We start from the raw sequence: 288,358 nt of genomic DNA, 5'->3' as shown, positions 1-288,358 counted from the left end.
ACCCAAGAATATGTGTGACACCTCTGTGATATACATTCTATAATATATTTTACACAAATTATGCGTATCTATGCGTTCCCATTACATACGCGTTTAAATGTTTGATTAGGTACGTGCTCTAAACGCCGAGACATGAAATAAAAACAACAAAACAGATTAATTAAGCAATAGATATAGGCGATATTGTTATACGGAATGTTTAATGGCATTTAAATGCACGGGTCATTGTTTCGAAAAATCGAAACTTAATCGATATAATATTAAACACATCGTCGCAGCTCAGTTTAAAAAATATACAAGAGTAAAATATATTCATACAAAATACAGGCAGACGTGGATGTATAAATTAAAAAGGGATGGGGAGGAGGCTGGATGAAAAAAATTACGATTATCCATCACTCTTAAAATATGTCAATATGTAATATAATATTATAATTATACATTTTAGTAATAGTGGGTACCTATCGCTCCTCTATAACTTCTTTACTGAAAAATTGAAAACAAAGGTAATCTTTGAAATATTTTAAGTACCTATAAGGGCTATAGGGAGGGGGATTTAGCCCCCATAGCCCCCTCCCTCCTCCTTGGATCTAGGACTGACGAAATACAACTTATTTTTTTTTAATAATTTACATCGAGGTGTATAAAAGTATGAATAATTATTACCAAAGAAAAAAATTAATGTTTTTTGTTTAAAACAACTACCTATACATATACAATAATAATATTATATTGTCCGTAATTATTATTATTTCCGTTTGATGGAGAACTGAAACGTTTTATTGCGGTTGTTCTAAATAAAAAATATTAATGTAATCCAAACCTATTTGTATTGTTTATTATTGCTTCGTGTACGGGTTTATACTTAATAGTGTTTGGCGGACTCATTCGATTGGCGCGGGCATGTTACCAGCCATAGAAACTCCGAGTGTGAAAACCGTGGGACATTTTGCATTTAGAACCGCATAAACATAATAATATGATGGATTTCGTGTAGGTAGATAGGTACCTTACCAATGTTTGGTTGATAAATTGTTCGTACGCACAGTGTCGCACAGAAACAGCATAATCAATAAGCACGCGTGTCTTGTGAGAACTGAAGGAATTTGTTCAATTGATCCGATTTGAATTTGTCGCGAGGTAATCGTATATTATAACCGTTGAATTTAAACGTACTATATGTCTGCGTGTGCACGTAAATTTTATACGATACTTTTTTGGGGCTTGTGCCTCAACATAAATGGGTGGGTGGTGGAGTGTACTGATGTGAGGCCATGAGAATAATACGAGATTGACTTGCCATAATAGAGAATTAAATGTTAACAAATAACAAACTGTTGGGAAGATAAGGGACTTGTAAATTGTACAGTTTGTACTTGTAAAAGTAGTGGTGGTGGTGGTAGTAAAAATAAAAATGCATTGGGCCTCACACACAAAAAATGCTCTACACGCCACTGACCCTCAATATGATTAAACGGACAAACGTAAATTATTATTGCGCCCAACGAAGGGAAAAAATTGTAAATTACGCCAAGCAGAGATATCATTTGTATATGCGGATAGCCATTTAGCATTACCCAGAGGACCCATTTGAGAAGGCGACTGCTATAATAACTGTCCTCCAAAAATGATTTTTTGGTTTGGTTAAAATTGATTAGTTAACATAAAAATTAAAAATTGGCAAAATTAAATTTGTTTTGAAATTAAATATAATACGGGTGGGTATATTAAGTTGTGAAAAATATTTTCTGTTAGGTTAATTTATGTAGAGTAAATAATAATGAAAATAAATTTGTTTTGTTAGGTTAATAATTGTATTATGAGTTATTTTCTTATATCTTATTTTGTTTTTCACGTCGCTTTTGAAAACTACTGGGAAATTTTTACTTTTGACTCGCCAAAGTACCAACTAGATTCACTTTCCTATCAGAAAAGTTACTGTTGAAGAAAATCCAAGCACTTTTACTGTCCTAAAAAGTAAAAGGTGATGACAGACACAAAAATAAAAAATTTAATTAAAAATTAAAAATTAAATTTAAAAAAAAATTTAAAAAAAACCCACATCATCGCTTCGCTCAGAATCTAAAATATATGTATATGAATTCAAGGCCACTTGGATACTATATGGGCGCAATTTAACACTACAGTTTTACTAAATATACTGTAAAGTTGTGCACGTATTTGGGTTTCGTATGAAATTTCCATTCACAAGGTGTTCCTCGGAAATCGATTCATGGAATTTTTTTTCAGAACGACGCATTTATTAGTCAATATAATATATAATTTTTGCAGTGGTTTAGTGTGAATAGCGATGGGAAGAGGTTCACGGCCTCCTGTGTAGAAATGTTGCATCGAATTTGTTAGATGAATAATCCGATCCGTTCGGTTTTAGTGTATTATCGGATACGGTTGCGAGGAATGTAACCAAAACCACTAAAAGTTTGAACAAGGATTTCGCCATTTCTATAATATATAGCAGCTAGGTCATGGGTGTAGGTACCTGATGTGTGTTCGAGATAACACTTAATTATTATAAGCAGTAAATCCCAAACATAAATATTTCAACGACGAAACGTATATGATAAATGTGTTTTTATCGATTTTTTTTCTATAAAACTCGTCATTGGTCGTCATCGAATACATTATTTATGAATGTAAGTAAGTATATGTAATAAAATAATAAATAATAATTATGTAAAACGCAATTATTAATCTGATCAAATAAATGTGAAATTATAACGTACATTTCACCAGCCCCCCCAAACATAATTTTTGACATTTTTTTTTTGCAAAACATTAGTGTGCCATTAGTGTGAATTTGTGTGACTATTTTCAGAATTTGTGCGATACTGGTTTAACCGTAAATTCAAAAATATATATGGGGGGCTGTAGAAATGTTCCCCAGCCCCCCATCATAGAAAAAATTACAATTTTCAAAATTTTCTTTTGCCAAACATTAGTGCGCCATTAGTGTGAATTTGTGCGACAACAACCAGAATTCGTGCGACACCCGTTATACTCGGAAAAATCGTTTTTCCATTTTGAGCATTTCCCCAGCCCCCCATCATAGAAAAAATTACAATTTTCAAAATTTTCTTTTGCCAAACATTAGTGCGCCATTAGTGTGAATTTGTGCGACAACAACCAGAATTCGTGCGACACCCGTTATACTCGGAAAAATCGTTTTTCCATTTTGAGCATTTCCCCAGCCCCCCCTCATAGAAAAAATTACAATTTTCAAAATTTTCTTTTGCCAAACATTAGTGCGCCATTAGTGTGAATTTGTGCAACACCCGTTATACTCGGAAAAATCGTTTTTCCATTTTGAGCATTTCCCCAGCCCCCCATCATAGAAAAAATTACAATTTTCAAAATTTTCTTTTGCCAAACATTAGTGCGCCATTAGTGGGAATTTGTGCGACAACAACCAGAATTCGTGCGACACCCGTTATACTCGGAAAAATCGTTTTTCCATTTTGAGCATTTCCCCAGCCCCCCCTCATAGAAAAAATTACAATTTTCAAATTTTTCTTTTGCCAAACATTAGTGCGTCATTAGTGTGAATTTGTGCGACAACAACCAGAATTCGTGCGACACCTGTTGTACTCGGAAAATTTTGAGCATTTCCCCAGCCCCCCCCCTCTCCACCCATTATGGAAAAAATTACAATTTGCAAATTTTTCTTTTGCCACCATAAATTTTTGCGCTGTCTTCCAGGTAAGTCGAAATATTAAATTTTAACATTGGATCTAAATCAAAAATTTTCATATTCAGTCATCACCAATATTACTTAATGTATTCAGATATAAAATAAGACCTTTTATATATTGCATGCTTGTTTAGAAAATAATATCACATTATTGTACTTTCAGTATGATTTTAAATACGATTTTTTTAAATTTTATTTTTAACAAATCGTTGTGGTAGGTCTTATTAAATTTAAATAATATGTAAATGTACAAACTATAGACAACACAATATTATATCAATGAATCAAAATAAGGTTTCTAAAATTATATACCTATGTAATTTATCTTTTTAATTTAAGCTAAATTAATTTTGTTATTTACAATTAAAATAATGAATTCATAAATACTTTCTTGATACTTAGTAAAAATAATTATATGGCCTGTGCCAGAGTAAGGTAATGTGTGCCCGATCCACTGCGACCTCTTATATCGGCTATGCGCGCCTTGCTCTCAACATTGTCTTTCCGATATAAATCTAAGAACATCAATGCTTGGCCTGGTATGCATTATTTTGTTTGTAGGTTTATTCAACCTGGATTCGTCTAATATTTTCGCAAGACACATAGGTAATTATAGTGTTATATTAAAGCTGTAAGGATTGGTTTTGTGTAGGTATTTGAATTTATTAAACATAATATTAGCGTAATATTTGTATTCTCTATATTTTTCCTTTTAATATGATAACAAATTTTTATTATTGATAATATTTGACACAACTTTAATTTAAATTGTATTAATTAAGAACTCAATATATCAAATTTTTTTCGGTATCGGTCAGCTTGTAAATTATAAGATCCATGTGGGAAGCCAGTTTCACTAGCTCCACTCGGTAACGGGGGATTTTTAGAATACACATTTTGCGTAAGATACAATGGAAAGTAAAAATTATTGTGGTCTTGCCAGGTTACTCGAAATAGAGTTAAAATGTTTTAATTGGTTGATAAAATGTATATAATTTCGTCAGTGAAGTAGCAGAACACTGTTTTCTAGTTGTATTTTCTTTTGTTAATTAATTGATTACCTATATTTAAAATTACTAATAAGATTTTTTTTTATAAAATAGACCGTACTATGTTTATTGAATCCATAATGGTAAATTTATAATTACTGATACAGTGAAATTAGTTGGTAACTTAACTACTTACGTGTTAGTGCAATAATTGCAGTGCATGTATGTATAATGAATAGATAGAAAATCCAACATTACAATAAAAGATGAGTATAAATATGACATTTATCTTATAAATTATATTAAATTTGGCAACTTTATACAATGGTGACATCGTATTTTAGTATTTAATACGCGCAATGTAAACCAATAAGGTTCGCGCTTGGCGAACGCTTGGCGTTCAATGTTTGGCAAAAGAAAATTTTGAAAATTGTAATTTTTTCTATGAGGGGGGGCTGGGGAAATGCTCAAAATGGAAAAACGATTTTTTCCGAGTATAATGGGTGTCGCACGAATTCTGGTTGTTGTCGCACAAATTCACACTAATGACGCACTAATGTTTGGCAAAAGAAAAATTTGAAAATTGTAATTTTTTCTATGAGGGGGGGCTGGGGAAATGCTCAAAATGGAAAAACGATTTTTCCGAGTATAACGGGTGTCGCACGAATTCTGGTTGTTGTCGCACAAATTCCCACTAATGGCGCACTAATGTTTGGCAAAAGAAAATTTTGAAAATTGTAATTTTTTCTATGATGGGGGGCTGGGGAAATGCTCAAAATGGAAAAACGATTTTTCCGAGTATAACGGGTGTTGCACAAATTCTGGTTGTTGTCGCACAAATTCACACTAATGGCGCACTAATGTTTGGCAAAAGAAAATTTTGAAAATTGTAATTTTTTCTATGAGGGGGGGCTGGGGAAATGCTCAAAATGGAAAAACGATTTTTCCGAGTATAACGGGTGTCGCACGAATTCTGGTTGTTGTCGCACAAATTCCCACTAATGGCGCACTAATGTTTGGCAAAAGAAAATTTTGAAAATTGTAATTTTTTCTATGATGGGGGGCTGGGGAAATGCTCAAAATGGAAAAACGATTTTTCCGAGTATAACGGGTGTTGCACAAATTCACACTAATGGCGCACTAATGTTTGGCAAAAGAAAATTTTGAAAATTGTAATTTTTTCTATGAGGGGGGGGCTGGGGAAATGCTCAAAATGGAAAAACGATTTTTCCGAGTATAACGGGTGTCGCACGAATTCTGGTTGTTGTCGCACAAATTCCCACTAATGGCGCACTAATGTTTGGCAAAAGAAAATTTTGAAAATTGTAATTTTTTCTATGATGGGGGGCTGGGGAAATGCTCAAAATGGAAAAACGATTTTTCCGAGTATAACGGGTGTTGCACAAATTCTGGTTGTTGTCGCACAAATTCACACTAATGGCGCACTAATGTTTGGCAAAAGAAAATTTTGAAAATTGTAATTTTTTCTATGAGGGGGGGCTGGGGAAATGCTCAAAATGGAAAAACGATTTTTCCGAGTATAACGGGTGTCGCACGAATTCTGGTTGTTGTCGCACAAATTCCCACTAATGGCGCACTAATGTTTGGCAAAAGAAAATTTTGAAAATTGTAATTTTTTCTATGATGGGGGGCTGGGGAAATGCTCAAAATGGAAAAACGATTTTTCCGAGTATAACGGGTGTTGCACAAATTCTGGTTGTTGTCGCACAAATTCACACTAATGGCGCACTAATGTTTGGCAAAAGAAAATTTTGAAAATTGTAATTTTTTCTATGAGGGGGGGCTGGGGAAATGCTCAAAATGGAAAAACGATTTTTCCGAGTATAACGGGTGTCGCACGAATTCTGGTTGTTGTCGCACAAATTCCCACTAATGGCGCACTAATGTTTGGCAAAAGAAAATTTTGAAAATTGTAATTTTTTCTATGATGGGGGGCTGGGGAAATGCTCAAAATGGAAAAACGATTTTTCCGAGTATAACGGGTGTTGCACAAATTCACACTAATGGCGCACTAATGTTTGGCAAAAGAAAATTTTGAAAATTGTAATTTTTTCTATGAGGGGGGGCTGGGGAAATGCTCAAAATGGAAAAACGATTTTTCCGAGTATAACGGGTGTCGCACGAATTCTGGTTGTTGTCGCACAAATTCCCACTAATGGCGCACTAATGTTTGGCAAAAGAAAATTTTGAAAATTGTAATTTTTTCTATGATGGGGGGCTGGGGAAATGCTCAAAATGGAAAAACGATTTTTCCGAGTATAACGGGTGTTGCACAAATTCTGGTTGTTGTCGCACAAATTCACACTAATGGCGCACTAATGTTTGGCAAAAGAAAATTTTGAAAATTGTAATTTTTTCTATGAGGGGGGGCTGGGGAAATGCTCAAAATGGAAAAACGATTTTTCCGAGTATAACGGGTGTCGCACGAATTCTGGTTGTTGTCGCACAAATTCCCACTAATGGCGCACTAATGTTTGGCAAAAGAAAATTTTGAAAATTGTAATTTTTTCTATGATGGGGGGCTGGGGAAATGCTCAAAATGGAAAAACGATTTTTCCGAGTATAACGGGTGTTGCACAAATTCACACTAATGGCGCACTAATGTTTGGCAAAAGAAAATTTTGAAAATTGTAATTTTTTCTATGAGGGGGGGCTGGGGAAATGCTCAAAATGGAAAAACGATTTTTCCGAGTATAACGGGTGTCGCACGAATTCTGGTTGTTGTCGCACAAATTCACACTAATGGCGCACTAATGTTTGGCAAAAGAAAATTTTGAAAATTGTAATTTTTTCTATGATGGGGGGCTGGGGAAATGCTCAAAATGGAAAAACGATTTTTCCGAGTATAACGGGTGTCGCACGAATTCTGGTTGTTGTCGCACAAATTCACACTAATGGCGCACTAATGTTTGGCAAAAGAAAATTTTGAAAATTGTAATTTTTTCTATGATGGGGGGCTGGGGAACATTTCTACAGCCCCCCATATATATTTTTGAATTTACGGTTAAACCAGTATCGCACAAATTCTGAAAATAGTCACACAAATTCACACTAATGGCACACTAATGTTTTGCAAAAAAAAAATGTCAAAAATTATATTTGGGGGGGCTGGTGAAATGTACGTGAAATTATATGATGTTTTATTTTTTTCAAATTGTATTTTGATTTTTTTTATGTAGACTGTTGAGCATAAAATATTAATAGGATAAACAAAATGTACCTAATAATTATGGTATACCAATAAAAACAAAATCATTATTATTGTTTCAATATAAAAAAAAAAAATAGATTTTTTTGCTATACACTTCCCATATTACAGTTATTACTTTAATTTGTGTGAAAATATTTGATTATACATATATTTGATTTATATAATATTATATTCTTCGTACGTTGATTTAAATTGTTTGTTATTGTTTATTATTTTGGATATTGTTGAATAACTCGTTAAAATTTAACAATATTACGTCGACGTCATTATTTTGTTGATAATCGCTGTAGATTAGTCATTGTTGAATAAACCATGTATCTATGGCGACTACCGTGTAGCTTATTTGTTGACATTATAAATCCTAAGCGGTGTACACAAATTACATACATACAAACAATTATACGACCTTATAATTTATATACTAGGGGTACACTATAATGATATGATGTACATAAAATTATATCTGTGATGAAATCTACATAATATTATTTTGATTTTGATTTGTTAAAATTGTTTTCATCGGAGTAATAAAATACGTACCAGTATATATATATACAGTTGAATTTTCTATCGTACAAAAATATCGTAATAACAATTTTAAATCATAGTAAAGTCAATGTCACATTTTTAAAATAATGTAAGAAAAAACTACTACGAAAAAAATTGACAAACTTAAACTCATATTGTGAATATTATTCATTTAATAAAAAGTATTATATGTTAATATACATTTTTTTAAAAATTTTTTTTATTGAACAAAACGCTTCAACAGCAATGGTTCTACATATTTGTAATAATAAATACATATTATGCTCATATTCTATAATATGAATTTTTTAGAAGTTAGTATTCACTGTTCTCTATGATAATTATATGCAGGAAAACAAATACGACTTCAAAGAAATCTTGAGTAAAATCAAATTCTTGATCTTGTAATGATTTTTGCGAAACTTGGTAAAGTTATGTGTAATGTTTTCAACGCTATTGCCATTATCGCACAATATTCAATGGTTGGATATTTTTATAATTCATAAGTTGGCTATTTATGAAGATTAAAAAAAAAACGATCACAATTGTTAAATTTTGAGAAATTATTATTTTTAATTAGTAAGAAAACTTAAGAAATAGATTAATTATACTTCTTTAAATTGTACGATGCGCCCAAAATAATTATTCCCATATCCAGTGGAGAATAAAATTTATAACATAAGAAATACGATACGTGTTTTCGTATGATTTTTTGAACTATACGTAAGTTATAGGCTATAGCCAATTAATTTTATTGAAACGACGTCCTCGCTTCGAAAAATATTACCTATTAAACTTAATTTATGGAATAAATAATTATAGGTATGTTTGACGTACGTTCGAACGATCGGTCTCGTTGATAATCATAAAAAGGTGAAATATTAAAAAAAAAAAAAAATAATACAGCGCCGAAGACTAATATTGGAATTTTTGAAAATGTGGTCAAAAAGCGATTTCATTATACAAGTTTGTCGTTATCCAGTATTTAAAATAATTAACTCAATTACCAGGCACGCAGTATATTTTCTGATGTGCACATTTATCAGTGGCGTCACATAAACTTTTAGATGACACTTAGAGAATTTGGTTATCATTTGGGCATATCACAAGATGTGGAGTATCGGAAAAGTCAAACGGTACTTAACGTACCTACAAGAAATCTTATATGTATAACCAATATTGAAAAAGGTCAAAACATAGTGGATGCGGATGCAAAAATAATTACAAGAGGACTCGAGTGAGTTGTCTCGGCGTCTTACAACAGAATTACACAGCAAATTGTATCTTCTGAATATGATTATTATTATATTATTCATTCAACTCTGCCATGTTTAATATTATAGTGAATTATTGACCTATTATTAAATTTAAAAGTAAGAATATTATCTAATCCAGCGGTTCTTAACATTTTTATATCTGCGTACCTGCACCTATATAGATTGAAAACTTGACCAAATAACCTTTTTTTTGCGTATCAAAAATGTATACGTTTTTTTAAAATAATAGATGGAATTGTATTTGAATATAGAAACTTCATAATTATAACATTATAAGCAATTAATGCACAAAAAGAAAATTAAATATTATTAATACCAAATTAACCAAATAATATTTAATGTAAATAATGATCCATTACAATTTTTTTATAAATGGAGATTTTGTTCATGTACCACCTATGAGCTTTCCGAGTACCCACAGGTTGAGAAACGCAGAATTCTTACAAATTTCATAGGGTTTTTTTAAAATTTTAATTTTAAAGTGTGTTCTGAGCGTTTTAAAATTGTAAACTGTTTGTAGGTACAATAGGTACATTTTACAACGATTATTCCCGTATTTGAATTTTTTCGAAAAATAATAAGCTTGTTGTATAAACCACAATGGTGTAACCAAAATTTGTAAAATTAATTCTAAATAAACATGGGTACAAAAATGGTTCAGTAATTTTTTCAAAATTATTCGATGTCAAATATATAACAATCGTTTTACCTCAAAAATCGAAATACAATTATGCAGTAACACTTGACCCACATCAACATTTTTTAATCTATTTGAATGTTTCTTCATACATTTTTCAATTACACAACAAGAAACTACATCAGTACCATTATTATGGTGCCACCTGTGAAGTTGAATTAGTACTTGGCTATTTTTTAAATACATTTCGGTTTTCAAAATGTTGTTAAATCGGTCATTTGTTTCACTTGTTTTCCTAGTATTTTTTACATTTAAATATTGTCTACCTCGAATACCTCCCGCTCGATTTAGATTTAGAATTACGCGGGCACAACACGTCGCATCATAATATCGTGTCATATAAAATATTATAATAATATAATATAAATGTATTATAATAACCGTCTCGGGTTATTGAATTTTATTTTTTACCGTGTGAAGTGTCTTGAGAAAAAGAACTTCGCTACGGCCGCGGCGATGTCATTTGCATAGTAGGTACCTATATATTACATAGGTATAATATAATACGCAATGTATACAAACTGCTGTCCGGTATAGAGGTACTGTGGTCACTTGTGCTGCTGTCTCGGTGCGCGTCCCGTTATAGCCGTCATCATAATACTATACGTGCCCGCCGCCACCGCCATCGCCACTGTCATATTATAATAAGTGTTTTTATTATTCTCCCCGTCTCGTGGAGGTAGGTACGCGTGTCCGTATGCTAATCGGCCGATTAAAAACCGCACTCCCATAGTGTAATATGCGCCAGTGTGTGTGTGTGTGTGTGTGTGTGTGTGAAATGGACGCGCGGAATTTGTGCTCGGTCATTTTCTTTTCTCCACCGCCCACTATAATATGTGAATATAATATTATAATATTCGTATAGATGTAAATATATTATATTGTACATTACGCAGTATATGATCAAATATAAATTATAAACCCATGCTATATTATCGCAATACATAATGCAATGCTTTACTCTATATTATATGAATGGTATGCCCTCGGAATTTCTGGAGTTTCGCATAACGACTCTGACGTGGAAAAAAACCTCAACATTCACGTCACCGTCTGCGCGACGGAATCGTCGACGGCTAACCGTTCTGTAAGGACCATCTCATTGTTCTATTACGACTACCTCTCCGCCGCCCTTCCCGGGCACCGACACCGCCGCCAGAAAATTATCAAACGGCCGACTCTTGACGACAATTTTTTTCACCTATTATGAACTCGTTAGGACAACAAGGCTATTATTACGTTATGAAATTCTATACGTCCAAAACAATTTTACACGGGATGATCTTCTATGATTCCTCAACGGGTATGATGCACTCCTATCTATTATAAGAACAGATTGAAAATAAGATTTGATTGTTATTTTAAAATCAAAAGAAATAGTGCACCGCTGAGTGGCTTCTTCCCTCGCGCTTTTCTTGAAAATAACTTATTTCACATATTCATTATTGTGACCTAGGGGGCCAGATTGTATATTTCATTAAAAAGAAAACTGTTATATTTCGATGTTATCAAAGATAAAATATTGATAGTGGAAATACAATTGTTTTTTTGATTTGGTTCAATACGATTTCACTGATATATTCTAACTTTTTTAAATCTAAAATTTAAATAAATTCTATATTTTTTCAGAACTGTTTTTATTGAACATTATGACTATAGGTTTTCACATTATACAAAAGGCCATTTATTAAAGCATTCCTACTTGTGAAGAAGCAGTACGTACATGTAATTTATATTTAGTTATTTAATCATAAACTCGAATGCAATGAAAAATAAAAAGGTAATACTTTTAAGAAAACAATAGTTTTTACTTTTTATCAAAAATGAGTTTTTTACGGAATATTGTTCATGGAAGAAATATTTATATTTTGGTAGAAAAATCAGGAAAATCGGTTTATTATTTCCAAAGATGTCTCGAAATGAATAATTTCCCGCCAATAGTTATACATGAGATAACAAAGGATATTTTGTTTTGCTTATCCTGAACAATTTCAAAAAGTGGACTTGTCTCGTTGTTGCACCAAGCCCTTCAATTCCTCTTAATGCGCTGTATTTTAGACAAAACAATAAGAAAGTTAAAAAAAACAAAAATGTTACCAGTAAATAAATTTGGTACGTAATGGTGGTCTATACATTTTTCATCACGCCCCTCGACCCTCGATCGTTGATTCTGCCAACGGTTTTCCGCGTTGTAAGATTATCATGAACAATATACCTAATTTTTTTCCAGCTTAGGCACGCGCGTAATACGTGAATACGATAAATCAGTATAATATATTATAATATATCATAATATTAATATTATTATTATATGATGCGCACAGCCCATATACACGAACCAACGCTCATTTGTTGTGGTTGTTTTTTTTTTTTCATAAATCAGTAATCGCATTGGTATTATTACACGTGTGTATTTAAAAAAAAAAAAAAAAACTATGCATCATCCGATAGAGGTCACCGATGCTATTGCGGTGGCAATTAATTGGTATATTAATTTCGATCGAAAGGTCATGGGTTGTACGTGTGTTTTTATGACGACTGCGACTGTACTGTAATGTGGTCCCCGGAACAAGGCGATATAATAATAATATTGTACTCATCGCCGCTGCTGCGTCATATCCCAAACGGGTACTTATTATTATATTATATATAGGCACCTAAATCACGCGCGCAGATTGGGTGACGTAACTTGTATAATTAATATAAGAACACATTTTGACCATCAGAAATCGTCTTTGAGCGCGTTAGGTATGTTTACATAGTATACATAATATACCATACATTACCTGCCCATATAATATACCAACGGGTTTAGCGAAACACGTGTTGCGTGTGCACAGTAAGTTCGTAGTTGTGCAGAGAGAACATTTTTAACCCTATCGTATTCATATATTCATGTTCTATGATATATATTTGTGTCATACCGTGCACGCTGTTCGTCCCCGTCGATAACCTTTTTCTTCTATTCGATATTTTTGCAGAATGATATTGGATAAATATTTGAGGAAGTCGCAATAACAGTTGTATTATAAAAGTTCAATAATTCATTTAAGTTCAATATTGTAAGTAACTATATGGGTAAACTTGTCGAAATAACCAAGACACATTTTGCACGTGGCGTAATTTCAATTTTTAATTGGACTAGCGCAAACAACCACTTAATGATTTACCGAATCGACATTTTTTCACGCAGATTCGCACAATATAGCATATAGTTGATGAGGGTAGAGAGAGTGGGTAAATATTTAGATATTTTAACGCCAATCACTGGATCTTGAAGTGTTAATAATAATAAATTTTATCAAATATGTTTAAATGTGTTAATCAAAAACATGTCTCTACGGTCAAATATAATTAATAATGGAAATGGATCATAATTATTTACATTATACACATATATTATATTTAACGAATAGGTCTTATATCTGATGTGGGAACTGTAACGTTTTGGTAGTTTGTAATATTGTAAGAAATAATAGAATATAATAATATTCTTATGTTATGTCGTACACCACATCGCACACTTGTACGTAGTACGCACACTTCGCAGTGTGTAGATGTGTCTACATAGACTACTGTCTAAATTTGTGAGCTCCGTCCAAGTCCAACTGCACCACTCGAGCACGCTGGCCGGTCGGTTATTAGGTAGTAATAAAAAAAACAAAAATAATTACAAATTTGTTTGTACATAAAACGAAAAATATCAATTATGACAATGGCCTAGAGACGTCTAATTATTAAATGTGCCGACTTCAGGTTGAAGTAAATACTATACTTGGGCAAATGTCCCACTCACCTCCAATGACGCCACTGAGTTAAATATGTAAATTGCAAAGTTAAGACGCAAGGTGGGTAGAGAAGTGGATACATATTGTAGTAGGCGATTATTGTGGCGAGCGCATCACCCTGTATAGTTTATACTTACAACATATTATGGGGTATTAAAGCATTCAAATATCCAATACTCGGCCCCCTCACTTCCTATTATCCAGCTATGGTTGGATTCAGTATGGTTGGACATTTCGTCGGGGGAGGATATAACATGTATCACCTTGACTTAGTTAAAATATGAGTGGGTTATAATTTATGTGTGGTTATATATATGACAATGTGACATAATAATATGTATATTGTATGTAGGTCCTACGCGTATAATACAGTCAATAAAGAGTGTTTCGTGCGAGAAAAATTAATGCTCCAGTGAAATATCATTCAACAGTCACCACGATGGTCACTGTAAAGGTTGTATAATATGTATATTCTATAATTTATGAACTCTATGAAGGTAGTGAAAGCTTTTGGTGGGTGGATTTATTCCTCGGAGCAAATCGAGCAATGTATTGATTTCGCATTGATTTATACTTAAACATTTTTCTGTAGACACATTTTCGAGTCAAAAGACTTCCAAAAAAAGTCTCACGTACTTATAGGCTATATAGCTAGCTTGTTATTTATGGAAATCGAGTCAGGTTGGTACTTACTACTTTGTAGAGGTAATATTATCCGAAATCTCTATCAAGACGGTTTTTTGTTTTGATACTACTCTTGAGAACCATACTCAGGACTCAGAATGATCATTTTTATTTTTAATACAGATGCACGATAGTAATAATAATATACTGTCTACTATTTTGAAATCTAAGCCATTAAAACGAATACGTGCGTCTGGCAGGTGCCAAAATGAAATTAGATTTCAATGGAAGCTACGTATATTTGTAATTACGTTCTAATCTTGCGACTAAACGTGGAACCTGCATAATAGTATTCGTTTTTTTTAAATATTTAAGCATTTTTTAAGATGTTTTATTATTAATATATTGTAATATGCATAACTATTTCTGGACTTGGAACTCGTTATCGAAATCATGGTTATTGTGGTAATCAATTAAACGTTATTTGTGTATAATATCGGTATATTTATGCATTCCATATTATAGGCACTTATATATCTCGAGTGATCAACGTAATTTATGTATGTTTTGACCTACTTTTTAAACTAAAATTAGTCTTAGCTGCATCACGGTACCTACATACACTAAATGTATGGATTCCAAAATAACCAATCGGCATCCAGTAGTCGCAGTTGTCAGACAATCAGACTCATCATCAATAACATTAAAACAATAACGTCAATAACTACCTACTATCTAAGTAATTAATCACTCTTTTTAGGGTACAAGTATGTGTCAAATATTAATTAAGAAAGTTCCCAGTGACACACTACTATATATATATGGTTTTTTTTCTAATCGGATAAGACAATAGAAAGACGTTCTTTTCGTGTTTTTAGGCCGTCCGTATTATTTACTTATACATACTTGGTAAATAATATCCCGCGAGGTTTTGGCCGAGGCCGTCTCTGAATAGTAATGACAATAAGTTTTTTGTAAACTATTTGATAGTCAACAATCCCGAGGAAAAAAAAGGATCTTAATATTATCATAAAACGACATGCTGTTATTGTGTGTGAGCCAATCAAAGCAAAAAATCTTCACCCATTATCCACCACATCCGTCATTTATTTTAACAACCAAACAAGAATAATACAATATTATAATAACATTTGAACACGTTAACATGTCGTTCGACATCTAAGTTCTAAATAATATTATTATCTAATCGTTTTGATCGCATAAATATTGTGTTTTCATTCTGTTTCGTATATTATTTCAATGTGAATAGAACACGAATATCACAATAGCAGTTTACTCGTAAGTTGATCAGTTAAAAATCTTATGGTCGTTATCACATTCAAATCTTTAATTTATAATATTATGAACACTTTTTATTTATTTATCTTACTTTTATCTCCAAATATTTGTATAATCCGTAAGTACTCCATGCTGTAAGAAAACGAACTAAACATATTTTCATCTCATACACCCACGGCGTTATTGTGTAACAAATCGTTTATAAATGTTATGGGCTTGATCGTATTATATTGTTATTATCAGAATGGGTACAAAGATCACCCAATGGCCACAGCTGTTGCCGCGAGTTTATTTAAATAAAATATAAAAATATGTACGTATAATATAAAAAGATAATAATAATTCTAATAAAACGAATTATAAAATTGTAATGTAACAAAATATAAAATAAACTGTCTGTGGCATTATGTTAAGGTTTAATCAGAATTCAACTCTACGCGCTGACAGAAAATTAGATTTAATGAATTATAATAATTTGTCCGATAGTGGAAGGCATATGGCTAACGTTCAAAATATTAATAATTGTATACGTATATAAAATAATATATATATGTTATTATCGTGTCATTGTGAATGGTACACATCGTTATTTTTTTTTTATATAATACTGATTTACGGAGAGTTTACCATTTCCGCTAGAATAATATTGCCCATTTCCGCCACACAACCCGTTTCCGTATAAAATAAAAAAAGGTCCGATTCCGTTTCCGTTAAAGGAGGATTCCGCCAAAAACTATTTGTAAACTGGAAGTTTGAACAAGTCCGGTTTGAAACGTCCGTTAGTATAGTTTTATAATATATAGGCAAATGTCAAGTGGCATTTGAATCGAATATTTATTTAATCAGAAAAAAAACAATATGTTTTATTACAAAAAGGTACAATATATAGGTAACTGGAAATAAGAATGTACAAACCCGATACGTAAGAAATAGTATTACACTGAAAAAGTAGAGAATTAACTATTGTATTTATAGACGTGTATAATATAAAGTAGGAACTAAGAAGTAAAAATTAAAAAAGTTGAAACCCAGTAACGCTTATAACTTGTAAAAATATAATATATATTATTATTTATAAAGTAATTTTTTTTTTCTTTATTAGGTTTAAGGCTTCGACGACTGAAGTCATTAGCCTGAAGGTTAGTAGGGTTGGGACGGTTGGTACGGTCGGTTAGGAACACGTGTATGACGTGTGTGGCAAGGTTTTTGCGCACTACGAACCCGGGTGGTCACCCATCCGAGAACTAGTGGCAGCGGCTGTTGCTTACTCTCAAGCACGCCGCGTGATTGATTTCAGCCACTGCGCCGAGCCGAGCCACTATAAAGTAATTATTAAAATAGTTTTTTTATATCAAATTTAAACTATGTGTTAATATTAAGAGTATTACAGCACATGGTTTGTTTTCTCTGTCTGGCCCACGCTCAACATCATAAGCAAATCACATTTACGCAGAATCACTTTTTTTTCATAATTTTTGAGTTATCTTAGAGTAAAATCACCCATTACAAAAAATCATAGAGAGTACTATTTTTGAAAATAGGACATATAGATTAGTCTCAATAATGTCTCAAAACAATTTAAACATAATTTTAATTTACAAATTTTAATTTGAAACTCGCATTCAAAGTCAAATAATAATGAAATATAAAACCGATATGTCATACACTCAAAAATATTATCCTCTATACTTTTTGTAATGTATGATTTTACCCAAAAATTACTCAAAAATCATAAAAAACGATTTTAGGTGAAAGCGTTTTATCTATGTGGGTCTGAGAAAAAAAATTAATATTGCACTGACATCCTTTTAAAATTCACATTAATTGGCTGATAATTTTCTTCCCTCACGGAGATGGTGAAACTGCACTCTTTAACTAAACCAAAATATCCGAACTGCACTCGATTCGATCATTTGATAGAACTTGTAAATATTAATTTTAGTTGTCAATATTGCCAATTGCGAGTGTGTCGGTGAATATTCAGTATTACAAGGTGTAACTAGTTTTAAATTTAACGTAAAATACTTACGGGGAGATGCCGTGATTATCGACCATAAACACAAAAACTTATATTTTCACTATTTTTGTCAATCAGTTTTTCCAACGATATCGATGTGTTATAATATGATGAAAGTACTTAAATACGTACCATATAATATATATTGTTTAGACTTGTTAATTTATGATATATTATTTTAGTACTTTCATTTCTGTGAGATCCTCAAGCAACTTACAAATCGTTAAAAGTGATCGTGGCCGTGATTTAATTGTATACATGAAAATTATACATTTTATAAAGAAAATCATGTAAATGAGGTGTTAAGTGGAGTTGTGCACACGCCACACACTGGGTGGTTTCCGGGAGTGTAATTATTTGAACATTACCTTTTTCAGTCCCGAGTGCAATTCAACAAAAAAAAGTGCAATTTGACTTAACACGTATTATACCTGACTTAATTATAGACATTGTTTGACCTATGACCTATAAGGCTATAACATAAGTAATTTACAAAAAAAAAAAAAATTGCGTTCAATTATTTTTATAATGCCAATAATTATTATGCTCGTTATATATTTTATTTTTAATATGGTGGTGGAATTTTCATAGAGCCAACGTGGCTTATTGTTGTAATTATATTTGCCAACAGTCGAGATCATATTGATTTGTGTGTTGTGTGTATTGACAAGGTAATTATATGATCGTATTCGAAAATGTCCATAAACCAATGTCCAATACGCTGTTAAGAGGTTTTTAAATTTGATGGAAATGTCTTTTAGTCTTTATGTAGATATTTGGGTACATATATAAAAAAAAAAACAGGAATAGAATACGATTTGTCCTGAAATGGATAACGTATAATACTGAAAACCAAGTTTAAGTGGAAAAGAGTGATTCCAATAAAGGGCTGATCAAACATTTTCATTGTAAAAAATCTGTAATATTGGTATAGTAGTGAATAAAATAATACATAATATGCTCACCTTTAATAAATGAATTAGAGAGTTGAATAATAATTAATAAGAACAATATTATATAGCTAAATCATAGTGGTTGATTGGGTGGTTTGATTCTATTTTATTTTTCAAAAGGTTTTTTTTATTCATGTAAAATCTTATAAAACTATTTTCTGAAAAAATATTAACAGAATAATGATGAAAAAAATAACAATGACAGGTACCTAACCTACCTAATAATACAAATAACATATAAATTTTTTTTTTCTTAAAACTGTATACCTGGATTGCTGGTGAAAATATTACCACGGTACCAGTAGTTATTCAAACAGTAATTAATTAATTGTCTTTAATAAAAAAAAAAATGTAGAATCGACGAATTTCCACTGAACACAAGTATTTATTATTATTATTATTATTACTATTCATGTATGTAATAAAATTTAAACGGTATTTACTTGATTTTCAACTAAACATTATTTTAAACATATATTTTTTGACTCGCACAGATTGATAAATACATCAATTCAGTCTTCGTGTTATAACTGCAGACGCCGACGGGATCATCCCGTTTGTATACGTTGTTGATATAGGTATCATAATATTATAATATAATCTAAACTATTATAATTGTGTGCATAAAAACGCCCATCTTACTGCTGAGTGCTGAGAGTGGCAGCATTTTATAACGCGTGTGCGAAAAACGACAATTTTTTTAGGCGGATGTTGATTTGTTTGATAAACCTGTAGGTTATAACTCTATATAATATAGTAATGACCGCAAAAAATTATATTACGAACGAAGAGAGCCGGAAGATAAGTACAGTCCTATATAACGTTTGGCGCTGATACCAAATCCTAGCCCATCGACTCAAATTATAGATTCAGTTTTTTTTGATATATCGTTTTTTATGTTCAATTTATTTCTAAGGTAATAAATAAATTATACCATAAGTTTGTGAGTAATTATTTAATGTTGATTGGTACGAATAAAACGTGTGTGACTGTATTACAGTAATATATGGGTGCCCCTAATTATGTTGTGGCCCGGGTCAGAAGCCCCGCTAGCCCCCCCCTAATTAGGGCTCTGGTTTAAAGTAGTTACAAAACAACGCTTTTAATGAAAAATTATATATTTAAATATTTTTTCTCCGTAGGCATAATTTTTTTAAGTTTTTGCTTTTTTGATTTACAACATAGTTTGAATTTCATCTTCGAAAGCAGCAGAATACTTTTCTGAGTATTTCGATATATTATGCAAACCGAATTTAGGATGAGTACCTAGTTTATGGGTTATAAGAATTCGTAATGTTTCGCTTATAGTACCTAATTGTTGCTAGGTATTGAGAGTCCTTAGTCAGTGAAAAAATGACACGGGAATTAATTTATTAATGTTGTTTGATTTTTATAACTTACGGGGCGCGACTCGTACGTACGAAGAAAAAAATCGGGACACAACTATAGAATGAATCCGAAAAATAACAGGGAAAAAAATTCGCGTGCAACCTTGGACAATATGTCCAATGCGTACAAATAGGGAAAAACCGAGAGTCATCCACACGAGGGGCCGTTGCCCGTTGGTGGCTTGCAGCGTCGAGAATGTCGCGGCGGGTCCTGGCCGCACAGTGTTGCAGTCATAATATATTATCCGAAAGGAAACTGGTCGTCAAGTCTTATCACGCGATATCCTATGTGAAAATACTGACCAATCGGTCCGTGCGATATGCATATATAAATTATAAACCATCGGACGCGAGAGGAGAGTACCGCGGTATACCTAGGTATAAGTGGTATAATTATGACCGTATACACCGCGTATATGTAGGTAATAAACCAACAACTAAATACGACTAATAATAATATTAAACCACTCTGCAGTGGTTGTTGGTGGGGTGGCGACTATTCCGTCCAAGCATCGCGACGACAGAGGAGGCGGTTAAGATGGAGGTGGAAAGTCGCTGTGGTATTCGTGCTTACTGCGGTAGTAGTAGTTGTTGTTGTTGTTGTTGTTGTTCAGCGGTAAAATTTTTGCAGTTTTTACGTTTACTACATTATATTACGACGTCGTTATTGTACGGCAGGTACTCTCTTGGTGGCAGTGTATACGAGGAATGGACATTTCCGCACTGGAAACATTCTGTTAAAATCGTATTGAAGCCATAAGAATCGTCAATCGTAAATCAGCTTACATTCGCAAATATGCGCACTATAATTAACTTGTTACAATTTCTATTACACGCTCAAGGTAGTTGCTGTAATTTTTATAAAGCATCGAAATGTTTTCAGTAATTATAATAATATACGAATTATTATATTATCCGGTGTACGATTCGTCAGAATAAAAACTTTCAACAGTCGGCCATTATCTTTAAAATCTAACCGTCTTTCTATTATCCTGTCCCGGTCAGTGTCCATAAAATCCACTCTCTTCTTCTTTGTTATTGTTTTGTAATTTCCGAGATAAATGTTCCTTGGAAATAAATCTATTAAACAACAATAATAAAAATACCTCGATATTACAGTAACTATATAATATGTACTATTGCCAATACACACACACACACACACACACACACACATATATATAAGCAATATTATGTATACTCATTAGTCATTACTCTCACGCATGCAGTCACTATTCAAATATCTTGTTCGATTGAGACATAGGTACTAAAGTCTAAAAGCAATAAAAATACACGGGGTACGAATGTACGATATAATTATTATTACGGTTTCATAATAATTATACTAATAAAATATTGCATATTATAAACATTCGTTATAGAATTTAATAAACGGATCCTTAACAGTGAGCAGATAATTGCCGGTATATTATGGTCGTAATCATAGACTTATAATTATACATAAACATATAATATAGACCGCGCATTACACTCGTTTTGTGTTCAACGCTTAATAGTCGAGACCATCATAATATGCGTGAGAAACAGACTGTAGGGAAACTTTTTCAAGGAATTGTTCATAAAATCATATCAAGCAATTTATACAATATTCTTTTATTTTAAAAATATTTATTTGTATTACAAAATAATGATGACGAAATATCAATAGAAATAATGTACTTACCTGCAGTAATCAATTAGAATCACGGTAAAAAAGTTCGAGGAAAAGAGTCCTAAGCACAAAAATTATTGTAAATTATAATTTATAATAATATACAATAATATTTAAATAATTTACAAAAAAAAATTCAAAACCTAGTTTAATTACCTACCAGATTATACCAATATTATATAATATGAAAAAAATGAAATTAATTATTTATACAAAAACAATATATTATAGTACTATAATATAGTAGTACATCTTCTTCTTCTTCCTCCTCTGTCGGCCCATTAAGGGCCATCGCTGCCATCGTAGAACCTCTTCACTTCTCTCTGTCATATGCGTCGTCAAAGATCGAGTCCTCTTTTATATTTTTAATGTCTTGAGCCACGACATCCACCCATCGGGTCCTTACTCCTTGGTCTTCCTGTCGGACGCTTTTTGTTTATTTTATTAACTATTTATAGCACTTCTTTCATTACTTGTACGTCTAGGCGTTTGCATTTTATATATGATATGTAATATTTGGCTTGTGATATACCTCCTGTAGTTCTTGAGTGTTTCTTCTCTCGTATGCTTGTAACTCTGGGTTATATCATGGGCCATACATGTTCCAGGAAGGTAAGTAGACGTTGGCTATCTCCTTTGGTCAGTGACCAACATTCGATCGCGTATGTGACTATTGGTCGTAAATAGCTGTGGTACAATAGTGTCGTTGACTTGCGTGATAGTAGTTTTTGATTTAAGTAGTTTCATTATACTATAGTAGCATCAATTACCGCATGCTATTCGATCGTTAATTTCATCATGCATATTGTTGTTGCTATATTTTATGTTAACGCCTAGCCGCCTAGGTATTTAAATACCTCAACTTTCTTGAATCTATAATCATCTACTATTATACTATGATCTATGGCTGAGCCTTTTCTTGCTACCATAAGATATTTCTTTATTTACACATAGACCTAAAGTTTTACTTGCTCTCAATAGTTTAGACGTAGTATTTATGACTTCATCTCTCGTCTCTCCCATTACTACAATATCATCTGCGTACGCCAGTACTACTCGTTCCCCACATAATTCCATTTTTCGACCATCCCATGCTTCTCTCGTTACTTTCTCTAGTGCTAAGTTAAATATAGTTGTACGCATGCATAACAATAATTTCTATCAAAAGTCTAAACTCTAAAGTGTGATATCTTTGATATTGATACCTGCCGGACTATATTTTGTTGATTTTGTCAGGTAAATCATTTAATTACAATATTTTATATTAATATTACCTATAATTGGAAGATCAATTGCGCATCACATCGTATTTTTCTTTTAGCTAATTATAATATGTTGCGCCGGGCCTTTTTACCGTGGACTTTTCATGCTTCGGACTTTTTTGTGCCCCGAACTTTGTCACAGTTGACTTTTTGGTAGTCTACCGTGTGAACTTATTACACACACACACGCGCGCGCACATGCACGCATACGTGAGGTGGACACTCGAAGCAATACTTACTTCCACTACACGTCATTATCGGCGCGGTTCGACGACGATGAGGAGAACAGAAAAAATGGCATCTCAGCCGCCGCAGCCACCATACGCAGTCGAGATTCCTTGCGTTCGGGACCAAGAGAATTCCACGACGCACACGAACCGTATTGGCCGCGTACATGAAATTCCTGTAGCACACGCGTACTTACTCATACCTACTCATGTATGTGTGTGTGTGTGTGTGTGTGTGCGTAATGTGTATATAAATACGCGCGAGTGCTGTTAAACCAGTTCTCCGGGCGGTTATATTTTTAGCGGCGGCCTCGGGCGCCCCAAATACGCCGTAGCAGTGTTTGTGTCCGGCGGTCCGACTCGATCATCGTCTTCGTCGTCGTCGGTGTATTATTTTCCTCGTAGGTACTTTGCACGACGTATAATACACCATCTCTTCCGTATCGTTTTACCGCACAAACCTGATCGGCAAGAGCGCGGCGAGGGTGTCCACGCGGTGGGGCCGTTATACTACGTATTATGCGCGAGTCTACCGGTTATCGCCGCCGCCGCCACCGCTGACGGTCTCTTCTCTTCGGCGCGGTGTATAATATATATATATATATATATATAGACGACGACGACGACGTGTGGGTACACGTATACCGCCGTCGAGTTCAAAAGGTCACGGACCTGAAGGTTGTTCAAGGTTACCCGCGACGATATAACAGATGACGGCGGTGGCTGCGGCGGCGGTCAGAAGAGCTTGGAGGCGGTGGTGGCGGAAGACGCGATACCGGGCCCGGGGTCCGCGGATAGGACGTAATGCCCGCTACATAATATATACGCACGTCTGCGGTCAGAGAGGAAACGTCCTGAATGATTCATTGTACTTAATGACGCACGCACTGATTGCGATTGCGTTGTAGGTACACTCTATATATTATTATTATTATTATTATCGTCATCACGCAGGCACGTAAACACACACACACATATATATATATATAGGTACAATACTACAATATATATGATATATTTAATGTATAATATTATGATGTGTATTACTGCATCCCATTCCGCCGCCGCCGCCGCCGACTATAGTGGTAAACGCGGTTTCGGTCAAACCCTCAAGGTCGGGTCCGCCAGCTATAATATACCGCTGTGTAGTCTGTATTATATTGCATAACCGGGTGAGTGCGCGCGAAGACTGCGTGAGCTAATGGACTCGGATGGATCGGCGACCGCGGTACTGCATATAGTAAACCGTTTGATGTAGCCATGCAAACGTTGAAACGTAAATTCTACCGAAAGTAGACGTACATTCAACACTCTGAGGGGTCTGTATATCGATGACGAAAAACGGGCGTAGTACCTTTACCGGTCACTATAATATAGCGGTCAATATAGGTGTAATTGCATAAATTATTATACTGTCATTGAGTCGTGCATGGTTTTTATAAGTTTTAAGCTAAATGACACTTTGATCAAAACGGAAAACCAAATATGGGTACGTAATATCATAATGTGATTTATAACATGGTAGTCAGTTGCAGGTTACAACGTCATGTCCACTGTGATGGTGTCGCGGCGCTCTAAAGTCAAACACGGTAAGACATTATGATACACACATTTTATCAACAGCGCGAAAATTACCACAGAATGACAAAAATCTTCAGGTTCTAATTAATAACGTAACATAATGATTTATACGTATTTGGACGTATTTAACGCCTTTTTAGTATAAAAAATTGTATCCCATCATAAGCTGACACGATTCGGCAAATAGTCAGATTTCGTTCACTTTTCTTTTTTTTTTTTGAACATATGAAGTTGGAGACTTTATGCAGGTCACTTTGGATTCCGATTTCAAAAAGTCTGTTTCCAAACGTTTTAACAAATGTCTAAAATCTAAATTATCGCAAATCGTAGAATAATTTGATAGTAATAATTTGAAGTATTTGTCCAGTATTGTTTAAAGTTGATAAAAAAAAACTAACTCCAATGTGACAAGAATAATAAGTTATCATCTTTCAGATAAAAAATGTGCAGCATCCGACTACCTATTCTCCTAGGCATAATCGTTATTCCTGTAAATTTGTTTTAAGACTTTGAAATGGTTTGGCTTTATTTTTCAGTGCGGCCTACGGGCCGCCACCCTATAGAACTAGAAATTTTCCGCTTTTTTGCCACTCAATGAATAATTGTATCTCGGAACACCCTTAATTTTCGAATCCCATATAATATATGACCAATTGGGGGTGCATGTAAATTTCACAAATGTCGGCCTTTTTCCGTGTAAATTCTACTGATACATTTTTTTACCAACATAATAAATGTAAACTGCACCGATTTATTTTTCCATATATTATTTAGATTTTATAATAATTATTTTAATATTTATGTTCATATAGATTTTTTTTTATTTGTGAAAAAAAAGAAATCTATACAAACATGAATACACAAATTAAAAAAAAAATGAATAATTGAGAATTACAATACTGAGATGGTAATGTTTTTTTTAACTATAAATGATAAAATAAGGCTGTTCAATTATCGTTGACGTGTTTTTCATGTACAATTTCTGAAGTTTTTGGTTCGTTAATAATACTGTTTAATTTAATGTAGGTGAATATTTGAATTTCTAATAGAGCTGTTGAGTGGTGTATGATATTTGGATGAGAAAGCATTAAACTAAATGGAAATGAAGCGACTCGCGCGAATATGTAGTTGAATTCTATTCTGCTCTATATATATTTGGAGGAAATAATGCTTCTATTGTAGTTTAAGTGTCTAATATAATTTGCAAATTGTATGACATTCGGTTTTATTGACATTAATTCAAATGCGAGAAAAAAATCAAAAACATCAGATTCTTTAGAACCTAAAAATAGTAATCCAATATTCCAATTCAAATTCCAAGCCAACCACCTTTTTAAGTTCTTCTTTTATAACTTAATAATCCACCAAGAATGGATAACATGAAACCTACTATCTACAACCCATCAGTTTAGCGTATCAGTATGCATTCAAATGACTCCATCATATTTAAAATCAATATAGTAATGATATTTTTTGTGTTGAACAATTAAACAATTAAATCATGCGATAAATATATTTTGTTAATAATTTGAAAACATACTATATAATATTAAAAGGACACAATAAGTTTATCTTTTTATATGAAAAAACATAAAAGAACCAATATAATAGCCATTAATGTATCCACGCATTATAAAATGGTGCAAAAAATTAATTACGCAATACGTAAATGTTCCATCCATGTAAACCATTTTTTCTTCGTAACACATAGCTTCAAAGTTTATTTTACAAGAGAATACATTTTTCTTTACTATTATATTAAACACAATGTTCGTTTCTACTTGTACATTGGGTTTTATTTAAAACATTATTAACATCAAAAGGAACTTTTAGGTATTTTTGCCATTGTCATTCTCTTAGAGTTCTACAAATTTCTTTTGGAATAATAGACATCTCTTACCTGTATTTTACCGTTATTTCCATCCCATGTATATTTTCATCTACCTATTGTATACGTTTAATAATCTTCCTTGGCGTTTCACAATATCTTCTTTTGCATTTCGTTTTGCTCCAGTACTTAAAAAATTGCCTTTGAATTGTATTTTCAGTTAATCGTTAATGAATTGTGATTATGTTGTGTTCGTCGGAATGTAATATCGATCGATTGTTTTCAGAACTTATTGTTTTGAAAACTGTGGAACATTTTTTATTTTTGCACTGCTACTTTTCTTCACCGGACTTTAAAGACCGTTTGTTCCCGTGTCTTAAAGTTATTTAAACAAAGCAAAACTTTGCCAGGGTCGCTGACTATTTTCTTCAATGCACTCATCTTGAAATCAAGAATCGAACCAATGGACGAACTAAAAATTCTAGGTGCTTATAGTGTAAACATCCAGTATTGTTGTAGCGGTCTCTTGAGGAAAGACCGTGTGTGTGTGTGTACCTAAAATATATTATTATTTGCATAATAAATGATGGAGGGGTCGCGAAAGTAAACGTGAAAGTAGTTCCCGTAACGTCGTCGGTTCCAAAACGAAAAAAGGCTCCCTATTATAGAGTATAGACAACTAAACAGTGTACAAAAATTTGTCGGAGAGCTTCATATATTATGGTGATATGACATATTTTATTAGTCAGCGTGGCGACGTCATTTAGATAATATTATTATGATAGTCGACAGTACCATGCAATCTATATATAATACAAATTGTCTTAACCGATGGAGTTTACCTTCGGTGGGATTTACTTACTGGGTACCACCAGGGGGTTTTTTTTTTATCGATGTGGCTGGTGGCCGAGGAGAGTCTTTGACAATACACACAAATATATATTTTATACTGGTTCTATTTATAATTTTACATATTATATTCGAGCTCACGAAATTACAAACCGTATGTAGAATCATAATATTTATGGTACAAATATTGGATTTTTTTATTTTATTTTTAATTATATTTCAACTAATGTAATAACTAATAACTGTGTATATTTTATGTAATCGTTAATTATCTAAACATAAGTGTTTCCGTTGGTTATTAAATTGATGATAATTTATTGGCATAATGTGTTATTTATTTACAATTATTATAATTATACTTAAGTATAAAATTATAAATGTATATTAATATGTTTCATTGGATACATATGGGGGGGGGGGGGGGGGTCTGCAGCAAATGTTCCTATAAAGTTACAACAAAAACATATCGGGAACATAATATTTCAAACTATTAATCGATAGTACATACAAACATCCCGGGAATAGTTTTTAGAAAAATATTACTGCAGTGTTTCAAAAAAGCCATTCAGGTAACATAAACCTGAATACAGTTACATAATGTTTTATACAATGTTTCAAACAACATGGCATAAGGCGTTTCTGGAATGTATTTGGAACTCGTATGGAAGTTCCAAAGGAATATTCCACAGTTCCTTGGGAATGGTTTTTTTTACATAACTGTAACGGTTTTTTGCACAGTGGGATAGGATCTAAAATATTATCTATAATTTTTACTCGTATGGGAACCTACACGCATGTGTGGTTTTCTAATCCCTTTGCACATGTCCATTCGAGAGTATAATACTATTACGATTAGTTTTGACCGCAGCCGGTAGACGTAGGTATAATACATATATATATTCCTATGGATAGGTATATCCACGTGTATGAAGGCGGGTTTCCGCTATACACGTTTGCCGTGTACACGAAAAATGTTCAGCTATGTCCAACAACACGGTACCGTGGTTAATCGCGTGGTAACTGAACCTAACCAACCAATCACAGCAAAGGATTTGTATGCCCTTACACGCGTACGTGTATAGTGGAACCCCGTCTTAAGAACTACCTAAGAAGAATGACGTGCGCGACCAAGTTGCGGATGATTAAAACCGATGGATCTGCAGTGAGCCCTAACTACTCGCCACGGTCTTTCGATTGGTTTTTTTTCACCCGGGTCCTGGTTGATTTTTAAACCACAGCGGTCGACACGGTTATTGGTTAGTTGCTTATTAATCTGCACTCATGTCGAAAATGTCTGTCGGTTACACGAGAATAACACGACTATAGATAGGTATACCTATTAGGCACATACTTTAAAAATAGTATAATATTTGCACGCTGTCGGGAAAAAAAAATAACCACACCGGTGTTGGTGTTGGTTATGATATTGACGATCGTGCTTTCAACGCCCTAGGTTTGCCGGACGTCTCACAATCGAGATAAATATTTAATAAACAATAATATTACGATTGTTTGAATAATAATTATTATTATGAGGTGACGAAAAAAAATACTGTTACTATAGCACACATATTATGTTACTCATCATGTTTTACGTGGTACAAATTGAGGCTAGTTATCAAAGAAAATATTTTTCCACAATCCATACCTATGAGAATACATCGTTTATATAACGGTAAATCAATTATACGGGTACATCCAAATCTGGTGGCACCAACCCGACCTATCGCCTTGAGATAATAACAAACAACAATAATAATATAATATAAACCTACATTCAAAAATGATAATATAATTAATATACATTATAAACTATACATCATATTATATTATTACTCATATAATATATATGGTATATGTTTATTACAAATGAAAAAAAATTCTTCAAGAAATACAACAGTGTCCAATTATTTTTAATTTGTTTATTACGGTCAATTTATTTTTTATTTTTTTCAGGTTGCTTTTTAAAGGACAACATTATATGGAGTTCCCTAGGTACGAGTACGACACGGAAAACGGGTTTTTTTCAACCGATTACCGAACGAAAATTGGGTTTGAGGCTTGTGAGCAACGAGTTGCCAAAATTGACAAACTAGTTTTTGGCTTTTATGCCTAATGCATATACCTATATATTTTATACACATATCATATATATCTATATTATATTATATATATTTATACGTATACTTATATTGTATACATGTAATTTAAAATACTAAACGTATGTAAAATAAACATGTTAATAATAATATATCAAAACGTTATCACAATAACAGTAAAATATATTTTTGCGATTAATGCCAATAACAAGCGATAGAAAATAATTCGCGGAAGTTTTTGCGTGATTCCATGAATATTTATGCGTTTGAGATAAATAAATTACAAACCGCACACGAGCACAAGAAACAAAAAACGTCACCTGGTCGTATTATAATATTATTATACGCCATGCGTGCGTATTACCTATATAATACCTCTCGGAGGCGCACGAATAAAATGATGTCAACTTTGAATTATCGCAACGAAACGAATATAAGTTACATTAGCCGACGACATAATATATTTCAGCATTATTAACATATCTAATGTGTTTCGGATGGAACGGCATGATATGCAGATTTTTCGGATTTCTGTTGATATTTTATTGCGTTTCTTTTGAATATCATTAGCTCGGGTGTTTGTGCGTGCGCTTGTACATTATACACATAGCCGGCCAGTGTAAGTGCTGGCGGAATAATACGTCCCAAAAACGATTAACCGGAACACCTACCTGCAATATTATAATAACATAATAACCAGCCCATTACGCCCGGCCGTTTTATTGCCCGCCAAATAAAATGATAATAATTCAAAAGTGCGAACGACACGATTTGCGGACCGGCGCTGGGCGCAAATGGCGAATGAGATGATGATGGCGTCGCATGAGATATTATTATCATGTGTAAATGCGAAATGGATTGATGATCTTGCTCATCAATTCGTTAGGCGCATAGCGAGGAGACTCCGGCGGTGGATATAAACGCGACTTTATGGTACACTATATAATAATAATTATAATATCGTCGTCGTGCACAGACGCACTTTACACGGTGGTAGAGGAGCGAAAACCGACCGACGTTTACAACGGTATATTATTTTTGCCCGACGGGCACGAAATCGACTCGGCCGAATATTACACAGATTATCATGGACTCACACGAGTGCAAGTACGCCATTACAAAATTATTATATTATTGCACGTTGGGACTATGTATACGCACTTGTCGCCCGCGTATAGACGAACTCGAACGTAATATTATCGTTGGAATGTACAATAATAATAAGACGTCGTCGTGTACGTATACGTATTTTTCTCCTTGTTTTTCTTCGACCCTATGTATATATATGTATATATCATAATCAAAGACTACGTAAATAGCGTTTCAAATTTGGGAGGGGGAGTAGAGCTCAGGGAGTTCAGCTCGACGTATCACGGAAATAATCTTATAATATAAAGCGTGACTCTCCTATATAGCTTCCCCGCCAATTTATGCAATCAAACAAACGGCCCTCGTTGATTATTAATATTATTCTTTATATTAGTATCTAATGTTTATTTCGCATTCGAAAAGTGATAGTAAAATTTAGCAGAAATATTTTGAAAAAAAATAGTCAATTTAACAATCTGTTTTAAAGAACGTGCGTCTTCTTATATTTTATGGTTTTCTTAAAAACTATTCGCTGAGAAATTCGAAGAATAAATGGTCTCTTTAAATTTAAACGTTAAATTTGGTTCCGAAACTTGTTGGGCTTGTGCTAAGTTGCTCAAATAATAGTTTATGAAAATACATACAACCACTCAGAATCTATACATAAGTTACATATTTTTTATGATATTAATTCTTTAGCTTATGACTAATACAGTTTCACTTCAGAAACCAATGAACCTTATTGATTATTAAAATCGAATGAATTTTAATATACATCATAAATAAAGAACAATAATAATAATAATTCATAAACACATTTAAGGTATAGTTTTAAAAGAAGTTTTTAAGTATCTGTAGTTTAAAAGTCTATTTGTTATCCGGTAAAAAAATAATTAATGTTGGGATCCTATACTTACCGGGTTATACACTTCGACACTTACTCATCATCAAGGGAATGTATAATTATTAGCAATGAGTAATAAGCAATAATACAGTACGTAAATACGTTTAACAATTATTGCAACTGAAGATACAAAAATGATCTCTTACCGCGATAGGTATCCAAAAATATAAATTATTTATTTTAAAAAATGAGGTAAGACATTTTGAATGGAATGTAGTTTCATTAATTGACTACCTATTTAATGTTCATAATACAAAATATTTATTTTGTTTTCATTCAGTTTTAAGTTATTTCATGTTTAGTTTAGTAAAACAACCAACATATTTTGAAAAATTGGCAAAGTTACACTGTTCACACGTAAATTTTTATTTAAACAGTTATATTTGTTGACCTAATTAAACATATTGTGGGAAAAACAAAACGAATTAAAATTACAATAAAAATAAAAATTTTATTTAAAAAAAAATACTGACTATAAAATGTAATAATAATTTAAATTCATTAAACAGTGGCATATTTAAAGAGTTTTTAAATTTTAACATTCAAATTTGGCTGACCACATTGTTTATCTAAGAGTCGTAAAAATAAATATTGCAAATATAATTTAAAATAGAACGTCAAAAGTAGACTAAGCTGGTTAATATGTTCTTAATTAGTTTTACATCAACCTGGGCGTATTCTATTTTCTAGCTACTACCAACTACTCAGATATTGACGTCGAAATTTTAACGATTGTTATATAGTATTAATGTATTATGATGTCTTTATTTTATTTCGTTTGTGGGACATTGACATGTTTAGCACAATATAAATTTAATTTTAAATGCATAAAAATTCTTAGTCGTATAATAAGTAATAATAATATTTACATAATTAAATTATTGTGTTCCAACCTACATACAACTTATATGTATAATATTATAGTTACTATTCTTCCTGATGAGTAATTAGTTCAAAGAACTAACCCACAGGAAGGTGTGCACAAACATTTTTGACGAAGAACAATGCCAAAAATAATTTGCAGCTTTGTGTTTACTAATATTTATACTTGTATCATTAATTTCTGTTGTCTTGTGTTAGTTAAGAATGTCATGATTAAAACATAATATAATCATCCATAATTATTTTTGTCACCAACTATTATATTTTATGATAAATATAATGTTTAACTTTGGCTCAATTTAACACAAACTATACTATTAATCAAGTACTTTTTCTGAGTAATGATATACTTCCTAGTTACTAAAATAACACTGATTTTATTTGTTTAATTTTCCCATAATTTTTCAAAAGACATTATAATCAATCTTGTTAATTTCTTTGACTGGTATTTTTATCTACATTTTACATACTACAAAAAAAAGTAAATATATAATATTGTATGCTACTAGTTACTAGTAATAATCGATAATTTAAAATTATATTTATGAATAAGATGATAATAATACTATTATTACATTTTGTGCTATTTCTAATTTTTGACTTTTTTATTTATTATAAATTATAATATAATACAAATATTAAATAACGTTGGACTAAAAAAAGTATTATTAAAAATTCCAAAGAATGTGTTTTGGGGGGAGGGGGGGGGTATTATAGTGTCCCGACTTGTATTTTTGTATAAATGGCAACCCTATACTAGTATAGTTATAATAACTATTATCATTAATAAATTAACCATTTTTTTTATATTTATTATTTCATAATAGCTCTAACACTATATTAAATCTAGATTTATGGGCATTCATACGATAAATAATTAGTATTTCCAATTGATACATTAGTGTTGTATGTCTATATATTAAATATGTAATTTCAATGTCATTTGCAACATTTTTGAAACGCATTTGAGTACCACCTACAAATATTGAACAAAAATGTACAATTTTTTTCAAATATTATATTATTATTTTGAATTTTAAGCCTTGAAATCAAAAACACATAATAAACAACTACCTTTTTATCAACTACCTAAGTTATTAGTTTATTTGTGGACATTTTAAAAAGCCACTATAATAAAAAGATATGCTTTTACACGGTTGTCGATAATGATATGAATACATGATATTGTATTAGATATATTATAAGTTATAACTGACGTGTGTGAAAATGCAACGTTCTAAATCATATTATTTATAATTAAATAACTAATAACCGAGAAGTGTGTGTTTCATCGAATTTCCATGCGCAAATATAATAATATGTTGTCAGTCAAGTGGTTAAGAAATTCACGCTGAAAATGTTATAAATGATGTATATTACACGTTTAATGTATAATAATATTATCGTATCGTCTGCTCAACATCAATCATTTCAACATAGCTGTATCGATAAATCCTAACAATGGATTTAAGAATAGATTGTACATTTGAGCCGAAAAAAACATATTGTTAAAAAATGTCACGTTTAAAAATATAGGCAAAAAAATTCTGTTCAACGAAAAAAAGCAACTTATTTAAACACATATTTAAACGTTATTAAAAAAAATAAAACACGCAGTGGTACCCAAACGTATTCATTTTTTTTTTTAAATTTCGGCAGCTAGGTATAGCTTAGTAGCCATAATATTTCATGAGTGTAATGTAAGTTCCACTAGACTGCAGCTGGAGGAGTCGAGCCTTTTTGTTTAAAAGTATCATAGACAATAAAGCTTTAGAGGGGTTGTGCAATTTTTAAATTTGAAGACGTCACCATTGTCTCGCTGAAAAAATACGCCACTCCACCACTTATACAGTTCATTGTTTTGCTTTAAATTCCACAACATCATACACCGTATTATAATAATATGTACGAATTAAAATGTTCACGAATATTGACGTAGCACGCCATATTGTTATTCTTTTGTACACGTGTATATTTATTTTACGTCATGTAATTCGGTTCGTTTTACTCGGTTTTAGTACGTATACCTACAGTGGTGTATAGACACCATGCATACCATGCGAGCAAATCGTCGTCACGTTTAAAAATTAATAAAAGTTGGCGTTGGCACGGGTACGGGCTATGGCGTTGACGTCGTCCGAACGTGACTAGAAATTGCAATCTTATAACGATTTTTTTTTTTTTTAAAATCGATAAGTCTCATTCGAATATTCGAAAATCAAGGACACTCTTATCTTAAAACAACTTAAATGCAGCGTGATGCAGCGTGATTAAATAACATAATGTATAGTGAACGAAACGTAATAATATGTATTATTACTATAATATGCAATGATATAATATGCATTGTGCATTAAAATATAATAATAAGTTCACGAATCCAGAACATATTGTTGCGTGCGGCCGAGGAAGTCACCGTAGTCGTGATTGGCGGATACACCCGAAATTACGTCGAAAACCGGAAAGGATTTAAACCACTTTTCGTTCTGTACCGCTCGTTTCCGGTCTATTTACACGCGTCTTCGTGATGTCGTCGTCGTCGCGCACGTAATGAGGGTCATCGCTTCCGTACTGCAGAAGCAGAATTTTACTGTACCTGCCTGTAAAAATATAATCGTATACGTTCGGTGCACGTCTGCACCGCACCAGTAGCAATCGGCGACGTGTTCTGCAGGATTTGCCGTGGCACGCGGTATAGTGGGTGGGATGTTATGTAATAAATGTAAAGATGGACATTTTTTTTTTTTAAATTTAATTGTTAAGATAATAATATTATATTATTATAATATTGTACGACGTCATTATGGTATTTTACGTTTTTCTACCTGCAGTACGCGATGGGACCGATCTCGCACCACCATCAATACGTGTCCCACGCGTGCAGGTGTGACGTTGCAGGGACTGAGCAATTTAACTTTCCACATAGATATAATATAAGTATGTATATATAACGTCGCAAAGTTTCAAGCTCAACATGTAGATATGCACAGTAAAACCTCGCCTAATGGACACCTCAAAATAGAGGACACTTCTCAACAGCGTACGACGGTTTTTGGAAAATTGAGTCATTTTTACTGCTTTTTAATGGAGAATAGCCGGACATCTATAAAATATCATAATATTATGATAAATCTTGATTTAAAAATAATGACAAAACGGCGACGGTAAAACGAGCTCACACTAGATAATATCTAATGATGATAACCAACGCTGACGTCCGTATAATGACAATGATAATATTACGACAACACAAAACGATGAAAAGATCAAATGTCTTGACCGCAGTGTTTCGTCTGTATTTTAAGTTAGTGATTAGTTTTAGACGCGACGAATGTATCAAAGCAAAAAGGGTGGTCACTTCGCGAAAATATAGAAATTCTTGACTTTTGTCAAAACAATATTCACCTGAATCCTGATTAATTTTTTTTTTTTAATGTACATGTTTGTATTTATGTATTTTACTAGACATTAATAATCATCAATCTATATTTAATTAGATATAATTAAATCTACATAGTTGGTTGTTACATTTTAATAATTACACATTTACCCTTTTATAATCTATTAAGGGCTTTCACCATGTATCACTCTAGATAGTGAACAACCTCCGAACAGCGGACAAAATGTCAGTTTCCCAGGATGTCCGATATTCAGAGGTTTCACAGTGTTTCAATAATGTCTACATTGCGACATTGGGATGGTTACTAATGTCAACATTTTTTACACCTTGTGATGATTTGAAAACATATTGACGATTGGCGCCACTGCGCGCTTGTAACCGTTAAATGATATGATGATTTATGTCATATAATACGGTCGTATATAAATTTATGGTGTGTCGCTACACAGAGTCAATTAGTCAATGCAACCACAAATAGCGATATATATTAGGTACATAGGGCTCGGATTTTAAAGCATATTATTCTTCTTTTTTTTATAAAGGTATGAGATAGAAATCTAGTTTTATACATAAATTCGTTTCATGTCATTCTCATTCTAAATTTTTTTTCTTCATTCGGCCATTTTGTACGTAAATGCTTTTTTTATTGCTTTTTTGCAATTATTCCAGCTGTGGCATTTTAATATGTTTATTGTGCTATAATAATGAAAAAAAATATCAATTTAATTTGATTAATAAGAAATGTAAGAATGGAGACATTGCAAATGCAAATTTGGGTAAATTAATTCGTAATGTTTCAAAAAACAAAGGCTAGAAACAATTACAGGACATCAACAACATACTGTGCGTTGTTTCATAAAATATTGACTGTCGTGGATTTGATTTTAGCGAAACGGCTTGTATGAAGTATATGCACCGACCACTTCAGTGGATGCTTTCTTCAAACAATCGTACGCTTTGTTATTTATTGTGCTTTAAAATCTGAGCCCTAATAATTAATGTATATTATAGTAATTTAGTGTTCGTCGTCGTCGTTTAACCGTAGGTATAATATTATATAGACGACATCGTGTTTTCGTCACGATTAAAACCACAAGAGCATAATATTATAATATTATGAACAATAGACCACAAGAGCATGATATTATTAAATACGATATAAAAGTGACGACGACGACGACGACAACGAATTGCAGAAAAGACACGATTACATAATATTATTAATATTATTTTACAGTGTCCCGAAAGTCCCGTATCACCCTTGGTATCTCCGTGGAATACCAATATATTTAAATGCTTTTTGTTTTTTAGAGTAATAAGTATGGACATTCTGATTGAACGGCATGAGATTCGATTTTTTTTTAGTTATTTAAATTGTCAAGATAGTCATTTTGTTGACCATATATTTTAAAAAATTTAAAAAAAAAACTATTAAAATATAATAAAAATCGACTGCAAGTTGGAGCATTAATGTTTTTGAATTTCTAAGAATAATAGTTGTATTACGAAGAAAAATACATTGATTTTTTTATGACAATCTGTATATGTCTTATTATGAATGAAGCTTTCAGATAAGATTGAACAATTTAAATTTTTTATAACCGGTATTTTATATGTCAAAATTCGTAATCATTCCAAAAAATTAATTATTTTACATCTCAATAAATATCTATTTCAGTCTGACAAAACTTATACATATCTAATAAGTGTTTTTATTAGAATAGAAAATATAACAATAGCTGTAGTGTCTTATCGTTTACTGAATAGAGAAATTGGATACCTATATTTAAGTTTTTTAATTATCGCGAAATTATCGCTAACCTAACCCAAAATTACGAAATGGAACAAATAGCCGTGGGGTGGTAGGGCCCATAATTTTATATTAAGTACAGTTATAGATGTGATTTTTAATAATAATTAATAATACCTACGCTTAGGTACTATCGAAGTTTTGTAAATTATAATTACAATTATAAATTATTCGCTTGTGTTCTTTCTTTATAGCTATTTTACACTGGAACGTACAGTTCCTATAATGTACTGCCGTCTTTAGCTATAACTTTTTTGTTTCGTACCTATATTGTTAAACATTTAAAAATGACTCATACTTTCTCAGTACACGAGTACATCGACATGATGAAATGTTACTTCTAAAACAACGAAAGTCATAGACAAGCTGCTTATACGTATAGCTATGGAACTAAGTATCCCGATCGTAAAAAACCATTGTTCAATGTTATCAACAGATTGTAATGTCTCGATTTCTGGAAACAGGAAAATTGCGTTATCCTCAAGTTATAATAATGTTGCAAATACTTTTTTTCTTGATTTTTTGTGCATAACTGCACGAATAATGAATATTAAGTACTTTTTTTTCAGCGTTCGAGCCTGCCTGATATTATTTCTAAAAACTTTATTTTTGTTTCCCAACTAACTAAATATCACGTAGATATTATATGTGGCGTATATGATTGAGCTGCGTAGGATTTTAACTCTTAGATGATGCCAATGAGCGAAATAGCTGGTCAGGTCGCGGAGCGCGACAAACATTGACGTTCTCGGGAGCGTAGTTGTAGCATTGATTATAAATACTAGTATTTATAATCAATGGTTGTAGCTCCAAAAGCATCCGTATAGGTACGTGATCGGTGCTTGGTGGGCCGGAATAAGTAAATCTTCCGTTCATAGAATGATACAAAACAAATTTAAAAAAGGCATACAAAACAAAATGTGTAGGTACAACAGTTCATGCAGGTGATGAAGAAAGACGTTTACAATAATTTTGTGAATCAGCACCGCATATATGGAGTTAGCCAGGATCCGATATTCGTAGATAAATTAATGTTTACCGATGAATCTATTTTTATACGGAACGGAAACATCAGTAGATACGCTGGACTTAACTCTGGTCTGACGGAAACCCACATGAATCCATGGAAAACTGTCGCTGTAGTATCCGGCCGAGCAGTCTTTTGACGTCGGTGGTGGACAGGCACGTACACAGAATACAATTTCGGGGGGGGGGGGGAGGGTTATAAAATATAGCAATACAAATTGTACAGCAACATAATACCTAATTTTTGGTGATGGATCCATTTACCAACACTGTTATTGGCAAATAGTACACAGTATTTACACAGGGCACCTTGCACTTTTATTCGGAGTAAACAAGCCAAGGAAAACGGTTTAATCAATCTAATTGAAATCTCAGCCGCCTTTGTTGTTCGATGGGAAATTGGTAATTTTGGGTGGTGTTCATGGATTTTTTAATAACTCGTATTTTTTGCATCATTTATATTATTATTAGAAGCTGATAAAAATAATCCAATATCCAGAGAATAATTTTTCAATGATTTATTGTCTATATTTGTATCTGCAAAGCGTTTGGTACATCAACTTCGGTTGCAATATTTTCAATATTACTCGATTCACTTTCAGTTTCTTCGTTATTTTTAATTTTTTTTACACCAAAATTGAATAATGATGGTTGATCACTATTTCTTTTCATTATGAAACCCCAACCCCCCCCCCTATATACGTGCCTGGTGGTGGATCTTCCCGCGCAAACACGTACTCATATTATAATAATAATATAATATTATGTGCCTATGTGCTCGCGTCATATTATTGTAGCCGCGTGTGTCGTACTGTATATGCGAATATAATAATGTAAAAACGATTCGATTCCCAAAGGTGGCCATTGACGCTAGTAGTTAGTTATAGTTTTCTAATAAACTTCGAACTTCACTAGTTTAGTATTGACAGTTGGAATAACTTAGTTTTTCCCAGTTGACTAAAAAATTAAACAATCAAATCAACATTTTTTTTTTTAAATTCACGTTTTTATGGTTTTATACGTAAATATACAATATTAATATAAAAATTAAAATAAATAATAATCCAATACGGCAAACTTTCTATACAATAATAATAGAAATATTTCTGTTATTTTTCTTGATGAAATAATTTTGTATGTATATATATTTTAGATGAATATAGATGATAAATTATTTAATTCGGATAATACATACGTACAATCGTTATATGACGCGCTTTTTACCGACTCATAACTGTTTTTCTCCGAAACCATTGCATTACTGTAATCAATATAACTATTAATGCCTTATGCGTAGTTAGTAGTTACCAATAGCTATATAATATATTAATACGTATATAGGTATTCTTACTAGTTTATTTTAGGTGCGTGAAAGTTTTCGCAACAAAGTTCAAACCACTTTCCAAAAATCACTGAACAAATCCAACTGCAACTCGTTAGACAGTGTTTGTGCATCTATTGGATGGTTATATAGGTACCTAATACTAAACAAATCTCATGTTATCACTTCAAAAACTTTTTGTGGCTCGTTTAACATGTGTTAGAGTTTGATATATAAAACCTAAAAACGTATCCATTGATTGTGTCATAGTTGTATTGTACATTGTTACAAACTTGAATACATTCTTTGGTTGAGACTTGAGATCGAGAGTTTCATAAAAAGTCACTTGGGTAACTCATTATACATTTGTACAAGTGAAACCGCATCATCCTATATCATCAAATAAAGGAAGGCAAGGGGACTATATAGACTTCATTTTTTTTTATTAATCTGTGAACATTTCCCAAATACCCTACCTACACGACTACACCGATTACTAAGTTTATATACCTACCGATTTGTACCCAAGTGGCTTATCATACGAAAAAGTATATTGTACCAATATAGATACTTATAATCAATCAATTTTAATTTAATTTATACATAAAATATGTTCTGTCTTTTAAATTAGTTATTCATATTCGTGTTCTCAATATATCGTCATTCCTTAATACATTGACAACATCTCATTCGATATTTAGAATAGCCGCTTTAAGAAAATATACTCTCGTACGAGTACCTATAAATTATACTATACAGTGAAAACTGTCTAAAGCGGACCCTGAATAAAACGGAAAACTATCCAATACGGAATTTTTCTATGGTCCCGGCACGTTCCTATAGTTTTATATAGACGCTCAACCTCAGTAAAACGGAACCTTTATAACGCGGAAACGGAACGGTTTTATAAGTCCCGTGCAAGTAAAAACCTTGCATAAACCGGAAAAATGACACGAGCGTGTCAAATCTAAACCAAAAATAAGGTATAAAATATAGATATGCCGATATGCGTATGTACAATGTACATCGTTAAATAGTGATAGATAAATAAGATAAAATTGTTCTATAGGTACATATTCGTACAATACATTATGTACATTGTACATACAATGCATTATCGCATTATTATTATGTATTATCGCATCTTAAACGATACGAAATTTCTTCTTTGTAACTGTGACACAGTCTTACACCAAAAGTCGTACGTACACTTTTAGTTTTATTTTATCTCCCGTTCATCGCATTAAATATTAAAATGCCAAAATATAAGTGTCTTTCATTAAATGAAAAATATCAACTGATCGATATGAGTACAAAAGGACATTCAGTAAAACAATTACAAAATATATTTAACTGTGGAAAAACTCAGGTTTACGATACTCTAAAAAATCAAAATAGAATTAAAGAAGAATGGTTAAAAGGTAATTTCATATTTTTATTTATTTTATCAATGTTTATATAATGTATTAATGTACATAATATCTATGAGTGTGTACGTAATTTATAAACGTAAATATAAATTATTTTATATCTTTGTAGGAAACAGTAAAATGATAAAAGCAATGAAGCATAATGATAATGCAATTTTGGATTGGTTTGTAGCCGTACGAGCTAAAAATATTCCTGTTTCGGGTCCAATAATACAAGAAAAGGCCCGTGAAATTGCAGTACTACATGGTAATCATTCATTTAAAGCTTCCAACGGTTAGTTATCTAGTTTTAAAAATAGACATAATATCGCGTGGAATCAAGTTTGTGGTGAGTCGAATGATGTTAATATTGATAGTGTAAATCGAAAATATCTGAATACGTAACAGATTATGATGCATTTAATATTTACAATTGTGATGAGACTGGACTTTTTTTTCGTGCGATTCCAAATAAAACATTAAAACTTAAAGGGGAGCAATGCAAAGGTGGAAAGTTATCTAAAGAAAGATTAACGGTGTTACCATGTGGTAATATGGTCGGAGATGTGGAGAAGCATCTAGTGATAGGAAAATCAGTTAAACCAAGATGTTTCAAAAACCTAGATGTTTCAAAATTACCCGTCTCATTTGGTGTGCTAATAAAAAAGCTTGGATGACCGGATCGATAATGGAAAACTGGCTTATTCAGTTTAATAATCGTTTGATAAGAGAAAATAGAAAAATAATTTTTTTCTTGGATAATGCGTCTCGCCATCCAAAACTTATTTTATCAAATTTAAAACTTGCTCGGCTCCCCGTGTGATGCTATATGGAAATATTTGGGGGGCCTAAATCCCCTCCCGGCCCCCCAGCCACCACGGCACCACCTAATTGCGCCTATAAAAACGCTTTACCGTGCGAGATTCTATACATTTAATCATCTGAAATAATCTTTAATTTAAAAACCCTAAGTAGTATTGGTATATATACCACAATGTATGTACTATAAACACTAATTGTACACATTATATAAAACACTATAACAACGTATTAATTTTATTATACATAATATTATACCGTTTTATTATTTCGTTTCACGGATGGTCCACAAAGAATTATGATAATATCATCTTCTTTATACGGTGCATGACGTACACAATAATATATTATAGTGGTCCTAGGCGGCGGCACAGATGTAAGGTTTCTGGTGGGTAAATCCTGGTAAAAACCGGGCTTGGTCGGTTTTTTGCGCTGGCCGCCGCCTCGTTGTGTCCCAGTTCAGCATTGTTCGTTAGTGACGTAAGTTCGAGTATTTTTATTATTTTCAATTTGTTTTTTAATCCATCGACCAAAAGTGATGAATGAAAGTTTTTATGGATTATGTGTCCGTCAGCGTACCTTGAAATGTTAAATTGTTATTTTTCACCAGGTTTTCGGTTGTATAGTATTGTCTAAATTATTATCCAACCAATCGACAACAAGGTTTTACATATACAATTATTCAATCGGAAATCGACCCACTATTGGTTTACCGTTACACACGCGACTATGTGTATTACCTAGTTGTAAAAAGGTGGCCAGCACTCGTGATTAAGCTGTAAGAGAGGTCTTATAATATGATATAAGTTCAACGATTTTATTTTTTAACATTAAAATTGTCAAGCCAATTTACAAATAACATAACATGACAATGCGTTTGATTAAATACAAAAAAAAACCTATTTCATAAAGGTCGACTGCAGTATAGAGTTGGACATAATGGTAATAGGTAGGTAAAATTACGCGGTAAAATTATCAAGCAATTTTCTGAAAATACATATTTTCTTAATATATCAGCTGTGGACCACTAACCTTAATGTTATTCAAATTAAAAAAAAAAAAATACATAAGATTTTTGTATTCTATTTTAACTATTCTATTTTAACTGTCAATTACTATTATTATTAAAACCAGTAAATACTTATTATTTCTATTCGAGTCTTTTGGTTTGTGGTAAAAACACGCGATCGCATACAATTCGTTTTTGCTTAATATACAGCAGGTATTGCGTATAATATCAAACAATGGCGCATATTATTATCAATTGTTATTAATACGAATTTGTCTGTACGACGATAATAATTATTACCTATGGGATTATCTTTCAAATGAAAACAATCGTTTAAAAAAAACGAATAAACGATTCAATAGACGTAGGTCTTAACTTTACCTATCGTCTGAATCTGAATCCTGATAAAATGATCGTATTTAGTTATCTCGCAGATAATTCCCATGTAGACGTAACCCGTTTTATAATAGTAAATAGGAACAGTTGACGTTCAACTTCTCCGCCGAGTGCATTCCTTCCCCCGAATCATAATATACTATTATTTTAATCGTCCATAATAATACAACAGCGAAAGATGGCAATTTTATGTCGACCGGATGATCTCACGCAATATACGCGAGTGTCTACCTATCTTTAGAAAAAAAACCAACAGAGAAATAGTGAATAATGCAACAGTTGAAACAAAAATCTCGAAGTTTACTGCGGTCTTCCTTCTCTTCATTACGTTTCACTCGGCGTGAATTTAATCGCTTTTTATAGGTAAATACCTAATCTAACTGACTACCTGTACTGAATACGAGTATAATAAGAAGGTAGATCCTGTAGCGAGTGTAGGATAAAATCGTAGACAACGGCAATACGTCATATTAATTTCACTATAATATGTATTTTGATACTTTCATAAAATATTGTCTTATTGTATTATAATATTATTATAATGATTGTAATATATAGAATGAAAATAATAAAAATTAAATTGTATTATTCAAAAGATATACTATACAATCTATATTCACCATAAAAGTGTACAGTAAGGTATGTGATGAGAGTAAGGAGTATAAATGTATATTGTTGACTTTAAGTTACACGACAAAGAAATCGCTCATCAACGAAACTTCCAATCTTGGTTGGGAGAGATTTTCATTAATATATTAAATTAATAATTCGTTAAATTTTATCGCAGTCCGTTGCGCATGTACAAGTACAATAATATACTTATACAATAGAATACAATGTTTTTACAGTAATGTTTTGTTTGTTTATAGCACACCGTAGGTTGTCATCGTTTTAATATTATTAGGTACTATTAACATCATCATTAACATTGTCCGAAGCGTGTTTAATGTATTTTTACGGTTCGGAATAATAATCGATAATATAATAAAGTGTCTCATAAACGTAAATTAATTTACGTGATTATTTTGTCCGACAAAATCAACTTGGTATCGTCGAAATTCTAAACAAAAAAATACTGTGTACGATAATGTGCATTTTACACGTGCAGGAAGCAATAAGGCGCCGACAAAATGGTACAAACAGTCAATAGGTAAGTACATTGCAATACCAAAAGTGGCGCACTGCTAGGGGTAGACTTCGGGTCCAGATCCCCCTCCCCTGAAGCGTTGTTTCAAATATAAAATTAATCAAAAATCAAAATTATAATTTCTTCAAAAACATTTTTTTTTTTTTTTTTACTTTAGGATAGTAGTTGTAAACTCAGTGTAATGATTTCTATAACAATGGTTAGTAGTATTTTTCTGATTTTTGCGCTTTAATAATTCAAATATTTTTTATATTTTTGTATATTACAATAATTATATATTTGTTGTAGAACTATAGGACTAACTCCCCCGTTCCCATTGATAAAATTCGGTTTTCACCACTGGATACTAATAACAGTCGTATACGTTCATAGTTTTTAATTTTTAAAGAAGAGCAAACGCGTTTCGAAATGTTCATGAAAATAAAAGGGACGACCACGACCACGTTATATTATTAAATCGAGGCCTCCCGGTGTTCTGGAATAAAATTCGTATAGTTTATTCCAATGTTCAACTCGATGTAGACATGTAGTGATAAAAATACACCAGTTAGTAACGGGTCGTTAGAGATGGAAGACATTTTTACGTTTGAATTATTTTCTTTAAAATATAATATACGCATACACGAGTACATATACAATTAAAAACTATAAAAAACTACTAATTATTAGTATGGCAATGATTAAATTCAAGTGGAAAGAAAAGTTGGTGTTTTTAAAATCTTTACTATTATATAGGTATGTTTATTTTTTGAACATTTAAGTCGAAAACCCTTTTTTAAACACGAGTGTAGTTCGAACATTACCTTTTTTTTTAACCCAAGTGCAATTTGACTAATTAATTTAGGTAAAAAGTGCAACAAATTCGACCATACCGATTCCCGGTTGGAAATAAATAAATTAGTTATGAGGTGAATTTAATGTATTTTATCCAGTGGTGCGCAATACTTTGTCCCGCGTTCTTGTAAGCGAAGAGAGATGGGTCCCCAACCCCAAAAAGTATGGTAACATTAGTTAATAATAACAATAGTAAAGTTAGGGTTGATTAGACAATTATAAGGTGAAAAGAAAAAATATGAGTTAAAAAAATGGATATAATAATAAGAGTTTTAGTTGATAAGATCGTGTACGATAAACGGACGGCCGCGTTTGAGACGTCGTATAGGTATTAAGTGCATAATAATTATATAAAGATAAGTATTTACAATAAGGTCGTTTTATCCGTATACAGCTATATATATTATAATTTATAATGCCTATATTCTATCGTAGTTAATATATTATAACCATACTTATTTGTATGTTGTAGCGTAATATATTCAAAAATCTCATTAAATAACACGTTTAAGCAATTTCTTTTAAAATTCTTACTTGTGTATATTTGTTATAATTATTTTAATCTTATTTCAGCATTAACTTCTTAGGGTATTAGTTCAACACAAGTGGTAAACAGTAAATTTTATATTGGCGATACATCGTTACATGTGATTTTGATAGTTGTTTACTCCAGTTTATATACAATAAATAAAGCGTTTATTAGTCACTACATTATTTTATTAAAATCAAAGTCTTGAGACATCATATTAAAAACATCATTTATTTTCCAATAGTCAAATTAACATTAGTATTATACAAATATGATTACAAAAGTTCAATCAACTATCAAAGGTTTATTAGTATTTAATAACACTATTACAGCAGTCACTGCATACTTTATTTACGTATTCTAATATTGTATACTATTTAGTATTTAGATACCTATACCCACAAAAAATATATCCTATAATCAATTCTCTATTACAGCTGGATGGACAAGATGGAATGTTTTTGATATACTTAGTATTAGTGTCGTCAATTGTTGATACTTTATATCATGGTACTTATTTCAATAGTTCAAATCAACTTTTATTTTATTTCTGAGCGAAGCGATGAATGTATTGATTTTACAATGATGTGTGTTTTTTTTTTTATTTTTGTGTCTGTCATCACCTTTTAGGACAGTAAAAGTGCTTGGATTTTCTTCAATAGTAACTTTTCTGATTGGAAAGTGAATCTAGTTGGTACTTTGGGGGGTCAAAAGTAAAAATTTCCCAGTAGTTTTCACAAGCGACGTGAAAAACAAATGAAAAATTAAGGAAAAACGGGAATTTTTACGCAAAATCTGTTTTCGAGAAAATCGATTTTGGTTTTTGGTGTAACTCTAAAATAAATGACCGTAGGGACATGAAATTTTGACTGAATGTTTATATTAGCATTTTCTATACACCATAAAATTTTGAAAATATTTTAACTCTTTTTGAGCTGTTTACGGCCATTGTCAGTTTTCAATTTTAGGCAGATGAAAAAAATTAAAAATCCTTAGTCACAGTTTTTAATTATAAGCATTTAAAGTTCAAATTTTAACAAAATACGGAAAAATCACGAAAAATAGCAAATTATTTTGATGAGAATTCATAAAAATTTTTCTTTTTAAATCTAAGATTTGAAAATGTAATATAAGATTACTCATAAGTTTGTCTACCTTTATCAAAAAAAAATGTCTAGAAGAAACTTAAATTAAATTTTTATGAGCGTCTGAAATTTATATTTTTACAACATTTGATATTTACTCGATTTCTCATGTAACAATTTTCTTATTTTATTGTAATTAAAAAACGAATGACTGTAGATACTTGAAAATTTCACTGAATGTTTATATTAGCATTTTCTATACACCATAAAATGTTGAAAATATTTTGACTCTTTTTGAGCTGTTTACGGATATTGTCAGTTTTAAATTTTTTTAGTTTTTTTTTCTATAAATATCAATAAATTTTTATTTGTTGGGTAAAAAAGCGTGAAAATTTAATATAAGGCTCCTGATATATCGTTCTAATAGCAGTTGAAAAATATTAAAAATACATAGGCACAATATTTTTTTACAAGCATTTAAAGTTCAAATTTTGACAACATTTATCAAATTCATAATTTATTAATTATTTTGTGGTTAAAAATTTATAAAATGTTCAACTTTTGTAGCTAAGGATTAAAAATTTAAAACAAGGTTCCGAGTAAATATGTTATATATAAATTACTTTATTCACAATAATATCATCAAATATACTTGGTAATATCATAGGCTGACGGACCGTTTTCGCTCAGAATCGTTTTTCTTATACAATGATATTTTATCATTGAATTTAAATTTAACACCATCCATTACAGTGACCCACTTGTAACCTACTGTACAGCAGAGCGACATCCACTTATCCACCTTTTTCTTATCTCATCAAAATTATAAACTTTTTTAACCGTTTAAATTACATTATCACTTCTAGCTTGGTTTTTGGTTTTATAACAACTACTACTTAATCTAATCAATTTATCTGGATTAACTTTAGAAGACAAATTTAAAAACTTTATAAATAGCTATAAGATAATAAATAAGACAAATAAATGGGTACCTACATACATTTATATTCTTGAAATGTAATTAATTTCTGAAATTCTTTTATGTATGATAATGTTAATATAAATCCAAAACTAAATGATTATTGCCTAGACATTTTAATTAAGAACCTTTATGTAACATACAACATATTTAATTATGTTAAATTGTATCCTTATTACTTATTTGTAATAGTAAATAAATATGACGAATGGAGGAAAAAATACTACGGAAGTATGCTAAAATAAATAATGACTATCTGTTACAAAATAACCATGGTAAATAAATTGCAATAGGTTTATAAGATTTAATGTAATGTGTGTAGGTATTTCAGAAGAATATATATTTTTATTAATTTGGGGTTTAATACCATAGCTCACAATAGAAACTAAAATATGCAAGGCTCGTGTCTCAAATCCAAGAAGCCTTAAAGCATAGAGAAATCTCTCTACATACGTAATATTTTAAATATCTATGCTGAAAGTAATTTACTAGTATTATATTAATAATATATGTACGACATATTATTTTAGCCACATAATATGTTTTATTGTACGGTACAATAAAACTATTAAATTTAAAATGTATGCGTCCAGTAATTTTAAAACCGATGAACATTTGTTTGGATTTTATAACACGTATACTGCAGCTTAACGATCAAAAAAATATACATTTAACTGACAAGTATAAGTAAATGAAAATCTTTTTTTTTTTTTTTAATTGGCAACAACCAACAAATTTTATATTGTATCATATATTATTTTATATTTATAATGGGATGAAAAATAAAAAAATACTCAATACCAACACATTATAGATAAACAAATAACAATACATATAATATTTATAAAACGATTACAATAATATCAACTTGCAAGTTTAACACTATTATATTATACGTTTGACATTAGTTCTTAACTATACATTATAGTGCGATCTTCTAAGGCTGAGTAGATGTCGTTATAGACCGGAAAAATCTTATTAGGTAGGTACCAGGTACCTGGTACCTATTTTTCACCTAATGATTATTAAAATATGTTGTTTTACATTTATAATTTCGCGTCGTAAAATGCACTTACACGAGTAGCATTATTGCATTGAGTGCATCGCGGCCCAAAAACCACTTCGTCCGAATCCAAGGGCAATATTATTTTCAGAGAAAGGGAGGGGGCAACCTTTTGGCAATGATTCGTGTTCAGAGAAAAACAAACGCACTTCGAAGGCCGTCTTGAGATAATGATGATACCGTGACAAAGGGGATCCACACATACATCATCACGATGATCGTCATCGTATTCGTAGGTATATCATCTAACTTCGTATGGAGAGACGACGAGAGCCTTGCCACCAAGATCAAGGTTCCTTGAAGCCTCATTTACCTCACGCGCGACGACAATAAGTTATATGAGAAACAGCAACATTGGAATGGAATAAAGTATAGTAGAAAACTATAATATGACGATGATGATGATGATGATGATGATGATGCGATGATGATGATGACGATGACGATGATGAATGATGGTGATGATGATGATGCAGATGAAAAATAAGAAGAAGCAACGGAGGAGAGGCGACGAAAAATCAGGTGGAAAAAAATCAACGATAATAACCGCTCGTTCTCGTACATGCCTATGTATATATAAATTATGTATAAAAGAAGATTATGTGCATCTCCTTTGTGCGTACGTCCGTGTCATTGCATCATCGGAGTGTAAACATGATGGACAGTGGTATTTATTTTGCCGGTGTACGTTTTGTTGTTTTTTTTTTTATTATTTTTTTTTTTTTGTCCGCAGTAGGTACTTTTTTCCTTCTTGCGTGGCTATATTGTTTTCTTTCTTCCCTTCCACCTATACCTGTACCGAGTCCGAGCGTGTCCTTGTAGGACGCAGAAAAATCGGAATCGAAGAAAAAATATTATGGTGAACCCGGTGAGTCATTGTGCGCGTGTGACATCAGACGAACGAGGAAAACGGGTTACAACACTCGAGTGCATATTAGAAAATCCGAGTTGGGCATGATGCGATATAGTTGAAATGAAATAGTTTTTTTTTTTTTTATCGTTTAAGTTTATTTTTATTACGCCTTAGTAAGAACGCTGAACTCTATAATGGAAGAAAAAAAAAACAATAAAAAAATATTTGCTTAGCTATATTTGGAAAATTATAAGTAGAGTCTTTCTTTAAGTGTACGTGAGCTTAATTTGTATAGGTACAAAAGTTAAACGCTGTACAGTGTACACGACTTAAAAACTTTTTTACACTTGAAAAAAAAAATAATAATTAATGCGATTCGGCCTAAAATTATAGTCAATATATTTGGCGAATAAACAAAAAACCAAATGGTTGAAATCTCAAAATTAAATAATCACGAAATGTTAAAAAAAAAATAGCCATCTCACAAGGAGAAATTCGTTGAAAAAAATATATATTGTGTAATACATAACTATACATCATACGATGGACAAAAACCATTCAAACCACTTTGCTCTCGAGCGTTGATATGTTTACTAAAGTACCTAATAAATTGTACACAACTAGTTGGGTAAACGATTATACAGTTATCAAAGATTAACTTGCTTTATTATTTACAAAAACAATCCACTAAATAAATAAAGATCCAAACTCTGTATAATTAAGCGAGTTACCACTGAAACATAATCGTTTGATTGATGAGGAATTATTTTCAATTTTACCATACTATAGAAACACTTAAATTTACACAATGATGCTGACAATTTTTATTTTTAAACATACGTATACATTTTGATTTTTAACTCAACCAATTCAATAAATTAATCTAATAGAATAAAATCAATTATGTAGTAAATGTATATTATCGTACTTAAACCTACGAAGGTTAAACAACATAATTATCTATAGAAATTACACAAGAATAAATCCACCAACTAGGTTATTGTTATTATGTTGGTTAGGTAAACGATAATATTATTTTCATACCATAGATCGAGTTGTGACTTAAGAGGACGCCATACCTACACGTCGTGTTTTCTACATTACATCATTAATTATAAATACTAATCAATGATTATACTAACACATACAATGTCAAATTAATTTACAATTTTAAAATGCTCATAATTTCCTTTGAAATTAAAATATCATAAATGGACTACGAGAGGAGGGCTTACAGAATAATAAAAACCTAAAAATGTTTTTAAGCCGAGTACATATATTTTTATTTTCTAACCAAATTTGCGGAACGATTACATTACAACGTTACCTACACGAGGCTTAAAATTGAGTACTTACGTACATTCTACTAAAAACAAGATACAAAAAAAATCATTAACCACATAGTTTGGGAAAATAGACACTTTTGCAATTAAAAAACGATCTTATTTTAATTTTTTTTCTTATATTTTTTGCGTATTACAAATGGAAAGAATTTAATTATATACATCAATACAAGCTTGGCGAAATGCATGGGCAAAACAAAAAACGAAATTAAATCAACTGTTCTTCACTGGCCTAATTATCATCCCGATAGGAAAAGGGAAACCCTCATCAACAGGCTTAAGAATAGGGCACACCAGAATAACCCACGGTTACTTAATGTCCCGAGATGAGCCTCCCTCGTGCATGACGTGCGGAGTCGCACTAACAGTAAAACAAATTATCACGGAATGTCTTGCTTACCTCGATGCAAGGAACCGCAATCATCTTTCCAGCGATTTATACGAAACACTTGGACCAGTCTTGCCATCACCTGACATATTCGTGTTCCTCCAGGAGACAGGATCGGACAAACTTATTTAACCAGCTGAATACACAACCTTATAGTTATGTCCATATATAACCTAGTCTAGACATTTGTTGTTATTAAACCTTTATATTTACTGTAACGCCTATTTGTAAAAAAAAAAAATGTATCTTATCCAAATGGGGCCAAGTTGCCGAGGGTTATTTCTTTAATAAAAAAAAAATTATATATACGCTCTGATCTTCAAACACACAAAACTAAAAGTAATATTGCACGAAACACGCACAGATACATTTGGCTATACGTATCTGTCTGTCAGCGTCTGTCTATGTTTGTCTGCGAAGGGCTTCGAAACGGATGAACCGATTTCGACGGGGTTTTCACAGGTATTTAACGGAAAACCCGAAAACGATAGATCGATGGATTAATATCTCAGCCCGGGAGGAGTCTCATAATGTATAGCTATAGTTCACTTATAAACATTCACTCTATATTAAAAATAACAGAGTTAAAATGTTAAATAGATTCTTCTGTGCGTACAATTTTCTCTGCCCGTTTTCTCTGTCATTACGGGGCAGCGAGGGGATAGCAGTTAGAGCACATACAATTTGAATTATATATATATATATATATTATTCAAGATGCTTGCTACCCCCATTATTTTACTCCAAATGACAGCCCTGGCTCTGCCATTTTGGCGGGTCCGATCAAAACGCGTCTGGAACCACAAATTACATAGGTTTTAATTATAGAAGACACATTGTAGTGCGTAAAAACGGTACCGAGTGATGTGCGGACGGAGTCAGCACTCACCGCGGGTGTAATTTCATCTTAAAAAAAACATTGGTTTTTTTAAATAGATATCTATTAACATTACATAAAATATCATGTTCTCTTGCGTCTGGTACACTGGTGGTATAATAAACGTTGAATTCCCTTTTGGTATAGTTTAAATCATATTATGTTTATCAAGGTACCTATCGAGTAGCCGTAATCGATGCTCGGTCATGCAAACAATATTATAAATTGATATATTATATTCATATCGATGAATTATTATAATTTATAGCACATATTATTTGTGCAAATAAATATTGCAATAATTGTTAGCAAACCTGCAGTAGCCAGTAGGCACTATGTAGTGAACTGATCGCGGAGAATAATATTATTACTAATTATACATTGTGGAATATGTATAATATGTATAGGTAACTGTATAATGTAAACATTACACGCGCTTATAAACGTATCTATTGAGTAACTTGGGAGTATAATATTTAATTTCAATTGACATAAATCGTAAAGTATAATCATTTCCATGACAGAATAATTTTACAATTTTTGCTGCTGCATAAACATTTTATTAGTTTTCATTTGACATTAAAAATTAACACATATAATATATATATATTATAAGAAAACAAAAAATATTTAGTTATGCTTAGATTTTGCTTTGTGGATGTAGGGAATTTGAAAGTACCTATAAGGTTTTATAATACATATTTTCTTTTTTTTTGAACACAAGTATGAATCTATAATATAAAATTGTTTCCATGTATTATAACTATACTTGGTGTCCAGTTTGATATTGGTTTTAGTTTTAGGCATGCACATTTTGAATGTTTCTGCTATTAAAAATCAGAAATTCATAGAATTTTAACCTTATTAATTTTTCACTTACTTTCATTCAGTATAAAATGACGAAAAATTTTATACAGCTTTAAGTACAACAATATATTATACATTTATATAGGAATATGCCTTTAAGTTGGGAGTAGATTTTAATGTATCGAAATATAAGAAAAATGCGACTTACCTAATGCATTAATTATATTAGAAAACTTTAACAAAAAAATAACTAAAAGATTGTTTAAAACTTAATGTTAAGTAAAAATGATAAAACAAAAATCTATATTCTGTGATGTTTAAATATACGCTATTTGGTGTTATTGCGATTGATACAATTCGTAACGACCTATCTATAATATATATTTGTCTGCACGTGACGAAAATTTCATTTATCAGTGTGTTGTGCAGCCGTCGCAATTATCTGGTATCTAGTATCTTGCATCTACACATTATAGGTAAAAATAATAAGACAAAACAAAATAAATAACACCTAAGTATTTAAATTATTTTTTATTTTTAATATAGTAGATATACCTAGATACTATACCTACGTAGTGTATGGTGCATTTTTATCTAATTGTATTCGTTCTCATCAAATATACGAACAATGTACTTAAAGTTTAAAAAATAGTTTAAAATAAAAAAAGTTTCAAAAATTGCAAAATAAAAATTTCATTTTTAAGTTCTTTGATGTACCAATATGAAAAAAATGTTGTGCTTTTGGAACGTTCAGGAAAAAAATGCGATTCGAACAGCACCCTACCTACTAGTTATACACCCATATATAAATACAAAACGTTTAGGTTATCGGCCAAGAATATACAGAAAATATAATTAATTGTGAATAGATTTATCCGTTTTCAACATATTTTCACTTTGGATAAGAACTTTAATATTTTTGAAATATACTAGTAATAATAATATTTGTTACACACGGATTATTGAAGGAATGTAATAAAAATATAAATTCACACGAAAACATTTATAAATCAATCAATTATTCATAAGCTATGAGTAATCGCTTATAGAAAAGTATATTATAAGAATATGCAATAACGAATAAACGTATATTGCAATAAACCTAGGTAGTTTCTTAAGTTATCAAAATGTTTTCAATATAAAAACTTTTATTATTAATACTGTGTGTACCTATATTGTAATTTGTGTTTATAATCAATGATAAAAATAACCTAAACGTACAACCTTAACTTACCTTAATAAACTTTTCAGTCTTTTAGATTGGTTTTAAATTTTAATAATGCAATTTAATTTTTCGAATTGAATAATTTAAAAAGTAAACATAATAGTTTAATACTGGATTTTAAGAACGGGTCATAGACTTAATATTATATTGACATCTACAAGATTAAAAACAAACCATATACATGGTAAAATTTAAGCCCATTATTTACTATTTTTAATCATAATTTATGAAACAGGTTAAATCATTTAAAATTATTAATTCTTTATTTAGTTTTGAAGTATTTAAAATACACTTCAATTGTTGTAGATCGACTTAAAATGTTTCTAATATGAGTGGAATAAATAATTATATAATATATACAGAGTGATAAAAAAATAAAATAAAATAGAAAGACCTGACAAAAAAAAAATTGATACTAGTCAAACGTATGTATAGCAAAAATTATGAAAATTATATGAATAATAAATAATTTAAGAAATATACTTATATCAAAAAATTCCAAAAAAAAATATTTTGTAAAAAGTTAGGTAGGTAATACGTTTTAAATTTATTTATTCCAAAAAAATTTTGATTTTTTAAAAAAAAGTAAAAATAAACTACTTGACCTAAATAGACGTTTTTACCATCAAATTTTGTCTAAAAATTAGATTTACAAATTAGTTATTTTGAATTCGTCCAAAAAAAGTTGAATAAAATGTTTTGTTTTTTATTTTTGGAATTAAGCAATCAAAGTGTTATTAAATATTGATTAGAACAGAAGTTATTTAGTTTGTCAAGTCTTTTTGTTATATTCTATATAAATTGTTTAATAAGTATCGAATTATATATTATGTAATATTAATAATAGTTAATGAAGATCACTAGTCCGCAATGGCTACAGGTTCCAAATTCAAATTTACCAAATCGTGGTAGGAACTAAGTTAGAAATTATACCTATTACGGTAACTGTGGTATATATTATACATAATATTTGCATCGTTGTGGATCATATTATAATAACTATGATAACATACTGTATATTAATAAGCGAGTGATTTCAATGTGTACCTCCTTGGAAAAACGTTCGTCCAAAGTTTCAAATCATTGGAAATATTAATTTGTTTGAACGTAAACAAGCAAAGCGAAAATCGTTTTATGTACCTATAGGTTAGGTACTCGTAGTATAATAAAAGTTTAACATTATTGCTATACCTACGCATGCTATTGCATCCATCAACTCGATTTCTGGTCATTAATAGTGCTCCATGGAACGTTTTGTTCTCTCCTTCTAGTTGAAAATACATAAATAAAACGTTAATACAAAAGACGATAAAAAAAATGGAAAACGTCATTGTTTTACATTTCCCGCTTCAATAAGAATCTAAAATTGAAAAAAAGAATATCATCAATTTTTTTTTTATTTTAACCATTTGTGGAAGTCCGAAGAGCGTTATTTAATATTGAACAAGTTATACGATATGCATTATACATTCTGTATGAATATAAAGGAAAAAAAATACCAGAACTAATATCATCGCAGTAGGTAATAACAATAATGTATTTACATAGAAGGTATTTTTTTATTCACTCGATTTAGCACACTCATTACACTGATTATCACGGTGAAAAAAATGACAAAGAAAAAATATATTATCGTTGTAAAACCAATAGGCATACATTAATCTTCTTACGGCTCAAAATCTGAAAACAATAATAAAACACTACAATATCACATACATATGGAATTGCTGTTTGCATTATTCGAGACTCATAATATTTACAAAACTTACCGCGACTGTTTTTAACAATAAATAGGTATAACAACCTATGATAAGTTACCTAATAACTGAAAAATTATGTAGTATACAATCGAGTAGGTCTCTCGGCATTGTAAATGTGTAGATGGCGAGTAATTTTCGTTCATAAAACAGCGATTGAATAATAATATGATGTGTGTTAAATGCTTCCAAAAAATGTTGCATCCAAAAACCGCACACTTTAGATAAAATACAGGACGAAACCACTGCACACTTATTAAGGTTATTGACTATTGTATGCAAAAACCATACACTCACTGTTTAATTTATTATTTATCAAAATTTAAAATTTAAGAATATTGTAATATATTTTAATGAAAAAATAAACGTACCTACAGTAAATAAATTGAAAATAAAATTAATATTCAATTCTATTGGTTTCTGGTGACACACCGACTGAACAATTAATCTACTAATCGCATCTAAAATCACTGTAACTGATTTTATTTTTATACAAATACGATTATTGTACTAAAATAATATTATAATATTAATAATATGCTTCTAATGTCTACGCTATCTGATACCAGACAACTGGTCCGCTGTAGATGAATACACTTAAATAGTGGAATAATAGTTCATAACTATATGCAAAGATGAATGAATCGTTAAACTGTATGGTTTTTGGATGCAACCGAGTGGAAACACCGTGACTCAAGACCATATTATTCGCATTTGTTGTCTACGTCTTACTCTTACAAGTGCATACAATATTGCAAATTTACGCCCAGCAGTTCACGTATAGCATCGTCAGTTCTAATAACATTAGTTTGAATTGGCCGATTTAAGTATTCATATCATCAGACTTGGGGATAAAAACATTATACGTCGGTTATTGACGATAGGTACTTCAAATTTTGAGCGAGTACATACCTGTTTGAAATATTCAAATTTGAAAACCCTCTTTACTCGCAAAAAATTAAAAAATCGGAAAAACCTGACGCACGCATACACAAAATATTGTTACCTATAAGTTCGATTATAATATACGTTGATTCATTCTGAATTCCAATATTAAAACTTACAAAACTGAACGCGAACTTCCAAACGTAAATTTGCTATTACGCACTCTTGTAAGACGGAAACAGCAAACTCTGGTGTTTCGTCCTCATCTTAGCACTCTAGTGACACAACGGCGGACGGTGTTCATCAGCAGATTTCGCCGCAGTGGCGTAGTCAGGATTTTTGGGATTTTTTTTTTTTTGGTCGGGGAGGATAATTGAGCTGATTATTTGTTGTATAGGGGAGGCTCAACTAGGACCACTCCTAAGTTTGATACGATGGTGCCGTTGGATATATTATAACATTTTAGACGTTCGTCTTCATACAAATCACAATGATTTCAATACGTCTTACGCGTTTACAGAACACCGAAATCATTTTAAATTCCTGACATTTTGGCGAGGGCTACAGCCCACCTCAGCCCCGCCTCCTATGCCTGCTCCACTGCCCTTCAGGTTTCAGTGCAACATGCTATGCTAGTGTTATTGTTGGGAGATGGTGTATAATATTATAATATTAAATAATATAATATCATACCTACGGTAAAAAGTCGATGACCGTTCTCACATTTCATAATATTATGATTCCTACTCGATACCTATACTTGTCCACATTGATCTGCACTTGATAACAAATCAATCGAAAAATTTAACCCATAATATTAATTACTATGGTCTGTGATGCACAATCACAGAGTTTCTATCGTCCTCTAGTGCACCATGATCATGTATCTACCCACGTAGCATGACGCGTGTTCGCGTGATCAGGCGATCTACTAATATATATAGAGAGAGAGAGAGAGAGAGAGAGAGAGATATTATATATTGTTATACCTATATACCGCGGCGGTACCTGTATAATATAATGAAATGTTATACGACCAAAGGAGAAGACGAAATTCAATTACGGCCGGAACAATATAAATGTATAATATAATAAGCAATAACGATAATAAAAATACGACCACGACCACAACCACGACCACTACTACCGTCATCATCAAACACAGTCGTATATAATGTAATGATATAATATAATATGATACAAATATAATATAATATACTTACAACGAATAATATAATTATACTGTGGTCGGTACACGTGACGACGAGAACAACGCAATAATTGATTTTCTCCACCATTATAATATCTATATATATATAAAACTGAAATCAAGCAAAAGAGGAAATCTTTGTTACGGTTTGGCTTCGAAACTTCTTATCCAATTGTCATGCATTTTTTTTTAAATGAAAGAGGATATCACGGAGCAGGTTTTAGGCATAAATAAAGTCCGATAATGTTAGTCAATAATTAGTTATCTATACATATAAAATCCCAATACCACTGACTCACGGATCGCTGTATCTCAAAAACTACTCAACGTACGGACTTGAAATTTGGAATAGAGGTTCTTCTCATATTTTCACCGTGCAATAAGAAAGGATTTTCAAAAATGTTGCGTTTTAGTGGAGTAATTAACGATTATAATTATTCACTGGCAATACGTCATAAAATTTCTATCGTAAATCTCAAAATTCCTGTTTGAGCACCTACCGGGGGTGATCACTTCCCTTTTATTAATTAGCCTATGACACTCACAAAGAATGTGGCTTTGTATTAGTGAAAGAATTTTTGAAATCGGTTCAGTAGTTTCGGAGTTTATCCCGAACATACAAACAAACGCTATCATTTTATAGTATAGATAAAAATGAATATTTGTGTGTAGATTAGACCTCTCTGGGAAGAAGATAGGCTAATTTAAAAAGTGTTAAATTTGTTTTTTTTATATTCATCGGATTTTAGTACGATTGCGTTATAGGCTTTTGTATTAATTGATCATATTAATCCTCCGAAGGTGGAATTAAGTAAAAATGACAAACTTTGTACAATTTTGATACTTTAGAGTTAAATCATACACTTACGTACCAACCGCACGGGGTCCGCGATCTACCGCAGGTAGATTGCCTACCTGTTAATATACTGCTGCGAATCAGAATTTTTATGCCGGGCAACAGAAAAGTTAAGATAAATTTTGAACACCATACACCATACACCGAATATTAAATAACGAATTGAACAAAGTTTGAGTCATATAGAATTGGTACATTTAACGGGCAACGAAGTGCCAGCGGGATCAGCTAGTAATAATACAAATAAACAATCCGTCTACGGATAAACTTATCACACGAGGGGTATACACGTCATGTGATGTGCAATTTACATTTACATCTTCTGACGATTCCCCCTTTCAATAAGCCTTTGAATATTTTTAGGTTAATCATGATTTTATTTGAAAGGCTAGTCGTATTAAATATTTTAAATTGATATTATGGTACTGGTAAAAACTTGTACGATATTATTTTTTATAAATATTCAAGTTTGTCGACTTGGTTTTCTTCTAACTGTTTCACAGTATTAGAAATAAATGTTTCTTTTTCTAATATATTTTTGGATGTATAACTTAACCCTGGAAAAGAAATCGGTCAGCGGTGAAACGCGTTCTCTGCAGCGGTAGAAAAGCGACGACTAAGGTGTATTTGGTATTTTGGTATCTTTGTTTACTATCATTATTAAACAGTCATTAAGTTATCGGTTAAGATTGAACTGGAACTGGTAAAAAATAACATGATATTATATAATGGTGTATAAACCTAATATGTTATGACTGCGTTATTATCGAACGGGGAACATAATAATATAAAACGACAGATATGGCAATATTATTAACCGCGGGCAGCAACATAGATATGACGCAAAAATCACAGGCCGCGATTCGGCTTGGACCTTTTCTCGTAGTTATTTTTGGAACGCAACTAAAGTATGCGGCCGAAAGAAGATACACCCACATAGGCGGCCGCTGAAATTTGTCTGGGGATTGGGGCAAGTTGGTTTATGCCTACATAAAATATAATATATTTTGTTAACTTGGCTCAACAGGATTTGTATAATGGTGACCTTTTTTTTCCACGGTTCCCCAGCTTTCCCCCTTTTCCGGGTGCCTAGACCAGTCGCGGCACCTGTCCGGTTTTTCCCATGTCGTTGTTATTTTTTTTACATTTTTTTTTTCGGCTAAAGGTCGGGCAATACAGTAGGTAATACTATATTAATTATACTGTATACGTATTTACATCGGACCAGTAGCGTTATCTTTGGGAAGAAGTGAACGAAAAAAAATCTTCCTTTGACATAGCAAAGTGCGCACTTTGGCACTGACTTAACGTTGCGTCGCCTTCCTTGGCTATGTACACTATCGAACACACAAAACAGTAAATCGTGTGTTAATTAAACTATGAAATCATTGTTTCTTCAGTTTCTCGTGATTAAACTAAAAAAAATAATAAATACATTTTTTTCAAATATTTAAAACGATATCAATAACCGCGGGCCTGCGGATAATATAAATAACATAGTATTTTATAAGATCAATGGCGCATTAAACTTCTATTCATCTAATACATATTTAAAAAAAAAAAACATTCAAAAAATCCTTTTAAGGATCCGGAGTCGATATAATGTTTAAATTTATTACCCTGGCCTCGCCCGCCTTAAACACGCGCCAATTCGTAGGATTTGTATAATATGCACACAATTATTATGTCAACCGACGTTTTTGCTCCGAACGAGAATAAATCGCAAACCGCACGCTTCGCGTGTATACCGTAGTGTATATAGACAACTTGTTCGTGGCGGTATACCTAAGTTTGACCGTTACAATATCACATTATACCTATATACCGATCGGCAGCGGGCACGTTTTGATCGTTTGCCAGGAGACGCATAATAATATAATATTATTGCCGGTACGGCGATCAACGCAGAGCCTGACCTAACCGTTTTGTTCTTTCCTGTTTTAGATTATTATAATAATACCGGTATTATTGGGCGAATTCCCGCGCCGTCGTCAAATGGGTCGCCTAAAGAAATTTCGCGAAATTCCTTTTTTCCTTCTTTCCTCTCGGACGATACCGACTATAATATAATAATATATATAATATATTATTATACGAGACGCGCACGACGACAAATCGCGTAATTTCCGGGTTAGGTTAGGTTAGGTTAGGTTGGGATTGTGGTCGGGGGCGGGGGCGCAGATTGTGGTGGCAGTCGCGAAGTCGCGCGTAAGTTTTCAAATCTTATTTTTCTACAATCCGTCGAGTTCACCGACCGCGGTTATGGTTACCGTCACTATATTATATTATAGCTATTATATTATTTTAGACGCGTGCTGAATACTATCGCAAGCCAGATGTGTTATAAATGTATAATACTATAATAAATATTATATTATATAAGACATCTACACGAACGTTCATCATGAGCAATTTTTATCATATTTCGGAACTTGTAACAATTATCGCATATTATTACTATCCATACTGGATGCGATGAAATATAGAAGGATATAATACTACACAAAATACGAATACGTTTTAAAGTAGCTACTGAAGAGAATTCGAATACGAAATCGTATTATTTTGCACATTGTTCCGGAGGTTTCTGATATGTACCTACAGGACTGATATACGTAGTATTCAAAATTTTTTTTCGTTTTAACATTTACCAGCGTGATCATGAACCGATTGTCACAAATAAAATGATTTAAATATCATTCATCGTTTAAAATGTTTAAGGTATATAATATAGTATAGATAACCGTGGTTACGATGCACACGGTCGATGTGACTACTTAAACATTTTCATATATTATTTTTATTTTATATTATTAATATTGTAATTTGATGTTTTCAAATCATATTTGCTTTTTATGAATACAAAAAGATATTTATAGTAATAAAACTACTGGTATAAAAAAAAACTAATTGTACCAAGAATTAATATATTTTTTTGACCTCCTTAAGTATAGAAAACTTTGTTTTCAGAAAAAATTACATACTTGAAGTCAATTTTTGTTTAATATAATAACACTAGTGAAAAAAACCTGGTAAAATCTAACCTGACATATTATAGTGATTTAGATCGCGTTATACGCCTGTAACCTAAAGGTACTTGCAAGCTGCAGTTTTACCGACTCCAGTGGCAAACCACTTGTCCACATGATTCGGTCAGAAAATCGTTGTAACTTTATCTATAAAATATTAAAAAACGAGTCCGCTTAAAATCATTGAGTATAACCGTCAACCACGCTATAAACTACGATAAGTCAATACCCATTAAATATATTGACAAGATCGAACAAAACTGCGTGTAACTATAAGATAATATTATACAGTTACCGGATTTCTTCAAACTGTTTTATAAAAGTTTTTTCCCAAACTCAAAGTGACTTATAACTTAGAACACTACTTGATTATCACTTATCATACATCATACATAGTTATGTATAGCATACTAATAATTACAATAATTATTTGCTAGCTGTACAGTGTACAATGTGCTTATCATATTCAAATTGTAATTGTTGAGATAGAGTAGTTATATACTAATAGCTATTGAAATAAAAAAAAAATACATATTAAAAATTATAAGATTATGTAATTGTTATAGCTACAACGTTTATAAAACTAATTTTTATTGAGTTTTTTAAATCAATAAGCAAATATCAATAAACTAATTAACTTAGATGGTCAAATTGAATTTAAACCTTGTATTAGAGACTATTATAGGTACATCAATATTTACTTTGGAACAAATGCAGCTTAGTAGGTACTACCCAGTACCCATTCTAATTTATACATTTTATTTTCAAAATATTACTTCTAAAGGTACCTTTTGAATTTTTAGCTGTTAAAAAAATTGTAACCTTTTTTACACTTTGAGACATGTATTGGCTGTATTGGTGTATTGGTTCTAAATAAATTATGTATGTGTATGATTTTATCTTATTTGGATTGTAAAAATTCTTCAATCTTCAAGTTTGAAGCTGAGGCTTCTTCGTAGATATTTTAATTTTTTCCTGGCCAATCTATAGTTGAGACTAACGTAATTTGGGCAAGACCAATGCGTCTATAAATTTGAGTATTTAATAGAACAATGTTTTTTATTATTATTATTTATTAAATATAAATAACTCTAAAGCTAATACTATTGTACACATAGGTATAATATAATTGTATTTTAATACGATGGTCAATAGTCATTCCCGGTCATGGTAAAACGCTATAGGTATAGAAGTAAAGCAAAAACCTGCAAATATCAACATTTTTACTAACTATACCTATAGGTACTAAAAGAAAATCAAAAGTTTTTGGAAAATTAAATGCTATCTATATACAGGAAATTAATCAATAAACAATAATTTTTTTATAATATAGTAAGTTGGTATGTACGATTTTATTACGAATTACGATCGTGTATCGTACTTATCGTATTGTTAGGATAATAATTATCAAATAAACTGAACATAATAATATTATCTAATCTATTTACAGTGTAATTTCTTTGTATCCTGCAATAATACATATCATACCCATGTGTTATATACCCACCTGTTAATATAGTATTATAAGGTACTCCACCGATAACATAATAATATTATCTTACTGCGGTTGATGTCAGTAATATAAGGTCGAACACAAATATATAAATTTACATTTTCTGTTTCATAAAAAATGCACCTACCTTCCTATACAAAATTTAAATTAATATTCTACTTGATGTACAAGAAAAATCTTTGCTCACGTCTCACATGCACAACTTCATGATTTGTGTGGTAAAATATCATACGCGTAGTCTATAACATTCGATCTGTTTTTATTTTATCTTTGAGAAACCAGTGGGTTAGGTCGTTATGTAAATAGTTTTGGCATAAAAACAAGCAAATTCCAATCTTGTACAAAATTGCATTTGCAGAAATATGTCCTTCCGAATCGGTTCCCCGTTGTACAATAAATAATAATAACAATAAAATATTAATACATTGGTTACCCAACTACCAGCCGTACCTAACCAATATCTAATTGTCTTCGACAGTAATAAAATTTTAAAAAAAAATCTGTGATGGGTAGCGATAGTTGTTTTACATCCTAACACGTTTTGATGGGTCTGCAGGATCATCATGACTGCGCTGATTGCGTACAGGTCTTTACAAATCGTCTTTGGTCGCTGGCTGCATGATTACGTCTTAGGGCAATTTTACTGGAATAAAACCTAACATTTGGCCCCGAGTAACGAATCTTTATAGACGTGGATACTTAAACTTTTGTCTACGTTATTCCCGTTTCATATTTTTCAATTAACGGAACGTTTTTGTTCGAAGCTCCCGTGGAATTTGATCCCCCCCCCACATCCGTCCTAAATTAAAATATATTCTATCACGTCTTTAGTATACACAATAAGCCATAAGGTGCACAAATTGATATTTAATTAATAATCAAAGTATTAACCCACTGTATTATTTTTTTATTTGATTACATACAAATAAACAACTGTTTAGTCGTTTATAGAGTATATACCTATCTTTCTTTCGTGAAAGCATAGTATAATAATTAGATACAACCAAGCATCGAGGTTTATTTTAGTCTTCATCTATACATTTCTTACACAAATAATATGTATAATACATCACTTTTTTTTTAAAAAGAAATTTATAAATGTTTGTTTAAAATATATTGCACAGTATAGATTATTATGATGATTATTTAACAATAAGAGCAAGTGATGGATTTGACACCTACTTATATCAAATACTTTACATATTTATATATAATATTTAAAAATTCAAAAATGTACTACACAAATATTTGTATGGCGTGCATTCAAATTTTCTTATGCCTTCCCCTACAGAGCTGTCCTAGTATACTGTACCTCGTGGAAATGTGGAATATTAGGATTTGATCATAATTTTTTTATTTTAATGACGAAGACAGGTTACATTGGACTCTATTTTCGGAAGTTGTAATAAACGTATATATAAATATATAATCACAAATCGTTGAGTATTTTGAAATGTACAGTAGAACCTCGATTATCCGAACCTCCGTTATACGAACCCTCTATTATCCGAACTATAATTAGCGTATACGAACGTTCTATTATCCGAACATGAAAACTTGTATCCGGCAGGTATTGATAATTATGTCAAAAAATATAATAAATGTCATGTATTTATTTATTTCTAATAATTTAATGTATTTCTGATAATGTAATGTAATATGTAATGCAATTCTAATAAAATATTTATAATAATAATAAATATTTAATTATAAAAATAATAAATAATTAATACATAATATTATAAACATTTTTTATTTTATATTTCCAATATCCGAACTTTTGCGTATCCGAACTAGGTGCGGTCCCAATTAGTTCGGATAATCGAGGTTCTACTGTACCTATGTTTTTGGCATAATATTAAAGTTATTTCAAAAATCGAGCTCAAGTGACCTGAATAAAGTTTTGTCTTCCAAAATGTCAAATAAAAAAAATAATGATCAAAATTCTACTATTCTACAGCGCCGATCCTGGAACAGTTAGGGGGGGGGGGGGGGGGAGGAATCATATAATCGCAATCAGACTATTCCACGAGACGTTTGTATGTGTTAAACTTAGTCAGGCAAATGTTGTACTAAAACTCATCGGCACCAAAACACTCTTAACTTTTTAATCATCCTTAATGTGGAAATGGATTTTCATAAACGTTTATCGTATTATACAACCCCGCTGTAATATTATAATCAATATAAAAACGCGCTGTTATTTAATAGGCGTACACTATAATAGAATGTACATTGTACAATGTAGGGGAAGGCATAAGAAAATTTGAATGCACGCCATACAAAAATATTTGTGTAGTACATTTTTGAATTTTTAAATATTATATATAAATATATAAAGTATTTGGATATAAGTAGGTATCAAATCCATCACTTGCTCTTATTGTTAAATAATCATTTACATATACTGTGCAATATATTTTAAACAAAAAATTATAAATTTCTTTTTTAAAAAATATTATTATACTACATATTATTATTTGTGTAAGAAATGTATAGATGAAGACTAAAATAAACCTCGATGCTTGGTTGTATCTAATTATTATACTATGCTTTCACGAAAGAAAGATATATACTCTATAAACGACTAAACAGTTGTTTATTTGTATGTAAAATATATATTTATATTTTATTCTTTTACAGACGAACACTGTTTTAAAATCAGGAGTGGAAATCCAGAACGTACTATTTCCAAAATGAACAAAATCGAGTTAGATATCAATTCTTACGGAAAACACATTGATAAATCGACTGGCGTTGTCAAAATAGATCAAAGCGTACTATTGCCCATGTTAAAAGAATAGGCACCAATCATTAACTATATACAAAACGAACTAAATTTAGAAAAAAATGTAATTTTAAAAATTATTAAATATTTAAAAAAAAACTTTTCTTTAAAATGTTTTGTCTATTTATAAATGGTTTGTTTTTATTGGAAATGTTAAGATACAGAAAATGGGTTCTCCTGAAAAATCAGTATTTTGGCAAAAGTACGTTTTGGATTTCCACCCCTCAAATGTGTTGACAACTCGTTGCTCACCCGTCATTTTTGGCATGTATGAATGGTAAGTAGGTACTCATTGACGCGACTAGGGGAGAGCAAAAGGGTCTTCAGCACCCTTGAGTTTAAATTTAGCACACCTTGTTTTTTTTAGGTCTAAGTATTATTATTTTAGTGAAATACCTTCAATTTTATGTTTTAAAATTATGAATTAATATTTATCGAAAAAAATTAAAACTACATTTCGGTCATAGTACTAATTTGTTATAAATTACTCTATATTTCTATAATTCATAGGCGCTAGCATTAAGATACACATACCGGATTGCTTACACGCTAATTTTAGCCAGTGGGTCACATAAAAAGCACTATATATTTCCATATAGGTATACTATACATTTATACCTGGTATAGTCGTATAGAAGTGCTCTGAGGTGGACTGGTGGACCCGATGAGTATTATATTAACGTAATGGCGTTTTAGTATTGTAAAAAGAGTATCGTATATATTTCGTTTGTACCACTATACCTAATATGAAGTGTCAAAATGTTAAAATGTGTATAAATTATAAAAAGTTTTCAAGTATTGATTATTATAGGTTTGTATAACTTGTACGATCTGTGGGGCATTTACAATATCACAGCACTCCACCACGTTTGATAGGCCTATAGTTGCGCCTATGAGTACCTATAGTATATTATATTATACTCGGTTGTATCAATTGAATACCAGACGTCGGTATACATGTGTCCCCCTGAAAGAATACAGGAACGGTCCAGAACAATAAACATATTGTACTGCATAATATGCACAATGCAGCGTTTAATTTACGGTGCCTATATATTGATTATCGTCTATTAAATAAACTTCTGTACGACATGAAATATGAAAAATATTATTATCAATTAGTGCCACTTTTTCTCCACCGGTGTAAGTGGGTACAAGTAATTAAAACGCATAGAAAAACAGGCCACATTAAATCAACTACACATGCTGAAACAGGACTATAGGTATACAATAACTTTAATCGAACAGTGTTAATGTATTATTATATACTAGTATTATATTAAGTAGCTTTTTTTGGTGAATGTACACGTGTACATTTTGTCCGACGTGGATAACAGAAAATGTGACACCCACGATGTGGCCATAATATATTATAATTCGGGGCTTGAAAACGGTGTTCAATATCGGTATTGAACCGGTTAGATAGATTCCATTGAAACCGAAATCGAAATCGGAAAATGTTATCAGCTTAAGAGGATGTCAGCGCACTATTTGTTTTCTCTCTCTGACCCACGCGTGGACATAGACAAAACGCATTTGCGCAGAATCGTTTTTTCTATGTTTTTAAGTAATTTTAGAGTAAAATCACCTATTACAAAAAAGATAGAAAATAATATTTTAGAGGGAATGACATATCGGTTTTATATTTTATTGTTATTTGACCTTGTATTCGACTTCCAAAATAAACAAAAAAATGTTGTAAATTTAAATTATGTTTAAATCGTTTTGAAACAATATTTAGAGAAATCGATATGACATTCCCTCAAAAATATTATTCTCTATCTTTTTTGTAATGAGTGATTTTACTCTAAGATTACTTAAAGACATAGAAAAAAACAATTCTGCGGAAATGCATTTTGTCTATGTTGCGCGTGGGCTAGAGAGAGAAAACAAATGGTGCGCTGACATCCTCTTAACCATTAATTAGGAATAGTGCGGGGCGGGTACGGACTACCATAATGTTATTATAATAAATCAGAGCAAATCAAATCTAGAATTACTATGTCAAACTGGTTACCCAAGAACTGAAAAATGCACCATCACTGTAGGGACACAGTTTACTCGATGCAGTCGTTTCACCGAATAACCCGTATACACTATATTTATAAACACACACTAAAATGTCATTATAGAACCGAGGACACGCCCTTACATTTTCACAGGGAAAGCAAGTGGACAATGTCTATATATTAATATATTACGATCGTAAAATATTTTAATAGTATATTATTATTATTATACCGTTTTAAATGTTCATGTTATGTGTACCTATAGTTTGTTACAAACTTAGTCAATGATGTACGATATTAAATTTCTACTATTTTCATTACGTCATTATGAGACTGCGACAACACTGATAATTTATTATTAGATTTTTTACTTTTTGACATTTAACAGTTATGAAGAAACAATGATTTTCTTTATGAAAAAAAAAAATAGGAAATTACAGAACAAATTCTGTGAATACATTTGTATGGAATCGGATTTAATCTATTTATTTTCCAAACGAGTATGCTAATGCATAAAGCCCTGAATTGATGAGCTGTGGCCTGTGACGAGCTTTTATTTTACCCTTTGCTATAAACATGGAATGGTATGATGTATAATACATGGTATTTTTCAATAAAATTCCTTTTTTTTTTTTATTTAAAAATATATATTTACAATCCATACGACAAGGTATAACAAGTAAGTGTGGTGACATAAAATAACATTTGACATAGGAACATTTATTGAAGAGTAGAAAGGCACCCAGTAGTGCCACCTGATAAGAAATTAAAAAAATAAAATTTCGTGGTACATTTTAATGTCAAAACTTCTAATTTATGTAAACATATAATATAAAAATGAGTTATGACTTATTTTATCATATATTTATTTTATTAAACTATATCGTATATATATATACTTTTAGTGTTTACCTTGATAACTTTTTAAGTTTACCTTGATCATTTCTAGTTATTTATTAATTAAAAACGTAATGTATTATAATTGTTATTATATTTAAAAATATTGTTTAACAACATGTTTTGTTATTTTACACTTATCGTAAGACATTCATTATTTCAGAAAACCCTTTTGAGAATATGTTTTTTTCATCATTTTAGGTCGTTAAAAACAAAATTTTTCTAAAAAAAATGTGTTTTCACTATTTTATTTTTTAAATATTTTTAATGACACCCAGTCTTTGTAATACCTTAAACCAAAGCAGCACATTTTTCGTAGTATTTCGATACGTCATAAAAATCGAACTTTGGATGAGTACCTAGCTTAGTTAGGCTAGGTACCTCCAGCACCTCCCCTAAATAGCGCCAATATGTGCCTAATCAAAAAGAGTTATATGAAACAATTTTTAAAGCCATAAAATGTAGAATTATTAATTCAATGATTTTAGTAAACAAAGGTCAAAGATTTTGTTTATAATTGAAAAGTTAGGTGCTTATTTCAAGTATAATATTATTGAACGTTATACCTAACTTTAAAACTAAATAAATTTGAGTTAATTAATTGTATACTCAATAAAACTTGTTAACTGTAAAAAATGTTGTTAAATTTCAATTAACGACGTAATGTAAATTTACACAGAATTATATGTATGTATTAATTAATTATAACAACCACATATTATGTAAATTGTGTTTGTTTACATTTTTGTGCATATTTCAACTACGAGTGCCCTTAAATATACAAACGTTATCAAAGTAAATTCAATTGTACATAAAAAATAGGTAAATTTGTCACAAATATTTAGGTAAATAATGTTCACACTCATTTGTGTGTAAATTTCAACGGAAAATGTTGTGTAAATAAACAAAGGTTTTCAAAGAAATTCATTGTAAGTGTAAAATATTAGTAAATTTACCAGAACTACGTATGGAAATTTTGTTTGCTTACATTCTTGTGCATATTTCAACTACGAGTGCCCTTAATTATACAAATGTAATCAAAGTAAATTCAATTTAACATCAAAACATTGGTACATTTGTCATTGTCACATAAGTAAACAATGTTTACAAACACGTCCGTGTAAATTTTAATTTCGGATATCAATGCTAGGCATAAGCGCTATTTGAGGGATGGCTTAGCCCCCTAAATACTTCTTTGGCCCTCCCACATGATGATGGTAACAAATAATAAATAGGCGAGCACCTCCCCGAGTTTATTAGGTAACTATACGACCATGCATTTATCCAGTCCACCCAAAGTAAAAAAAAATTAAATTGTGTCCATCGTATAGGTACTATCGTATATTCGTATGTCGGGCTTTCCACCGAATTTTTTTCTAATAAATAGTGATAAATGATAATATACTATAATATATAGTTCGGTAAATATAAAATAATAGGTCAAAATTCAAAAAAATTTAAACTAACCTTTCACGCTTAAATATATTAGCATGTACATAAAAAAAATTATAAAACACCAAAATCATATATTTTTACATTATATGCGGGTCCGTGAAGTTGACCGCACAATGTCAACATTTTGGCTCCAAATTGTGTCAATAATTTACTACTAATATTGTGACTGTCGACCGATACTAATTTCAAACAAACCACGCTCTTGAAATTTAACAAACATTTGAACATTTTGTATCTGATATAATTAAACCAATGATAATATGTACATAATAATTTATTGTAATTATAAAATAATAAAAATAATAAATAATAAAACCTATAGGTATAGACGTATAGTTATAATAACCATGACCTTTTACACCTTGTTTTTTTTAATATAATTATGGTAGGCCATAAATGTTTATAGCTTTTAGTTATTAGTTACCTATAACTGTTAATTTGTATAAAAAAAAAATAATAATTAGAAAATAATAGGGAGCGTTACAAGTACATCAAGATACCGTCAACATCTTTGAATTTGAATTTCTTTCACCACATGTTCAAGTTCATTATTATAACGAGAACTTAAAAAATGATTTATCTTTAAATCTTAAGTTTGACGTCAATCTCAATAATTAAAAATCAAATAAAAAATAATAATAACTTAAACAAGTCAAACGATTTTGGAAATAGATTTTAGGATTATATTAACCAATTTAATTTAACAGCTTATTGTAAAATAACTTCATAAGCTAATTAAAATTTATATTATTTTACCTAATGATTAACTTATACTCAAGCATATTTTTCATCTATTTATAATAATAAAATTATAATATAAAATTATTTTACTATCATTTAATTTAAGTATATTATTATTTTCTTTAAACATAAATATTATCATTAAATTGTACTGTCCAATATAATTTATACTAGATTTACAAAGAACAGCATTAAATTAAATACAATTTTCAGGATATATCGTTATTTTAAATTTCGAGTAGAGCGATGAATGTATTGGTTTTACAATTATGTGTGCATTTTTTTCTTATTCTTTGAAAATTCTTATATACTCAACTTTGTGCAACTTAATGTTATATAAATGGACAAATACATAACTCTATAGGTTAATTTGTATACCGTCTGAAGTTCTAAGTGTAATAAATGTTTGATCTGTCGTCACATTTTGGAGCAGAAAATGTGTTCCGATCTTCAACTATAGGGTTGTTTCTGATAGAAAATATTATCTATTAGGTGTTTTGATTGGTACAGTATAGGTATCTACTAGGTAGGTACTATTAGAGAACTTTCAATCATAAAATTCAACATAAAGTACAGAGAATACGGGAATAAAACGTTCAATTAAAACCATATGATTTTCGCAATAATTATTCTCCCGTGCGATCTTTTAAATGACAATACATGCTGCCTGCAGGTTTCATATGCGATCAAACTTCAAACATCAAACTTCGTTTAACGGTTCACCTCATTATTTCCACGTTTTATGTGTGTTAAGCCCTTGGCCCGCAGGAAAATCTAATTGATTATATATTTAAACTCATCCCAACCAATATGTATGGAACGGTTCAAGGTGATAGGTTAAGTTTTTAAAACAATAATATAACGATGTTTTTAAGGTGCACCAAACGTTAAGTTCAAGATTCTTTGCAGGCATTAACATTCACACTATCGTATATTAATTGTTATATTCACTTTGATTATCCATTCAAAAGGTTTTCTAAAATGCATTTATTGTTTTATATGCTTGTACACCACAATATTGTCACAAACCGTTTAGGTAGGTACACAGATATACATAAAAAAAAATGTTTAAGCCACATTTTCGTAATATAATAGTGTAATCTAAGATCGCGACTAAATCATTAAAGATAGGTACCTCATACCTAGTTCGTAATTTAAACAAATATTATATTTGATGAACATTATCAATGATCAAAAATATCGTTTATAATCAGTCATAAATATTATTTCCTAAATTGTAATAGTATGTAGTTATTTTAACGCAAGAATTAGTAGTAGGTACTAGTTTTATATTTTCATTTTTAAATACGTCTTGTACAAGACAAAAAAAAAACTTTTTAATTTCATATTAGAATAAATATCTAGTATTAAACTATAAAGTTTAATTATATATTATATTTGATTTGTCTTAAGATGTAAGAGGTGTCACAAATGTGTGATTTCCCTCCTCATGTGAATAGTCATTGTCAACTGTTGTAAATTAATAATTTTACTTATTGTACATACTGTATAGATCGTAATTTTTCAAATAAAGTCAATTCTAAAAAAAAAAAAAAAAATTTGATTTGTTGAAAAACAAAACCGGTGTAGGTTTTTGTAGTTCTTGCAATACGTTTTTTAACATGTTAGAGGTAGTTAAAAGTAAAATTAATAATGATAAATACGCGTAGGAAGCCCCACAGCTGAAACGCCTAATATGATTAAATATAGGTAGGTACCTACTATATAGAAGATCTCTGGACCTCTTTCCGGAAGAGTTCTGCGTGACAAAATAGTTGATTATAATATTATTTACGAGCTTTTTAAGTTTTAATGAGCACGATATATTAGAGCAAACATTTGCGAGGTATCCCCTTGACACTCCACTCTAATAAAATATCTTAAACCAGGGTAAAAATACGTAATTAATATGAATTCACAATTGGCACAAGAATACGACTTGAACAGATTTGGCTTGAAAATAGTTAAAATAGTAACAAGTTTTAAAACTAAATATAATATACAATGGCTAAAAAAAAAAATTAAACAATTAAACTTTATTTCAATTTATATTTTCCTTTGTACCAATACAAAGAAGAATAAAGGAAATTTTTCAAGAGTAGGTACCTACTTATTGATATAAATGAAAAATTACAGTATTTTACGGTAATATGCGCAATAAAACCTTAGTACCTACCTCTGTAAGTTGGTATTTGTATACAAGTTATTATTATTGCTCATTATTTTAGTGTCTAGACAGACTTTTTTAATGACGTTTTGGTGGATTGGTTTAAATTAGATTGTTGGAATTCATTTGTAACATATTTAATGGTAAAAAAAAATTGAACTCTTATTACTCTTATTACCCTCGTCGACCTTTTGTTTTTCGTCCTTGAAATGTGGAGTTAGGAAATTTCACATTTTTTTGTACCTAATAAAATATCAAAAATGATCACATCTATACATATTACATGTATGCATATATACCTAACAATATCCACGAATATTTTACATTAGGGAACCGTGGTATCATGTGTATCACTAAAATATCCCCAGTTATGGCCACACGACCTCTTATCCAATTTTAACTATGGGTAAACGTAATTCTACATATAGATACTCGATCATAATATGAATTTTATAGTTTCATCAGTTTAATAGCGGTTAATGATTTTTCTAATTTAAATATTACGAAATCGTATACGTTATACGTAACGTAATCACTTTGCATTCATAAACACGTACTTGAACAGGCTGGTTGTCTTCCAATATTAGGACAAATGACAATACGTATTATGCCCTGTGTACATAAAAACTATAATAATATGTCCTCCCTACAGATTCTGATGCATTACAAATATTTACAATTCTAATTCTCTTAACAATTAACATACATGAGTTCAAACATAAATAATAGGTAGGTACTTAACACAAGTCTCGAGTGTCTTAGTACGAGAAATGTACACTACATTTGCTGATATTATACAAAAAGTGATTTTCTTTTCAAATATACAAACGCTTTCACTGTATATCAATATACGTTTTTATTCCCTAACCCAAAGCAAATATATCAAGAAAAACACCACAAATTAAAATTAACATGAACTCTTGTAGCGTTTTCCACTTGACTACACTAGTGCACACTACACGCGGATGCTAATACCACACCACACCGGTTGACCCGAGAACTACACTTCATTGGTATATGATAATGAAGTGAAAAATGTCTTGCATTGTGATAAGGATATCATATCATATAATTTTCCACACAACCAAAATTCACGGTGTCGTTTTTCTGCATCCGTGTGGATAAAAATTTAACTGCACCACTAATTGGTAATTTGTATTACCTATGACACTGCAGGTGATACTAATTATCATCATACCGCGAGTGTACACCAATGTGCACTAGTGCAGTCAGATGGAAAACGACATTAGAAACCATCACTAATAGCATCGCAATACCTAATTCAAACACAAATAAGTATCAACTTATATAGGTACGCCCAAGGCGTATAAAACATCAGCAACATACAAATAACATTCGTCATAAGTCTTCATAACTCCAATATTTAAGACTTAACAATCATCTTACATCCTTTATAAATTACCTCAAAGCTATAAATTATAATAATAATGATTCACACTGCTCACGATAGTCATAAATAAATTGATAGCACATTTATTGACAAATAATAACATAAATCAACTAATTATACCAATTTTACCTAAAGCCATCCTTGCAGGTACTTAACCCAACTAAGTGGTTCAAAACAAATGGGCCTAGGCTCTAGAGACCATCTACCACAGCAAAACTAACAATAAACAATAACCAAGGTGTTTTTAATGGATAGTTTTCTCATAATGTGAAGTAAAATATCTATTTAATGTAAACATATACCATATACCAGTTTTTTAATATTGTTTTTAATTTATTAAAATTTAATTTAAAAATAAAATGCTTACTTATTAATAGAAAAAAAAAATAATATCTGTTTTACTCACTTGGCAATCAATCACTGTGATATGCACCTCGCACAATTTAGATCATCTTACACGGACTATATAAATATGCAGGGCCGATCAATTTTAATTGCACCACCGGCATCAATGGAACATTTTACTTACATAAATCGAATCGGAATCTCTGATTAGGGGAGGAGAGCTTAATGTTCTAAATATACGTGCGCTTTTGTCTTTTTTTACATTTGGCCAACCATTATTTGATTCGATTAAATTAAGTCCGATCGTAACTCCTTTGTTCTGGGCATTTGTCATTGCATTGAGCTTATGAGAAAAATCATCAAATTTTTATAAAAAATGCATACCATTAATTTTGATGAAAGATGAATATATTTAAAATCATGCATAAATACATGTGATGACATATTAAAACAATAAGATGCATATTATCGTACATAATATTGTTGTTATACAATTATTGTAACACAGCTGACAATAATGCGTATAGGTATTTCGTATGGAAATTATAATTTATTAGCCAGAAGAGCTTATGACATGTGCAGATCAGAATATCTTATCAATCATGCGAAGTGCGTTTCACATTATATATATATATATAGAGAGAGAGAGAACTGTATATAGCTATTAGCTACTACTTACATGTTATATCGTACACGTATTATATACCTATTCCTATATAATACCTTATATACTATTATAGGCACATGACCGTCAACCTACGTCCTTATAACAAACAGATAACATAATATGGAATTGTTACCTTTATGACGGTTTACCGCGAACGTGTTATACCTAAAATACTAAAAATGCGACCATCTTTACGGGATTAAGTGATTATATGCACCAGTTTTGATGACACAATGTCTTACAACCTTGGTTGGAAAATATGTTTACCGGGAAAAAATATTTCATCAAAACATTCTTTGTCGTAACCGTGTGCTTTTTCACCATAAGACCGATTGAAACTGCAACTTATTACACTACGGTATTAATATAATATTGAAATGTAATACTGCTGAAAATTACTAACAACAATTTATTAACTATTACAGTGTTACAACGTATGAACCATGTCCACTGTCATCAGACAACTACTGATAATGCCTACCCGCACCATATTTTATTTTCAATGATAGGATTGATTGAAATGTGTGTTACTACGTCATGTTCCCAAGTACAATTATTAATGAACAATAAAATCAAAAATATACTAAAATATATGCAGGTAATTTCATATTATGACGTGCCGTACGAGCATTTACACAGTAATCTTGATATTATTATAATATTTTAGTTCGGTTTTTTTTTTTAAAAAATCGACCCAATACCCACACTCGTATATTTCTGCAGTAAGTACGCAAAATATAGGGGTAACACAATGAACCGTGATCTAAAACGAATCGTTTAACATTTTATAATATGGTGTAAAATGGTCAACGAAAAAGGTTATCTTCAGCAATAGCACAATATGCAAATTATTGCAAACGGCCTTCTATTAAAATTCATGAATTACTGCAGTATTTCCGGAATAATTATATCCCGCCTTTGGAATAGAAGATTTTACTTTACACACGTGCATATTTTGTTTTAATTTGAAGAGGACTTTGTTCGTACTGAACTCTGAACTTTTCTGTTTCAACTTTAGCATGAAATACCTACATATTATTAAGTTTTCAGATGTATGATTTACGAAAAATCAAATTACAACTTTGTTCAACATTTATTATTCCAAATTATAAGATAACATACGTTTTAGCCGGTCGTCACTATTATAATGTGTATAATCATACTTACTCTGCCTTTATAAAATATATAAATAATAATATTCAACACAGATCACATTATACCTACTCATGTGCTATATATACTTGACTAATAAATAATAATAGAAAAAAAACATAAAAACATGTTCCATAATATAATAATTTGTGTTGATTTCCTTTCATAAAAATTTCGATCGATATTATATACTCGATATTTTGCTGATACCTACTTTTTCTGTGTAAATTAATATTTTAAATGAATTCACATTATTAGCTCTATTAAAATCGTTATACCTATTATACATTTGTTGAGTCGATTATAGAGTTTGTCGTTGGTATTTGTAACCTTCATACAGAAAACAACAGGATCTAGATTTTTTTTATTTCTATTATTTGTTTATTTATTTTATTTCAGCCAAATCAATTACAATTAAATAATTGCAATAAATTACATTAATAATAGCTAATACTTATACAAACTGAGCTATAAGCTCGTATCAGGTATATGGACATTTTTATTGAATTAATAGGTACAACGCAAATCTTCGAGTTTTGCTGCATATCTGCTGAAAATTGATCACACACAATGCATGATTAATGATTATGTACCGATATTGAATAATATTAGATTTACATCCCTACAACTGATAGGTGAATAATAATAATTGTGAACCGATTATTCCCGTGGAAGCTTTTTAAAGGGTCAATTGACTGCTCTGAGATATACTTGGCCAAATTTGTTTTAGAACTCTAAACTTCCGGTCCTGATCTCCTTATCAATTCATCATTGAACTCTACACCGCTAGATGTCCCCGTAACCGACCAATTTATAGGATGATGCACGCATTGTCAACTACGACCCCGTCATTCCTATATTCAATTAATATTAATTTGATATACCGCACCTGCTTGACAATTTGTATTTGTAATTTAATATATTTGATGTGTAAGTTATCGGTACTCGGCATCAGCCCGTTCTATAATACAAATTATTACGTTCATTTTATACGCTATATACCAGTCAAAACAATAAGTAGGTATGTAGTCCTTGTCAAATAGAGTAGGTGATTTTCAGCAGTCCAACCTAGAAAATTTGTTTTTACGTTGGAAACCAACCAACATATTATGAATATTTCTGGATAAACGAAACTGAGAACATGAGCTGCACGATTTCATGTATGATACGACGGACTGTATCAGGAATGCTCAGTCCACTCGATCTTGAAAAAATATTAGTCTGATATTAATTATAAAAATAATGATAAAATACCAATACAATCATATTGTACAAGTAAATAAAATATGCAGACTTCATAATCATACTTGATTGTAATTGATTTATTGGTAGGTAAGTTAGTATTATGTTTCAATATTATTCAGTTTCTCGGTATCAGGCCCGTCGCTCGGGCACAAGCAAGTCATGCGTTGCTTTCGGATGGCATACAGTTTTAAAGAAATTTAAGGTGGCGAAATTAAATAAATATCGAAGAAGAGTGGCATTGAAACGTTTGCTTTAGGGCAGAAAATTTCTAACGAAGAGCCACCTCGGTATTGCTAACTGGCCAAATGATTTACAAGATGTATCAACAACGATGGCGAATTGTAAATACTTTGTGCTGTTCGATTCTTTGAAGTAACAGTAGATTAGACTATAGAGTATAGGTACTTTTAATTTCACATCTTGAATTTATTTAAGACGTATTAACAAAATTCTAAAAATCCATAAATTACATAATGACGAGACAGAATTTAAATTATAATTACTATAGTAATCACTAATCAATGACCATTTAAATAATACAACATTTAAGTGACAATATTATGTACCTATAATATAGTTGAATTGGTTAAGTAAATAATAAATGTTTTGTTGGCATAATCAAGGTAAAAAATATTTATCAAATTAAATAAATTAATCTACTAAACTCCATAATATTATGTTTATACATAGACGGCGGAGGAAGGGGTATCTTCCATTTTGACTATTTTTATGTCTTCATTGATTTCTTATCGACCCAGCCAAAACTGAATAATTTATTGTTAGAATAAAAATTATGTATTCATTATTTTTTTCTGCGTAATTTTTAATATTTTACATAAGTTATAGGTTATAAGTTGATTGATCACAATAAAATATGTGGTAAAGTAATGAAAACGTATTTACTGAAACCACAGTGTGGCTTGCGCCAAAATTTTACTAATAAGTAATAACACACGCACAAATTCTCCTAAAAATTTAACGTATCCGGTTAAATATTTCCAATATAAATATTTTCGAATTGTTATCAGGGAGTGCTTAAAAAGTGAACATTTCTGGTAATATCAACGATATGCTTATATTATACGTACGTACACGATGGACGAAAAAAATTACCTATTGTTTATTTATTGTTTATAATATAAGTATAATACGTACATAAAATATTGGTAATTTTATATGGGTACTACGTCATGTCGATGAAAAAAAAAAAAATCGAAGATGAGGCATTGCAAAAGGGTAATTGAGCAGTACCGTAAAAAACGATTTTTTTCTTATGATTCTATTTAAACAGAACTCTAACACAAACAAGTGTGCCCGGTATTGCATGACGAATATTGGATGTCGTGATTTTATTGTAGAGCATTGTACGTCCATCGGTAAATTACTCAAATAATTACCATACGCAGTGATTTTTATATAATATAATACCGGCAGTGTATAGATACTCATATTACAGTCATACTTGAAAATCGAGTACGTAGGTACCCCTTGTCGTGAACACGACATCATTTATTTTTACAGTTACTAAACATAATATTATCATTCAATAGGTAGCAATGCATATATTATACACTTGATGTCCTAAAGTGAACGTAAATAATTTAAATGCACGTTAAAAATCGGCATGTATAATATAATAGTATAGTGTCTGAAATTGTACTTACTTATGGTGGCGTATACTGCAATTATTAATGTGTAAAAAATTAAAATAATACATCGGTATCCCCTCGGTTTGAATTCGATACAAACTATAATAATCTATAATACAACGTATTACAAAACTGTGACGAATTACACGGGTAATATGCAAGATTATAAATTAAGTAAAATTGCATTTAAGTCCCTCTTATACAACGAAAAAAAATATGAATATTGTAAAATTTCATTAGGTACATATATTTTTATCAAATGCTTTAAGCATACTTGTAACGCTATTACGTGGATAATTATTCTGTGTGAACTCGAAGACCCTATACTAAAAAATAGTGCCAAAACCTACAGCCACGATTATTTATGTTGCCAAACACTTCCAAGTCATAATTTAAAATTCATCGAACATCGTTTAAACTCCTTTCACTCGTGAATGAAAAAAGTTACAATACAAATCACTCAATTTCTTACACTGGGTATAGATGGTTTATAGGTTTTCAGTTGCGTGTGCTGATTAGAATTTCAAATTAAAAGACCTAACCTAATAATGTTTGTCTTCCAAAATGTTAAACAAACCACTAACGGCCTACACTAACCTTCAAATGTTATTATATTTAATTTATCAGTGAAATCAAATACCATACTCGATACCTACTTGTTGAATAGAAACGTTTTGAAGTAAGCGAATTTCGGGTATATCGTTGTAATACAAAAACAATTTCAGTGAATTGAAATGTTCACCAGTTCTTCGATTTTATTATATTCGAAATTATTCGATAAAATATTAAACAGACATAAAATAGTTGTCAAAGAGCATTGATTATTTTTGGAATAGATATACAATTTTGAAATAATTGATTTAACATATTTTTTGACGCAGTGAATGTGTTAAATAATACCTAATCCAATAATAAAATACTATCTTACGAGAAAAATTAATTTCTATGCCAATCACACATAATCCACAATTATTATCCGTCTGCTTTTTATTAATGTGTTTTATTTAATTATTCTCATGCTACTTTCTTTATTATAAAAATGGACATACGAGTAACTTATCTTTACTCTTTATATGTACAAATTCAACATTTGGGTACCTGGTAATTTCTATATCCTCTTTAAAAGTTTAAAATACTCAAAGATTTCTAAACTGTATTTTATAAAAATATGTTCACTGTCTAATGTATGGATATGGAATATCGTTACCATCTCGTTATAATTACTAGACAAATCATAAATTAATATATTATTTTTTTTTTTTTGTAATGAATTACAGCTGTTCTTCCTTATTGGAACATTGCACAGATTTATATTTAAACCGAATAATTGTTCAATACAATTTTATAATTGATTACATGGATATTATACCTATGAAATGTACCTTTTGTTTACCAAGAGTGGTAATAGAATATAAGTGGAATTCTCTGTCAAAATACTTACTTTAATGGTTAGTTATAAATATTACAGCTCAGTAGCTGCTGCATTTCTATAATATTATTTAAACGTTTTTAATGACTCAATAAAAATAACTTAATTATTTTTTTATGAAATGATTTATGCATATTACATTTTTTTCTAAGACCGTTTCATTTTATTATTATTTTTTTTAACGGTACTTACGCATAAAAATGTATCGACGTTCCATAACTTTTCTTCAACTATTGCGTACTGTTGATATATTAATGTTATCATTAAAATTAAAAGTGGAAAATTATAGCTGTAGAGTCAAAAGCCATCACGTCATTAAAAAAATAATTCTCAAAAATCAAATGTGAACACTAAAATAATTAGTATATAATATTTGTATAAGCACTTCAGTATTTTAAGCACATTTAATATCTTATAAATATATCCAACTGTAGGTATATATCTACCCGTTTAGATCTTTAGAAACGAATAACTACTTTTAGAATATCATTATCATTCATCGTATTCTTATTTTGTGTTTAGTGTAGCAAAACAAAATAACTGAATCTATTTTATGGCATAGTAGGTACGTTTTAATTCATGTCATATACGAATAATATTATTGCCGTGCATCATTTCGCTGGCCGTACCTACTGTAGTTTTCAATCCATGAATGTATATGAATAAATGATATAATGAATGTATGACGGTTTCTGTAAATCCGATCAACCGATAAACGTGTATCCATGTAGATCCTAAATGTTGATATAACATAAGATTTACCTGACTCATGACAAAGCATTCATTTTTTTTTACCGAAGACTTGACTTGGTTTAAATGCCAAAGTGCAGGGGGTGAGGCAAAAATATCTAATGTGTACTACATCCTTCCTCGCTATCCCTTAGTTACGCCGATGCTAACTATAGCGTCATAAAACAAAGTGATAAATATTATTACTCTTGGACACATGGTATTATATAAGTAGTTGTACAACTTACAATGAAACGTATCCATAACATTTCGTAAATGCTCTGAGCAACACAAGGAAAGCACATTTTAGACACGCGACATACATAGCCAATAAACTTTTATACTTCCTGCTATACATTTGAAATATGAGTACGCACGTACTTTAGAATACGAACAAGTCACGCTTTAATAGATAAATCAACGTAATATACAAGACAGTAACTATATACAATAGAAATTACTTGCGCTGGAAAAATACATTTTAATTAACTATTTTTTTTTCTTCTTTAAATAACAATTAATTTCTAATAAATCATCTGTAAGAAAACTCACATAAAATATTCATTGCATTAGCTTTTGATCCATAGAAACGATTTTATATACATCTGCTATCCAGGTACTTGAAATGTTTAATTTGATTGATGTGGGATTACCAATAGTATATTGGTAACAAAGTTTCTTACAACACTGTGACTTTTTTAAACACCATTGAGAATTTTCTATTGAATGTTTAAATAAATATTAATAGTATACCAAGTACATTATTTTATGATAATTTATTGTTTGAAAACATCTAAACATTTATAACAATGATTATTTAAAAAGCACAATTTTTATACCAACTTTTAATTTCAATGCAATAGTCAATAATTTAAATACATCAAAACACTGACTACCTAACTGATTAGTGATTACCACTACCTTAACGTGTTTACCTTCAAAGTTATATTTTGAAGTAAAAAATATTAAAACAATTACTCCCAGCTGATATGATTTATGCCACATTAATATAATATATTATATACTGTGGTAACAATAAATTGACGTACCTAATATTAATTGTTGTCGATATTTTTAAGTTTCGTTTTAACAAATTCAAATTTGTCTAATAATTCATAAATCAATTACTTAAAAACTCATTATTTATTTAGAAAATATAGCTTATTACCTAATATTTTACATATGTATGAATATTCAATATAGGTACTCACTACTCGTACTATACCTATTATGGCTATATGCATTTAAAAATAATACATTTTAAAATTATATTTGTATAGTTTACCAATTGTGCTACCTTTTCATAAATGTGCTCAAAACATCTAAGGTCGATTGAACTGCAGTTGCGTTCGGTCATTTTCGGAGTTGATGCACGAATTGCGCTAAATAACAGGTAGCCATCGCTTATTTAAACTTAATACATGTAAAAATAATATTGATTATAATATTATATTACATTATAACTTTGTTATTTTACTTAATCAAAATAAAAACATACAAAAATGAACACTAATTATTTTAAATACAATATACATATAACTGACATTAGGTGGCGTATCCAGAATTATTTTTTTGTGTTGGGAGGGAATTAAAAATAAATTTTTGACAAATTGTATCTGAAAACTATTTGATAATGAACATTTTTTATTGCTTAACAATTTTCGGGGGGGGGGGGGGGGGGGGGGGGGGATTAATTTGCCACCCCTCACCGAAAAAAAATATTAAAAAAAAGTTGACAAGTGGGTATCGCTCTGCTGTACAGTAGGTTACAAGTGGGTCACTGTAATGGATGGTGTTAAATTTGAATTCCATGATATAATATTGTATAAGAAAAACGATTCTGAGCGAAGACGGTGAGTCAGCCTACGGTATTACTAAGTATATATATTTGATAATATTATTGTGAATAAACTAATTTATATATAACCTATTTACGTGGAACTTTGTTTTAAATTTTCTATCCTTCGATATAAAAATTGAACATTTTATATATTTTTAACTACAAAATAATTATTAAATTTTAAATTTGATAAATTTTGTCAAAATTTGAACTTGAAATACTTATAAAAAAAAAATTGTGCCTATGTATTTTTAATATTTTTCAACTGCTATTATTGTAACAATATATCAGGAGCCTTGAATTAAATTTTCACTCATTTTTACCCAACAATATTTTTATTGACAACTATGGAAAAAATGCAATGGTTGAATTCAAATTTAACACACCCATTACAGCGCTACTCAATGACCAGGAACACTCGTCATGTATTATAAGGGTGCACAGTAGAGTCCTTACCTACTTTCCACTTTTTTAAAATCATATGCTTGTTTCATACTTCAATTGATTTAATTAAAGTATTTATTCTCCTATTTATTTATTCCTATTGTATGTATGTTAATAAATATTAAGCTACCTATATAACATCAAAGGCGATTGTGATTTTAATATTGAGCTTAGACTAAATACTATTGTAACGTGGTCGGGGGAACGACCAGTTAAATATAAGATATCCAGGGAGAATCGTAGGATCCTATAGATATAAATACCGTAGCCAGGGGCAGGTATGTAGATATCAGGATCTTAAATATATTTAAATTACTAGGATTCCTTTTCAGTTATAATTATGTTTTATTGTCTACTAAACACTTACAAATATATCAACTATGTTCTATTATACTATGTAACTGTATCGTAGTCATACGGAATCCGGTAATCGTAGTGTGTATTGAGGTCTAGGGTTGCACAGCGAACTAACTTACTAATACATTGTGTGTGTTGGCCATAGGCCTTACAATTATGTGTGTGTTTTAATATTAATGCATAGGTCAGCAGTTAATCGTACATACGGTAGAGTTCGTACTATATACGTAGGTGTCATGTAACATATTTATATTTATAATTGTTACACTATTGTCCCTCAACTATATCTGACGTGTATATTTATAACATAGGTCCATCAGACTACGAATACTAATTGTATGTTAGTAAAAAATACTCGAATAATGATCAAACGTATTTTAAGTTTATTTATCATAGGATACAAAAATTATCAGACGTTTTAACAAAATAAATTAAGTTACTACAGACATACCAAAAAAAAAAAAATGGGGAGGTTAATTATTATATCAACGTCCCCGACAGACGGAAATCAAAATAAACTTTAAATTATCGATGGAAAAAAAAATTCACTTAGTACAATATTAGAAACCTAATTATTAGTCGAATATTTAAGGGTACCTTAAACAAAATACAGTTTTAGACAAACTGTAAAAAATAAATCGAAAACAAATTTAGTATGAGATCTGGCAGATGCTGCAAGTCGGGTTGGTGTGTAGTTAGGTAGAATAATTCCTGTATTTCAGTCACGCGTATTTTGATCATATTTTAGTCCTTTATTCCATATGTTATTAGTTAAAACTACTACTTTTGTTGGGATAAAATAAAACGGTACAGCCCAGAATATAGTTGGTTTTGTATGAGACGTATATTCGATGAGCTTAAAAAATTATAATTTATACATTTTGTATTTTTAGTTACATCTAGTATGATCTACATACATATTAGTTTTTTAATAACTTTACTCTTGAAATTTAACAGTCACAAATATAAATTTCAAATATTTATATCTATTAATAAAATATAATAACTTTCCTCTTTGGTTATTTTATTTTTGTTTTTGAGATTAATTAATTTTAAAATATATTGACATAGCGGTATATGAGTTAAATTGCTTAACAGCTGTTTTCTTAAATTCATACTATGAAGTATGAGTACAAAAAATAATCATGATCTCAAATTGAAATTTGAAAAGTTTGACCTATACCTCTATGTATATTAATTTATGTTGTATATTATATTTAATATAGTCATTCGTTCGCAGATATCACCAGCTAGGTTTATAATATTTTAAAGTCACCTACATCGTCCACGTCTCTCATTTAATCCTACGGGCCACGGATCCAATAGTATAATATTATTATGATCGCGCGTGGTTGCGAATAACGTCATCGGCCGGTGTCGGTCTCGCAGATGGCGAAGTCAGTGCAGTTGCGGCGAAGCACGCATAAGAAGATTGAAAATTATTCGTTCAGAACCGTATTTTAGCGGAAAAGTATTCCGTTGGAAACAGGTATTGTTGCGGAACTTTATTTTTATTGAATCATAATATTACCCATGGAATCGTAATCCGTTTTAAATATAGGTTAGGTCAGGTTAGCCTATTACCTATGTATCGGATAGGTAGTAATTTTATGGAAAATATATTTATTTTTTTTTTTTTTGGTTGAGGCTTCGACAACTGAGGTCATCGGCCTGTGGAACTGTGGGGGAAAGTACTGTATGTTCAAAACACGTGTGTGTTTGTTTCGGAAGATTTTTTTAAGTGGGCACCCCCGTAGGTATCTGCCGTGCCCGGGTGGGGGGGGGGGGATGGAGGCCTCTTTCTCCGGACACCGTGACTGCCCGAATAAAAATGCCACCTGTGGTCGAGTTCGAACCGACGCCTCAGTCCGCTCGGCCACTCCGTGTCGTGGAAAATATTGTATTGGAAACATAATAACAATATAATATGACACAATTTACCGGGCAATGTTTTGGCGGAGTCGTATAATTTGCTCAGAAACGTATTGTCATAACGTCTTGTACTCAATGAAAAACATTTCGTTGGAAATCTATAATATTATTGGGTTACGGTACCTACCCAGTTCTCCGAATTGACACTTGTCCGACAAAACACGTTTCCAAATCAATAGATAAATACAATTATTCTTTTTAATAATATGTCCCGATCAATTATTATTTTCCATCAAAGTACAGCCCTCCCGCGGGCTTACGTGCCTTACACGCATTACTACATTACGCGCATTGTTCTGCGATGACACTTCTGAATCACGAGACTGTGAAAACGATATTGTGTGCGTGTGTGCGTGTGTGCGTGCGTGTGTGTGTGTGTGTGTGTGTACATAAATAAGCGCGTAAGCTCGTAAATCAATCGAGTGGGCTGACAATGCAGAAGAACACCGAACGCGCGCAGTCCATACGCTAAACGCCGCAGTTATATATACCCCTCAGCCGCCCACCCTCCCCTTTCAGTGGTTCGCCGCCACCGCCCTTCTTCTCGGCCCGACTGTCCGCACAAACACCGTTTTGTGTTATTATTCCTATTGACCGCCAGCCGCCACGTATAGTATTGCGTACCTACCTACCTACCTACGTATATAATATACCGTCTCTTCGCCTTCTCTCTGTCTCTATATATATATATTATATATAAAACATATTACATACACTCGAGCGAACGCGTCCGTACATATTATATATATATTATTATATAGTAACCGCTACCACAGTAAATTGTTGTCGTGCGCCGCTGCCCGGCCGTATCCTTATATATTTACTTATTATTTTTTTCTTCTTCTTCTTCTTCGCCTCCTCTCTGAACCCTTTGTACCCGACCGGCTCATAAATTTCACCGCGCGAATAATCTCTGTACGGCCCGCCGCCGCCTCTGTCCGTACGCATCTATGATAAAATTGTATATGTATATATAGGTATATTATTAAAGCCATCTCCTGTCGTCGCATTCTTTCGCGTGCGGCGGCGGCGGCGGCGGTGGATTAAAATCGCAAACACCTCGTTCGCGGTCGCTATACAATATGTATTGTCGTCGACCTCTACCACGCTGTAGGGCTGCGGAAACGTCAAATCGCGAAAGACGTCTATCGGAGAATTCGATAAATATGCAGCGGTCTCAGGTCGGCGTGTGCAGAAAAGTTCGTTTTCAATATTTTCCAATCTCAAAAGTGTTATGTGGTCGTGTACAATTTTTGCACCTTTCGCGCATGTGCCCCAAAAATGTAAGCCGAGAGATTACGTGAAAAAACGCCACACGCGTATCAACAATAATCGCAAACATTGCATTATATGTCATATTATGACTGCAGTGTTTTATTCGGATTTTGTTAACGATATAATACAATCGCGGTAACGACGGTAACAATCACACCCTCAATAATTATAACGGCCAATCCGCATATATAAGCTGATTTCAAAAAAAAAATTTTATTCCGTTAACGTAATTTAATTTATTTTGGTACCGCGATGTAAAATGTAAATAATACTACCTATGCAATAAATCTTCTGAGTCTAACGATTTTTATCGATCAAATTATTTTACTTTAAGTTAAGAGGATGTCACTATGCGCACCATTTGTCTTCTATCTCTCTAACCCACGCGCAACATAACAAATTTATGTTTAGCAGACCCGACCCTGTCTCTGTGTTGTAAATTTTGATATCAGAGTGAATTCGCATAATATCAAATATTAAGTTAAGAACATTGCCTAGCTGTGCCGCTACGTTGGCTTTTTTACGATATTTTAATTTTGATACAATTTACAAACGTTTTTAAATTGTAATAATTAAGACGATCATAACTTATGTAAAAATGTAAATTTTATAAATATACAATACTCAAACAATACCTATGACGCGTGTTTTCAACGGGAACAATTTTTTAACAAAAATATGGTTCCGGACGAACAATAATTTTCCAACTTTTTATACACGCTTGATACACCGTATCTGCTCATTGAATCTGCTCAACTGTATTTTTCATTGAATTCAAATTTAACACATATTGCGGTAAATGCACTCTATGCAACTATCATTATACCGTCTATACAGCAGAGCGACTTCCCCGTTTTTTTATGCATTAATTTTAGTTCTAAAAATATTTTATTTACATAGCCTTGTGACGCTCTCTGTTTTTTTAATTTACAAAACTGTTTTATCATTCCTTGTGATTATAATATTCTTATGCAGATCAAATCTTAATATAATCATAATGATTAAAAATGTTCATGAAATTTAGAAAATTTGGAGTTATTCGAACTTTAAATCCAAATATACAAATATACAAATATTATTTATTAAAAATACAGATACATAGGTACGCCATGAAAATCCAGCATTAAATTCTCGTTCTCCAAAATTGCAATTTTAACAATAATAAACCTGGAAAAATCGAAAATAATATTTTTTGTCTATAAAATTATCATCTATACCATATACCATATACAGAACTACAACAAAATAACAATTTCTACAACCAAATTCATTACAAAAACATTAGAATACACCGTACATTTCAACATTTTATGCGATTTTTCGGTACCCAGTAACTTGCCACTCGCGTGTACTTCACGACTTATACATTTGTGAAAATAAAAAAATTTAACTCAATGTTCAGTTTCTGAGTACCAACGAGTTACTACCAACTAGATAACAAAAAAGTCACTTGAACTTTTAGAATAGGTACCTATTTTGATATTATATGTATAAAACAATATATATTAATATCATTGACCGAATTAACATTGAATATCAATGTACTATTATCATTCAAATTGTACTCTGAAGTCTGAAGTGTATACGTTGTACAATAGGTATACTATTTTATATATGATTATGAAACTCTGAAGAGCAACGATTGAGTGTGCAGCATGATATCTACTTTAGAGTGCCAGTTTTATAACTGCTGTTCCTGATGGTTTTTCCTTATACCTTTGCGTATATGAAAAAACGGAAAAATAATTCAGAATCAATTTCTGTATATTATGTCCAAAAGTTATCATTACTCTCAAATTAAATTTGACTATTTTCTTTATTGCCGAGATCAGAGAAGCGTGACTACTGTGTCAAAATCCTAATTTGTGCATCCCTTCTGGGGTTTTTTATTTTATTTTTACTTACGATTTAATACTTTTCTATTTGCGTAAAAATTCCCGTTTTCCCTTAATTTTTCTTTTGTTTTTCATGTCGCTTTTGAAAACTGCTGGGAAATGTATACTTTGGACCCCCCCCCCCCCCAAAGTACCAACTAGATTCACTTTCCTATCAGAAAAGTTACTGTTGAAGAAAATCCAAGCACTTTTACTGTCCTAAAAGGTGACGACAGACACAACAAAAAAAAAAAACACACATCATTGTAAAATTATTCTAAAATGTTCAACTTTTGTAGCTAAGGATTGAAAATTTAAGACAAGGTTCCACGTAATTAAGTAAATATATAATTTACTTTATTCACAATAATATCATCAAATATACTCAGTAATATCATAGGCTAAATGACCGTTTTCGCTCGGAATCGTTTTTCTTATACAATGATATTATATCATTGAATTCAAATGTAACACCATCCATTACAGTGACCCACTTGTAACCTACTGTACAGCAGAGCGACATCCACTTACCCACCTTTTTTTTCTTTCATATGGCGTCGCTAATGGTGAAAACATACATAACTTAACCAAAAATATTAAACCAAATAAATAACAAATACCGCGATTACATTAGCTAAATAAACTGAAACAATATAAATTAAATATATGGAGTCCCAAGTTATAAAAAATATATTAATAAAACACAATAAAATAAATACAAAAGATAGTTTATAAAGGAAATTACCAGATTGGTTTCGTAACACGTACCTTTATAATATTATATTTCATACCTCAGAGTGACATAATTTACGCATGCTTATAAATTATTATATATTCGTGTTTGCTTTCATAATTGTATATTATACATTACTCCGCAGTTATTATCATTTATTATAATATTTCAGCGCTATTGACTATTATGTGTGGTGGAACTAAGTTGTATTGAAAATGTTTATGACGTGTTAACCAAGAATAAAGCTTATGCCCACAGAAAAACCACGTGTAATAATAATATTTGCGTTTTAAAAAAAAATATTATAATAATCTATCATGCATAATATGAGTAGCATCGTACCCGCCGATTCTTAAACAAACGATAAACACTTTAATCCGGAATGAGGTATGCATGGTAATACAGCGTATGCTCGTATATTTATTTATTTTGATCCTTGTACATTTTTGTACGAATAACTTAACTGAAAAATATGTGCACGTGTGTATCGCCGTGTATAAGACCGCGGAGCTCTGCGCTGAATATTTTATCGTATAAATAATCATGATTTATGTCACGGATGCCCGTATAGGCAATTCAGAGGCGGTACCCCTAAAAAGTTAAACATTTTTATTTTTTTATTACTCTCGTCCGATATCGAGTTTTATTTTTTCATAATATGGTCTCGACCAGTTAATTTCCCATCGGGATGGAAACACGGTCGTTATTATTATGCGATCATCAGATATCACATAATATAATGATAACAGACTTATGGCCCATGCATAGAGCTAGGTACGTCGTATAAGAATATTTTCGTATGGTCAATGTTATTATTACCTGCTTACATATTTAGATTATGCCGCACGTCTATATCAGGAAATGACTGTACGATGGCTATTGTAGTATTACAACAAATATTATGTTCATGACATACAATAATATTGCATAATGAAGGCGAATAATATTTATTTATTAGTGCCAATAATCATTAATTTCCAAGCCCGTGCATACGTCATTTAGTTAAGTGTATTTTTCACTGCCAACAATAGGAGAAACGCGTAAACCTTGTATTATATATTGATTTTTGCACATCAATAATTATATTCGATGCTATTATTAGGTACAATAACCATTGTTACTTGCGTAACAATAATAATACGATGGTCATAACATTATTATAGTTTATTGATTGAAATGTTCATGAATATGTTATACGCATATAGATATTATATTTCATACATTTATATACAATATCATGTTTCAAATACAATAGATAAACGCCATAAGCATAAACAGGAAGACTCGATATAGAGCTTAATTTTCCTCGAAAAATTTGGTCACGTCAAACCCTTCCTTCTACAGTTTTCTTATAATGCAATGTCTGCAGTCAACACGAACTGCGGTTCGAATTTCAAATTCAATGGTAAGTAGCTTACCTATCTTATTTTAAAACGTATTCAATTTTAGTCTCCCTGCACGATAAACATGAGCACGGGGAGAGTCAAGCAAGCTGTGCATTTGGAGACAACCTTAAATATCACCTATTACAACAATTACGAGTACTTTGGTACTAGAACTGGAAATACTCTAATTGTATTGAACTCTATTGACAGCTTACACGCCCATAGTTCCCACTCCTCTACATTTTCCTAATATCTGTTAAAGTATCCCTCTGAAGTCAATAAACATTCAAGAGGTTATTCGCTATTTAGGTTTATTCGAAGTAGGATTTAAAATGATTTTGTCAGATATGTCTTAACTTATATAGGTAAGTTATAACTCGAAATCGCACAACGTTTAAATCACATAAGTATTAAGTAGATATTATTATAACTTTAAGTACCCATACTCTATTAAAATCATAAAATCAATTACTAGAAGGAAGCTAATCGTTAACATCAGCTGTAGAGTAGGTTTTGAGTGAACCTATCTCGTCACTAAGTAGTTCACTATAATGGATGTGTTCAATTTGAATTCAATGATAAATCATCGCATACAAAAAACGATTCTGAGCGGAGACGGTCAGCCTATATTACTAAGTATATTTTATGATATTATTGCTATTAAAGAAATTTATTTTACTATTAGTAATACAATAATATACTAATACCTATAATACTCTATAGGTAGAATTAGTTTTTTTCAAAATCATCGAATATAAAAATTATTATAATTTGATATCATATAATATTGTTAATAAGTAATAAAAAATGAGTATAGGTACTACGTGTCGTCTGTCTATAACTGTCTTCGTACAGTATGAATTGGTTCATGCCTCATAGTGCCTATAAAATATAGTTTAAAATAAGTCTAAATATTTAGAAAATTCCATCGTGTACCTGCACAGTACACCTATAAAATAATATTATATACATGATTACAAAAAGTTAGTCCCTGCGATTGATATTTTTTTAATTACAATATAGTAACTAAAATTGTTATTTTTTATTTAACAATACGTATCCAATCTTTTAAAAATTAGATCTACAAAGTTCAAATGTCTATAAAAAAACCTATGCTAATGTATTTTCAATGTTTTTAAATTGCTATAAGTATAACTTATATGGAGAACCTTATACATATTACACTATCAAACTGACTAAGAATCAATTTTTTACAAGATAAAGTATCTAAATCTATATCAATTTCACAAAAACGAATATTTTTCGAATTATACTTTGTTTGTCTATGTTATGTTAATATATATAATTATTTGGTCAACATTTCAAGTCTCAGAAATTGTCAATTAATAATTTTTGAATTACCACAAAAACACGAAATCAACAAAATTAAGTATTTTTACTACTCAAAAATACGAAGACAGGCACAAAAATACACACACATCACTGTACAACTAATACATTGATCTCTAAAGTATAATTTTGTATTTATTCAAGATGAAAATGTTTGCCACTGATCCAAACAAAATTTCAACAAAAAATCTTCAACACAATCTGAATTGCAGCTACAATAAATATTGATAAAAAATAAGAAAACCATGATTATTAACCAAAATACCCATGAGTCATGACCAGTGGTGTACACCACTTTATTCTTGAAAATTGTTTTTATATTATACGCATAAAATAATAAATATTATCATTGACCAATGACCGCATTAACATTGAATATTAATATAATATTATCATTTAAATTGTACGCTGAAGTGTACGTTGTATAATAGGTATAGTATTTTATAGATGATTATGTATGCCAAGAGCCAAGTGCCAACGGTGTATATAGTATTATTATTTTTAATTTACCATCCAATAGTATTTACACATGTCAAATATTTTATTAAATATCCATAACATAATGTTCACGAAAAAAAGATTTTACTGATTTAAAAGATTTATTCTATTTTAATAATGACAATGATGTCCTTTTTTTATATTTTTTATCAGTCAACTTTTGAAACAGTAAAAAAATAAAAATCTTTAACTTAAAACTTAAATTTAAAGATAGGTGGTAGGTACTTTAGGTAGTCAAGAGTGATAAAAAATAATGTATACTTTACCGTAAATAGTATTTAGGTAGGTACGCAAATTGCAAAACCAGTTCGACTAAATCGATTTTGTTTAATCGTTGTAATTTAAAATGGAATTATCGTAGACTTGGATTTTTTTCAAATATTTTTATTAACATTATCTAGAAATTTTGTTGATTTTTTAGCTACTTTTATAAAAATTTACTTTTTTTTTATTAACGTTGATAAAATTTCTAATTAGTACCCATATAGGTGTTTGTGTGTAGGTACTCATGAAAGAGATTACATGTAATATATTATTATGTTAACAATTTGTGAACAATTTTATACTTAGTGTGTGTTGTTAAATATAGTAATACATTTGTAGTGATAACTAATTCACAACTAATTACAATAAGATCAATTAAAGACCTTAGCCCTTGTGGCCCAACAATGATAATAAAATTGCCCGCCAATTGGTGCCACAACGATAATTGTAATTATGGCTCTTTTCGCCAGGAAGATATTATAATATGTATAAATATATTATCAAATTGGTGACTTAGAACTAGGTAATGGATACTCACAAATTAAGCTGTCTTTTGGTGAAAAAAAGCTGTTGCCGAATGGCTAATTCTGAATACATTTTTCACAGAACACAGATTACAGATACGAAAAATAAAATATAAATTTATAAGTAAGTATACACATTTATGAATATAAATATAAAAGTAAATTGTTCAAATATTCAATATTTGAGTGGAACCAATGACACACCTATCTAATAATACAATTTGACAATTAGAGTCATACGAATAGGTAGATTGAGCTATTCAAACTGCTATTATATACAAATTACAAACACAAATAAAGAATAGGTGCCCATCCATTATTGGCTATTAAAATCACTACGCTATGCACAAATATATATTGTGATTTTATGCATTTCATAAGTTACAAAGAAACTATATTGGAATCGCATTCAGCATTGAATATTTACGTTCCATAGACGGACAATTTACAATTAATATTAAAATTAATTGCAACCGTGTGCACACACGTGTGTGTGGGTCAATACTCAAATGTCTGTGTGTACTGTTTAGTTATTGTGTATAATTGTACCAGCCAGAGACAATAAGTATAGGCCACTGCCCACTGGGCCATATTGTGCTCAATAGAGATATAATACAAGCCGCGCACAATAATGATTTTATTTATTTATTTATATGACGTAATAGTAGAAACATTATACAACATGTATATTAACATGTATTTCAAACATAACTATAACATGTTTATAATATAAGCATAAAATTGTATAAATATTTTAGGGTAAAACAGTAAATGCCAAAATAAAATAAATAGATGACATAACGAAATAATAAATTGGTTAAAAAATTGATATCTAGGTTTCAAATCCGCGCGCTTAGATACTCATTTGGATTTTCCACTCGTGTTTCTGATATAATATAATAATAATAATTACATATATAATATATTTATATCAATGAGAGAGAGAGAAAGAAAGAGAGAGAGAGAGAGAGAGTAATATACATAGATCAGCAAATAATATTAAATTGTATTGTCGTAATTTTGATAGTTCATATCTCTGCTGCTGGTATTTTATGCACGTAGCGTTTACATTATCGACTACCCCGAGATCCGTGTGTATAGTTGGGACTTATAGGTCTGCAGGATTTTCCGGGAATTTTACAAGAAGGCTGGGAGACATACTTTGCATATTATGTGGATATACTCGGAACGGCTTATGGTCTATAGATCTGAATAGACCAGAAGCTGTAATAATGCCCAAGAGGATGATGCTATAACTTATTTATGCCCTGTTTTTTTTTTTTCAAGTGTAGGTCTTTTTAGATCACAGTTGACATAATACTATAATAGGAATTGCGAAAGACCATTTAATGTGAAACACAAATATATTTGGTAACATGGAATCAAAGAATCTTTACAAGCACCTGGACACATTTTTTTTAAAAGTTAAAATATGTAGTTAAAATATAAGGATAAAAGGATTACTGGACGGGAGGTTTTAAAAATATAATAGTTTTATACAAAATAACCTGGATTCTTACACAATCTTCCGATCCTGAAATGGATCTGCGCAGAGTGTCGAAACCGGGATTATGAGCAGGGGAGGGGGGCAGCTGCGTCTTCAGGTAAATTCCAGGAGAGAGTAGGTGAAGTAAATTCTTGTATTTTGCTTTAAAGACCAAAGACATGATAATTTTTCTTATATTGACAGCAATATGGAACATCAAACGGCGCACGAGGAGTGTCGGGTGGGGAGGAGGTGCTAAGTTTATTATTATTTGACGCTTGGACTTACTAGGATATTGTGCATCGCTATACGCACAATGTGATGTTGCAGATCAAGTTCGATCTGCGGCTGTTTGCAGACCGAATGAGGGACAGAAAAAATACAGTACCTCCTCCGCAAACGAGTCCGGCACTGTGTCCGAATACTGTAAACGATAATTTACATTACCATTAATTGTTGTGTCGTTAGATTGATGTATTATAGTACGCTGCTGGATAGACTACCTACAGAGCGCTGCATTCGTCGGTGCGGCCGGTAATTTTATAACAATAATATTATAATGGCGTATTTATAATAATAATATGTCCTCCTGCTCTGGCCGCCACGATAGTAATATTATATTATTATAATAGGTATAGTCTCCTTTGAACTGTGATCGCGGAGGACGTTAAAGATATTATTATAGAAATCGAGACGTGGAGGGAGGGTAAAACCCCGAGTAGGCATATGTATACACGCGTGTGTGCGGGCGATCGGCACATCCGCCGCCTCTCGGAGGCCATGAATAATTAATCACCGGTTGTTTACGATGTCGTGTACCTAAGTAAAGAGAAGAAGAATAAAATTCCTTATTGTAGTTGTCCGTCTGCGCATGAAACGCGGGTATACACACTGCAGCAGCAACGCAGTACGACGGTATAATATTATCATATTATGTGTTTGCGTTCGCCATAATATCATAGTAGGTACCTGCCTACTATTATTTGCTGGTACTGATAAAAAATAATACCGCCACCGCCACGCAGCGGACGGTTCCCTCACGTCGTCTCGCGGCGCAGACGGAATGACAACGATCGCGCGAGACGAGAACCGCACGTAGGTACATAGTACATAAATATTATTACATATTATATTACGCTATTATTACGTGTCTGTCCGTTTCGATTATTTTCCTATTCTCATAGCGAATAGTATTTATCATTTTTATATTTATTTATTTTTTTTTTTTTTACCCAAGTTGCTGTTGCGCAAAAACCGGCTTCTTCTCGCCATCCCCCTACCGCCGCAGCACCGGCCACACCCCTCCCCAAATCGATCGAAACGGATTCTCCGAATCCCTCGTCACGTCGTGACATCAATAATCAGATAACCACACGTGCGGGAAGACGACCATACGACGATGACCGTTGACATGTCGTCCCGTGATGATTTCAATACGCACATGGCACACGATTGTTCGTCAGTTATTTGTTAATAGACACTTGTACCTATTTATGATCAATGGTAATTGGTATTAGGTACTTCTCGCGATAATTACCACCCCAAGCGGTAATCAGGGGCGTACGCTGCGGACGGAGCTTGAGGAGTGATCGGGTCTGCAACCCTCACCGTAATTTTTTAACGAAAAATCAGACCAATTTTGTTTGTTTTTTACGACCAATACAACCTCTTATTAAAATACACAAATAAACAGAACCCTCTCGCGATTACGCGACAGAGGAGATAACCGCTATATGCAGGAATTAGCAGGCGCAATAGATAGGTAGGTACCCATATATATCGTAATACCACAACCAAGGTAGGTAATCGAAATAATTAATATCCATATTTTTACATGGTAAAAAATTAAATAAACAAAATTATCATTCAACTTTTATAAATGCACTACCTACCTATTTTTATATGTCGTATACAAAAATAACTATTTCATCCCGAGCTTCAATACCGAGAGACAATTAAGCATGATTAAAGGATATTATGGATTTTTCCTGGATTCTACTTAAGTTTTTCTTAAAATTCAAAGTGGCATTTTTAAATACCAAAACTTAAGATTTATTTCAGTTGAAATTTAACTTGGATTTTTCTGAGTAAAATATCGTAAGTATAATTTATAAATATCAATAACTGTATTTAGTTAAAAATATACTAAGATTTTTCCAAGTATCGTCAATAAAATATATTGAGGAATAGTTTACTTGCCAGAGTGGTGAGCAATATATTATTATATTAATAAAAATATTTAATAATTCTTATTTCTTATTTCAAAACAAAATGTCTACTGGCTGCAGGCCGAATATAGTATCTATATACATACATTTAATATTACTGTTGCACTGTCAGTACAATAAGGCCACAACTCAAAATTTATGATTTTTGTACTTATAGTGTCTATGAATTCGTATTTTTTCGTAGTGGCACCATCTACCTCCTTTTATTAATAAAAATAATATTTGCTGAAAATCTTTTTTGCATTGAACGTATATTAATATGTTAAAGTCCTAAGTACAATTTGGCCGTAAAACGAAATGTGGCTCGTTTACTAAAACAAGTACATAGGGTCAGAACAATAAGGGTATTGAAATATGGCACTTTTGTAACTTAAAACAATCAAACTTTCCGAGCTGGATTCAGAGCTATAACGCCGCATATTGAGATAATAACATATGTCATAACAATAATAATATTAAAATATTATTATTATTGATTTATTACACACATTTTTACTCTAGTCATATTCTACTACTCTAATTCATTATATTTAAATTGTGTATATTTTTGTATTATTATAATAACTATAATGACTTATCGTGGTAGAGTTAAATAACTTTAAAGTTTGTGTGATACAAAAATATCTATTGAAACCCTAAAAGAGCTAACATAAAGGAAAACCAAGTAAGTACTTAATAGTTTATTATACATAGTAAAAGTTGCATTTTTCTAACAAATGTATTAATATTAGGTATGTATAATTGAATTTACATCATATTATTACTGTTACAAAATGTATACATTATCAAAATATTTTTTTATGACTACTAACAAGTAAAAATAATAATTCTATACTCTCTATAATGATCAATACTGAACCACAGTAGAAAATATTTATAAATTAAGGAAAAAATATTTACTTTGAAAAATAAGGAAAACAGATGAAGAGATGTTATTTATTTTTTATTTTAATACAAAAAGTGATATTATTATTATAATTTTAAAATTATAATATTATTTTGTAATAATAATAATAGTAATATACAAATTGTTATGATTCAATGTTAATATTGTTAAAAATAGGGAAACTATAAAGACAGAAGATATGTTATTTATTATTTATTTTAATACAAAAACTGCTATTATTATTTTAGTTTTAAAATTTCAATATTATTTTGTAATAATAATAATTTAATATCCAAATTGTTATAATTCAATGGTTGAAAATAATCAAATATTCTATAGAAACTAAATTTAATGCTATTATTTTGTTTTGAAGTTTAAGTGTTTTTTAGATCAACATCGGCGTATTCAATAATATTATTATATTAGTTAAATCATAGTTTTAAACACTTCATAAATTTTGTTTACGGCCAAAATAATATTAAAATCAATTCAAAAGGTATTGCAATAAAGTAATAACTAGAAAAATTTCAATTGTTGTTCTTTCAAATTGAAATCACACAAAAGTAAAGATATTCATAATATACGATTCCTATAATATAATAAATACATTTTTTTCTGGTATAGTATAATATAATCTCCTTTTAATGGTGCCTATAGCCTCGCCATGTATAATAACACTACTGGATATTCGGTATAATAATAGAGCCATTCGCCGGTTTACATAACGTTATGATTTACACATTTTTAAAATTTCACACGTTATAGAATTTTATAATATTAAACGTATTTTTACGGAACGCGTGAGTTCTAAGTGTGCGTGTTATACGACGTGTCGAGAAGACAATAATTGGCTATAATATACCTATATAGTCTGCAAATTGTTAAAGGTCGTAACCGCGGACCAATACAATAATATCATTATTATTAGGTATGTTAGGTGGTCGATTTAGGAATATAGGGAACGTCGCTCACGCCATACCCAACGAGGAGAGACTGCAGACACAAATTATATCGTAACGGTATTTACGATATTTTTTAGGTTAAGAAAGTGGTGAGGGGGTTTGTTCCTACGACTTAGTTCTAATACCCTGTGGAGGTAAGTGGGTATAATTTATTGACGTTATTTTTCATTGACATACCTAAAAATAATTAGTTCGGTGCCACTGTAAAATTAACGTACCTAGGTATTGGCTATCGGCGTATCGCCGTATTGTATGTTATTTAATATTGCAATAGTATGATATCAGCGGCATATAAAAAGAGATTATAATATGTGTAGGTTAGATTCTTCCCATCATGTCCGTTTTTTAAGAAAAACCTTAAAAACATAACATCATTAGTCAAACTCGTTAAAAATATTTAACAATAATACCTAGTAGGTACTTCTAAACGGGTGTATCCGAGTTGGGTCCTAGATAACATTTATGATAAAGATAAACTAATTGGGTCCGTCTATAGAAACGGTAACACACTAGTTAGGTCCGAGTATATAAATACGATTATTACATAAAAATAAGAAGTGGGCAGAACAAAAGTAAAATTATTTTATTGAAAGAACATTTTTATTGAAGAAAAGTTAATGGGTAAAATAAATATATTTGACTTTGTAAAAGCTCTTTCATTTAAATGTTTACCAACCGTGTGAATTTTTGAACATTTTATACCATATTATATACTATGGTGTTCTAATATCAATGACAGCGATTGAGTGCAGCATAATATATTAGGTATATAGTTTAATGAAACAGTTTACGAAAAAAAAAGTTTTATCATTACTCTGCTATAAAATGAAATGGACCTGTTCAGACTATGTATAGTCTAAATATAGTCATATATCATACTATATATGATAGGTATTCAAAAAAAAATTCAGTTGCTTGTACACGATCGAATAATAACAATTTCAGTTGGAATAAGACTTGAAAAACAATTATACCGATTTGATCATTCCCCGGTGCAGGTATAGGTATAGAAAATGTCGCATAAGCCTTCCCCGAAAAATATGTTCTGCGCGTCGCTGCACGGTAGGTACTATGACTTAGGTATAATATGTTATATAACAACGGTGTGCGACTTGTCTTATAATATTGTCCGTCGGTAAGTACCGCATATAGACCTTAAAATTATCAAGCATATTAAGGTTGGAACGGGATTTCATATTAATTTTATACCAACTAAGGTCGTCGCACACACCGTCCGAGGTGGACACGCGGCGAGCTGCCGACGGCCATTCTCAAGGTCGCGCCGTTTTCCAGCATTAATAATATATGCCGTCGTAATAACAGTAGCGGCGGGCACCGCGCACAAAGTTCAACGGACACCGCCTCAGCCACCGCCGCCGACCGGTGTGATTCATTTCCACTCTATTATATTATTATTATTATTATTATTATTATTATTATACGCCCGTACACATATAACAATAATATTATATTATGCGATATGCCCATCGTCAGCTACCGCGGTGTACGACGGTGCAGGCATACGACTAAAGATAGGTGAGAAGGGTGGTCCCAGATAGCCAAAAATGTATAGCCTGGACGAATCCAGGGGGAAAATGCCAACTCATTTATTTATAAAAAATATAATTGTATTATAATTAGGTATATTAAGTTTTGTCAATGACATTATTATTAAATCTATAAATTATAATAATAGCAATATGGTGACCGCGCACAAAGTTCAACTGACACCGTCTCAGCCTCCGCCGCCGACCGGTGTGATTATTTTCCACTCTATTATTATATTATTATTATCATGCACCCGTACACATAACAATAATATTATATTATACGATGCCCATCGTCAGCCACCGGTGTACAACGGTGCAGGCACACGACTATAACGATAGGTGAGAAATGTGTTCCCAGATAGCAAAAGATGTATCGTCTAGATGCGATGAATCTAGGGGGTAAATGCCAACTCATTTAATATTATACAAAATATATTGTTATAATCGTATTAAGTTTGGTCGCAATAACGTTATTAATTCTATAATATAATAGCAATGGTATAATATTATATTAATATGGTTTTGATTTAGTATATTGTGTATTTTCTATATTTTTTAAGACTTCATTCGACTTAATTTCGACTTTAGTAACTTTTCTGGTAGGAAAATGAACGATTGAGCGGTAATTACTAATTTACAAATGCGTCAGCGAAAACAAAAACTTAAATGTTAAACAATGATTATACATTTATAATATAGAGATAAAATAATATAATAATAATAATATAAGTAGTTCATACTGCAAAACATGTACATTTAAAAAATAATCATCCTGTACCAAGTATACACTGCAATACACATTGTACATTGTATCATTATATCAAGGTGCAAGACATAAACCAATTGATTTCAAGATAATAATATGTAGTTTATGCACAAAATACCTTGTTATTTTTGTTAAATTTATCACATTTTTGGACATTTTACTGAGGAAAATTTCATTAAAACCTTTCTTGGATTAATATAGAACTGTTTCATAAAATACTTTCAGTCCCACACACCTATCTCTTGATTTAGGAACTAGGAAGTGTCTTTTTTTTATAGTGCCATTACTCATTTAACGTACAATGGAAATAATTAATTTTAATAAAAATAACTCCAAATCATGTTTTGAGGGTTATATGTATTTTCTAAAACATACCTGGAAAAATTTGACTACATAGCCGTTGCTGTAAAGCAAATATGTTTAAATGTCCAGAGAGTATATTTACCTACACCGATATTGAAAAATCAAAAATAATAAAAGTTGCCAAACCGTATAATATTACATTAACACATAGGCCTAATCAAAACGAGATTTGTAAAGAAAATTACCGTATTATGAAAAAAAACCAAAAAAATACTGAAAAATCTATGTTTGTAAATTAAAGCAGGAAACAAAAGTTTACGAGAATTTTTATGATGCTTGTTTCCGATTACTCGTCTGCCCATCTGGACCTATATATGTTTTATAAGAATAAAAGTTTATAATATATTGATCTAAAATCGTATACTACAGGATACCTACAAATTTAATATCATTATTAATATAATTAATATTATTATCTACGTGTAATAATATTATTCGTACCTTTGTATTGACATTTGGCCGACGACAGAGTTCGCCGAGTTTTACACGCTAACCGAAAAATAGATTTCACGAATTATTAAATAAAACAAAGTCCGATAGGCAATAAGTTTTAAATAATCTATAGGTAGCATAATATTTTTAATTATTTTGACTTTCCAACAGTTTTAGTTATGAAATATGAAAACGTTAAATCGATGATGCATGGCTTGCGGCGATATGCTTTGCTCATTACTTTAATTACCTCTTTTTTTTACATAAATTGAGCTTCTCCGTATGAAATTTGAATAGGACGCAGATAATAATTATTTGTAGGTATCTATCTATATATTTCTTATTTTTGATGTCTTATATATTATTTCTCTTTTCCTTTCCCTTTCGACTTTCTTCTATCTTTTTAATCGCTATTAATTTTCCCACGGTTGTAAATTTGTAATAATTTACCGATGTAAGTTTTTACTGTAAACATTATACATTTTAATTGTTATAAATAATTCTATAATAAATAATAATATAGTTATAATAAGTTATATTATATATATTCAGTATAAAAACCTCGATAAAATACAAACAAAACATAATTTATTTTTTAATTCGTTGTAATTTTATTGAGAAATTCAACTATCACATATTCACATACTTTACCAGATGTAATATTATGATTCACTAACTTCAATACTATAATAGTATAGTGATTATAGTGGTGGTAATATAAACTCCATTATCCACTATATAGGTATTAGTTTAGGCTTTGGTGCCTACTTATTGGTTGATTATTTAGATAAACATAGGTCAGTTGCACCTAAAACCAAAATTTGTATTTTAGAATCAGTGTACCAATTGCACTCCTCATCGTTGACGGTCAGTAAACCGATTTCGCTTACCTTTTAGTCTTACCTTCAGGTATGAAAAATATGTTTTTGTCCAATACAGTTCCATAAATATACTGGTTTATCATACATTATACATAAATTATATTTACATTCAAATAATTTAGAATATACAACTATTATATTATACTTACTGATCAATTAATTACTGAGTGATGAGTAATGACTACCTAGTTAGTTTTTTTTTAAATAAATAATATTTTTTTAATATTTAAAATATTAATATCTGATTTGCAGCCAATATTCTATAACATTATCCGATTATCGGAATACAAATGGATCATAATTAACCAACATATTATACAATTATGAATCTGATCGATATACATAAGAAGTCTATGTCTTACCCAACAAACAATTTACTTATACCTATACGGAATTTAATTTTCTTGATTTAAAATATATTTATTATAAAAATTATATTTTAAATATTATGTTAAAAGTAAATGTTTATTTTTTTTTTTTTTTTTTTATTGAACATAAAAACATCGGCTACTAGGCCATTAGTTATTGAATTACATTTTTTTTTTTTAATGATTTACCTTTTGGTTACGGTCGTTACGGATTAAATTAGGTTATATAATTTGATTTCTTTTAGGAAGTTGATTATGTTGATGTTTGATTGGAGATCAGGCTGAAGGGCTTCACTTAATTGTTGTGGTATGTGGTGTTTGGATCTTGAGTCTGAGTACTTGAAACAGTCAATAATTATGTGTTTGACAGTGAACTCCACACCACATGATTCGCATATGGGAGGGTCTTTTCTAGCCATGAGGTGGTTGTGTGTTGCAAAAGTATGCACAATTCGAAGGCGATTCAAAATGGTTTCATCTTTCCTATTTAAGCCGGGGTTTTTCCATACTTGGATATTGTTTTTTATTGTATTTAATTTGATGTTTTGTTTGGTCCAGTGATTTTGCCATTTTTGGTATAGAATCTTCTGGGTGAGTTTTTTTAAATCAGTGAAAGTACTTAGATTTAGAATTTGGGTTTCGGTAGATGAGGCTGCTTTGGATGCTTCTTGATCTGCTAGTTCATTACCGTCTATTCCACAGTGTCCAGGTATCCATAGACAGGATATCTCTATTCCTTTTTGACTTGCTACGTGGATAGTTTCTTGGATAAGTTTGGATACATCTGTTAGGTTTGTTAAGTTGTTTATGCCAGTTAAGCTGCTTAGAGAATCGCTTAGTATTAAATATTTATTGTGTGACGTTTCTTTGTTTATAATATTATTTTGTACTGCTTTATATATAGCTATTGCTTCGGCTATGTAAATAGAACATTCGGGAGGAAGTTTGTAGGAAGTGGTGGAGTTTTCAGTTACTATGGATATTCCAACGTTATGGTCTGTTTTGGATGCATCGGTATAAATGTGTTTGTAGTTATGGTATTTTTGTAATGTGTTCTTAAATATGTTTCTGTACATAATTGGACTTGTGTTTTCTTTTTTGAATTCTGAGATTTCTAGGTTAAATGTTTATTTATTTATGCTACATCATTCATATAACACGCGTTTGAAAAATCTTAGTAATTTAAATGTTTCAAAAGTTAACAAATAATTTGGAAAAATGAATGCAATACATGTAAGTATTGATCCTGTGTAGAAAATTAAATATTGATTTAAATAAATGTAAAAATTGCTCCTAGTAAATTATATTAAAAAGTTAAACTTTGATAATATTTAATTAGTTGGTATAGTATAATGTTTATGTATACTAATCAAAAATCCAATATCAATTTTTATTCAGTAACTTTATAATTTCATATTTCAGAAAACCTTGTTAAACTTATAACCTGCCTATATAACCTTTGTATTTGTACTCACCTAATACAAACACAAAATATAGTTATTGGAGCGCTATTGAATATTTTTATTAAGTAAATTATTTATTGTAAATATTGTTTGATGATGCAAATAAAAATTATTAAATTATTAATGTTTTATAAACATTAAACAAACATTACTTAAAAAAAATCTCTTAAAACATCCATCTCCGATATCATTGCTATATAAGTATGATTATTTTGCATTTTTTTATGAATACTAGCTGTACCTATCACCCGACTTCATCCGGGAAAAAATGAACACACCTAAAATGCAGTGCTGTGTATATCGACATATCTCTACAAGAGATAAAGACATAAAGTCTTTAAGTCATAAAGTCATTTAAGTCATAAAGACAAAAAATTTTAACTAATTGTTATAGTAGGTAATGTAGAAGTTGAAACTAAATTTATTCGATAACGCATACGCAATTTATACAATTCAGCTAATAAAGTGATCGGTGTTTTCTATCCAACTCTCATGTAGTCATGTATTTAATATTAAAACTATGTACCTATGTAACAAAATTTATATTAATCTGTAGTTTTTAATGTTGGTCAGTCTTTATTTACGACAGAGTGCATAAAGGATTATAAAATCGGTGCATGTACATTTCTCACAAACAACAGACATTAAAGGTATATTTCAAACATAAATCGGAATACAGTTCAATTCAGTAGCGTAGACATGATTTCTTAAAGGGGGCGGAGGTGGGGAGGGTGGATAAAAAAAAATACGACATAGCTAAATGGGAGGGAAAAATTGGAAAATCCCCCACCCTCTCAAAACTTTTTACTGAGGTAATAAATAGCCAATAAGGGATCTGACCCCCACGTCACCCCTTGTCTACGCCACTGGTTCAGTTATTGAAATGTCAAATAAAAACACAGTTTCTTAACCAACAGAATTAGCATTTTTGTAAGTAACAATATACAATTGTAAATAATATTAATCTCTCAGGAAAGTATTTGGAACAACTCTGTGAAAAAAATTGGCAAAAAGTTCAATAGTGTCGTCAGAAAATCGGTATATAAAACAGGCCTGTTCTCTTATAATTATAAGGATTGTATTATAATATTGATTGCGATTGGTTTTAATTTACATTATAGGACTGCTAATTGTTTGCGGTCTCGAAAATAGTGCGTTTACTTATATATATTTGCCAACGAAACACAAGTGATACGTATACATTTACCAAGTGGGACACGTTACTAAACATTAAAATTTTATACGATTTCACACTTAATAATATTATAGTTAATAGTTGGACGATTCCGAGAAAAGTTGTAAATCGTTATTTAGTATATTGTTATCAACAACATTTTTTTCTCGGACGTTTTTTAACCCCTGCAGGCTGCACTGCTGCAGTGTGAAAATAACTGTAAAACATGTTCGCTGTCTATATATAATCGCATTTGTATTAGCGATTTCGATCGGTTTTAATGCGTAACACAAAAGGTTGTACTTATACGTACAATCGGTTGTAATGGGTGCAATGGGGGAGAGAAGGTGTGTCGTCGATTAAATATACACGTCAAATGTCCGAACGATTCACTGCAGCAGTGGCGTATTCATCGCGGACGTAATTTAATATGATGAGACGCGGATCAAAGGAATGTAATGGATAAATAGTGTCGGAACTAGGAAGTTAATTTCTCGTTCACATATTGAACATGAAAAGGCTTTTTATGTATTTATTTTACAAAGCACTTCCACACCGTCACACCGACCCGAGTCCGGGATATGGAGATCCTACTGCAGTATCCTTCGAAGGTTCAAAAACCAGAAACGACGTAAAAGTATAGTATACGTTCACGATTGGCTCAGTTGGCTTCGAATTCACGAAATACTGTTTTATTTATAAATATTTTATTTTCAATATGACACCTGCAGTTCTATGTTTTTTCTCTTATTATACACCGGTTGTTCAACAATAAATTAGTGAGTACCTATACGAAACATGAAAAATACTTTTATTTGTAACTGCAAGAATATTATTTTTACGTTAATTATTTAAAACACTTGTTTTGTTAAACACTTTTTACTATGATAAATAATAATACGCTGGATCTGAGATCTCTTATTGTATAACTCTGTAACTATAACTATAGTGGTTTCTTCTTAAGAATTAAATCTTCATTTTACATACCGTATATAAACATGATATAATATAGTGTATTAGTGTAGCTACATATGTATAATTTATAATATATTTAACATAATATTTTGTTATACATATAAATTATGAGTGGGTATATCGTATATTAGGTATATAATAATTTATGTATGGAAGAATTCTTTAGTAAAACCACAAAATATAATAGTATGCCTATTTTACCATTTTGCGGTACAACAGGATGTTGTACCTATAATTTTATTATTTACGATAATCGGTGTAAATCGACCTACGTCCATGCTATTGAACCAAGCATTAACCATAATATAACACTAGTCGCTAGTACCAATACGGTATTTTTTTTTTATGTGTGGAGTGTGACAATAGTGAATATGTGACTGATCGCTATTAAAGTAAATACTAAAATAAATGTGGGCATTAAATTATGTACCTACCTATACATATAATTGTGTTTATAATGTTTATATAGTATGTGATTATGAATAGGTAACTCATTGTCAGTACCTATACAGACATTTTAGTAGCACTCTGTATAATATGTAATATTAATTATACCATTAATTTTAATCAATGGCTCATCCTGGGCGACAAGGGCACTTCAACCCTATTAACCACGTTAAAATAAAATATAAAACAAAATCTTTATAATATAATTAAATATTAAGTGAATGTGATTAAATTAGCAACTTAATCACTATAAAATGTTTTACCTTGTAGGTGTTATATAGTAGTTTATCATTTATTTAAATATTGTTATTATAATTTATTATATCTTTGCCTCAGATTGGCTAAAACACGATGAAGTCGATTGCAAAAGGTAGCAATTAGGGAGCTGACACATTCTGCAAAGTCCGATGGCGGGGGGGGGCTATCCCTTAATTTTGAAGTAAAATCGGGGTTAAATAAAGGAATCGTGGAGATTCCTTAGCCCTCTCTTCCATATTGTTTAAATTCGCTCTTGAAAAAGTGGTTCCCAGACAGCATTTTGTAATCACAATATTATAATAATGTTATAATAACGTTATACTAATATTATTCGTTATTATAATGTTATAATAATATTAAAACAAAAAAAGTGCTGTCTGGGTAGATATGTATAGGAGAAGACCGAGTAGTGGAGCTTAATAGAAATGTGACAAAGTTGGCGTATGCGGACAATGTTGTCATATTAGGAAATAGTCGCCATGATGTAGCCTACATGTAAGTAATACACACTATGGACAAATTAATTGCATGCAGTCGAAATATGAGCTTTATGATTAACGAAAAAAAAAACAAAATACATGTTAATGGTACGCCACACGATCATATAAAGAACAATTTGACAGTCAGACCATACAGCTTTGAACAGGTCGAGGATTTTAAAAACTCATTAGTGATCATTAATCTTAACAACTATATGAAGTTAAACTTAGAACCAACTCTCGGTGAATCGAACATATTTTTCACTAAATACATTTTTAAGTTCAAGAATGTTATCATGTACGACAATGGAAAAATGTAAGTACTTAGTTTATTTACATCCAATAGTGATAATAGTATATGCCAGTGAGAAACCAACGAACTGCGGTGAGTCCGAAAGGAGAAATCCAAGCGTGTAGAATGGGTGGGTCATGTATGCGAGCTGAGGGGAAGATATTTCGAAAGGTACTATGTAATATTAATAAACCAACTGGCAAGTGCCCTAGGGAAAGACCTCTGAAACGGTGGCAATAGATAGAGTAAATGCAAACATAAAAATGGTAGACGAAGCACCATACCTTTAAACTGCAACTGACCGAGATAAATGGAGTGTCATAATAGTAGCTGCAAAATACCTAAATGGTCAGTAAAGCAAAAAAAAATGCAAATAGGGAAGAGAAGTCATATAGAAAATGTATAAATAGGTGCCTATATAGTAGGTATACCATTAACTAAATTGAATTTATTATTATTTTATGCAATGTATCAATGATCACTCTGAGCCCATAAGCTTAAAATATTATATAAGTATATAACCATTTAAAACCAGATGACTCATTTTGATTAACCATAAATTTTAACAAATAAAAATTATTACCTATTATAATTATTTATCGTAACATAGAACAGTAGCTTTCATTTATTATAAAATAAAATAGTTTTTATGATACCTAATTTTAATTTACTGTGCCCCCCCTCATTGAAAACTTCTGGTTACTACCCTGCAGATGTTAAGTCCATATTAGATGCTTTAAAATAATGGAATCATATCGTTTTTTGGATGTTCTACATCGTAACCGGGAACATAACTAAAAAAAAAAAAAAAAATATGTTAAACATAAGTACATAATATAACATAACCCGTGCCTATAGTCTATATTAAAATGACATATTACCAATATATGTTCCAAAACGGTATTGTACCGTATTACCGAAGAATTCTATGTTGTTTTCAGTTTATACCTAACAGTTTTGTTTTTTTTTTTTTTAAATATTATTATTACTGTTAAATATGAAAACCTGAGAAACCACACAACCGCAGTGCACATCGAATTATATTCGATATCAATATATTATTATGATTACTGGTTACTGGTTAGATTAGTAGCAAAACGGTATAGAAGTATAATACCGTATTCAGAAATGCTGTTATTGTTCTTTTATTCTTCCGTATACGTTATTGTGTATTTCTCTGCATGGGTTACGTAACGAATTAAAACTCAAATTATTACAACAATAAGAATGAGTAATTGTAATAGGCACAAATGTCGAGTACGAGTGCGTCTGGAGTGATTAATTTTAAGGACACTTTCGACCAGGTATTTAGTTGCTATTCGACCGTCTAGCAAGTGGTCACGACACTTATCATTATTACTTTCGTATTAAATGTGTGCCCCTGTAATTGAACTTCGGCTAAACAAGCCACGCAGATTGTTTTTCGACAATTGTATGAACAAAATTAATTGAATCGTATGAATCAAATAGTCACTGAATTCGATGTTTATTCGTTGATTTTTACCTTTGTTTAAACACCTGTTGCAGTAAAAATAATCAGTATACCTACGTAAACCACAAACGTATATTTCTCAAATCTCAATGATGAATATATTTTCCGACAAACAAACAAAAACGATGTGCAATATTATAATGTCTGTAAAAGTGATTAATACTCGTTTAGTTGGATTTATAATACAATATTATTGAACGTATATTCTTTTATTTCGATATAAAATATGTACTTTAACTATAGGATTTTCGAAGTGTACCTATGTCAAAAAAAAAATATGATATAGATTGATAATATAAGCAACCTACAAACCATTTCAGTCGGGCCCATTATCTTTTCGAAGAAAAAAACAACAATACAATACAATACACTTTAATATTTTTAACTTTTAAGTCTTAATAAAATGATAAAGCAATTCATTTGAAAGTATAATATGTCACGTCCTATACTATAATACAACCATATTTGATATTATACGTAGGTATATATGTATATATTTACATTAATTAAAAAAATAAAATAGTGTAGCAGTAAATATACCTACCAATGAATTCAAAATATTTATATAGATATTATATCCATTATTATTTCAGGAAATTAATAAACATTTAAAATATTAAATGTTTTTATTATTTTGTTATTCATTTCCCATTTATTCATTAATTGGTCAAAGCTCCACATTAGAATATCTTAAAATGAAAAATCAAATACTTGTCAAAGTTTGTATTTTTTTTAATATGTGCTTTCCTACAGAGTAATATACATCCTAGTCCTAATTACGAGTATAACCAAATTAATTAAAGTCAATTACTTACAAATGCGTGTATTTTTTTTCTTACGGTTGGATACTATACACCGCAATTATAGTTACTTCATACTTGTACAATGTTCACGTTATTTAATATTATTTTAATGATATTTTTTTTGTACATCGCTTAATACGTATTTTAAATTTCATAACGTGTGTATTGTACAAACATTGCGAGTCTGTACAATGGTAATAATAAAATATTATACTTAAACTATTATTATATTTTGTGCTCATCAAGGTAAAATGACATCCCTATTGCATTTTTTGCGCGTGTTTTGCTTACTCAATACTCAATAGTTTAGCACTCATCAGTCATCAAACACTTGTGCTGAATACAAATTTTAGCGAATACATTTTAATGGCCGTTCTCTGAAAACACAATCAACCTCGTGCGTTGACCTTCTGTGTACACGTAAAATCAACATCGATGATGAAAGACTAAATATTTTTGAAAACCATATTGTAATCAAATGTATACTAATTACAATAGCCTAAACCTTAATTGGACAGATTTTGTTTTTATTATTATTAAAATTTGCAGTATTAAACAATCTGTAATTGAAGAGGTTGTTGGTAGGTATTTGGATCCATTCTACAATAATAATTATTATTATTGGGAGACGGAGTGGCCGAGTGGACTAAGGCGTCGGTTGTAACGCCCACCGTCGCCGGTTCGAACTCGGCCACGGGTGGCATTTTTCTTCGGGTAGTAACGGTGTCCGGAGAGAGGCCATGGTGGCCTCCCGGGTATGGCAGATTGGCAGATACCTATAGATGCTCACTTAAAAATTCTGCCAAAACAAACACACACGTGTTCAAAACCTACAGTGACCTCCCCCACAGTTCCACAGGTGTCGGAGCCTCAACCCCCTAAATAAAAAAATTATTATTATTGTCTCACAGTCATAATAAAAATTACGCTTATCGTATTATGGGAAATTAATGTTTACAAAATAATGTGATCCCGATTGGTAATTTTTATATTTCTGTGGATATAAACATGGCAAATAAAATTATATAAAATTATATTATATTTATACATCAATAAATTAGGTACCTACTTATTTTATTCTAGGTATTGTTATTTATTATTAAATATTAGCCGTATTATCCGACCATTCCCGGGATAAATTAAAATACGGTACTCGGTGTATTTTGGTATAGGTTTACCTCAGTTCACGAGCATGTCAGTGTCAGTTTACCTCGCCTTCAGGACAAATCTCACAAAGGTGGGAAAATCACCTGCGGTGGATTGAATACAATACTTGTTATACTCCAGTTTAAGTATAATAACTTGATCAACTAAACGGTTTAGATGTATATCTCCACCCACGAAAATGAACAATTAAAAAAAAAACTGAAACTTGTTACTATTGTTACTTGTTAGTAATACCATTGAGTATATTACATTGCAATATAGTATGTATACTCATTACTCAATGGTAATAGGTACTTAGTTTAGTATAGTGTGTTTATACCTAAGACATATTGAATTCAACAAAATAATATTAAGATAAAAGTTTTTCAGCGCCACTTATCGGGCGTGGTTCAAACTTACTGTTTTAACCTTATGTTATCTCTTAGAACAATCTCTAAAATGTTCGTAAAATTCGGTCGAGTAGTTTTTGAGTATATAAGCCACGACCACACGCACATTGCCTTTTTATACTATGTATCTATCTACAATTTTTAATATGATTCAATTTTGTAACATAAAAATATAAAATTATTCATGGTATGTATATATTTTTATTCTTCGTACTTCGTGTCTATACTCCATATGCATAACAATAAGTATACATGATATAATATACTAACACCTTATATGTGTTTATTTTAAAAGCTTTCTTAATACATTTTAAACATTAAACTTCGAAATAAATCAACATCTATACTATTTTAAGCATTGTTATGATACCAGTGGCGTATAATATGTATATTATATGGAGTGCAGAGAGGGTCAGAGCAGTACAGATGGGTACCTGACCTATAATGAAATTTTAAGTTCACTTCAGACATAATATCATGACATAATGTATACTAATATGTCATCATTATAACTCTCCCCCCTCCCCCCCCCCCTCGCCCTTTAAAAAATGTAATTGGCTCATAGTGATAATATTTCTATATTTTAAACGCCACCGTATAATACTATTGGTAGGTAGGTAAGTGTTTCCATTACGATTTCACAAATTAAATTTATTTTGCTACAAGGAGGAAAAAATAAAAAAACTGTGAATGTATAATTACAGCACAGCATGTTTAGGTAGGTACTAATGGTTTCTGCATGAGTTTATATATAACAATTAACGATATAATATAATATTGTATAATAATGACTATATTATGTACCAACGCTTTGACGGGTACTATTTAGTTCAATTTTAAATATGTTACTTATCCGTTTATCATATTTTATTCAAAACTTAATTAGGAAGGTAACCAGCCTGTAATTATATATATTAGTAGGTAGATACAATTAATAATAATAATAATAGTAAAATATAATAAACCACCACTATTATAGTACCTAATACCTATATCAACCAGATTTTAAATTTTCTGTTATCTGTTTAACCACTGAAAATATTTTCATTATTTTATTAACTTCGATGTGCTTATAAATAATAATTAACTGGAATATTGACATTCAATAGTTTTATTTTTGAATTGAGATTTTATAGTTGTCAGTTGATATCATTATATAACATACCTAACAAATATATTATGTCAAATATACAAAACAAAATGTCAATAAAGTATACCTATTTTCCTTTCCTTGCAACTACAGTGTTTCGAATTTTCAATACCGAATAATTATTATTGTAATATTAAAATGAAACTATTCGACTGTACAGCATTAACAGATCCAGGGTTTTTTAAACGATGCGGGATTTTCGAAAAACATTCATAATATGATATATTATCAGTATTATATTATATTTATGAGGAATTTGATGTGTTATGTGAAATAATCCCATTGCCGTCAAACATATTGTCTAGTTTATAATAATACTGGAACCACAAAATATAACGTAACATAGTTATTAATGTTTTTAGAAATAAGGTCATCATCATCATCAGACTTTTAACTATCACGTATAAAACATAAAGTGCATTTTGACCTAAAAAAAAAACTAGTTCATATAGTTATTCCAATCGTTACCTTTATTCCGTTTCCATAATCAAAGTATTTTATTATATTTATGCACGTTCGTTTATTAATTATTTGCATTAGAATTTCAACCCACGTGTTGACAGATTATTAAATAGTAATAGCTTTGTACATTTATCAAGCTTCGTAATACTCAAAATATTATTTCTTTACATTTATTTTAAATCAATTCATTCTTTGATATTTAATGAAAAAAAGTCGCATATTTCAACACAAGTAGTTCGAAATTTAAATGTCAGGAACTTCCGGGACATGTTATAGTAGGTGTCATTGCTCTGCTGAAAGATCAACCATGTTGGTCTATCCCAGTTTTTTTTTTAAAACCGTGTTCCGCGGAACCCTGGAGTTTTACGAAGATCATAATATAATATAAGTGCTATTTTTAAAACATTTAACTAAAGAGTAAAGTTAATATATTCACAAATCGTAGGTCACCTCCTCACCTCATAATTGTCAGTTATAATATTTTATCGATATAATTGACTCTTGAACTCTAACAAGATAAAGTTTGTGGTCGATAACCAAAGATTAATTAAGACGTAATCGTAATCGTTCTCAGCGTATGTATCGACAAAAATGAAATACTGCGACAGACTTAATATCGAATCTGTCATGAAAATTCAACTTTCATCATCCAATAAGCTATAAGCCTAATATTAAGTATACCTACCGGTAATAATATAAAATACAATACCATTCATCTCGTTAAAATTTAAAATTAATGTAGCATTAAAACAATTGAATCAAATGAGGGGTTCCACGATAAAAATGTAAATTGAAAAAGGTCCCATAATAATAAAACAATAAAAAAAAACATTAAGAAACGCTGGTCTAGCCCAACTACTATCGATACATCTCAAACAGCTCCCGTCAAAAAAAATTTCACCCAAATTTATTCAATGTACAATTTTTATATTTATATATTTTTTAACTCAAAAATAAAAAAAAAATACTTACATTATTAATATATTAATATCAAAAATACAGTAGTTTTAAATTATTAGCATTATCAGCCCCCCCCTCCCGATCCTTATTTAAAATTCAACACTGTCCTAATATTATAATTTATAACTATAACGTCTATAACTATATTATTATTATATTTATCATATTTTTATTATATATATTATAATTTAGAGATTACCAAAATCATATTTCTAAGTCTCCTACCACTCACTATTCCTAATGGACCTCATTATTCAACCTGTTTAAATGTCGTGAAACTCATTCGTGAACATTTTTTACGCTACTGGAATAAAGTGTTTATTTTGTGTGTGTGACGGCGATAATGGATGATGTGTTTGGTGTGGAGATGAAATGGTGAGGGGACGACAATATTAAATAAATACATTTTACAAAATAATTAATAGATACATAAAATCATCTTACTTGGTTTAGGCATCTATAGTTTAGCTTACTTATACGCCGACCAAGTCTCATATCAAAATAATTCGTAATCGTTACTTGGACTTAATAACTTTTCTATAGCTTGAGGGGTGTTGAAACATTGTAGGCGCGTAAAAATATTTTAGTCTTCAGATCTGTGGCCTGAGAGATATAATCCTTCGTTAATAATTGAATTCATTGTTGGTGTGCGTGCGTCTATATGAATCTAAAAAGTGTAATTATTGTTTTATGTTGAAAATAAAAAGAACTTATACTTTACGAACGAAAAGACACTTAAAAAAGTTGAAACGAATATAGGAAAACTTTTAAAAAATTAAAATTATAACAGTTATTGGAAAAATATAAATATTATTAAGTAAAAACTGATGTATTATAATATACAAATGTATTTTGAACAAAATTAAAACGGTAGGTAATAACAATAATAAGAAAAATAATAACTAGGCAGCATACTATTGAGTATTGAGCCAGCATACCTATTATTTATTATAATAATAAATATGTATAACTTGTTTGTGCACGCTTGTTTATATTGTGTTTGTGGCCAACACACGATACAAAAAATTAATACCAAGTAGGTATAGCTCTCCAATAAGGCTGCCCCTTATTACGTCCATAGTACGTAAAAAAAACCAAAACTACTTAACAAGAAATTAACGATCTTAGTCTTCCTGTTTAAAGCTATTCTAAGTCTAGTTCAAATCAGTCAGAGTTAAAAAGTACCAACTCAACTGAATAAAAATAATTGTAATGGCATTATTGATTAGGGTATAATTGTGATAGAAGAAGTGGACCACGTCATCTAGAAGTCTGAACTAGCAGTAATTTAAATAAATATAATTTACTGGCCGAAAAATTATGCAGTAGTCACAATTCAGTATTTACTGTTGTCTGTTACTGTTTCACAAAAATATATATTTGGAATTATTGTTAATAAACATAGGTACAGTGTTAAGGGGAAATTATAAAGGAAATCTTTATAATTCGTGCACCCCTAAAAATATTGGTCTAGTTTCTCCTATGACTATATACTTTAATTACTTGGTATTGAATTATATTAGTAAGAATAATTTTAGTAGGTACCTACCTAGGTATAATATGTTATAAATGTTTATATTATATAATAATTCACAAAGTAAATATTAGGTAATAATAAATTGTGATGATAAAAATCAGAATTGTTGATAATTTGTAATTAATTAATACTGCAATATTAAATTATGGTATTCATACATTTAAATTTGCTGGCTTGCTGCGCCTTTTTTGACACAAGTAATAATAACCATATAGGTACGTAAAAACTTCCACCAGACGCACTTCCGTCGAATGCCACTTTTCGTGAAAGTGACTGTAAAAATAATTTGAAAATAATCGCAAAAAATTAGTATTGCATTAATGTATCGTCAATCGTGATACAAGTCACAAGATACTCGATACTATTCTTATAATTGTATCGGGATACAAGATACAAGGTACAATTGTATCGAAATCGTGGATTTAAGATACTTATATCGAAGATACTACCCAACCCTGGTTATAATAACCATAGACATGTTATAATATTATATATTTATATGTCTATGATAATAACCTATTCTTTAATTAGGTACTGTTATTATTAATATAATTTATGATTGATCACGACACATGCACCGGAGAGGACCGGTTGTATGCTTGCATGGGGGTGGAAATTTGAAATAGCTGCAGAGTACCACAGAACATGTTCTATGGCAGTACTTAGGTACCAAACAAATATTATCTAAATGGACATGTAAACATTTTCGGAAATTCCCTTTTACAAATAATGTCAACAGGGACTGCCAATAAAATCCCAAATAGATACAGGTTCGACTGCGGTATTGTTAAAAATCATAAAATTAATTAGGAACAATGAACAATAGTGTCAAGCGGATGGAGCATAGGCGCAATTATTAAGGGGGCTTACCCCACCCCCCTCAGAAATAATTCTCTAGTTGCGTCCATGGGCAGAGTTAAGTAATATAGGCACCTACCTATTTCGTTATTAATGAAACAATCACAAGATTGTAAAAATTAATAAAATTTACAACTGTCCATAAAAATGTCACTACTTACCATTACAAAGTTGACTTGATAGATATCTCATCGATCAAGTCTTGATTATTTTTTATACCGTATTTAATATACTTTGGCATGATGAAACGATGTACATATTATATACTTATATAAATAAAAAATATTAACATTTTTGATATTATATTATTATATAATTGAGTTATAAATTTAAAAAACATTATATTTTTACTTATTTTGTCGTTATCCTTTTTAAGATACTTATTTCACCTTTTTGAATGACTATGTATTATATACTTAGATATTTTCAATTACATATTCCGTATCAGAATATTTTTCCGAGATAGATTCAAATTTTAAACAAGTAGTTACCTAATTAGTTATAACTTATAAGCAGAGCTCGAAACTTTATGCGCTAAAAAATAAAGAAATATGTGCATACATATGCACTAAAATAAAGCTTAAATATACAATATTGTGCAGTACAAAATACAGTTTTTTTTTTAAACATGTATTTATATATTTTAATAAACTTAAAAAAGGAATAATTATTTTATAATTAGCTACAAATTTAAGTATAATTTTAATTTGTAGTTTGTAGATCTTGAAACGTTTTCAGTCATGTTATTATATAATATGTACCTGAGTTATAATGAACTAGCTGATTCCGTATTTCCGTGCACTTCGATGCCCGTTAAATGTACCAACTCAAACGTGATTCAAACGTTGTTCAATTCGTTATTTAATATTCGGTGTATGGTGTTCAGAACTTACGTTAACTTTTCCGTTGCCCGGAATAAAATTTCTGGTTCGCAGCAGTAGGTATATTATCAGGTGCTGATTGTACGTAAGTAGATGATTTAACTCTAGAGTAGGTATCAAAGTTATGCCAAGTTTGTCAATTTTACTTAATTCCAACTGGATTAATATGATCAATTGCTACAAACTCATAACCTAACCTAACCGTACTAAAATCCGATGAATAAAAAAAAACCAAATTTAACCATTTTTAAATTAACCTATCTATGTATGTATATATTATAAATGGAGCGTGAAAAATGTACGTTACCTTCCTAATCGAGAACGGCTGTTTATATATATTGACCAAAAATAATAGTACAAATCAACAAACACACGCCCGGTTAACCAATAGCAACCAATATAATACACTATTATTATACTTTTAATCTGCAACAATAAACTAAATTTTTTATTATCTAGTTTATTTTTTTCCTGGACAGATGGCACCACTGTTGTATTTTTGACATCCCGATTTCCTGCTTTGCTGGTGGATTTTGATTTTCCTAAAATTTTCTCTCGTAAAAACCTTCTCCTGACAATTACGTGCATCTTAAAAAAAATTTGAGCCAAATCGAACCCGCCGTTCTCGATTGATGAGGTAACGTACATTTTTCACGCTCCATTTTTATATTTATCGATGATTAGATTGTTTTTACCGGGTCGATAAATTGCAATCAATTCTCGGAACCTTCAGTATAATTCAAAATACAGACGATGCGGCGGCTCTTTATTTTTAAATTGTTTAAATCAATGATTTATGAATATATATTTATAATTTGCATTAATATGCTCAAAATCATGTAAATTTAGTCAAAAATACGCAACATACATTTTTGTATTTAGATTCAATGTACTATGAAATTAATTTATATTGAATCAGATTTTTAATATGCAGCTTCCTAAGAAATATGCAAATGCATAAAGTTCCGAGCACTGCTCCTCATAAGTATTTAAAATTTAGACGTGCAGTGGAATAATACAAAAAGCAAAATGTTAAGAGGACGCTACACCCGCTGACCATCATGCATTGTCTCCGTCTTAAATACAGAACATGGCAAAAAACTGTTTTTCGTGGGACAACTATGCTCCCACTGTATTTATAGTAGAATTACCAAAATTCCACAACGCATAGGGAAGAACTTTATCTGTGTCGTAGCATTTTTATTATTTGGATAACATATATACAACTTAAGTTTTTAGTTTGAGAACATTAAGTTTTTTTTGTTTTTTCGTTTAATTATTTATGAAAAATAAGTGCTATGAAAAAAGCAAAAAACGCTACGACACAGATAAAGTTTTTCCTTGTGTTGTGGAATTTGGGTAACTTTACTATAAAAACAGAGGGAGCATAGTTGTCCAGCGCAAAACAGTTTTCGCTATGTTATGCATTTGTAAGACGGAGACAACGCATGCGGGTGTAGCTTCCATAGACCTATAAACTTATGGACAGCGCATTCCACTCTACCCTGCCGTAAATGCACGGGAATGATAAAAGAGAAAGAACATAAAGTAGTAATCATAGACCTATAAACTAACACTGTATTTCCCCCAGGTTCTCTTTTCTCTTTTACTCTATATCGTACCCCTGACCTCTCTCTCTAAGCGCTGTCCATTAGTTTATAGGTCTATGATAGCGTCCTTTTAATCCACTACCTACTAAAAAATGTTTACATTAAAAATAACTTATTCCAGTTTTTCAAAATATGTATTTTTTTAACAATATATTTACATACATGATACATATGTACATTGTACATAATGTTAAACGCAACATCAAATAGTTTTTAATATTATTCCAATGAATAGAAAAAATATATATATGTTTAAAATAGATAGGTATTTAATATAGATCTAAGTTTAAAATATTTACAATTACAAAGAAATAGTTGGTGCTAAATAGAAACAAATATAACCAGATTCTTAGTTTAATTCAATAATTTTATATTTTATACAAGATAAAATATTATACTTAGTTTGGACAAAATATTAAAAAACTTTGATAGTACAATAGTATATGCCATAATATCTAACAAATAAAAAATAAAATATTATGATGAAATAAACATATTAGATTGTATTTACAGTATAAAACACTAATCCAGTTCTATAAGTTCAGGTTTGTTACCACTATTAGTTACAGAATTACCGGGACGGTGGACTTGATTTTTCTGGACTATTTGTCGAACTGTAGTTGTTGTAGTCATGGTTGTTACTTGCTATAAGACAAATCAAATACAAAAAAATATATACTAACATATAAAAATATTATAAATTAATGTTTTATAAAAAAATACTATAGTAAGTTGTTAAGCAGGTTGTTTTCACGCATTTAGACCAATAAGCTGAAAAAAAATTATACTTCCAATTTTATTTTTGAAATAATATTTGAATTCCTAATTCTCTTTTTTAGATTATGTAGGAAATGGGTTTTTTTTTACATATTATACTCTGTTCAAAATGACATCAATACCTCAGCGGTAAATTTGTGAGCATGTGCTTAGCTTTATTCTAAAGCACTGGCCTCATGTGTTGATATGGGTGAGAGAAGTCTCTAACCGTTGAAAACGAAAACTTCCCTCCCCCCTCCCACCGAGGTACAATCTCATTTTGAACAGAGTATAGTAGTCCTAATATATAGACAGTTATGTAATGCAGTTCTACAGAACCACAATACTGTAATCATACTAACTAATATGTTGTGTATATATTATCAGTACTATAATGGATTTCTATTGAATGTAATAAGTATTATAATAATAAATTATAAAACAAAATGTACAATATATTTAATATAACAGTTACTTCTTGTAATACTGATTGATTATTAAAATGTCTTTGTTGTTGAACCGTATTTGAAAAACGTTGAGTGATCTGTCTTGCAGTTTGTACACTATTTTGAAAAGAAGTTGACCTCATTCCCTGATAAGTTGTGGGTCTACTAATAAAATATTTCATAATAATTAACAATGTTTTGTTATGTTAAAATTATATTTATTTAATACAATTAATCAATAACTATAACAAAAATTATCTTACTGTCTATTATTATGTCTGAGATTAGGAATATTGTTTGTGCTACTTGGTTTTGGAGGCCGTATATTGTTCATAACCCAACGATTGACTAAATTATTGTTCAAATTCTGATTCAAATTAGTTGAATTTTGATGTAAGGTCTTTGTAACAACCTACAAATATTTATTGTATTAGTTAAAACCACGGACTAAGATATTATATCTTAGACCATGGTAAAAACTTATTTTAACAACTCCTTCATTTTAACCAAAAATACTTTAATGCAGGGGCGTCATTTCAGTTTTTATATTGTTGGTGCCAAAATGTTTGCAGGCCATTTAAAATCATTACCAGGCTACAACCATGGGCCCCCTTTTTAGGGGGACATGGGAGAAAATACCTCCTCTATCTTTTTCTTCGCCTTTACCATTGTCCTACACCTCCACAATGCTGCTCTTAATCCCCCCCCCCCCCCCCCACCACTCCTTTATTCAATCCCGCTATTTTCATGTCATTATCTATTCTACCTATAACCATCTTTTCTTCGGTCTTCCTCTTTTTCCTTCAATACATCAATATTAATTTCCATAGCCACCCTCACTACCTCTGAATCACCTTTCCTCATATAATAAGACATATTCACTCTAGAATATTTATGTAATTTATTTAAGATAAGGTCAATTTATACATTGGTATGAAACTATCACCATTGTTCCTTTATTGTCTAATTACGTGTACATTTAAGTGCATTTATTTTGTGGTTAGCATGCAGTTGTATTTATACTTGGTAAATAAATGTATGGGTCTAAGCACCTTAATAATAAAAAACTCAACCTAACCTAATCTATAAAATTGTTCTCCCTGCAATAATTCAACTTAATAAAATAATAATAATTAATAATATAAAACAGTGATTCAAGGTTTTTCTTGACAAAATAAAATAAAGTGAATAAAACCTCTTTTAATAAACAATTTTACTTAAAATTAAATTTAAAAAAACTACCTAATAACAATTGAAATAAGTACCTACACACTAAATAATAGAACCTAATTAAAAAATGATAAAAAAACCACTTCCTCGCAGTGGCGCCGATATCACTTTTATATGGTATTGCATATACCTCTATGTCTCTGTAGTACGCACCTTAGATCATGATTTGTATAAATCTTGAACACTTTTGTAAGTGATTATAATATTAAATGACCAAAGTTTTAATAATAGATTATTATTATTTTTTTTTTTTATTTGTAAACAAAAATCGACTGATTGATAAGAATATTTTAAATCACAAATACACAATAAAAATTTTGAAACAAGAATGGTTTGCTTATTCTTAGTAACATATAATGATATGATAAATAAAAATAAAACTGTTGTAAGTCATACCAAAGTATCAGGTCAAACTTGTAAAAAAATATATATATATGATACAATATTATACATACAAGTATGTATACATTTTATTTTTATTAGAAAATAATTTTACTTACAGGAGGCGGTAAAGGATTTGATTTCTTTGGTTCTTTATTCCAATTGTACTTCTTATGAAAGTTCACTAAAAACAAACAACAAAATGTATTCAAAATAAAAAAAATCTTTAGAGGATGCAACCACCTCATGCTACGTTTTACAAGTCCGTAACATATTAGGTGAGCGTCCTCTTACATTAATATTATGTAATTAACACGTACTAGCTTTTATAATAGATTCTAGAGATTTCTTATTTTGAACTGGAACTATGGATGTTTCACAAGAAGTTATTTCTACATCTGAATCATCATCAAGTTCATTAATCTCAATAACATCTTTTCTCAAATCTTTATCTTCATGTATTATTACTTCAGGCTCAGTGATAATTGGATCATCATTTTCACTATCAATAGTACTAGGATTCATAGAATTGACTTCACTTTCTACTTCTGTAATTTTATTTTCCTGTGGTTCTTTAGTAACTGTTTTATTAGTTTTATCTTCAACTCTAATATCTTCATCAATCATAAGGGTTCCATCTGTATCAGTATCATCTAGACATTTTTCTGTGACTAATTTATTATTTCCTAAAGTTTCACAAGTGTTGTTAATACACTTGGTTACTTTTTCAGAAATCTCTTTAATATAAATTTTGTTTTTTTTTATTTGTTGTGTCATCAACATCTATTAAAGTTATTTCATTGGAAGCATTTTTGTTAACACCACATGTTTCTCCATTTGACATAATAAGATCAGTATTTTTTGAAATGTTGTCAGTATCTTTTGCTAAATAATCACTATACATTTTATTTATCACAATATCATTATCATTGTTTATAGTTGTCATTTGACCAGGAACTTTTTTTGTAATAACAGTTGTTTCTTCTTGTATCTCATTTAGTATTTTTTCTGAAGTAACACCACTTGGTGCTAAATCAAATGACTCCATGTAAATAGTTTTCTGATTCTTTTTTGGTGGCTTATCATTTTCTGATTCTGATGATAATAATCTTTTCCGTTTAACTAATATATGTTTGATAGGTTTCAATTCTTTATTAAATTTTTTATTATTATTGGAACAATCACTTTCTGAACTGTATTCACATTCTGTATTATTAAGGTTAGATCCTTCTGTTTCCTCTGCATAATCTTGTTTATTTTTAAACTTTAGTGTCAACTACAAAATAAAAAAATATGATTGAAGCACACTTATTATAAGCCACAGTAAATATAACAAATTATTTTTAACCTCAAAAGTTAATGTCAATTCAATTTAATAAACTGATTAATAAAGAATAAAAATTTAATACACATATAAAGAAAATATTAGTGACATATCATAAGATTTGTATCACTATAAGAGCTATTAGGTGATTTTTTAATTGAACACTGTAAACATAACTGGACGGTATTAATTTATGTAGAGGGGCAATAGCCAATTTGCGTTGGTTTTCAGTAAACAAAAAAACCTTAAGATTATTATTTTTTAATTGTTCTTTTTAGATTCTGAGCGGAGCGAGGAAGCTAGTGGTTTTACAATGGTTTTTTTTTTATCCTGTTACAAAATTTCTACCAGAAGGAGTGCTTTGATTTTAACATATAGTATCTTATCTTTTAGCCAATTGGATCAAGATGGTACTTTAGAGAGGTTATTTTTTTAATTTTTTCAATAGTTATTTAATGCCACGCTGCCATGGGAAAAACCACCAACAAATTACCAAAAATGGGATTTTAATTTCCAACGCTTTGTTTATCACCATAGAAACGAATAAAAAATAATAATATTATAATATAAATTCAACCCACAGGCTATAATAAATAATCCAGACTGACAAACCGTCCCCGCTCAGAATCGTTTTTTCTTATACATTTTGGACACATAGTTCCTTAAAAAATAATCTCATGCAATCAAATTTGTTGAATATATAGGCCAACTAAACACCAAATACCCATTAAAAGAATATTATACTTGTTAAAATAAAATATTTTTATTCCCATTTTTCGATTTCCAAAATTTTTTTTAAACTACTCCCAATTTTAATAACTTTACCGCGTTCAAATCTGAATGCAACTTCTTGTTACTTTCATCGAGTTTCCTTCTGAGTTCTTCATTTTCTTCTGCTGGATCTTTTATTGTATTTGCATTTACCAAACGACCAAAATATTCATTCAGTCTTCGAAGCTTTAATTGCTTTCCAAGCTTAAGAAACGCATCATGAGCTAAAATAAATACAAAACATTTTTAAAAAGATCTTGAGCATTTTTTTATTATATTAATTTTACTCACAAATATTTTTTAAATCAGTTTCAGTCCAATTTAATTTCTTTTTATCTCTTAAGCATTGTAATAATGTATATATTTCAAAATAATCCGGAAATGTTTTGTTAAGATTATAATATTTCTCAATGGTTTTGTTAACCAAACTGTCATTTGTTGCTTTGAAACGCAGCATAGGTTCTTCTAAAAAGTCTGGTTCTTCTTTTAGCTTGCACATTCGTTTATATATTTGAACAATCCTTTTTTCATATCTATAATTTCGAAAAAAAAAAATAAAAATACTGACAAAAAACAGGTGATTATTTTTCTTTGCTTTGCCAACCTTGGCAGTCAGCCTACAGATATACATATTTTTATTTATCATGTATATTTTTTCTATATGGGTTAAGCCAAAACAGGACTATGTTTTTGTGATAACATTTGAAACTATAACTATGCATTTTATTTAAAGGTGCATTTTAATAACTCACTGAAATATTATATATTTTTTTTACATTTATTATGATTTATGATTTTGTTGTTTAATTACTATCAACGTCATTTTTTAAATTTATAAAGGAGTAATATAAGACTTTCCTTATTCATACCTAAAAACTATTTATACACAAGAGAAATCAATAAAACTAAGACCCTAGCTTTGTTCAGAATCTGAAATTAGCAATAATAAATAATTTAAATAGATGTAATATTTCAAAAGGTATTTAATTAAATCAAAAAACGTACTTATCCTTTAATATATATGCAGAGTTAGAATTAAATTCATTTTCATTATTTATGTCCATTTCTTTTTCATCAAGATTTTTAATTTTTTTTCGGATAATCTAAAAACAAATAATAATAATTAAATTAAAATCTATTATTCATTAAGTTTGAAAAAATTACAATATAATAATTACCTTCAATGCAGTTTTTAGTTTTTTGAGGTGTTTTAATGTTTTTTCATCCATTTGTTTATTTGTAATAGATGTTCTACTATCTTGAACCTATAACAAATATTCAAATATATTTATACATAGGAACACTATATAAAATATTCAAAAATTAATTTTTTAAATTTTAAAAAATGTTCAATTCTAAGAGAAATGGTATATAGGTTTGGCTAAAAATCGTAATGAATTCATTAGCATTACGTACACCTCTATAATCGCAGCAGTCACTTTTCGCAACACAACATAGCACAAATTGCCATTTTCTCTTTTAGTGTTTATGCTATAAACTTTATAGTATAAAAGAAAAAACTAAACGTTTTATTAGCCTGGCCCGGCAACACTCGGCCATTCTAAGTATCCTAATATCTCCTTAACATGTAGACTGCGTATGTCATTTTACCGTGTTCGCCCAGTGCGTATGATAAAAGTAAAAACAAAATAAATTTTAAAAAAAAATAAAGAAACTGCTCATAACAATGTATGTATACATATTTAAAAACATGCGTTTAATCCACGCTAAATAATAATAAAATAACATTTAGCCCCGCGTAGGGAATTTTAAATGTATATTAGACGCCATTGGCGTCAAACGCATTGCTGAATGATACTTCTGACGCCATTTGGCGTCAGTACGCAGTCAACGTGTTAAATAATATTTTTTTTATTACATTGTATTATGACCAAATCATTTTGTATAATATTCCAACTACAATAATTTAATATTTAATTGAACATTGAAGATAAATTTTGAATTAAACTAATTTCAAATAAATAAAGTGTATTCATAAATAATAAATCATTAAATAACTCACTAAATATTTTGAATTTAATCTAGATGAAAATATATAATGAAATAGGTACTGTTGTCTGTAACTATAACTTTATAATTTTGGAATGTTTCTAAAAATGTAAAAAATCTTTTAACAATGACAAAACCCATTATTAAACCAGTATGAAGGAATTTGAAAAATATAAATTTTAAAACACAATGACAAATACTAAATCCAACTTGTATCAAGCATTAAATCTTAACAGAGTATTTATAAAAATACCAAATTGTAGAAAAAAAATTAAAACCATCGCTTAATTATGATATTATTTGCGTCTTAAATCTGTTGTATACCACAAATTATTATTATACAATTTTGATTATTAAAAAAAAAAGTATATATTATACTGAAATCAAACAAAACAGACTTAGCTCATATAAAAAAGCAAGAGTGCTTTTGTCCGAATCAAGTTTGAAGACCAATCTTCTGATTTATTGAAAAAAAAATCTACCCTTTGTTATATAACTTCAGAAACGACAAAAATGACTTTTAAAATGTGTTTATTAGAGACTATAAAAGCAATAAAAAAAGATGAAATTAAGGTCAAAAATACATGATGTCAATGAGAAATTACACAAAAATATTAAATATTAATATTTTATGCTAACTGTTTGGATAATGACTTTAATCGAGTCAAAAGCATTTAAAATTAATAAAAAAATATTCATGTCTAAAGCAATCAAGATCTAATAATACAATTTTTTTGTATATTACAAATGGTTAACTCTAACCTCTATCATATGCTAATTAATAAATCTTACCTTCATTGAAGTTTTAAATTGCTGTAGCTGATCATATATATGTTCCATGTGTGTATATAAAACGCTACCACTATCAGGCCAGATTACTTGGTTTGCTTCTCTTAACAACATAATAAAATACTTAGAACCAAGAAATTCAGAAGGCAGAGATTTATACAAATTATTAATCACTTCAATATTTGATTTTGGAAAATGTGTATTTTGATAACATTTTTCAATCAACTGAAACATACATTATGTACATACTTAAATAATATTAAAATTGAATAGTACTTGAATAATTAGTATAATAATAAAAATGCATGGTCAATGTATAAACTTTTACCAAAGAGTGTGACATTAAAAGTACCAGATAGGTGATTAACTCAAGTTATGGACTATGGGCTGAAATAACTTGAATTTTGTACATCGGAACTGGCAATATTATATAATTATAATTTCTAAGTTCTATACAAATAATATAATCAGTGGCGTAGCGAATCATGTTTTTCAGAAGCAACTGCTTCTGGTTTCTGGGGGTAGGTGGTGGGCCATAACCTCACAAAGCCCACACACATGGTCAGTCTATGAAATTTATTTTGGGTGCTACCCCACCCCCTATTTGAACATATGAGTATCGTATACATTAGTTGGAGTGAGGTAAATAAATAATTAAATAATTTATTCGCTTCCATATGATTTAAAGTTCGCCAAGCCACTAAATTTAATATTGAAATCGATGGTATATGATTGATAAGAATATAATGTTTGGAAATTGCAATGTCGAATGCAAAAAATTAATTTATCATTATTCAGTATTATGTGTATTGCTATTGATGTAGTGTACTATAGTAAGACACAACAATATTAATAGTAGTTTATATAAAATATATTATATATAGTGATGTTCATTTGTATAATATCATATTATACACACTTTATAGAAATATTTTATACAACGGTATAAAATGTTATTTTTTTAAAAATTGTTATTAATAAGATTCAATTCTCTGAAGGTAAATGATTGAGTAATTAAGTTAAAGTTTTGTAAGTAATTTCAAATTTGCATACATTTTTTGCCGTATAATAAAATGTGTATTATATATTTCATCATACAGTATCATACAAAAAGGAATTATACTGTAGTTTACTACACATAGTAATAAGCAAAGTTTTTATAAACATATAGTACAAGGTATAATATAATAGTATAATACAAAAAAAAACTATGATTTACATCACTAAATATATATCAAAAAAATAAATAAATTTGCATAAGTTTATAAAAAAAAAATCAATCTTAAATCCATAATAATATGTGCCTTACTTCTTTGAATATTTTATCACTTTCACTAATTTCATTGTTACTTGTGTCATTCTCTAATTCAGTAATCATATTTGCATTACCATTTGAAGTACTAGCAACACAATTTTCAGTCTAAAATATATAAAAAATATTTTGTTTTAGACAATTATAAATTATGTATATATAATATACATTAGATAATAATAAAATTTAATGGAGTAATTATGGGCTTTGATTTTCATGTTAGGGACCATTAGCTCACAATTGATTCATTAAATGTTTATCATGAAACTCAGCATTAGGCAAATTTTTTTTTTTAAGTATGTAGATGAACTGTTAATAACATGGCTATCAAGTAAGGATTATAATAAATAATTGCTATTAATACAAAATGGTATACATAGATATAAAAATTTACAAGGTACTAAAATTAAGAATAACATCAATTGATACTAACGCTAAGTGGTATATTATAAATGTAAATCCTTTCTATAAGGAAAAATTCATAACAAAGCCATCTTAACAAATGTTTTTACATATATGAAGTGGCAAATTTACGATGTGTTTTGGTATTAAGTTAATCAATTTGGTTCCAACAAACTGATATTGATTTTGAGGGCAATACACTAAAAAATTGTTCTTTGCGTATCTAATATAAATATTATATTATTATGGTATATTCGCGATAGAATATTGTGTATTTTTAGAAAAATTATTGTTGACTTTAAATATAGATGTTTGACATTAAGAACGTTTAAGTTTTCATATAAATATAATGTTTTTGGTATGGAATCTTGGCTCTCTTTTTATGGCTACACGTATTAGCTAATGAGTTTTGAGTTGCTTGTAGTCACAATACAACATTATCAAAAGACCCTCCCCAACCTATTATTCCATATGCAATGATTGGTTCAACTAATGTCAGATAAATTAATAGTAGGTCTTTCTATTTTAATGACACATAATACTTTCACCATATAATTTATTTTCCTAATCTTTCTTGCTACTGTAAAAAATATAAACTGCTTATAAAACTTATCAAACACACCAACTCAATTAGTAGTACAATTAGTTGGGTGAGTTAGGCAACAAAATTCCATATTATCCAAGATATTCCATAATATCAAGAATAGACTAAATTGAGGGTATCCAATCCGCAACCTGTGTTAGATTTTAATGTGGCCCCCACCCAATCCCCCAACAGTTTTAACAAACGATATTTTCTATTTAGTTAATTTAGTAAAAAGGAAATCTAATTTGTAACTTATCATCAGAATAAATATCAAAGCAAAATATTTACAAATAACGGACAAACAGTTTAAAAATATGTTTCAATAAATATAGGGTATAGTCATAGGCGCAATTTGGACAATTGATTTAGGGGGGCTAAATTTATAAAATCAATGCAGACCCATGTAATTTTTTTATTAGGTGGATTTAAGAATGAATATATTTAAAAACTTAGGGGAGCTTAAATAAAACTAGAAGGGACTAAGCCTCCCCTATACTTCCCAAATTGCGCCTATGGGTATAGTACATACCTACTATAATTTATAGGTAACTAATGAAGCTAGTATTCCTATACCACTATATTTTATTATATATTTATAATTAAAAAAATAATATGTTAATATAACATTAGATACTGACCTGTAAATTAGTTGAGTCTTTTTCAGATAGTCGCAATAATTCATTATATATACTGGCAGCATACTGAAAAGAATCATTATTCTTTGGAGAAATTAACTCTATTCCTTTAAGTATTAAATCGCATAAAAGTTTTGATTTTTTTTGCTTATAATTGCATTTTTTGTACATTTTATTCATATCTTCAATATACGGTTGGGGAAACTGTTTATTGTTTCGACACAAATTTATCATCTACAAAAAAAATATTGAGAAAAACAATTTAGTGTTTATTATAAATTTAAATTGTGTATTTTTTTTAGTAACATACTTAATACATACATCAGTAAATACATTTATTTTTTCTATTAACAAGCTAGGGTTGTATTTTTGTTTGTGTATACTCATATGTGAATATAAATTAACAGAATCAGTAAAAGTGAGTAATACCTATTACTGGCTATTACTAATCATCAAAATTCAAGACAATTTTGTTTTATAATTTATTAAGTCTTTTTAGTCTATAATGCTCAAGTAGTTACCCAAACAATATTATTTAAATAATTTATCAGTATTAAAAATTACAGTGTATAGTGACTTATTAAAATTAATTTATAACATTTTTATAAAATAAGGTTTGTAAGATAGGTACACAATTGACACATACAATAGTGACAAAATTGAACATACCTAACCGACATGACAATAAAACAAAAGACAATTCAACATTTGCTTAATGGCGGGTAGTAAATATTATTTTGTGCAGTGGTGATAATTAGGGAACAGATTTGAATGCAAATTGCATTTTTTTCTGAATGTTCTAAAACATTGCTTTCCAAGCACAAAGTTTATTTCATACATCAAGGAATCAAAAAATGTAACTTTTATTTTGCATTTTTAAGACTTTATTACATTTTTAGAGCATATTTTGACATTTTTAGTACATTTTTATATTTTTAAGTCATTTTATATATGAATGGATAAAATTCGATAAAAATGTATGAACATTCATTCTTAAAAAATAAAAATAAATATTTATTATGTTACGAAATTACGAATTCAGGTGTAGACACACGTATATACATACATACAATAGTCACAACTCACAACATATTATCACCCGCAATTAGGTAGGTAAAGATAATTTTTAGGGTAAAAAGATGGGCAGAAGATAATTGAGAAGACAAGAGAAGGTTTCATTGTATTTAAATATTTTTTATAAGATAAATTTTTCATAATAATGTGTTTTTTATAAGTTTTAAATTCAAAATTGTGTTTTTATTAATTTTAAATACATTTTAAAAGTTTTTTAGGACATTTTTTTAGTGCATTTTTTTAGTGCATTAAGTAGTGTTTTTTAGGACATTTTTCTTATTTTTTATGGCATTAAAGTCAGTTCCCTAGTGATAATAAACATTAATGTATAGTTTTTTTTTTGATTACCTACATAACATTACAATCTATTTCTGTTTTACCGGACACCGATTTTTTGTTCTAACTTTTTAAGTTAAGCATACTAAAAATAATGGTGAAGTCAGAATTTAGTTTTGAAGTTATAGCTATTCTGAGGCCTACGCAAGATGGTTTTAAATAATTAGTCGAGGGATGTTTTCGATTTTAATTGGCCGAGCAAGCGCAGCGAGCAAATGACCACACCGGATATATATGAAAATACAATAAATTTTTAATTAAGTATAACTTTAAAACTAAGGCCAACTACCTAATTCTCACTTCACTATAATTTTCAGTATTCTTAACCATTAGCGCCAGAGTTTTTTTAATTACAATTTTAACCAAAATTTTGTTGAAAATGTATGTTATACCTCAAAATTGTTTTTAAAAATTCTATGTTGCCATATGGCACTGAATTATATGTACCCATGTTTATAATTCACAACTAATAAGCACAGCAATGTTATCAATATCTATATTAACAAATAATATCAACAAATTTACCTGTTGAAATAAATCCATGTTATAAGAAATCTGAAATAAAACAAAATTGTATGTTAAAAAAGAAATAATATTTAGAAAACTTATAATTTTTTCTTTCTTTGTAATTTTTAAACTAGAAGTTAGAAATGTAACTTAAGAGAATGCCAAAATCATATAATATGTTGTCTCAGTCTTACAAACGTACTATATACCAAATTTGTGTTCAGCCGAATTCATTATTTTTGTTAGATATATTAGAGTGAATTACTGAATAAGTCAAACTTAGAGGGGAGAATATTATATGGTTCTGGTTAAAATACCGGTATTTTTAATTTCAGTTCCAATTTTCAGATAAAAAATATTTTAACTATTGAGTGATTTTGGAAAGGGAACTAAGATTTGATGTTTTCAATTTCGTTTTGCTGCGATTCACCATCACGTTGTCTTTTGACAGTAGGTCGATGATAGTTAGAGTAGGGATATTGCGCAATTCTGATAATCTGATTACTAGTAACACGCAAGAATTTGGCAATAACTTAATCGTGAATTTCCCTTTAAGGTTACAGTGTACTTACAAATTATCTAAAAATCAACTTCAAATAACAGATGACCACATTTATATTAGTGTTAAGTAGTAATGTAATGCAAATTACAAATCACTGTAACAAATTATAATTTTTAGTAACAGAAATAATTTTATTAGATAGGTATTTTATATTTAAATGCACAAAATTTATTGTAGCAATATAACATTTGTGAAATAATTGGCATGAAGTAATGCGTTATTTTCCACGTTATTAAAATTAGATATGAGTAGTATGATATTATGAACCTAGGATATTTGAGAAAAATAAAAAATAAACTTTAACTTTATTTTTTAAATTCAAATGTTTTAGATAATAATCAATAATTGTATTAAAGAATACAAATTCCAGGAATTAATGTTATTAGCCGGAAATAAAAAAAGTTGTTATTAAAAAACAAAAATAATTGAAATTAACCAGTTGAATAACCTAGTCTAAAATAATAAAAAATATTATAATTTTACATTAATAACTTATTAAATGTTATACCTCAGAATAAATGTGTCAGTTATGTCCACAATTTGGCTCATAACTGGAATTGAATAAAACAATTTTTTTTTGCATATTATAATAAATTGCATACAACTGCATATTTACAGTATTTTAATATTTATATAAAAAAACTAATGTAAAATAGTTTTCATCTAAAGAATATCTGTAGTCATTGTTTTATTTGTTGTAATTGTACTATTGACAACTTGTTCAGTAATAAAAAGTAAAAGATTAAATTTTATCTTAACAGGCTTGTGAAACAATGGTTGTCCATGAGTTAATTACTAATCGTTAGTCCGACACATATTCGCTGTATAGATGCGTTTTATTTTTAGTGAGTAACATGTATTGAAACAATTTTGAAGAATCCTTTAAGTCTAAAGTAAAGATGCTAAATTATAACAATTTCTTGAAGAATTATCTAGCAAAATTTGAAACGTATATTAAGTTATTACATAACAAAAAATTATGGAGTTCAGTGGAGAAAGAGTAATCTTGGCAAAAATAAGGTAAAATAACACCATGACAAAAGTTTAAAATCGCTAGTCTACATAAATATATAACAAGTACTTAAGGAGGGTTGGAAATGTTGATTTGCTACATCTGTTCATCGATGAATGATGTGATATGATCTAGAAATCAATAAATGTTCTATTTCCAACACATCAATCTAATGACATGATAATGATTCTGGAAAAAAATCTAAATTTGTGTAATCAACTTGAAATTGACTTCAACATTTTTTTTTTTTATCTGCATAAGTCATATCAAGATTTGCATAGTAAACAAGAGCAAAAAAAAATGTTTAAGTAGTCAGTCTTGAGTAGACTGCATGACAAATTAAGATCCGTTTTCAGAATCATATTATATTAAACAGTACGTTGGACTTAAAACATGACGTCTAAACACTTGTATAGAAAGAGACACCTCTAATGTATAAATAGAATTCAGAACATTTTGCATACAATAAAAACCTATAAATAACTACAAAATAATGTACAACCAACTATTAATACAACATCTTTGTACACAATTTCAAATTCTACACAGATTGCTGTTATACCGTGCTGCACAATGAGTTATGATTTCTAGGTATTATACATACGTCTGGTTCACTGTCTTCCAATCCAGAAGAGATTTCCATTTCTGACATTGTAGCACAACCGAAAGCAACGTAATATTCTACAATAACTGACGAGCAAAGTTCGCTTAAAATTGAAAACGGCGAGAAAAATTATTAGATCTTATCCGAAAAGTATAAAACAAAATTATCAACAAGTCGGCCCGATTGAATTGTTACGGTTTCGTATAAATTTGTCCTCTGTACAGCTATTCATTAATCCCAATGCCCGCTGCTCAGGCGTTTCTTCGTCGTACGATTATCAAATATTACCTATAACTGGCAATTGAATAATATTTGCATTTAACGTTATTCAAAACTCCAAAATTCTAGTAGCGTTGCGTACTAGCGAATGTTGATTCTAGGGCTTCACCGCCACAGGCCGCCGCCTCAGATTGACAAACTGTGGAGCAAAACACTAAATATAGTGATAATTAGAAAAAATATACTAAATATTAAAAAGTAATATTGTTTAAATCAAATAGTTTAGTGTTTACATTCGGTGTCGCTACAATCTAATAGCAGGTTGTGTAGAGTGTACGCCACAGTGCGTCATAATATATTTCATTTAAAACTTCACACGTGTACGACTGAATGATGTAGTGATGTACCGTAAATAAGTATAATATGATGTCAGATGTACTAAAATTTTGTATTTACAAGGAAAAAAACCTAGTACGACGAATACGTATTTCGTGATGATAAGAAGTTTAAACTTTGAAGTCACACCACAGTCGGCTTAACATGGTATTATTTAAAATTTTAATACACAGTGTCAGTGTGTCACAGTACACCATACACGATACACGGCACACTATAGTTCAACCGGCGGGTGCCGGGCGGGCTGCGGCTACAGCAGCTGCGAATTACCATCGATAATGAGAATAATAGTGAGAAAAAGTGCGTTCCACTATTATTCTGTGGTAGTGGTACCACTGAACTGAATACGCTAACGTCGCTAACCTAAGATGCGATCACAAGCAATCGTATATATATGTGTACAGCCATGGAGCGCTGATGCGATCGTCGTTCCAAAGACACTGTAATTACTCGAAAATACGCCGGGACACAGATCAATATGATACCGGCCGGCCGGACCAAGCTGATATTATATAATATTTATTATAATAATATATCCGTGCTCAAAATTCGAAACCCAAACAAACATTTCAGACCTCGGTATTTCAACCATGATTCGCCCGTGAAGCATTAAAGCCCCGTCCGGTTCGTCCCGACTCCAGACCAAAGAAAAATTTGTCGGAAGCAATCTGCAATATGTGTTTCCGACAATGTTTCTGATTTCCCCTCGTGAGCGGTATTAACGTAACATAAATTTTGTCGACGACAATGACAGAAACATATTATGTTTCCGACAGTGTTGACAAATGTTTCATGGTCAGGATCGGGCTTTAGAAATACACAGTGAATAATTTTAAAGTTAATTAATTCAAATATCTATATTGTACACAAAATAATATGTGCATAATGTTCATCGCTGAAAGGGGAATTATAAAGTTATACGATTAAAACTTAATTTTTTGTAATTCTAAATATTTACTCGAGTAATAAATTTGGCGGGAATAAAGTTAATAACAAAATAATTTAGTAATAAGGTACCACCTTTGATAAGTTGATTTGGGTTACAAGCCATACAAAATAAATAAAATACATTTTACAATTGAAAATAAACCACTATTTCATTTTACTGTTGAAATGGCTTCAACTTCATTTAAAACTAACATCTTTTGAATCGCTGACATTCCACATACAATATGAAACTACTTAAAATACAAAATATATACTATATACCTATATTAAATACTTTAAATTACTTAATTCATAATTGAAAATGTGTTGTTTCATAATGTTAAGCAAAATGTTATCAATATCTATCATCAGATATTCAGATCTAATATTAATTTAAACAGATTGACAAAAGAAAATTGTTGTAAAGATAAAGAATAAAGGCTAGTTTATTATAAAAAAATCTACTACTGGTTAATTCCTTTCTTGGAAGTAAGGCTAATTATTTGTAAAATTATGAATGTATGTACGGAAATAAATTTATATATTATGTGAATTATATAGTATTTTTATAAAACGTCATCAAATGTGGACAATTGTATTAATTTAGTAAGTTGTATTAATTACAAGTTATCTACACATGTGTATTTTGTATGAAAATGTTTAAATTTCAAACATTTGCGGAAAGGTGTTGCATACTAAGATTAGTAAGATTTAAGTTTACAAACTTATTCAAATTTAATTTAATAAAATTATTGTTTCGTCTATCTCACAGAATAAATTCTAAGAAACGCATGAATAAATGCTTAGTAAATTCAATTAAAAATAAATTTATTCTATCTCAATTATTTACTTTGCGAGAATTTATTTCGACAAATAAACATGTAGGTACCTATGTTCGTAACTAGACTAGGTATTTAACTAATTTCCATTACAAATGTTACTAAATTTGTTTTGTAAAAAGTTATTAATTTATAAATAAAATTAACTTTTGCAAAGTAAATAAATAATTGAGATAGAATACATTTATTTTTAATTTAATTTACTTAGCATTTATTCATGACATCACATCTTTATAATGCTGAAGATGACCAGTTTTTATTGCCCTAGCAATTTTTTACACGGAGTTTGACGAAGTGTTTTTGTTGGGATAATAATAAATAATAATGTGTATACAGGGGTGGACTGAGGTAATTATTTGGTGAGGGAAATCTATATTTTGACCGGCCTTGGCCATTTCGTCTTTACAAAATGTATAAGCAATTTCCTGTAATTTAACCATGAAAAAAATTAATATAAGTTCAACAAATATAATATAATTTATAATTTTCTTTTTTTTAGATTCTGAGCGAAGCGATGAATGCATTGATTTTATAATGATGTGTGTTTTTTTTTAATCTTTAATTTTTTTATTTTGTGTGTCATCACCTTTTAGGACAGTAAAAGTGCTTGGATTTTCTTCAACAGTAACTTTTCTGATAGGAAAGTGAATCTAGTTGGTACTTTGGGGGGGGGGGGGGTCAAAAGTATACATTTCCCAGTAGTTTTCAAAAGCGACATGAAAAATTAAGGAAAAACGGGATTTTTTACAAAAATAGAAAAGTATTAAATCGTAAATAAAAATAAAAAAAAAAAACCCCAGAAGGGATGCACAAATTAGGATTTTGACACAGTAGTCACGCTTCTCTGACCTCAGCAATAAAGAAAATAGTCAAATTTAATTTGAGAGCAATGATAACTTTTAGACAGAAATTGATTCTGAATTATTTTTTCGTTTTTTTTCATATACGCAAAGGTATATATAGAAAAACCATCATAGAAATAGTTATAAAACTGGCACTCACTTTTTTAAAAAAAATTGAAATGTACAACTTAATTTAACCTATCATTTTTGTCAAATAATCATATTGTAAGCTAATAACCATGATTTTGTTGCTGTAACAATGAAAAAAAAAAAACTGGCATTCTAAAGTAGATGATACCATGCACACTCAATCGTTTGCTCTTCAGAGTTTCATAATCATATATAAAATAGTATACCAATTATGCAACGTATACACTTCAGACTTCAGAGTACAATTTAAATGATAATATTATATTAATATTCAATGTTAATTCGGTCAATGATATAATAATATATATTGTTTTATACATATAATATCAAAATAGGTACCTATTCTAAAAGTTCAAGTGACTTTTTTGTTATCTAGTTGGTAGTAACTCGTTGGTACTCAGAAACTTTTTTTTTAAATTTTTTTTTGTGTCTGTCATCACCTTTTAGGACAGTAAAAGTGCTTGGATTTTCTTCGACAGTAACTTTTCTGATAGGAAAGTGAATCAAGTTGGTACTTTGGGGGGGTCAAAAGTATACATTTCCAAATAGTTTTCAAAAGCGACGTGAAAAACAAAAGAAAAACTAAGGAAAAAACGGGAATTTTTACGCAAAATCTGTTTTTGAGAAAATCGATTTTGGTTTTTGGTGTAACTCTTCTGACCGTAGGTACATGAAATTTTGACTGAACGTTTATATTAGCATTTTCTATACACCATAATATTTTCTAAATATTTTGAGCTGTTTACGGACATTTTCAGTTTCCATTTTTTTTTTCTATAAATATCAATAAAATTTTATCTGTTGGGTAAAAAAGCTTGAAAATTTGTGACTAAGGATTTTTAATATTTTTCAAATGTCATTGTAACAATATAGTAGGAGCCTTGTATTAAATTGTCAAGCTTTTTTACCCAACAAATAAAATTTTATTGATATTTGTAGAAAAAAAAACTAAAAAAAAGATGGGTAAGTGGATGTCGCTCTGCTGTACAGTATGTTACTAGTGGGTCACTGTAATGGATAGTTTTAAATTTGAATTCAATGATATAATATCATTGTATAAGAAAAACGATTCTGAGCGAAAACGGTCAGTCAGCCTATGATATTACCAAGTATATTTGATGATATTATTTTGAATAAAGTACTACTTGTAATAAAGAATATTTAACCCCCCCAAAGTACCAACTAGATTCACTTTCCTATCAGAAAAGTTACTGTTGAAGAAAATCCAAGCACTTTTATTGTTCTAAAAGGTGATGAGCGATGACAGACACAAAAATAAAAATAAAACACACATCATTGTAAAATCAATACATTCATCGCTTCGCTCAGAATCTAAAATACTTTGAATAATTATAGTTTAGATGAAAATTTATTGTAAATTATAATATCCACCAAAATAATAATGTTGCTTTTTATAGATTCTGTATTTAATAAATAAAAAAAACCATACAGTCAAGTTAAAAGAAAACAGTAATTACTACTAAAATGCACTTCACAAAACGGAATTTATGCTATTTTAGATTCTGAGCGAAGTGATGAATGTATTGATTTTATAATGATGTGTGTTTTTTTTAAATGTTTTTTTATTTTTCTTTGTGTATGTCATTACCTATTAGGACAGTAAAAGTGTTTAAATTTTCTTCAACAGTAACTTTTCTGATAGGAAAGTGAATCTAGTTAGTACTTTGGGGGGTCAAAAGTAAAAATTTCCCAGTAATTTTCAAAAGCGACGTGAAAAACAAAAGAAAAATGAAGGAAAAACGGGAATTTTTACGCAAAATCTGTTTTCGAGAAAATCGATTTTGGTTTTTGTTGCAACTCTAAAAACAAATGGTCGTAGGTACAAGCAATTTCACTGAATGTTTATATTAGCATTTTCTATACACCATAACATTTTGAAAATAATTTGACACTTTTTGAGCTGTTTACAAACATTGTCTGTTTTAAATTTTTTTAGTTTTTTTTCTCTATAATTATCATTAAAATTTTATTTGTTGGGTAGAAAAGCGTGAAAATTTAATGCAAGGCACCTGATATATTGTTATAATAGCAGTTGAAAAATATCGAAAATATATAGGCACAATTTTTTTTATAAGCATTTAAAGTTCAAATTTTGACAAAATTTATCAAATTTAAAATGTAATAATTATTTTGTAGTTAAAAATTTATAAAATGTTCAACTTTTGTAGCTAAGGATTAAAAATTTAAAACAAGGTTCCACGTAAATATGTTATATATAAATTACTTTATTCACAATAATATCATCAAATATACTTGGTAATATCATAGGCTGACTGACCGTTTTCGCTCAGAATCGTTTTTCTAATACAATGATATTATATCATTGAATTCAAATTTAACACCATCCATTACAGTGACCCACTTGTAACCTACTGTACAGCAGAGCGGCATCCACTTATCCACCTTTTTTATATTAAATACCCCTGACTACAAAATACAAAAATAGGTATAAAACTAACCTTTTTTTCAAGAAGAGCTTGTACCAAACTTTCATAATCTTTAATGGGAAACGGACATTTGACTTCAACAGTAGCATTATTTTCAAACTGTCCTTAACTATATCATATAAAATAAAATATATTTTTTTGTTGTGAAAAAAAGAAAAAATGCGTTCCTAGGCGTTGCTGCTAAGTATGGAATATTATCGTCTTCAAAAAACCCACATTTTTGTATTGGTTTCTTAATGATCTTTTCCAATGTTTTTATTACCATATCTTCTGATTCTTTACCATAGTCGATGGCATTAGTTTTAGTATTATTGGTATTAGGTATATAACATTTCAAACACTATTATTACACGAAGTGTTCGGACGTATTTTACAAATTTTACCAAAATTAGAAGCGTAAGACGATTTCTTGGTTCAATAAACCAAGTTTGGCTATCAGATTGGTTTCGGGTTTCATACTCTTATGTTTTTTTGGCAGTTAATGTAAGTGTAAGTGATATTATAAATTCTGCTTTCTTTTTTAGTTTCTGATAAAATTGTAGTCAATAAGTTGCACATTTTACACTTAATCCATGTGGATTCAAAGCCTTTTCGAATTTTTTTCACAAACTCTACGTCAATAAAAGTGCATCCAAAGCCAGGGGTATATGCGTTTTGCTACATGAATTTTGAATTCGTAGAAATATATATTCGAATATATATTTCTACGAATTCATGGATCCGTGTCTACAATTTGTCTAACACCAAGTACACTATTTGATTCACTACAAAAATATTTATAATATTAATTTAATTATATAATAAAAATCTAAAAATGCCCTACAAAAAAATTATTTTTTTTTTTAAATGTTTGAAACATAAATGTATACATTAAATTATTTTTTAAAGAACAAAAATTGTTTGTTTATTACCTAATGAAATAAATATTAAAATTGAGCAAAAAAAATATATTTGCTCGACATGTAAAATTTACGTATGTAAGTATTAAACAAATGAGTAGGTCAACAAATTAAATGAGTCAACTTTTTATAGTCATAATATAAAGAAATAACGGTGTATATAGATAAAGTTTTACCTGTTGATACTTTATCTATCGTGGTTTCGAGTTTATGGAATGTTTATCTGAAATAACCAAAATGTACGAAAAATGCCTTTTACCAATAAAAATGTCCTAAAAACTAAAAGAAAGTGCTCTACCTAAATATCAAAAAAGTTTTTAGAAAATGCTGTATAAAAATTTCATTTTTCAATTCGTTGATGTATGAAACAAATTTTTAGCTGCTATGTCTTAGAAAATTAAATTAATATTTAAATCCACGCCCTAGTTATAAATTATAATAATAATTACTCATGATGCATCGATGATGAGAGGGGTAGACAATGAGCCAAACCGAAATCTAAAATCTTAAAACACCTAATATAAACAATTTTTCACACAGCAGCATTTATCAGCAGCGGCTCATCAAGAAAGTAACCGTTATCGTGGGTACCTCGCCGGCCCAGTGTGTATACTGTATTTAATCCAAAAAATATGTTGCAATAAAAATAATAATTTCATACAATAATAATGTGTATATTGTATTTAACTCAAAAAATATTTTAAAATGACAGACAAACAGGATTTCTAAATTTATATTTAATGAGTTTCGAGAAACCCTGGGGTTCCACGGAAAACAGTTAAAGAAACGCTGATTTAGTAGTTATTATTTCTTTACTCATTAGTCATTAGAAATATTAGTAATAATGACAGATAAAAAGGAGGTAATGAGTAAAATGTTAAGGCATTATATAATTATTAATTTAAAATTATAGTTATAATATTCAATATTATGTATAATCTCCCTAAGATTTTGTTATTATACTTGTGTTTTAAATATTTACATGTAATAGATATCTATAATATTGTATATTTTTCTATATAAATGAAAAATATGAATTGTGTTACTACAAATAATAATGTACCATACCTATAATAGTGTTATTGTACTTAATTTTATAATTTAAACAATTAAATGAGTCCATTGCCCAATATAATGATGGCACCCGGATATAGATAAAAGCAAGCCTCAAATGAACAATGTTACAGAGATTTAGTTTACACTCGCTACAACTCATTAGGTGATCTTTGCAGCACATAGGATTTTAAATTGAATTTTTGTATAGGATTGATATTTGGTATTAAAGACTTTAGTCCAACCACTAACTCCAGGTATGTAAACTATATTATGACTAATGAGTCAAAACTCATAATCATGGCCAAATTTTTTTAGCCGGTATTGCTGAAACCTGTTATATTCCAAAACTATAAAATGATTTTTATTAATTTTAGAGTAGAATAGTGTTAGGAATACACACTACATTCATAATGTTTAAATTATTTAAATTAGTTTTTAAAATAATATATAATAGATCAGTATTTATCACTGGTCACAACTTTTTTGTTTTGTTTTTTACTTAATATAATTTGAACAATAAACCATAAACATATTATATAGAACTTAAAAAGTTACAAATAAATTATTTAAAAATATATTTTTACAAAATGTTTATTCAACTTGACGTATGAAAATGTTTTATACATTGCATGGTACGCTCTTACTTGAGTGACATATTTTCTAACAAAAATATTTTTGTTATAAACAAATAAGGACACTTAATGGGTATTAATTGTATAAATATACAATACAGAACAACATTTGGAGGTAATTTAATAAAGGTTCACCTTAATATACTAGGATGATCATCACTATTCAAGTCTATATCCATTGATTCTTCTTCATCGGATGTACTTTGATCTTCACTGTTAGATTCGTTGTATGTTAATAAAGCTTCTTCATCAGTTGTTCTTTTGTCTTCATCATCCGAGTCGTTATATACCAAAAGAGCATCTTGCTCTTTTTCTTTATCTCGTTTGTCAAAGTTTAGACTGTCAACTACAGCTTTTAGTTTAAACTCTAACAATCCAAGTTGTTCAAAATTGTTTAATCTTGTACTCAATACATTTTCTAATGGCAGAAAGGTTTCTAAAACATCTGGATTAGCTAATAACAGGGATGAGTGTATACGTAATACAGCAGACAACCATTTAGCACTTACAGAACTTACCAGTGTTCTGTCTTGTGATAGACGTATTAACTTACGTACAAGCATGATGATGGATTGTAGTGGTAAGCGTGAAACAGTATTATCAATTGTGCGTTCATCTTTAACAAATAAAGCGGACTCTAAAAGACTTTTATCATTGCTACGAAGACCTTGTATTAACAAATGAACAATACTTTCACCTTTGGTTTGAACAGTGTTTTCAATTTCTTCTGACATATTTTGAAGTCTTGTTTCAAGTGGTAAATTTGACGATCTACTATTTTTCAGTTCAATACATTTAGAGTCTGTAATATTTGGATTAATAATATGGTTCCCTACAATTGATTTAGATTTTCTTGGGTCTTGTCTTGCAATAAATGTACATTTGTTTAGTTTTTGTAATTTAATATTTTCAAATGCCAAAAATGGTCTAGTGCCATAGGTTACATATACTGCAGAATCATAAATTTTACTACATATAATTGGCATTTGTACAGTTTCTTCATCTTTAATATTATCAACAGCTATTTGAAGGGTTCCGTGAGGTTTAAGTGGATGTGCAACACAACCATTAAGTACATGTTCAAACACATGCAATGTACCACTTTCTGTTGTTACTGTCACTGTGATGTTATTACGCATATTATGTACATACACGGATGAAATATTATCTTCTGCGACTAATGAAGCTAATGGGTCTGGTTTAAGGTCACTGAGAGACCATATATTAATAAAACGGTCTCTAGCAGAACTCAACAAATAACATTTGTCTGCTTCTATAATGTGTAACGAATGAATTTCATTCTTATGACCAGTGAATTTATGAACCAACTCGCCAGAAGGAAAATTCCATAATTTAATTTCTCTGGATGCTGTCAACATCTTTCCGTCAGGTAATACAGCTACCGCACACATTTTACCGACTTTCATTTTTGCTTCTAATTTATTAGTCTTCAAGTCAAACTTAACAACATAACCATCGTCTGAGCCAATGTATAAATGTTGCCCCAAACGATAAATGCTCTTGATAGCCTTTGATTGAACATTGACTTTTGATTGGATACTTCCACTGGCCACATTATAAAACTCTACGCAACCCTTTTGTGTGCCTATACAAAGTATGTCAGTATTATCTGTTTGGACCCAAGTAATACAGGTGACGGAAGTGTTTAGATGTCCACTTGGCGAATATGTGTGTCGTAAATCACCAGCACTCGTATCCCAAACGTTAACCTTACCGTTAACACCGATTTCAGCATAATATCTTCCAGATTCTGAAAAACCACCGATGATCTCCCTCATGATGATTAAGTTAAACAAAAAATTTCAAATTTCAATAACTATTAATTAGCAATTACATTTACATACTTCACAAAAATGTTTTAAAAATGTGTTTGTTTTTAATGGGTTTGTTACATAACCTAAGAATAAAATGTTATCATGGATAAAAGAAGTGATTGCTTTTGTGTGTGAACATAGTATCAATAGTAGGTATAATTATTGTAATTAATCATTAATCGTGAACATCAATTCTCTATTCAACTATCGAATAGTAGAACTTAGAAATTCCCTAGACTCACAGAGTAGGTAATAAATAATAATAATAATAGGCTAAAGCGGTGTGAAAAATAACCCACTGCACGGAGATGTTTGGACTGGATCTAAGTGAAAATGGCAAAACCAAAGTCCAAATTATCCAATTTTAAAAATTTAGTAAGACGTTAAATAATATATATTAATAAATAGGTATAATGTTAAAATGTAAAATAATACAAATACGTACAGATTAGTAGATAAAACTTAATTTTTAATAAAAATTTCCTCAAATATTATCTAATAAAATTGGCTCAAATATATTAATTCATACAATTTCAAGCATATAGAAAAATATTTTTAGAAAATAAAAAGATATACACAGTCACACAGATTTTGTTTTTGTGGTAGGTAACTTTACTATAGTCTATAGACAGTGTCTAGTAGGTACATAAAGTGAACTATATAGAAGCTTTTAAGTTTTAGCTCATGGCGATAGAAAAGGATATTCTACACGAAATAGATAATGGTGAAGTTATTAAAATACTAAAGTCTAAAAACACACCATTACACAGATTTTTGATTAATTATAAAAATATTTTAACATTAATAATTAAAATTATTCACTTATATTGTGTTATATAGATTATAGATACTTAGACTATTGCCAATGTGTAAACTATTGTAAACATAAGCTGTTCAATTAATGTTGTATCGTTGTTCAAACTTCAATTAACAAATTTGTTAATAGGCCCATGGTAGAGATATATAGTAATTAATTTGGCTAAAATTTAATATTTGTTAAATTAGTAAGTGGGCTGGTACTTTTGTATTCCTGGTCCGAAATCTCCACCCCCCCCCCCCCCACTTTCTACCACAGAGCTGAACTTTTAATTTGTGTTGAAAGCTATAATAATTTAAAAAAAAAAAAAATAACAATATATTCTAATTAACAATAATAGTATAATATATTATTTGACTGTAACGACTAACGACCAATGTTTGTGAAGTATATTTTGTGATAGTAATGCTATTAAAGTAGGTAATTTATTGACTATTATGAATTCAGCGTATTTTACTTATGAAACGCACTATAGCCAATTTTGTAATTTAATATTTGAGCTAATTTTGTAAGAAAATAAAATGTTATCTCATAATCCGCGTAATAGAATTAATTTTAATTTTAATTTTAGCCAATAGTTTATTTCATATTATTTGAGTATAATGAATAATGACAATAGACCTATAAACTAGTTTAAAGACCTATCGCCTACATAGGCGTGCACACTAAAAATTAGGGTCCACAATAATTTTGAAAACAATCATAGATACAGACAAATGTTTTAAAGATATCAAATGCACTAAAAGTATTATTTATTTTATTATTCATTCTAATAAATATTACATAACAATATATAGATATACAATCTTATAAGTTATAATGATAATCGACGTTTAAAAGAACAACATTTTTGAATTCGTCAATAATTTCATTAATTTAATTTGCACTTAATTAATAATTAGGGCCCTTGTCGTTTTTGGTCGTGAATGGTCCGGGGGAGCCCAGGCACTCCCGGCACCCCCCGTGCGCACGCCTATGATCACCTATGGTAATGACATTTTAAAATGTTTGTGTTTATTATTAAAAATAGTTTTATACATTATATTTTCAAATTTGGATATTTTGACCGATTACCGGTATCGTGGTATACTCATAGAACAATACTGGTATACTGGCGTTGCGGCGTTTTTTTTTTATCATTTATCAGTAGAGATTTGATAACACAAACGAATGCAACTTTGATCTGATGAATCATTTTTTTAAATATTGTTCCACAATAATGGTATACGTTTATTATTTATAATAACAATAATTGTCAATTGACAACAATAGTCAATAACGAATATATATTTTAGTAATAATGTCTAATGTAGGCATGTAGTGAATAGTGATGTCATTTGTTTTCTAAGTTCTAAGTATACGGTGGTATTGTACTCAGTAGTGTTCGATTCAATATTATGATTATTTTGTTTTGTACCTTGTAGATAATATTAATAATTTTTTTTTCAAACCATTTTTATAGTTTCTCGTTGTATGAGTGTGAACTGCAAGTTCTCTGTACATTGAGTTTTTGTTTGGTGTCAGTATTATTTGGTTTTAAATTTTTTACACCACAACACTTTCTCTTTGCTCCGTCAATTAATACGAATTTGAAAAATATCCTCTTTGTAACTACCAATTCTAGAAATGGCAGACTTATCCTATGTATTACCTTTGCTGTTACTACTGACTGCCACATTGACTCACTTTTGCTTGCATAGAGTTGATGAAGGGCATGTGGCCGTCTACTATCGGGTAAATATGTCCTGGTGATTTAATCACTTTTTAAAATTTAATTTTACTCTTACTAAATTTGTGTGTGCTGTGTGTTTTTGATGTAGGGTGGAGCGTTATTGTCCCAAATTAGTTATCCTGGTTACCACATCATGATGCCCTTCCTAACAACTTTTCGGTCTGTACAAGTAAGTATTTAGTACCATTAATGTTTCAGATGAAATAAAAATCATAAAAAGATGTTATATATTAATATTTATGTTCCTTTATATTTTCAGGTTACACTTCAAACAGATGAAGTAAAAAATGTTCCTTGTGGTACAAGTGGTGGTGTAATGATTTATTTTGATAGAATTGAAGTTGTCAATATTCTAAATGCTTCTAGTGGTAAAATACAATTATTTATATTTATTATGAAATGTTATGAATTATGATCATAGCCCATAGGACGGAATCAGTTGGGACCATTTCTAGTATGACTATAGAAAAATTGAATCCATTGAACTAGATAGTAGTGAATATAATTTTAAAATATTTTTGCTAAAATGGTTTAAATATTATGAGAAATCAAATTTCATAAACAGATTCATAATATATTTTTTATACTACTGTAAAAACTTACCTAAACTGAAAATTCATAATACAATCTTTAGTCAAATGTATGCAGTTTGATAGTAAATATAAAATTATAAATAACATAGTGAAGAAAATACAGGATGAGCTCACTGAGCTCAATAATACATAACTAGAATAATTTATTTGTAAACTCTAAAGCCTCATTATTATTTGAGTGGGCCACTCAACAGCATTACGCCATCAATTCTATATGATTTACTGGCATTTACAATTAACAGCATCACTGCTCCGTTTAGATCTATACCACAATTACTTCAATGTAACTTGAAAATGTTAATGCATATTATTCTAATGTTTTGAAATAAGTAAATTTTAATAACTAGGAGTGATGTTAGATATTTTAATAAAACACAATAAATGTTAACTATTTATTAAAAGATAACAATTTTTAAACAAATATAAACTTATTAATATCAGTATTAAGATTATTATTTTTTGTTATTTTTCTAGTTTTTGATATTGTTAAGAATTATACTGCAGATTACGACAAAACATTGATATTTAATAAAGTACATCATGAACTTAATCAGTTCTGCAGTGTTCATAATTTGCATGAAGTAAATGTTGATTTATATTATTTACTTAGATACTATAAAATAATACTTATGATCATGATACATTTTTATTTTTATAGGTGTACATAGATCTATTTGATCAAATCGATGAAAATCTTAAAGTGGCACTGCAAAAAGATTTAACAGAAATGGCTCCTGGGCTCAAAGTACATGCTGTACGTGTTACTAAACCTAAAATACCAGAGACAATACGCAAAAACTATGAAATCATGTAATGAAAAAAACTTTATACAATTTTTAACTCTTAAGTAATGTATAATTGTTTGTTCCAGGGAAGCAGAAAAAACTAAACTGCTCATTGCTGAACAAAGACAAAAAGTCGTCGAAAAAGAAGCAGAAACGGAACGTAAGCGTGCTATTATAGAAGCTGAAAAACAAGCACAAGTATCAAAAATTGAATTTGAACAGAAAATTATGGAAAAAGAATCTATTAAACAGATATCTGTAATAGAAGGTAAAAATATCTAAACAATTGTTTTGAAGGTATTCTAATATGCTAATTTGTATGTATTTATATGACAATTTAGATACAATTCATTTGGATAAAGAAAAGAGTGCAGCAGATGCCGAATTTTACCGTATTAAAATGCAAGCCGATTCTAACAAGTTATTACTAACTAAAGAATATTTAGAAATGAAACGCATCGAATCATTAGGAAATAACACAAAACTTTATTATGGACCAGATCTCCCCAAAATTTTCATGCAGCAACATATTCCATTATAAAACATATTAATTCAAGTTGAACGGAATTTTTGATATATAAATATTAAATTGTAAGAACTGAAAAGATATCTCAAAAGTTCAGCTAGTGTTACATTGTTACTAGTCAATTTCCTGTTTAAAATAGTTTCTCATTTAAATAAATTAGTCATCTAATTTAATGAAAAGTAAATAAACCAAATGTTTAATTATTAAGACTTGCATGTATATAGTATATATTTATAATTTATATACATAAAAATATATATATTTTTAGTTTTTAACTATTATAGACTTGAAAATAGTATATCACTTACAAAGCTGTATAATATTTATATTGGCTAATTTCATGTATTAAAATCACAAGAATTAAATGTTACTTAAAAGTAAAAATTTTAAAGCACTTATATTGCATAACTTTTAAATTGTATATTAAACAATTGCAAGTTTTTGAATTATTTTATTATATTGTGTAATCTTTAATTCATTGTTTTAGCAAATTATGAATATTTTTGTCCAGTAGCAAGCTGTGAAACTATGCGATTACGTCATAATATGTAACATATTAAAACCTTGATTTTTGGAAAAATTTCTGACTAAGCAATTTAACTATAAGTAACCGGGATAACAAATGTAAATATCTACGAAAAAATAGTATAAGCAATTGGTAATTAAATTTAAAAGAAACGTTAGATGATTTTACTGGAATAGTTGCTTGTGATCTGGAATCAACCACAAAATATGGAAATTAAAAAATAATTTTATATTATTAATGAACCTAAATTATAAAATGATAAATCAAAGATTTAAATTTAAATTTTTATGAATCACCCTAAATGGTAGGGTTTATAAATGTAAGCACATGTATTTTATATAAATTAATAACAATAATTACATAATCAATGTTTAAACTTTATTATAAAAATTAAATCATAGTAAATACTAAATTTACAATTTAGGTAATTTAGCGTACAAACCAGATAAGATATTGTTAATATATTTAAAAAATGTATAGAAGTACCCATTTTTTATTAAAAAGATCAACTGGTTAAAAAATAACATAAGAACAAACATATTATCATATAACAGCACAATTTAAATAATATCATGTATTTTTTTTAGTAAGAAGACAAAATTGCACGGGGTTTAATAGTTAAATAATTAATTGTCTTTTATAGTATTGACATCTTTCCAGGCAAAAAAAAATAAGCAAACAATACTTGAATAATAGAATGGATGTGATAATAAATTAATGATATTTAAATGTAATGGGTAATGTAGGATTTGAGAAATTGTTAAGTTTATTACATTTTTATAGAATGTATACATGAGCAAATAACTATAATGAATGTATACAGTAAAATATTTTTAAAATTACATTCAACTAAAAATTAAATCGTTTTTATAAATGAATAACTAAAAGTGCAAAGAAATTGAGTCACTTTAATCAAAAAATAAATATAGAACAATTTAGGGCTCATATTCCTCTACCCACTGTTCAAAAAATAAAACAAAGAGCACAGACAAAGGAATGTTTTGTGCTATGATTAACTGCCAGATATTTGTGACAGTTCAATATTTGCGTGACATGCCACTCATTTTGTAACTGTCAAATCTACTATCACTGTAGTTTGTTGACATGTTTAACCCTATGTTTGGTATAACTTGATGGTTATTACTGTACAAAGCGTTACTACTAGAACTACGTCCACTTATTGGCATAGATGAAGGATTGCTTGGTGTGCTGTTCCACCTACAACAACAAATACAATTGTAACATGGGAATTATCAAAATCAATAGTTGACAAACTAAAAACATACTTCTCGGGTAGTGGTTGACTTGGACGTTGCCAAATACTTGATTCCACATCTCGAAAAGTATTATGTGACCACGGATCTGGTCTCGAACTCATTGCCATATTGTTGGTTCCAGAGCTTGACCCAACTGTGCCATAAGAATTCTTTACTGCGGCTGATGACCAGCTATTACTTTCACTATTGCGTGACATTCCATAGGCTGAAATTAAGTGTCAATGTGATACAGAAATAAATAAGCACCTTATTAATTGATTTGAAGACTTACAACTTTTGTTTGAATCATATGGCACATGAGCATGTCTGTTACTACTTCCACCACTTGAATCTTTCCTACGAGATTCATCTCTTCGATCTGATCGATCATCACGACTTCTGTAATGATGATCTGTTGCTAGTTGAGCACCATATCTGAATGTTCAATAATAATAAATATTTTTAATAAGTAATTAAATCCATGAGAACATTTTAAAAAGGTTTTCATTATTTAAAATATAATAATTGTTTCTTAAACCTGTACAAACATAAACGAATACCAAAATAATTGTTTAGCTGTCAATAGTCGAATTTTACTGTACAAAGTTCAAAAATACTATAAACATTAGTACATTACGCCAGTTTATAGTAATATAAAAAAACTTTGATTTAATAAAATTAGTAAAATGGAAAAAACCTTTACATTTGTTAAAAACTGTGTCATTGCCTGTACAAACCAAGATAATTATTATTAAAATATCTAGCTGTCAAATGGCTGAATCTTTCTGTACAAAATTCTTATGAACTGTTATCATAACAAATAACAGTAATGAAAATAAGAATTTTGAAATAAATCTATTTTCTTAAGTTTATCTCAAATAGTATATAAATAATACCTGATGTTCACAGTAGAGTCTTTGGGTCTTGATGCAGGTGGTGGAGGAGGGGGTGGTGATGGGTGTGATGGCCTCATACGACGGGATTCTGAAGAATGCTGTTCATAGCGATGTCTAGATGATGTTATGTTAGGAGGTGGAGGTGCTTGGTTCATATAGTCAGTACTAGGCTGGATACGAGAACTACGAATTGGTTCTTTTCTGTAAGGAAATAAATTGAAAATAAACAATAGTGATCAATTGATAACCATGTTAGAAAATTAAATATTTTACATTTAAAAAATATGTACTATGTACCTTTCTTCATATCGAGATGAATTTGATGAAGAATGTCTTTTACTAGGAAGTGGTGGAGATGGGGGCATAGCACGCTTTAGTATTGCTTGACGTTTTGTTTCCTCTAACTTTTCTTGTGCTCTACGTAACTCCTCCTTTTCTCTTTGTAATCTTTCTCGTTCTAAACGTTGATTTTCACGCTCTAAACGCAATAATTCAGATTTTTCCTTTTCAATTCGATCACGCTCAATTCGAAGTTTTTGTCTTTCTCTAAATAAATAAAAATAAAAAATTATAACAACATGGGCATTACATTTTTATTTGAGTATTTAAAATACTAACTTTTCTAGGCGAATTGCTTCTTCTTTGTGTTTTCTTTCAATTTCTAATTGACGTTCTTTTTCTATGCGTCTCTTACGTTCTTCTTCCCTCATTGCTCTCTCATGTTCTTTTTGTTTTAGCCTTTCACGTTCAGTCTAATAAAATAAATAATATATTAAGAAGATTAAAAAATTTTATTTATCAGCTTATAACTATATAAATTATAAAATAATAATTGTTTATAAATAACAATTTTTTTAGTTACCAAAAACTAAACAAAAACAAAAGGTGCATCACAATGGATTGATGCGTTTTGTTTAAAAATTTTTATTGTAATTATTATATTTAAAGAAATAATTATTTAGAATAAAAAATTAGCTAACTTTCATTTTAGTTAAGTTTAATATCTCCTGCTGTTTTCTTTTTTCTCTTTCTAAATGTTCTCTTTCTCGTTCTAATTCTCTGATTCTTTCTCTATCACGTTCATTGCTTTTACTTTTAATGCTTCTGTCTTTTCTATGTTCATCACTTTCAATCACAATTTTAGAACGTTTTGAATCTTGATTTTGATCTTTTGATGCTACATAAATTAATAAAAATATTATCTAGATTAATTGAAACAAAAGCATAAAATTAATAAATCAAGAATACTAACCACGCTTAATAGTAGCTGACAAGTCTGGTTTTTTAACATCATTAATTGTAATTTCGGGTCTCTTTTCTCTTTTTTCTTCTCGCTTATCTTTCTTTTCTTCATTGTTTTTAGTTTTTTGATCATTTACAGAATTTTCATTTACTTTAAATGAATCAGAACTTTTTGCTGTCACTTGATAACCATTGTCACGTTTAGCCTAAATAATAATCAATGATCTTTTTTATTTTAAACTGTAATATTTAATTAGGAAATAAATTGTAAATACAAACTCGTTCAACACTAATAACACGTCCATGAAGTTCAGTCTTGTGTAAATTTTCAATACTACGATTAGCATCTTCTGCTGAGGATAATGTAACAAAACCATAACAACGAGCTCCTGGAGTTTTGGCATTTGTCACAACTTTTGCGCCAACAACCTAAAATCAAAATTATTGTGAAATATGCAATAAAAATAATTGAACTAATTAAATGATGGAACAACAATCAAACAACACATTTTAATCAGTGAGATCTAGTTTAATAGACACTTGTATTTAATAGATACCACTCTTAGCGGGTAAAATAATTAAAATAATAAGGTGTTAACTGTCTTACATATCTAAATCAGACTCTGTCTATTTAGGACTATGATAAAAGGGATATTCGTAAACAGGTTATACTGCATTTAAAATATTATATATTATGTAAGATACCATGTTAATAAATTAATTTTAGTTTCATGTTAATTATAAAATATAAACTAAAAATCTTTTGAGCATCCAAAATATTAATTAAGATTTCTGAAATGTTGATACAAAAGTTTATTCAACAAATTCTCTAAATTAGTTATTATATAGAATGAAAAATGTAATGAATAAAAAACAAGGACAAACACATTAAATTAAAAAAAATTCATGTACTAAACCTAGTGAATAATTGTAACATCTAATCAAAAACTGATTGATTAGTAAAATATAAATTAGAGAACAATGGATATTAATATATGGAACATATAAAAAAAATAGAAACAAATCACTATTATTAGTTTCAGAGCGTAGTTCACAAATTAAAATTGATTTTTTAAGTAATATTTTAATTATCAAGTTCCATAATAATTCAATTAATACATATTTTTAAAAAAAATATTTTAAAACACTCAGCATGTTTGATTAAACAGTTTTCATAAATCTATGATTTATAAAATTTAAGTATACTGGATTAAACATATAGCTAGGTAATAATTATTAAAATATCAGTTATCAGTAATATTACCTTTCCATATTTTGAAAAAAGTTGTTTTAAATCAGTAGCCTTAGTAATCGATGACAAACCACTAACCCAAATGTTGCGTACAAAGGACGAATTGTTTTTCTTTGCTAAAACACATTTTAAAAAGTGAATTACAAGGTGATATTAAATTGGAATTGTTCAGGACACTCAAGTATTTATAGTTTAAAAAGCTATACTAAATCGATTAATCATACACACGTTAAACGTAACTTTAGAATACATATTGTATTTATTTATTTTGTTCATCAGAAATTGAATTACTTTTTGAATATTTTATATTGCATTTTACAAATAGATTTAAAATGTGGTTCCTTATAATTCATAAAAGTGTACCTAACAGAAGTATGTACTTAACCATAAATATATTGTAAATACAGTCAAATTCCCTTATAACAATTTTTAAGGGACCTATACTTTATTCCAAATAAGTTTGAAAAAAAACATGACAAAAATTGTGTCGAAGCTCGAGCATGTGCAGTCTCGTTGGCTGCCGATTACTGGCCAATCACAGCAGCTCTACTGTTCCGAGGCTCCACAGTTTTTCCAGACTTAGACAATAAAGTTTATAGAATCAGATTGTTTTAAACAAACTTATAACTATATCCGGATTTATAAAAAATGTATAAATTGATTTATTTTACATACCTATTGTATTGTATTGTCTTTTATATAAAAAAGCGTTAATTAAAGAATATGTAAAACAAATAGTCATACATTTTTTTCAAATCTTTAAAGAACAATATTTGATTTTTATAACAACTAAGAATATAAAAACTTACATGTGTCATTTGATATTTGTTGAGCCATTGAACCATTACTGAAAATATTAAATACAAATATGTGTTTAAAAAAGTTTATAAAATAATTTATTTACAATTTTTGTTAACAAACAAAATATATTTTATCACACACAAAAAGTAGGTATATCAAATTATTACTTTCCAGTTTTTACCTTGACAAAAATTATTTATTAATATATTTATCAGTTATAATAATATATATATATATACTTTGACATAATATATTTTCTATGCCTAAGTCGCATTGCATTTAACTATCAAATTGTAGTCATCATCATACAAAATTAATAGTATTTTAAAAACTATTTACAGTTTTTTATACTTAGTTATGAGAAATATATTCAATACTCAAGTCACTTAAAAAAATAACATTATGTTTGATTTTGGGAGAAACACTTCTCTACATGTATCTGAATATTATCTGTACATAGATAGCACATATTAACCAAAATTGGCATTTCTTCTATGTGCCAAAGTTGTCCGATATTGATGACTTACCATTGTCTTAGTATAAAACCAATTTTTAATTCATCTTTAATTGATTTTTGTCATCAGTTAGTATTATCTTGCAAATTTCTATTTTAATACAATATATGTATTGTACAATTGTTTCAATAATCAATATTATCTTTACTTCACGTAATAAGAATAATATATATTTTGATATTAATAAGTATGTTAAATACAATATCAGTATTTTTTTATCAACAAAATTCATTTTAAGTTGATATTTCATTCAGTAATATATATATTACTTCAAATTCTTTATCTTATACTTATTGACTTGTTTTCTTAATGTCCACATTGGAAAATTAAAAATCTCTTTACACATATTATACTTGTAGTTACACTATGTAAATTCACATTAGTAATTGACTTCTCTCTTCATAAAATATCCATCTATATTTGAAATTATCATCTTTATTCATCAGCACTATTCATTTCAATAAATAGGTTAGTGAATATTAACTTAAATGTTGTATTGTACATTAGGTATATTTAAAATTCAAGTTATATTCAATATGTATTTATATAAACCTTTATATATTAATTCATATTGTAAATTGTGTGATTTTGATACAGAATCTAAACTAAGATAGTAAGATGTTTGATCAAAAAGCAATAATTCACTCATTTCCAAATGACTTTTAAGTTAACAACTCCTGAATAAATTCCTCTAAAATTATATATTATTTTGAATTTACCACTCCTTGAATTTAAATATATATATGTACCAATTTTCTATTCGAGTGATTTTTTCATAAATGATATAATTATAACATTTTTTTTTTTTGAAACCAACACATGTGCTGTGAATTCTCATTAATATTAAGCATGGTATTGTGAAATCAAAATAGTTTTTTTATTGTAAAATATAAAATTAGGTAATTAGGTAATTATGCAATTGATTTTATTTAGTGTTAACGTAATAGTGTAGTCTGACTTTTATAATTAATTTATATCTCAAAATATTGAGATAAAAGAATCATCCAGAAAAACAAAATAAATAAAATCTAATGAATTACTTAAGAGGATGTCAGCACATTTTTTACTTTCTCTCTCTGACTCATGCTCAACATAGACAAAACGCATACAGAAAATTCATTAAATCATTTATTTTGTTTTGGTATTAAACTATCTAAAGAGGATGTCAGTGAATAATTTGTTTCCTCTCTCTGACATATGCGCAACATAGCAAATTTACATTTATCATAACATTTTACATCTTAAGGCAGTATCCTTTATTTAAATTTTGATAATAAGTGAATTCACTCTAATATTAAAAGTAATAACACAAGGTTGGTTCTGCTAAACGTAAATTTGCCATAATGCGCGTGTGAGTCAGAGATGGAAAACAAATGGTGAGCTGACATCCTATTAAGAGTAATATCTTCCCTTACAACAATTATAGGGAATAATATTTTTGTGGGAATGACCTATCGATTTGTTTAAATAATGTCCCAAAATAATTTAATAACCATTCAAATTTACAAAATGTTTTTTTATTTCATAAGTCAATTAAAAATAAAATATAAAACAATATTAACGTCTAAAATGATTATAATAGATAATTGTACCCTAGAATAATAAAAAAAAACTATTTTATCTGAGTTTTCTGTTGTGTATGGATCTAAGAGTGAAAATAAATATTGCGCTGACATTCTCTTAATAGTAAAACATTAAATTATTGTATAATATATAAGATATAAATACAATATTCTCGAACTAACTAGATTCAAAGTACCTAGTAAAATTAGATAAAAATTTGGTAAAATAGATTCACTATAATAAATTAATTTGTACCTATTATTTGATTTAAAGATAAAAAATTCTATTGATAAATCATTAGCCTAAAATTACAAATGTGATTTCATAATCTTCTATATTTATATTCTGTCCAGTGAGAACACACCGCGCATTGACCAAAATTGGTTCCCCCACGCAACACCTTGCCATCGGAAAACCGGTTTCAATAGACAGTTTTCAATGAAATTGAGACTAGGGGAGGGTTTGTACCCATAAAGGTGCTATAGCTGCTCACACTTGAATTATGTTTCGGCTCACAAAAGTTGAATTTTTTTATTTTTTTTATTTTATCATTTAGCTTAATAAAGACATTCTATATAAATGCAAAATTGAGTAACAGCAAGGCAATGTGTATGGTTGAGGTTTCTATACAAAAAAAATACTCAATGGATTTTGACAAAAATAATTGAGAATATTACAGAAGCAAACAGAAACGATAAATAGATTGTTAGATAATACAGATATTATTAGTCAAGTTATATAACTAAATAAAATGAAGTATAATATGCAAATCCACAGATTTTTAACTAATTGGCACCAAATTTTGCTGACATATTATTTGGGGTCTCGTGCAACGGTATTAGAATAGAATCCACGAGTAACAACTATTAAATATAAACTTTAATGATTTGCTTTTTTAACAATTTGAGATTTACATTGGCTTATAAGCGTTTATTGAATCTATCTCCACTTTTTGGAATTAACATCAAAAATATGTTCAGTATTAAGAAGTGGAAATCATAACAATTTATTGTATTAATATTATATATTTCATCGGAAGCAAAATAGAAAACGATATTAATATAAATTAATATCAACCCGCGCAAAGTCAGGTAAATGCAGCTAGTCAATAATAAACTACTATTTTTATATATTTAAATAATAATAAATCATTTTAAATTTAAAATAAAATCATAAAAAATGACTACATTTTTAACATCATTAGTTAAAAATAAATTAAATACCAAGTCTAAAATAAAGCTTCCATAAGAAAATAGAATTCTTATGAAACTACATAATACTACTAAATTGATTTCACAATACTTACACAACTCAATTCAAATAAAATCTTTTTAAAATTGCCTAGCATTTGAAAGATTGGTACATGAATTTATTTTGATTAATTAATAACCCAAAATACCTAAAATTCGCGTAAAATAGAAACTTATAATCTACATTTATATTAGCATGCATGTTGGTATATGCTAGTTATTATTTACCAGACATTTAGTATGTATAGAAAACATATTCATCCATTTTCAGTAACTAAAATGGGGTATTTGAACAAAATTAGCTGTACTAAAAAAGGTATGGAAATAACAGTTTTTTAAACTTTTAATCGACAGTCATATATCAGATCCTTGGCGCAACATTCCGATGAAGGGATAAAAAATCAGTTGTCGAGACAGTGTTCAAAACAAACCTCTGCTTATTGTCTGCTTCTTCTTTATCTTTAACTTGTTTCTCCACCTCTTTTTTCTCATCTTTGGGCACACTGACATTGATGATGGGTTTTGCATTGCTGATCTCCTTGTCCTCTTTGCGGGTGCTCCGTGGTTTACCCCCAACAGATAAACGCTTCTCAGTTGCACTGCGGCGGCTTTTTACCAATCCAGTTGTTGATCTGCTACTAGCAGTAACTAGATGGCAAGATTCATGCTGTTTGATCGTTGAAGTTACTTCTTTGGTATGGTTCTCGATCACTTCGTCTATATTGCGTCACACAAATTAAATATACATAAACAAAAAATACCCATGATAGCAATAACTAACATATAATTAGCATATTTTGAACCTATACTAAAATATGTTTAAAAAATTAATAACAAATGTTAAATAATTATATGAAAAAAGATAATAATAGGAATATTATAAAACAATTTGAAGGGTTTTAGGGCATGGATTTTATTTAATTATTAATATATATATAATATTGATTTCAAATTATCTTTGCTAAGAAAAATGTTAATAAGATTCACCCACATTTTCTGTACATTTTCTTTAAGTATAATAAATTAATTTAACTAAATTTAAAATAAACGATTAACCTAGAAAATGATTTTTTTTCTTGTGGATGTGAGTATTTCTTTATTTAATAATTAAGTGTATATTGTCTTGTAATAAATAACTAGGTAAATAATATCAAATTATAATTTAAATAAGACAATTTTTTTTACTGAATATTAAATATTGTGTTAATATTGTCAATCAGTCGTCCAGAATATCTCATAATCTTTAAACATTTCTTCAATGGTTTTCAAGTTTCTTTTAGGTGAAACTTTATCAAACATTTGATAAAATCAGTTATTTCTTGGTTATATACTTGTCTTCTGGTTTTCATTGTGCAGAAATTGCACCTTAGATATATAATATACATATATTATTTACTAATTCATAAATTATATAAAAATTATACAAATACTAAATTGATACAGCTAACAACTACAACATTTAAATATTAAACAAAATATATACATTACTAATATTCAATACCTTACTTGATACTCCTTAAAAACAACGCAAACAACAATACTTTGCATATTTTTAGCTTTTGACGATAGATTAGAAAAATTATAAATTTTTAGTAGTTAAATTTATTATTACCTTCTTTTTCAATGTTTGTATCTTCCTGAAAAAAAAACCACAGGTGAAATTATAAGTTGACACACAATAATATATAAATATAACTAAAAAACCTAAAAAAATAATATAATTTCAATTATGTAATATGATTAATGTGATTTATAAAGCGGTAAAAATAAACACCTATAAGCGCACCCATATCACATTAATTTTAGGTAACAACCAATTTTGTTACATCAATATTAAGTAATATAAAGAATGAATTCCAGATTAGTTTACTTTTAAAATATAATTTCATGTAGAAACTTGGGTGGATCACCATTAATATTTTTATTTTTGTTAACAAGTAAAGAATAATTTTAATAATCATACATAAACAGTAAACACCTCAAATAAAGTTAATTTTTATTACTATTTTAATGTTAATTGTTAAATGCTTAATAATAATAATACAAAATGTATGCACTTTATTGATAAAATATTAATTTACCTCGTCAGCAAATAATTTAATATCATCTTCTCCTATTGTCAAGTTGATAGAATCTTCATTATTATCATCCTTGTTATGTTCTTGAACAGATTTTACCTAAATTAAGTAAAAATAAAAGAGTTGACAACAGTTTTAATTGAATAAATTTAATAGAACTTGTGCTGATGGGTAGTTCTAACCAATAAAAACAATATATTTAGTCAAATACCTAAGTTCTCTGATAATAACAAATTTAATTTTTTTTTATTTTAATAATAAAAATACAATCTATGCAGCATGCACAATTAGTATATGTAAGCAAGGGAATAAACACATTATTAGGATTGCGTGGTTAAGAATTTACTGATTAGTGACTCTTGGATTAGAATTCATACATTAGAGCAGCATTTCCCAAACTGTGGTTCACATGTATGAAGATTGAAGGGGGTCCACAAACATTTTTGCTAACTTCTAAGAGGTCCGGCAAGGAAAAGAGAGGGAATTGCTGTATTAGAGGATCATGGTACTTTTTTTTGTAAATCAATGTTCCAGAGAGAGAAGGGATATATAAGCCATTATCAATCGATTTTGGTGGTTTTCTAATATCGTTAAGAAAAGTTTATAAAAGATTCTTCCTCAATCATTGATCCTCAATAGTCAATTGACTGGTTAGAGACTAAGGGCAGAGCATATATAATCTTGTGAAGTGTGATATTTAGGAATACTTGAATTTGGTTTAAATTTGATTTCTTATTAATTATAATATACTACCTACCTAGGAATATAGTTGACCAGTAAATGTAAAAAGAAGTATAGAATTGTTAAAATATCAAAGCCTACAAATCATCAGTTAAAAATAAAATCATTAAAAGTGAATACGAATGGTGAAGTTTTTAGATAATTTTAATTAGTGAAGCATTTTAATCTGTAATAAATTTTATTAAAGTGTTGATTAATTTTTGGTTTCCGGAATATTGACTAATTTTAAACCACTTACACAATTTAAAAAATTCCTTAGCGCAAGTTCTGATATGTTATTATATATTAAACTTACTGTATTATGAGTTTGATTAAAACTGTCACTACTCTCATTTATTTCGTCTTCATCTACTTCATGATCCAATTCTTCATATATTTCATGATCTAATTCTTCATCTTGTATATTATCTTCCTCTTCCTTAGATTCTGGTGTAACTTCTTTTACTCTACTAATAATATTCTTATTTTTTTTTTCATCTAAATGATTGGGACTTATAGAACATTCTTCTAAGATTTTACATTTTACACCAGTATCAAAACTATCTAAGATTGTAGTTGGTTTTATTTCATTACATTCTGTTTTTACTATAACATTATCCGTTTGTATGGCAGTTATTCTGTCTTTGTTATTTCTTTTTGTACTAGCACTAGAATCTATTTTAATAACAGTTTTATTTTTATGAGTTGGAATTAAATCTACCATTTCAGCCTCATTTTGTTGAGCTATATTAGTGTCAATTTTCTTGGATTCTGCTTCTACAGTGTCAGTTATATCAGCATTACTTGCATCTAATAACAATATTTTTGAATCCTCGGAACTAGCAATAACATTACTATCTGCTTGTTTTGAATTTAGATCATTTTTGTTTGGTGGATTTGAAGTCATTTTTTCAATTTTTAACTGTGGCACACATGTTTCTAAAAAACAATTTTAATTTCATATATATAACCAATATAAATTATTTTAATAATATTATACTAAGTTCATAAATATGAAATATATTAAAAAATAGCCAATTTAAGAAAAAATAGTTCTGGGTGAACCGGTAACATAAAAGTAATAATCAAAATTGATCTAAAATAAATAAACTAAAAATATTAAATTAATATTATAGTACTTATTTAACGAGAAGTATTTTTGAACTTTTAAATACTAATATAATATATTAATATTACATAAATATACCAACAGTTATTTATTACTCATCAACAACAAGTTTATTTATGTTTAACTTAATGTATAGTATTATGGTTGATAGTTTAAAATAGAGAGAATACAAAATAAAGAATACAATTGAAATAAGTATAGATATTGTAAATTACAAATATATCATAATGTGGTTCAGATAAATGGATGAATTTTATAAGTTAAGTAGTGTGGTGTCTGGGAGGGGGAGGGGGTGTTTAAATATATATTATGTTTTATTTTACAATTTAACACAACTTACTAGACTTTGGGCCCGGTCTTTTGCCAGCAACGTTTGTCTTCATTATTTTTGATGGAGTAACTTTTTTTTTGTCAGAAGTAGATACTGTATTAATTTCATTTTTTTCAACAACAGGAGATAACTTTTTTTCAACAGTTGGAGACTTAGAATTCAAAGTTAACATTTTTTTGAAATCAAATTTGTAGCATTGAGGATCTTATTGTTACAGAAGTACCTAAAATAAAAGTAAGGAGATATGTGTTAGCATTAAATATTTAAATTGAATTGGTTACATGTGCAAACACATTTCTAAAAATAAAAATTTGTATCAATTATTATTTATTAATCATCAAATATCTAACTTCATAAATTATAATTAAACTTATTTACTAAATATGTAAGTTTAGTGTTTACCATTGATTTCTAGTGTTATATTTTTAAGGATTATTAACATGTTACCAAATCAAATAATTTAATACAAGATAGTAGGTAATTAAAATAAATGGTTAAGTTCATAATAGAAAAAAAGGTGGATAAGTGGATGTCGCTCTGCTGTACAGTAGGTTACAAATGGGTCACTGTAATGGATGGTGTTAAATTTGAATTCAATGTTATAATATCATTGTATAAGAAAAACGATTCTGAGCGAAAACGGTCAGTCAGCCTATGATATTACCAAGCATATTTGATGATATTATTGTGGATAAAGTAATTTATATATAACCTATTTACGTAGAGCCTTGTTTTAAATTTTCAACCCTTAGCCATAAAAGTTAAACATTTTATACATTTTTAACTACAAAATAATTAATAAATTATAAATTTGATAAATTTTGTCAAAATTTGAACTTTAAATGCTTATAAAAAAAGATTGTGACTATGGATTTTTAATTTTTTTCATCTGCCTTTGAAACAATAACCTAGAAGCCTTCTATTAAATTTTCAAGCTTTTTTAACCAACAAATAAAATTGTATTGATATTTATAGAAAAAATAAAACTAAAAAAAATAGAGACAGACAATGTCAAAACAGCTCAAAAAGTGTCAAAATATTTTCAAAATTGTATGGTGTATAGAAAATGCTAATATAAACATTCAGTGAAATTTTCAAGTATCTACAGTCATTCGTTTTTTAATTACAATAAAATAAGAAAATTGTTACAAGAGAAATCGAGTAAATATCAAATGTTGTAAAGATATAAATTTCAGACAAAAATTTAATTTAAGTTTCTTGTAGACATTTTTTTTTTTTGATAAAGGTAGACAAACTAATGAGTAATCTTATATAACATTTTCAAATCTTAGATTTAAAAAGGAAAATTTTTATGAATTCTCAACTCAAAATAATTTGCTAGTTTTTGTGATTTTTCCGTATTTTGTCAAAATTTGAACTTTAAATGCTTATAAATAAAAACTGTGACTAAGGATTTTTAATTTTTTTCATCTGCCTTTGAAACAATAACCTAGGAGCCTTCTATTAAATTTTCAAGATTTTTTACTCAACAGATAAAATTTTATTGATATTTATAGAAAAAAAAACTAAAAAAATTGAAAACTGACAATGTCCGTAAACAGCTCAAAAAGAGTCAAATATTTTCAAAATTTTATGGTGTATAGAAAACGCTAATATAAACATTCAGTCAAAATTTCATGTCCCTACGGTCCATTTGTTTTAGAGTTACACCAATAACCAAAATTGATTTTCTCGAAAACAGATTTTGGGTAAAAATTCCCGTTTTTCCTTAATTTTTCTTTTGTTTTTCATGTCGCTTTTGAAAACTACTGGGAAATTTTTACTTTTGACTCCCCAAAGTACCAACTAGACCTAACTATCAGAAAAGTTACTGTTGAAGAAAATCCAAGCACTTTTACTGTCCTAAAAGGTGATGACAGACACAAAAATAAAAAAAAAGGTCATATTAGTACATTAATAATTTTTATAAGAAATAAAGATCAGTGGATAATCTTAAATACAATTATAAAAAAAAATTCAATTCAATTAGATAAGTAAATACCTACCAAGTACAGAGTAATACTCAATTTCTAAGTTATAATTCCTCATATTTATATATCAGATATTATAATGAAACAAGTAAATTATACTAAATGATCAATTTTTAAATGACTAAATATTTTTTATTTCAGTTTTTATGTACTTAAAAAAACGAATTTGATGTTTTAAAATTTTATATATTCAAGTTTTTAAAAAGCTATTTTAAAAGTTGATCAATAAAATACTTATTTGTTTTTACTAACTATTTTTTTATGCCAGCATTAAAAATGTAAAAACAAATGATTCAACAAAATGTAACAGTACTTACCTATTTTTATATTGTCTAAGTAATGTGATATTTAAATTTTGTTGATTTTATTTTTATATTGTTTTAATCTGACTACAGAATTTCTATAATGTTAATGTTAGAAGAAATGCATATGAATAATGAGTAACAAATTATATTTTATACATTAGCATAACCTCACAAATAGTCTAATTCATCCTGGCTGATGGCAGCGACTGTTTATAATAACGTTGGCCAAGATGAACTAGAATGGTTATAATAATAACTAATATATAATAAATTAAGTTATGTAACTTGTAAATAATATCTAGAAAAATTATTACACTAATCCCTAAATGAAGCTCATATTATAGAACAGTAGTTTTAAAATTGTTTGACTCCACACAGGCTTTAACAAATTTAATTCAAATATTGATCTTCAAATCTAATTGTTATGTATTTGGTTAAACCAAACAGTTTTTAACATCCCTAGTTAATGTATTTTTACGGTTAATACAGTAATTAATTTCATACTGTCAGTATCTATAGCATAACTATTAACTAAACCCTATACAATTTATTAGTGAACTTTGTTTGCCCAAATGTTATGATACAAAAAGTAAAACAGTAGTCTCACTTGTCCAGACTATCAATGAAAAAAATATGTATATTTATATAGTTTTTACAACTTGTAAACAATCTACGGCTATTTGTAGTTTATTTAAGTTATTTTTATAATAAAAAACATTGTATTACTAGTTTACCACTGGTTTTACCTATCTAAAACTTGATTTAGGTACTATCTTTTAAAACTAATTTGGTTTAATGACTTTTGGCGATTCCGGTACCTTCAAATTCAGATTAACTACTGTTTATCGAAATAAAAAAAAAATTGTTAGCATTTAATAATTATTGACCATAATAATTGATTAGATTATGAATGTTTATGTACCCATAAAAGTCAAATAACAACAGAAAACATCTTAAAAAATGTTTTACTTACCTAATACTCCAATCTATAGTATAATTATTGTCACTTTTAACTTTTAACACCCTTTTATTAAAATTTTTAAAAACTTCCTATACTATTTAAAAGTCTAGTAATAAATATTTATTTCGATAATTGCAGATCTGCATTCATTATTAAATTAAACACTAAAATAGTAAATAGCTAGCGGCTAGCGGTGCATCGTGTAAATTAAATATTGAGTTAAGAATTATTATTAAGATAATAATAATAATAAGATCATTCTAATAAACCAGTGTATCACCTTTAGGGATAACACAATAATAAATATTAAACATCAGTGGTGTTACATTTGGTGTTATCTGTTATCCGTGGGGGCATCCTCGGGCAGTTCATAGATAATATAAGATCTTACATTACCTATGGGGCAGTTGGGTCCCCGAGATAACAGTAAAATTTATCTCATGGAATAAACGCTTAAATCGGGGGCCGAACAAAAATGCAGAGGTCTACATAGATCATAGACATATTAATAAATGGACTGCGCCTGCGCTTCCCTCACCACAATCTATCTGAAATGTAAATTGTGTGAGTGAGATAGAAACTGTTGGGGTCAATCATGAAAGAAATAATAATTATATTTCATTCATGCCATGAAATTATTGTAATTTATAGATTATAAAACTGATAGGTAGTGATAACCATAATTGATATTTGATAATGTCATAAATAATATCATGGAATAATTTGAGTATTCAATTATTTCCTCCATGCATGCCCCCAACTGTTTTTTTCTCTCTCATCAATGTCGGTTTCATGATTTCTCTCTCTAAGCGCAGTCCATTTATTTATATGTCTATGACATAGCTGATATTATAAGACTTATAAGCACGAACTAAAATAAAATTTTATTGATATTTATAGAAAAAATAAAACTAAAAAAAATGGAAACTGAAAATGTCCGTAAAAAGCTCAAAATATTTGTAAAATGTTATGGTGTATAGAAAATGTTAATATGAATATTCAGTCAAAATTTCATGTAACTACGGTCATTTGTTTAAGAGTTGCATCAAAAACCAAAATTTCAACTTTTATAGCAAAGGATTGAAAACTTACATCAAGGTTCCACGTATTTAAGTTATTCTGTAACCAAAAAAACTCAAAAATATAAAAATAGTTTTAGATTCTGAGCAAAGCGATGAATGTATTGATTTTACAATGATGTGTGTTTTTTTTTTTATTTTTTATTTTTTTATTTTTTTTTTTTTGTGTCTGTCATCACCTTTTAGGACAGTAAAAGTGCTTGGATTTTCTTCAATAGTAACTTTTCTGATAGGAAAGTGAATCTAGTTGGTACTTTGGGGGGTCAAAAGTAAAAATTTCCCAGTAGTTTTCACAAGCGACGTGAAAAACAAAAGAAAAATTAAGGAAAACGGGAATTTTTACACAAAATCTGTTTTTGAGAAAATCGATTTTGGTTTTTGGTGTAACTCTAAAACAAATGACCGTAGGGACATGCAATTTTGACTGAATGTTTATATTAGCGTTTTCTATACACCATAAAATTTTGAAAATATTTGACTCTTTTTGAGCTGTTTACGGACATTGTTAGTTTTCAATTTTTTTAGTTTTTTTTCTATAATTGTTAATAAAATTGTACTTGTTTGGTGAAAATGCGTAAAAATATGCATAATACAAGGCTCCTGATATATTGTTACAATAGCAGTTAAAAAATATTAAAAATACATAGGCACAATTTTTTTTTAAGCATTTAAAATTCAAATGTTGATACAATTTATCAAATTTTAAATTTTATAACTTTTTTGTAGTAAAAAATGTTAGGAAATGTATAAAATGTTCAACTTTTATATCTAAGTATACGTTATAATTATTTGAAAAAAAAAGAAGTTACCTCAAGATTACAATATATTATAGGACACTCCTCAATATTATCTAACAAAAACCTAACCGTGAAAAAAGGCCCCAGACCTCCTCCCAAAAAAGTATGTTTATGAAAGTATTGAATGGTGATCTACCTACCATAAACCTATTTACACTATTAGACATACATCTGTGCCAATTTTCACGTTGCTACCTATATACATGAAGTATACCTTATAATTTTTATGATTAGTCAGTCAGTAACAAAAGTTTAAACTTTGAAATATTAAAAAAGAATCACAAATTAAAAACTACTTTGTATTGTATTGTGGTCAAGTAAAATGAACTTGACATTATCGACAACACATGTGTATACGTAGGCATTCAAAATATTATGTCATCCATCACAAAAATCATTAGTTTTTTAAAATTGAAAAAAAAATCTCAGAGCACGTCTGTGTATAAAAAAAATTCGCAACAAAGTAAAAAGTCATTACAATTTATTGCCAATAAAAAATTAAAAATGCATGACAGCATATTATATGTTCCCGATAGGGCTAGTGGCCCCCCCACAGTTAGTAGCCTTGAAATCTTCCTCATTCTGACTGTTAAACTCAATATATCTATTATATAGCTCGTATAGTGGTATTTCCTGTATTACGCCTTATTGTATACCATATACTGACTATACATATATACCAAAGACCAATGTCCAATTCGTAAATACTTAAATTAATATCTGATACAATACTTAGTGAGTGTCACGCTGATATTAAAATATAATGATAGCTACAAGAAGCGCCCGGAAAAACAAAATAAAAATTAAGGAAAAACTGGAATTTTTACGTGAAATCGGTTTTTGACAAAATCGATTTTGGCTTTTGGTGCAACTCTTAAACAAATGGCCGTAGGTACATGAAATTTTGACTGAATGTTTATATTAGAATTGTCTATACATGTAAAATTTTTTTAAATATTTTGACTTGTTTTGAGCTGTTTACGGATGTACTCAGTTATCCACTATTTTAGGTTTTTTTCTATGAATGTCAATAAAACTTTATTTGTTAGGTAAAAAAGCTTGAAAATGCAATACAAAGCTCCTATTATGTTATTACAATGACGTTTGAAAAAAGACTGTAGATACATGAAATTTTTACTGAAAATGTTTATATTTTCATTTTTTATACACCATACAATTTTGAAAATATTTTGACTCTTTTTGAGCTGTTTACGGACATTTTCAATTGTTTAATGGGAAAGTGAATCTAGTTGGTGCATTCAGGAGGTCAAATTTTAAAATTACTAATAATTTTCATAAGCGCCGGTTAAAACAACATAAAAGTTAAGGAAAAAACGGGAATTTTTACGCAAAATCGGTTTTCCACAAAACCGATTTTGGTTTTTGGTGTAACTTTAAAACAAATGAACGTATATACATGAAGTTTTACTGATAGTTTATATTTGCATTTTATATACACGATCAAATTTCCAAAATATTTTGATTTGTTTTGAACTGTTTAGGAACATTTTCAGTTTCCAATTTTATTAGTATTTTTTTCTATGAATGTCAAACTTAAACAAACTTAAATAAAACTTTATTTGTTAAGTAAAAATACTTGAAAATTTAATACTAGGCTCCTACTATATTGTTACAATAACATTTGAAAAATATTAAAAATCCTTAGTCACAGTTTATTTTTATAAGCATTTAAAGTTTAAAAATTGACAAAATAATAAATATACAAAAATCACGAAAATGTTCAAATTATTTTGAGTTAGAAATACATAAAATTTTTTTTTTTAAATCTAAGATTTTAAAATGTAATACAAGATTCCTTAGTCAAATTTAATTTTTATGAGCGTTTGAAATTCAAATTTTTACAACATTCATTCGATTTCTTATGTAGCGTTTTTCTTATTTTGTTGTAATTCAAAAATGAATAACTGTAGATACATGAAAATTTCACTGAATATTTATTTTGTCAATTCATATACTTGATAACATTTTCAAAAATTTTCAAAATATTTCTAGTTTTGAGCTGTTTACGGATAATTTCATATTTCAATTTTTTTATTTTTTTTTCCATGAATATCAATAAAGTTTTATCTGTTAGGCCAAAAAGTGTAAAAAATTAATACAAGACTCCTGATATATTGTTACAATAGCAGTTGAAAAATATAAAAAATACATAAGCACAATTTTTTTTTATAAGCATTGAAAGTTAGATTTCGACAAAATTTATCAAATTAAAAATTTAAAAACTATTTTGTAGTTGAAAAAATTTATAACATTTTCAACTTTTATAGCTAAGGATTGAAAATTTAAAACAAGGTTCCACGTAAATATGTTAATATATAAATTACTTTATTCACATTAACATCATCAAATATACTTAGTATAATATCATAGGCTGACTGACCATTTTCGTTCAGAATCGTTTTTCTTATACAATGATATTATATCATTGTATTCAAATTTAACACCATCCATTACAGTGACCTACTGTACAACAGAGCGACATCTACTTACCCACCTTTTTAAGTGTTGATGATCGCAGAGAAGTGTTGCACATACGTATGGGTTGCCAGAAACCCATATGGGGTATATGTACTACTATGTGTCTTGTGTCTATGTCTACTCAACTATAAACTCAGCTCATGGGTACTTTAAATAACAATATAATATTTTGTATATTGACATATAACATATTGTATAATATGTATAACTAATAGTAATTATAACTACTGATATAAAATTTGATATATTTTATATTCTGAAAAACATTCTGCTTGAGCTGAATATGAAATTGAAAAATGTATTTTCGTCATTCATAAGAGCAGGAACCTCGAACAATTATAACAATAAAAATTAATTGAAAATATATTATTATTATTATTATAAATTGTATTTTGAAATCATTTCAAATAATATAAAAAAACTGTTATTTATTAGCTTACAAAGCAATGAGCGTCTTACGTTAAATGAATCGCCCTGTGTGTGTACAATGTGTGTGTACTCTACAGTCGAAAAGGAGTGATGGTAAATGGCCAAGCATTATACTATATAGTAGCCGTGTTGTGCTTGGTGGTGGTGCAATCGGCGGCGTCGTTCGTGTGGACAGCACATTGTTATAACTAAAACTCGTGCAGTCGTGATTAGTCAGACTTTAGACGTTGACCCGTCGTCGTCTGCAGCGTGCAGTCGAAGTTACAGCCGCGTTAAGTCATCCATAATATTATTATATATTTTATATTACGAGTTTCGTTCCAACTGCAGAGCGACGATGACACTACACGGACGAATATGACCGCCGAGTGCCTACCTAGTACCTACTACATTTATGGCTACCGTTTTTAATTTTTCCAATGATATGGGCTGTTTTTAAAACTATATATTCAAACAATAATATACCTGTCTAATCAGAATTTGGCTACAAACAAAGGTAAAATTTAAATTACTATCTTAATATAGTTTATATGTATTATAGATCATAATTTATGATATTATGCAAGTAGGTTGTTGATCAAAATTATTAGCGGTTCGTTCTTTTTTCATTGATTTAATATTACTATATATATTTAGATAGGAACCTTCCTATTTAGAAAATGTTTCTATTATTATTAACTAATGAAGTTCACACTTCTTCTTCTTGGATATGACCGCAGTGAATATATAAGTTTCAAAATCACCCTATGTTAAAATTATAATTTTGACATTTTATCTATTTAGGTATGATTTTCAATAAAACTGTAAAGTACCTACTTACTTCCCAATAATTCGTAATTAATAAATTGGTTGTCAATACTCAAAAATATATAGATTAAAAAAAATTAGCGGTCATTCATTTTAGTAAACATATTACGATTCATGTATGCCATGGTATAAGTAATGAACATAATAAAATACCTATACATTGTTCTTTGTTCTATTAGTGCTGTAAAATACTTTATATGGGAAGGTAACTGTCATACAACAATAACACTGTAAATAGTTATAGTGGTTCACCACGTAGTAATAAATTATAAGCACGTTTTGCAGTTATAAGAGAATAAGTGATAACTATTGAAGTAATGAAATAAAGATAGATTACTTTTTTATAAAAACGAATTCTATAATATTATTATGCAAAAATTAAAAATAATAAAAAAATAAAAATATATCTAAATAATTTAATAATTACTCACAGAAATCCTAAAATCCCTTAAAATCTTCGCAGTTAAATGTTATTAAATAGTAAAATGATCAATTTATATACAAAATGTTCCAACGTGGTTTATTTTTTTTTTTTAAATAGGTGCACATTTTTGAAATCTGATTTTTTTTAGCTATATTGGATATTTTGTATTTGAAAGGCGACATTTATTATGATAATTTCTATTATAATGATATATGTTTCCTACTCATAGAAAATCAATCTGTCAATAACAATCTGTTAAATAATATTATACAGAATAACAAACATAATATTATATATTACTATTTACTGAAACAACATTAAACACCACATTTTCCTTATCATGAAGTCAATATAGATAAGTTTAGTTTAGTTAATAACAACACATAAAAAACTTCCTGTCCACAACATCCAAATCGATATTATTTACAGAGTACAGATAGATATTATGTATAGTTGTTTAGTGTTTACATACAAAATATTATACCTACACAAATTACGTGTGTATCCGATGAGACGATGACCTGGAATACTATTGTGTTATAGAAAAAACTGCTATTTTGTTAAAAAAAAAAAATAAACACATATTTATATAATCGTAATGCTAATATTTTCAAACAATAAATGTCCCCAGACAAAATAAAAATTACAAATTAAATAGTCGTCCTTATTAAAATTGTTTATAAGTTATATCATGTAATGCATATATTATGTGTCTGTTTAGAATATTTATTTTTTAAAGACGACGTACCATCCGTTTAAGTCTTAGTGTTTTGCACCGTACACGGGAAATTTAAATGTTTTAAAAATAGGCTATTCGTCTTGCACATGTTCTACAACTTGGTGGGATACTGTCTATACGATCCCGTTTTATCTTTAGCTGGAGAAAAAAACTGCATATGGTATTATGACGTAGGTATACCGTATACATACTGCTGCAGTAGTCTGTAGTTTTATGTTGGGAACATGCAACCATCCGTGAATATGAACATGCTGATAGTCATAGTTACAACGATAGATTACAACAGAGCAATATTTTCTTTCATTATTTATTATTTTAATAATTTTACTAACATTTTATGGGATGTTATACATATCTTTTTTTTACATATACATAATACGTATACGCTTATGATTAATACATTAATTAATCAACTTTTTAAAACAAACAACAGTAACATTACATGTACTAATTTATATAATTTCTAAAATATCCCATACCTTATATTATTATATTATTATTAAACAAGGTTTTCGTTTGTTTCACTATTAAACTCATGCTTTCTATTAAATTTGTAATTTAAGTAACGATAGTGGACACAAGCGCTATAAAAAAGTTCAAATGTGTAGGTACTACATAGTCTACATAGGTACTACATAGGTACAGAGGTGTTCCCATAGGGTATACTACATATACGCCGTATACTCTCAAGATATTTTGTGAAAACTATGGGTATACTGCGTATACTCTCAAATTATATACAAAAGTAAAAAAAAAAACTGGTTTTGGTTACTCAGAAAATGCTAGACAACTGGATTGCTTTTGCCAGTGACGGAGCAAGTGTAATGACGGGTAAGAAAGCTGGAGTTGCTACTAAACTACGCGAAAAAATTCCGAATCTATTTACCTGGCATTGTTTATGTCATCGCCTCGAACTCTCAGTACATGACGTAATAAAAGATTGTACTGGAGTCTCTCGTTTCCAAAGTCTAATGGACAAACTCTACGCTTACTATCATCAAAGTCCTAAAAATTCAATGGGTTTAGATAAATCTTGTGTTGAAGTAGGCATTGAAATGAAAAAAATAGGTCGTGTTTTGAATGTACGCTGGTCTGCAAGCAGTTTTTGAACTATAAAAGCCATATGGAATAATTATCCGGGAATATATTTACATGTTAGTAAAACACATGATGCGACATCAAACGGCATAAAAAAAAAAATTAGAATCCTCTTCTTTTTTGGAGGAACTTGGACTTTTTTACGATGTTCTTTCTGAGCTTGCAATGTTATCTTGTATATTACAGTCCAGAAAAACAACTCTAATGCGTGCCCAGTCGGAGATAAATAGAACGATTAGAATTTTAGAAAGTCTGAAAGCTGAACCTGGGGAAAAAGAAAAGGAAATTATAGAAGCTATTCAGAAAGGAATTAACAAAGGTGTCAATATTACAATGACAAAATCAGGAGGGATTAACAGGTTACAATTTTTGCAAAATTTAGTAGACAGAATGCGTCAACGCTTATTTGATGACTCAAAAAATAAAACAATGCTAGAAGACATTCAGGTAAAGAAAAAAACTATTATTTTGATAATTTATTTCAATATTTTGATTATTTAAACAGAATAAATGAATATTTTAATAAATCGTCTTTTATTTTATAGGTAATTGATGAAGTGTTCAAAGTAGCAACTAATGATGCAAAGGGAGAAGATGAAGTTAAAAGAGTATCACGGACATTAGGTTTTTCTGAATTTGAAAGTGTAGTTGACTTCCGTTCAAGAAATGTTTTTTCTAGTTTCATGAAAGCATTAAATATACTCCCAACTTCAACAGCTGATTGTGAACGAGGGTTTTCCGATATGAATTTGACAATAACTGATTTAAGGACTAGATTAAACATTGAAAATGTGTCAGATTTGATGTTCATCTCTATCAATGGCCCTTCAGTTGCAGATTTTAATCCTAGACCTTATATTAAAATTTGGTTAAGAGATCACCGTTCTGCCGTTTCCACTCCTAGAGGTAAAGAAAGAAAAGAAATAGACGACGAAAATAAGATGCAGAAATTATTTTTTAACAATTTATTTAATTAAATTTTTTAGTATTTGTATATTTTCATATTTTATTGACTTATAAAGGTAATTTCAAGCTTTTTTTAAAAGTTTGATTTTTTTTTCATATTTTTAACACATCCTTTATAATTATAGACCACAGTAAAAATATTTGTATATTATTAAATATTCATGTTTATTACTAAATCATGGATCTTCACCTCGACTAGTCTTAGTATACTCTCAAAAAAAATATTGGGAACACCTCTGCATAGGTACTACATAGATAAAATATAATATGATACAGAACTATTATTGTTGTGTTGTGTGCCTACTTGCGTTGGTTTTATAATATTTAGATATAATATGTTATAAAATCAATACCTAGTAAAACAAAAATGTTCGGAAAAATATCTGACATTCATAATAGAACATGGGCATAACAATGTTCCCTAATGGCCTAATCCCTACCACACATAACATATTATCACGTAGGTAATTAAAGACAATGTTACCGACACATCTCAATCATTTGATAAACAATACATATGCAGTTACTAAGATGTATCGTATTTTGCTAACGCCCATGTTATAAATCCTTGAACATGATCTTATAATTGCAGGAATTTGTTTTATTATTGTGAAGTGCGCGCAGTGTCCATTTGCTGCTCTGTCTTTGTGGGTTACAACAATATAATATGACATTTACGTCACTACTCACTACTGTCCAAACTCGTATACAGGGTAATACCATAATCGGAACAAAAGACATCAGATATCCATTCGCATTTAGTTAATAATACAATCAGCAATCAAACAAATAGGTTTGGTCGCGATTGTTTTGAATATTACAGGAAATAAGACTTCGACGTGAGTTTCACTTATTTGTTTTTAAATCTTTCGACCTGGATTCATTATACCTAATTATTTTTTAATCAATTGGATCGACAATGTTCACGAAAGTCGTTATGCTACGTTGGCCTTTAAGCAGTCGAATAGGTTAACAAATTCTTAGTTTTTCTATACTTACACTCAAATATATTTAATGTAGCAAACGGAAAATATTTTTAAAATTTTTGTTTTTTTTTAAGAACCAATTATTATTTGCATAACCAAGTATTCTTGAAAAAGTAGTTCTTTATTACATTTTATTTTTATATTTTTTTCCTTTTTTTGTTTAACACTAGAAAAATCGTAAAATGTAAATTAACTTTAATTTAAATATAAAAAAAAGCGCATTTATCCACTTATCCCCGTACGAAATTGTCATTTTTGACCTTGTTGAAAAACATATAAGTTATGAATTGTTATATTTTGTTAATTGTTTCTATTTACCGTTACCTGTACATGCTTTCTACGTAAATACTGAATTCCGTTTGGATTGTATTCAACCGGTTCCATAATGTAGATGTGTAATTAGTTCAAGAATAACACTACTGTCATTACCATTTAATAACACATTTCCCATGAATCCCGAATATAAAGTACAGTTTTTGGCCATAAAAACAATGTTTCATATTTTGTGTGACGAGTGTTCATGCCGGATGTTACGTGTCTCAAAACTATGTATCTATATTCTATAGTCTACATACATACTATACAGGCACATAATACATTGCCATATTGGTACCTATATATTTCGTGATATAATATTATAATTTTAAAACATAGAATATGGAAACAGTTTAATCCAAAGTTAATAATTGTTTACCTATACCGATTTGTAGGTATAAGTTAAATATTTGCCATGCTATTGTGTAAATACCTACGGTACTTATAGAATACTCCATTCACACTTGTAAATTATTATTATAAACTTATGCAATATTACACGTATATGTTTACACGGCTATACATATATTAGGTAGGTACCTAAATTATAAATACCTACTTATGTTGGGTGATAACTGACCGGTAAAATTATTATGAAAACTGATTTCGAGAGAAAGTATTGTAAGAAATGGAGACTTACTAACAATGAGGGGGTGAACATAAATACATAATATAGATGAAAATATGCATAATATAGATACAGTGAAAATAAAAATAATGAATAAATTGTTTTTTTTTTTATTGAACGACTATAATTTAATATTTCTTTATGACTTAATATTATGTATCTAAAGACATATTTATGTAAATTTATAATTTTTTAGTTTGTAAATTGGTCAACAGTAAAAATATAAATAAAACGTTGATTATATAAGAGGGCGTCGTACCCTTCAACATTTTTAAATTCTTATTACTTGCTTGAAAATTTAAATAACAAAAAAAACCTACTTAGATCCATATATAATATTATAAGTGCTTACTGCTAACCTTCACATTTTAGGTAAATTCGCTCTATAATGAATATATATGACTGAGTTAAATTAATTATTCTAAACGTAAAATCTGGTATTTTATCCGTTATTTTACTCCACTTATTAAGACGGAGTCACGGATACAACATACGAGGGTTCTCTTAATGATTTATGTCTTACATCAGTACATAAAATATTATTTATTACAGCTACTAGTATATTACATTCTAATAAATATTATTTTTATTTAATAAAATAATATATTTTATAATGTGTGCATGTTCTAGTAAAGCAAGTAGATGAGATATTTTTTTAATACTTTTAGACAGTAATATATTGTTAGGTGGAATCTGACCATCCAGTGATAGAACCAAACGTGCTTTTTTACGTTTACGTAAATATTATATTATTTTTGTTTTTTTTTTTATATTGAACATTATAACTTCGGCAGCCGGGGTTATTAGCTTTATACATTAATACTTATATTATATTTTTTTTACAATTTGGTGACAATAATTTAGGGGGACTTTATAACTATATAACTCTTAAATGTGTTTCTCCAGTTCGATGGTCCTGAGGAATGACTTGACGTTTACTGGCTAACAGTCGGGTCCGATAATTTCATATAAGTTCGTTGGTATTTTATGTTTTTGCCCTTCTTCTTCATTTGATTTGCATTCTGTCATCAGATGTTTTATTGCGTAAGAATAACTCCGCATGTTGGTGGTTAGTTTTTCATGATGTGTCCGTGTGTGAGGTGGGTGTGGCCAAATATTCTGTGTGATTAATTTTTCGTGTTTTTTTGTGACTAATAAGTAGTATCGTACTTACTGTATTTTGATCGGGGGCTTCGGTACTGTTGTATTTTTGCGTGTTTGACGGCTACCTTGTTTCCGTGTATTTTTCAATGTCCTGGTTTCCAAATGAATTGGACATTCTTGTTTTGATTTTATATTATTTTAGTTTGTTCTACTAAATAAATAAAAATATAAAATATTGGATGCCTATCGTAAACGTAAATAAATATTATATTATTAGTATACTCTCCGGATACTTACAAGTTATAAGTAACACACATTATAATCACTAACGCTGAGATACCTATAAATTATAAGTTATAACTACTATAATTGTGTATAATAAATGGTCATTATTACTCATTATACTATTACCTATATAAACCGAATAAAATATGTGCATTGCATTCCTTTCATAGATTTCCGGTACTTTTATGCATTTGAAAACAACTATATAGACGATGATGAGTTTATAAAAGAAAATTAATTATTAGCTATAGCAATACGATTACCCGAAATTGGTTGGACTCTGAAAACGTACGCTCTTTGCTATACGGTTAGTGTATCCGTCTCATAAAGTGTTTTTTTATGCACCATGTGTCAGCAAACACATATCACAGAATGTACTGCCCTTGACCGAATCGTTGACACTTCTCTACACAGCTCAGCCGAACAACTATAACAATGACGAATAGAAATTGTTTTTTTTTTATTTGTAAATATTTTTTTTGTTTTGTTTCTCTCTCTATTTTAAACAGTTTATTTCTTATAGCCATACATATTTTCTGTAAAAAGAAATATGTGTTGTAATTTCTTTTATACGTAGGTTAGTGGACTTAAACAGTTATAACTTATTATTTATTACTTATTACTCGCAGACCGAAGAAACCATCGATAAAATATTTTAATCCTTAACAAATTTACTCATAGTTTACAGCATAACACGTGAATGTACATCAATGAGCCACATAAATTATAATATATTATATTATGTGTGCAATCATATAAGAGTTATTGCTTAATTATTTTATAGTGATACCTATACAAATTATAAACGTACCAAAGTTGTATAAAACAATATAATTTACATAAAACACTTAATAAGTTTAAACATCATAATTTATTTTTATAAACTAAAATTTTACTAAATTTATAAAAAAAAAATCGAATTTATTTACATTTTGAATATTTTTTTTTTTTGTTAAATTTAAAAAAAAATTAATTGCGCAATCTGTTCGAATACATGACCAATAAGTGAATGTGATGTTTAAAGAGAAAAAATATAACACGATTCACAGAATGAAGAAATCTTCCAGTAGAGGACATTTTAAACTAACTTACATTGTACATTTTTACGTATTGCTTTATAATATTTATTAGTTAAGTATTTTAAGTTAATAAAAATAAAAATTATAGATTTTGTTTGCCATGGTTGACAAGTTTATTAAACTCGAATAATTGAATAATTGGTGCTCAATATAATAAAATACAATTGTTTATACTTCTATTTAAATATTTTCTTGTAATTTATATAATTGAGACCATCTGGGTAATGTTTTATTTAAAATAAATGTATCTGTTTATTTTGAAAGATTGGAAATATTTTACTTTTTTAGATTCTGATTTCTGGTATTTATAATACATGTTTTTATTTTAAATAAATTATTTAACTGAAAATTCTAGTTTATTACAATTTATCTTATCTAAGCAAAGTAATTTATATATTATATAATATTTATGATACTTTATTCAAAATAAAATCTTTATGATTTATATGTATTATCGCACTAATAATTTATTGATTTCAGTAGATTTTTAATGATATGTTTATATTTATATTTGCAATAAATTTATGTTTATTATCTTTTGTGATTAAAATTGACATGCCCTTATTGCCCCCATAGCTTATAGGTATTTGAAATAAATAATAAGTAATTACCGCTGAATGTACAAAAGTATTTTAATATCATAGAATAACAATAATCGTTCTCTAGATCAAAAAATATTTTTAATTTATGGACAACACATAATATAAACTATTTTATGTTAAGACTGCAGCCAATATTTCAATATCTACCTAGTTCTTAATAAATATGTTTTGTTTTATCATACAACTGAGCAAATAAAAAAGGTTCTATAATAATTACTACCTATATTTAACATTTTAATAATATAATATAGTTCATAGTATATTTTTTAAATTTTAACTAACATTATTTGGGGTGAAACATAATTGTTATACTAAATTTATACATCGTTTCCGGTTTCGTTTGTATCGTGGTTAGTGATTACTGATTACTCGTCTGGTTTGGTTAAATTATTCAAACAAAAAAATATACCTATCTTTCTTTATAGTATATATTCAATATCTTAAATCAAATGAAGCCAGAACAAAACTTAGACACCATGATCTTTCAATTAAGTTAAAATCTCGAGGTTTTTATTTGTATCATTTTTGTATATAAAACAAAAGGATGACATAATTCAAGGATGTTTCCCACGTGATGTGTAACCGCATCATTAAACTACAGTACAACTATAAGTGACAATACTCGAGTTAATTGTTTATTTTTTTCTAAACAGTCGTTACTGAACCCTGACAAAATTAATTATTTGAATTACTATAATGTATAAGGTATAACACTGATGCTGACAAATTCAGTAAATACCTCCAAAGAAAATTATTGAGAAACGATATTTTTCAATATTTATTTAGTTTACAAGCATTGTTGGGAAATGTTACAAATTTACAACGTACAGTACAATGAGCTGCATTGAATGGCACTCTATTGTACCTATATATATATATTTATCCACAATGAAGGATTTCTCTTTTATACATACACACACACACACACACACACACACACACACACACACACACACACACACACACACACACACACACACACACACACACACACATACACACACACACACGCACACACGCCACTTACATATTATAAAGAATATATATATATATATATAATTATAATACATACATAATAGTATAATACTATATAATGGACAATTTTCATAGAAGTTATATATTATAAAAAATGATAATTTTTTTTTTAGATATGGGAGATATTATTTTAAACCATAACATAACATTTGACTGCATAATAAAACATGTGACATATTATCATATTATTATGAATTATAATACGTTTATAAATTCACTATTATACTGATTAATGATTACTGAAGATTAGTTTAAATTTCGGTATACTATATTACAATGGTTTAGTCACTAGATTTTAGTGTGTATATCCCGGCACGGCGTATTAACCTCTAAGCACATTATTTGTATATTATATTATATAAAAATGAATTATGGTTGTATATGTACTATTAGACAATATTCTTTAATATTCCAATTATTGTAACATAGATATAAGACATCGTAATATGCTAATAATTCACACTCTACATTGTAATGATATATCATTATTCATTATCATTGGAAACTGTAAACCATACCGAGGTTTTATAACTTTATGAAATAGTATTAAATTTATATTTTTATAATTTATTTTGCATATTTAAAGATCGTAAACACCATTTTAATAATATTTAAGATTTTTTCAAACGAAATAATATTTCTAATTTTCAATTAAACTTTTTTTTTTATTTTCTGTTGGCATTGAATAAAATAATAACCAATAGGCATGTCTTAAGCTATCAAGGAAATACATATCCAAAAACTAATAAAATTGTTGTCTAACCTTTCTGACCGCTGTAGTATAAAACGAATATCGTGAGAATAAAATGTACGTGTCTAAGTGCCTTTAATGGTAGACACTAGATAGTATGAGTATACGCATAAATAAATAAATATATTGTATTTATACAACCATACGACGTACAGGGTGATTCACCAATCATGCTCATTGCAATTATTTTCTTTAATTATGAATTTGTTCAAATACTGATATTTAGAATTTTTAAGTATATATGTATATATACTTAATGATTATAATATGATCAAATACTTAGATTTTTAAAACGATTTAAGGAGTGGTCTATACTCGTTGACGCTATGAACTTCTTTTTTATTTTTAAAAATCGCCTATTTTTTTGTAAACTTTTGAGCAGATGACTTTTTTGAAAATGTTGATGTGTCTAAATCGAAGTTCTAATAAATAGTTTTCTACTTATTCTTTGTGTTCTAAGGATAATAAGTCCATGGTAATATAGGTTTAGAATAGATATAGGCTATAATGATGATTATTGAAAATAATTAAAGTAGTTGATATTAATCGATTAATAATTTAAAAATTGTCCGGACATAATAATATAATCTAGTTGAAACCTATTATAGGTACTAGAATAAAAAAGAATAGAACTATTACATCTATTTTATATTTTTTATTTTTGTAAAACCATTTTTAAGGACTATTATCTTTATAGTATCAATATAGGTAAATTTTAATGACTCAAACAATAGGTACACAAACATTTTCAAAAAAAAAAAAAAATAATTTTAATATGTAATATAGCCATATTATTTAGGTACATTATACCGCATTTACCATTTATCGGTATTTACATTAAATTTATCGCAATTCTTTATTGCGTGTTATAGAAACGTGAAATACTTACGATAATATTATAATATAATATAGTAATTGCAATTTTCAGGCGTTCAAAAAACAAGCGTACTTAAAAACACGAGATTATAATTTATATTTTATAATATATTCAGCAGCACTATAGTTTTCTATATAATATATATTTACCATCACACATTTTTTTAGAGTTTTTTAGAGTATTCTTGAGTTATAATATTGATTATATTAAAAAAATTAACCAGTTTCGAAATTGTTTCTATATTTACGGGTTAAAATTAATCAATTTGTCTGAAATATTTTTATACTTTTTTTTCTATAATTGCATGGACATTTTTGTAGTTCAATTTGATAACGATTATAGTAAGAACCACCCTAATTCCGCCAAACATAAGCAATTTAGTATAATGGCACTCGTACAGTTCACGGGAGAAGGACGAGAAACATTTATCATTATTATGCACTTACGTAGTTATGTGTAATATTGTAAATCGAAGAGGAGAATGCACGCGTTCCAATATATTATAATATAGGTATATAAGTGGGTTTTAGTTGTATGTATCGGGTTTTTTAACGGTTACGAAAAATTCGCTCCTCCAATTCTTTTACGTGAATTTTGATCGTGCTATATAGTCATATAGATGTAATAAGCAAGTTACAGCCAACAGGTACCCACTTATTATACCAGCTGACCTAAACTCATCGTCGTCACGCCGCGAACGTTTCCGCTTCCATTTCTCTCCGCTGCGGCGCTATAGAGTACCCACTGACATAGTCACTTTACTCACTTGGCGGCGGGGATACTATGGCGCTCGATCCCGCATGATATCATATACCTTTTGTCTACGCTATTCCGAAAATTGTCGGCTCATAAAATATGTATATACTTCTACTGTAGTTAATTACGAGTTTTCGCATAAAAATCACTGTGACGCCATGGCGTTGGCGATTGTTGCATACATTTATTATGTTTGTGTTAAAACAAACTATGTAACTTATCGATGGATTATAAAATATATTATTTTTTGACATTTTCACAAATTTTTTTCTTTTAAAGTTCGGTTGTTTAATAATTTGTGAGACTTTTATAATTTAGGTAGCATGCGTAATTAAGTTTATATATTAAAACAACTTAAAGTTTATACTTGGCTTTGATAAACAATTTATCATTTTAAAGTACCAACATATCGCTTCTAAATAATTCATGTGTTCTGTGTTCATAATAATTAATAATATTTTTATAACGATGATAGGTAATGAATATACCTAACATAAGTAAATATAATATATTATATTATTATATAGGTAAGTCATCAATAAATATAAAATAAAGACGTTAAAATCGAAATAAGTAAATTAGTTTACAATCATGGTTTTCATCCAATATCTCGAGCCTGTTACAACAAAATGTAAGCAGAGTAATTTTACTTTTATTAAAGCAGACAGCTGTAATTAAAAAAAAAACTATAGTCGTGTGTTTGCTAGCTTTATATATAGGAATACATAATATAAATATATTATTATTTATTTTAGATAAAAAATGCAAGTAAAGCTTGATAGTAAAATCGATAGTTAAATAATTATGATTAATTAATCAATTATTAATATTCTTTATAAAGAGGTTTATCTGGAATACATATGTAATATTTTAATATAGTGCCTACGTACCTAGTTTTATAGTATGTAGTATATTATAAGTGTATTGTTCCAATGGATTGACCAACTGGAAGAAAACAATTCCAAAACTTTAGACAAAGTCCAAATATTATAACAAAAATTATTACTTAGTTTGAATAATATTATATGTTGGTGTATTGGTCTAAGAGTCACTGGGACTACAGGCACGATGATATTACTCGCTAGTAGTTATTGGTTGTAAACAATGTCCTGGTATACCTACCTATACCTATACTGGCTATACTATTATCGATAAAAAAAAGATATTTTATTGTTGGTCTGTGTGACTATTCGAGCCGTCATATTACGCAGCAGCTGGAATAGCTGGATGCATGCATACTGTAGACATCGTTTTATCGAATACCGAAATATGTGTAATGGTTATTGTGGTTTACGTCATAACGGTAATGGTCTTATTGTTACTATTATCATAGATCATATTACAATATATTGCTATATAGAGTAATATAATATAATATGAATTGTTATCGATGGCTATTATGTACTCAGAATTATATTAGTTTGATATTTATTTGCCAAAACCGTCCACGCAATCTCTAATTATGATATTAAAGTCCATTTCGATTTCATTTACTATTCATACATTACATGATATGTAACTAGATGGTTTATATTTTGTATTAGTTTAGTGCAAACTGGAATCCACATTTTAATTGTATTATAATTTATAATACACCCACATCAATAAATATTTTTTTTAAGATCGCCGGGTTTCGTATAGTGACTATTGGTCCAACGACACCGCTCTATAGTTTTGATATAGATAAGTCGTAGATACTTACAGAGTAAACACTCGACGAAATCGTTCATTTTGCGTAATAGTTCGTTTAGAATATAATATTATGAACATTTAAAGGCGAAGGCGATAAAACAAGGCGCAGGGCTGATTATCGATCGCAGTGCGGAAAATCGCTACTTATCCGATGGCGGTGGAAATAATCAGTTAGGTATTGTCACAGGCAGCGTGTCAATACAATAACGACGAAAACGTTAAGGTACGGCCCCACTGAACGCGATTTGCGATTTTGCGTTTTGCGATTGCGTTTTGCGTTTTTACGATTTTATCAAAACTATAGAATAACTATGACATGGCCACACTGTCAGCGTTTCGCGTTTTGCGTTTTACGATATATCGCTTTTAACGCAAATAAATCAAAATAGTTTGTTTTCATGCGATTAATCGCTCTTGAAAAGCCCACGATGTCGGTTGATCCAGAAAAATTAGCTGCAGCAGTTTTTTTAAAAGAACCAATCTGGAACCCTCGCCATGCTGGTCATAGAAGTAGGACCATTATTCAACAGTGTTGGTCTGATTTAAGCAAAGAGATGATTGTAGATGGTAAGTAGGTACAATGCAGGTTATATTACAAAAATAAATACAAAATTTATCCAAGTTCACTTTATTTTAATATTTCACATATTACGTATATTGGCATATAGCTTTATTTATTAAACACTTAAAAGTAAGTATAAGTTATATAAACTTATAAGGAATAAATAATTAAATAATATTATAATTTATAAGCAATATTGCAAACTTTATAAAAAGTATAGGTACATCGTACATCAGTCATTAGGTACCTATTGGTATTACAATATAATATTATTCTGATACTTATAGCTTATTGAACATATACAACCGTCAACCATATACATTGATTATAAATAAAAATTATTAAAAATTATTATTAATCAATAAAATGTATACATTAGTACGTATAAACTTACTATAAATTATAAATTATACTATAATCAATTACACAGTACACTAGTTAAAATAGTTAAGAATAGGTTGATAGGTACTCGATAGAATATTATAGATAGCCGATTGGGAAATTACATTTGAATCAATTGAATAAGCTTACCATATGTAATTATTCTATTTTTAATAATAAAGTCGAAGTCTAATATACGAGCAGTTACTTATAAATTATAATGTACACAAATACAAAATATAAATAATCCAGACCTACGGTTTAAATGAAAATAATGATTATTCCAGTTTATTTTTGGTTTTAAAATAGTAACACGATTTGATTGAAATTTAAAATTGACGAACAATTACATCGTTGCAGTATATTTCACTATAGGTAAATAAGTTTAATAACGAAATAAAGTAAAAAAAAAAAAATGATCAAATATAATAATACCTAGGTAGGTCCCTATCCTATAGGTATTAAACGTTTTAAAATTTAAAAAATAAATTGATACCTGTGACAAAAGTCAAATAAATATTTTAAAAATGTAATACCTATCTATATCTATATGATATTATCAAAGTTACATTATCTACCTACTGTTAAATATAGTCCATTTGCCAAGGAACTGAACCATACTCACTAATAAAATAGTTGGCGAATATTTCTCTAGTGTCTCTGGCATCTGTACTAAATCTATTATTTCTTCTGCCGTCAGAGATATTAGCAACTTTTTCTTCAGATAAATTTTGAATAATATTTTGTATTGGTTGTTTATTATGCGTTAATACTACATTGTGCAATATGCATACTGCTTTTGTAATTATAATAGCATTTTCAATATTAGTTTCGATGGCTTTATTTAATATTCTCCACTTCGAGGATAGAATACCAAAAGTATTTTCAACTGTGCGCCTTGCCCGTGAAAGTCTGTAATTAAATACTTTTTTTTTATTATTATTTATGAGTTGTTTGCCAGGATATGGTCGTAATATATTAACTAATAATGGAAATGCTTCATCGCCTATGAATGTGTATGGTACTTTGATGTTGGTATTTGGAAGTTCTGCATTATTAGGAATATTCAGTTTTTTATTTTGAAGTTTTTTGAAAAATTCTGAATTTTTTAAAACTCCGCCGTCGCTTTCCCTGCCATACGCACCAATGTCAACCATCACAAATTTGTAATTTGCATCAGAAACAGCAAGTAGATGTATAGAAAAAAAATGCTTGTAATTGTAGTACATTGAACCCGAATTTTGTGGCTGATTAATCCTTATATGTTTTCCATCGATGCTTCCAAGGCAATTCGGAAAATTCCAATTTTTATAAAAATTTTTGGAATTTGATTTCCACATATCAACTGTAGGTTCCGGCAAATAAGTAGGGAATAATTTATCCCAAATAGCACTACATGTCTCTACTACAATTTTTGAAATAGTAGTTTTTCCCATTCTAAAAGTGAAAGCTAAGCTTCTAAAACTACAACCAGTAGCCAAAAATCTAAAACATACATTTAAAGGTTAATAGGTTTTGAACTTAAACTAGTTGAACTGATATTATTGCAATTGAAATAATTTGTTTTACAATTAGACATAAGTAGTAACGTAGTTTAAATTTATGACATGTAGTTACACAAAAAAACAAATAAAAACTGATTATGCGTAAATATTCACGTTTTTCCTTTATTTTTTTATTTTGTTTTCCCCGACTCTTTTGAAGACTATTGAACATTTTCAATGTTTATATTATGATGAATAAAATAACTTATTTACCTATTACAATCTTTAGCTATAAAAGTTGAAAATTGTATAAATGTTAACTACAAAATCCTTTTTTAATTTTAAATTTGATAAATTTTGTCAAAATTTGAACTTAAAATACTTATAAAAACTATGACTATGTGTGTTTTATTATTTTTCAACTGGTATTTTTATAATATCAGGAGCCTTGTATTAAATTTTCACGCTTATTGACCAAACAAATAAAATGTTATTGACATTTACAGAAAAAAGCTAAAAAAAAATTTTAATTTAAAATGTCTGCATACAGCTCAAACGAGTCAAAATATTTTGAAAATGTTATCAAGTATAGTAATTGATAAAATAAACATATGGTATAAATTGCAAGTATCTACAGTTAATAGTTTTTGAAGTATAACCAAATAAGAAAACACTATTTAAAAAATCGAGTGAATATCCAGAATATCCAATGTTGTAAAACTTTGAACTCCACACGATCATAAAAATATAATTTGACTTTCAGGTAAAAATTTTATTTTGATAAAGGTAAACAAACTTATAATGAGGATTCTTTTATTAAATTTTCAAATTTTATATTTAAAAAAAAGACAGTTATGAATTTCTAACTCAAAATAATTTGAGTGTGATTTTTACGTAGGTATTTTGTCAAAATTCGAACTTTAAATACTAATAAAAAAAAATTGTGAATTTATTTTTAATATTTTTCATCTTCCATTGTAGGTATATAATAGGTATACAATATATTATGAACCTTTATTAAATTGTCAAGATTTTTAACACAACGAATGGCATTTTATTGAAATATATAGAAAAAAAAAAATAAAAAAATCGGAAACTTAAAATTTACATAATCAGCTAAAACAAATCAATACCGATTTTACGTAAAAAATCATGTTTTTCCTAATTTTTTTTTGTTTTTTACGTCGCTTTTGAAAACTACTGTGAATTTCCAAGCGTTATTTCGATTACTTATTTGGTACACTGCAGACACATATAAAAAAATAAAAAAACACACATCATCGTACAATCAATACATTCATCGCTTCGTTCAGAATCTAAATTTAAAATTTGATTTATTTTTTTTGGAAAAATTCAAAATACCAGTAGCCTATTAATTTTGTGAATCTGATTATAAGTACAATGTTGATAGATATATCGATATTGATGTAATTTTTATTAAATTTACCCAGGTTTTAAAACCGATATTAGGTACCGATTTTGAAAACTGGTTAAAATTTAAAACCGTTAAAAACCGATATCAAAACTGAAAACGAAATTGGAAAAAATATTTTCGGTTTTCAGCCCTGAATTTACCAATAATTATAATTGATTTTTAAACCGATTTCATGCCCTGCAGATTTTTAAAGAATTACATATATTTTTAAATAAAATATTTGTGACTGACTATATGCATTATAGCCATTATTTACCTATTTTCTATGTATAATTTTAGACAGTACATTAGTAATTTTAAAAACTAAATAAATATTTCTATTAGGTATATTGTTATTACATTTGTAATCAACTGTCATAATTTAATTATGTTTATATTTTTTTTTATGTGGCCTCCATTTAATATTAATTTACTTATTATTTTAATATATGACCAAGTTGGTTTTGAACATGTTTTGATACTTGTTTTAATTATTTAGAATTATAAGTAAAAAAAATGTAGGTTTTAATTTGATATTTACTTACCTCAGAGTAACTAAAAGCCTCTCTTCTGATGATATAGGCTTTTGGAAATTTGTTTCTGATTTTTGTATAGTATCTTTAATAGCATCAAGTACTATGTTGAAAGTTTCTTCATCCATACGGCAGTACTCAAAAAACTTGTCTGGATGCTTTTTTAGTTTAGAAAAAAGAGTATGATATTCACCTTCTTTTTCTCTATTTGTATTTAATTCATGTACCCATAAACGTTCTTTAAACATTTCAACTTTTGCTTCTATTGAAGCAGAACTTTCGGATAAAAGTATTTTACGCACGCGGTTTGAATTGAACGAAGTCATCTTGGCGATTAAAACCATTCGCCACAAAACAATAAAAACGCGGGACTGGCCCCACCAAAATCGTAAAAATCGCTGGAAAATATCGCTCGCATAATCGCTTGCATCGCAAATCGCGTTCAGTGGGGCCGTACCTTTAGTCCTTCTCTTCGCTCCATCTATTTCATTATTTTTCTGTCCTCAGGCGATACACCATAATATAATAATAATAATAATAATAATAATAATAATATAAGACGTGCCGTCGCAGCCATTGTTACGCCAAACAATGCACCCGACCACACGATCGGTTAGGGGCGAGGCGATTGTAAATTTCAACTAAATGTATATAAGCAATAAACATGATAATAATATATAAGCTCAGATGGACATATTGATAACGAAAAACCTATGCGTGTGACACTCGAAAAGTAGGTAGGTATGGACATGTAGTAAAATAATATTTTATTATTATGTTAAACACATTCCACTGCGGTATATATTATTACAACGCAGGTGTTTAATTTAGTATTCCTAGCTGAAAACTCTCAGTTCTCACTAGGTATAAAGTATATAAACCTCCAGCACACCATATGAATATCGCAATAAACGATCAATAGTATATTAAGAGAATCATAACATAATCGGTAAAATAATGGAAAAATCATACACCAACATTTTTATCAGACGTACACAATATTTAAGTCTAGACGATATGTTTTTATTCGGTTTTTTGGGGAATATTATAGCATTATATTTTAGGTGTTTTAAGAGAATATAAATCCTGTATTTACTTATAACTTATAAGTATTTAAAGTTTTAGATGAGTGAAGTAGTAGACCAATATTTTTTGGGGTATCCCTGTACCACTCCACCCCTTTAAATACTTATAACTTAATATAAGTTAACTAGTATAATTAATATAACTCATTAACTCATAATCCACTTGTCCAAAATTCAATTTTTTATACATCAAAGAACTCCAAAAAATATTCTGTTTTAGAATAAAGAATTAAAAATGTGTGTTTTCGTTAAAAAAAAAACAAAAAAATAAAAAAATTATAACAATAAAAAATCATGCCACTAAATCATGTTTAAATGACCAATAGCTCGCTATTGATTCAAAAATGTGATTGTTCATGCAACCCGGCATTATTATGAACAATTTTGTAAACAAATATTTATTGTGTGAGTTAGTATTGTGCAATATTGTTGAATTTTTAAGTTCAATCAGAATTTGGTATTAAAAGTTCTTTATATTTGATGTACTTTCAACTTATATAATTTTCAATAACTTTATATACTGCACATATATAATGTTCGATGTATTGATGCGCAAACCATGTACGATATTTTGGAACAGATAAACTGTGACGATACACAAACGATGGCCGGCAGTAGGGGCTTATGATTCCCCATTATTACACTCCCCATGACAACTTTCTAGAAATCCAAAACCCTACCGGCTACCATAGACCATAATATAACTATAAACTAAGCATACAGTGTACATTAACTGTATAGTGCTTTGCATAGTATAATACTATAATAGTCGACGGTGATAAGCATTTCGCAAGATACCTACTCACGTCAGTATCTATTATAATATAATGTATTATTAATTATTATATTATACGATTTTATATTATGTGAATTATGCGTTTTATTATAATATTCATGAATTGTTCAATGTTAAATTTCTTCATCTGTATTATTATTTTGTTTCTGTGTAAACGCACCTTGTTATTATGCTTATTGCTTATTTAAAACCGTTTTTAGGCTTTAGCCCGTTAAAATGAATAATAATGAAAAAAAAAGGCGTTCCATGTTTACTATTTTGTATTCCGGGTGCCTACTTGTTACCCGGCCAAATATATTGTTTGCGCCATCGTATGACGTTCGCAATATCACAATACATCCTCTATTATGTCGGTTTATCCGTGTCTCTCTCCAGTATCTATATATTATATAAGGCTTGACGTCTGAATATGTGAATAGAAAGAAAAACGCGATGTTTTGTTCACCTATGACTAACGTCGTAAGCTGGTAAGCTCATAAATATGTCCTGATATTTAGTTGTCACACCGAAAGCATAACAATTTTATTATATTATTGATTTATTACACGTATTTTATGAGTTGTTTCCCACTAATATTAGTGATAATAATATACTGTACATTTTAATCATCATCCGTTTTTTCCCTTTTTGATTATAAAAAATGCATCGCATATAGCCGAAATGGATGAAGTACGTCTTATCAAACACAAATTTATACTGCAGATATGCGTGTGTGCGCAGTATATAATATATAATACGCATCATATAGGTTATAGCATAATAGAGCTGTATATGGCAATATAAACATAATATATCATTTAACTCGGATTAATACTCATCATAAACGAAACAAAATGTGCTACGTCCATATTAATATTATGTAGTCGCGTAAAAAACAACGTGGGTAGTATTATAATCTAATATAATATTATAATATATGTATAGGTATAGTAACATAATAATTATTGCACGACTTATTGTAGATGCGCAATGCGCATTAATGGTAAAAATGTCCAACATTTTAATGCGAAATCGAGTGTTTATATATTATGTGAGAACTAAGTATTCTGTGTAATGATTATTCTTAGGTAGATTAAATTATAATCACCTTATTTGTTATTTCATGTAATTCTTACATTTATGCTAAGGTAGGTAGTAGGTACCAAGATCAAGGTTTATAGTTTAAAAAACCGAGGAAGTCGGTCGGCTTTATATAGTAAATGTTTCTAGGCTTGTCATTGTCCATTGAGTAGGTCAAAATGAATGTGTTCAATTTGAATTAAATGATAAATCATTGCAAACGACAAACGGTTATGGGCGGAGACCGTGTGTTCATTAGTATTTGTTTCTATAAGAATATTTTAGAATTTATTTATACTACTATTAATAATTTATTTTTCTAGCAGTAAAAAATAATCCAAAACCTCGAATGTGTTTAATATATGTTTTTTTGTTAGAGTTCGAGTTAATAATAATTGTTGAATGTGACTGATGGACTAAAAAATACAAGAGGGAGAAAAAAGAGCGAGAGAGCGATAAAAGTTCAAGGTTTTGAAGTGGTTTGAGTTAGAAGTTTAAAAATTTGAGTATATTTTTACAAAGAGTATGATTATTTGAAAATTATACTGATGAGCAGAAAAAACGAATAAAAGAGTTTGAAGAATTCAATCAATACTTATACAGAAAGCAAAAGAAAGAAAATTAACATCGGTGAGTCCGGTGAGATCGATTACAAAGATCGGCCGCTGGCCGGTTCATGTAGGGTCCTCACGAATTGGTCTTTCTTACTACGAGTGGAGAGTACTCACGGCACGAATGCGTGAAATCGTTCAACTATAAATGGCGTAGGTAGTAGGTACCTTTAGGTCTACCCGGATGGCTAAGATGAAAGACTAGTTGATTGTTGGTCGGTCGAATGCGCTTTTATACGCAACTGGTCGGCGATAACATCGTATAGTGGCGAACCCGTGTTCTATGACAGACTTTTGACCGTAGGTGACGTAGTCTGTTCCAGAAACAACCAAACCACAAAAGTTCCATTTACAATCATGGCAAAAATAATAATATTATGATGCGATAAACGATTAATTAAAAATAATAACAATAATACCTATAGGTAGGAATAATAATAATAATCATATAGTAATAAATAGGTACTACTCCGGAGGACAACAACAATAAATTAATAATAATGAATCAATTTTATTATTAATTATTATAATATTATATATTATTATTATTATCGAAGAACGAGGTGAATGGGGTCCGTAGTATAAATTATGATTATAGCTTAATTTATTCTAAATATTTTTAAAATGTCATTGAGTATAAAAATAATAATAGGTATATGAAGGGTTAGGTTATATTATGTAGGTATAATAGAGAAAAGTTTAAAGTCTCTACGGTTAATATTTTAGATTCTGAGCGGAGCGATGGATGAATGTATTATTTTACAATGATGTTTTTTTTTATTTGTGTCTGTGTTCACGATAAGTAGTCGAAATAATGCTTCAATTTTCAACTTCAGTATCTTATTCGACGGGAAAGTGAATCTAGTTGGCGCAAAATTGCCAGTAGTTTTCGAAAGCGCCGGGAAAAACTGTAAATTTTACACAAAATTGGTTTGCAACAAAATCGATTTTGGTTTTTGGTGTAACTCTAAAACAAATAACCGTAGATAGATATATGCAATTTTAACTGAATTTTTATATTCGAATTTTCTATAAGCGAAAAATGTTTCAAAATATTTTAATACGGTTTGTATGTATACAGACATTTTAAGTTTCCAATAATTTTAGTTTTTTTTTCTATAAATGTCAAAAAAAAGCTTGAAAATTTAATACAAGGATTCTAATATATATTGTTACAATGGCAGTTAAACAATTTTAAAAATACATAGTCACAATTTTTTTTTATAAGTATTTGAAGTTCGAATTTTAACAAAATATGTAAAATCACAAAAATGATCAAATTATTTTAAGCTAGAAATTCATAAAAATTTTTTCTTTTTAAATCTAAAATTTGATAATGTAATACTAGATTCCTCATAAGTATGTATAGTGTATACCTATATCAAAAGAAAAAAATTTATAGTTATTTTGTATTTTTGTAGTTAAAAATTTATAAAATGTTCAACTTTTATAGCTAAGAATTGAAAATTTAAAACAAGGTTCCACGTAATACGTAAATAGGTTATATATAAATTACTTGATTCACAATAATATCATCAATACTTAGAAATATCATGGACTGTCTGACCGTTTTCGCTCAGAATCGTTTTTCTTATGCAATTATATTGTACTATCATTGTGTTCAAATTTAACATTATCCATTACAGTGACCCACTTCACACTTGTAACCCACTTGCACAGCTTTTTTTTCTTTTAAATAGTTAGCCAATTTTTTAAAGTTTTATCTTCAAACGCTCAAAATAAAATTATGACTATGTACCTAGTTTCGATATTTTTTAATTACTATACGAATAACTTATGAGAGATGTTGCATTAAATGTTTTAACTTTCTGACTAACCAAAAAAATGTTTTATACTTATAAGTCGATAAAAAAGTCCAAAACGTATAATGTCTATAAATATAGTACAAAAATGCAAAAATAAAAATTACATCATGTATTTCCTATGGAGATGCTAGCTAATATATTATAATATATTCTTTAAACTGGTTTAAACACTGCTAGAACACCCCTTTCACTCAATAGTCACCCAGTCCTTGTATATCTTATTTTATATGTATTAGGTAGGTACATATTGTATTGACTACGTATACAAAATACAGTTAGTAAATATTCACTTTTTAACGAAAAAGGTAGGTACCTATATAGCAGTATATATGTAGGTACCTTTAATATTATTTGAAACATGACAGCAGACGTATGTCGTAGCCATCGCGTATATACATTCATGTGTAATAAAGTGCGTTGTAAACCCGTCAATAAAAAACTGATTATCATTTCAATTTTAAAGTGTAACAATAGGATAAATATCGAAACTATCAATAACTAGTAATGACGTAAATGCTGTGTTTTAAGCTCCTATATTACTATATTAGCCCTGACACGCTTTCTTATATGTAAGTATAGTAGGTATACCTTCTGAAATATTGATGCGGAAGTGACCCTGATTGAATAACACCGCCATATATTATGTACTAATGTAATATTAGATTATATTATTATACTGTGTGTGTTTAGCAAGTATATACTATAAATATTACTGAATTTAAATTTTACTGAAGTCTACGTACGTAAGAGTAGCCGAATAGAAACATATTGTAATATTGAATACAAAGAACTATTCTATGTTCCTGATAAATAGATCCTGCAGAACACAGTTTTGGACTGTATATTGTGTAAATTTTAATTCACTTTTGTGATATATTAATGCCATTTTTGTACCAATATATTAATTGTGTACACGGTACACCACAAAATATTGATAACATAGCCACATAGGTTATGTGCTATAATAGGGTTGTTAAAATTCAAAAGACCGAAACGAACAACATTTTTTTTTTATCTAAGGATTAAGGAATAACTGAATAAACATAACAATATATAACATACATAATATTTTTGTTAATACATGTTACTTTCTCTATTTTATAATAAATAGTTATATTGCGTAAACGATCTTCATTATTACAATGATTAGGTATCTTTTAAACATGTCATCATCAGCCAAGCAGAACAGAAATGAGTTGTACTCATTAACCCTACATGAATTAAATTAAAATAAACAGCAGTTAAAATACTAAATCGATAATAATTCTTAATTGTTATTATATTTATATCCAACATTTGTAATTGGTTAAAACAATTTTGAACTATGAATAATTGCATTGATATTTAATATGTGTCAATTATTATAATATACCAAATATATCATTATGTAAAAGAAAATTTTAGGCAGAACCTGGATGGTATCTAATAATTAGAATAAAATTATATAAAATTAGTTGTAATAAATTTATATTTAATAATATAAAAAAAAACAATTATTGTATACCTATTTGGCAATCTAAAAATAAAAATAAATTATAAAATACAGTATCTTCACTTTCACTCCGAGTTGGCGAAACGGTGCGTGATAAAAAGAAAATGAATTAAATGTACCAGTCGAAAAAAATCAATTATCTATAGTTTAACTAGCAAAAAACTATTAAACAGTCCATCTAAATTGCTTGTTTTTAAATTTTAGATTCACCATGCTTCAGCAGATTCTCAAAGACATGTACGTTGATCCAGAGCTGCTGGCGGAATTAGACGAAACGCAAAAACAAACTCTATTTTGTAGAATGCGCGAAGAACAAGTGCGACGTTGGAGTGTGTGGGATCATGACGAGGGCATCAAACCCGCATATCCAAAACGACAAAAAAGTAAAATTCAATGTACAGATATAGAAATAATATATCATGTGTTCCTATAATGAATTATTTTTGAATTAACTGGGTTGTATTGTAGATAATAAAAAAGTACAATGGATGTTAGATACAAATGGTAATCCTTGGACATGGATCATGGGTGAGCATAAGGATGATAAGACTATTGAGCAAATAATCGAAGAAGAGGCTAGAGAAGCTGCAAGGATACAAGCAGAACATGAGACTGAACAATTGCGGTTCGTTTTTATTAATTTATGAATACTGTACGGTAACAACATTATATTTTTACAGAAGGTAGTGAATTATGTATAAATTGTATTACCCCAAGTGATGATACAACTTATACTAAGGGGAATCTACTGATGATTTTCTGTCTTTGTCTAACACACGTGTGACATGAGATTTTAGACGTGTTCTTTGCCAAACATATACCAATTTATTGATCTGATGAAGCAAGAAAACAGATTTGAATTTATCGTCAAGTCTACTCGAATTTAACTTTCCTACATTTTTAATATTATCCCACAAATTGAAAAAGAGTAATTAAAAAATTGTAATATTTTAATTATTGAAGAAATTAAAATCAAAAAGTCGGGAAAGTCAATTTGAAGTAGACTTGTCAAAAAATTTAAATCTGTTTTTAGAATTCTTATCGCTTTATTAGATCAAATTGTTTGGTAAAGAACACGTCTAAAATCCTATGCCACGCGACCACGCGTGTGTTAGACAACGGTAGAAAATCACGGTATTGAATTTCCTTAAAGTTTAAAGTATTTTTGAAAAAGATATAATTGGAATAATGTGGGTAGGGCCGTAGGGGAGCAAAGCCACCCATTTGATATTTGCCTAACGAATTATCCACCCCTTCCAAGGAACATAATCCTAACTACGTCACATTTCATTTTTATAATATTTTTACATTTACAAAATTAGTATAATATATGAATATTGCATATACCACCTATTAGCATTTATAAGTTTTATAAATTATAATATCGATTATCGATATTTATGTAATCGATTTTTAGTTTAAATAAAATAGGTTAAAATAATTATTAATCAATTAAACTGTACTGTCATTTATTTTAAATTTTTATCACTCTAGATTAAAAGTGGAATCTGAATTAATGGCAATGTTGGAAAACAAAGCAAAGACTCAATTTAATCCTCCTGAAAATAAATATTCGCATGCGACTGAAGAGATTTACTGCTCCGTAGAAGATCTGAACGCTAGAAATGCGAGAAAACCATGTGTAGCCACACAACCAATGCGTGGGGCTTTAAAAGAACTGTCGTTCAACAAAGTATTTAGTTTATACTATACCTCATAATAATAAAATAACCTAAGTCTATGAGAATTTATATATATTATGATTAAATGAATGATACTTAGCATTATACTATATAACATAATATGATGTATAATATAGCCTTCTGATCATATTGTGTATGTTTTGTATCACTAATTGTAAATCGTATATACCTGTGAGTGGAACCAATCGTTCGATGAGCCCCTGAACATAAAGTTCAATGAACTGTTGTACAGGTGTCCGAGCGTGTGAGAAATTGGGAACATAGAGTAATGGAAGAACGGACATCGGAAATCTATAACAAAATGAAAAATAAAAAAGAAGAAGAAGAAAGACAAGCCGAAGAAGCAGATAAAAAGCAAGAAATTGTTTGGAGAGAACAAAGTAAGCACTAAGCAAAACGTAACAAATAACAATATTAACTCATAATACAAATAAAATATTTATCTGAACATTCATGTCAATATGTCATGAATTATATTTTTTAGTCGTGTAAATGTGTAATAAATTACATGATATGAATCATGTGCTACAATAAATTGTTATTGTAATACTATTTTTAAATTTTAACTTATGACTAATTACAATAATCTATAATACCTAGGTACTGATTAAACTGAATAGTGAATACTGATAAAGTGATAAGTTACATATTACATAAAATAGCTCTGAAAATAGCAGAACGATATTATACTTATTAAATAGTATTGAACTCATAATATTATATTAAATTAAAATTATATAAAAATCTAGAAACATTGAAATTCATTTAATTTAAATAATATATGAACACAATACTCATACATGAATACATGATACATAAATAATATTTTTAAAAAAACAATACACCTACTTTTTTGAGTAAATTAGCTTATTATATTGATAGTATCATATAGGTACTATTGTAATTTGGAAAACTACAATATAATAATATTATAATAAATTATGGATCGCTACCACGTAGGTACTTCATATTAATTATTACTTATTACTTATTAGTCATAACTTATATGTAACAAGTGTACAATTTAAAAGTGGTATGTAATTTATGCACGGAAAATGAATTAACGTCAAATTCCTACATTAATACATTTATATAGTCCACCTTTTTTTCGTTTTATTGTTGATTTGCGTTTCTATAGCAATGAACAAAGCGTTAAAAAAATCGGGCTCGCGAAAAATACAAAGAGTTAAACCCAGCCCAAAAACACATCGTGTTAAAAGAAAAGATAATATTATATTTTTTGTATAAATACGAGTATTTAATAGGTACCCACACAGTATTTTTCATGTAATTATATTGTTCATTAATTACTTTTCGTTGATGTTCGAATTTAGTTTTGTCATTGATCATTATTCATTATCCACTAAAATTACGAATGTGCCGCGGTGACGTGCCAAATAGCATTAAGTATATATATACAATATATACTCAATACTAATAGTTATCAAAACGATAACTTTCAACAATGAAACATAAAAAAAGTTCAATGTTGTGGGTGTCTGGGTCACTGAAATTAAAAAAATTGTCAAAATGGGATGTACGATGAAAATTTAAGGAACCTCTAGATATAAAGTCTAGGTCTATTATAATAGTTAGTTATATTATATAATATAATAGTTTGTATTAATTTTTAAAGGATTTGATGTTAAATTATTTTACAATATTAAGCTACTATAATTGGCATTCTGCACATTAATATTGGCTTAGATTTCCAAATAGGCAAGTCTTATAAGTTATAACTAAACCATTATTATTTCACAATTATTAAGAACTATAATAACCTAAATCATATTAATTTATATAATATTATTTTTATACTAAAATTGTTTAAAACTTAGACATTTATTAGAGATACACGCGAAATATGAATTATCTGTAGAAATTGTTCAATAGGAATACCTAGTAATGCAACTTAAAGGTAAAAATCAATTTAACTTGCACATTAAAACTATAATTGTGTTTTAATATCTTCGCTAATTTACCCCATTTTCAATTTGCTTGGAATAATGTAAAACAGTTAAATAAAATGGCATAATTCTAGAAAAACGAGGTTTGAATTAGATACGAAAAAAGAACATATTGAAAATGTGAAGATATTCTAATTTAGAATTTGACTAGAAGTTCTATACAATAATTGATTTATAATTTTAATGTTTTATAGGAAATATTTGTTGTTAATTTTATCATAAACATTAAACGTATAGCCGTATAGGTATGTTTTTATACATAGTACAAATGGTTCATACTTTATATTATTATTATGGTCTAAATGCTAACAGTACTTAAACTTACTACTTATACATATGTTTATATATTGGTACTTATATAACTTATAAATTATATAAGTTAATTTAAGTTAGGTTATTCAATAAATATGACTCTTAAATTATAAGTTATACATTCAATATAGAATTTAATATTTAGATATTATAAATGGATAGCAAATGAATATAGCAAATTGGTAGTCAATTTTAAATATTTAATTATTCATTAAATGCTCCAATAAGTTACGTAGGTATTATACATTTATATGTATGGCATTCAAGCGTGTCTCTATGAATAGTCGGAATATAATATGACGTATCAATTAATAATTAGGTACTTATGACTCATGAGTAATAACAAAAATACGTTTTTTCTATAAAAAAAATAGATTATTTTTTTTCAAAAAACATAACTAATATAATATCAATTTCATTATAATTTATAATAACTAGAAAGATTTTTTCCCAAGTTCAATATTAAAAAATGATTTTATAGAATAAAGAAATATTTTTGGAATACTTGCTATTTGTCAGTTGTTAGTTAAAAAATATTCATAATAATTTAAATTTAAATATTTTTAGAACAAAAAGCTAAAGAAGTTGAATTACAAATTCGACAAATTGCACGTCAAGCTAGAGAAGAACATAGAAGGTCACTTCTTAATACTTCAGAAAAACCTTCTAAGTAGGTATCATGTACCTATTATGTATATTCATATTTAAATTAAAAACCGTATATTTTATAATGTAATATTATATAGTTATAAAAAGAAATTTTTATTTTTATTTTAGTGTAGTGTTTGTGCCGAATTCCTCCAAGCCATCAAGTAAAAAAGCTGTTGTTGAATGGTTTAGAGCGAAAGAAATTCCCAGAAGAGCTGGATTTGAAAAAGATAAAAATGCCATAGCCACTTGGTTCCACGGTATACCTTAGTTTTAAATAGCAATATAATATGTTATACTATAGTATATCTATATGAGTTACGTGTTCACAATTATTTAATTTTTATTAATTTATATTAGGTCTCATAACACGACAAGAAGCAGAAATTTTACTCGTCAACGAACCAGTGGGTAGCTTTCTAGTTCGACTATCCGAACGAATTTGGGGCTACGCCATCACATACAAAGATCATGATTGCTGCAAACATTATTTGGTAGATGCATCTAATGGTCATTATCAGTTTTTAGGGACTAATCAAATATCTCACAACACATTGAGTGAGTTATTTCAAATTATTTTAAATAAAATGTTTTATATAGATAAAAGAAGAAAATACGAACTTTTAGTTGATAATTTTCGATTATGAATTATTATTTAAAAAATAAATAGGACTTAGACTTTAGAGTATAGTTTAAATTACAAGTATTAAAATGGGGAACTATATAAAAAAACCAGCCAGAATATTAAAAGGAAAATGTATCCTTATAAATAGTTAGGTACCTAATCTACCCCATCTATTTTATTATTAGTACAATTCTAAGTTCTATGTGAAACAAATAATTTGTCGATCTTACAATGATATTTTCCTTTTATCTTTATTTTATTTTTCTATGAACATTAAATTTATTTCATGTGATTTTATCTATCAATTATAAATCATGTTTAGTGGGTACATAGTTTAAGACGTCTATGATATATCTATATTCTATAGTCTATAGATTTTACACTTAAATATGATAGATAAATTTAGGTAAGTTATTATATCTTTTTATTTAATTATTCAAAGATTACTGAAAATGATTAATTTATTTTGTAATAGGTATACCTACTCATATTATTATAAAATATACAATATTGTATTGCAATCATAAATTATTAATTGTTGCACTAAGTACCGATTACCAAAATCATACGGTTTTGTGCAGTACACTCGTACATTACATAATATATTTTTTTAGGTGAATTAGTCAGCTATCATCGAAATATGCCAATTACCAAGACTGGGGAAGAATTATTACTAAGACCATGTAATCGCACAACAAATTTACCTCCTCTCGTTTTCCAAGGATTGTTAAAAACATGAATACCTACAACTAAAACCAATCTAATGATTTCTACTATATTTATATAGTACGTGTTTTTATGTTAAATATAAAATAAATTTTAATTCCTCATAATTTAATATTTTTAAAATTATATTGTCTTACCTTTTACATATTTTGTATGTTATATTTTATACTATACATTTTACATATATTATGTTTTAGAAGTACTACTATACCTACCTATAATCGTGTTTTTAATTTGTATTTAATAAATAAAATACACAAATTATATACCGACTAGCTACGTTTATTTTATTATAACTACTGATTTTGTTTATACTGCTATAGTGGCATAGTGCTATAACTTATAACTATAACTTATAGCTATATAAATAATATATATTATATATCTATTATATTATAATTGGTTTTTACTTCATAAATTGAGATAGTCTCGTAAAAAACAAATTAATAATTTAATTTTGGCAAAATTAATTAAAGCGTTATAAAAATATATTATTGACTACTTAGGCATATTTTTTTGATAATAGATAAGTTCCTAAATAAAAATATGAAATTTCTGAAATGCATTTCACATTTATGAATTTAATGTGCAGTAAAAATTAAGGTACATAATATGTAATATGATATGGTATGAATGTAGGTATATATTTATTTTTCGATTTATGCATGATAAAACTCTTGTTTGTGAATTAAACAGCTTGTAAATTTTAATATAAGTTTCCTCATATATTGTTCTTACCTAAAAATAAGTATTTGGACTTAACATAAGAATTTTTTTAATTAAAAATATCAAAAATACATAATTGTTATTTTTGTTTTTAGTTTTAATTTTTACAAAACCCTTCAAAATCACGAAAACATGTAAATTATTTTGTAGTTACAATTTACAAATGTAAAATGTATAATATTTTTTTTCTAGTGTAGGCATATTCGGAAATGAAAGGATTTGGGCCACCCAAAAGTTATTGCAAAATTAAGTACATTTTTTAGTTGTATTTTCATATAATATATTCTTAAAAAAAACCACAAATTATTTATTTTAATTATGTATTTATGTGTTTAGAGAAGCCACTGTAATGGATTGTTAAATTTGAATTTAATGATATAAAATCATTGTATACGAAATATGATTCTGAGTGAAGACTATAATATTACTTAGCGAACAAAATATGTTTGTAAATTTACGGTCAACTTTATTTTTAATTTCCACTTACAATAATTTATGAGGAATTTGGTAATACATTTTCAAGTTTTTTAACAGAGCAAACATTTTTTTATCAACATAAAATTTCATATGCTTATAAATAGTTTATCATGAGTTAAAATATTTCGAATGGTGTATAAACGTGCAATAAACGTAATATAAACGTTCAGTAAAAATGTCATGAATCTACGGTAATTGTTTTTAGAGTTATACCCAAATCCAAAATAGATTTTGCGTAAGGATTCCCGTTTTATTACTTTTTTTTCTAGTTTTTTAAAACTACTGTGAATTTTCAATTTTTACCTCTTAAATGCACCAACTAGATTCAATTTCCCACTTGAAAAGTTATTAAAGTTGAAAATCGAAGCATTATTTCAACTTTTTATCGTGTACACAGACACAAAAAAACACACATTAATCAATACAATCAATATAATATAATAAATGGATTAATGTTAAATTAAGAGTGAGATAGGTGATAGGTGACTGCAACTAAATTTTTTTCTTGCTTTTCTGGTAAAAAGGGAATTTAGATGATAGTTTGGGGGTCAAAAGGAAAAAATTCCAAATAGTTTTCAAAAGCGTCATGAAAAACAGACAAAAAATTAAGGATTTTATTTTTTATTTTAACTCTAAAGATGCATGTCATTTTCACTGAATGTTTATATTAGCAATTTCTATGCACCATAACATTTTTGAGCTATTTATAGGCATTAGAAAATGTCTAGTTTTATTCGTTTTTTTTAAATTATTGTTGATAAAAAAATTTTTGCTCGCCAAAAAAACTTTAAAATGTAATACAACGTTCCTCATAAGTTGTTGTTAGTTTAAATTTAAAAAAAATTGAGCGTATATCTACATATAATTGTTATGAACGTCTGTAGTTAAAATGTCTACAAAATTAATCAAAATCACGAAAATAAGTAAATTATTTCAATTTATAGAATTGTATAAAAATTGTTCTATACTTCTATGTATATCTAAGATTTGAAATTTTCATACAAAATTCCCCTTAAGTTATTCGTTAGGTTAAAAAGCTTGATTAAATTAGAGTGAATTGATCTCTTATAAAATTTAAAGGTAATATTATTATCTAAGCCTTAGATGAGTATTTCAATGTGTAAAATTTTGCACAATCAATTAACAATTAAAAAAATTATTAATTTATCAAACTCTTCAACATTTTCAAATTTGTAGTTAAAAAATTATAAAATGTTTAATTTGTATAGCTATAGGCAATTTAAAACAAAGATTCTCATAAATAATTCATACTGCAGCAACCAACAAATCTAAAAAATATACAAATAAAGTTATTTTTTTCCGGCCTTTTGAAGTTCAAATTTAGACAAAATTGCATATAACACAAACAATAACGATTTTAGTTATTTTATTGTAAATTTAAAATATTATTCTTGGGTACTTGAGACTTTTAGAGTAAGTGCATTATTATTTATTGTATGCATATATTGTATACTCTACAATACAGTACTCATAGACATTTTCAATTGAATTTTTTTGGCAAAAATATAATTTAATCTACTGTAGTAGTCAGGGACGGATCTAGGGGGGTTCAGGTTAATATTTGCTGATCAAATTGGCCTCTTTTCAAATCTTGGGTAGTTGGACATTTGGACCCTCGAATAAACACATACAGTATAGATGAATTTTTTTGTTTTATATACCTATTACACAAGTATGGATTTCTAATTTGGTTTTAATAAGTGGCCCCTCGAAATGTCCTGACCCACAGTTTCCTAACTCTAGATCTGCCCCTGGTAGTAGTGTAGTACTGATATATAATAGTATAATAAATTACTTTAAGCATAATAATATCATAAAATGTTCTTAGTAATATTATAGATCCTCTTCGCTCGGAATCGTTTTTTGTATACCTACCAACAATGATTATTGTGATATGAATTTGATATGAATTCAAATTTAACACATCCATTACAGTGGTCAGTGACTCTATAGACACCTAATGTATACCTACAGCAGAGCATCCCCACGTACCCGATTTTTTTCCATTTATAAATAAATTATACTTAAGTTAAGTTAAGTATATTTATTCATTTTAGATTCTGAGCGGAATGATGAATGTATTGATTTTTCAATGATACAAGTGTTCTTTGTGTGTGTATGTGGATATAAAGTCTGCTGTAAAATATTACAATCATTAATACTATTCAACCCAGATAATAGAGATCGTCGGTTACTTTATCTTGTAGCTATAATATAAACTATACATAATATAACAGCAGTTAACTCCCCGCGTTGTCATGGCGCCATAAGCTATAATTATATGATTTATGTATGAACATTGAACACTGAACAATAAATAATTGAATTTTCCAATTAAAATTACCTCGATTACCTATCAGTTATTATTGAAAATTTGAAACTTTCATATGCAAAAAATAACTAAGTATAATTGATACATTTTGTGTTTTAATTGTTCCAGAAAATATATAAATATAAATAAAACATATGAGAAAAGGCTATATAATAGTATATAGCATTTAGAAGACCAGTCATAAACCACAATAATGTGTTGTTGGGGTAACAATAATTATTTCCTTAATCCCTGTAAGAATTAGGTAGGTATATATATTTTTTTTTTTGTGAATATTTTTATGCCAAACAAATTAATTCTATTACCAAATAATGTTTATTTGTCCTGTATTTAATAAGTTTTAAATTGTTTTCATTACAGCTTCTAGCTACCGACAAAATCATCTATTTCTCATGGAAGACTGGTACACTAAATCGAGGTTAAAAATTAATCAAACAAAATCTGTGCATACTACGTTCACTCTTAGACTTTTACCTTGCCCTGCTGTCTCCATCTTTGGCTCCCAAATTTCCAACTCTCAAACGGTTAAATACCTCGGTCTAACCCTAGATCGTAGGTTAACTTGGGCTCATCATATAAAATCTAAGCGTCTAAATCTTAATGCTCGTTTTCGTTTGCTCAAAACATACATTAATAATAACACACACACTAATCTAAATTCAAAACTACTCATCTATAAATCCCTAATAAAGCCAGTATGGACATATGGCATCCAGCTATGGGGTAATGCTAAACAATCTAACCTTAATAAAATCCAAACCTTCCAAAACTTAGCCCTCAGGAAACTACTCAATGCTCCACCTTACGTCTCGAACAGCACTATCCACTCCGACTTAAAAATGAAAACTGTCCAGGAAGAAGCTAAAGCACATTACAAGCGTTTTCAAAACCGTCTGTCCTCCAATAGTAATCCACTAATCCGCGATCTCGCAGTCCCAAACATTCCTGGCAATCCTCCTAGGCGTCTAAAACGCAAATAGTGTCGTGACCTTCTCACCCCCCCCCCCCCCCCCCCCCCCATCAAATATAAGAAAAAAAAAATAAATACCCAAAGTGAGTGTCATTGATGGATGGCTTCTCACAACCCATTATGTCTCTTGTAAATATATGTTTATGTTAGTATGTATTAATATAACTTGTATATATGTATTCACACTCATCGCATGTACTCATTGTGCCTCATAGGTATAGATTGTATATTTCAAATGAATAAAAAAAAAAAAAATTGTTTTAAATCTGATTTAAAAAAAATATGACTAAATAATACTGGTCTAACCGCGGGAATCAAATGTGTGATACAATGTTACACTTGCGTCATGTAGCAAATGTTGCTTCCACCTGGACCCGTGTGCAGAAAGATATTAAACTATTGGATTCTGGAATCAATGAGTTCCCTATCAAAACCTTCTCACCATATGCATGGTGGATGCCCATTATCCTCATTACCTAGTTTTTACTTTTTTGTTTATAATATATTCTTTTAAGCCTAATTCAACTCACATTGAGTTAGTTTCCAAAATAATTATTAAAGCTCGGGCCGTGTCATATAAATATTATTTTAATCACATTTTTAAAGTTCTTATACTTAGATATCTATATTATACTAAACTAAGTAGGTAGATCATGGGTACATTGATGATTGATAATCAGTGGATGTAGGGTCATAATGCCCTATACAAGGGGGCTAGAGCCCTGTAGGGGATGTGGAGATCAGACCCCCCTCGTCCTCGTGGACTTTTCTTCAAGAAATTATAAGAAATCTTGTTTTTTTTTTTAATTTGTTAATTTTTTTAATTTTTTAATTTTAAATTGTATGCTAATATAAACAGTGAAAATTGCATGTAACTAAGGTAAATTGTTTTAGAGTTACACCAAAAACCAAAATCGATTTTTTCGAAGACCGATTTTGCGTAGAAATCCCGTTTTCCTAAATTTTTTTTTCTGTCTCGGTGATTTTTAAAACTACCTACTAGGAATTTTAAACTTTCACCTCTCCAATGCACCAACTAGATTCATTTTCCCGTCGAACAATATACTGCAGTTGAAAATCGAAGCATTATTTCGACTACTTATCGTGTACATACTACACAGACACAAATAAAAATAAAAATAAAAAAACACACATCAATGTAAAATGAGTTAAAGTATAACTGTGAAGTGTAACAATGTAAATAAATAAGTTGATTATTTGTATATTTAATTGTTTTTATTAAATAAAGGTATTATTGTGCCTTAATGAACCTACTTATAATTAATTAAATTTCCTTAAGTTATTTTAAAATTTCACCGTTTGATCTCCTACAATATAACCTGTTAATAATTAATTTTGTTAATTTTGTATAAACACCTATGTACATACCAATTATATGGCAACAATTTGTTGAAAGGGGCGGCATTTTTTTTTACTTACACGGGGCGACAAAATACTTAGCGCCGGTCCTGGTAAATCAATACATTCATCGCTTCGCCCAGAATCCAATCTAAAATACAATTTTGTAGTAACATACAAATTTTATATAGGTAATACAACTATTCTCTAAGTGATTATATAATATAGTACCTATATAGACAATTAATAATTATAATTTAAAGGTTTAAATCTAATTGTCTATATCTCACCATAATGATGGGTCCACACGACTATAGTAAAATGCAATAATTAAAATCGTAACATATGCAAATATCATTCGTATAATATATTAATACATAACTGCATAAACATACTAGCGTAACCGTCCGTGGCATAACTAACACATGACGTGTCAAGTGTTTTGAAACTAACAAAATGTGTCAAGTGTTGGAGTGTCTGACACTCAGTGTAATATGCTTTACCTATCACTTATCAGAACAATATTAGGTATCCATTTTTAATATTCACAGGGAGATGAGAAAATTTTTTTATTATAGGTACGCTTTACTGCTAAGTGCTAACCAGGCCTTTAAATTTTGGGGCTCGAGTTTCTCCTAAAATTATTTTGTGCATTAGTAAAATACATTATAATTACACTTTATTATATTGAAAATGTGTGACATGTGTCAACATAATATTATTATACTACATGTTCTTACAAGTTTGATAATTTGATAATTGATTAATTCCACAGAATAAATTATTCTGTGTTAATACTTTACAAACCATAGACATATACATATTATGATAACAATTAACAACATATAATAATTGTTATTATTATATATTATTATGCCGGCTTATTAAAATTTAAAACGCCTTTTCGGTGTACCTACATAGGTTAGGACTTTGTTTCACATACAAAGTTATGTAGGTAATACACACGCCATTGATAGTGGCTCATAATTTTAATGCATAAACGGATAGTTTAAGTAAATGTCAATAATACAACTACCTGCAATTTACAAGTATAATAAAGTACAATAATATTATAGCTATTAAGCAGCATCATCAGTAAACTGCCTTGGACCTTGAAGGCTGTAATATTATTATGATCATGATTCATAACATTTAGGTAGGTAGGTACTTTTAAAATATCTTTGCGCAATTATACATTTTTGTAGGTACCTATTACATAAAGCTATAAATATATTATAGGTAGGTATAGATACCTATGGGAAATGGCATTTATCGATTTATCATTGAAGATTGGACTTTATAATTATTTATAATTATAGGTAGCCTATATGTCCCTAGTCATCTATAAGTATTATTACTTAGTAATAATTTAGTATTTTTTTTTTTAGGTATTATTACCTACTACCTAGTATTATTAAAATCTATGGTTTTATTACCATCTTTGTCAATTTGGTAAATGATTATGATACCTAATATTTCTATTAACCTATATTAAATTGTCAGAAGTTCTGTCTACATTAGTACATACTACATTTGGAATTTTTTTATAAATTAAATCGACTCGCATAGTTGCATTCCAATAAATTAATACCAGACAGTTTAAAATGAACATCAATGCGTACAGAAGCCTAATTGTACATGAACTATGAAGTATGAATTAATATTTCAACTATTTCATTTTAATACTAAACGTTTATTACATAATTTTTGGCCTAGCCCCTAAGGAGTACCTAATTTTTTATAGCTATAAATGACATTGGGTTTTTGTTTTATTACTGTTTAACAGCTGCTGCCGTTTACTGTCATTATACGACGACTGCCCACGTTTAGAGCTCGAGTGGGACCAACGTCGATTAGGCACAGTGTCGTTCAGATTAAGAAATGGTTTCCCCGAATATCAGTAATGATAAATTATCCAATAATTGGCGATCGCGATGAGCTCATTCACATTTCACTCCGTAATTTACTCGAAACTTTTTTTATTAGTTTTATTATTCGGTTAGTTGCATACTTTTAATAATTTATACTTCGTTTAAAAGTTTTGTATTTATATAATAATTGTGAACAACTGTGTATTTGTGATTGATTTTGTAGTTAAAATTCGAAACAGGGCCAACGCCTAGTTTTTTTTGTTGATAAGCATAACATTCCGACATAATGGCAGCAATCCGTAAGAAACTTGTCATCGTCGGCGACGGTGCCTGCGGAAAAACTTGTCTGCTCATTGTGTTTTCCAAAGATCAATTCCCAGAAGTATATGTACCTACCGTGTTTGAGAACTATGTAGCTGATATAGAAGTCGATGGCAAACAAGTAGAACTAGCACTGTGGGATACAGCGGGTCAAGAAGATTATGATAGACTAAGACCATTGTCCTATCCTGACACGGATGTTATCCTCATGTGTTTCTCCATAGATTCACCAGATTCGTTAGAGAATATCCCAGAGAAATGGACACCGGAAGTGAAACATTTCTGTCCAAATGTGCCGATTATATTGGTTGGTAACAAAAAAGACTTGCGTAATGATCCAAATACGATTCGCGAGTTGAACAAGATGAAACAAGAGCCCGTGAGGCCAGAAGAGGGGCGAGCAATGGCCGAAAAGATCAATGCATTTGCTTATTTGGAATGTTCAGCTAAGAGCAAAGAAGGAGTTCGTGAAGTTTTTGAAACATCAACAAGAGCTGCACTACAAGTCAAGAAAAAGAAGAAAGGCAAATGTGCCTTGTTGTAAGTGATGTCTTTTCGAGAATATAAAAATCTACTTAGAAAATAAAATATATCATATTTTTATACAATTTTTCAAATTACCATGTCGTTTTAAGGATTTTCAGCATTTAAAACAAATAAACCTGATTGTACAAATCATGGTGCAAGACAAAATATATCATTTTATTTTTCTATAATAAACACTATAATTATAATCATGTATTCCTATTGTTTGCCAAAATATGTACAAAGCAAAACTGTTGGGGAGAATTTTTATCGGGTTATCACTAATCATAGTGCATTTTGTAACTTATTTTAACTTTATTTTTTATATTATAATAACTGTTCTGTAAAAATAAAGTTGAAACTACAAAATAATTGAAACATTTTATCGAGACTCATTATTCGCTACCTTCAACATAATACAATATTTCTGTATCGTAAATATATATATATATTCACACATATATATTTTTTTTTTATGGACCTGCTGTGCCAGGAATCCCATGATGTATTCCTTAGCTTAGTTTTTTTTAAATACTATTATTACGTTTGTTCATTAACCAATATTTATATGCTTGTACTTTTTAAGAAATTTACTAATAAAAGTTTAGATTTTATTAAATTTATTTTTAATTCCTAGATTTTGTTAGGTATCATTTAAAACATATTTTAAATGATTACTTACAGAAAATTCTATTATGTCATGTAAGTGACTTTTATAATCATTCATTTTTTGACTTAACAGGATATTAACAGAGTAAAGAGTTATTTTGTTTATTATTTTGTTATAAATTCTTTTGTTCACATTTATTTAAAAGTTATTAATTTTATCTAAACATAGACATAAGATGTAGATATAATTACAGTGTTAAAAAGAATGCGTAACTCAAGTAATATATTTAAATAATTTTACTTAACATTAAAAAAAAAATAATATGTTAAAATACTTTTTCAATATATATATATATAGATTTTAATTGAAGCAAGGGTTCTAAATTGATATTTTTTTATTTATTGTTTTATTTCTCTTTTTGTCTACACTTGGATTAATGTATTATCTATATAAGTTTCATTTTAGATCAGAGTAAAAATTTAATAGGTATTAAAAAATGTCTATTATATTTTGATTACTTTCTAAGTATAAGAAAACAAATATGGTCTGCTAGTATATTTTTGTCTAAATATCTAAAAGCTTAATGTATTGACTGAGGTACGCTTAAAATTGTCATATGAATGCAATGGTTTATTAATGATTTAGAATTAGACTACACTATCTTGTAATGAGAATGGTTCACAGTCAGCAGTCTTTGTATACTGTCACAGACTTTTTGTAATTGGTAACACTTCTTTATCACATTAGAATAACTTAATATGCACAATATTCATACTCTAAGAAACCAAGAAAGTCATGTACGGTATGTACCTATAAAAATATTATAATACTATAAGTAGACATAATAGTATAATATCTAACTAAAATATATGAAAGTTAAAAATATAAGATATAATGTTGGATACCTACTTGGCTACTTGAATACTTCTCTTAAAATATAACATACAGAGTGATTCACCAAGCATGCTTACTCCCTTTTTTCTTTAATAATGCAATTAGTTAAAATCATATTGGCATTTTTAATTAGGTGCAACAACGATTTCAACAAAATTATCTACTGAATAATTTAAATAATAATGGGAGGGGTTCTCATTTAAAAAACAGAAGTTTGTATTTCTACAGAACACTCCTTAAGTAATATAAAAAATCTCAATCATTTAAAATTATGGTCTTCCATAATCAATGGTTCTATATGTATTTACAAATTCTAAAAATCAGAATTTGAATAAATTCATTATTTAAGGAAAAAGGGATGAGCATGCTTGATGAATCACTCTGTTGACTGTATATGACTGGTAATCCAATAATTATTACCATTGATTAAATATACAAATACACAGGCCGGATTGTACAAATTCGGCCCACTGAGTTTTCCATACTTTACCGGCCCACTCACAAACTGGCGGCCCTTAGATACATTCTTATTCCGAGCATAGTTTTTTTTTCTTTATAGTCTCCATTTCATCAACTTTTAACTCTTAACATATTTTTAGTCAGCGGCCCCACATGACTTGAACGGCCCACCGACTTTTACTCGGTAATTCGCCAGGCCAATCCGGTCCTAATACAATATTTAGGTATTTAATTAATGTTATTACAGAATTATTAATTGGTAAGTACCTATTAAATTTATACTTATAAATTAAAATGTAAGTGATACAAATTCTCTAAATACAAATCGTTTTTTTATAGCTATATAATATTAGTCAATGTATAGAAAAAAACTGTTTAAATTGTTTGCATATTGTAAATTAAGGGTTTAAAGCAAAAAATAAAAATTTTAAGTAACAATATTCAATGGACCTGTTGTTTCAGATAACTATTTTCCAATATATCACTATGATATTGAGCTTGTAGTAAAACCAGCAATCAGTTAATTTCACAGGAAAGAGGACAAATTACAATATTATTTTTATATTAATAGATAGTTAAGTTATCTATTAAACCAACATATATTCTGAGAACATTTGACTGTGTATATATTATAATATTGTAATGCATGCATATATATTTATTACAAAAAAAAATTTCATTTTAACTAGTGTTGTCATAAAATAAATAATTCAAACAGTATTGTATGTACTATAAATATTTTACACAACAGAATTCACATTCTAGATGGTACTGGTGGTAGTGTATTATGAAGACTCCTCTAAGTTTCCACTATGTATATTATATTGTTCAATGTAGTTTTTCGAAGAGTGGAGGACATAAATGAGTAATCATAAAAAATTAATGTGACTTCCCAGTTCCCAATAAACTGTTTTTGTTAAAGGTATAAAAACTTTGAAAACAAATTTCATATTCATTTTTCAAAATAAAAATTTTTTTTTTGGGTTTCTAACACAAAATATTTTGCACATTTTGTAGATTTTGACAAATTTAGGCAAAAGTCTAATTTTAAACGTTTTTAAAAAATATTATGACTGAATTTTCGATATTTTTCAATTGGTATATAAACATGTTTTGAGGAATCTTGTATTAAATTTCAAATTTTTTGATGATGCGAAGGTATCGAGAATATTTTTATTTTATAGAAAAAAAAGTAACTTTAAATAGTTAAAAAAAAAATCAAAATATTTTTAAAACTTTATTATGTTTAAAAAATTGTCAATTATCTACAGTTATTCTTTTTTGAATTGCACCAAAAACCAAAATCGATTTTGTCAAAAACTGATTTTACGTAAGAAAATTTTTTTTTGTTTACCCCGATTATTTTAAAAAATACTAATAAGAGCCGTATTCATAGTCGATGCTTAAGAAAAAGTATTGCTTAAGCTAATTTTGATAATTTAAAAAGTAAAAATTTGAGATAATACCTAACTTAAAGCAATGCTTAAGGTAGGTCTCGACCAACCTTAATTTAAGTAATACTTTTTCTTTTCTTCTAGTGTCGTTTATAAACATATTTTGAGCCATAACTACTCATAAGTATAGCTTAAGCAATACTTATTCTTAAGCATCGACTACATTATACGGCCCTAAGTATTTTCTATTTTAAATTTTTAACCTCTCAAAAGTTTAAACTTCCAATTTGCAATCAGGAATCACCCTCAAATTTTAAAATCGAAGCATTGTTTCAACTACTTATCATACATGATTGTATGATCATCTGTATACAAATTACAGACACACAAAAAAAAATACATCGTAAAATTTAGCCCAGTCTAAAAAAATATTTACCCATTAATTGTTTATTCATTTAATTTTAATTATCTTACATTAATGGAAAAAAAAATGTACTTACATGACTACTAAACGTCTTAATTTATTAAATAACAAAATGTTAATTTGCTCGGATCCTGGGGAGTCCAAATCCCTGGACCGGCTACGTAGAAACCGCCACTGGTATGTATCTACGTAAAAGTTTCAAGTACCTAACCACGAATAATATTTTTTAATTATATAATGTTAAATATTTCGTCAACATTCTAATTTTAAGCACTTTTATAAAATATTGTGACACTAATATTTTCAAAATTATTTCAAATGATAAATGAAAAAAATATGAGGAACCTTGTATTAAGTTTTCAAGTTTTTTGACCCAGCGTTAAACTTTATATAGACATTTATACCTAGTAAAATAACTTTAAAAATATGTTTAATTTAAAATGTCTATATAAAGTATAAATCACCAATAAAATTTCACAATATTTTTAAAATGTTATGCATTGGAAATGATACCAAAACATTTGATGAAAATTTCAAGTCGTACGACTTCTAAGCACTAAGGTTATTTGTTTTTTAGTTGAACCTTAATCATAAAAACAAAATTTAATTTGTCAAATATTGGTTTAGCGTAAAAATTGTTCTTACCTAATCGTTTTTTTCTTATTCTAGATTCTGAGCGTAACGATGATGATGAATGTACATTTGTATATTTGTATACAATATTGATTTTTTTTTTATGAGCTTTAGAAATTAACGAAATTGGACATTCACTCGATTTCTCATGTAACTATTCTTATTTCGTTGTAATTCAAAAACTAATATAACCATTGATACTCGAAATTTCACCAAATGTTTATTTTATCATTTTCTATACTTGTTAAAATTTTCAAAACATTTTAATACGGTTTGATCTATTTAGACTTCTCACACATTGTTACAACAGCAGTTTAAAAATACATATAGGCTTTATTTTTTATAAGCATTTTTAGTTCAAATTTGGACAAAATTAGATTTTTAAACAAAGAAAACCGATTTTAATTATTTTGTTCTAATATAAAAATATTATTGGGTACTTAAAACTTTTAAAATATATGATTATATTTTAAACACACAATGACATTTTCAAATGCAATTTATTCGGCAAAAATAAATTTTGCTTACTGTATAGTACCTACCTAGTACCTACTAATGCCTTATAGTAAAATAAATTACTTTATTCACGCAATAATATCATAAAACATACTTAAGAATATTATTGGCTGACTGCTGACAAACAGTCTTTGCACTGACTCGTTTTTCGTAGGTACACAATGATTATATATTATTATTTAATTCAAATTTAACAAATCCATTAGTCAATATTCATTACAGTGGTCGGTGACTTTTCTTGTCACCTATAATGTACCTACGGCATGGTTATCTGTTTTTTTGTTTTCCGAGGTTATTATTTCGAAAAGTACTAGGACCACCCACAATAACAACTATATAGATTCAATTTGCTACCAAAAACCACCCCCAAAGTTGAAAATCAAAATATTTTTACTGACCCAAAATTATCAAAATTATCCAAAATATTATATTATAATTTGGATTCTGATCGGATCGATGTATTGATGTATTGATTGTATTGATGTGTGTTTTTATTTTTTTGTGTCTAAGTACATATATAAGTAGTTGAGATAATGCTTCGATTTTCAACTTCAATATCTTTATTAGCGGAAAAGTGAATCTAGTTAGTGCGCATTCAAGAGGTAAAATTAAAAATGCTCAGTAGTTTTAAAAAGCGACGGGAAAAAAAGATTAAGGAAAAACGGGAATTTTTACGCAAAACTAGTTTTTGACCAAATAATGGATAATAATATTGGTTTTTTTTGGTCTAAAATGATTTATTATTATTTATTTATTTATTTATTATTCGCCGAATGTTTATAATATCATTTTGTATACGACATCATACAATTTTCAAAATATTTTGAATCTTTTAAAGCTAAGGTCAAAAGAAATTTTCGATTTTTATTAGTTCTTTTTTATTATTGTTAATAAAAAATTGCTCGTGAAAAAACATTAAAAAAAAGGTGGATAAGTGGATGTCGCTCTGCTGTACAGTAGGTTACAAGTGGGTCACTGTAATGGATGGTGTTAAATTTGAATTCAATGATATAATATCATTGTATAAGAAAAACGATCCTGAGCGAAAACTGTCAGTCAGCCTATGATATTACCAAGTATATTTGATGATATTATTGTGAATAAAGTAATTTATATATAACCTATTTACGTGGAGCCTTGTTTTAAATTTTCAATTCTTAGCCATAAAAGTTAAACATTTTATACATTTTTAACTACAAAATAATTAATAAATTATAAATTTGATAAATGTTGTCAACATTTGAACATTAAATGCTTATAAAAAAAAATTGTGTCTATGTATTTTTAATATTTTTCAACTGCTATTAGAACGATATATCAGGAGCCTTATATTAAATATTCACGATTTTTACCCAACAAATAAAATTTTATTGATATTTATAGAAAAAAAAACTAAAAAAATTGAAAACTGACAATGTCCGTAAACAGCTTAAAAAGATTCAAAATATTTGGAAAATGTTATGGTGTATAGGAAATGCAATTATGAACATTCAGTCAAAATTTCATGTCCCAACGGTCATTTGTTTTAGAGTTACACTAAAAACCAAAATCGATTTTCTCAAAAATAGATTTTGCGTACAAATTCCCGTTTTTCCTTAATTTTTCTTTTGTTTTTCACGTCGCTTTTGAAAACTTTTTACTTTTGACTCCCCAAAGTACCAACTAGATTCACTTTCCTATCATAAAAGTTACTGTTGAAGAAAATCCAAGCACTTTTACTGTCTTAAAAGGTGATGAGTGATGACAGACACAAAAATAAAAAAAAAACACACATCATTGTAAAATCAATACATTCATCGCTTTGCCCAGAATCTAAAAATATATAAGATTCCTCATAAGTTTTATTAAATTTAAAAGAATAAAAAGTTGCGGAGCGTTAATTTACATTACACAGACAAAATTCATCAAAATCAGGAAAATGTTCTAATTATTTTATGTTAGAAATGCATAAATAATTTTATTTTTAAATCTATAAGATTTAAGGCTATACAAGACTCCAAATGAATTTTCTATCTTAAAAAAGAGTTTCCCAGAAAGTTAAGGGGTAGCCATTATGTTTCAGGTACAAAACATAATATACTCTAAAACTGTAATTTAAAAACAATTTAAGGTGGGCTATAGTTCCATTAGCCCCCCTCCCCCCCTATCTACGCTTATATACATATGCCTATATCTGTAACCTATAACATAGTGATTCCTTTAACCTTTGTCCATGTGTCTATGGCAATATGGCATATATAATAATAATAATAATAATATATATATATTGCTTCTAGTGACTAGAAGGTAATTAATAATTATTGTAATGCTGCAATGTCGACATTTTATTTCGCTTGTCCCTAAAAATTACTTCCTAGTAAAGTTACCACGGTTAACGAATCCCAGAACTATTTCAATATACGTCAATAATTATGAATAATTAGTTACTATGACTTGTTTCTTCGTGTAAGTTTAAGTTTTTTGATACCTAACTACTTCAATATACTCATGACAATAATATTGTCCCTATAGACAATTTTTAAATGTGTGTACATTTATAGGTGCCCCGTTGCCCCCTTCACCTTGAAAGAAATATAGTGAAAATAATATTACACTGTAATAGTGTAAGCCTGTATGGCTATTTATGTCATAAAATTAAATCTATCGGTTTCCATTCCCATATATAAGTACATTTTTCTTATAATATAAATATGAAGGTATACATAAAAAAAAAAATTGACAATAACATGTAATAACTAAAATTTTATACTATACTTACACGAGATTGAAATCTTTGCAAAACATGTTTTGACATAATATCGATGGCCGATGTGATATCAACAATCCTACAAATTAGGATTTATAAGTAAAATTCTTCCATGCAATCCGTTAATTCAGTAAGTAGGTACCTACGAACATACCTAGGTATATGGTATGTTGAAAGATGCACTTTAATGTTTTACAGCATTAATCTAAGTAACTGGTCTAACCGTATAGGTAGATTTACAAAAGCAGTTAAGTACACGGTAGGTACTATAATACTATACGATGTATAACGATTAGCTATTGTGCAAAAATAAATTATTAACAAGATAATCTAAGTTGACCGCGGAAATATTTAAAAAAAAATACATAACTTATGTAATTAAATTTGAGGTTATGTTTGCTTACTCTACATAAAAAAAAATAGGTAAACATTGATATCTGATAAATTTTGTTTATTTTTTTATTTTCACTTCAATATTCAATCAAGCAATTAAATTATTTTAAGTTTCTCGTTAATTAAAATAAAATACACCTGTTGGACATCGAATTTAAATACTCCTCCTGTAAGCTGAGGTAATAAATTATCTTCAATTATTTTTATATGTTATGTTATGTAGGTATGCTTATTGCTTATGTTACAGTATTTTTTACTAATTTCTGATCTGTTCCGTTTCACGTTTGTATATTAAGTGTGGATAAGTGTGTGTATGGTGTTTGATTAGCGCAGTTCAATCGTATTTTGTTTTCAATTTTTACCAATTTTAGTTGTTGCGCCCTTTAATATCTAGAACAAACGTTTGATTGTATAATGATGTAGTACTGTTTTCCGTTTTAGACCATGGCGGCCATTCGAAAAAAACTCGTCATCGTCGGCGACGGTGCCTGCGGAAAAACTTGTCTGCTCATTGTGTTTTCCAAAGATCAATTCCCAGAAGTATATGTACCTACCGTGTTTGAGAACTATGTAGCTGATATAGAAGTCGATGGCAAACAAGTAGAACTAGCGCTGTGGGATACAGCGGGTCAAGAAGATTATGATAGACTAAGACCATTGTCCTATCCTGACACGGATGTTATCCTCATGTGTTTCTCCATAGATTCACCAGATTCGTTAGAGAATATCCCAGAGAAATGGACACCGGAAGTGAAACATTTCTGTCCAAATGTGCCGATTATATTGGTTGGTAACAAAAAAGACTTGCGTAATGATCCAAATACGATTCGCGAGTTGAACAAGATGAAACAAGAGCCCGTGAGGCCAGAAGAGGGGCGAGCAATGGCCGAAAAGATCAATGCATTTGCTTATTTGGAATGTTCAGCTAAAAGTAAGGAGGGTGTCCGTGAAGTATTTGAAACTTCAACTAGAGCAGCTTTACAGGTTAAAAAGAAAAAGAAGGGGCGATGTCGTCTACTTTAAATTAATAGAAATCATACATAAAAATTAATAACATAAATTGCCATGGTTTTATTTTTAATTTAAGTTCTATTCTCGCGTTTCAGTCTTCCGGGTTTTAGCCAAGCATATATTTCAATAAAACCTTTTTTTTTTATATACATATAGAAAGGAGATAAGGTTACTTAATTGTCAATTTCATTTCTCATCTATAAATATTGTTTTTCTTTTTGTTAAGATATTTATATTTATATATATATTTTTTTTTACAGCTTCTCTGACCTATAATATACTATAAACATGACTCCCTAGAACTGTGCTAACCTTTGATGGTTACCAACATTTAACACCAAATATTTATTATTGAAATGACTCGAAATGAAATATTAATCTTACAATCAATAATCATATAATCTTGTGTAGGAATTAAATTTTTGTAGAATTAGATTAAATTGTTCAAAAAAAAAAAAAATGTATTAGTAATATGATTCACCCACTTTAGGTGTTCCTTATTCTAATTACATCTTTAGTATTTTTATATCCATTGTACTAGTTTGGAAAAGAAATTGATTTTTTTATTGGCGGGATTAACCATAAGGCACAATGTAACATAACCATTAACAATAATGTGTGAATACTGGATATATCATTGGTTATCTTAAAAATAAAATTTCAGTATTACCTATTGTATTTCATCAGTACTTTTTTTTTTTTGTACATTTACTGCCTTTTTTACGTGAAAAATACATTTCTTTATGAATAATATGATATTAATACATATCAAAAAAAGCTTAAGAAAATGTAGTTCAGTAGTTGTAATTGCCATGCTTCTTAAGAATTACTTAAGTTTATTTTATACATCTCAAAATATGTCAGATAATAAATATTATACTAAAATAATGTTCAGTTATAATTTTATATTTTATATTATAACTGTTTCAAGTTTTCAAAATTATTTTACTTTAGAAATGTGGTATTTATAATCATTATAGAGTAAATTAAGTAATTTTTCTTGAATTGTATAAATTTACATTTTCAATAAGTTTTTAAACGGCTAAATGGTGCACTGAAGTAGCATATAAAATCAAATATACATTATTTGCATTGCTTAAAAAAACACACTTTTTATCCTATTTACTAAAGTTGTTGAATATAATATATAGATAGAGAATGTCTGATCAAATTTAATAATATTTGCAGTTAGAACTATTTTGGTATATTCTAACATTTTTTTTTTTAGTTATTCTACTAATAGGATGGCCATTTAATTATTAATTTTTTATAGATTATTCCCAAATTTTCAGTTTTTACAATATAATATTTATTTTTATACAGTTATCATTCTATATTATAATGTATTGATTTTTTGAAAATATTTATGTTTGTATTATGTCGTATCTTGACAATTATATTTAGCGATTAGCACAGACTTAACCAATGGCAGACTCTAGCCCAACATATATATTTTCCAATTATTTTTTTGATACATTAACATTTAGTTAATATAACACAATTTTGTTTACTTGATATTACCTAATAAATATTTTAAAGAAAGAAATTAGTGGACGATATAAAAATCATATTATTCTTTAACAGCTATAATTGCTTTTAGTGGTATGTTATTTATTATTTTATTTTTTACTTTTTATTAAAGCATATACATTTTTTTATTTATTATTATTTTTTTATTTAATTTAAAATTGGTTTTCTAAACATTTGTTTTGTGTATTTTGATCAAATAAATATGCATTTATTTTGTAAATTAACGAAAGCTTATATGTTATAACTCAATTTATTTTTATGGTTTAAAATTTCATTTATATACAAAAAATACATTTAAACTACTATGAATAGCTTATGAATATTGTACTTGTTTACTTATTAATTATTATTATTATTTTTTATATTCTCAATAAAATGTCATTTTTGACAATGAAGTCTATTTTGTTGTTACAAAATTGTTTAGCGCTTTTGTTAACTACCTAATATCTTCAAAAATAAATATTTAATCATTTTTGTTCATTGTTTCTTTGATTTTCACCTAACCACTTGTTAGAAGTAATTAAAGTAAATCTTTATTACTAGGAGCCAGGAGGTCAGCTCAATCCTCAACTATATGTATTTATAAAGGAAAAATTGAATAACTTATATTCTGATAATTTTGTATACATTTTATTGTACAACAAATAATTATTGAAATATCTAAACAAATAAACAATAATATTATAAGAAGAATATTAACCCATTTACAAGTAACTGGTAAGTGATTGAAAATAACACATTTTTCAACTACAATAATATGTTGAATTTTCATTAAAGTTCATTGAAGAATGGAAATCTGTTATTAATTCATAACATTTTAAGTTGATTGATCAACAAACTTACTTATAATCCTTCTAGTTTTATTGTTATTTTTATATTACATATTTTTCATAAGCATACTGAAAAACTGTATAATTGAACCACCATCTGATTTTGGCATTATATCTGTATCTTCTTAAGAGGACGTGATATCCTCGTGTGTTGTCTCTGTCTTACAAGTGCGTAACATAACAAATTTTACGCTCAGCTGAACACATGTAGCTCCATTAAATTAAAAATTAGAGTGAATTGACCTCTTATAAAATCTTAAAGTAAGATTATTATCTAGGCAACCTCATAGGCTTTTTATTATATTTTAATTTTAAAGCGAGTATTTTAAAATTGTAAATTGTACATTCTAAGATATTCTAACTCACTTTAAAATTAAAATATTATAAAAATAGGTTGCCTTGGTAATTATTTTACCTTTAGATCTTGTAAGATGTCAATTCACTATTATTTTTAAATTAACAGAGCTATACGTGTTCTGCTGAGCGTACAATTTGGTATGTTACACACTAGTAAGACGGAGACAACACATGCAGGTATCGTATCACATCCTCTTAAATAATTATACTCCAGTTTTAAAGAGTTGTTATATATTTTGTGATAATAAAATTAACAAAGAAGAATACTGATACTACAAACAAAGGAACAGATTAAATTCTAATTTACATATTATATATCTTATGAAATTGTCATTATACAACAAATTATAAGTTTTGATATTATCATGTAATTAATTGGATCAGAAGTTGCTCTTAAAAATAAATGTTCTGTAATGACAGTATAATTTCTTATAAATAATAGATTATTAAGTATTGGAGTATAAATATTAAATATAATATAAGTAATAAGTATAATATTTCTTTGTAATTTGTTACTTCTATCAGACTATTTTTTCTTTTGTTCATGCTGAATCACATTGAATTTCATAGATTACATTCCTCATGACTAATAATATAATGATATTTGAAAGACTTAAATTAAATAAATATTTTAATAAAAATTAAAAATATAATATGACTTTTCTTATAAAATATTCTAATAAATACTAGTTTATACTATTAGGCTATCAACAAAAAAAATAACAAATCAGGACGCAAAAAAACAAATTGTAACAATGTTAATACAATATATATTTAAAAATGTAACTTAAAAGATTTTGAGTTTTACAGAAAGAAATTAGGATTTATACACACACACACATACATACATACATACATACATACATACATACATACATACAAACCAGGAAACAGAAAAAGAAGTAAAAATTTTATTTATAAAAATATGACAAGCCATTACTTAACATACCTGAACTTGATATATTAATAAGGATCAGTCTTTACATAACTGAACAGACCACCCTAAAGCTAATCGATCAAATCCGCAAGAAAATAAATTAGCAAATGGATTATCTTCACTCCACGCAACAGCTGTTACCATACGTCTATGTCTCTAAAAAAAAATAATACAATTTCACATTAATAAAATGTTGTATTTTTCACAAATATACTGTATAGTATTATAATTTGTATTTTTAATGTGATTTATGACATTTTAAAATGGAATATTTTAGATTTGGTATTGATTTCATTAGATACTAAATTAAGAAAAACAGTTTTTACATTTCTAGCTGTTCTGGGTATTCTGTTAACTCGTTGTCCAGTCATGTCGTACAACATAACTTGTCGATTGTCATGAGGAATAGCGATGACACCATTAGAAGCAATAGCAAAGCGATTTACACCAGATTCAGCTCTGATAGTAGTAATTGGAGAGCGCATATTACGTAATTCCCAAACTTTTATGGACCGATCATCTGACCCAGATACTAATTTATCTTCTCCGCCAGGTCCAGCAGATGTGAAAACTGCACAAGTCACTGTACTGTAACATTGTTTCAATATTAACTATTACCACAGTATATTTACCTAACACAGTTAATAACTTACTCTGTATGACCTTGAAAAACTGAAACTGAGTTTATAGCTTCTCGAAAATCCCACAATCTAAATGTAGTGTCTCTAGAAGCAGTGACAACCAACTTCTGGGAATGATGTGAAGAAGTATAAGTTAATTCTTCATCATGTCCTGAAAATTTTAATTTCATTTAATTTAGGACCATATTTTTAATTCTTTAAAGTATCACTCATGAAGTATTAGTAGTTTAGGTCCTATTCTAAAATAACAGTTATAAAAAACTTATACCCATGTACATCTTTTATACAGTATTGTTAATATAAAATATTAAGTGTTTACTGAAGCATACCAGTGTCCAATGTATAAGCCCTTGCATTTAAAGCCAACTATCAAGTGTAATTTAAGTATCTGACATGGGATTTTTTCAAGTGGATGCTACATATGCCCACATGTGTTGTGTCCATTTCACAAACATACAACATACCACATCCATTTTAATCTGTTATTTTTAAAACTAAAGTGAATTGATTCATTATACAATTTGAAGGTAAGATTGTTATCCAGGGCATCTCACATGATTTTGTTGATATTTTAATATACCAAATTTACAAAGCAAGTTATGAACATTTTAAAACAATAATGTTCTTGCACATTTATTAATGATCAAACTTGCTTTAAAATTAAAAGATAAATAAAAGCTTCCAAGATGATCTTACCTTTAAATATTATAATAGATTAATTTTTCAAGCATAAAATTTATTCATATATTTTATAGGAACTAAATGTTAATTTTAGTAATATTAAAAAATGTTTTGTTTATTAAGTAGGTAGATAACTATAGTTATAATTATAAGTTATTTAATTTGTTTTAAATTATTTTTGAATAATTAAAAGTTATTAAATTGTGATTCTTTTAACATACTGCACAATTTAATATTTTTTTTCTTCCATATTTGTGGCATATTTTCACAATTTTTACTACATATTATATAGCATATTTTGACACATTTTAGTGCATTAAAATCCGTACTCTAGTAATAAATCTAAAATATTACAATTTTAAAATGCTCTATGCTCATACCTCGGCTCATACCTTACTCATTTTAAAATTTGAATAGCAATACAAGCCTACAAAATGTCTTGCATGCAATTTTTTGATGCTAAATTTAATATTTAATATTAAAATTAACGACACAAAATGAATTCTGCTGAACACAAATTTGTTATGTATAATATTCCTTTTTGGTTAATACAATTTTAATCAATTATTTGATTTTAGATTTTAGAAAATTGGTGAAATCTTGTAAAACAATGCTATATAAATATAAATATGTGCATTTATTTATGTATTTATAAGTGATAACTGTCAGGTATAAGTATATATTATTATATTATATCAAAAATTGATATACTCCTACTATAGTTGGTTATTTTACAAAAAATATATTAATAAAGATTTCTAATTTTAGAAAAAAACGAATAATGATTAAACAGATCTTTATAGTATAGCTGTTATTAAAGCTAATATTAGTTATGCTAAAACAATCCTTATAGGTTGTAAATTGTAATACACGTTACAAAAAATGAAACTAAAATATTTATCAAGTATTAATTATGAAAAATTTGTCTTTATTCAGGAACTTTTTAACTTTTAAGCATTTGACCTCATATTAGTTTTAATTAAAACATTAATTATTTAACTAGTGACTAACAATTATTATAGCTATCAATACATAACTTACCAGTTAGTGAATTTAACAGTTCACTGGTTTCAACATCATACAAATTGGCAGTTCTATCCCATGATGCAGTAATAATTTGATCACCACCCAGTAACCAATCACTAGCCATAACTGGCCCATTATGTCCCAAAAATGTACATGAAGGTGTACGTAATATTGGGACAACTCGGTCATCTTCAGTCTCGGTGTCATCAGATTCCCGATCCCTCTATAAAATTAAAATAGGAATTTTACAAGCTATAGCCTGATTAAACAAAATATTATATTATATAGAATATCAAAATGATGGAAAATATAAAATTATTAAAAATATAGTTAATTAAGAAAAATAACACACTCACTAAATTATCTAGATTAACAGCTGCCTGCCAAATGTGAATAGTTTGATCACCGCTTGATGTGAGAGCTAAATCTTTACTAGGATGGAATTTTATAGAATTAATAGATCCCGCATGGCCAGTGTATTGTAAAAGTGGTGTACCAGTTTCAATACACCATATTCTTGCGGTGTGATCTAAGTGTAAGGTGAAAAGGATTAGGAACCTACAAGACAAAATATACTTATTTTTTTTAATAGTACATACCTGCTGAACAGGTCCCAATGACAGGCTGTCCAGTATGAGGTAACGCTAAATCCCACAAGCCATCTCTGTGTCCGCCATATTCTTTTACAAACTGACAATTAGCAGCTGAAGGACTTTTAAAGCTAGATACTATTTTACTAGTTTGTGCTTTTAATTTTTCTGCAGTTTTAAGTTTTTGCCCAGTCGGCGGTTTTTGTTTTGAATTTACTTGAAATTGTTCAGTCGTCAAGTACTTTTCGTTAACTTTCTCAGTGAGTGACTCCACTTTTTCCTGCAGAACAACATTTTCTTGGCACACAGTCTCGAATTCCTTTTCGATAAGTCCAAAAAGATGAATTAGACGTTTTCGAATGGTAGGTGGAATGTCAACTTCCGTTTTGTGCATTGTAACGATTTATCACAGGCAGTATTAAAAAAAAATTAAGTTTGGCACATTTGTACTTTGTAGTCTTGTTGGTAATTCAAAAGAGTATTATAGAGTAATATTGAATATTGATACTATGTGATTACCAGATTACTGATTAGCCACTACAGACAGAATAATATTTGAATCCTATTTTTTCTTATCAGTGTCACACAGCAACCAGCAGAATAATCAATACTAGGGGTTACCAAAATGTTAATTTAATTAACACTGAAAAAAATAGACTATTTCCTTTGTAATAAAATTCTTGTTTAATACATTATAATTAGAAAACATACAAATTCAAAAAAAATCTTTTGAGAAATCAACATTGGGGAATTTTTTATCCAGAACATCAGAATATGGAAGAGTTGGATAATGTGCAGGTATCCGCTGAGGTACCTTCACTGGAGGCATAACTGCTGGATTGAATGCCACATTACTTGGATCATACTCTTTAAACCACTCGCTGGGCGTCCTACAATTAAAAACATTTTAATTAGGTATATAAAACAGGGCAGATTTTCTTTTTAAAATAACATTCTTTAATTAAAATAATTATGTTATTTCTAAAATATAAAATTAACGTTCTCTTAAGTAAAAACATTTTATGTTTGAGATAACAATTTAATATTTTTAAATAAATCTACTAAATATTATTTATAATTAATATTAGAGGTTTACTTATTATAAAACTTGTAGCGATGATTAGGTGAATATAAACTGTGCTTGAGCTAAGTTTTTTTTCATATTTTTTTTAAAAATAAAAATATAAACAAAATATCTTCATTCGAGCAGTCTATATTCTTCTTTACAAATTTGATAATAGGTAAACTTACTCCAATATTAAGTATAAACAAATTGTAGTAAGAATCCAGTACATAGATTTATACATTGTTAAACTAAGTCCAAAGACAACAGGTCATCTAAGTACGGCAACCACATAGGCGCAAATAGGGGGAGGGGGCTGGAGGTGCTTAGCCCTCCTAGAATAGTCCCCCCAAAACTAATGATTTTATTACTATAATTTAAAAGGATCATAATAGTATCAAGTATAGACTATCTACAGCCCCACCCCAAATTTCAAACACTATTAACATTTATCGGCAACCTCTTCAAAATGAAATATAAATCTATAATAAGAACTAAGGGCCAGTTGTACTGTATACGGTTAAACTTTGATTACGCATAATCAGCTGATAACAGATATTTAACCGGGCAAATTCGGCCAATTAAACTCCGGTTAACTTTAATCAGAGATGGTACAACTGGCCCTAAGAAATGTAATTTTTAAAATTCTTGGCTTATCTGTATTCTAAGGTCAACAGTTATACTAGATTTATACAAACATGATTCTTAATGAAACTTAATTAACTTCAAATTCTATATTTTATAATAAAATAATTTAACTTAGCGAGACTATAAAGACATAAAAACAATTAGGCATTAACTGATAAGAATATTAAATAATGGTCTCTTTCAAAAATAAATTACCTAATATTTTATAGTTTTGCTATTACTAAGAATCATATACAGTGAAACCTCAATAACTCGAATCAATCGGGGAAAAAAAAATTGAGTTATAGAAAAAAATGTCTTATTGAAATAAAGGGGCAAAGATATTCGTTCGAGTTATCGAGGTTTCACTGTATTCATATTGACCATCATAAATTCAATAAATGAGTAATATTTCTAAATTTTCAGATCTAAAAATAAATTAACATGAATTGCCAATTTACAACAATGGTAATTTATAAAAGTAAGATATAAATCTTAGTAATTTTTTAATACTTCTTAATAACCCCAATATTATCATTTACCAGATGAAATATCATGAATTACTGTATGAGCATTGCACTTACATTTTGGCTAATTCTGGTTTTAAATTGTTATAGTTATTTTGTGAAACTGTCAATGAAGCAACAGTTTTTGATAATCTACATACTTCAGGATGATAATGCCTCTAAAAAAAATAATACATATATTAAATTGGTATTATGAATATTATTGCATCAAACAAATTAGTAATTACTAACCTGTAATGCTGGAAGTTCCCATAATGATGTACTTCCAGCGTTACTATGTTCCGGTTCTTGTAATTCAGCATTGTAAATTCCTTGTCCATAAGATGGGTCAACATCTAATAAAGATTCTGTGTTCTTATTTGTCTTAAAAAAAAAATAGGTAATATGAATTAAAATATAAATAATAATGCTTTAAGAAAATGATGATACATATTATTAATATAAGATAAGATACAAAATATATACAAATGACAAATAGTTAATATAATTACTTGTATTATAGTTCGAAGAGCAGCTAAGATCCCTAGTGATGCATTGTGAAGGGTTTGAAGACTCAACGTGGACATTCTTTTCACAAACGACAGTGTAGAATTGGCAGTTACTTTCTTGCGACCCACTAAAAACAATGCTTCAATTGTACGAAGGAAAGTTTCTAAATTATCATGATATTTACCTAAAAATTGTTAATATATTAAAATTAAAATTAGTATATATTATTCTATTTGCAAACAAAATTTTCATAAAAGTTTATTATAAGCATAGTGCATACAGTATTTTATAGATTAAAAATATTAAATAATCTATAATTTATTAACATTTGATTATGAATTAAATTAAATGGGTATTCCAATGATTTCATTAAAAAAAAAAGGGTTTTTAAACTTACAACAATCTAATTCAGGAATAACTCTATACAAATGAGAATAAAAGTGAACAGGATCAATGTTGATTACAGTTCCTTGTCCAGATAGTATGACAAAAATAGTCTTAATACAACAAAGTTGTTCATGAACATTCAGTTGATGTTTCTTAATAACTGAATCCAAAACTGTGAGAATATCGTGGTAAAATTCTAAGTTGATTGAATGGCTGTATCTACATAAAACAGTAAATTCAATTTCACAGAAATACTAACAATGCATTTATAACACTAACTTTGCTAATCCTTCAAGACAAACAGATAATAACTTAGAACGCGGAGCAGTTTTTAATATTCTGAAGTATATCAAAAATACAAGTTTAGTTATTTCAGTTAAATTGTTCAAGTGACTTTTAACATTTTCTTCAGCTTTTGTCTCAAGCATTTCTTTATCTAATTTATCCAACATTTTACTTCGCTAAAAATATAAATAATTATTTATTTAATAATAATATTGTACATAACATAAATAATAGTGAGATCTTACTTTACGTTCTTTTTTAGACATAGCTAATAATTTTTGTTTTCTGGTCATAAATTTTTTTGATTTCAAAATGTCTTCTTTTTCTTTATCAAGATTGACATTTCGGATAGGCAATGCAAGTAAAACAGATAAGAGTTCACTGTGCACACAATGACTTCTAGTCTTAACAAGTTGATTTATGCGCCGTACTATCTAATTATATACATAAATATAATTCTCAATTATTCATAATAGCTATATTAAAATATTTTTTTCAGACATGTAAAGAAGTTTTTTAGTTCTTACCACTAATGAAATAGTTCCTTTTTTATCTTCTTTAAAAATTTTAATAAATGTCTCTTCAACTTTTTTTCTAACATTAGTATTTTTGTTATCTAAGTAAAGAGTTAACAAATGCCCAATGTTGACTGCATAATTAAAATATGAATGAGAAATTAATAATTCACACATACAATTAACAGCCATTTCAGCCAAATTTATATGGACCTAAAATAATAAAATAAGTTAATTTAATACTTACTATTGATGGTATTTTATGTTTTTACGGACAAGTAGATAAAAAATGTATATATTTTTTATTTATTTTACCAAAAATATCAAATTGGCAACTATATCAAAAAACTGATAATCCATAATTTAATCGAGTTTTAAACTTATGGTAACTATAAAGCTCATAGAAAAGTAACAAGTACACAAATTAACTAAGGAAAATATAATTACCAACTAGTAACTTGGCACAATTAAACTTATGCACAATCTAATGATATGGTAAGCAAACTGTTCTAAAATGTATTGATTGATGGACCTTACTAATTGAATCTAAAATTAAACACTAAAATACCAATGCAACAACCACTTTCTCAACAAGAGAAAAATCAATTTAAACCCAGTAACATATTTGACATACTAGATAGACAATATTATTATTGTATTTAAGAAACATTCTATAATTATTTACAAACATTACATTTTTAAACCAATAGTTGAACCAAAAAAATTCAAAGAATCCCAATTAAAATGGAAATTATAATGTATAACCTTAATTTTTTTTTTTTTTTTTTTTTTATTATGTAATCTTGTCTGATGTATTATATATTAATTGTTGTGCTGTAATGGTTTATACCGAAAGCAAATAAAAAAAAAAAAAAAACCTTAATTTTTTTTTTTAAATAAACTAATTGAACTCTCTTTAAAAATTCAAATCATATATGCCTGCGAGTTTAATTTCTAACTTAAGTTCAATAAAAAACTTACATTTGTTATGACTCGGGTATCTCCTTTCTTTTTGTGGAGGCAACTAGCCATTTTCTCTAAATTGGTTAAATAAATTTTGTAACCCTTGAGCAATTGTCCTTCATAGCCAATCAACTCTTTTGTAACCAATTTCACTAAAAACAAAACATAAATGCGTTTAGTTAAGAGTAAATAATCAAATAAGTACCTGATCATGAAGACATTTTTAATTGTCGGTCAATAATTATTAACATTTATATAATATACATTGAAAAGAAGATAGTTAAAATATAATATGTATATTTAAATATTTTACATACAATAACAAAAAAAACATTAAAGAATTTAAATATTACAAGAAAAAAAATATTATTATCAAGAAACTCACATTTTACTCCATCATGTTTATCCAGTTTTAATTGATAACTTGGTAAGAGATCCTTAAAAACTTCCAACAATGTTAGAGTTGCTAATTTTTTTATCACAACTTGTAATTCTGGATCACGTTTTTCCATTATTTCTAAGAGATGTACAATGTTTCCAATCTAAAAGTTTAAAAAGTATAATAGCTACATTAGGCATATTAGAATTATCAATATATTTCTTGTTTGCTCAGAATGACAACTATGTAAAATCTAGATTTTCCAACTAAGATTTTAAAGAAATTAATAGTAAAAAAATAATAATTAAAGAAAAATATCAAACAAACAGGTATTTTGAAGATATTTTGATCACTAAAACTAAATAACTTTAACACTAATAAGCATATTGTAAAAGAGGAAAATGAAAATCAAGATAACGTGTTTAATACAGATTACAAAGTGTGAATAAAATATATTTTTGGATATTATTAGGCTCATGTAAATAAAAATTACCTTTAGATCAGGATTCTCTAATAAAGTGCTAGCTAATAGTCCAATACGCTGTTTATAATTTTGAATTGTGTTTTCTCTTTTAGCATATAGTTTTGCAACACTAATTGGTTCACCTTTATTAACTGATATTTCTTTTTTAGGTTCGATAGCATCCAACCAAACATACTCATCATTATTTTCTTTATTGTCTTCTATTATTTTCTTTTTAGGTTGTGATTTCTCTATTTCTAAAACATATGAATAAATTCATTAAGTTTATTAATATATTATAAAAATTTCTAAGAAAAGTTTGATCACAAGCAAGTATAGGAATAGATAATAAATTGTTAAAGTTAAACGTTTAGTCTAGATGACTCAAGAGAACTTCAATAAAATATGTTAAGACTTTTTTGATTACAATTATTATTATTATGCAATTTCCATGTATTTCAGTTGATACAATTTTACTGTACCTACTAATTACATTTTTTTATTTTTTAGGTACAGATAAATATAAAATAATATATATCTTACCTATTTCATCCTTTTCTAAAGTGTATCTTCTTAAAATCCCATCTTTAGTTTTAATCGGTAACAAAGGTTTCTTAATAGATACATCATCTGCTTTCATCATCATTGAACTACTTTCATACTCATTTTCAAGTTCTTCATCATCGTTTTCTCGAGTTCTTTTATTTTTACCATCCTAAATACACACATTGTTAATAGATAAAACAATGAAAAAAAGTAAATTATTTACAATTTACATTAGTAATTTGAATACGGTTGTACAGCTTATAATTTTGGTTGCTAATATTTTTTTTAAGAAAATCCAAATCTTCTTGGTCAACCATTTCTAACATATCATCTCCAATATCACTGTTTTCTGCTTCTTCTTCCTCAATTTCTTCAGGTGGATCATCTCGTCTTTTTAATGGAGGTTGAGGCACGTTATAGGCTTTAGACTTATGTTTTTTTGTTTTGATGTGTCCTTTATTTCGTAAATGATTACGCCTTTTAACACTGCTTGTTTTACCCCTTGTTTTAACCATATTTTTCTAAATAAAAAACATACAATTAGAACTAAATTTAAGGTAACAAAAATACTTATAATACAAATTATATAGTAAGTTAAAGTTGAGAGTAAATAAAATTGATGATTTAACATATAACTATTCAGTACCATTGATTTTATAATATATTTACTACTATAAAATATACCATAAAATCAAGTACTTATATATAACTTATATATAATTATTTAACTTACTTTAACCATTTTTATAAAAATATTAGTTCAAATTATCGTTTTAAACGATACACGTCGAGCACCAATATTAATTATTGTTTTTATTTTTTTTAATGTGCATGTATTTTTATAGTTGTTACATAACCTTAAATTTATTCAAATTGATTTTATTATCTCTTTATCTATTATCTTTATCTATCATGGACGGGAATATTATAATATCTATAGCAAGGTCTATCAATACACCTTGATCTATAGTTCCACAACATATTTGTTCCAATTTTTTTTTCTGTTTTGTTCTGTTTCAATGATGTTTTTGTAATAATCATCAGCTGGTTGTTACAGCACAGAATAGGTGAAAATGTGAAATTTTACTTATTCTGTGGTTACAGTACCCAAGATCTAATAAAGAAGGATCGCGGAAAAATGGCTACGGAAAAAAAGTCCAGAAAAAAACCTGACGGAAAAAATTCCCAAAAAATGTATTTATGAGGTATTATTTAATAAAATAAGTGATTATCACTTGAATAGTAATCATCAATCATCATTCATAGGTATATTACTATTCAAACAATCTATGATAATTATTATTGTACTAATAAAAAATAATTAATAACTAATGACTAATGCGTAATGAATAATGATTAACAAATAGGTATTAATATGATCTATGAATATAATCGATGTCTTCATATGGGCGACTAATTTTACCCACATAGCCCTATATTAATAATTTATAAGTAACTTGAACGAAGCTTGAACGAGCTTAAATCTTGAACACTGCAATAATGTACTTATTTTGCCTATACTATACGCCGGGTCGCCGGGCAACACTTTATGTTTACGCGAATTATTTAAGGGGAATTAATAGCATTGAAAAATTCTATGAAAATGTACTTTTGTATTTACAAAAATATGGTTTATTGAGTGGTTTGAGTGTAAATACACCAATTATCAATATTGTAGAAGAGAAGTTAATTTATGTCTGTATAAAAGTCAATTTTAAATATTTTAATATTACTAAACTCAATAATTCAAATTGAAAAAGTAAAATATCATTTTACAAGTTTTAGAGTTAAATATTGGACTTTCAAAATAAAATATCGAAAATCGACTCCTATACAAACCTAGATAAACTTCTTCTCTTCAATTTGTATAATAGGTGTTCATACTGTAATGTCACTCAGTAAGCTATATTATTGGAAATACGAAACTAAGTTGCAGTGTTTCACTAAAATTCACATTTGAAATAAAGTGTGTAAAATGCTGTATTACTGACATGTACGTGTACGTGCGGGTGCGCTTCGCTATTTATTTACACAGTCACTCACACTAATGATCACTTACTACGTACACATTTACACGACCCACATGCACACAAATATAAAATTGCCTATATTGAACTCCTTAGAAACGGTCAGTATGCATACCCCTTAAAAGGACGTTTCACCCACATTTGTATTGTCGCGGTCTTACACACGTACGGTATAGCAAAAACTATTTCGGGAAAGAACAGAGAAGGCTACAGTTATAACTAAGAAAACGAAATTTTCACCACTGAATAAAGGAGAACTTTGACTGTGCAATATCGTTTTTATTTTTTTGATATCACTTATACGAAAAAAGTTCTTGTTGTTTCAAAGTCCAATATTATTTGTGTTTTTTAAAATTTAATAACTTTTTTTGAAGTTCCGATAACGAAAAAATAAAAACGATATTGCACAGCCAAAGTTCTTCTTTTTATGTGGTGAAAATTTCGTTTCTTAATTATGACTGTATAGCCTTCTCGGTTCTTCCCCGCGCAAACAGTTTTTGCAAAGCCGTACGTGTGTAAGACGGAGACAACAAATGCGGGTGAAACGCCATCTTAAAACAATATAATGTTATTGTTAATATGGACCAAGCCCCCCTCCCAGTTTATATTGAATTTTTTTTATTTAATATTTACTAATTGTTATCAAATATATTCGCTAAAAAAACTTTGGAAAATTTGTTTGGAAAAAATTATTTTTATTCAATAGGTAAATATTATATAGTTGCGTAATTATCACATTTCCATTGTTTTTTTTTTAAATTTATTGTGAAGGAGAAGGGAATTTAAAAATAACGCTCACATCAGCTGCCTATCTGTGATTATTAAATTAATGTAGGGGGACGGAGTGGCCGAGTGGACTAAGATGTCGGTTGTGATGCACACCGGCGCTGGTTCAAACCTCGGTTCACGGGCGGCATTTTTCTTCGGGCAAGTCATGGTGTCCGGAGAACAAGTGCCACCACCATCCCCCACCCGGGCATGGCAGATACCTACGGGTGCCCACTTGAAAATCTGCCAAAACTACAAACACTGTTTACCAACCAACAGTATCCTCCCCTACAAACAAATAAACAGTTAATGACCATAGTTTCCGGGCTTAATGATCAATAAAAAAAAATTAATTAATTAATGTAATTAACTACTATAATCATAAAATTTAAATTGTATTTAATCTAAATGAAAAATAAGTAAATAACAGAACCTAATGTATAAAAATATTTCCATGTAACTACATTATTAACTGGCCCTGAATGTACAAATAATGATATAAACTCATCTACTAAAGAATATTTGTGTAAAAAGGCCTCATTGTTACCAGTATTTACATAGATTTTTCACGTAGTCTATTTATATATATATAAAACCTATATGAGTATATAAACTTTATTAAGTCATGGGATTCATACAAGAATCATTTAGCCCGTTCGAAAATGTACAATTTATTAAAATTTAAAATGAAATATGAAATTGGAAATATAATATATTCTGTACATCATGCCAAACGTAAACCAACCTGGAAGAGTTTGTTATGTAAAGATTGTAAAGGACTTCCTAATTCCAGGCTAATATCAGTAACTCGTTATTCTAATTCTAAATTTCAAATTATTTTTATTTATAGTCATATTATGTTCTAAACAAATAATGTTTATTCCAAATAAAAGTTGATCCAATAAATATATTTTATTTCAGACTTGGAAAATATAATGTGTAATAAAAATGTATCATGCAGTACAATTTTAATTTGGAATAAATATAGTTTGAAACAATGATCTCTAGCAGCACAACATATTTCAATTACATTTCTGTAATGTAATTTAGTAATTTTGATAACAAATCAGACATATTGCAACATACAACTGTAATATTTCTGTTACATAATTGCAACATTGCTATGTCCGGTTTTTCACAGCTAACTTTGTTATGTAACGTTATGTTCAAGAAACCATTAAATGTTTCAATACTGTTATATATTTTTCATATTTCAGATGTATCTTAATACATAAACATGTTGTATAATGTTTTCTAATAGATATGTAACTCACATACATATGATATATATAAATAATATTAAAAGAAAAACATTTTTGTAGCATATTAAAATGTATTGAAATATGTACTTTTGTCTTTTACATTTATTAACTTACATAAAATAAAATGGAATGAATATTTAAAAAAACATTTCATCATCAGTCTCTGAATTATCATTTAAAAGTTTTTTTATACGTGTCAGATCAGTTTGTTTTCATTTGATATACAGTCAAATTTTTATTTTAATGTTAAATAAAATATTAAAAAAAAAAAATAATTTCATCACATTAAAGATTGATTTTTACCTATATAATATCACATTTGGTTAGCTTTTGTTATGATTAATTAATATAATAAAAATTAATACATATATTCGAATATATATGAATGCATCCTAGAACAAAAAAAAAATTGTAATGTATTGGCTAGTGGCATAAAAAGACAATGGAACAAATGGTCGTTGGAACAAATATTTTTTAGAATAAATAATCGTCGGAACAAAATATCTACATTTTGGATAATGGATATTAATTAAATTTAAACAAATTGGCTTTGGTACTAGCACATATAGAACAATACTAGCATTCAGTGGCATATTTAAGAATTTTTCATGGAGATTGGAGTGAGTCCAGCTAATTTTCAAACACATTTAAGTGGGGGGCTCCGCTACAGAATATTTTAATATATTAATATATTATATTAGATGTTTAGATAGGTATTTTTTATTGGTGGTGGTCCGGACCCCATGGACACCCCCCCTCCACAGTTAATACGCCACTGCTACCATAGAACAATAGTATACATAGTATACAAGAACTTCTCAGAAAAAGAAAAAACATTAGAACTAAAATATAATACATTTGTGGAACAAAAAGTAGTGTTCCGTCAAAGGTTCCCAAATTTTTTAGGGAACGACCATGATAGCTGCTGCAGCAGTGCAGCCTGCTAAGGCACTATAAATGTATACTAATAATGTAATCTATACTTCAAAAAAAAAACATAACCTTGTAGTGCCCTACTGCTGCTAAACTTATCTATGGAAGTGACCCATTTTGGAAAATTATTAAATTATTGGAGCGTCATACTAGACGTGTTCTATGATACTAGTCATGAAGGTATTGTGGATTTTTTATGTCCATCAAAGTTTCACGCTTACATTGTGGTCACACTGATTAATACGAAAACCAACCAAAACATCTTATTTGTGAATTGCAATTTGCGACTCAATTGTTGTGACTTGTGAGGCCCAACATTCGTCTACTGCTCTACTAAATTTATGCTCATTGACCAATGCCCATAGGTAGTTATTACTCGTTATTGAGACGCTCAATCTTTTCGTATAACCTCATATTTTGGGTTTCATTTTCATCTTTAGTGTCACAGTGGAAGTTGTAATAAGTAAATATTGAATATATATATAGTGTACTATAGACATTACGCAATAGATCTTCAAAACTCTATTGTGCAAATACTATATACTAAAATACTGAGTAGAGTTTACGTTCAATTATAATGTCGGAAAAGTTAGAACCGCGAAAAGTTTGTGATTTGAAGGTGACTGAATTACGTTCGGAATTAGAAAAACGTGATTTGGATAAAACAGGAGTAAAAGCGATACTTTTAGAGCGTTTGCAAAAGGTAAGTGTATACAACTGGTGATATTGCCAAAATAAAAAAAACAACGGTACATGGTTTGATTATTTTCAACACAATGTATAGCGTTTTTTGAAGTTGGATTTTTCATGATATGAACATAGTTTATTGTTTTTTGAAGTACTATGTAACTGTGTAATCCTACTTTCAGCTTTTGATGTTTTACTTTTATGATAGGTATTATTACTTTTAAAATTTGAATAGCAAATAATAAATGAAAATATTTGTCCATATTATATGCAATATAACTAGGTTTCTATTACTAGGTAACTATTTCTACTTATTTTGTGTTGCATCATCCTTAATAGACATTTGCCAATGCATTAAATGAAACCTAATGCTATTGGTAGGTTGTATACGTTTTAGAACCAATTGGCAATTATTGTAGTCTGTAATAAAGGTGAATATATTTTAATTGTGATCATAAACCCATTTTGATATCAATAAAAAAATAGATTTCAATTGTAGCCTCCATGTTGTTCCCAAAATTAGGTAATGAGAAAAAAGCCTAACATAATTATTAAGTATGAAGTTGTAACGATTGTTAACCACTTACCAAACACTAATTTAAAATAATTGCTGTCTTAGGTTCTAGTTCAATCAGCCTAAGCTATATTAAATTGCTGAAATTTGTAGGTATTAATTTAATGAATACTGCATTGTTAATTTTAATATGATGTAAATTTAACCTTCTAGTTGTGATTTTTTTTATTAGCTAAGGACAAATTCTTCTTATCTACATAGATTCATGTATATTTTACGTTCGGTAATAATTTGTTGACCTAACTGTCACTGACTTTTAACTATCTTAGCCCACAACTGTGGATATTTTAACTAGTATACTAGGAGACTCAATTGTTGGATAGTGAAATATTTTAGACGTCTAGTGGGTAATAATTTTAATAACTGGGTGATATAATGCCTAAATTCATCTTAATCCGTCCTAATCATATTGCATTACCTATTGGAGAATATAAGTATACCTCATAAGTTTCTCAAAATAATTTGGTATAGAAATATTCAACTATTACTATTTATCTAAAATGTCTCCGCTAGGGATTTTTCATCCAATACATTAATTTATTGTTAAATTCAAATTCAAATCAATACTACCTATAGTGATATATTCATTAACAATTCAATTTTAATTTCAATATGCAATACATTTCGAATTAAATCAAATTATGCGATAACCATTAAATGTTCATTACCTAATATCAGTTGCATTCTTAGGAATTTGAAATGTGTGGGGGGAGGGGTTGTGTATAATTTCTAGGAAAACTTGTAAACGGGTATCAGTACACAAAAAACGGGCAAGTAAAATTACAGCCAATAGTGGGAGGTTTAAATCTCTTGACCCCCTTTCTCTTGTGAGTGTGCCTATACCTAATAACCAAAAAAAAAAAACAGATCAAATATTTTTAAATTAGAATTAAATAATAGGTATGAAATGATGAATGTCGCGGGTCCGTGTAGTCAGTCTATTTACTAAATCTATATTTACTTTTAAAATTATACAACCACTCAATCACACAAAATATTTCATCAAAATCGGTCCAGCCGTTTTAAGAATGCATAAAGCTCATCCAGTCATCCAGACAAACTTTAATTTTGGTCTATATAGATAAATCAATAAACTTATAAAATATAAATCAACTGAATAAAATTATAAAAAAAAACAAGCGACAATAAATGTATTGTTTACTAGGATACATTTATAATAAAAATATTTTTTAAGAGGTTAAGATAAGTTCTTTTTCGCGTGTTTATCTTTAATTTTAATTTGCCATAGTTTTATTAATATATTGTGATTTAATGTAATACCAACGAGTATGTTAATCTTATTTCAGGCACTTCTTGAAGAAGGAGAAGATCCAGAAAATTGTGTTTTTGATAAATTTGAATTTAAAAATGTTAACACTGAAAAATCATTAATACCAGAAAAAAAGTCTCCTAGTGTTGAAAAAAAAAAACCAGTTACTCCTACAAAAACAATTAAGAAAAATGTGATTGGCAGAAGACCTGGACCAAAGTCTAGTAAGTTTTTGAAATTATAAAAAATGAATTAAGATATTAACTATTAAGTAGGTACTATAGGTATAATAGCATGACTGATATCTATAACATATGTTTATATGCTTATAAAAAAACATGAACATACCTACGTTAATGATGCATTTTTAATTTATAAGCATACAACTTATCCGAAAATTACCTTCCCTCACATGAAAATGTTCATAAAAAAATGTCCACAAGCGCCGCCCAAACACAATATTTTATACAATCTTCATAGTTTTGATAAGATGTAGACTGATCAGTATTAAGTTTTATATTTAACAGAGTCAGTAGTTTTACTTTAATTGCAATTATAATATACGAGTGAAATATTTTTTCCTTAAAATTACGAAAATGTATTTTAATTTATATTTAACTACATTTAATTACAGTTAACTTTTAAGTAATGTTCTAGCTGGCGCAAATTCTATTCTCACCATGCTATTCCTCCCGCATACGACAAAATACAAGCTATTTTGTGTTTCCTCGTTTGCGTGCAAATCAGCTAGGACACTGTTATTTATATAATTAAAATTGTTTTGTTTAGAAACGTGTATGACACAATTAAAAGTTGAAAAAATTACTTCAAGTATTTCACAAAAAGAAAATGATGATGTAAATCAAGAACAAGTAGACAGTAGCAATGTCATTGCTAGTTCTGAGGATTCAAAAAAAATTTTATTAGATATAATTAATCCTGATGTAATTGATTCAAATGAAGCAGAAGCCAAGGAAATTGATGCCGATGAAGCACAACTAAATGAGGCAGGAGTAATAAATGCCATTTCATCTCATGAAAATCAAACTGTAATTGCTATAGATTCTGACTCAACTAGTACTCACGAAAATACAAAAGAATTTGAAGGTGAAATAGATGTTGCACAAATCAATCTTAAGAATACAAACAATTTTATAGATGACGTAAAAGGTAATGAAATAAAACAAACTAAATGTTTGAATAATTTAGGTACTGATGCAGAAGTCAAAGAAAATAGTTCTATAATTAACAATGATATTGAAGAACAAAAATATAAAAAAAATTTCACTGGAGTAAAAGAAATTGTACCAGAAACCAATGAAGACGAAGATGATATACAAGATGAAGAATTGGATCATGAAATCGATGAAGAATTGGATCATGAAGTTGATGAAGAAGAAAAAAATTATAGTACCAACAATTTTAACCAAACTAATAATACAGTAAGTTTATATTAAATATTTTCAAATTTAATTGTTGTTTAACTATTACATTTTTACTCAATTCAGGAAAAATCTACTCAGGAACATAATAAAGATGACAATAATGAAGATTCCATTAACTTGACAATTGGAGAAGATGATATTAAATTATTTGCTGATGAGGTAAATAAATACTTACATTTTGTAAGGTTTTTAATATTTTTCGCAGTATTCTAATTTCAGTCTTAAAATAGTTTATTTGTTTTAAAAATAACTAGCTACTACCTAGCACTTATATTATATTATTATAAATTCTGATAGGTATTAACCATTAATTTAGTTTACATATATTTTGTATTTATATTTAATATTTTAAAATTGAATAGCTTTAAAAACAATTATTTTGATGATGATTAGGTGGATAATAGAATAATGTTTTAAACATTTAAAATTATAATTCAATAAATTATTACTGCTACAGTATACTGCATGATGAGATACCAAAATCAATATTATATTTTCAAAAATGTTGACCGGGGAGGTTGGTAACCTAACCGCTTTGCTGTACAGTAGGTGTACCTCATTGTTGAGTCACTATAATGTATGTGTACAGTTTGAAATCAATGATAAATCATTAATACTCAATACTGCCAACGGTATTCTACTCAGGTTAGGTAGTGCTATATTATAGTGCAGTATTTTTGAATGTAATACATGACTAATAGCCTCCCCTTTACTATGGTATTAGAAAAAAAGTTGTTTTGTAGAGTTATTCTTTTATGATATGAAGAATAAAACAATTTTGAAATCGGTTTAATTTTGAATGAATGTCAGTATCATATTTTCAATATATCCACCATTAACTGATATGCAAAAGTTAATTGTATAGGGCCATGATCTTTTTATAGAAATTCACGTAATAATGTGCCACTAGGAATATCGCACATTTATAGATTATTTTGTTACAGAAATCATGGGCCTACAATAAAACGGAATAGTAAATTGTGCATATCAGTGAATGACGCCATATATTGAATAATATTTTAAAACAAATAAATTATATTACATACAATTCCAATGAGTTTCACTGTTCTTTAATATATATCCAATTAGATTTGCATTAGACAAGGCCTTAGTTATCAAGTGTGAAAACAATTTTACAACTTTTAATTTCATATTTAGGTATAACTTCAGAGAAAGTAGAATTGATAGCTTATATTATAAAAACCTTTATAATAATAATTAAATTATTTAAAAAACTGCTACCTAACCTAATCTAAAGGTCAAGGGTTTCTATTATTTTTTTTAATTATTGGAAAATTTAATAATAATTTATTCAACTCAGATAAAATACAAACAAGAAAAGAAAAAAAAAACAAACATAAGTAATTTTATGAACTGAGCTGATTACTCCTCTCTTTAAGAATGCTTTTGATGAGAGGGGGAGACTTTAGATATTAGCTATACGAATAATATTATGACTTTAGCAAGTTTTTTAAAATTTATAATAGTGAAAATCTATTACAAGAGTATACTAAAAATGAATTATTATATAAGGACTCATTAACTCTGATATTCAAATCAGAATGTAGTCGGATTAACGAAAAGTACTTAGAAGAGTTGTTTTATATTAAATATTCCTAGAATGTCAAAAAGTTGTGAGGTATTCATTCTGTCATAGCCTTTTAATGCAATTCTCATTAAGATTCTATGTGTAGTGTCGAATTGTTCTATAGTGGTCAGGTAAGCAGACCCCCATACAACTATACTGTATGATAAGACAGACTGCACCAAAGCAAAATAAACACTACACAAAGTAAATACATCTAGAATAATATTTAATTCTTTAAATATAAAGAAAAGCTTTTATAAAATAATTAGAGGTATTTACTTTCTCAAACAAAAAAATTATCAAATATGTACCTAATTACATATAATATAAAGCTATACTTTATGATAATAGCTGTATCCTTGAAGATTGTGCTAAATAAGAAATATATAATTTAAATTATATTTAATGGTTTTTACATTCAAGTATTTATTCATGTAAAGCATATGTAGTCACTAAAATCATTGTAATCTAGTCAAAATAAACGATTTTCTATAAACCTTTTGTCATCTACAAACAAATATAGGCCCTGTTAATTAATGGTTAAATTTCACCATGTTCGCCACATGGACCAGCAATATAATTTCGACCGCCAAACTGAGTAGATAACCTTGATACTCCCTTACCCTTTAACGATATTAATACATTTGTGGTAAAAATAGGCAATAGTTTAAAATGAAGCAAAATGTTTTCAAAATATCATTGTGTGTATAAAACATAGAAATACATTTAAAACTTTCAAGTTCTCTCAAATAATATTTTTAAATTAATAACTGAGATTAATCATATTGATTTGTTTCTATTTATATGCTATACCAATACCATCCATTGTTCTCTGATTGATACTCTACTAACCAATTAGTTTGTGACCGGATGTAACATTATAGTTGAAAGATTGCATATTTATAATCTGCGAACTGCACTCTGAGATAACTCATATTGATTTGTTTCTATTTATATGTTCGCTATACCAATACCATCCATTGTTCTCTGATTGATACTCTACTAACCAATTAGTTTGTGACCGGATGTAACATTATAGTTGAAAGGTTGCATATTTATAATCTGCGAACTGCACTCTGAGATAACTCATATTGATTTGTTTCTATTTATATGTTCGCTATACCAATACCATCCATTGTTCTCTGATTGATACTCTACTAAGCAATTAGTTTGTGACCGGATGTAACATTATAGTTGAAAGGTTGCATATTTATAATCTGCGAACTGCACTCTGAGATAACTCATATTGATTTGTTTCTATTTATATGTTCGCTATACCAATACCATCCATTGTTCTCTGATTGATACCCTATTAACCAATTAGTTTGTGACCGGATGTAACATTATAGTTGAAAGGTTGCATGTTTGTAATTTGCGGACTGCACTCTGAGATAACTCATATTGATTTGTTTCTATTTATATGTTCGCTATACCAATACCATCCATTGTTCTCTGATTGATACTCTACTAACCAATTAGTTTGTGACCGGATGTAACATTATAGTTTAAAGGTTGCATATTTATAATCTGCGAACTGCACTCTGAGATAACTCATATTGATTTGTTTCTATTTATATGTTCGCTATACCAATACCATCCATTGTTCTCTGATTGATACTCTACTAACCAATTAGTTTGTGACCGGATGTAACATTATAGTTGAAAGATTGCATATTTATAATCTGCGAACTGCACTCTGAGATAACTCATATTGATTTGTTTCTATTTATATGTTCGCTATACCAATACCATCCATTGTTCTCTGATTGATACTCTACTAACCAATTAGTTTGTGACCGGATGTAACATTATAGTTGAAAGGTTGCATATTTATAATCTGCGAACTGCACTCTGAGATAACTCATATTGATTTGTTTCTATTTATATGTTCGCTATACCAATACCATCCATTGTTCTCTGATTGATACTCTACTAAGCAATTAGTTTGTGACCGGATGTAACATTATAGTTGAAAGGTTGCATATTTATAATCTGCGAACTGCACTCTGAGATAACTCATATTGATTTGTTTCTATTTATATGTTCGCTATACCAATACCATCCATTGTTCTCTGATTGATACCCTATTAACCAATTAGTTTGTGACCGGATGTAACATTATAGTTGAAAGGTTGCATGTTTGTAATTTGCGGACTGCACTCTGAGATAACTCATATTGATTTGTTTCTATTTATATGTTCGCTATACCAATACCATCCATTGTTCTCTGATTGATACTCTACTAACCAATTAGTTTGTGACCGGATGTAACATTATAGTTTAAAGGTTGCATATTTATAATCTGCGAACTGCACTCTGAGATAACTCATATTGATTTGTTTCTATTTATATGTTCGCTATACCAATACCATCCATTGTTCTCTGATTGATACTCTACTAACCAATTAGTTTGTGACCGGATGTAACATTATAGTTGAAAGATTGCATATTTATAATCTGCGAACTGCACTCTGAGATAACTCATATTGATTTGTTTCTATTTATATGTTCGCTATACCAATACCATCCATTGTTCTCTGATTGATACTCTACTAACCAATTAGTTTGTGACCGGATGTAACATTATAGTTGAAAGGTTGCATATTTATAATCTGCGAACTGCACTCTGAGATAACTCATATTGATTTGTTTCTATTTATATGTTCGCTATACCAATACCATCCATTGTTCTCTGATTGATACTCTACTAAGCAATTAGTTTGTGACCGGATGTAACATTATAGTTGAAAGGTTGCATATTTATAATCTGCGAACTGCACTCTGAGATAACTCATATTGATTTGTTTCTATTTATATGTTCGCTATACCAATACCATCCATTGTTCTCTGATTGATACCCTATTAACCAATTAGTTTGTGACCGGATGTAACATTATAGTTGAAAGGTTGCATGTTTGTAATTTGCGGACTGCACTCTGAGATAACTCATATTGATTTGTTTCTATTTATATGTTCGCTATACCAATACCATCCATTGTTCTCTGATTGATACTCTACTAAGCAATTAGTTTGTGACCGGATGTAACATTATAGTTGAAAGGTTGCATATTTATAATCTGCAAACTGCACTCTGAGATAACTCATATTGATTTGTTTCTATTTATATGTTCGCTATACCAATACCATCCATTGTTCTCTGATTGATACTCTACTAACCAATTAGTTTGTGACCGGATGTAACATTATAGTTTAAAGGTTGCATATTTATAATCTGCGAACTGCACTCTGAGATAACTCATATTGATTGGTTTCTATTTATATGTTCGCTATACCAATACCATCCATTGTTCTCTGATTGATACTCTACTAACCAATTAGTTTGTGACTGGATGTAACATTATAATTGGAAGGTTGCATGCATGGTACAACTAGGAGAGGGGACTTGGGAGTGCTAAGCACTCCCAATTTCAAAAGTGTCTGTGCTGGTTTCTTACAATATTGGTAATAGTAAAACTTCTGTTTTTTTAAATAATAATTTATGATAAATATATTGTTTTTCTAAGTTATCTTAATTTGTAATGGTCAATAGGATCAAATGCGTTAATTAAATTTGGTTTATCATTGTATTAATTATACTGTGTACACAAATAAGTAGAATCAGTAGGTTTAACATTTCCTAAATTCCTGATCAACGCTCAATAATCTTCGTTCAGAGAACGCCATACCTGCATGAGGTGTCTCCGTCTACCAAATGTACATTATGGCAAATTTTTCATTCACAATAATGCAATTTACTCTGTTAATTCTAAAATTAGAGTGAATTGATCTGTTATAAAATTTAAAGGTAAAATTATTATTTAAGGCAGAGGAGGCTTTTATTGATATTTTTATTAAGAAGCAAGTTATGACCTTTTTGATACTGTACAATTTTTGATCATAACTTTATAATAATATTAATAAAATTCTCCAAAATTTTTTGAAAATTTACTTTAGTAGTTTGGTATTACAAAAAATCGATTTTAGACAGTGTATCGATTTTATATTTTATTGTTATTTGACTTTATATTCAACTTTGTATTCGAATTCAAAATAAACAAAAAAAGTTGTACATTTAAATGATGTTTACATTGTTTTTAGACAAATCGATATAAAATTACCTCAAAAATATTATTCTATATCTTTTTTGTAATGGGTGATTCTACTCTAAGATTACTTTAAAACATAAAAAATTATTCTGCATATATGCGTTTTGTTCACTTTACCAATATCATCCATTGTTCTCTGATTTGTAGATAAAATTGTTATTCTTTGTTGAGTATCTAATTTTTGGCCAAATTGTTTACGAGGAATCTTATATTACATTTTCAAGTCTTACCTATAAAAATTGAATATTTTATCAATTTTAAACTATGAAGTTATCTACACATTTATATGAATTTGACAATTTTTGTCCAAATTTGAATTCAAAATGCTTATGAAAATAAAAATTTATGAGGAATCTTGTTTTATGTTTTCAAATTTTATGACCAAATGAAATAATGTTTTATCGAAAATTTCAAATATCTATAAATAGGTTAAATAAAGAAAAACATTTTTTTATTTTACTATGTAAACAAATTAGAAAAATGTAAACATTTTGTAAAAATTTCAAGTATCTGATTTTTCTGTAGTTTTTTTAACTAAGTAATAAAAACTGATTTTCAGTTAAAATTCCATTTTTCTGTAATTATTTAGATAATTACTGATCATTTTTTTTTGCTTTTGAACCATGCAAACTAGATTCACTTTCTTACCAGGAAAGATATTGAAGGTAAGAAACTAAACATTCTTATTGCTCCAAAAGCTGATGACAAACACAAAAAAAGAATAAACTATATTATAAAATCAATATTTTTATTACCTCAGAATCTAAAATATGAAACTATCTTACACAACTGGTTGTTATATTCAAATTTTGTTGGTGGTTTTATTTTTCAAATTTCTTTATTTTTTGTTATTGAGAGTCTAGAATATAATAAATATATATCTTGGATTTAGTTGTGTCTTATACAACTCTAATGCTAACATTGTGACTGCAGTTTGCGCTTGACTGTTTTTGCGACGACATCAAAATTTAAACAATATTATATTCTTGTAAGTAGTGGATGATGTAAAAGTAGTTTTAGACTTAAATGACTTAATGAATAATTCTCAAAATTATTATAAATAGGTAGTCTATTATTAAACATTTTTATAAATAGGTAGTTTATTAGATATTAAAAATCATAATAAATTGGTAATATAATATTAAAAAGGTGGGTAAGTGGATGTCGCTCTGCTGTACAGTAGGTGACAAGTGGGTCACTGTAATGGATGGTGTTAAATTTGAATTCAATGATATAATATCATTGTATGAGAAATACGATTCTGAGCGAAAACTGTCAGTCAGCCTATGATATTACCAAGTATATTTGATGATAATATTGTGAATAAAGTAATTTATATAAACCCTATTTACATGGTACCTTTTTTGGAATTTTCAATCCTTAGCTATAAAAGTTGAACATTTTATAAATTTTCAACTACAATATAATAATTAAATTTAGTCAAAATTTGAACTTTAAATGCTTATAAAAATAAAATTGTGCCTATGTATTTTTAATATTTTTCAATTGCTTTTGTAATAATATATCAGGAGCCTTGCATTAAGTTTTCACACTTTTTTACCCAACAAATAAAAGTTTATTAATAATTATAGAAAAAAAAACTAAAAACATTGAAAACTGACCATGTAAACAGCTCAAATAGAGTTAAATTATTTTCAAAATTTTATTGTGTATAGAAAATGCTAATATAAACATTCAGTGAAATTTTCAAGTATCTACAGTCATTTTTTTTTTAATTACAACAAAATAAGAAAATTGTTACATGAGAAATCAAGTGAATATCAAATGTTGTAAAAATATGAATTTCAAACGCTCATAAAAATTTAATTTAAGTTTCTTGTAGACATTTTTTTTTTGATAAAGGTAGACAAACTTATAAGGAATTCTTATATTACATTTTCATATCTTAGATTTAAAAAGAAAAATTTTTATGAATTCTCAACTCTAAATAATTTGCTAGTTTTCGTGATTTTTCCGTATTTTGTCAAAATTTGAACTTTAAATGCTTATAAATAAAAACTGTGACTAAGGATTTTTAATTTTTTTCATCTGCCTTTGAAACAATAACCTAGGAGCCTTCTATTAAATTTTCAAGCTTTTTTAACCAACAAATTAAATTTTATTAATATTTATAGGGAAAAAAAACTAAAAAAAATGGAAACTGAAAATATCTGTAAACAGCTCAAAATAAGTCAAAATATTTGGAAAATGTTATGGTGTATAGAAAATGCTAATATAAACATTCAGTCAAAATTTCATATACCTACGGTCATTTGTTTTAGACTTGCACCAAAAACCAAAATCGATTTTCTCAAAAATAATAATTCCCGTTTTTCCTTAATTTTTCTTTTGGTTTTCACGGCGCTTTTGATAACTACTGGGAAATTTTCATTTTTAGACCCCCCAAAGTACCAACTAGATTAACTTTCCTATCAGATACTGTTGAAGAAAATCTAAGCATTTTTTCTGTCCTAAAAGGTGATCACAGATATAAAAATAAAAAAATTAAAGATTAAAAAAAACACACATCATTGTAAAATCAATACATTCATCGCTTCGCTCAGAATCTAAAATATTATATTGTCTCATTACTTATCATTTATCACTTAAAATTATACGATTTAAAATGTTATTCATTTAAAATATACTTAAAATTTAAAAATAATAAATTAATTAGTAATAAATATTAAAATATTTGTGCTATGTCTTAAAAATGCGTTAAATGTGTCCCTTTTATTGATTCCCCTCCACTATGTTTCAATAAGATACCAGCAATAATTCATTATATTTATTATTTTATAATATTTTACTTTGGAAGCATATCAGGAATTCTACTATATGTCTATATTTAATTTTTACAATTTTGAGCCCCACATTTCCCACAAACTATTCTTTGACTATGTGCATTAAATGGGTACCATCATTGTAGAAATCACATAGTAAAGAGCGTATAACAAGATACCCATAACTATACTAACATCCAAAGTATATTATAAGTTTATAACTGTTTAATTAATTTTATATATTAACAACAATTGGTTTTTTTTTTCAGGAAGATACAAACATTGAAAAAGAGGGTAATTATAACTTAATTATCAATAAAAAAATATTAATATTTTTACTGTTATGCTAAAAACTTAATATTAGCACAATTTAATATGTGGGAGTTTGTTTGTTTTCTTATAATTAGGAGTATCAAGTAAAATAATATAATGTACATATTTAACAAGTATGTACAATTTTATATCTGTCCATGTTTAAGGTTTATGAATTTGATGTATTTTAATGTATGATTTTTTCTGAATGGAAACTAAAAGAAGGATTCTAAACAAATAATTTATCATATGTATGGTTAAAGTTTCAACTAAAAAAATTCGTTATGATAAATATCTTTTAAGTTGGATGTACAATATTTAAATCATATTTCATATGAACACTTAACATTTTAGTTAGTATTACATTACAAATAACTGTAATTTTTCAATATAATAGTTTTCAAACCCTTGATTTTGTGTAATCATAACAGTCGCCGATGGTCAAGATGAAGTAGACTGCTTATAACATCTTATTAAATATTGATTTCTTGGTTATTGATTTTGAAGTTTGAAATTATTTCAATTAATTAATATAAGTTTATTTTTATATCCATTTTATTATTTTCATTAAAGATAAACATTTAGGAAACAGGTTCTTAATAAATATGTATTTTTTTTTATTACCATTAGTTGTAGGACTGGCAGTGTTTTAACTTAATTAATAATTTTATGCATTTATTGAATGTCTTTTTATGTTTATGGACAAACTAGTTATTTTATTTATTTATTTGGAAGTTTATTTATTCATATGACTTAATAATGAGCGGTAGCACTAAAATATTTTCTTATTAGATACATAACAGGTTAAATTGGAAATGAAATAAGACAAAAGAAAGTGTCTTTATTCAATGATAATAAACTTATAACACTCTGAACTGATCACTATTTCATTTCACACAGAAATATTACTTAACGCACAAGAAATCTTTAATTTTGTAAGACAGAACACAATAATTGAAAATTCAGTATTGAACCATTAGAAATGTACATATCTTACAATGCAAAACTTAGCAGACTTATAATATGTCAAATATGATGAAGTGTCTGCTAGGAATATTTGGACTACTATCATCCCTAATAACAATCTATTTTTAAAAAGGAATATTTATAGTTCAACAACAATATTAGTGGACATCAAGCAATTGGACAGAAAACGATAAACATGTGAATTAAGTGAATAGAAAAAGTAAAACTATAAGATATCAAACTTAAACATTGTTCCAGTTTGAATATAACTGGAATAGTATTCTGATTCCAGTCTGGAAGCAACCAAAAGAACATTAAGTTTTAACTGTGGTTGGATGAACATTAATTTATGTGTACTAACCTCAAAAGTATGAAACTGGAAAACAATGTAAATATCTGTAAATAAATAAGTAACAACACAAAGGAAGAAATCATCATTTAAACTGCTACTAAATATACAAATAATTTAAATTTACTTAAAATCCCATAACTTATAGTCAAATTTTCAAATTATTAAGTTATGAATTGCATAAGATGTTCAAGAATTAAGTAGCTCAACAGACTATGTAGCAATAGCCAAAACAAAAAATAGTTAATGCTAAATATCTTATTTTTATAAAGTATATAAAACTAATACCTATTTGAAAAAATGTTTGTACCAAATTTACACAGATGGTTTACTGAAGCTGAAAAAATGGAAATAAATATAGAAATTTATTATTTATATTATTACTCAAGTTCTGTTGATTGCTTCCGAAGATTAAAAATAATATTGTATTACGCATGCACATCCACTTGAAGATTTTGGACATACATAGACTCAAAACCTTATGGGAAGAATCTTTTTTAAAATGTATTAGTTCCTATTCCTAATAAAAAGAAGTTGGATTTTAATATCCAGATATGTTGTATGGACTTAACATTTCAAAGTATATAATCTTTTATGAAAATAATATATTTTCTAAAAATTACACATAAAAAATTGTGAAGCTACCAGACAGCAGATATACAAATATTAATACCAGTTATTTGATTATTTTTTTAATTAGTAAAATATAAAAATTATTTTAGCAAAATAAAAAATTTTAGTCCCAAGAAGTTCTTCAAAACTACATTAATTTTAGTAGTGCTTTTGCACTTGTTAATGTAGTCTTATTGGTTTTATACATTACATTATGCATAAATAAATTAATCAGCTGAAATAGTTCATCCATTCAAATGTTCAAGATACTTTTATTCTGTCATGCTGACCAAATGACTACCCTCAACAATGTTCAAGGATAATGAATATAAAAATAGTCAATTTTACTAGTTAATTATTATTTGTTCTAGAATGGTATTTTATTAATTATTTATTAGTTTTTTATAACAATTATATTATGTTACTTATATTAATTAAAATGTAGGAATTAGAATTGCCTGCGATTGTTGGAGTTTGCACTAATGCTATTATAATCATTATATTTTAATATTACACTTTTTGTTACATACTATGTTCATGTTTAACTTTTCCTTAATAAATAAAAGTGTTCTTAATTAATAGGTATTCATAATAGAAATAATTAATTTTTAGGTAGGCCAAATTGTACAGAAAATGTAGGAGATTTATTTTACAATTTTAAATTAATTTTTCTATTTTTGTATATTAGTCGCACAGTTTATCCAAGTACTAACCCTTCATATTTTTGTATTATTGTTTTCAAATTTAAACTTGTTATTCTTAATTTGAACATAGGTTAAGGTTAATACTCTACCTGTTTATTATCTATACCACAGATATATTGTGTACATTTATAGATAATTTGTGTTTATGTATATTTAATTTGTGTGACGCAATATAGACGAAGTGACCGAGAACCATACCAAAGAAGAAACATTGATCAAACAGCGTGAATCTCGCCATCCAGTTACTGCTAGTAGCAGTAGAGCAACAACTGGATTAGTCAAAAGCCGTCGCAGTGCAACTGAGAAGCGATCATCTGTTGGGGATAAACCACGGAGTACCCACAAAGAGGACAAGGACATCAGCATTGCAAAACCCATCATCAGTGTCAGTGTGCCCAAAGATGAGAAGAAAGAAGAGGATAAACAAGTTAAAGATAAAGTGGAAGCTGGCAATAAGCAGAGGTTTGTTTTGAACACAGTCTCGACAACTTGATTCTTAATCCCTTCGTCGGAAAATTGCGCCAAGGACTGATATATTTGGAATTATAAAAAATTTAAAAAAAAAAAACATTATTATATCTTTTTTAGTACAACCAAGCTTGGATAAATACCCCATGTAGAGCTTTAGTGACTGTAAACTAATATATGTTTTTTTTATATATGGATAAATTTAATTAGAATACACCAAATTACATGCAAAATATGTTAATGGAGATAATCTATAACCAAAAACTGTTTTTAATAGATGTGGGTTAGGTTTTTTTTAATTGCAGTCGCATATATTATGTGCGGTAATAAGTACATGGATGTATTTTAGATACAACTGATGTATGTAGTAGTCGGCATATAGGTTTCACTATTTCAAATGCTTTGTCATATATAAGTTTAAATGGTTTAATTTTATTTGCAAATAATTTAACAATTTTAATAATTATTGTGTTATCAAGCTAGTAATTTCATTAAGAGGTATTAATTTTCCTTCAACTAATATAATATGTATTTGTACATGTTGATGTATTCAGCTTACACAATTATTATCTAATGAGATAGAAAAACCAACTATAGATTCATTGAATATTAACAGACAAATTGAGAATATAAAGAAATTAAGTAATCAAATTTTCAGCTGGAATATTCAAAATTGGACTGCTTTCTTTATATTCTCAATTTTTATTATCTAAAGTAGGTATACAATTTTTGAAATAACCATTTTTGAACTTCAATTTATTTAACTTAGTCATATTTTTAACTGGCAATTTATTAATAGACATGTCAATTATAAAATCAAACAAATTAAATTATTGTGTATGCAAATCTGATGTATAAGTTTCAATGAAAGTTTATTATCTACAATCCAGAATCAGTATTACTACTATTTGTTGTATTTCAATTTTCAATTCTGAAAGCAAATTTGTTAGAATGCAGTATTATAGATATATACAATTATTTAAGTTTTGATTATAAATTATTCTCAGGATTAGAATTTGTATGTCAAATACTTAAATTGCTGGAATATAGATGTCTACTTTTGTATACTATTAAATTAAAAATTATAAATTCAAGTAAATTGTTTATAAGAAATTAAGTTATATTTAAAACAAAAACTGTTTGATAACTTAAAGTATATTTAATTACTAATTCTTCGCTGCATATCTACTTATATTAGTTTAAAGTATTGATTTGTATTATTTATAAAAGTATTATCCAGATACCTGAATTATAAATTATATATTTAACTAATATATACATTATAATATTTGTACTAAACTTATTATGGATGGGGATTAAATTAAAAACTAAACTGCATTTTACAGAATTGTGATTGTGATAGGTATAAAGTCACTTGAAAAAAACATAGTTATTGTCTATTACCTTTTGGTTGGACTTTCTAGTTAAGAATTATGAACGGAAATTGGATGATGAAATATGACTTTGTACATTCTCATGTTTGAACATATATATGTATTGCATATTATTTGAAAACAAAATACTACTACACTAGTACATGGCAATAACAAGTTGATATTCCCAATTCTAGCTGTTGAAAATGAATAATATTAATATAGTAAAAATGAACATTTCAAAAATGTGGATGGACATTAACTGAAGTCAAGTCAATTACAAATACAAATTAAGATATCAAAATAATAAATAAAGAAGCAAATTAGTTAACTCAAGTCGACTATAAGAAAAAAATTATTTCATAATTGAATTTGAAATTTACTATTATAGATTGCCATAAAAACATTAAAGTAATGAATGTTGTTGACATTAAAAACTGATATTGTACTTATAATACTTACCATTTGTATCAAAAGATGCATAATAGTCATTGTGCAATTTCAAGATGATATGTATTATTGAAAAAATTGCATATTAATATACTGTACAAAAATACATACAAAATTGCAAGAATTAAAACATTTTTAAATAATAGTAAAGTTTAAATTATTCTATGACAAATAAGAAAAAAGAAATTTGTCTTTTACTATAATGACGGTTAAGTCTTCAATATTCAATAACTTTTTCACCAAGAAGAAATTACAAAATTGATAATTATGTGTAATTAATGTACACATAAAATATGTATAATTTATTGTATCAAGAAAAGTATCAAAAGTATTTTTTACATGACATAAATTTATGCAAATTATTTTTTATAATAATAATTCTCCCGAAATTATTTTTCAAGTGACTTTGGTCTTGACTTTGGTACTTTCTCATAACACTAAGTTAATAATTGTAAAAAGTTTTTTTTTTGTATATTACGAAGATAATTAGAAATTTGAACCCAAGCTGACCAGTGGCGCAACTTGATAATAAGGGTTAGATTACCTGCTAATAAAAATTAAAAACAGTCATGCCTACCCTATTATAACTATAAAATATATTGTTTTCTCACATTTAAAGGTTAATAATTTTTAGTTATATATACCTACCTAATATTACACAGGTTTCTTGCATAGGCACTTGTAATTCAAATTCTCTAAACTCAAGATTAAAAACATTTCTATTTACTGTTATTGTATTAAAACAAATAATAGTATAATATGTGTATATAACAGATTAAAGTAGGGAAATTGTGTATGAGATCTCGGGGGCCCCTATGAATTGCACACCCAACACTCCCGATAATTGCGCCACTGAAGATTACTTCAAAAAAATATTATAAATTTATGATATTTAATAAAATATGTTAACGGTTATTTAATTGACAAAATATTTTAATAACCTTTTTTTTATTTAAGTCAAGACACGGGAACAAGTATAATTTTAATATTTTTCATTATATGTGTGAAATGTATTTAATTGTATACTATCTAAAATTATGAAAATATTTTATATAAGTTAAGATTTATAAAACTAATTGTTATTTCCATATTTTCAGTAATGACTCAAAGGTTCTGCAAATATCAAGTGAGACATGTAAGTTAATTATTAATATTAATTTTTAGAGTTTAACTGATTGTACAATATGTTTTTTTTCTTTCCCATTTTATTAATTTGTTGGAGCGATTGTACAATTATGTTTTTTTTTCATTCTCGTTTTATTCAATTTTATTATTGTCCACCTTATAAACATACAAACACACAAATTTTAAAATGAATTAGATGTTATGTTATAATTATGTCTATGTGAAATATTACAACTTTAAAATCTTCAAAACTTGTTTTAAAATTCAAGTAATAATAAAATCTTTAAATATGGCCTAAATAGTATTCTTAACTTTAAATTTAAATATTAATGTAAGTTAAAGACACAAAATTAGATTATATTAAATATTAATTTGAAAAAAATGTGTGTAATCTTAGCTATGCTAAGATTCTTTTTTAAAATGAAATATTTATTAATGATTTTAAACTTTGATCCATGAATGTCCCACAAAATTACAATTATATGATTGACTTTATTTCACTTCATAATTTATATTTTAGCAAAGAAAAACAATTCATCCTTGGTTCGCAACATTTGGGTCAGTGGTTTGGCATCAATTACTAAGGCGACTGATTTAAAACAACTTTTTTCAAAATATGGAAAGGTAATACTTAGTAATATTTAAAATAACAACTATAATATTATGTTTTCTCATTGTTATTAAAAATGTACAAATACACAGATCTATCATTTATAACATATTACATATTATATTTATAAAAATTGTATCTATCATCATGTATGCTATACACCTTACACCGTGCCCTACGTCAATCCGACAAATGTGAAAAAACATAAAACCGTTTGTATTTTGTCGCATCTTAGTGCGACGGAACAGCATGATCAGAATAGAAATTGTCGGACTTGCCGGATTTAAGTAGGACACAACGTTAGGATATACCACTAAAATTAATCATATCACATATTTTAAATTTACGTGTTTGGTATACCTATACCACCCATAATTATCTTATGATTGATACTCTACTAAGCAAGACTGGATGTAACATTATAATTTAATGGTTGCATATTTATAATCTGCGAACTGCACTCTGAGATAACTCATATTGATTTGTTTCTATTTATATGTTCGCTATACCAATACCATCCATTGTTCTCTGATTGATACTCTACTAAGCAATTAGTTTGTGACCGGATGTAACATTATAATTGAAAGGTTGCATATTTATAATCTGCGAACTGCACTCTGAGATAACTCATATTGATTTGTTTCTATTTATATGTTCGCTATACCAATACCATCCATTGTTCTCTGATTGATACTCTACTAACCAATTAGTTTGTGACCGGATGTAACATTGTAGTTGAAAAGTTTTATATATATATATAATCTTTGAACTGCACTCTGAAATATCTGATATTGATTTGTTTCTATTTATATATTCAGTATACCATTAAATTATAATTTATAATTTTATGGCAAATTAACTTAATAAGTGGTTTGTGACCAAATATTAGATATCTAAAATTGAATCATCCCTCCATTAGTCATGAAAAATATATCATCTAACAATAAATAATTAAGTTTTGATAGCATTTCCTGGCTTTATTAATATGCATGTCTTATGATCGCTTTATTTTATATCTTTTTATTTTCTTAATATTGTATAAAATAAAAAAAAATTGATTATTCATTATTTGTTAATTATATTGTGCTGCATATTTAATAAAAATAATAATAATAATATTCATAGGTTGTTGGCGCTAAAGTTGTGGACAAATGCCAAAACTCCTGGTGCTCGTTGTTATGGGTTTGTTACATTATCTTCAGCAGAAGATGCTAATCGTAGTATTGAAAATTTACATAAGACTGAACTTCATGGCCGTGTTATTAGTGTTGAACGAGTTCGTATTAATTTTTTTTTTTTTGTAATTAGATTAGTACAGATTTATTATGAATTTTATGTTATCAATAGGCTAAACGTGATAATGGCTATCAAGTCACAGCAAAAAGTTCTAATGCTTCCAAAGTAAATGAAAATTCTGAAACCGAACAAAATACAAAAAAAACTGAAGATAAAAAAGATAAACGAGAAGAAAAAAGGGAAAAGAGACCAGAAATTACAATTAATGATGTAAAAAAACCAGACTTATGTACATTAAAGCGATCATGTTGGTATTCAGAGTTTTTAATTTCATAATTTTGTGTTTTTTAATCTAGATAATATTTTATATGTTTTTTTAGTATCAAAAGATCAAAACCAAGAATCAAAACGTTCTAAAATTGTAATCGAAAAAGATGATCGAAAAAAAGACAGGAGCATCAAAAGTAAAAGTAATGAACGTGACCGAGAAAAGCTAAGAGAATTAGAACGAGAAAGAGAACGCTTAGAAAGAGAAAAAAGAAGGCAGCAGGAAATTTTAAACTTGACAAAAATGAAAGTGAGCTGAATTTTAATTTGTAAACAATTATCATTTTATTATACTCTATTCCAAATAAGATCAGGCGGCAACCAGTTTTAGTTGTGCGACAGTCAGACGCCGACCCCATTACAGCGGCACATCGGGTGCTGCCACGGGAACAAAGCCACGCTCATGCACACAACTCAGGCTACCAAACCCTGATCTTATTTTGAAATAGATTATAATTATAAATAAAAATTTTTTAATCTTTTTGATGTATTATTTATTTTATTAGACTGAACGTGAAAGGCTAAAACAAAAAGAACAAGAGAGAGCGATAAGAGAAGAAGAACGTAAGAGACGTATTGAAAAAGAAACGTCAATTAGAAATTGAAAGAAAACAAAAAGAAGAAGCAATACGTCTAGAAAAGTAAGTATTTAAATACAAAAATAAAAATACCCATGTTATAATTTTTATTTTATTTATTTAGAGAAAGACAAAAACTTCGAATTGAGCGTGAACGAATTGAAAAGGAAAAATCTGAACTATTGCGTTTAGAGCGTGAAAATCAACGTTTAGAACGAGAAAGATTACAAAGAGAAAAGGAAGAGTTACGTAGAGCACAAGAAAAGTTAGAGGAAACAAAACGTCAAGCAATACTAAAGCGTGCTATGCCCCCATCTCCACCACTTCCTAGTAAAAGACATTCTTCATCAAATTCATCTCGATATGAAGAAAGGTACATAGTACATATTTTTTAAATGTAAAATATTTAATTTTCTAACATGGTTATCAATTGATCACTTGTTTATTTCCTTACAGAAAAGAACCAATTCGTAGTTCTCGTATCCAGCCTAGTACTGACTATATGAACCAAGCACCTCCACCTCCTAACATAACATCATCTAGACATCGCTATGAACAGCATTCTTCAGAATCCCGTCGTATGAGGCAATCACCGCCCCCTCCTCCACCACCTGCATCAAGACCCAAAGACTCAACGATGAACATCAGGTAATATTTGTGTACTATCGTTATAAACTTAAGAAAATAAATTTTTTTTCAAAATTCTAATTTTCATTACTGTGATATGTTATGATTACAGTTCATCAGAATTTTGTAAAGTAAATTTCAGCCATTTGACAGCTAGATATTTCAATAATAATTATCTTGGTTTGTACAGGCAATGATACAGCTTTTAACAAATCTAAATTATTTTCCATTTTTCTTGTTTTATTAAATCTAAGTTCTTTTATATATTACTATAAATGTATGTAATGTTTATAGTATTTTTGAACTTCGTACATTAAATTTCGACTATTGACAGCTAAACAATTATTTTGGTATTCGTTTATGTTTGTACAGGTTAAGAAACAATATTACTATAATTTAAACTATAAATTTTTTTAAGTATTTTTTTTTTTTTTGTAATTATAATTATATATTGTTATTGAATGTTTGTTTTACACTGAAGTAGATATGGTGGTGCTCCATCAGCAACAGATCATCATTACAGAAGTCGGGATGATCGGTCAGATCGAAGAGAAGAATCTCGTAAGAAAGATTCAAGCAGTGGTGGTAGTAATAGACATGCTCATGCTCCATATGATTCAAATAAGACTTGTAAGTCTTTTAATCAATTAATAGTTGCTTATTTATTTCTATTTAACAATGACACTTTTTATTATTTCAGCCTATGGAGGAATGTCCCGCAGTAGCGAAAGTAATACCTGGCCATCAGCCCCTGTAAAGAGTTCTTATGGCACACTTAGTTCAAGCTCTGGAACTAATAATATGGTAATGAGTTCGAGACCAGATCCTTGGTCAAATAGTAATAATAGTCGAGAAATTGAAACAACTGTGTGGCAACGTCCTCCTCAACCACCACCGGAGAAGTATGTTGTACATTTCTTAAATATTTGTATTAGTTATTTGAATAAAACAATATTATTACTTGTCTTAGCAGATGGAACAGCACTTCAAGTAATCCATCATCTATGTCAATAAGTGGACGTAGTTCGAGTAGTAACACCTTGTATGGAAATAACCATCAAGTTATACCAAACATGGGATTAAACATGTCAACAAACTACAGTGATAGTAGATTTGACAGTTACAAAATGAGTGGCATGTCACGAAAATATTAGAAAACTTCAATCATCAAATCGTTAGCATATAATCACTGTACTACACATTCTGTTGTCCTTTTGCTGTTTTTGCTAATATTTCATGTATTTTAATTTTTAACAATAATTTTTATATATATTATGATATTATTGATTTCATTTTTATTACTTCAACTTAATTGTTGAACTAATAGGTATGCATTTTTGATACACGTAGTTGGTGGATTATAAAAATGCAACAAATATTATTTGAATTTTAGTTGCATTGTTTTAATGCATTTTTAAAATAGTTAATTTATTCAATTTATCTTTATGTAAAATATATTAATTATCTTATTCTTTTAGTTATTAAATCATTGAAAAAATGTTTGTAATCAATGACTTCTTCTTTGTGAACCTTAAAATAAATAAGTTACTTCTATTTTGTACATTATATTATTATCTGTATTGTAATTAGTAATTACCTATAATATAATAACATTAAGAATACGTTGATTTTATAATAAATATCTTTAATTATACATAATATACCAGTTGTCATATTATAAACATTCTTTTTTTTTAGAAATCATTTGATCTAAAAAAATGCACTTACAGTCTACTCTACATTTTTGATAGCGATTATACAAAATTCTCTTTCCACCACAATAATACCTCATTGATTTTTAATATTTCAACATTTTTTCTTTCCCCTTGAACTTTAAAATACCTTATTCAACTGTAAATACATAGTTGAAATACAGAGTACTTATAGACAGTAATTTAAGACCTATGCAATTTGATGAAACATGACCAACAATATGTGTAAATATGATCACAAGTATTATGGTCCTTCTATAATTTTATACTTATAAAATTTTACTCACAATTAAATTAATGCTTTTCTATAAAATATCTAGTTTCACTTTCATATATTTTACATTTACATGACTTATGAATAAGGTTGAACACATGTTTAGGCTCAAATAATGAACAATCAAGCCAATGAGGTTTGATAGTAAGATATTGTATATAATTTGGCTTTCACACTATGTATTTATTTAATCATCATTAATAAGTGGGTAATTTTTGAGTAGTATTAAAGTAGTGTCTTGTAAATTATTAAGTGCTTCCTTACTCAAATAATATTTGTTAAGAGGACGTTCTAACACACTTAAGACATAGGGAATTTTCATTCACTAGTTTTCAATAGTGTGCTGTTAGTTTTGATATTATCAAACTTTTTGGTAATTTTGGTAATTTCATTATCTGTGCTTAAGTGTCGGCGAATTATATAGTATTACAAATTAAAAATGATCACATCTCGCTTGAAAGTTAAAATATTGAAAAATCGACAACGCTTAAGCACAGATAATGTTCTTACCTAAAATTTTGGTATAAGGTGAATGCACTCTAATATCATAACAGCACACTATTGAAACTAATGAATGAAAATTTGCTTTGTCATACGTGTGTATGACGGAGACAAAAAATGCATGGGTAGTGTACTCGTAAAAGTATTTATTAAATACGTCATTAATATCTGATAAAATAAATTTGGGCCTAGATAAGTATTACAATTATTTGTGATTCCTTCCTCTTATTAATTTATGAGTCATAAAAAAACCTACAATCTTATTTAAAGTTAAGCATATTTCCAGGACCACAAAGGTTTATTTTGACATTTTAAGCAAACTAAGATCTAACTGAAATTGAATATTGGTTATCAAACTTGAGTTAAACAGTAACATGATATACATTAATATGTACAACTATTATAATGTATTTACTAGATTCTAGCATAAATGTGACGATATGTATTTTGTAAAAATTTTTTTTTTTTTATATTTATATTGTATTATTTGTAGTTTTTGTGAAAATAATTTTGTATCAATAATTTATTATTTGATGCATTAGCTATACTTTGGGAAATTAATAATAAATCATGTATACCTATTTATAATAATATGTGAAATGTTAAAATATAAGTGAGGTTGAAGATCCTCTCACAGAATTTAGTTTCTTGTTGAGTCTTTGGGTATTAAGAATAATTAAAAATACCTAAAAAACCTTTTGGACAAAAATATGAGACAGTGAAATAATGTACTAAGTAGTGTCTTTATAAGGAAATGTGTATGGTTATGGTTGTATATTATACCATTGATTAATGATTATATTATATTATAATCTATAATGTATTATAAAATCATTATAATTAATAATTATACTATATTCTGTAAATAACCGTTTAAATACAATACAACTGCCCTATATAACAAATTAAATCAATAGAATATAATATACCCAAGGTAAAAAAATACCTATCAAATGTTGATCTACCGACCTACCTAGATCAAGTAGCTAGGATGGTACCTAGGAAACATATTGGGTACTGGGTAGTAATATTATAATAGTAAAATACTATTGTTTATTATACATTTTATATGTATTAATATCGAAATATAAATTAAATAGTATCTAATCAGTTGACACTAACAGGAATACAGGATCAGGATTCGGGATCATCCAATTACTATAAAAAACATCTCAATCCTGTATAATAATGCTATATTGCTATGTATATAAACTAAATATTAACACTCTAATTATGTGTTAACTATTAGGTATTAATTATTCGTTATTACTGGGGCTACTAAAATTTCAAAGAAGTCAGTATAAAACTATAAAATGCACAGCTGTATAAGCAGTTATTCTGTGGTATAAATATAGGTAGTAAAGATTAAAAAATTGTAATCAACAAAAAAAAATACAAAAATCTATCAAGTGTAAAATGTTTTGATATATCAACCAATAATTCATAAAATGTGTATAAAGTTTTAAATGAAAGAAATTATTAAAAGTATTCTGAAAAAAAACTAATAAGACTGAAAAAATTTCCAAAAAAAAGATAAAATGTAAAAAATAGTTCCAAAATTGAATTCATTAGTAAACTTTATGAAAACTTTATGGTAAGGATTAAGGAAGCTATGTTTTAAAGTGAGTTAAAAATAATTAAATAAATTCACACCCATAGACTAGGGTTGGCAGTATTGAAATTAGATAGGCGCAAATATGGAAATACCATAGGCGCAAATAGGGGGGACTTTAGGGGCTAAGCCCCCTCCAAAAATGTCCATAGCCCCCGCAAACATTTACTACTTTAAGCTTATTCAATATTATAAAAGTAAGGTTTTAACCGCCCCCCCCCCCCAAAAAAAAAAATCCCAAACGCTATTTGCGCCTATGCTAGGTACCAGTATTAGGGGAATTTTTGGAACCGGTATACCAAAAAAAACGTCAGCCCTAGCCCCAATTAATATCACCCCATACATCTACCTAGCTGCTAGGATATTGTTAGACTCTCAACAGGATCATCCTATGATTGTCATTTGTCATGACGAAATAGTTTCTATTTCATAATGATTCGTGCAATTTATTACAGTGGACTAGGGATATTTGGTTATAAGTTTATACCTACCTAATATAAAATAAATGAAGACAATACATATTATTATGTACCTACCTATTATAACATTATTAATGTTTGCATATAATTGGCAAATATACACTATACCTACATAATACATATTAATTAAAACTACATTCTACATGTCACTACAATATTAGCTTTAGAACAAAATGTATAATATACAACGCGTCTCAAACTGTACCTAGATTAATATTAGACATAAAATAGATCGCCTTATTAAAATAGTTCAATAGTAGGTATTCATAGTTTTGTAATAAATTGATGGTGTTAAATCATTCCTCGACAATAGCAATGACTTCGATTTCCACAAGCGCGTCCTGCAAAAAATATAGTTGAATTAATAAAATGCTGAAGTTATGGAAGTAAAATAAAATATCCCACCAATGGTAATTTAGCCACTTGATAAGTAGATCTGGCCGGATACGGTTCTTTTACAACTGTAAATAAAACAATCAACAGGTAACAATAAAAAATATTACTATTAAAATATTATAATAAATTTTAATTGGTAGGTACAATAAATCATAAAACTAGCTAATATCAATCATTACACGTTTAACTAAAGGTTAAAATATATAGATACCTATAATATATACTGCAATATTTGAAATTAGCATAAGTAAGAATAATCTAGCTATCTCATAGATCGTGGTTATCTATAATTCACCTATCGTTATTTGATTTCTAGTTTAAAAACAGTTAAGCATATTATGTAGGTAGTTATCTACTTACCTTACTGGCTATAATAAAAGGAACAAATGGGGGACAAAGTGGCCGAGCGGACTAGGCGTCGGTTCAAAACCTCGGCCGCGGGCGGCATTTTTTCTTCGGGCAAGTCATGGTTAGGCCCCCCACCCGTGCATGGCAGATACCTACGGATGCCCACTAAAAAATCTGCCAAACTAATAAACACACGTGTATGACTTACAGTACCCTCTCCCACGGTTAAAAACCACCCAATGGCCTAAGTGGCTAAGTGGCCGCGGGTTAATTAATAATAAAAAAAAAGGAACAAATTATCATTATTGTACAGACACGTTAAACTTTTGCTGTGTGTACTAATTTATAGAAAGTTAAATAAAATGTTGCAGGTAGTAGTGCAGTGGCGCAAATAAGAAAAATGTTTAGGGGTGCTAATTTTTTTAAATTATAATATTTATTATATTATTATTTTTTGAGGGGGCTAAGCCACCACCACCCACCCCCCCCCCCCCCACCTATTTTCGCCACTTTGTAGTAGGTATCTAAATAGTAAATGGGCTAAATAGCTTAATCCTGCCTATCTACCGACCATAGGTTTAATATAGCATGCTACTTACCTACCTATATAGTCCGCCGCCCGGTGAGCTCTTATTTAGAGTATAAATTCATAAACGTGCCGAGACTTCAGGGGCAGTATGAGATTAATCTGGGCCATTTTCCAATAGTATATTTTAAAAAATACGTTTGTGCGATGTCCGTTCTCTAAATAGGTCACACAAATTTACGAGTAGAAAAAATTGCATAATTTATATATTTGTTCATTTGGACGCTGTAGAAACGTTTCTACAAATTATTTTCTTAAAAATATATTAAAATTGTTTTTAATTATAAATTGTACTATTATAAATTTATACTATTATACTATTTATGTATTATTTGTATATAATTTGAGTAAATATAATTTTATGCAAGTAAAAAATAGTATAAAATTATAAGCTGCTTTATACGGCTATACGATAAAATACTATAATATAACCAGTCAGGTAGATTGAAAATAAAACCGGATTGGTGATGATAGATAAATTGACGAGTTGAATAAATTAATAAATTAAGAGCGGTTAGGTTAGAGCGGTTACAGCGTTTCATCAAATAGGGCAACCGCGTACCAGGACCCCATAGAAGCGGACCAGTCGAATGTTTAAATAATATTCGGTATTTTAATTTACAGCGCGTTGAGAGAGAGTGCCGACTTGCGACCATGGGCCCCTTGTACCGTGGTCGACGGCTGAGAACGAAAACGCATCCGGGTCGCAATGATTGACAATATACCGCGTCACTGTAATAAACCGCGGTTGATGTCACATCGCGTAGTACCACTCGTCACCCAGTGTGCTCAAAATCATTTATTTTTTCACGCTGGACCGCGGGTCGTCACTTGTGACTATTGTCTAAAATACTTAAACTATTGTTTAAAAAATCCAAGTATTTTAAAGATCTTAAAAAGTGCTTAAAAATTCCAAAATTTAGAATTATTGAATTTTCGTTTATTATTAAAGGAAAATATGGGGGGGGGGGGGGGGAGCATAACTGGGTAAGTATATTTTTGGCGAATAACCTTGTGGGCTGTGTGACTCGTCTTCTTTGCTTTAATTTTTTTTATGATTTTTGGTTCACATATTGTCCAAACGGCACAGTGCGGTTGTCTACGTTTATACGTTATTACGAAAACAACTTACTATCGCCAACACTCCAAACCAACAATAATAATTTATCCCGAACGGCTGAACTTGTGTACCCCATGGCTCCTGTGTCCTGTGTAGTATTTGTTTTGATTTACGGTCCTCCACGAGTAAAATATTTAAACATTTTTATTTGTTATTTTGTAAAATGTTGCTAATTTTTTCCCAGGTACGAAGTTACCCGACTTTATAATACCTACCTATAGACTATATTATTATAATAATATATAGTATATTTTTTCGAAATATATTATCTATACGGATGACATAATAAGTATGATGAGTGATGACATACTTTATTGTTGATTTTTAAAAGTTATAAAATTTATATATTTATTTAGACATTTTTTTTTTTTGAGTTAAAATTGTAGAAGGTCTTTGCACCATTTGCGTTTTAGACGTCTATAGGAGGGCTTCTAGAAATGTCTTTAATTAAAGGGTTTGAGTGGGAGGAAAGACGGTTGTGGAATCTTTTATAAAAGTGTTTGGCTTCTATTCATGGATTGTTTTTAATTTCAGGTTGGTGTGGAGGCTGGACTACTGGAGAGTATGATTATTGATTAGATATGTAAGGGGGAGCAATGATTAATTTTCTTAGCGCAATGTTTTGGAAGGATTGAATTTTATTTAAATTTGTCTGTTTTGCACTTCCCCATATAGTTGGATTCCGTAAGTCCAGATTGATTTCAATAATGTTTTGTAGATGAGGAGTTCGATTCTAGAGAAGGTGTGCTTATTAGAGATTAGAGGTTAGACTGTTCGAGTATACGAAAACGGTTGTTCAATGATAGTCTTTTTGCTCTAATATTAATGTTAATCTTTTATCTAATATTCTAGTGTAAGATCAAGGTACATTAGATATACATTAAATATATTTAACTGTAGGAGAGGATGGGATTGGAGCAAGCACCGTATAGAGTTACCTCAGGGGAAGGATCTAGTCTAAGTGTAAATGTGGTAGCAAAGACTTGCTATGATAAAATATATAATATAGGACATTTTTTTACAAGGAAACGTTATGAATTTTTATGATATGGACTTTGTACGTATAACATATTATACACACACACATACACACACACACAAACACACAGTCACACAGCCCACAAAGTTATTTACCAAAAATATTCTTACCCATTTATCCTTCCCTCCCCCTAGTTTTCTTTAATAATGAACAGAAATTTAATACCTAATTCTAATTTTTTAGAATTTTTAAGTACGCTTAAGGATATTTCAAATAATTGAATTGTTTGTAAAATTTAAGAAATGACCTATAGCTGTTATAATTTTTTTTTCAAATGAGGACGAGTGATGATACTTTTTTAATGTAAACTAACTATACAGCTGCCTATTCATAGCTGTATTACCCGTTGTTGCCATGGGATAAATGAAACCGAGATGGGTTTATCCACTTGCTACGGATAGTTATTAGTTGTAATGAGTAACTTTTTTCTTTGAATCAATTTCAAGCAGAATTATACATATGTGCGTTTATGATTTTAATATTATTAATAGCCAGTAAGTCACGTCACCCTAAAATAACTGGTTCAATCTAGACCTTCCTTAAATCGTCAAAAAAATCTAGTATTTTTGATTCTATAAGCCTCAGCCACATACTTTATATATTAAATGTTGTTTTATATTATATATTATAAAAAGATGATCATAATTACATTCTTGATAGACTTCGTTTACAAACTTAGCATTGTTAATATCACTCAGCAGTACTGTGGTCTTAGTAACTGGAAAATATAATAACGAATACAAATAAATAATTTGATTTTAAAATAATACAGGTAATGAGGTAAGTATATGTTAAATTCAACTATATAATAATACAATAATAATATTTTTATACTATATACTATAGTATTATATTCATAAATATGGATCGTAATATGTATAATAAGACACGATTCAAAATGTAAATAAATAAAAATGTAATGTATTTTCCCATTATTCATTAGGTAATCATATATTTATAATTTATATGTATTGATGTAATAATATACCTATTAATAATTTATTTATGATACATTTAAAAAATAAACTTATATAGTTATTACACACTGTATGTCTATAATTATACGTGCAACCGCGCAGGTTATCGTAAATAGATTGATCATTGCTGTTCCAATTATCAAAAGTTACGAAATGATCATTAACATTATATTACATTCAATATTGAAACTTATTAAAAATTTGTATTGACAGATTTAAATCTCAAAAAAATTATAATAATATAGGTACCTAATAGTATATGTTAAATTCAACTACCTATATAATAATATTATAAGAATATTTTTATTGAAATATAACATATTATTAGGTAGCTATAGAAATTTTTAGTATTTTAACTATATATTATGTGTTAAAACCATGCATAGTTCGACGAGTTCAACCGTTACATTAATGTTAAATTTGCCAACTTTTCCTGCCGATATCAATTCGATAATTTTAATTTATATTCAATTTGAATTTGATTTGTATCACCTATGTGGCTATGTATAATATCAATACGCTACACAGTACACGGCCATTTGTAGTCTCCGTCTTACAATAATTGCGTAACATGGCTAATTTACGCTTAGCAGAACACGTTTGTTTAGCTCCGTTAGTTTAACAATTATAAAGTGAATGGACCTATTATGAAACTTGATACAATATTTGAGCAATTTGCTGATATAAAATATGCGTATATAAAACAAAAATATTAAAAATACTAATAACTCACTTGAAAAACTGAATTATCGTAAAAATGCAGAAAATGTTCTTACCATCAAGTTTCATAATAAGTCGATTCACTCAAATTTTTAAACTAATGGAACTAAACGTGATCTTCTGAGCGTAAAATATTTGCTATGTTACTCACTTGTACTACGGAGACAACACATATTTGTTGATGATGACATCTCAATAGTATATATTATCTGTCAAGTCTATTTTTGGCTATTGTGACTTGTGTTAAATGTATCCAAATATGTTGTGTGTTTCTTATAAAATATTCTAAATTATTAGGCAGAGACGATGAAGTAAACAAATAAAACGTTATGGATGGCTACAGCTTACAAGTCTACTGGGTACTGCATCTTGTGTAGTCGTATACCAGTATTAGTTTACTATAGGTAATTTTACACTGAGACTTGTTTGGATAGCTTGGCTTAGCCGGTTCAAGATTATAGTACGTGCACTATCAGTGGCATATATAGAATTTATTTTCACTTTGGGCCAATTTATCACTATATAGTCAAGCACAACACTATCATCATAGCCATATCTAGACATTTTTTAGAGAGCCGGATGGTTGTAATAATATTACCTATAACATAAATATTAGGTACAAATAGAGATTGAGACATTTTGTTTAATAAATACAAAAATAATAATAAAAAAATATTTATTATTAGGTATATTATATATTTATAAATATTATGTAAAATTAATTTTTATATATCTCATTAAAAAAAAATGTTGACGATTTCATCTACCTATATTTAGTATTATATTACGATGAATTGTCATCAAAGCAAGTTCTGCCATTCACGTATGTAAACATAACTCTTAAGCATTGATGGATTTTACTTATATCAGCAAGTAAGTATACAATTTAAATTTTCATAATTCATATATATATTATAAAAAAACAAAATACCTTAGGTACTTACCTATCACAGACCACAGTATCACATTAAAAGCACGTATGGGTCACCCACCTGCAGGTATGATTATATAATAAAGAACCTATATCATAAAGCAATATGCATGCAATGTTTTAATTGAACGGGAAATTTTACTATGGACCCTTCGGCCTTCACCTTGGCTCAGCTAGGGCGCTTTCCCTTAGGTAGTTACTAGTTAGGTGTATACGCCACTGTTCAATATCTATATTGTATATTTGTATAATGTATATAATATTATACATTTATTATTAAAATATGATACCTAAAAATTAAAATTAATTTCTTTGACCTTTGTAGGGATAGAAAAATCATTTTACATTCGTGTAAGACGATTGCTAATTGATTATTTTTAGTGAATAACAAATATTGAAGGTTATTATAATAACGCATAGCAGAATATTTTTGCTTTTGTTAAATTATGATATAAATTATAATTATTCATTGAGATTGAGTCTAAATCGTTAATGTCCAGTGATAGCTATTTTATTTTATAATAATTATGTGTGTACGTGGTCTTGGCTGTCCATTATCATCCCGATTCCCAACCAATTTGGTAATATCAAATCTGTTAAATATTTTATTATCTGCAATATAAGTACTTATTAGGTAGTGTGGCATCCCGATGGTTAATGTCAATTGCAAATTGCAATTGACATTTGTTTTTAATGTCTTTAATTTATTATTTTAATATTAAGTAAGATTATCATTAGATCTATATTTATTTAAAGCCTTATTTTATTAATGCATTTTATATTTACGTTGTATTATTCTTTTGTTTGTATTGAGTAATTTAATTGTTGAGCTATAATTGTAGTTGTGTACTAGAAGCTAATAAAAAATAAAAAAATTAATAATATTATCCCAACTGTCCATTTCAATTCAACGGATATTTAAATGATATCTAATAAAAATTATCAATCACGTCATGATTTTCCCTTCAAATTCTCACTAATTTTCGGTTGTATACTTGTATGGGTTTAATGCTTAGATCATAATATATATTATACTGTAAATTATCTAAAAAGTTTTATGTGTGCCATAGCAGCTTAGGGCTTAGGTAGGACCGTAGACACGGCGGGGGGAGGTTAGGGGGTCCAAACCCCTCACAACATGGAATGTATATCAATATACAAACAACAAAAATATATTTAAGTAGAATTTCTTCACGGAGGGTACGACGCCGACAAATGACAACAATTAACAGCATTATGCGAGTAATACGAAATGAAAAAAAAAAAAATAATTTTCAAATCTAACGTTTACGCCCGAACAAGTGTATAATTCACGTAGGTACTAGGTAGGTACCTACGCGATGAGTCGATACGAGTTTGGGTTGAATAACGATTAACGAATCGCAAAACGGATGGCAAAAATACGAAATAAATAATAGCTGACGGGCAGTGGCAATTATGATGATTAACATGCGTTGAAAAGAGTAGACTCGAGTTGGTTAGTCACCGTGGTCTGCGGGCCAGAGTCGAAGGATCAAAATCCAAAAGGTATATACCAGTACCGGCAAAATATGGCAATGGCGCGAGATAAAAGTGGCGCGATGCCGCGATCAGTGTGATCACACATTACTCGTATTCGGTGGGCCGTGGCGCGTCAGTGCGCCACACACTCACATGATCGCTGGCCGGCGGGTGGTGGCAAGCCGCGGCGGTAGGCGATGGCGTTTTTGTTTATCAACAACGGCGGCAGCGGCAGTCAGTGTGTGATGGACGCGCGGCTCGCCCAGTGTCGCCAACCGGTGTTGGATTCGTGTCGATCTATGACCGGAAACGTGGGGAGGGTCCCGTCTGGCTGGTAATGAAAAAAATGGACGCGAGGGCGCGCACGCACTTCCATTATCGATCGTGGTTTTTGATGCGACGCGTGGCTACACTGCGTGCTAACCTCACCAAACGCTCGTCGATTGTACGCTATCCACCGTCTCTCACCCTATCTGCTTCTCTCTCTTCCGATTTCCTCTCGGCAAATCACATGTACTTTAAGCGTTTTCTACATTGTTCAATTGTCAAAATGTGTTCTCTTTAGATACATTTCTTCGTTTTGCGACTATAATCGTTTTACAGTATGTAAGTACACATTTACGTTTTTATTTAAACGCTGGCGCGATGTATTTTGTGCAAATGCGCCGTTTCCGTCGGCCGACTGGCGGTCGGAGATGGCCGCCTGACGGCCACATCATGGACGGCCGTTGTATCACCGCGCGAGCTTTGGCTTCACCGTCATTCGACGGCTGTGGCTGCCCGTTTCGCAGACACTAGTATATTTGTCACTTCCACGGTGTCTGCGCCTCTCGTTAAAGGGGGTGTTCGTCACGTGGGACCGCCCTTGGGCAGGCGCCCTTATGGACTTATTGCGCAGGTTGGGATCGCTTTTTAGGTTAAGGTCCTGGTGTAGGTTTTTAGGTGTTCTGGCGGACCGACAGGGTTTGAAAATTTGTTGTGTGGAAACGGCTACTCTTAACGGCTAATGCGTCAAGAGACTAACCAATGCATTGTTCAGTGTTTAACTTATGGTTAGGTCTATCTGCAGCTTTCAAGTGTACATCGTTTGCTGTGATTGGGGCTGCTTATATGGTCAAATTATTTGTCTTCAAATTATCTTCTCCTTACATCAACTTAGTTAAGATTTACATTTACCATTTCAGAGTTAAAGGAATCTATTGTGTATGCGTTATTTTACTATATTAGTTATTTGTCTTATAATGATTATTAATATTAATGTAGGTATATTAGTTATTATGTTTATTTGTGTATTTAATGATTTGTTGAAATTTTATTATGGAAAATGTAATGAATTTATTTTATATCTGCTACTAATTAGGCAATATTTAACATTGGGTCTATTCAAGGCCAGTATAATCTTTGTTTCTGATTATTGTATTTTTCACTATTTCGATTATATACCCATCTTTTACTATTATTCCATGTGTTTAAGTTACATTTAAATTAGGTTGTAGTTACTTCACTTACTATATTATCATTTTAGTGAGTATTCATGGTTAGTAGAATTATCTTCAAATATTTAATAAATACCTATATTATATTCTTGTTTATATATTTTTGTTTTAAATTGAAAAAATTAAAAAAAGATACGTTAGAAATTACATATTCTAATACTAAATGTGAAACCATGGGTTACAAAATACTAGGAAATAACTTATTAAAAAAATATTATTTACCTTAATAAATTATCAATATTTTATAGTAAATCAATTTTATAGTTTTAGGTATATTATGATATTGATGAGTGATGACTTAAAATTTATTCATGTTTTATCTAAATTATTAAAATAGTTAAAACTATATTTCTGTGTCAGTACTTGAGTGAAGTTTTGTGTCATATGTTAGATATAATATGTACAACACTAATTCATTATAATATGGGTTTTATAATAATTGTTTTCTATTTTTTTTACCAATGCGTTGATACAATTTTTAATTACATTATTATTTTATTAATTGTATTGTATTAATTTGTTATTTTTATCATATTCCCAATTAATAAAAAACTCTTAGGATCGGTACATAAATATGAATCAAATTATTTCACATCATTCATTTTTTACAATTTAAATTAAATTGGTTTTTTCTCGATTTTGTAATAAATTAAAATAGTCACTAAATGTTAAATTAAATTTGATAAAATGATTTAAAAAAAGTTATAGGTACCTATTTTATGATTTTATTGAACAATTTTTATTTTACCAAATATTTTTGAGAATGTAATCTAAATCTTGAAAGAATATTGGCTAATTTTTAATTTATAACTAATTTTAAATTCATTGATTTCAGAATATTTTAAATAATGAATGCTAATGAGACGAAAAATGGACCACCTAGTGAAACCAATGACTACTCGGGACCACCCGGCATGGATGTCGGTGGAACTATTGAGTCGGACTGGAAAGAAGTGGTGGACAACTTCGATGAGATGAATTTAAAAGAAGAATTGTTGCGTGGTATTTATGGTTATGGTTTTGAAAAGCCATCAGCTATTCAACAGCGTGCTATTTTGCCATGCATTAAGGGACATGATGTCATTGCTCAGGCCCAATCTGGTACTGGCAAAACGGCTACTTTTTCAATTTCTATTCTCCAACAAATCGATACAAGTTTGAATGAGTGCCAAGCACTCATTTTGGCACCAACGCGTGAACTGGCTCAACAAATTCAAAAGGTAAGCTTATTTTAAATTTTTATTTGGTTAGATTTTGAACTGTTTACAATGTAACCTTGTTTTTAGGTGGTTATTGCTTTGGGTGACTTCATGAAAGCCGATTGTCATGCTTGCATTGGCGGAACAAACGTTCGTGATGACATGCGTAAGCTGGATACTGGATCCCATGTAGTGGTTGGCACTCCTGGTCGTGTTTATGACATGATTGCTAGAAAATCACTACGAACTCAATTTATCAAGATATTTGTTTTGGACGAAGCTGATGAAATGTTGTCTCGAGGTTTCAAAGATCAAATTAAAGAGGTGTTCAAGTTCCTCGAAGAAGATATTCAGGTCATTCTGTTGTCTGCTACAATGCCCGAGGATGTTTTGGATGTGAGCACTCACTTCATGCGTAATCCAGTACGCATTCTTGTACAGAAAGAAGAACTAACATTGGAAGGTATTTATAATAACCCTAATTATTATTATTTTCTTGGTTAATAAATTATAATTTATTTAGGTATCAAACAGTTTTACATCAATGTTACCAAAGAAGAATGGAAGTTTGACACTTTATGTGATTTGTACGACACTCTAAGTATCACCCAGGCTGTGATATTCTGTAACACACGTCGTAAGGTAGAGTGGTTGACTGAAAATATGCGATTGAAGACATTTACTGTATCTGCTATGCATGGAGAAATGGACCAACGTCAACGTGAGCTAATTATGCGTCAATTCCGTTCTGGCTCTAGTCGTGTTCTAATCACCACTGATTTGTTGGCTCGAGGCATTGATGTACAACAAGTATCTCTGGTTATCAACTATGATTTGCCCTCCAACCGTGAGAATTACATTCACAGGATTGGGCGTTCTGGCCGTTTCGGTCGTAAGGGAGTCGCCATTAATTTCATCACTGAAGACGACAAACGAGCGATGAAGGATATTGAATCGTTTTACAACACTCACGTTCTCGAGATGCCACAAAATGTGGCCGATCTGCTGTAGACATGCTTTGTATCTGTGAGTAGTTACTTTGAAACAAGTGAAATACAGCGTTCAAAAACAATTCAATTTTTCTTTTTTTTTTTATATATAAATACTTATATAAAAACAGAAAAAACCATAAAAAATTTTTTAATTGAAAACTCCAATATTTTATCTTAAGCAGTTTTTTTTCCTTTTCATTTTACTGTGTTTGAGTGACATGACTATTTCAATTATCCAATTTACGAAAATGATAAGTGCACATTTTAATACTTGGTATGTTTTGATTTTAAATAAAACTTATTATAAAATTTGCATAGCTTCATTGTACTTCCGTTTGATGATTCCTTCTCGGTTGTGAATAGTATGTTGTCTTGGCAGCTTTTTGGACATAATATGTTCTTAAAGTTTTATTTAAGAGTGGCGGGTGTTTATTATTAACATAAAAATAACTTACAAAATATTGGAAAGTATTTTAATAAAACTTAATGATTTTGATTTAGTTAGTTAAATTATCAGTAAGCAGTAGTGTGGCATTTTTTATGGGCGTCACCATAAAATATAACACCAAATTAAATGGTTGTTTTGTAAAATGTTATTGACAATAAATGGACACATTAAATTGGTGGCCTCTTTAAAACAAATACATTTAGAGGGTTAATTTAAAAATCAAAATAGTTGTGCACCATTATTTTAAAACAACGGACAATTTTTTTAATTCTTTACGGTTATCATAGGTTTAAAATTTTAACAGATGATAATTCAACTAAAATTATATTTATAGAACTCTAATTTGTTTGTACTTTTAGGAATTAAATTCAATCTTTTTCAACATTTTGCTTAAGCCTAGATTACATTTAATGTATGACTGGTAGAGAATGTTCAAGTCTATTATTTTTTAAATTGTGTTATACTCATTTTTTAAAACACCAATTACTTAAATTAATAAAACAGACTCTAAAGTAACATTGCATTAAGTTTCAGAAATAGAAATTGATAAAAAATAGCATTGTCTATTTATAATTATCTAATCTAAGGTTTAGGTATAACAAGTCAAATTTTTAGTGATGTTATTGAAGCATTTATTGTATGTTAATAACACATTAATCATTGTATATTCACCCTTACTTTTATCGAATGAAGTGCCAGCATGTTTAAGTATCGCGTGGATATTTTTTAGTGATTGCCTAGCCTCAGCCGCTGCTCCACCCTCGACCGGTTTCAACGTCTTCTCATCTAGGCCTAAAGAACCAGAAACATACAACACATTGCCCGCCTGCACCGCCTGACTATGATTAAAAGTAAAATGCAATTTTAATTCTTTTTTTTTTTTTGTAAATTAAAAAATTATGTTTTCTTATAAAAATTTAACCGTTATAAATGTTCAATAATACTTACTTGTAAGCTCCAGGGAGTTTTGGAACCAACGGGGAGTTTATTATTTTTCTTATTACACTCATAATATTTATTCTTATTATGTTCAAAAATATTTCAATGAATTATAATATTTTTCTATCCGTCACATCAATATTCTAATAAAACGTTAATTCTAGTAAACCTCCTGTTGAAAGATGATCGATACTACCACATTCATAATAACCAAGATAGTACTAGATTAAGTAATATTAAACAATAAATAGGTACACATTAACTTAAATGTACTAATTAGGTTATAGGTTATGAGGTCAATAATATTATTTCAGTAACCTAGTTGCTATTAGTTTTAATTTGTATTTTCATTTCTCAGTAAACAGAAATACAATTATTTCTGTTTCCTTTGTTTGATATAGATTTAATGTTTAGTATTAATATTTATTTTTAAATACTGAGAGATAAATTTTTTAGTTTTTGCATTATGATAATATATTATAATAACATTTTATATTTTCATAATCATTTCATATTAATATTCTAATGATTAATTTATTTCATGTGATTTATATGGGGTGTTCAGTATTTTATTATATTTATATGTATTTTTAATTTTCTGTGGTACATTTAAACTGATGCTAATTTTTATTAGTCGTGTAATTATTGTGGGAATTAATATTTCAAGTTTTTGCACTTTTTTTATAACTGCCTAGAAAACATGATTTTTGTATATAATAATCTTAAAATTGAGTTACATTATCGAGTGTTTTTCTAAAACTAAAAGTTTGAAGTAGTTAAATGAGTGTTTTTTTTTTAAAGGAAGTTGTTCGTAATACAATTAACTCCTCGTTAAGTTCATAGTAAATACTTTCATTTTTTACTTGTTTTCCTTAAATTTGTATGTACCTATATTATATAAAAATTTTTTCGTTTTGAAACCAGTTAGGGTAAGAGATAAGCATGTGTAATATATGCATAATAATAAAAAAAACAAAAATAAAAAATGTGTTTATTTGTTTATACGTCTCAAATGATCTCCATGATTTTTTGTGCTCGCTATAATTTTATACACGATTCCATGAATATCTCATTATGTTGTAATGGAATAGATTTTTTCTTCTTTTGTTTTAAAGTTTAAATGTTATTTATCTGAATTTACGTTAGTCAAACAACATTTTGGGTATGAATTTCAAATAACAGTGATATTTTATTTATTAGCTATTGATCTACTATTATGAATGTTTTATGTTTGTAAAGTATTATTTCTATTATGGTTAATCCTCTATGTACTTAGTCTTAAATAATATATGGTGCAGCTTGAGAGATTTTTTTAGACAAGTCACTTAGTGGCCGGCCACTAGTGTCCCAAAAGTATCATGGAACTAGAAATATATAGCGTTAAATACAAGTGTATTCTAGACACAGATGAAGAATACTTGTCCTGCCACCTAAATGAGTGTCTCTCACTGTAGGGACATGACATTTTGACTGAATGTTTATATTAGCATTTTCTATACACCATAAAATTTTGAAAATATTTTGACTTTGAGCTGTTTACGGACATTGTCAGTTTTCAATTTTTTTAGTTTTTTTTTCTATAAATATCAATAAAATTTTATCTGTTGAGTAAAAAAGCTTGAAAATTTAATAGAAGGCTCCTAATTTATTGTTTCATAGGCAGATGAAAAAAAATTAAAAATCCTTAGTTACAGTTTTTATTTATAAGCATTTAAAGTTCAAATTTTGACAAAATACGGAAGAATCACGAAAATTAGCAAATTATTTTGAGTTGAGAATTCATAAAAATTTATCTTTTTAAATCTAAGATTTGAAAATTTACTATAAGATTACTCATAAGTTTGTCTACCTTTATCAAAAAAAAAAATGTCTACAAGAAACTTAAATTAAATTTTTATGAGCGTCTGAAATTTATATTTTTACAACATTTGATATTCACTTGATTTCTCATGTAACAATTTTCTTATTTTATTGTAATTGAAAAACGAATGACTGTAGATACTTGACAATTTCACTGAATGTTTATATTAGCATTTTCTATACACCATACAATTTTGAAAATATTTTGACACTTTTTGAGCTGTTTTGACATTGTCTGTCTCTATTTTTTTTAGTTTTATTTTTTCTATAAATATCAATACAATTTTATTTGTTGGTTAAAAAAGCTTGAAAATTTAATAGAAGGCTTCTAGGTTATTGTTTCAAAGGCAGATGAAAAAAATTAAAAATCCATAGTCACAATCTTTTTTTATAAGCATTTAAAGTTCAAATTTTGACAACATTTATCAAATTTATAATTTATAAATTATTTTGTAGTTAAAAATGTATAAAATGTTTAACTTTTATGGCTAAGGATTGAAAATTTAAAACAAGGCTCCACGTAAATAAGTTATATATAAATTACTTTGTTCACAATAATATCATCAAATATACTTGGTAATATCATAGGCTGACTGACCGTTTTCCCTCAGAATCGTTTTTCTTATACAATGATATTATATCATTGAATTCAAATTTAACACCATCCATTACAGTGACCCACTTGTAACCTACTGTACAGCAGAGCGACATCCACTTACCCACCTTTTTCAAGTTCCATGTTCCATAAAAATAATGAGTACAACAATGTTCAACAATTTGTAGATACTACTATAGTTTTTTCAGAATATGTTTTGTTTGGTTATTATAAGGTTAAGTTAAAATCAGTTTTAAAATATTACCACCTGCACATCCATTAAAAATAAGTGAACTAAATTTCAATTTTAACAAACTTCTATTTTGATACAATTTCAGAGGTCAATATAAAACATGAAGAAATCTAAATTTTTATTCAGTTATTATTATTTATTCTTTGCATTTTAATTCATAGATGGTAAGTTTTAAAAACAATCAGTAAAAAAATAATAAAAATATTATGTACATAGTATAATAATAATTTTAAACTTAGTAAAAGAAAAGACAATGAATTAAACAACTATACATCTAATTACAAATATTATAACAAAGGTCGTCCAATTTTTGTGTCACAAAGTGGGGACTACTTGAAAACATCTCAGTAATTTGTGTAATGCTTAATGACTGATTTTAAGTCTAAACAACAAAGAGGGGGTGGGGGGGTTAATTCAATTTTAAGCCAGCAAAGTATATTTTCTGAATAATATTATGAAGTATTGTACTCAATAAATAGTACCTATGGTTATTCAGAATATTGTAACTTTATGTTCTCTTAAGTCTTAACCAATAGCAATTTTGAGAAAGGCTACTAAGTGAGTTTTACCAACTTTCATATTTTGATCACATAATAACAAAGGGTAATTTTATTTGGATATTATATACTGATTAATTAAAGATAAAAAAAACAGGTAATTATACTTACATTATACCTATATTTTATTGTCTTTTAACATCTAATCCTAATAAAATAATTAGAAACTAGCATTTCAGCTATATTATTATAAAAATAAAAATGAATTTTTAAAGGGAGCACACAACAGAAACAAAATGTTTTCTTTGAATTATTCTTAGATATTAAATTATTTTAGTAAGAACTTTCAAAAGAGATTTGGTCAAAATTCAATCTAAAAAAAATATTGAGAAGGGAGAGATTAGGGGCATTGGAATTTGGGATCGCTGGCTAAAAATAACAAAATGAAAAAAATTTGTGGTTAAAAAATTTGCATCATATCGTGTTGCCATAATTGACTGCTGGTACCCGCAAATATAACACCAAATTAAATGGTTGTTTTGTAAAATGTTATTGACAATAAATGGACACATTAAATTGGTGGCCTCTTTAAAACAAATACATTTAGAGGGTTAATTTAAAAATCAAAATAGTTGTGCACCATTATTTTAAAACAACGGACAATTTTTTTAATTCTTTACGGTTATCATAGGTTTAAAATATTGAGAAGGGAGAGATTAGGGGCATTGGAATTTGGGATCGCTGGCTAAAAATAACAAAATGAAAAAAATTTGTGGTTAAAAAATTTGCATCATATCGTGTTGCCATAATTGACTGCTGCGGGTACAGTGGTGTACCGGACAAAATTAAATTACTTAATTAATTAAAAATATAAATGAACATTTAGAATTAAGACTAATTTGGGATCCATTATTGTGTTTAGTGCGTAAAAACATCACATATATATAACAAAAAAATCAAAACATTTACTTAAAAGGTAAGTAAATTATTGTATGAAGCTACTAGCGAGCTGTTTTTACATGTTAAGTATAATACATAGGCAATTACTGCAAGTCTGGCCTAATGAGTAATGACTTGCGTCTCTTTTCAATTTCTCATAATAATGTCAGTAGAAATGTCAAACTTATACAAATTGTCTTAAAATTAGACATGTCAATTCTATCAAATTAAAAAAACTAATGTTTTGTGATTGGTGCCCTTAAAAGATTATCAACAATGTAATAATATAACCCTGGGATGTACCTTTTTCTCATGAACAGTAAATATACATTTTTGAAAAAGGGACTTGAGATTCCTTTAAGCGTTCTATTTAATAAATGTAATGAAAGCCATTGAAAGGTAACAAACCGTAAAACATATTAGGAAATACACAATTTGTAACAGGTGTAAAGTTTACTTACTTATATTGTATTATCAAATTCTTCATAAATATACTACATAATTCATAAATTTGATATATTATAATATTTAAAATGTTCTCCATACTAATAGTCTCAGTACAATTATTAAGTAAACTCAACTAATCAGAATCAGTGACGATGACTTAGCATTGCATTCAAATTTATCTTTAAATAATAATACAGCACTAGCTTGTAAAAGGTTATTCTAAATTGACTAGCGCCCCCAACACGCAATTTCTGTATTTTTAACTGCTTTTTTTTTAAAAATCAATAAATTCTACATAATAATTATATTTTTAAATTATGAATGAAACAGTTTTAATGTTTATTATTTGATGGTAAATTATCAGAATTAAAAAACAATGCATAACTAAGTATAAAAAATATTTATTAATAAGTGGTAACTTAGTCACAAAAATGATGATGAAGAATTATATTTCTGTTTTATAGGAAAATGAAACTTAGTTATAGAACAATAATATAATTAATATACAACAACAATATATAACACTACAATTGTTTTTTTTCGGGCATATTCACATTTGTTCCAACAGTTCTAACATGAGTAACTTCATTGTCAGGCACTCTATTCAAGAGTTCCAGTTCGGAATTTACGGTATTTATATAGTTTAATAATTGTTTGTATTTTTTATAATATGAGCGTTGTTGTTCTTTACAAACTGATATATTAATCATTTGATTTGCAATATGTGATTTGCCATGTGTGGCCATGACTTCAGCAGCTTTATTTAAGATCATGCTTTGAAGCTCTTGTGGAGAAATTTTGACTGACCGATTGGATTCAATCTAGAATCAAACATCAATAAATCAATTACATCTTCCCCACAAATATATGTTAATGAAATAAATTCTTACCAATAAACATAATGGCCATTCCATCTTCTCATCTGGTACTTCACTGTGCAATACTTTCCTGACAAACGCTGCTACTTTCCTAGCGTTTGCGATTTCATCATTTTCAGTAACGGTTGTTGGTACATCGCTGTCATTGATGTTCCTCTTACCACTATTTGTATTTGAGCTATCATCATTTTTATTAACTGAGTGCTTAATTACATTACTAGACAATGGAAAAATGCTATCACTACCGTTGTCTGGTTTGGAATCCTTTGGGCCATTACTTGGCTTCTTGATTATGCATAACTGAGTGTCTCGATCATTAATCATAATCTCACTATTGTTTTCCTGGGCCGGACCTTTATACTTGCCATTGTGTTCCATGGCAAAAATGTTTAATCGAACAGTATTAAGAAATTGTATAATAACAGATATTATCTTCTAATAATTATACCACGATGGTTATAATATAATATATTCGAAGTTGGTTGAATCACGTTGAACTCTGGCTCTAGGGTCTGGACATGATACAACCACGACGAATTACTCTATATCATAATGTATATGGGCTGGAGAAAAAAACTGGAAAAAATGACATATTATACAAAAAGTCCATATCACTGCCTGAATACTATCACTACAGCAGCAGCAGTACTCTGCAGTGTTACCACAACAATAATTTTATACTATATTGTAATCTTAGATCATATCATACGATAGATAATATAAGAATATAAATATATATTATTATCTATGTATAATTACAGGCACCACAGATATGTTATAAAACCATGACAAATAATGACGTTATATTAATACAAATATTGTCATGTATAAAACAATATTTTTAAAGGGAGCTTATTTGGGAGCACACAACAGAAACAAAATGTTTATACTACTATATAGTTTTTTTTTCAGAAATCTAAAGATTTAGAATGATTCAGAATCAGAATAATTTACCTAATTATCTATGGTTGTTATTGAATTGTATTTAATTATTCTGTTCGTTACTCGAAATGGACAAAAAATACAACATAATTTTATGGTTTATTATATTTTATTGTTTCTAAAAATACATTTACATATGGGTGCTCCTAGACCACTTACAATTAAATTTTTTTTTGATATCGTTTTATAGTTGTACACAATTTTATTAAATTATACAAGTATCATAATATGATTCATATCGTATATTGATAAAAAATAAGTAATTACCATTTTTTAGTGTTAAAAACTAAACCCCAGATTGATTATTTTAAATCTCTTAAACATAGTTACGTGTTTGAAAATATTTTAGATTCTGAGTGGAACGATGAATGTATTGATTTTACAACGATGTGTGTTTTTTTTTTTATTTTTGTGTCTGTGTACACGATATGTAGTCGAAATAATGATTGGATTTTCAACTTCAGTATCTTGTTTGATGGGAAAGTGAAATCGTTGGTGCATTGAGGAGGTCAAAATTTAAAATTTCCAATAGTTTTCAAAAGCGCCAGGAAAAACAACATAAAAATTAAGGAAAAACGGGAATTTTTACGCAAAATTGGTTTTCCACAAAATCGATTTTGGTTTTTGGTGTAACTCTAAACCAAATGAACCTATACACATGAAATTTTCACTGGTCATTTATATTAGCATTTTCTATACACGATAAAATGTTCAAAATATTTTGATTTGTTTTGAACTAATTAGGAACATTTTCAGTTTCTAATTTTATTAGTATTTTTTTCTAAGGATGTCAATAAAATATTATTTGCTAGGTAAAAAAGTTTGAAAATTTAATACAAAGCTCCTACTATATTGTTACAATGACATTTGAAAAATATTAAAAATCCTTAGTCACAGTTTTTTTTCATAACCATTTAAAGTTCAAAAATTGACAAAATATGGAAAAATCACGAAAATTACCAAATTATTTTGAGATAAGAATTCATAAAATTTTTTTTTTTTAAATCTAAGGTTTTAAAATATAATACAACATTTCTTATAAGATTATCTACCTTTATCAAAAAAAAAAATGTGTATAAGAAAGTAAAATTATATTTTTACGAGCGTTTGAAGTTCATATTTTCACAATATTGGATATTCACTCGATTTATCATGTAGCGGTTTTGTTATTTTATTGTTATTCAAAAACGAATAACTGTAGATACATGAACATTTTACTGAATGTTTATATTTTCATTTGCTATACACCATAAAATTTTAAAAATATTTTGACTTTTTTTTGAGCTGCTTATGGATATTGTCAGTTTTCAATTTTTTTTGTTTTTTTTTTAGGAAAAAATATTTATAGGTAAATATCAATAACATTTTATTTGTTGGGTAAAAAGGCGTGAAAATTTAATGCCAGACTCCTGATATATTTTTACAATAGCAGTTGAAAAATATTAAAAATACATAGGCACAATTTTTTTTTATAAATTTAAAAGTTCGAATTTTGACAAAATGTATCAAATTTAAAATTTAATAATTATTTTGTAGTTGAAAATTTATAAAATGTTCAAATTTTATAGCTAAAGATTGAAAATGTAAAACAAGGTTCCACGTAAATAGGTTATATTTAAATTACTTTATTCACAATAATATCATCAAATATACTTGGTAATATCATAGGCTGACTGACCATTTTCGCTCAGAATCGTTTTTCTCGTATAATGATATTATATCATTGAATTCAAATTTAACACCATCCATTACAGTGGCCCAATTGTAACTTACTGTACAGCAGAGCGGCATCCACTTACCCACCTTTTTTTGTATTATTTTTTATTATTCGAGATAGTGAGTGTTTAGTTTTTACTAATAAATTAATAAATGAGTACTTACTTAATAATCACTATACAAGTGAATTATATATTATATTAATACCTACTTACTAATAACTAATAAGTAATATAAAATATAATAGAATGTGTGGCCTTGTAAGGAAGTAATATATCATAATTCATATAGCATATTATTGTTGTTACGAATAATTTTTTACTGTGGAATATTCATAGAAAAGTTAGTATTGGAACTTGGGGGATAAAATAAGCTCTGAAACCTGGCATTGGAAGGAACTGTTGGAACTCCAGTTCAAATATTCTCGAAACATAAACTTCACGATCCATCAATCCTAGAATGAACCTATTTCCAATTTTCTAATGACTATCAATGCTATTATCTAGAGAAGCAAGTTTAAGAATCTGATTTACTTTTAGGCAGTGATCAGCATAGGTAACGTTAGGAACGGTTTTGGACCCGACTGATCCACGGATCCACCGTATATCGATGGCGGTATATGGTGACCAAAAAACAGCACCATATCAAGAACCGTTCGAACCAAGGCATTATAGAGCATAATATGGCAACCAGGTGATTAGGTAAATCTAAGTTTGTTGAAACCATTAAACCACTTAAAACCACTTTTTACTTTAATCCAATAAAACTCAGAACACGTAACGTTTTTTCTACAAATATAGTCAATATAGGGCCGAAAACATTGAATTAAAGAATACATTTATTATTTAAAGACACACAATATTGTACTCGATACATATAT

At 28.7% G+C, this 288,358-nt stretch overlaps 14 protein-coding genes and 3 long non-coding RNA genes across 19 annotated transcripts; 6 read left to right on the top strand and 11 right to left on the bottom strand.

Annotated features, from left to right (window-relative positions):
- Positions 1-122,194: 122,194 nt before the first annotated feature.
- On the bottom strand, positions 122,195-137,481 carry LOC132948520 (uncharacterized). The gene is given in 16 exon segments (XM_061019025.1): positions 122,195-122,588; positions 123,175-123,310; positions 123,409-123,557; positions 124,876-124,940; positions 125,077-125,518; positions 125,520-126,032; positions 126,906-127,075; positions 127,143-127,384; positions 127,857-127,954; positions 128,030-128,116; positions 129,654-129,875; positions 130,960-131,070; positions 132,589-132,819; positions 134,521-134,550; positions 136,681-137,113; positions 137,193-137,481. Coding segments are annotated over 15 exon segments (2,667 nt in total). The 5' UTR covers positions 136,729-137,113; positions 137,193-137,481; the 3' UTR covers positions 122,195-122,465.
- A 7,557-nt stretch (positions 137,482-145,038) lies between these two features.
- On the bottom strand, positions 145,039-147,031 carry LOC132949442 (WD repeat-containing protein 43). Its single transcript, XM_061020331.1, has one exon. The coding sequence runs from the start codon at positions 146,905-146,907 to the stop codon at positions 145,240-145,242; it is 1,668 nt and encodes a 555-aa protein (XP_060876314.1). The 5' UTR covers positions 146,908-147,031; the 3' UTR covers positions 145,039-145,239.
- A 1,934-nt stretch (positions 147,032-148,965) lies between these two features.
- On the top strand, positions 148,966-151,855 carry LOC132948190 (erlin-1-like). Its single transcript, XM_061018553.1, has 8 exons — positions 148,966-148,982; positions 149,223-149,494; positions 149,581-149,661; positions 149,752-149,860; positions 150,560-150,666; positions 150,744-150,895; positions 150,957-151,138; positions 151,212-151,855. Exons 2-8 carry the CDS (start codon positions 149,387-149,389, stop codon positions 151,409-151,411), a joined length of 939 nt encoding a protein of 312 aa, XP_060874536.1. The 5' UTR covers positions 148,966-148,982; positions 149,223-149,386; the 3' UTR covers positions 151,412-151,855.
- Positions 151,856-152,312: 457 nt separating this feature from the next.
- Positions 152,313-168,427, bottom strand: LOC132948188 (scaffold attachment factor B2-like). The gene is made up of 17 exons (XM_061018552.1): positions 168,225-168,427; positions 164,965-165,178; positions 163,812-164,434; positions 162,779-162,874; positions 162,310-162,334; positions 161,129-161,414; positions 157,378-157,415; positions 156,581-156,684; positions 155,596-155,745; positions 155,327-155,522; positions 155,055-155,251; positions 154,693-154,826; positions 154,372-154,620; positions 154,075-154,275; positions 153,471-153,613; positions 153,209-153,404; positions 152,313-153,140 (listed from the first exon to the last, which is right to left on the bottom strand). The coding sequence occupies exons 2-17, from the start codon at positions 165,125-165,127 to the stop codon at positions 152,960-152,962; spliced, it is 2,982 nt and encodes a 993-aa protein (XP_060874535.1). The 5' UTR covers positions 165,128-165,178; positions 168,225-168,427; the 3' UTR covers positions 152,313-152,959.
- A 4,744-nt stretch (positions 168,428-173,171) lies between these two features.
- On the top strand, positions 173,172-204,659 carry LOC132948961 (SH2 domain-containing protein 4B-like). 2 transcript variants are annotated; one of them, XM_061019681.1, is made up of 9 exons: positions 173,172-173,512; positions 198,608-198,798; positions 198,872-199,028; positions 199,898-200,096; positions 200,339-200,486; positions 202,953-203,055; positions 203,163-203,293; positions 203,394-203,591; positions 204,273-204,659. In XM_061019681.1, the coding sequence occupies exons 2-9, from the start codon at positions 198,615-198,617 to the stop codon at positions 204,395-204,397; spliced, it is 1,245 nt and encodes a 414-aa protein (XP_060875664.1). In that variant the 5' UTR covers positions 173,172-173,512; positions 198,608-198,614; the 3' UTR covers positions 204,398-204,659. The 2 variants fall into 2 exon arrangements, with proteins under 2 accessions (XP_060875664.1, XP_060875665.1); XM_061019682.1 differs by having other exon boundaries at positions 173,173-173,512; positions 198,608-198,786.
- LOC132949379 (uncharacterized) lies at positions 179,120-180,814 on the bottom strand. Its single transcript, XR_009665094.1, has 4 exons — positions 180,632-180,814; positions 180,495-180,569; positions 180,381-180,423; positions 179,120-180,294 (listed from the first exon to the last, which is right to left on the bottom strand). It is a non-coding gene; the product is annotated as an uncharacterized LOC132949379 (long non-coding RNA).
- LOC132949671 (uncharacterized) lies at positions 187,377-195,560 on the bottom strand. The gene is made up of 2 exons (XM_061020662.1): positions 191,547-195,560; positions 187,377-189,588 (listed from the first exon to the last, which is right to left on the bottom strand). Exons 1-2 carry the CDS (start codon positions 191,876-191,878, stop codon positions 188,688-188,690), a joined length of 1,233 nt encoding a protein of 410 aa, XP_060876645.1. The 5' UTR covers positions 191,879-195,560; the 3' UTR covers positions 187,377-188,687.
- Positions 201,046-210,719, bottom strand: LOC132948963 (uncharacterized). Its single transcript, XR_009665064.1, has 3 exons — positions 210,560-210,719; positions 210,300-210,420; positions 201,046-201,613 (listed from the first exon to the last, which is right to left on the bottom strand). It is a non-coding gene; the product is annotated as an uncharacterized LOC132948963 (long non-coding RNA).
- A 1,453-nt stretch (positions 210,720-212,172) lies between these two features.
- Positions 212,173-213,605, top strand: LOC132949629 (ras-like GTP-binding protein Rho1). The gene has a single exon (XM_061020610.1). The coding sequence runs from the start codon at positions 212,427-212,429 to the stop codon at positions 213,003-213,005; it is 579 nt and encodes a 192-aa protein (XP_060876593.1). The 5' UTR covers positions 212,173-212,426; the 3' UTR covers positions 213,006-213,605.
- A 1,390-nt stretch (positions 213,606-214,995) lies between these two features.
- Positions 214,996-220,958, bottom strand: LOC132949630 (uncharacterized). Its single transcript, XR_009665115.1, has 3 exons — positions 220,675-220,958; positions 216,844-216,973; positions 214,996-215,157 (listed from the first exon to the last, which is right to left on the bottom strand). It is a non-coding gene; the product is annotated as an uncharacterized LOC132949630 (long non-coding RNA).
- A 124-nt stretch (positions 220,959-221,082) lies between these two features.
- LOC132949627 (ras-like GTP-binding protein Rho1) lies at positions 221,083-222,744 on the top strand. The gene is made up of 2 exons (XM_061020609.1): positions 221,083-221,234; positions 221,497-222,744. Exon 2 carries the CDS (start codon positions 221,500-221,502, stop codon positions 222,076-222,078), a length of 579 nt encoding a protein of 192 aa, XP_060876592.1. The 5' UTR covers positions 221,083-221,234; positions 221,497-221,499; the 3' UTR covers positions 222,079-222,744.
- A 1,466-nt stretch (positions 222,745-224,210) lies between these two features.
- Positions 224,211-229,200, bottom strand: LOC132949626 (WD repeat-containing protein 37). The gene is made up of 6 exons (XM_061020608.1): positions 228,668-229,200; positions 228,425-228,597; positions 228,084-228,291; positions 226,374-226,512; positions 226,047-226,308; positions 224,211-225,876 (listed from the first exon to the last, which is right to left on the bottom strand). The coding sequence occupies exons 1-6, from the start codon at positions 229,050-229,052 to the stop codon at positions 225,757-225,759; spliced, it is 1,287 nt and encodes a 428-aa protein (XP_060876591.1). The 5' UTR covers positions 229,053-229,200; the 3' UTR covers positions 224,211-225,756.
- A 118-nt stretch (positions 229,201-229,318) lies between these two features.
- Positions 229,319-235,785, bottom strand: LOC132949625 (nucleolar complex protein 3 homolog). Of its 2 annotated transcripts, XM_061020606.1 has the most exons (14): positions 235,636-235,785; positions 235,133-235,423; positions 234,900-235,071; positions 234,387-234,613; positions 233,900-234,056; positions 233,533-233,666; positions 232,564-232,764; positions 232,282-232,470; positions 232,031-232,212; positions 231,762-231,970; positions 231,367-231,548; positions 231,107-231,238; positions 230,933-231,033; positions 229,319-229,548 (listed from the first exon to the last, which is right to left on the bottom strand). In XM_061020606.1, exons 1-14 carry the CDS (start codon positions 235,642-235,644, stop codon positions 229,374-229,376), a joined length of 2,361 nt encoding a protein of 786 aa, XP_060876589.1. In that variant the 5' UTR covers positions 235,645-235,785; the 3' UTR covers positions 229,319-229,373. The 2 variants fall into 2 exon arrangements, with proteins under 2 accessions (XP_060876589.1, XP_060876590.1); XM_061020607.1 differs by lacking the exon at positions 235,636-235,785 and having other exon boundaries at positions 235,126-235,263.
- A 4,392-nt stretch (positions 235,786-240,177) lies between these two features.
- On the top strand, positions 240,178-265,160 carry LOC132948159 (SAFB-like transcription modulator). Its single transcript, XM_061018508.1, is given in 19 exon segments — positions 240,178-240,595; positions 242,461-242,647; positions 243,213-243,865; positions 243,932-244,027; positions 252,615-252,639; positions 255,465-255,750; positions 258,677-258,714; positions 259,225-259,328; positions 260,440-260,460; positions 260,462-260,590; positions 260,662-260,857; positions 260,931-261,127; positions 261,384-261,464; positions 261,466-261,518; positions 261,580-261,828; positions 261,912-262,103; positions 262,567-262,712; positions 262,783-262,984; positions 263,053-265,160. Coding segments are annotated over 19 exon segments (3,165 nt in total). The 5' UTR covers positions 240,178-240,469; the 3' UTR covers positions 263,237-265,160.
- On the bottom strand, positions 263,707-281,950 carry LOC132949175 (rutC family protein UK114-like). Its single transcript, XM_061019946.1, has 5 exons — positions 281,935-281,950; positions 279,091-279,291; positions 270,799-270,867; positions 267,066-267,121; positions 263,707-267,001 (listed from the first exon to the last, which is right to left on the bottom strand). Exons 1-5 carry the CDS (start codon positions 281,948-281,950, stop codon positions 266,957-266,959), a joined length of 387 nt encoding a protein of 128 aa, XP_060875929.1. The 3' UTR covers positions 263,707-266,956.
- LOC132948160 (eukaryotic initiation factor 4A) lies at positions 274,728-279,484 on the top strand. The gene is made up of 5 exons (XM_061018509.1): positions 274,728-274,883; positions 276,609-276,993; positions 277,060-277,435; positions 277,496-277,998; positions 279,143-279,484. The coding sequence occupies exons 2-4, from the start codon at positions 276,622-276,624 to the stop codon at positions 277,981-277,983; spliced, it is 1,236 nt and encodes a 411-aa protein (XP_060874492.1). The 5' UTR covers positions 274,728-274,883; positions 276,609-276,621; the 3' UTR covers positions 277,984-277,998; positions 279,143-279,484.
- A 2,377-nt stretch (positions 281,951-284,327) lies between the features above and the next one.
- Positions 284,328-285,430, bottom strand: LOC132948161 (uncharacterized). Its single transcript, XM_061018510.1, has 2 exons — positions 284,833-285,430; positions 284,328-284,763 (listed from the first exon to the last, which is right to left on the bottom strand). The coding sequence occupies exons 1-2, from the start codon at positions 285,196-285,198 to the stop codon at positions 284,467-284,469; spliced, it is 663 nt and encodes a 220-aa protein (XP_060874493.1). The 5' UTR covers positions 285,199-285,430; the 3' UTR covers positions 284,328-284,466.
- Positions 285,431-288,358: the final 2,928 nt, after the last annotated feature.

This window comes from Metopolophium dirhodum, chromosome 7, assembly GCF_019925205.1.
Source record: "Metopolophium dirhodum isolate CAU chromosome 7, ASM1992520v1, whole genome shotgun sequence".
NCBI lineage: Eukaryota > Metazoa > Arthropoda > Insecta > Hemiptera > Aphididae > Metopolophium > Metopolophium dirhodum.
This window is presented reverse-complemented; position numbering and strand designations above follow the sequence as displayed.

Bases quoted from the DNA above. Each gene is read 5' to 3' on its own strand.
- LOC132949442 (XM_061020331.1), bottom strand. From the start codon at position 146,907: ATGAGGGAGATCATCGGTGGTTTTTCAGAATCTGGAAGATATTATGCT.
- LOC132948190 (XM_061018553.1), top strand. From the start codon at position 149,387: ATGGCAGACTTATCCTATGTATTACCTTTGCTGTTACTACTGACTGCC. The intron at 149,495-149,580 runs GTAAATATGTCC...TTTTTGATGTAG, and splicing joins ATGTGGCCGTCTACTATCGG to GGTGGAGCGTTATTGTCCCA. The intron at 149,662-149,751 runs GTAAGTATTTAG...TTATATTTTCAG, and splicing joins CAACTTTTCGGTCTGTACAA to GTTACACTTCAAACAGATGA.
- LOC132948188 (XM_061018552.1), bottom strand. From the start codon at position 165,127: ATGTTAACTTTGAATTCTAAGTCTCCAACTGTTGAAAAAAAGTTATCT. The intron at 154,621-154,692 runs GTTAGTATTTTA...TTATTTATTTAG, and splicing joins GAAGCAATTCGCCTAGAAAA to AGAAAGACAAAAACTTCGAA. The intron at 153,141-153,208 runs GTATGTTTTTAG...TTGTTGTTGTAG, and splicing joins AGTCAACCACTACCCGAGAA to GTGGAACAGCACACCAAGCA.
- LOC132949671 (XM_061020662.1), bottom strand. From the start codon at position 191,878: ATGGTTTTAATCGCCAAGATGACTTCGTTCAATTCAAACCGCGTGCGT. The intron at 189,589-191,546 runs GTAAGTAAATAT...TGTATGTTTTAG, and splicing joins AGGCTTTTAGTTACTCTGAG to ATTTTTGGCTACTGGTTGTA.
- LOC132948961 (XM_061019681.1), top strand. From the start codon at position 198,615: ATGCTTCAGCAGATTCTCAAAGACATGTACGTTGATCCAGAGCTGCTG. The intron at 198,799-198,871 runs GTACAGATATAG...GTTGTATTGTAG, and splicing joins ACAAAAAAGTAAAATTCAAT to ATAATAAAAAAGTACAATGG. The intron at 199,029-199,897 runs GTTCGTTTTTAT...TTATCACTCTAG, and splicing joins CATGAGACTGAACAATTGCG to ATTAAAAGTGGAATCTGAAT.
- LOC132949629 (XM_061020610.1), top strand. From the start codon at position 212,427: ATGGCAGCAATCCGTAAGAAACTTGTCATCGTCGGCGACGGTGCCTGC.
- LOC132949627 (XM_061020609.1), top strand. From the start codon at position 221,500: ATGGCGGCCATTCGAAAAAAACTCGTCATCGTCGGCGACGGTGCCTGC.
- LOC132949626 (XM_061020608.1), bottom strand. From the start codon at position 229,052: ATGCACAAAACGGAAGTTGACATTCCACCTACCATTCGAAAACGTCTA. The intron at 228,598-228,667 runs GTATGTACTATT...CCTTACACTTAG, and splicing joins CATTGGGACCTGTTCAGCAG to ATCACACCGCAAGAATATGG. The intron at 225,877-226,046 runs GTAAAAACTGTT...ATTTTTTTTTAG, and splicing joins TACCCAGAACAGCTAGAAAT to AGACATAGACGTATGGTAAC.
- LOC132949625 (XM_061020606.1), bottom strand. The intron at 231,549-231,761 runs GTAAGTTTAAAA...AACAATTTTTAG, and splicing joins TATTCCTGAATTAGATTGTT to GTAAATATCATGATAATTTA. The intron at 231,034-231,106 runs GTTAGTAATTAC...TATTTTTTTTAG, and splicing joins GGGAACTTCCAGCATTACAG to AGGCATTATCATCCTGAAGT.
- LOC132948160 (XM_061018509.1), top strand. From the start codon at position 276,622: ATGAATGCTAATGAGACGAAAAATGGACCACCTAGTGAAACCAATGAC. The intron at 276,994-277,059 runs GTAAGCTTATTT...CCTTGTTTTTAG, and splicing joins TGGCTCAACAAATTCAAAAG to GTGGTTATTGCTTTGGGTGA. The intron at 277,436-277,495 runs GTATTTATAATA...TAATTTATTTAG, and splicing joins AGAAGAACTAACATTGGAAG to GTATCAAACAGTTTTACATC.
- LOC132949175 (XM_061019946.1), bottom strand. The intron at 270,868-279,090 runs GTAAGGGTGAAT...TATATTTTCCAG, and splicing joins TGGCACTTCATTCGATAAAA to TTACTAAGACCACAGTACTG. The intron at 267,122-270,798 runs GTAATTATGATC...TTTTATTTACAG, and splicing joins AAACGAAGTCTATCAAGAAT to TTGTAAAAGAACCGTATCCG.
- LOC132948161 (XM_061018510.1), bottom strand. From the start codon at position 285,198: ATGGAACACAATGGCAAGTATAAAGGTCCGGCCCAGGAAAACAATAGT. The intron at 284,764-284,832 runs GTAAGAATTTAT...GTTTGATTCTAG, and splicing joins AATGGCCATTATGTTTATTG to ATTGAATCCAATCGGTCAGT.